At 35.3% G+C, this 284,827-nt stretch overlaps 4 protein-coding genes, 1 non-coding gene and 3 pseudogenes across 12 annotated transcripts; 2 read left to right on the top strand and 6 right to left on the bottom strand.

The window, feature by feature from the left end:
• Positions 1-19,346: 19,346 nt before the first annotated feature.
• Positions 19,347-20,765, bottom strand: LOC102518023 (annotated as a pseudogene).
• Positions 20,766-41,278: 20,513 nt separating this feature from the next.
• On the top strand, positions 41,279-84,524 carry USP8 (ubiquitin specific peptidase 8). 5 transcript variants are annotated; one of them, XM_032481213.1, is made up of 22 exons: positions 41,279-41,419; positions 43,623-43,691; positions 48,616-48,716; positions 50,803-50,865; positions 51,335-51,501; positions 54,412-54,556; positions 57,449-57,534; positions 59,284-59,446; positions 60,675-60,717; positions 63,242-63,386; positions 66,310-66,472; positions 68,560-68,704; positions 69,009-69,229; positions 71,483-72,067; positions 76,425-76,502; positions 76,919-77,181; positions 79,020-79,232; positions 79,668-79,878; positions 80,748-80,984; positions 81,673-81,815; positions 83,318-83,450; positions 83,621-83,806. In XM_032481213.1, the coding sequence occupies exons 5-22, from the start codon at positions 51,398-51,400 to the stop codon at positions 83,804-83,806; spliced, it is 3,264 nt and encodes a 1,087-aa protein (XP_032337104.1). In that variant the 5' UTR covers positions 41,279-41,419; positions 43,623-43,691; positions 48,616-48,716; positions 50,803-50,865; positions 51,335-51,397. The 5 variants fall into 5 exon arrangements, with proteins under 5 accessions (XP_032337104.1, XP_014411867.2, XP_032337105.1 ...); XM_014556381.2 differs by lacking the exon at positions 48,616-48,716; XM_032481214.1 differs by lacking the exon at positions 50,803-50,865.
• A 974-nt stretch (positions 84,525-85,498) lies between these two features.
• On the bottom strand, positions 85,499-103,732 carry USP50 (ubiquitin specific peptidase 50). Its single transcript, XM_006181310.3, has 7 exons — positions 103,370-103,732; positions 101,408-101,602; positions 100,942-101,137; positions 99,012-99,221; positions 97,598-97,740; positions 94,736-94,868; positions 85,499-85,690 (listed from the first exon to the last, which is right to left on the bottom strand). The coding sequence occupies exons 1-7, from the start codon at positions 103,420-103,422 to the stop codon at positions 85,499-85,501; spliced, it is 1,122 nt and encodes a 373-aa protein (XP_006181372.1). The 5' UTR covers positions 103,423-103,732.
• A 9,811-nt stretch (positions 103,733-113,543) lies between these two features.
• LOC116664505 lies at positions 113,544-113,637 on the bottom strand (annotated as a pseudogene).
• A 5,470-nt stretch (positions 113,638-119,107) lies between these two features.
• On the bottom strand, positions 119,108-218,484 carry TRPM7 (transient receptor potential cation channel subfamily M member 7). The gene is made up of 40 exons (XM_032481212.1): positions 217,961-218,484; positions 200,631-200,710; positions 197,341-197,379; positions 195,416-195,614; positions 193,478-193,691; positions 191,163-191,287; positions 190,056-190,227; positions 187,280-187,454; positions 186,065-186,188; positions 184,999-185,071; positions 182,960-183,060; positions 173,811-173,945; positions 170,250-170,303; positions 167,580-167,720; positions 167,152-167,286; positions 166,291-166,571; positions 165,050-165,278; positions 163,794-163,949; positions 163,572-163,715; positions 160,955-161,083; positions 159,281-159,559; positions 154,053-154,227; positions 152,017-152,143; positions 150,268-150,452; positions 149,491-149,623; positions 147,999-148,714; positions 146,104-146,171; positions 144,888-144,947; positions 140,626-140,722; positions 138,432-138,502; positions 136,367-136,401; positions 134,463-134,488; positions 132,565-132,615; positions 132,420-132,485; positions 131,517-131,800; positions 131,321-131,403; positions 130,952-131,157; positions 128,210-128,261; positions 127,998-128,104; positions 119,108-120,608 (listed from the first exon to the last, which is right to left on the bottom strand). The coding sequence occupies exons 1-40, from the start codon at positions 217,961-217,963 to the stop codon at positions 120,478-120,480; spliced, it is 5,661 nt and encodes a 1,886-aa protein (XP_032337103.1). The 5' UTR covers positions 217,964-218,484; the 3' UTR covers positions 119,108-120,477.
• On the top strand, positions 208,815-210,016 carry LOC102518512 (annotated as a pseudogene).
• A 10,824-nt stretch (positions 218,485-229,308) lies between the features above and the next one.
• SPPL2A (signal peptide peptidase like 2A) lies at positions 229,309-272,954 on the bottom strand. 4 transcript variants are annotated; one of them, XM_032481205.1, is made up of 16 exons: positions 272,220-272,950; positions 259,957-260,076; positions 259,444-259,626; positions 258,883-258,972; positions 258,264-258,397; positions 254,542-254,693; positions 251,999-252,095; positions 251,460-251,561; positions 250,383-250,464; positions 249,719-249,793; positions 246,412-246,468; positions 246,162-246,215; positions 245,603-245,705; positions 242,987-243,061; positions 241,469-241,629; positions 229,309-233,108 (listed from the first exon to the last, which is right to left on the bottom strand). In XM_032481205.1, the coding sequence occupies exons 1-16, from the start codon at positions 272,712-272,714 to the stop codon at positions 233,034-233,036; spliced, it is 2,055 nt and encodes a 684-aa protein (XP_032337096.1). In that variant the 5' UTR covers positions 272,715-272,950; the 3' UTR covers positions 229,309-233,033. The 4 variants fall into 4 exon arrangements, with proteins under 4 accessions (XP_032337096.1, XP_032337099.1, XP_032337098.1 ...); XM_032481208.1 differs by lacking the exon at positions 249,719-249,793 and having other exon boundaries at positions 272,220-272,954; XM_032481207.1 differs by lacking the exon at positions 246,162-246,215 and having other exon boundaries at positions 272,220-272,947.
• LOC116664623 lies at positions 236,954-237,060 on the bottom strand. The gene has a single exon (XR_004321141.1). It is a non-coding gene; the product is annotated as a U6 spliceosomal RNA (small nuclear RNA).
• Positions 272,955-284,827: the final 11,873 nt, after the last annotated feature.

The following is a 284,827-nucleotide window of genomic DNA, read 5'->3' as shown; positions in this document are numbered from 1 at the left end:
CCCAATGGAAATATTCAGTAAATCATTGGAGATACAAACCTGGAGACCACACATTTAGGAGTTATCAACACATAAAATATCCAAGAAAAGACAGAGGGATGAGCAGAGGGCCAAGTATTGAAAGGAATGAGGACAGTGGTAAGAGGATCATGAAATAACAACAAAAACAAAACAAAAGTAATAGCCAGAAAGGGAAAAGCAGGATGGCACACTAACATGAAGGGCAAGGAAAGAAGGAATGCTAAGAAGCCTAGATGGAAGTCAATAGTAATACACATATACTGAATGAATAAAATCAGGATGAAGCTAATACCATTGGGAAAAAGGATGTGTCACATACACATGTAATGTCATTACAAAATTGCAGCAAGTTAGGGAAGAAGCAGTAAAAGAGCTGAGGGCAGCAATTTTAACTAAGGTCTTAAATTTTTTGAAATAAAGAAGAGAAATGAGGGCAGCAGCTGGAGAGAACAATAGCAATGGTGAACCAAAGTTTTTTTTTCCCCTCCCAAAATACAGAAGTCTGTACATACTTGAAGGTAGGGAGGAAAAACCACTGAAGACAATGATCAAAGTAATCAGAGAAGAAAAGTATGGCAGCAAGATTCCTAGAAAAGCAAGATTCCTCTTCCATTCAGTTTACAAAATAAGGTGAAAGAATAGAAATTTGTCATGGTGACTTTTGTGCAAGCTTGTATTCTATTTTCTTTTCAGTTAAGTAGAAGTCAATGGCATCTTTTGAGAGAGAGAAGATACATGAGACAACAGCAAAACATAAGATTTATAAAATGATTGTCAAATAGCAAGGGCCCCTTGGAATTATCCAGCATAAATTTATAGTAGCCAAGACATCTTCACAATTACCCACCTTCCTCCTCAAATACATTGTGACCCATGAGAAAAAACAGAGGAAACAGATGGGTAGGAAGATTTGACAATAGAAGTCCAGTGAAATATTAAAGTGACCGATGTGACGTGATGAAGTTCAGGCTATACACAATACATACAGAAATAAGCTAAGGGAGAGAAACTGAGGGCTCCTATGGACAGAATAGATCAAAGGACATAGGTAGAGTAATCACATCGTCAAAGATCAGAGTTTACAAAGCCAGTTAGGATGTAAGAGAAATTTTTTAGATCATTCACTTATCTATCAAACTGTTCACTTTGGTTTCAATGTTTGTGTCTCCCCTACCCCCAATTTGTATGTTGAACTCCTAATGCATAAAGTGAAGGTTATCAGGAAGTGGGGCCTTTGGGAGGTGATTAAGTCTTGAAGGCAGATCATGAATGAGATTAATGTCCTCATAAAAAGGAACCTCAGAGAGCTCCCTTTGCCCCTTTCACCATGTGAGGATAAAACAGAGAAGTCTACAACCCGGAAGATGGTCCTCATCATAGCCCAATGATGCTGGCACCTTGATCTTGCACCTTCTAGACTCTAGACCTCAAGAAATAAATTTCTGTTGTTTACGGACTACCCAGTCTCTGGTATTTTGTTACAGTAGCTTGAACAGACTAAGTAAAACACTTTAAAAATTTTTTTCTGCATTTGGATACATGGTAAGCCTATGGACACAAAGGTAGATGAGTCAGAAGGGGCTTCACATCCAATAACTTTATCATGAAAGGAAGCTGATCTAATTCCAATGTCCAGTTCTATAATTAATATATTGACCTAGGGTAAATATCCACCTCAGTTTCCACATCCAGAGAGTGGGACTGTATATCAAAGAGAGAGGTACCATGGTGGTTTCCACTTACCTCCTTTAACAAATCACTGCTGTAGTAAACCATCATGTAAAAACACCTCATCTGCCAAGTGTAATGAGAGAAAAAAGCTAACTGTGTTAGAGAACTCTCAAGCTTCTTCGGGAAAAGATTCTCCACTATGTAACAGAATCACAGTATCTGTGGGTTTAGCACATTTTTCAAACAAATAGAATAGAAGTGAACTTTTTCTGTTATCTTCTTTTAAATTTTTTCATTACCACAGGTTGTAAAACTATCAAATAATGTAAAGATGTATATGCTTTAATATTAAAATAGGACTAAAAATTGAGTAAATATTCTACAGGTTCCTTAATTGCAATTCTAAAATCCAAAAAAGCTCTGAAACCCAAAATAACTCATTTGGCAGTTAAAACTTTACCTGAAGTGACATGACGCTATTTATAGTCTTATTTTACCCCGTTTACCCCATAAACATTCATACATTCTGATGAAATAGTAACATATTTGAAAAGGTATATTGCATTAGACTGCTGAAAAGTTATGTAACATTACCTTAGCTATATCCAAAAAATGTTTAATTCCAAAACCTATTAGACCCCAGGAGTTTTAGTAGGCTATGATCCTATAATAATTGCTAACATTTACTGAAGTATTAACCATGTGTCAGGCACTGCTGTGATCACTTTGAATATAGTAATCCATTTTATTCTCCCAACACCATGAGATGGATATTATAATTATCTGCATTTTACAAAGGAGGAAACTGAGGCACAGAGATTAAGCAAGTTGCTTAAAGTCACCCAGCTAGGGACTAAGCTGGGATGAATACAACATTTAAAATATTACACATAAGGTGAAGAAAACATAAAATATACAACTGATTATGGTAGGGTGGTAGGAGTCAGTGATCTCTTTCCCTATTCAATTAATATGAGTTTTACAATGGTAAAGAATTAAACTTAAATATAGAACACTTCATGCACTTACTTGTCATTTATGTCTAATTCATAAGCCAATTGCATAAACTGTATAATATCCAAACTTCTCAGCTTATGCTGGTATCTTTTTTACTGAAATACACCTTAAAAGGCATACATATGTATAAATGAATCACCATGCTGTACACCAGAAAGTAACACATTGTAAATCAACTATACTTCAGTTAAAAAAAGAAATATAACACCTTAATATCTTTTTAATTACAACCAATACACAATAATACACTTTCATAGTAGAAGTAAAATTTGGGTAAGTAAAAAAATAATAATAATCTACTATAAAATTACACTCAGAAATAACCACTTAACAATTTGGTACACATCCTTCCAGATGTCAATACATTTGTTTTTTAACCAAAATGGAATCATGTTTTTAAGTTTATTTTTCTCACCTAACATATACCAAGATATAGTTCCACATCTTTACATTCTTCTAACCATCATTTTAACAGTTATGCAGTACCCCACTGTAGGGATGTATCCTAACAATCACAATGAAACATTTACGTTGTTCACAATTTTACAGCGAAATGATCAAGAGTTACCTGCTCTGGAGTCAAGCTGCTTGGGTACAAGTCCTGGCTCTACCAATTTATTAACTCTGCTACTTTGGACAAACACCCTAATTTCTATATGCCTTAGTTTTCTCTTCTGGGATTGGTGTCCTACTTCATACAATTAATATAGGGGGGTCAAATGTGTTACCACACAGCTTTTAGTATCAACAATGCTGCGATTGGTATGTTCACAGCTACTCATTTGCTGAGTACCAGGATAAATTCACTGAAATAGGAACTGCCACATCAGAAGGTATGCCCATTTTTAAGGCTTTGAATCTACCAAGTTATAGCTGGGTTTAAAATCCTCATCAAACAGCTCTCTGACCTAATACTCATTTCTCTTTATCCAAGAAAATGAAAACAATGATCCAGTTATGCTAACCTGCTTGTTTCACTCAATTTGCTTTTGCTCTTCCACTTCTGTACCTGCAAACCTAGACTATTTCATAGTCTGTTTGTAGGAAACTTGAGGAAACCTAGCCCAAATCCTCATTAAGTAGATCATTTCTTCCACCCTAGAATCCCTAATTTTAACACTGTCAGTAAGGGGACAGCCTACCACCTAAAGCAACCCAATATACTTTTACTGCTTTGAGGAAATTTTTCTTGGAAGCATACTGAAATCTGCCTCCTTCTAACTTCTACTACTTGCTCCTAGTTCTTTCTGGTCAGATCAAACCTGACTTCTGTGTGACAAACCTCCAAATATTTAAAGACCATGATTATTTCTTAGATGAACTTCTCTTTTTTGGGCCAAACATCACATTTTTTCAACCCTTCCTCCTTTCCATTTCCCCCATGATCCAGGTTCTCTGGATATGCTCTATAGTTCAGCGGTTTTTAAACTTGAGTGTCTATCACCTAAGGAATGTGAGAAAAAGAGAGGCTCAGCTCCTATTCCACTGAAGCTTGGGCTTCCATGGATTTTTTAAATTAGCTATCCAGGTGATTCTGACATAAAGTTTGCGAACTGATGCAAAGTACCACTTACAATATGACAGTATGCCACCTAAAAAGCTGACTTAATACCAGAGGTGTAATACAAGCAGTACAAAGTAACGTGGGACTAACACCCTGCCCTTTCTGCATGCTGTCCTACCAGCTTCAAAATACTCACTTTTTAAAAAATCGTAATTTTTTAAATGTCAATTCATATTAAACGTACAATTAGTTAAAAGGATCAAGTCTTTTCCACATTCTCTACTTGTGCATTAGCATCTTGGGCCCTGTCAAACTTTATGATCATTCCCATTAAAAGGTAAGAGACTAGGGCTCAAGAGTTTTAGATTTCTATTTCTAAAGGGATCAATGGCCCTGCATATGGATTTACCTTCACTGGAGAAATCACTTGATGCTTAAGCCTCTATACTACACCACGGACATATTCAGCCCAAATAAAGGTGCACTAGCCCACCGACTGAACTGACAACTGACTGCACCAAAGCACCTTCTCTGTGCAGAGCACTGTTGTCAACATAGTGAGGTAACACACAGACCCTAATATTAATACACTGACCATTTAGAGAGCACGATGGAGCACAGATCCTCAGGAAAGTTCCGTATAATACTAATTAAGGTTGTCCCAGAGTAGATACATTAGTGCTATAGAAATATATGATTACTAGTTGGGAAGCTCTGGGGCCAAAGAAATAATACTCATTAGAAAACTAAGTTGCCTTGAACTTTTAAGGCTTTGTTTCTGTTTTTTAGTGTTTGTAGAAAGGAGGAGATGGAGCCCATGCACATTCAGGCTACTTGCAAAGGGGCACTGCACCCTCAAAAATGAATTCATGATTCAAAATTTCTTGTAATGACTTCTGTCTGAATTCCTCTTCACTTGTTTGCTTTACCTCTTACTATTTCTAACTTCTGAGATACTCAAGGGCCAAAGAGGGGAAAAAAGTCTATTCTATGGACAATGAGGCCCATCATAAATATAGCTTAGAGCTGGGAGTTAAGGGAAACAAATTAAGATCCAATCTGACATTTATTTTCATCTGAATAGCAAACATCAAAAATATACCTGGCGTTTTCTAACAATTGCATGAAGAATGACCAGATGCTTCCTGTTGATAGAACAGGCGAGAACTAGACTAACAGAATCAGACTAGAGTTCACAGAAACAACTAGAAATTAATTTAGCTTCATTTCAAAACCAGTAAACCAAAGTAAGTATGGCCTTAAATTTTTACACATTTACTATATAACTGTCCCTCAACCTAGAAAACCCAAACTGATTCAAAGAGATAGAAAACACAAACTCTTAAGTTAGAGTTAACTCTAAAAGTACGTATGCATATAACAAAAGTATCGTTTCACCGAAGGTTTCACCGCAGGACTCGTTTAAGTCTAGCACTCCTGTAGTGCTTTGAAAGTTTCCTATCTCCAAAGTTACGTTTACACACAAGTTTTCACAAGAACATCAAGTACAGAATTCATGTTTTACTTGTGTGCATCATTAAAAATAAATTGTAGAATTAAAAATTAAGTTTAATCACTTGAAATTTTTTCAAATGTTCTTGAGTCTCCAAGATCATACGCGATTATGCAATCTTTACTCATGGTATTGTTTATGCATCTAAACGCCAAGCTGAAAAAAATTTAGAGCCCAAGAAAAAAGTATAGGAATCAGTCTCATCCATATTTTAAAATGTCTTGTACAACAATATCCTAATTTGATTTGAATGGTGAGAGAACAGAAATGACACATTTTTCAGGTTTTAAAAAGCATGAGTATACAGTGTTTTCCAGTGGTTACATGGTGTGATACCACAACAGCTTGAATGCAGAAGTAGATTTAAGAATCCAGCTATCTTCTGCTAAACCAGACATTTAAAAGACTTGCAGAACTGCAAAACGTCACTGTTTCCTAAAATGTCACTGATGTTAACATACAATGGATTTTTAAAATCACTTTTGGAAAAATAAATACTTCAAAAGAGGGAAAAGTTAAGAATAAAGATAAAATCGTCGTTAGTTTCCTTAAATTCAGAGTCTGAGCCTGAAAGTGCACGTGTCAAGGTCGATGGTTACAAGTCACTAAGAAGAAACTTAAACCAAACTAGGTAGGTCTATGTGTGAGATAAACTATCTGCAAAAAGAATTTCTGACCACTAACTTCTGCATAATAAATTATGGTGCATCTTTAATTCTGGGATGGCAAATTACTGTACAAGAATCACTTACTGAATATGTCAAACCATTTATTTTTCCAGATAAAAACTACTTCAGAAAATAACTTGCCTGAATCAAGACAGTAAATCAGTGTCCACAGAGAGCACTTAAAATATTTCCACATTACCAGGCCCCCTTCAGAAGTACTGTGGTCTCTGCCCCTCCTTTGAACAGATGTCTGCTCGCCACAGTCCAATCAGGTTTAAAGCAAGAGTCTGTGTACTGAAAACAGGCTTCAAGTGGGAAAACACACACAAAGCAGGCCTCTATCATTCCTTTGGTTTCAGTTTTCACGATGCACCCCTGAGGCTAGGCACGCTGGCTCAACAGCGTAGGAGAGCTTCAACGAAACACACTAAATACACACTGATTAACTGTGCCCAGGCAGAAATGACCTGGCAAAATTCTCAACTTCGTCCCCGAGGCGGTGCACCCGCAGATTCCGGCAGCCAAATCCCAAGAGCAGAAGTCCCCAGCATCCAGAGCGGCAGGCTTCGTCCCCTCAGGGGCTCGAGTCCTCGAGGCCGAGGCAGTGGCCGCGGCGGCCCCACGCGGGACCGGCCGTGCGCTCCCGTTAACCCTGTACCGTCCGGCCGCTCCCGCCCCGACCCGAGCGCCTCCCAGCCCCGCGGGCCTAGCAGCACAGCGCGCCCGAGGCCGGCCGCCCCCACCGCCCCTTCCCCGCTCGGCGAGCCCGGCGAGGCAGTCAGCCGGCCCAGACAAAGAGAGCCGCGGCTCCCGGGGCGGCGGGCGCCAAGGCCGTGCCGCGCCGCGCCTGCCTGCCTGCCTCCCTCCCCCGCCCACAGCCCGCCTCCCGGCGCCCGCAGAGCCCCCGCAACCCCAGCCGACCCCATCCTGCCCCGGGGCCGCCGCTCAGGGCCGGCCTGGCGGGGAATGGCGGGGAGGCCGCGGCGCGCCGGGGCCGAGGAGGGGGCGGCGGCCGCCACCATGTCTGCCCGCCCCTCCCAGAAGCGGGGAGCCAGCGGACAAAGCGCCGCGGCGGCGCGGGCGGAGCGGGGGCCCAGGCCGACCCCGCCGACCCCCGCGGAATAAGCGGGGCCAGGAGCCCCGGAAACCCGGCGCCTTAATGCAATAAACAGGAAATCGCGGGGATGATCTGGGTTCCGGGGGAAGTGGAATTATTTTTTACCAGCGAAGAGATCAACTTCCACATCCGGTGGTAACAGGGCCCTACACAGACCCGCACTGACCTGGAAAAGCTTCGGGAGCGGCGACGGGGGAGCAGCAGGAGGTGGTTCGGGGACCCAAGGCGCCTCGTACCCGGCCGGGCTGACGCGGCCCCGCTACACACAAAGCGCTTCAGCTGCACAGGGCGCTATTTTCCGAAAATGCCGCGTCTGGTCGGCGCCCAAAATCCCCACCGAAAAGTCCCCCGTGCTGCGCGCGGAGGGACACATGGTGTGCGAGTGAGTCAAAGCTCCCAGCATCCCTCCCGGACCCGGCCCTCGTCAGCCTCTCGCCTGAGCTTTTCCGCCCCTGTCCTCGTCAGCGGACCCCTCTCCCACCCAGGCCCCGATCCCATTCCGGCGGGAGGAAGAGGGCGAAAGGGTCTGATTTTTCTTTTTAAAGAAGGGGAAGGAAATAAGCCATTTCTAGAGCTTCAGCCACACAAAGAAAGCGGCGGAATGATCCGCTGTCGGCGACCGCAAGTCCCGGCTCGCCCGGCGCCTGCGCGGCACGGGGGTGGGAGTTGCGGCCGGCCATGTGCGCGGCGGAGCCCCGGGCTGGCCGCCCAGCCTTCCCGCCTCTTTCTGCGGGGGCTAGGAGTTGGGAGACTCAAGTGCGCGTGCTAACCTTATCTCTCGGACGAGAGCGCTGAGAGACGCGGAGTCCACACTCCTTCAAGATTAAGCTGAGACATCTAGCAGAGTCCTGGGAGACCGAAGGGCAGCCAGGAGGCTAGGGTTAACTTGAAGTGGCCCCAGAGTCAACTAGACTGGGACAGGAGTCGCTGTTGAGGTACAGGGGGAGGAACTAAAGATGTTCTTTTTCCACTTCGCATAAGCCTAGCAGTCAAGTTCATGACGAAAATGTTCATATTCCTTTAAACCAACCCCCACCAATCCTCCCACCCTTTTAACATTCTGATGATGTGTTAGACCCTAATAACTACTCGCTGAATTCCCTTGGATTACTGTCACCTCAAGAGGTAGAAATCTTGTTTTTCCGTGGCTGGAACGTCAAAATTTTTGTTGTGTTGTATTTTAGCAAGAAAGTAGCAAAAGTTTATTTGGAAATCGTGATTTGCAAAGTAAGAGCCTTATGAATTTACTAGTGATGATTGCTATGAAACCCACCACGCTGATATCAGTGTTTTTAACGGGTGAGCCTAGAAATGAATTCCCCAACCTTCTAACCTTACAATTTTCTGGTATCCCATATCTGGGGATTGGGAATATGTGAGCACCAAGATTTTAATCTAGAGTTTACAAACCATATGAAATTCATATTGCCTACTGATTTTGTGTGGCCTCAGGTAACGCAATCTTTCTCCATTTGTGTGATGTTGTGGTAGTAAAGATTTGTCAAGTGTTTGTGTAACTCACTTAAGCGTTGTGCCTAAAGTAGAAGCAAAGTGAATAGCATAGGGACCATATTTTCTTCTCTTTTAATATTTTCAGTGCTTCTTTGGATAGTCACATAGTTTTCTTTAATGGTGAGTTTGAGTAAACGTTCAGCTGATGGTTGCTATAGAATCCTTGATCTTATATTGTAGAACGCAGACAAGTAAGTAGGCATCATCAGTAGTATAATGAGGGTAAACTGCTGAATGCTGTGATATTTCATACAGGAGGAATCCCTTACTTACCTGTGAGGGAGGCATGGAATGGGACTGGAGAAGCAATTAGCTTAAATAAGGGAGTTGGGGAAGGACCTTTGAGACAGAGGAAGCAATAAATACAAAGTTTAGGAGGCAGATTCTAGAGATTGTTGGATGAAGAAGGTGATTCTGTTTCAGGAGTACCACGAGATGTATCTAAAGAGGTCTAGTCATAAAGACATTGAGTGCCATGTCCAGAAATTAGCTTTTGAGAGCTGAGGAAGCCACTGAAAGACCAAGTAGAAACATCATAGAATTGGATTTGTGTTTTAGACAGATCACTATTATGCAGCAGTCAGAGGCTAGGAAAACAGTTTGGAGAAAACAGCAGTCTGTGAGAGGATAATGACTTGGGCTGAGACAGTGGCATAGGAGTGAAGAATGTGACCAAAGATGTTGAGAGCTTGGTGATTTGGTTGACTGGATAAGGGAATGACTGAGAGGGAGATGTCAAAGATGACTCCCAAGTTTGTTGCGTGAGCAGTTGAGAGGATGTCTTCACTGAGATTAGACAGAGGAATACATGTTAGGAAAGGAAGATGGTTCTGTTCTGACTAGAATTTTAAGTGCTTATGAGCCAAGCAAGCAGATGTATCTAGTAGGCGATTCAGTATCTTTCATTGAAGTTGTTTCAAGAACAACTGTAACTCGCATTGTTCAACACACTGGAATAGATGAAGCAGGAACAAGACCAACAAGGTTCCTGCTCATGTTTCTGGTGGAGGGAACAGGCTATAAACAAGTTTTATAAAAAAGTAATATCCCATATCTTCCATGAGGAGATTAAAAGGGTATCTGGATGAAGCAGTTCTCAATGGTGTGGGGAGGAAGACAGGTAAAATTTTGGAGATTGTTCAGATATGGCTTTTCTCAGAAGGTATTCTCTGAGCCAAGACCTGAATAGGAGCAAGTTGAAGGCAATATTCGATACCAAAAGGAATAATAGATAAAATCCTAAAGTGAAAAAGAGTTTGTTGTGTTTAGCAAGAAAGGCAATGTGGCTAAAATCTAGAGAGCCACGTTGGAATGGTAGAAAATGAAATCTGCAGCCTTGGTAAGTTCAAGAGCTCTTGAAGCCATTGAAGGGTTTTAAGGAATGGAGTAACATGGGTAGTAGCAGTAGAGATAAAGTGGATGGATTGCAAATATATTTTGTGATTAGAACTAACATATGTTGCTAATGAATCAAACAGGGAAAGGGAAGAATCAAGAGTGGTTTCTAGGTCTGGGGCATGATTGTCTAGGCCATCACTGCCCAGTATAAATATAACACAATCCACATGTGTAATTTTATAGTAGCCACATTAAAGAAAAAGAAAACAAAAAAATTAATTTTAATAGTTTCTTTTATTTAACCCAGTATAACCATACAGTATCATTTCCTATGTGGTCAATATTAAAAAGTTTTAAATATTTTAAATATTTTGCATTCTTTTTCTCATACTAAGTATACAAGATTTGCTGTGTATTTTACACTTATAGTCTATCTCAGTAATTGATTTCATAAAATTTACAGTTGAAAAAGTACATTCACATATCCAGATTGTTCCAAACATACTTAAAAAGTTTTGCAGTAATTGAGTTATGTATAAAGTTTCTTATTTTAAAGTTAAGATTAAAATTTCAATTCCTAAATTAGCCACATTTCAAATGCTCCATAGCCACTTGTGGCTAGTTGCTACTATATTGGACAGTGAAGTCTAGTGGAATAAAGAATAGTGGAATATCAGACTAAAAAAGTTGTATGGAACCAGCCCGGAAGGCCTTTGGCGCCATAGTTAAAGGATTGGGGTTTTACCCTAGAAACGAGGGGAACAGTGGGTGGTTTCTAAGGTAGAGAGTGACACAGTGTTTTGCTTAAGGCTAAGAAAAGGCCACCAGGTGGCCAACGGATGGCTCAGGACCAAGAGAAACCCTTCAGTTGAGTCCCCACATTCCAGGGTCGACCTTAGCCCTTCAGATTCAGAAGTCTGTTATTTGTCAGTGCATTCCAAAAGCAGTGCCACCAAAGGTATGGGCCACAGGGTAGTGCCAGTCTGCAAACCCTTTGTTAATGGTCCAAGACAAGGTATTTACAGAAATTGAGAGTAAGAATATAGAAACTTTTATAGCAGTTAGTGTTACATTAATTTTATGTCTATGGTTGTAATAAAGATTAGGGGATTGTATTGTATGTGTCTTTATTTTCTTTTTTTATTTCCTTTTTCTAGTAATTTATTTTTATCTTTTATAAAAGTGTCTATGACCTTTCACCACAGATAATTTTTGAAGCACTGCTCTAGAGACACTTAGATGAGGGGAGTCAGAAGGACCAAGTTCCCAGAAGATCTAAACCCAGTGCCTTTTTTTTTTTTTTAACTTCATAGTGAGAACTGTAATGAGTAAGAGGGGGAATGGATATCTGCTCAGTTTCTCCCTCCACGTTGAAATGGAAGGCTACATGGAAATAACCAAATTTATACTGGCTGGCACTTATTAAGTGTTCCTGTTTGCTGGCCACTGTGCAAAGCCTGTTAAATATATTGTCTCCCTTAACCCTCATAAAAACTCTTCAAATAGGTATTACTAACCCCATTTTTCCAAAGAGGAAGCTGAGGCTAAAACAGTTTAAATAACTTGCCTAAAGTCACCAAGCTGGTAAATGTTAGAGACAGGATTCTAACACAGGCTTCATTCCAAAGCTCTTGTTCCTGATACTTTTTTTGCCATTATATCTCAAGTATCTAGCAAATTTCCTGGCACAAGTCTACCTTGTTTTAGAGAGAATACGTGAAGTTGACCATTACCTCCCAAAGAGTTTGTTAGTGGATTTGGGGCTAGAGTAAGAAGAGTTAGTAGTATTCTAATAGCATGAAGCAAATGCATTCATTTCTACAATAGAAATATGTCTGCTTTGCTCTATTCAGAATTTATAGACCCCTACAAATAAAAAGAGAACCCGATAGAAAATTGGTAAGAGATTTGAATAGTCACTTCACAAAAGAAAGTATCTAAAATGGCCAATAAACATGTAAAGGTGCTCAACTTCTGTAACCATTTGGGAAATACAGATTAAAATCTCAGTGAGTTAATAGTGCATACCCACAATAATGGTTAAAATGGAAAACAGAAAATGCCAAACATTGAAACAATTGAAACTATACATTGTTGTTGGGAATGTATACCCACTTCAGAAAATTCAAAGGTCAGAAAACATGTGAAACCAAACTAGATTTAGGGATGTATGTTTAGGTAGTAAAATGTATAAAGAAAAGAAAGGACATGATTAACTTTGGTGTGGGGGAGGAATGCTTGGGAGGAGGGTATATAAGGGGGCTGCTGGGGTGCTGGCAATGTTCTTTTTCTTGACCCAAGTAGGGGTTACATAGATGTTCACTGTGTGATTCATTGAGCTATAGGTTTTGTGGTACAGGACTTTTCTGTGTGTGCATTACATATTGCAGAGTTTTAAAAATTTTGCTGGAGTAAAGAAGTTAGAAAAAATATCCAATGTTGGATATATACTGCCATTACCTTGCTGAGTGAGCCAGTCTTTCTATATATACATTACAAATGTGAAAGATAAGGTAGATCTGAATTCTAGGGGTGGCATTGGTGAAGGGGAGGAGAGACAGATGCAAAAAATACTGCAAAACTTGAAGCAATATGAGAAGGTAAAAGGGCATGGCAGCTGGAGTGAAGAGCTGCAAGTTCAAGTCTTAACAGGTTTTTCTTCTGAGTTCTAAGCACTCTAGCATATGACCTGAGCATATCTCCTAACTTGACTTAATTTCATTTTTCTCACCTGAGGCTGAGGGGAGTTTGATAAAGCATTTTTGTTTTGTTTATAACCCTTTGTAAGCTATTAAAACAGCATATAAAATATTTGACTGGTGTTTGATGTATTGTGATGGGAAAGGGGAGCGGAGTTAGGATGATTGAGATTTTGAGCCTGAGTGATGGAGTTGATAGTGATAGCATGAACTAAATGATTTGGAGAAAGATACTTGCTGTTCAATACATGCCAGAACATCAAAGTGGAATTATTAAACAGATTTATAACTTAAGTTTTGGTACTGTGAAAAAGTCAGAATTGGTGATATAAATCAGAAGCTACCCACACAAGAGTAATAATTAAAGCCATGGGAGTGAATGAGATCATTGGGAGAGAATATAGAAAAACAGTACTGAGGACAGAGGAGAGAAGTAGAGGAAGGAGGAGAGGAAGTTAGTATTTATTGAGCACCTGTTGAACTGTGTGCCAGCTGCTCTACATTAATAAATGTTATATATTCCCCTCAGATTCCAAGGTAGTCAGTTTAGCCTCATTTGATAGACTGACTTTGTAGACTCACAGTAAGGTTAAGAACCAGTATTTAAAACCAGCTTTGCTCCAATTTATACAGTGCGCTACACCATTCCTGTAGAGCCAAGTGTCTCTTACAGAAGTCCATGGGGAGAATCTGAGTCAGGAAAGGATAAAGCCTGAGAAAAGACCAGTGGATTTTTGTGATTTGTGACCAAGGGATTTTTGGAACATAAAGCAGCACCTACACTCTCCTGTTTGTTGTGCTTCTGTGAGCATGGTTAATTCAGACAAATATTTGTGTTCTAGACCTCTAGCAAAAAGAAAAAAAGTCAAGATGGTGACTGTAAAAATTAGTATAATGAAAACAAAGTCAGGTTTTGAAGCTTAGCTAGATACTCTTGGCAGCCAAGCTGCTTTGAATCAAGCCAGGACCTGAAAGAGAAACAGGAATAACTCATGTGATTCAATGTTGTTTGCTGCTTCGTTCATGTACTGCCTGGAACCATCTTTTATATCACCAGTGGTATGGGTCCTTCACATTGGAAAACACTGAAACGTTCTACAATAGTGTTCACCTTTTCAGTCACCTGAAATTCTAAGGGAAAAGATCAAGATGGCTTTGCCAGCCAAGGACATTATAATTTAGAATGAAAGATAATTTCTGCTGTTAATGAACACATTCCTTTTGGAAAGCAGCTATATCTCTTCGAAATTTAGAGTTATCCACTGTTGGTGAGGAAGACTATTACTGGTGAGGTAGGTTTATTAAAATCATTTATTTACTCTTACGATCGCATCCTAACATTAAAGAAAAATAGAAGAAGAATGTCCCACCACAATACAATTACTAATTTCTTACTGCTTGTCTTTTGATTCACAGATGAATAACAGGTACATTTTTGGCAGACAAACCACTGAGGAATTTTAAGTTGTTTGCAGGAGCATGATGTCCTTTGTATTTGTCTGTTCCCTCTTTCTGAGGTCTAGAGAAGACCTCCAGTAAGTGAAACTCTGGCGAAGACACTGATCTCAGAATTCTCTAGGGGCACTGAGAACGTTGATTTCCAGGAAATCATTAGTCATAGCCACTTCACTCAACCTTGTATTTTATACCCCAGAGTGAAGGTTGCATTTGGGAAAACTGATTTTCTCCTCTTTTTAAGGCAGTGGGCATTTAATAATTGTTGATTTCAGATTCCAGACAGGTTTTTAAAAATTATTGGATTAGGTAATTCATCTACTGGTGCAAAAAACATTTTAAACATTGTCACTGTCCTTCCTCTATACAGTTCCCACCCCCAAGGTAACCTCTATTTTTATTTTCTGGTGCATTTTTCCAGAGTTTTTTTTTTTTCATGCTTGCTACATGCAATTATTTCATGCCTTACCATGTTATTTTCCCCTATTTTTCTGTAAAAGTAAGGATATCATATACACTCTTCGGCACTTTGCACTTAAGACATCTTGGGCTTTTCCATATAAATACATAAAAGGCATCCTTTTTTCTTACCTCTGTAGATTGATATCCAATTGAGAGACATGAGTTTCTTTTTTTTTTTTTTTTTTTGTATTCTAATTGGTGCTTGGATGAATATCTTTGTACACACATCATCTTTTCTTGTATATTTAAGCATGTCTCATCTCAGTTCCCAGAGTAGGATTACTCTGCAAAAGGGCATATGTGTATTTTTAATTTTGATAGGTACTGCCATATTGTCCTCCATGTACCAAATGTTTTCCCACAGCATTACTGGTAGATTAGAGTGTTACCAAATTTTTGGACTTTTCCCTGCAAACTTTTGAAAGGCAGATTATTTCAAGTCCTACCTAATATTTTTAGGACCAATAACAAAATCATCTGGTTAAACTGGGGGAAATGAGATTTGGTTTACAGCATTTGTTCAGGACACAAATTCTTTGCTGCAGCTCCTGTAGCTACACACCCACAACTAGTAAAAACATGGCTGCTTATGCAATCTAAGCAGCCAGCAAAAACCTGGGAAAGTGCCAAGAATGACTACAAACAGCTCCACCTACACTTTTTGTGTGTGTGTGTGTGTGGCAAATTTGCAAGCTTAGCAGTATCTAAAAAGATCCTTCAGCCTTTGTTTGAATTACAGAGAATCAACCTGGTAAGAGGGAGGAAATTACTCATTTCATGAAAAATGCCCTTAGTATGACAGGAGCTAAAAATGATTCTTACTTAATTTTGCTTTGTTGCTGAAGTGGCACAGGAAGGGAGGAAGAGACATTAGGCTATGGGTTCCACCTGCACTGGTAGTTATATTAGGGTATAAAGAAAAATTTCCAGAAATGATCATCTAAGCTGCTTAGAGCCAAGGTAATTTAGGGAGAAAAATAGTTCAGTGTGGCATGCTGGCTTACTGGCTTTTCAGACTTTTAAATCATTTTACAAATTTGTAGGTTTGTTATGGATTGAATGTTTCCCCTCCCTTCCCAGATATTCATAACTCCTAACCCTTAATGTGATTGTATTTGCAGATAGTGCCTTCAGGAAGTAATTGAGGTTAAATTAGGTAATTAGAGTGGGGCCCTCATAATGGGATTAGTGGCCTTATGAGAAGAGGGAGAGAGATCTTTTCTAGCAGGAGCTCAGAAGAACAGAAGAAAGGCCATGTGAGGACACAGTAAGCAGGCCATTTGCAAGCCAGGAATAGAGTTTCTCACAAGGAACCAAAATGGCCAGCACCTTAATCTTGGACTTTCCAGGTCCCACTTCATAAAGGTCCATCCAAAGTAATTATCATAACTATTAGTAGTATCCTGTGTTTCTTCAGATTAACTGCAACCAACATATTGTCTGTGTAGTTCCTGCAGAAATTTGGAAACAATGACCTCTTAAGACTATTGGGGAATCCTTCAATTTATTTCATATACCTAAATTTTAATTTGCATCTCCGAGTGGCTTGGAATTTGGCATCCTTATGCCTTTTGAGCTGAAATAAGAGGTATAAATGCAGGTATAAAATCATTCAGTTGATGAGCTGTAAGTAGTGATACACACTCGTGATTGCTTGGACATTTGGTGATACAAGAAAACTACTGTTACTGAGCTATGATGTTTTGTTATAATAGTGTTATAATTAAGTTTTTTAACCAGAATCTTTTACACATATTGAAATATTTAAGAGGAAATGATATGATATCTGGGATTTGTTTCAAAATAATCTGGAGTTGCAACAGGGTGTAAATAAATAGTTGGCAGTATTAAGGAAGTAATAGTGGTCTAGGGGATGATAATTGGAGAAGCTGGGTGATGAATACGTGGGGGTTCTCTGTGGTCTCTCTACTTCTCTATATGTTGACATATTCTATACTAAAAAATTGTTAAAATAACTTATGATTGTGTATAACTAGTGACCACAATTATGCTTTCATTGTCTTACCTTCCATTATTCTGGGTAATTCTAATACCTGTTGAAATTAACATATAAAGAATCTTCAGCTGAAATGTCTTCTCAAGCATGGAAATTGAAATGCTCAGCATTGGCATGAATTTGACTTCACTTACCATCCGTTTATTTAGCAGCTACTAAATGCTTTCCTGTAGATTTTTCTCATTTAATCTCTGCAAAGGTAGATGTTATCCCCATTTTACAAATGAGAAAAATGTGGACTCTAGATAAGTAATACACAGGTAGAAAATAATATAATTAGGACTTTCTTCCCCATTTGGTCTGCCTCCCAAAATTTATGTTTTATTTCTACTGTACCGTGCTGCTTTCAGACAGACCTGACCACTTTTTCTTCTGTGCTGTTTCAGCTGTTCCATGCTGTTTGAGTGAAAACCTAAAACCACAGGTAGACAAACACATGTGAAAATGTGGAAGATTTCTGAGATCCTTGTCCTCACCTTTCCTGTTAAGGCAGGTAGAGTCCCAAGGCAGTAGTTAAAAGTGTATTGTACCTAAAGGACACCATTTAACAGTGAACTGATAAAATTCCAGACCTAACTCACCAAGCTTTGGTTCTCTAAGAATTAATTTGACCATTGTTACATATATCTGTGTCAATTATTATTCAAGATACTGAACTGATATTCTCATCTCACTTTCAGAACATAAATTAAGAGCCCAACCTTGAGGACTTTATGCTTACCTTGAGAGCATTATGCTAAGTGAAATAAGTCAGAGGAAAGACAAATTCTGAATGATCTTACTTATATTTGGAATCTAAACAAACCAAACTCTTAGAAACAGAGTGTATTTGTGGTTGTCAGAAGTGAAATGTGGGGAGGGCACGGGGTAGAATGGAGGAAGGGAAATGGGTGAAGGTGGTCAAAGGGTGCGAACTTCAGTTATAAGATGGATAATAAGTTCTGGTGATCTAATGTACAGCATAGTGACTATAGTTAATACTGTAACGTGTAGCTGAAATTTACTAAGAGTAATCACCACAAAAAAGAAAAAGAAAAAAATGGTAACTGGTGTATATACATCAAATCATCATATTGTACACCTTAAACTTAATGTTAGGCATCAATTATATCTCAGTAAAGCTAATGGGGGCTGCTCAATCCTAACACTCTTAACCTCTCTCCTCCTCCCTCCTATATCCCCACTCCACCCTCAGTGAGAAGCAACACCTACACAGCTCAGGAAATGGAGTAAGTGAAAGGCAGAAACACTGAACAGCCTGTTCAGCCACTCATTGCTTTCTCCTTTCTCTTCCCAAGGATATGCCAAGTTTGCAATATGAGGGACTTTGGGACAACCCTCTACTCCTACTCCCAAGCCAGTTGTAACTATGGAACTTTACGAATACTTAAATACTTAATACTTAGTGTGGCAGAGCTTAACAAAAGTCCCATCCTGAAGTGTGTGGAGGGAAGAGACCAGGTTTTGTAAGCATTTGTGGTTAAAGCAACACTTGAATCCAAGAAAGGCCTTATGTGGGATCTGGATACTTAAACTTGCTTTATTCCTCATCACCCATCCATCCCCCAAATAAAAAGCACCATACTTGGGCAAATCTAGGCTCACCTATGCTTAAAATAACCCCTTGCTGACTAGCCAGCAGAGTAGGTCTGTGGGATTGACTTTCAGCTCCATGGTGCTCTTTCCCTGTCCCTAGGTTTCTGCATCTCCAGGCCAGAGAAAGCTAATACAACAAAGTTAGTCAGAGCACAAACTCCAGTTTTATCCACAGAAATGTCCTTTGACCAGGCAAGAGTACTGAGTCACTGGAGAAGATATACCATGTTTGATTCTAGAAGAAAAGATTTGATGCTTAACCCAAAGAGATGGAAAACTAGGAAATGAGAAATCGAGAGTTTTGAGTTACAGTAAGAGAACATCTACAGGTTATTTAAAGGCATAAATTGAAAAATGTCCCTGCCCAACCTAAGAAGGCTTTCAGAAGTCTGAAAAGCTGAGGGCTGCCTTTTCCCCTGGCTAACCCGCCTCTCTCTGGCAGCAGGCAATCAATAGGGAGGACAATATATTAGTATTTAGTAAAGCATTGAAACCCATAGTCTTGATTTCAATTTAGATATTTTTGTACATGAACTATAAAAACTGATTTGTTCACTCTTCTGTCATCTGCACACACATGTACAGGATCTAGAAGAAGGTACCTAGGAATCCCTCTTCCCCTTAAAACTCTTAAACTCTTAAACTCTTCAAGTGAAACTCGTTTTGCTTTTCTTCTCCCCAACTGTTTAATCTTTATCAAGGTACCACCTTTCTCCAATAGTCTAGGCTCAAAAAAACTTTCATTTTTCTCATTTAGTTTCTATTTCGTAATAATAAACTTAACTTCAACTAGACTTGGAAGGGAATAAGGAAAATATAGAACCCAAAGAAATGTAGCACATAAATAGATGTTGAATATTTTCAGACAGCACAAACATTATAAGATACAGTAAGCAGATGAAGGTAGTGGGGTGCATTCCTGAACTACAGAAGGAATGGTCTGGAAGTTAAGTTAAACACAAGACAAATTTATTGGAGTTGTCTGGAGTCAGCAATGGAGAGCTTCTTGGTGGTTCCACCATTTCTGGACTGAAGCACTCCATGGCTTCCACAGTATTCATGTCCTCTTCCACCTTGCCAAAGACCAGAGGTTTGCCATCCAGCCACTCAGTCTTGGCAGTGCAGATGAAAAGCCAGAAACAGTTTGTGTTGGGTCCAGCATTTGCCATGGACAAGATACCAAAACCCATAAGCTTCAGGATAAAACTCTCATCATCAAATTTCTCCCTGTAGATGGACTTGCACTTTGCCACTAGTGCCATTATAGCACATAAAGTCACCACCCTGGCACATAAATTCTGTGAAAGCAGGAACCTTTATAACCAAGTCTTTTCTCCCCAATGCTCAGTGCATGAAAGTTTTCTGCTGTTTTTGCAACCTTGTCTGCAAACAGCTTGAAAGAGACATGGTCCAAAGGCTTATCATGGACAGCAATGTCAAAGAACATGGTGGGGTTGACTGGCTTGCTGGTGGTGGTGTCTGCAAAGCTAAACTTTCTTCATTCTTTTAGTCCAAATTTCTTGTCCTCCTGGAAAGAAAGCTCTTATATTTTTTTACCTTATCTCCGCAAGCAAGGACTTCACTGTAAATAAGCCTTTATCACTTTTTCTTAAGATGACTGAGTCTTGTTGCCCTCTGAATTTAACCTTTCCTTCCTGCCCCCAGATTATTCTGCCTGATTACCATTGTGACCTTCTTCAGACGTTGCTTTCATCTTGAGACTCCTCTGAGCATTACCCTAAAAAGTATCTAGGTCCTTGATCTGGCCCTGTCTAGCCCTGGGTTTGAGCAGACCTGCAGTCAAGGATGATAGTATGTGAAAACACCTAGCATCATTCCGAGCACATAGCGGGCACTGTTGGCTTCTTTTTCTTCTTCTAATCAAGTTGGTGTCTTTACTGTCGCAACGACTACCAAGGCTTGTTGTACCAGCCTCGTAGATTACAGGCATACTTTGGAGATATTGCAGTTTTGGTTCCAGGCCACCACAATAAAGCAAATCTCGCCATAAAGTGGGTCATGTGAATTTTTTGGTTTCTCAGTGCTACAGTTATGCAAACAATCTGGTACTGGCGCAAAAACAGACACATAGGTTAATGGAACAGAATAGAGAGCCCCAAATAAACCCACACTTACTGACACACATTGTCAATTAATATGTAACAAAAGAGGCAGGAATCTACACTGGGGGAAAGAGAGTCTCTTCAATAAATTGTGTTGGGAAAACTGGACAACTTTCTCACATCATATACAAAAATAAACTCAAAATGGATTAAAGACTTAAATGTAAGACCCAAAACTATAAAACTCCTAGAAGAAAACAGGGAGTAAACTCTCTGACATCAGTCTTGGTCTTTTTTTTTTTTTTGGATATGTCTCGTCAGGCAAGGGAAACAAAAGCAAAAATAAGCAGATGGGACTACACCAAACCAAAAAGCTTTTGTACAGCAAAGGAACTCAAGACAAAAAGGCAGTCTACTGAATGGAAGGAAATATTTACTTATGTATCATCTCATAAAGGATTAATATCTAAAATATACAAAGAACTTAATACAAATATATAAAGAATATATACAAATATGCTGTGTATATTTATATAAAATATACAAAAAAATTATACAGCAAAAAAAAAATCTGGTTAAAAAATGGGCAGAGAATCTGAATAGACCTTTCTAAAGAAGACTTACAGATGGCCAGCAGGCAAATAAAAAGGTGCACAACATTGCTTATTATCAGGGAAGTGCAAATCAAAACCACAATGAGATATCACTTCACAACAGTTAGAATGGCTGTTATCAAAAAGACAAGAAGTAACAATTATTGACGAGGATGTGGAGAAAAGGAAATTTTGTGCACAATTGATGGGAATGTAAATTGGTGTGGCCACTGTAGAAAACAGTGTGGAATTTCTTCAAAAATCTAAAAGTAGAATTACCATATGATCCAGCAATTCCACTTCTGGGTATTTATCCATAGAAAGTGAAAACACAAACTCAAAAAGATGTATGTAACTCCATATTCATTGCAGCATTATTTACAATAGCCAAAGCATGGAAACATCTAAGTGTCCATCAATGAATGGATAAAGAAGATGTGGTGTGTGTATATATAGAATGCAATATTACTCTGCCATGAGAAGTATGACATTCTGACATTTGCAGCAATGTGGATGGACCAAGAGAATATCACACTTAGTGAAATATGTTAGAAAGACAGTGTATCATATCACTTATATGTGGAATGTAAAAAATAGTGCAAATGAATGTATATGCAAAGCAGGAACAGTCACAGATACAGAAAACAAACCAGTGGTTACCAAAGGGGAGAGGGAAAAGAGGAGGAACAAATTAGGGGTATGGGATTAAGAGATACAAACTACTAGATATAAAACAGACAAGCAACAAGGATATGTTGTATAGCACAGGGAATTATAGCCATTATCTTGTAATAACTTTTAATGAAGTATAATCTGTAAAAATACTGAATGACTATGCTGATATACCTGAAAATGATATAACTGTAAAACAACTATACTTAAAATTTTAAAATGTTAAGAGAAAGACATGCTGTATGATCTCTCTTATATGTGAAGTCTTTAAAAAAAAAACAAAACTCATAGATACAGAGAACAGATTGGTGGGGGAGGGGTGAAGGATGGGCAAAATGGGTGAAGGGAGTCAAAAGGCACAAACTGCCAGTTGTAAGTCATGGGGATGTAATGTACAGGATGGCGACTATAGTTAGTAATGCATTGCGTATTTGAAAGTTGCTGAAGAGAGTAAATCTTAAAAGTTCTCATCACATGAGAAAAATATTCTGTATGTATGGTGATGGATGTTAACTAGACTTATTGTAATCATCATTTTGCAGGTTATACAGATATCAAATCACTATATTGTACACCTGAAACTAATATAACGCTGCATGTCAATAATACTGCAATTTTAAAAAGATAAAACTTGGCAAGTTTATTTTTGTTCCTCAGGGATTTCCTCAATATAAAATTTGATACAAACCTGACCCTTAGTTCTGGCAGGCTATGTTCCCCTAGGTGCAAGGATTTCTTGAGTAGTCTCTCCAGAAACTTGAGTATATTGCATGATGAAGTGGGAAATAGCTTGTGCTTGAGTTTCATATAGTACTTGCTTTTAAGTCCTAGTTCTGTCCACCGCCAGTTCCACGATATTGAATAAGTCACTAAAGCACTTTGAGTCTTGTTTTCCTTATTTGTAAATTTAAAACAATAATGCTTATCTCATAATATTATGGTGAGAGACAAGGCATGTGGAAATTCTTGGCGTCTAAACACATCTCCCTTCTTTTCCGCAAAGTGGTTTACAAATTAATGAATCTACAAATGAACAGCTTTCCTAAGCAATAATACTTACCTATTTATAGAAACCTGCACTACCAGTTTCTAAAGACAGGGGCAAACACGGTCTCTTAGTAGCTTGCCTTGGCCTGTCTCTAGCACTTTAGCTTTGGAACATTGTCCTCTTGAGGTGTGTCATAGTGTGTCTTGATCAAAGGCCAACTGCTCTTGGCCTTTGGTATGTAAGGGTCTCTCTTACAAGGTTCCATGAGGTCCATGGATATGACAGAGCAGAACCTCTGGCCTTTAGGTGATAACCGTCTACTAGAGAATATAAGATATTTACACAAATAACAATTACACAAGGTAGAAAGTAATGTATGTCTCAATGACATGTACATAAGAGAAACTGGTATGGCAATTTGGTAAGGAAAAATTATTTCCAACTGGAGAAGATCAAAAATGGGTTCACTCATTCATTCATTCATTCAGTAGACATTTATCATAGATGTGTCTGTGCAAGGTATTAGTCCAGACACTGAGAATGCAAAGATTAAGATTATATTACACTTGCTTTTGGGGAGCTAAGAGCTTAGTAGGGTAGAAAGTCAGAAAAAATCACTGCAGTACTATGTGGTAGGGACTGCTTTATAAGTGATATGTTCAGTGTGCTTTGGAAGTAGAGATCAGGAGTGATTAAATCAGCATACAGATTGTATAAGGGAATGATGTTTGAGCTGGTTCTTGAAGGATAAAGAGGAGTTTACCAGAGAAGATTGGAAAGGGTATCTATTAAGAAGTTGCCCTTTTATCTTGAAAATAGGAAGAATTTAGACATTCAGAAATGGGGAGAATCCAGAATTGCATCAACAAAAGTAGAGAACTGCATCATCAAAGGTAGGGAAATCAGAAGAAAGCAGGAAGTGAAATAATTCTCGCAGTAGTATGAATGAGTAAAAATTAATGAATTTGATCCAGTTTGTGGTGGCTTAATCACACAATGGGGAAAACTATTAAAGATCTTCAAACTAGGACATGATAAGGTTAGAACTTTGAATTCAGAAAATAAGCTTAGAGTTTTGTACAGGATAGGTTGGGTAAGAGCACACTAGGAGCAAGGAGAGCAATTAGGAGACTATTAGAATAGCTAGGTAAGAGGTAACGAGATCACATAGAAAACAGAAGGAGGAATGGAAGGGAAAGGCCAAATGGCAGAAGCGTTGCAGGCATGGCTGTTTGGTTACTGACCACCTGAGTGCTTGAGAGGGTGGTATACCATTAACAGAAATAAGAAACGTAAGAGGTAAGCCTTGGGGGAAATGAAAAAATTCGGTTTGGACACACTAATTTTGAGAATCTACAAAAGAGCAATTTCCGTAGACTGGTAGAAACAATAGACAAGATGAGACAAGTGGTTAAGGAGAAATGGGAAGTGAGAAAGTAGAGGCAGTAAATGTGACTACTTTAGTGAAGTTTGGCAATGAAGGAAAAGAAAATATATGAGGAAAGATCTTGAAAGTTTTTGTTGCATGATGAACTGCAGAGACTGAGCTTACTTGTAGATTGAAAGGGAAAATAAAGAGCAGATCAAAAACAAAAGATAAAAGAGGGGCTAAATTATGGAGCAAGGTCATAGTTTCAGAGGCATTAGTGGAGGGAAAGATGTGAAATATTTCTGTGACAATTTCTAGGCGTAAGAGATAAAGAATTTCAGTTTCTACTTCAGATGACCTCAGGGTTTGTTTGGGTTTTTTTTTTTCTGTATGGAAAATCTTACTGTTTTTTTTCCCCCAGTCCCTTGGCAATTAAACCAATTTTTGACTGGCTTGCAACATGGCGTACTTAGTGAGAGACACTTAGCTGAAGCAGAGTGGCTGTTGTGTAATTGCTTTCCCCAGTATTCCTGCTGCAAAGAGCTGCCTGTTCAGCTACTTCAGTTTTGATATCACAGTACTCTGTGACTGGCTCTTCATAAAAAGCTCTTCAATTTGGATGGATGTTGATTTTCATTACTTTCCCACCCAAACATTTTAAAAGTCAAGAGTAAAACAATAAAACCTCTAGAAGAAAACATAAGAGAAGTCTTCATGACCTTAGAATAGGCAAAAATTTCTTAAATAGGACAAAAAGCTGCTAATCACAAAGAGAAAAGTGTGATAAACTGGGACTATTAAACAATTATAAAGTTTTGTTCATCAAAATACACCAATAAGACAATAAAAAAAGGCATGACACAGAATGAAGAAAGGTGTTCTTAATATGTAAATACTTGGAATACATTAAGAATTTCTATAAATCAATAAGAAAAAGGCAGTCCAGTTACAAGATAGGCAAAAAATTGAACAGTCCTTAATTTCTCATAAAAGAAATTAAGCAAAAGACTAATAGACATTTTAAAAGATACTTAACTTCTTTAGTCCATCAGAGAAATGTACATTAAAACCACAAGCTATTTTAGCAATCAAAGCAACTAAAATGAACAGAAAACATCAAATGTTAGGTAAAAATATGGACCAGCCAGAACTCTCACACACAGCAGATGATAGTATAAAATGGTACAGCCCCTTTTGAAAACTCTTTTCTCATATAAAGTTGAACAAGTGCATACTCTATTACCTAGTAATTCAAATCTTAAGTATCTACCCAGCAGAAGCAGCTGGATTCTATGCAGTGTCCTACGGTAGAACGAATGAATGAATGGTATATTCATGCAGTGTAATACTACTTTACAATGAGAATGAATGAACCACAACTCCTCACAACAATATGGATGAAGTATACAACATCATGACGAGCAACAGAAACCAGAGATGAAGGAGTTCACACTGTATGATTCCATTTATAGAGAGTTCAAAAACAAAGATAATAGATTCTGTTGGAAAAAAGTACAGTGGTTACCCATGATATGTGTGTGATGGGGGAGCAAAGTAGCAGCTAGAAAGAGGAACAAGAGAAATTTCTGAGGTATAAGTAACATTATCCTTCTTGCTCTGACAATACTTACGCAGCTGCACTCAATCTGTGAAATTCATTGAGAAATTCATGATTTGGGCACTTTTCAGTGTGCATGTTATACTTCAGGATTTTTTTTTTTAAATCAGAGGTCTCAAGTTTGTCAACCTTGTTCTTACAATAGGTTTAAATTAAGACAAGATCAAGATTGTCATGTGTCATTTTCTCTTTGGTTTATCTACTTATTAAAATTATTCTTGTTTTTCATTAGTTTCTACCTTCCAAATCTCCAACTGCCCGGTTCTTCACATCTTGAAACCCCTTAATGATTTCCACACAAGGGAATGTTATACCAAGTTCTGTACTTGTGGTCTGTGCTTTTGTGTTGTGGCACACAGGGTATCTCCCTTAAAATCCACAACTCTAATGAAATTGCTCAAAGAAAGAAATGGGTAATGACACCAATTTAGTCACAGCCATATAGTCCTTCCAGCACTACCACAACTATGGACATTGTCAACTTGGCTTGTACCTTCGGTGCCTCCTGTTGCCACATTCTAGTCTTCTGGACTCCTTGAGGACATTTGGACATCAACATCAAGTTCAAGGAAAAATAATGATAGTAGAGGGGTATTAAAGTCAGGAATTCCTTGTTTGAGGCAGCTTCCTTGTTTATTAGTTATTCATCATTCTGGAGAGACAACTGTAAAAATGCCTTCAATATGGACATCTAAGTACTACAGGAAAATAATGAAACGTGAACTAAGTTTTAAACAGTGAAAATAAGCTTGATATCATAGATTCCTGATTTTAAAAATAATACGTTACTGGTTCAGAGGTTATGCAAATTTGGGTTGGTGTTGCATTTCACCCAGTGTGATTTGGAGAGAAATGACATGTTTAATAATGTTCCATTTTCTAATCCAGGAGCATGATGTGTTTTTCCATTTATTTTCTTGTTCTTTTATGTAGTTTTAAAAATTTCTCATTTTGGCCCTGACTATTTCTTAATGGATTAATTAATTTCTAAGTAAACACAAGTGATGACTTTGAGATTTTTGAGGACTCAGTGCTCCCAGGGGAGCCCAAGTGGGCAGAAAGTGAATCCTTTTTCCTCTTTAAATTGTGTATCTCCTAGTATAATTCAGAAAGGAAAGATTTCCTATTCACATAGCCTCAGATAAATCTTTTTATTTTGGTTGGGACAAAGGAAAGAAGAGGAACACATAGTTGTGTTTTACAACTTTTGTTGTTGGGGTGAAATCTTAGTATGTTTAATCAGCTAATTTTTTCATTATTATTGCTCTTCTACAGCACTGTCATGGGCTCAGGAAGTAGGGGTCTTTGTTGTGGTTTCCATGCTGCAGAGGGCCCCACATTATCACAAACACAAAAAAATAAATTATTAAAGAACACAGAAGTGTCTCTGACACTCAGGATGGCATGAAACCCTTAACTCCCATGATTAATTTCATTTAGTTCTCAGGGAAGCACTTCATATCTCTTGCTCTATTTTTGAAATAAAAGGCAACTATATTTAAATGCCACAATGCAGAGGTTCTCAAACTTTGCAACACAAGACTCCTTTACACTCGTAAAAATTTAGGGCCCTGAGGAGACTTGTTTATGTAGGTTATATCTATTGATATTCACCATAATGTAAATTTAAACTGAAAAAGTTATTAAGTCACTTAGAAATAATAAACCCATTGCAGGTTAACATAAATAATATATTTTTATGAAAATAACTATATTTTCCCAAACCAAAAAAAATAGAAGAGTGACATTGTTTTACATTTTTTCAAATCTTAACAGGAGATAGATAGATTTTCATCTACTTCTGCACTCAATTTGTTAGACTATCACACATCATACAGCCTCTGGAAACTTCCATTGTACATTTGTAAGAGAATGAAAGTGAAAGTGCAAATGATGTCTTAGTATTCTTAGGAAAATAGTTTTCACCTGTGGATGCCCAAAAAGGAATTGGGAACCTCCTGGGATCCCTAGACCACAATTTGAGAGTCACTACCACATAGGACTGGCAGTTCACATGGTTCAACGTAATATACGTCTCCTTCCTCAAAATATTCAATGCCAAAAAGTCAAATACTTAAGTCTCTTTAAATGTGGTATACATTGCTTCTTAATAATTGCCACCTTATACTTTTAGTAACTTACAGGTAGTGTGACACATATATTCAACTTTTATCCAAAAAGATTTTTGAAATCAGAAAATACACCAGTAGAAGAGTGCTACAGGATAAATGACACGTGGGAATTTCAGGGGAAAGAATGACTAATATACACATAAAAACATTTTCTCACTTTACTATTACTCAAACCCCAAAAAAGCGACACTCGGTGGGTACTATTTTTCAATAATCAAACTGACAGACTCTTGGGGGTTTTTAACCGTAAAAATATGAATCTGTATCTTTCATCATCACATTTAATGTTATCAAGCTTTTGGGAAAATAAGCAAAAGGCTGCTTATGGGGTTTGGGTTAGTTCAATCTCACTAAAAGGCAGTTTGGTAACAGGTATAGAAAAGCTTGGAATTTGCCATGTCCTTTGCCCTAGGAATGCCACTTCTGAAAATTATTCTAAGGCATTTATCATGGATATACACTAATATTTATGTTACAAATCTGTAAGAGTATATGTTTTTATATTCAGTGCTTTTTATACTTTTGTTAAATAGAAATAATCTGTGTCTAATCGTAGAGTTAAATGAATTAAGAGATGATTGAATAATATTGTGCAGTCTTTAAAAATGATTTTTAGAAGAACTCAGTAATGACAAGGAAAAGTGTTCATGGAATATTAAGTGAAAAGGAGTATGAAAAAACAGTGTGTGTAGTACAATTCAGTAATGTAAATATATGTGTGCCTTTGCAGAGAAAGGAGGTCAGAAGGCAAATCTGCCATGTCCATGGTGCATGTTGAGCTCTCCAGAAGGGAGCTTAGCGAGGGAAGAGTTAGATCAGAGGTCAAGGTCATACTTTACTCAGCTAGCCCTGCACTTTGGGCACAGGGCTGCATTCAGCCAAGGGAGGAGGAACCTTTCTCTGAATTATTCAAAAGCATCAACTGGACTACTGATAGCCCTGCTAGAAGGGCTGGGATTGGCCAGTATATATTTTCTTCTTCTGGATGATCTGTATTTTCATCAGTGAATAAGTATTTTATGAAAGAAAAAATACAATTATTTTTAAAATACATCTTTTCCCAAGCAGACAAGTGATGGTAGTTCAAGCTGGGGGATGGGTACATGGTTATTCATTATACTATTATATTTTTTCATATGTTTGAAATTTCCTATAGTAAAAGTATCTTTTCTGATACCCTTATGGACACAATATTTTATATAATCTGCTCTTTGTTAAAATATGAATCCATAGCTCTTGTCATAACTGGAGCTTCATTCTCAAAATCTCTGAAAGACTTAATCCAATGCCTGAAGACTCTCTAAAAGATTAACTTTAAAGCTATGCAGCAAATACAAGCCTCTGCTAATATAACCTGGAACGTTTCAGCAAGATTAATAGTGACCTTTCAGACTCCAGAAAGCACTATACTTACCTTAAGAACCCACTTAAATTCTAAGCCTGTGGGAGGTTTGATTTGAAGAAGATTGGTAGGTCTTGGTGACGCATTCTGACCTGCAGCAGAAAAGTATTCAAAACTAGACACAGAACTCTCTGTTTGCCCCCATTTTTTCCTTTCTTTGAGTAAATAAAATAATCCTTAAATTGATGAGCTCCTTATTTTGCAGTTATCATAGGCTAAATTGTCACTTTCTGAAATGCTTGCTTGAAATTCAGTCTTTCTAAGCTAATTGTCCCTTATGCTTCAATCGAAACTCAAGTTTTTCCCCTCTTACCAAATGCACTTATTTGCTGATCACTGTTCTGTCACTAACTGAAGTTGTCTACTTTAACTTAAATGACAATTTTCTTTTTCACCTGGACTCTGAATTCAAGAGAATTCAAGTTAAATTTTATCTCTAAGCTCTGGACCCATATATCCAATTTCTCTACCTAACTCTGTTTGACGGTCTTCTAGCCACTTCAAATCCAGATTTTCATTGCTGGGGGAGGGGTCCTGACTAAATTAAATTTATTTTGAAGTATAGTTGTTTTACAATATTATATTAGTTTCAGGTATATAGCACAGTGATTCAATATTTTTACAGATGATACCCCATTAAGTGTTATTACGAGATAGCACATGTTCAAAAGTGAGTCCTCTCCTCTTCTCCCTGTGCCTGATCCTCTCCTAGCGTTCTCCATCTTGATGAATGGTTCCATCATCCACCCAGTGGCTCAAGTTAGAATCTTTAGCATCATTTTTTTCCCTTCCCCTGATCTCCCCACATCTCCTCTTACCTGGTTTAAGCTATTCTCTCCCGTAGCACCAGAAGTAATCTTTATAAAAGCAAATCAGATCATGTCATCCCCTTGTTTAAAATCCTCAAGAGGCTTTTCATGGCTTTTAGTATAAAAACAAAATCCTAATCCTATGCATGGTCTAGAAGGCCTGAGATGATCTGACCCCTGCCTACTCTAGCCACTCTCATCTCCCGTCAGTTCCACCAAACACCCTGCATCTCCTTCCTGCCTCAGGACTTCAAATATGATGTTTCCTCCATCTAGAAAGCTCTTTCTCCACACACCATACTGCACTTCTAATTAATTCCCATTAGTCATCTAAAATTAAGCAGCAGTTAATAGTGGCTAGTATTTGGTGAGAGCAGTTATGTGCTAAGCATTTCTTAGGTACTAATTTATTTCTCAGAGCCACCCTATAAGGTAGATGCTAGCATTTTCATCTCCATTTTACAAACAACATAACTGAGGTTGCAGAGAAGTGAAATAACTTGGCCAAGGTCACATAACTATTAACTGGCAGAGCCCAAATTCAGAAACAGGAGTCTGGTTCCAGAGCCTGTGCTCTTAAGTATTACCTTCTACTGCTCTGCCATTTCATCTGGGAAATCTTTGCTGTAGATGTTGAATTATACTTGCTGAGTAAATGGGAGATAGGAGGAGAAGGGAGGAAAGAGAAAGTAGAGGGAAAGAAAAGTGACAGAGGATGTTTATGCATGTCAAGTTGCACACTCTATATGATTTCTATTTTCTTATTTTGAGGTTTCCTCTTACAATTGGCCAGAGATTTCAATTCTTCAGTTTGATTCCATTTACCCAAGAAAGATATTTCCTGGAAAGCCTAAGGAAAGGGCATACGAAGAAATATTGAGTATGCAAGATACTATTATGTGATGAGAAATAATTGGCAGAGACACATGAAATTTGAACATGTTATTAGTAAGTGTCATGAAACTCCTGTAGACAATCTAGAGCACTTCTGCATCCCACCAGGGGGAACGTGCACCTTGAAGTAAGACATTGACATTATTAACAAACAGTCTGGTTCAAAGGCAGTGTTTTTGAAGATTTTCAGAAAATTATCGAATAATATTTTACAAAACCCATCAGATCATCTGGCTGATAGATTGAGATAGCAAGATTCATGTTGGTGGAAAGTATGGATTCCAAAATGTCCTTGAAGAGGAAAGGCCTTGGGGGTGGAAAGTAGGAAAGTAGGCTGGGTCAGCTGGGAATGACAGTCAGGGTGGCAGCACGAAAGCAGAAAATACCTGGTGGGAGGAAGGCGCTTCAGAAGGGTTATGTAGTCAGAAGGGAGAAGGAATGATTTGTCCCTTCATTGCTCCCCCCAAGTCAAGTTTGAAATCATAATCTTTCAAAGACATCCTATGGTTTTATAATCTTTCTGTAATTATTACTTAGATTACAGTAGAGAATTGTTTCTGAAATGATGAAACTTGCCAAACCTTGCTGGACCTTTGCAAGATAATCAACATTGTTGGAAAACAACATTACTGAGTATTTTTTAAGGTAAATATGTCATCTTCAAAGTAATGACCTACAAGGCAGGAATTGGAAAACTATATAGTAAGGGAACTGTCTTCAGCAGAACCCTTCCACTTTGCTTCCCTTTCTACTCTTAGTGCCCCCCAAACCCTCCAATTCAATTCAAATGCAACACAGTGGCAGCAGTGAGACTATACAGTCCTCAGGGAGCTGCAGAATAGGAGGGGAAGATAGACTGTGATTTATATTCTGCAACTGGCAGACTAAAAGGCAAACAATCACAGTAAGTAGGCTAAGTATGCAATGCTAAAGGAACATAGAGGTAAAAAGCAAGGAGGGGATGAAAATAGAGTTCAGAGGAGAGAGAAAACTTGAGGAGAAAATTTAAAAGACAATGGGAATTGCCAAATGGTTTCAAGGAAGGGAGAATATTCCAGACGAACAAAGAATACAGAAATAAATGCAAGGAGCAAGAGAAAAACAAAGGGTATAGTTATGGGAACCACCATAAAACTATCAGCTGATTTCTCTACAGAAATTATGCTGGTCAGAAGGGAGTGGCAGGATAAATTAAAAATCCTGAATGAGAAAAGGCTGCAACCTAGAACACTACCCAGCAAGACTATCATTTAGAATAGAAGAAGAGATAAAAAATTCCTCAGACAAGCAAAAACTAAAAGAATATAGCAATACTAAACTTATCCTAAAATAAATATTAACAGGTCTTCTCTAAATAGAAAAGAAGCAAAAACCTATAGAAAAGAGAAAATCACAATTAGAAATATGATAAGTACAATGAACAGCAAAAGAATAAACAGGAAGATGTAAAAGAAGACACCAAAATCAAAATGGTGGAGAGGGGAGCAAGAAAATGTAGATTTTTTTTCTTCATTTTTTAGGGAATGTTTCAACCTATATGATTACCAGTCTAAAGCAAATAGATATAGTAATGGGTTAACATACTGGAAAAACAGGGTAATCACAAATCAAAAGCACACAATAAAGTCACAAAAAACAAAAAGAAAAGAAATCAAGCTAATACAAAAGAAAATTATCAAAACACAAAAGGAAAAACAAAGAGAAAAAGAAAGGAACAGAAAAAATACAAAATCAACTGGAAAACAAGGTTTAAAATGGCAATAAACACACATCTATCAATATTTACTGTAAATGATAATGGACTAATTGCTTTAATCAAAAGACATAAAGTAGCAAACTGGATAATAAAACAGCCTACAGTATGCAATAGACCTAGTATAGGGCAAAGGACACACATAGATTGAAAGTGAAGAAATGGGAAAAGATATTTCATGCAAATAGAAATGACAAGAAATCAGGGGTAGCAAACTCATAACAGATAAAATAGACTTTAAAAGAAAAGCCATAAGGAAAGATAAAAAGGACACTATATATGATAAAAGGAACAATACAAGAAGAGGATATTACATTCATGAACATATATGCATCCAATATAGGAGCACCTAAATACATAAAACAGATATCAGCAGACATAAAGAGAGAGATTGATGGGAATACAATAATGTTAGAAGACTTTAATACCCCACTAACATCATTGGACAGGTCTTCCTGACAGAAAATCAATAAGGCAACAGAGATACTAAATGACACAATAGAACAGACTTAGTTGATATTTTTGGGACATTGCATCCAAACACACACACACACACACACACAAAATCCAGAATAAACATTCTTTTTAAGTGCACATGGAACGTTCTCTCAGATAGACTACATACGTGGACACAAAACAACTCTCAGAGGAAGACAAGGCTCTGTGAGTGTAGTAGAATAAGAAATCCTGGAGTTGAAATGGACTTCAAAATGTCTTCAGCTTCAGTCAGGTCATACATTAATGTCTCCACTTTATAAATAAGATGGCGGTGGCCCAGAGAAGTTCACAGTTCCCACCTATTCACATGACATCTTCAGAACTACATTTTAAACCTTTGGATAATAAGATTTCCAACTTGTGCCTCCCAGAAGGGACACTACCACCTATTACAGATTTGTGATAATAACAGGCTATGCCTTATTTTACTATTTTTCTGCTTCCCTATAAGAGAACTTTCTACTGTTTGTAAGCCATACTGACTCTTTTGCTGTATTTAAGATAAGATACTAGTAAAAGAGATATCGCTCTTACATTAGATATGCAGATGTTTATTTTCTTATCATTGTTATGTGTCATTCATAAAGTGATATTATTTTAAGCAGAACTAATAACCCCTTTAAAGCATTTTTGTAGAACTATAGCTATGACCAAAGTTTCTATTTTGCCTGAAAGTTAAATCCTAGTAAAATGTCCTTATGTCTGTTCCTGACAGATACATTCAGAAAAGTGGCAAATGAAACTCAAGGTGCCCTTCAAAATTAAAAATGTAATAATGTGTGTACACCTTCTACATCCTCACAGGCCTTTCTCACCTTTGGAATGCTGTAGGTGGTTTGATTTCCCTTCCAATTCAGCATTTTTTGTGGGGGTTAGAGAAGGTTTGAGCTAGACTCTGACTATCCCATCCTATAGACAAAGTTTTACCCAGAAGTTGGCAGATTATCAACTGTGGACTCTAATATGTTTCTACTAATTGTGTAAGCAACAATTTGGTAGTTTTCAAGTAAGACCATCCATGAATCAATTGTTATCTGGCTCTCATAGACTATGGCTTTTTGGAATTTGTTTCCTATTTTTTCTATATATCGCTTCCTAAATCTGTCTTCTAAGTTATGCTTTCAACTAGTCATTGGCGGTTACTAGGATTGAACCCAAGACCTTGGGTATGCTAAGCACATGCTCTACCTGCAATATGCTGCTTTGGAAATAGCTGTCATCATCTGAGAAAACTTTGTATACATGAAACTTTCAACATCAGGGTAGGTGGCTTGAGAATGGGAGTTCAGGTAGGAGTAAAAACAGACAAAGAAGCACTGAGGGAGAAACACAGAGGTTTTATCATTCTGTGGCCTACTGTTTCTTACTGGGATAGTATAAAATTCTTGCACCTGCTAGCATGTGACTTACAAAGCAACAACAGCTGAGATCCACTAGGACATGGGTCACATTTCTTTGATAATCTGTTTCCCTAACATCACTGAAATGATATAGTGTAGAAGACATGCCTTGCAGTATGCCCAGCTGTGAGAAGAATGCTTCTGCCAGTGTCAGGACATTAGCCCACCCTTGGCTCAGGGTCTCTGGCCTGGTCTGACTCTGAAACCTTGGGGCTCTCTCCTTGGCCTCGATGCTCAGTGCCATGGAACCCACTGGCTCCTGCATCAATCCAGGAATACCTCACTTGTATCGGTGCATTTAGGTAAGAACTTGAATAAACTGTTTCTAAACCAAAAGAAAAGACAAGACAGGAGAGCTTTAACACATGTACCTTCCATCATGCACCCCTGTGTTCTCCTTTGGTAGGGAGGAGATCATACAATCAAATCTCTTTGTGCTGCCTCTCAGCGGGCCAAACCCTTCCCCACAACACTTCTTACCTTCACTTTCCAGGTCCTATCAAAATTTATCTTATCAAAATGTGTTTAATTCTCTCTCTTTAATAGAAGGCTGCCTGATTTGAGAAACTAGCTTAAACCTTCCACAAAGGAAGTTTTCTCAGAGATGCTACATTTTCATATGAAGGAATGAATCTTTAACAGTGTTATTCCAAAAACCATGATAAGTCAGAGGAAGAGATTTAGAGACACAGGGATTAAAAATAACTTTGCGTGGGCTTGCTACTAAATAAAAGAACACATTAATTGTGGAAAACACACTGTGGAAAGAAAGCAAGACTATTTGAAAGGCAGCACAACATCAGTGAGTTAGACAGCCATTGGCAATTCCACAGTTTGTGTACAGGAAGGGTGCTGGACCCCAGTCCGGTTGGAAAGGCAGGCTTAAAGTCACTATTACATTACTTCACCAAAAAATTCATTAAAATGTTAACTGACCCCATTAAGGAATGAGGTGGTGTGGTTGCTGATGGTTTACTGAAGGGTATTAAGCCACTCCTCAGTTTTTCTTCCTGGGTGCCAGTCACTTGCAGTCAGGTAATATATATGCCAGGCATTAGTTAAATCCTTTTGTAACGTAAATATGGTATATTTTTCATATGAAGATTAAATGAAAATCTTGTGTTTATCCATATTGAAACATAAGTTGGAACAGTGGAAATCATCTATGTAATCTGGTAATGGCATTGTGCACATTTGTCCTAAATAGGATAAAAGTATAAATCATTTTATCTTTTCCAGAGTCCAACCATGAAGCAGTGAAAAAAAAATCTGCTTGTGCTTTTCCCTTATCCCAAATCATCATACACCTAGATACAGACTTGTAAATAGGCTCACCCCATTTTTACCTATGAATATACTACACAAAGACAGACAGAGACACTCCCTCTATTACATTCTTAAATATGCGCATATCTCTATAGAGGTACTGCATAATCACGGAGATGTTTACCCAGTTCACAGACTAATATGACCCACTGAGAGGATGCATGTTCATATTCTTTCTACAGATTTATATACACAATTTACTCACACCTCTGTAATAAAAACTATATAGAATAACTGACATGGAAGAAACATCAACCAGAATGGCACCCTGTTTTTACACATCTCTACCACAAATGGACCATTAAAAATGGCTTGGGCATCGTGCCTCTGCATTTGGCAGATTATAGAAAGACATACCGATGGATTTAGAATTATAAAATATGTCAGAGACAAGATTATAAACTCCCCCGCAACATATAAAGAATCTCATCCTCTAGTTAGAATTTCAAAAATCTTCCACAAGATTTCTCACAGACAGTTATTTCAAAAATAAACTCAGATGAAGAGAATGTTTTCTCATGGTGGGGGGAAGTAACATTTCTTCAGGTGGAGTTCATGACCACCAGCATCAGTATCACCACCGATATTTTAAAATGCATATTTGTGGCTTCCTCTCCTTACCTACTAAATGTAAACTAGAGGTTGGTTCTTACACAGACTTGGGTAAAGATACACTAACCTGTCTGCTGGATAACCCAGTGCTCTCATTCTCTTCCTGCAGCCTAGCAACAAGCTAGCTCAGCAGGGAAGCTATAAGGCCTCAGGCAGAAACTAGAATTGTTGAGGAAAACTCCCCAGGTGATTGGTCTCAAAATACTTGGTTTTTAAACCAATAAAATTGTAACCCCTATGGAAAAGCTCAAAGTTCTCCAAATTGGCTGGGTGATCCCTGCTCCCTTCCTCCTCCTCTATAAATATGTGAGGAGACAGGGAGTTGTGAGCCCTCTCCTGGAACATCTCCCAGGCTGCATGCAGTTGTTCCAGGCCCAGGCACAACTCCACAGGTTGATGAACAGCTGGGGGATCCTGAGCCTTTGGCTAGCCCTGAGTCCATAGATTTTAATTTTGGGTTTGCACTGTTGTGTTTATTCAGGCCACATATTGCTTGTTAATACCTAAGTTTGAAAATCACTGGGCATATATTATTTAATATATTTACTTATGATTTGGACGAAGTAAATAGCGCATCAAAAATCGCACCCCTACTCCCAGAGATAACGTTATATTATTTTAGATATTTGAGAGTTGTATAAATGGGAATACATTACATGAAGATTTTTTGGAATTTTGACTTTAAAAGTATATTTTTTAAATTAGATGCTTCCTTAAAATGTCACTATAGCTAAAGCATAATAGGTGTTTTTTTGTAAATATCTAGAAAATGCTCAAGCATGTATGTTGATTCTATGATCTCAATTCAATATACTGATAACTGAACAGTTCCTGTTGTTATTCAATGGGTTTCTCTTTTTGCTAGTTAGTATGTTTTGTTTTGTTTTGAGGGGGGAGGTAATTAGGTTTATTTACTTATTTAATTTATTTAATGGAGTTACTGGGGATTGAACCCAGGACATCATGCATACTAAGTAATCACTCTACCACTGAGCTATACCCTCCTCAGCTAGTTAGTATTAACATGACAAAATTGCAGAGACAATTCTTAAGAAGTTTAAGTAACTCTGATGACTTCAGTCAAGTAGGTGAAAATTTGGTGGTAAGGTCAACAAACTGAAAACTTTCTCTTCTTGGGAGAAAATCATATGCATCACCATTTGTCACATTGTACATATGAGGGAAATCTAACGGGAGCAGGGAGATCAGGAAGACGTTACAGTGGGGAACCACTGAAGAATATAATAACCGGATTCAAACTCCTCAGTTTAGATGGAAAAACAAAGACAAAAAGAAGACCTACATCTGTAAAATCAAGAAGGGATGAAAAAAGAAAGTATAATTGCTGATTAACTCATGAAATCATAGAATGAGAGTGCATCTCCAAAGCTTTATGGAGGTAAGTTCAGGCCAGTTAGGTAGAAGTATAACTTCACATTAGAAAAAAAAAAGAATTCAAATTGTGCTAAGTGGTGGTATAATAAATTTTTTACAACTTAAAATAAACCAATAGCTGATAGAATCTTAGTGAAGTGCAGGAGTACTGAGTGTCTACCCTTTGAAGCTGATACCCAGGAGAGCAGCCAAGACTTGTTGTGTGATGCATCCCCTAGAGATAAAGACTGATGGGCCATGCAGCAGGTCCAGTGTGATGATCATTATGATTTTAGAAAATAAAAACCAGATGAATAGGAAAGAATATTAGTTTAAAAAAACACATGCTTCGGCTAAAAGACAATTGGGATGAACATTTGTACATAATTTTGCAAATATTTTGGAGTTTTTTTGGGGGGGGATTAGTTTTATTTATTACTTATTTGGTTTTTTAACAGAGGTACTTGGCATTGAATCCAGGACCTCATGCATGCTAAGCACGCATTCTGTCACTGAGCTGTACCCTCCCCTTCTATAATGTTGTAAATTTTAACATATGTATGAAAGCTAACTTTTCTTATAAAATATTAGCATGTGATTCACTTCTTACATTAGTCTTGGATAAACATGTTTCATTGACCTACATGGCCTATGTAATCTGTACTCTATTCTCTCCCCACCCCTCTGAGGTCACCTCCTATCATGATTCCACTCACTCACTCCATGCCAGCCATACTGTGCTACTTGCTGTCCCTCCGGCATGCTTCCTTTTTCTGCATCACTGCCTTCACCTGTGCTACTCCAATTACCTGGATGCTCTTTTCCCACATGCATCCATGGCTTGCTCCCTCTCTTCACTCAAGCTCTATGGAAATGTCACTTTGTCAGAGAGGTTTTACCTGACTATCTCATCAAAAACACCACTGTCTTTGCTGGCCCTTACCCTGCTTTGTTTTTCTTTTTAGCACTTAACAACACTTGGCATATTGTACAGTGGACCCTTGAATAACAGGGGGACCAGGGGCACCATACTTCCATAGAGTTGAATATCTGAGTGTAACTTATAGTCGGCCCTCCATACCCCACTTTCCTCCGGATCTGCCGTTCAGTTCTGCAAGTTTAGATTCAATAAACCTCGGTTTCAATCAGCCTCGGATTGTGAGGTACTGTAGTATTTACTATTGAAGATGATTCACATTTAAGTGGACCTGGGCAGTTCAAACTTACGTCGTTCAAGAGTCAACTGTATATATATTTGCTTGTCATATGTCTCCCTCACTAGAATGTAAGTCAGCTCTGTGTCCAGGAGGGACTTTGTAACCCAAGTCTAAAACAATGCTTGATATAGTACACATATGCAGTAGAAACATGTCGAAAGGATGGAGGATGAGTCAGGTTCAGTATGTTTTGAAATACTGCTTATACTGGATGGCTTGGGAATTAAAGCTATGGTCAAATGTAGCTCATGTCTTCTAAAAAGCTAGTGATGATTACTTAGATTCTAGGTACCATAGATACTGCTGCCTGGTTTGTTACAACACATATTTGAACAAGAATTAGGGTTTATGATTGAAGTCAATAGCATAGTTTCATCTAGCTAACCCTGCTCCTTAAGAATGCTCACTCCTCTAATTCTGAAAAGTCTAAAGCCCAACCCCAGATTTCTGTGAATTTCCTAGGAATAGTCTTATTTTTTACTACTTTCACCAACTCAGTACAGTTTTGGAATCATCTTGTCATCTTGCGCCTGGTTTCTCTTCCACACCTGTTGCCCCACACGTGGGAACTTCTTAGTGTTTTTTTTAAAAAAAAAAAACCTCAGTGACTTGTGTTTTAGCAAACTTGACTGATGCTTTAGGGAAGTTGGGGAATTCCACTTACTGGGAGGGTGGGATGGGTATTGGGGCAATTAATCAGACCAACAAAAAAAAACTTTAGGTGAATGTTAAACAATCCTGTTTATTAAAACCTTTTTGCCACACCACTAGAGAAGATTCCTTTCATTGGTTGATTCATTTTTATGGGCTTCTCTCTTTATCAACTCACATTTCTAGGGTCCTCTCTGAGATTGTCTTTAGAGAACTCCAAACTCTTGCTGCATTTGTTTCCTACTCCAAAAACTCAGCCCTAGATTTTTCTTTGCATACTCAAATCATCAAGATGCTCAGCAGACAAAAAAAAAAAAAAAAAAAAAGAAGCAAACAACCAACTTACTTCCTTAAGATTCACCCTCAAAAGACAGAAGCACTTTTCCCCCCTTAGTTATGAAAAATTTGCTAAGGCTACCTAGTTAGTAATCTCAGGTAGTATGGCATATTTCATATTATATCAGTCTTTGGGGAAAAACAGTGTATAGCTTAGGTATAAAAGAGCTACCATATTTTTGCAGTTATTTCATTGTGATGGAAAGGAAATTAGCATTAATGGAAAGACTGCCAGTAGGTGAAACACTGTTGGGCTAAGTGTTTTCACTTATTCATTACGAATTTATTGGACACCTGTTTGGCACACACTTTCACTTAACGCATTTACTAGACCTCGCCTTCCAGCTTCTTCATCCATGGGACACCTCGACTGACCTGGGACTTAGTGACCATGACCAGCTACTCCATCCAAGCAACTTTATGTTTACAGATCCTTGCAGCATCCAATCACCCTTCTCTACGAGAGTACAAAGATTACCTCTTGAGAAAGTTCAAGACCTATGTTTTTGTTTTTTTAAGATTGGGCTTTTAACTGACGTTAGATGTATATATACAATGTGCTTTAGGACCGTGTCCGTTCTTCTCTGACCACAGGCGTGTTTCGGAGAATGTTAAACTCTTAGCCAGAATTTGAGGAATTCAAGTCCCTTTCCTAGTCAGCCCTCAATCTCCAATCTGAGGAGGAAGATGCGTAGCTCAGGGGCGTTAAGAGCTGCCCTGTTTCCTCTGCAGGAAGGCCCAGGATGTAAGTAACACCAGGGTGAGAGAGCCACGCCCGAGAAATGCAAGGCGCAGGGGACCGGAGGACAAGCTCGTCCCAGCTCAGCGTAGCCTGGGACCTGCCCAGGAGGATCCATCCAAAACATCCCCCTCGGCCCTCCCCTACCCTCCCGTCCGGCAGTAACTTGGAGGGACAGGGCTGGGGAGGAGCGAGTAGTTAAGAGCGCGCGGGGCCACGCCCCTGAGTGACGTCAGAGGCGCGACGCGTCGTAACGCAGTGCAAATTGGGAAAAGGGGATGAGCTGGGCTGGCTTCCGTAAGGATAGCGAGTCTTCCTCGGGTTGGTGGGAGATGGGCCTTTGGCGCGGAGGCCGGCGTTAGTGAAGCGCGCCCGGCGCCAAGGTGAGTGTGGGGCTGGGTCCTGGCCTTTGTTCCTCGGTAAGGTGTTTGCAGTGAAGGCGCTTTCCTTTCACCAGCTGTTGGTCACCTGGGAGACAAATCCTGTCCTCGGAGAGGGGTGGGACAGCCCCGGGCATAGAATCGGCGTTTGGAGGACGGGCCCAACCTCGAGTCCGCCTGCTGTCCACCTAGGGTTGCCTATCGAGTTTCGTGTGGCCTCAGGTTTTCCAGTCTTAGAAGGTGGCCTTGACCATTCTTCCACCTTAGTGGGCACCCAGACCGACTTTGACCTCCTTCCTCTTGCTTCCGTTTTCAGTTTTTCTGCTATCGAGCTATGTTCCCAGGCCTTAGTCCAACCCCTCAGAGTGTTTTCCAGTCTCTCCTCAGACCCGGTCAGACTTGCTTTTAGTGAAGTTCAAGTATGAGTTTAAAGAACCTATGAGCTCCTTAGAGTTAAAACTGTGAGTTCCGCAAATAAAAGCCTTTCTTTCCTAAAATGTGCCCTCCTACAGTTGTGGGACAAGTTAATTTCACCTCCACTCCACCTTGGAAATTATCAGAATCTTGAATTTATACATAGAGCTGTAGACCACACTTCTAGGTTCATTTCTGGTCTCTGGTTCATTCTGTGACCTTGAAGCAAGTCACTTAATCACTAACAGAATATTTGTCTGAAAAAAGAGGTGTTGCAGAGCCTAAGGAATTTAATACTTGTAGGAGCTCTGAGGGTTTCAGCTAAACCTCTGAGGGGATGCGGAACGAAAGGATTTTACTCTTTCTGAATTTGCAAGCATCTTAGTTTTTGTATATTTCCTACTGCAGCCATTAAAAATGTCAAGCGACATTTGTTAGGGAAGTGTTCCTCTTGTAGGCTTGCTCTGCGGTTTTGCTATGTAAGCAGATTTTGCATTTCAGCAGATTTACTGTTTAAGATTCGTGTCTTTCATGATGGATTTAGGTAGTTTCTCATGGCTCCACAGTACTGGACCAGTTTATCTGAAAGGTGATGTGGGTTGTGCTATGTCCTTTTCATATTGAAATGTGTATTCTTTTTCTTGTGAAAGTAGTTGCATCTTTTAAATTAGATAGTAAGGACCCTGTAATAAAAAACAACAACCTGTCATTAATAACATGCATTAATTGCACATAGGTATGTAGTGTAGTCTTTGAGAAAACAATGCATGAGAAAAACAAAAATAATTTTAAAGTGTCCTTCTCGCATCTGATTTTTTATATATTTACTTGAACTTTGTTAATTATTATGGTCATTTGTTTATCAGTATGAATATAATGGGAAAGAACCAAAATGGCTTTTGTAAAGTAAGAGTCAGCACATCAGATTTTTTTCCATAGAATGTCTAGCATTATATTTTATTATGCACTTTTCTACATGAAAATATACTTATTTTTATAGAGATGAAAGGAAAAAATGTCCATTAAATATGAGGTGCTAATAAAATTAAATATTATTGAGTCTTTTAAAGAAAAATCTTGATTATTGTCCCCGTTGCTTAGTGCTATGTAGCAATCCCATTCTAAAACAAAGTGGCTTAAAACTACAATTTATTATGTCTTATGTTTCTGTGGGCTGCCTGGACTCAACTGGTTGGTACTCAGTTAGGATTTCATACGTTTGTAGTCAGATTTGCAGCTAGGGTAGGAGTCATCTGAGAGCTCAGCTGGGCTAGACATCCAAGGTGGCTCATTGGCATGGATGGCGGCTGATGTTGGCTGAGAGTTCAGCTGGAGATATTAGCTGGAGTGCCTGCACCATAGCTTCTTCATGTGTGTTGGACTTCTCACAGCATGGAGGTTGAGTTCCGAGAGCAAGTGTTTGAAGTGTCAGGAAGTGGAATTTTTCTCTTAAAATCTTTTAAAGCCTGGACTCAGAAATTGGCATAGCACTACTTCCAGCATTCTCTATTGGTTAGAGCAGTCAGAGCCCTCACCCCACCAGAAGATAGACTCCTTTTGAAGGGAAGAATGTCAGAGAATTTGTGACCATCTTTAGCCTACTATAATTTTGTTCACAAAGGTGTGTTAGACTAATGTTTGGATTTAATGGTAGATGCAGAATAAGTTACATTTCTGATTTCTTTAACTATTTCATGGCACATTACAATTTTTGGAGCATTTTTCTGTATATATTTTTTCATTTGATGTCTTTGAAAACTGTAGAAATAGATTAATTATTCCAATTTTGCAGATAAAAATAAACTGAGGAATGGCAGTGATGGTGTTGGGAGGATTTAAGGAATTTGCCTGAAGTCGTAAGGTAATAAGTGGAAAATGAGACTAACACCTATAATACTTTAATAATATAAAATTTATTAGTTGGAAATGATGAAATGTATTAGTAATAAGTGATAACCATACTAATTCAAGTAGCATAGTACTCATGAATAGTGAATAAAGTCAGTGTTAAAAATAGCTAAACCTTGTCTCTTCTAATGCATTAGTTTAGTTTTTCATAATACTAAATTCTCTGAAATATGTCAATAATTATGTAAACCTGCATGTCTGTATAATGTAGTGAATTGAAATTACTACACATTGTAATACCAATTTCAAAACAAATTGAAAAGTTATGGGTGTGGGAATCCTGGAGATTTTATTTTAATTTCTTAATTACAAAATTTTAAAAATGAAAGTGATTTCTCATAATTTTGGTAGGTTGGGAATTATGTGACTTATGATGGTGATTTCAGCTGGAAACTAATTGTCATCTTCATATTGTTTCATTGCTTCTAGTAACATGCTTATATCCATTCTTTATGTCCATAGGTCTCTGTCTTGATTGCACATTAGAATTCACCTGGGGAACTTTATAAAAATACCTATGTGTGAGTCTCAAGCTCAGAGATTCTGATTGAACCATTTAGTAATGAGTTATGAGCATCAGTTTTTGTTTTTTTTTTTTAAAGTCCTGTAGGTGATTCTAGTGTATAGCTAAGATTGAGAACCATATCTTTTTTTTTTTGGAGGTGGGGGATACTTACTAAGTACCATTGGGTTCCCTGCTCATCCATTTTGCGTCTGTTAAAAAAAAATTAAAAAGATAAAGAGGGAGAGGAGATAAGAAATGGATCAGGGTTACATATGTAGATAGACACCTATTGTGTAAAACAAAGCAGTTACCCTTGTATTTTTCTAGGAATGGTCTTAATAAAACCAACAAATTTTGGCATAATATGTTAGTTACCTATATTTTGATACTTTGCTTTGTGGTACCATTGTATAGTTATCTTTCATCTTAAGAAGTAGAAACTTTATTAGAAGGTATATTCTTTGTATCTCCTGTTGCTCCCAAGACTGCACCTTGAATAGATGTAGGTATTCTAAATGTTTACCAAATTGAAGCCAGTTTATAGTCACTCTTCAGAACTAGGGCTAGTTATTTTACTTTGTTTGTTTCTCTTTTTAGGATTGTGAGAACTTTGTAACTTTGGAATTCTCTTTTTCTTTGCTTTCTATGATATTGCACTTTCCTGGTTTTCCTTCATTCTGTTTCTTTCCTCCTTTAGGAACCACCCAAACCTCCCAAGTTCTGAGCCCTTCAAGTATCTTTGTCAGCTGTAGAGAAACAAGATCTCATTTCCTTGGTGATTCATTTGCCTGATTTTAGTTACTAATATAAGTGATCCTTATAAAACTATTATAAAAGTTTAAAAAGTACATAAAAGTGAAGAAAATAGGATTATTTAAACTATATCCTAGGTAACATATTATCTCGGTGTCATTACTTTGTTGTTTCCCGAAACAATAGGGATTATCAAAATTAACATTAATGCCTTAATAGTTGATTTAATATTTGTCTGGTCTCTTTGTAGACCTGATGTCTAATTACATATTTACATTTCAATCAAGGTGTCTTTCTTTCTATGTTATTCCTTTTGCATACACACATGTTCAAATTTTTCTGTAAATCAGTGGTTCTTATTTGGGGGTAATTTTGTCTCTCAAGGGACATTTTGCAATGTCTGGAAACATTTTTGGTTGTCACAACTGGAGAAGAGTGGATACTACTGGCATCTAGTGAGTAGAGGTCAGGAATGCTGCTAAACATCCTACATTGCACAGGACAACTCCAAGAACAAAGAATTACCCAGTCCAAATACAACTCAGCCATAAAAAAAGAATGAAATAATGCCACTGGTAGCAACATTAATGGACCTAGAGATTAACATAGTAAGTGAAGTAAATCAGAATGAGAAAGACAAATATCAGATGATATCACTTATATGTGGAATCTGAAATATGATACAATGAACTTACAAAACAGAAACAGACAGACATAGAAAACAAATTTATGGTTATCAAAGGGGAAAGGGAGTAGGGGAGGGATAAATTAGGAGTTTGGGATTAGCAGATATAAACTATTATATATAAAATAAACAACAAGGTCCTACTGTATAGCACAAGGAACTGTATTCAGTATCCTGTAATAAACCGTAATGGAAAAGGAAAAAAAAAGAATTACACAGTCCAACATGTGAGTAGTGCCCAAGTTGAGAAATGCTGCAGTAAACAGATCTGTTTTTTAAACTACAGTATTCCTTGTTTTTGTTAACAGTGTTGCCATTCTTTACATTTCTCAAGGTTTCTAACTTTCTAGTGTGTGTGTTGTTTCACTCAAAGCATGTTTCTGCCTTTTTGTGTTCTTTTTTTTGCCATAACCTACTAGTTAATCTTTTCTAAAATGTCATTCCCTTGTTCCAGTTTCCTTCAAATCCATCTTGCATATGCTCACTTTGGCCTGCCCTGAGATACCATTTTTTCCCTTCAAGAACTGGCTTCTTATTGCCTGCTGAATTAAGCATAAACCGTTCTGAATGACTTCAGAAGTCCTCGATAATGTGACTCCATCTCCTTACCTAGTATAATTTATTATTGTTAGCCAACAGTTATTACGGCTTGACTGTAAAGACGACTGAGGTGGATGTTAGAGATCTAGCACGTCAGAGTAGTGACAGATAAAGACATGTCAATGTAATCCCTTGATCATTTCCTAATAATTCCTATAGTAGTCTTTATTTTTTTCATTACCTTCCCAAACTGCTTCCTCATTTTGTCTTTGTTCAGGTTGGCTTCTTCTGGAATGCCTTCCTTTCTTATTCTATTCACAGCTAAATTCTACCCTTCTGGCCAGTTTCTTTATCACAGCATTATGAGCACTGCATGTTTATATGAGGTATAAGATCTTAAAACCTAGTCATAATTGTCATTTGGTCCAAATATGGTACTAAAGAAATGATACAGGTAACAAGTACTGTAGGAGTTAGGCCAAGAAATAGACTCCAAGTGCTAGAACCATCAAGGATGGAAAAGGTGGAACTTAAGTTGATTCTTGAAGGAAGAAGGATCAGCACAGAAGAGAGGAGAGTGAGCGCACTCTGGGCTGGAAGCTCTCCCTTTGCCCCAAGTTGCACTGAATTGTTCCCTGCTTTTTACTTCCTAGTTACTGGAGTCACATATTAACATATAGTGTATCAATTAATTGTTTTATTATTTAATGAGTATTAGTTTGGTCCTGATAACTAGATTAAGGTATTTTGTGATCAGAAGCCCTGTGGTACTCTTCTCTGTTCCCCTAGAGCAGCGCTGCTCAAAGTAGCCAGTCTGTTACAGGCTTGCAGCTTATGCTGGAGTATAAATCAGTGCACTGCTTTCTTCATAAAGAAAGTCTTGCTACTGTGAAAAATTCAGTGTGTTTAATTGGTTTATATTATGTTTATAAGCTTATTTTATCACAGATTAGTAACAAACAATTCCTCAACTAGCACTGGTCTGTGGACCACCCTTGGAGTAGCATTGCTGTGCAGGACTTTTACACCTTTTTAATTGTAACCTATAGTAAGAAATTCATTTTACATTTCTACCCAGTGTTCTTGTGTGTGCATACACAGGTACCCATAACGAAATAAAGTTTCATGAAACAGTACTTACGTACTCCCATGTGACATGCTCTGGATATTTTCTCTTCAGGTTTTTTGTTGTTTTTTTAAATGCTGGTTTTGACTTTCTGTGTGGATTTTTAAAAACACTGCTATCATCACTAGACACGTAAGTGAATGCTCAGAAAATACTTGAAGTTTTAGCAGTGATTCATTCTTGAAAGGGTTGAGTCTTAATACTTTAGGAGTGTTTTAAAACAGATTATTTCATCAGTACTCACTTGTCTGTGGCATTTTATCTAGAATGAGTATAGACTGGATTATTTGAAATTTAAGACAGAAGATGTAATGAATACTGTTGCTGTCTGAAGGCCAGAGATGGGGTGAAATGAGATGATGGATGGCCAACAGAGACAAACTTTGCTTTCTTTTCACTGTTGCCTACGACCTTCGCAGTGGCTGGTACGAAGCCCTAGTTAAGATATCAGGACCAATCTGAATGACCACAAACCTCAGTCTTCACTTTTTTACTTTTTACTCTTCATTCTGTGGTTCAAGTTATCTAATCGCCACTACTCTCTTTGGAAGGATCAGAAGGGTGTCAAAAAGAGAGAGAGGGGTATATATGCCTTCCATTTTCTCTCTGTTGGTAACTGATTTTCAGTACTGCCTAGATTTCACTTTTGGACCATTGCCATTTGACTGGAGCTGGAGTTCTTAATCTTTATTAGGGTTATATATCTTAAGAATTTATTTTTTGTTTTAGAAGAACTTTAACTTTTCTTACATATACTTAGTTATTTTATTTTTTTGTACTTACAGCTCTTTTGGAAGCATAACATGGTTTTAGTAGGTTGTATGTTACATTTGGTTCTAGATCTAAACAGTCCGTTTTAAAATTATTTGAATTCTGTGGTTATTGAACATTCTTATATAAGCATCAGTGGGTTTGTTCTAACAGCAGCAGTTTGCTGCTGCTCTTTTCCTTGTTTTTTTGCTGTTGCAGCCAAATAAGGATATTGTAAATCCATTCAGTCATTCTGGCCTTAATTTATTTTATGCTGGTCTCCTTTGAAATTTCTTTAATGGCAAATGCAAGCAGAATAACTTACCAAAAATTTAATACATTAAAGTTTACATATAGTTAAGTTGGATATGTATCCTTCTTTGTTTTTTCATTTGACTAGGGAAAAATACCCTTTACCTTGTGCTTTGACTGCAGAAATATGTGTGATTTGTAGAGGCTGAAATAGCAATGAAGGCAATGCTGAAAGTATTTTTAACATCAGGCATCTTATTTGACAGCATAACTTACAATTTAATGAGTGAAAATGGAAGCAACTGTGGTCCTTTGATGACATTATCAAAGAAAATTGTTACTTATTTGAGCTGTTCTCAAAAATCAGGTAAAGAAAGAAAATGGTAACTTTTAAAAAGTACAGCTTTCTCCTAGAAACCATCATTTAAAACTTTTACATCATCATCATCTTATCCCTGTACTTTCCCTCGGTGTGTCTGATCAGTTGCCAAGTCCTGTCATTCTACCTTTACAGTGTCTCTTCTATCTGCCGCCTCCATTCCATTTTACTGCCCTACTTCTGACCTTCATCGTCTTTCCTTAGGATCGTTATAATAGGTACCTAATGTCTTCCTTATCTCCAGTGTTTTAAAGCCTAATCTTGTACTATAAATTTGGATCATGTAACTCTATTCTTTGAACCGTGCTATGGCTCTGTTACCTTTAGAAAACAAAATAAATCCTTTAATGTGACATTCAGGGCCTTCTATTATCTGTTCCTAGAGTATTTTTTCAGGCTTTGCTGCCTAGCAAATCCTTGTTCGTTCTCTATACTGGCTAGTTCTTAAAGATGATCTTTTCTTTTTTGACTTTTTCTCGATACTATTCCTCATCTCTGTCAAAAGCTTTCTGACACCAAAACTCACATAAATGCTGTCTTTTTCATGATGCCTCTCAAAACCCCTCTGACCATATTTGATCTTCCTTCTTAATTTTTCTTATTGTACATTATTTGTAACCTTGTATAGTTTGGTGTCATACTTATGAATATACATTGTATTAACATTGCATACAACTTTCTCTTTCACATTGGTTTTTTAAACTTTGTGAGGAAATGGATCTCATCTCATCTTTGAGTTCCTGGAAGCACAGTGTCTTCTATACAGCAGGATATCTGTGAATGTTTGAGTTGAATTGAATTTTGAATTCCTAATTATTTGCTATTTTAAGTTGCTGCCTAGGTAGCAATATATAGTTTTTATATTTTTTGTCTTTGAAAGATCCTAGCTTTAAAGGTAATCATGAGAAACAGACTTGACTGAGAACATATTCTAGACCTTCATTTTATTTAGAAAGTTCAAATCAATAGCTTTCTTTTCCCAGCCAAGAAACCTAATTCCCATGAATCAACGAAACAGACTCTACTTGACTTTTTGAACATATATTCTGTGGTTAGACCACTATAACTTATGACCCAGAAAAAGGATAGAATTGGAAAAACAGATACTACTATCAGACTGGTACCAAGTTACCCTGCCTAACTCTGGCTTTAATCCTTTTCTTAGTACACTCAGTGTTGCCAATAAAAAAAATCATTCGGTTTTTGTGGGAATTAATTTCAAAAGCTAGCCTATTTCACGGGAGCAAATGTTGGCTTTTTGTGGTTGAGTAAGCTTAAGATCTAGCTGAGCTAGCTGGGGGCAAAAAAGTCAGGGATAATTCTTGTTACTGTTAACTTTCTATCTTCTAGCCCTCCTTAATAGTCCAAGCTCCAATGTCCCCCACCCTCTGCCACCTTGGTGTTTCTTGTGGCATCACTAAGGCCTCAAGTTTCCTTAAGCACCTTTCTGAAAAGTTAGTTTCTTGGCCTTACTGTGCTTTCCTTTAAACAAAAATTTATCCCTCAACTCTTGCTTCTTATATTTCAATGGAAATCGTGTTCTTGGAGCACCACCCTGTTCCATCATTCTCTTTGTTATTGCCAATTAAAAAAAAAGTTATCTACAGTCTACTTCCATTTTTTTATTCCTTAATGCTCATGCTTCTACTCACACCACTGTATGGAAGCTGCACTCAACAGAGTTATATATATCAGGTTATAATATCTTCCAATATTACAAATCTGTGTTTTAAATCAATATTTTAAAACATTTGCATTTTGTGTTTTCTTGTTTCACCCCTAACTTCCAAACTAAAAAGTAGTAATCTCTTAAATGTATTAATGAAGTTATTTATTCAAATTGTAATTAGTCCTTCACACCTGAAGAGCTTGTATAAATTTACTTGGGTGCCTCGAAGTTTTCATCTAGTGACATTTATGATCTTACCAGGACTCCCCATTTGGTGTGCTCCCCTGATCTGCCCTGTTTCGATGTATCACTGTACATGTACACATACACACAACTTAATTGGCACATACCTAACCTTTCTTCTTCTTGCCTTTATTTTGTTTACTACCTCCTCCATCTTCCTAGTGAGAATTTACCAGAACAGACGGGGAAACAAAGAATGTCATGGAACATCAAAGACCTTTCAGGGTAAACCAAAGTACTTGGGTGTATTCTGCCAGAAACATTCATACATCCCCAGCTTCATATAAAGTGGCCTCCCCCACCTTCCCCAACTTGTTTCCTTTTATAAACTGATGTCTTTAATGAGAATGAGAAATATTTCTAAATGAAACTTCCTTCCATTTGATCTATACATTAATGCAGATTTAATAGAAGGAAAATCATAAAAACTCTTATTGTTAGTTCCTTTGACAGGAGAGGTTCCTAATACTTAAGGGAAAATGATGCAAACAGTAATTCATTTAGTTGATGAAAATTTGGGAGGAAAGTAAATTGTTTATTGATCTTCTGTTATCCTGAACTCCCAAAATAGATGATTTAAAATTAACTCTGTTAGCAAAGGATACAATTTAGGAGTTTTATTTTTTTAACTGCTCACTTGTTTTATTGTTAATGAGGAAAACTGGTAGAATTATTTGTGTTCATTTTGTTTCAGAAAAAATACTTTTAATGAAGTACACCATCCATTGTGAAAGTGGAAAAGTAAATATTATTCATCATGCCTGCCGTGGCTTCAGTTCCTAAAGAACTCTACCTCAGTTCTTCACTAAAAGACCTCAATAAGAAGACAGAAGTTAAACCAGAGAAAATAAGTACTAAGAAGTATGTATCCTTTGCTAGTCTGAGTCGTATACTACAGGTATCCCCTGCTATTCAAAAGTGTAGAGTGTTCCTCTGAAACCTTTTGTAAGTCAAAATGGCATAAAGTGGGGAAGCAGTGACCTTTTTTAGTAAAAGCAAAATCCTCTTCGGTTTTCTTTCAGTGTGGTAGTAGTGTAGGCCTTTTGTAAAAGCAAAGTGGTGTAAAATGAACTTTCCAAAAGCAGGGGGTAGCAGTTAATTTTTAGTTATTTTCATTTTATTAAATGAGTTAGATGAGTAGTCAGATTTAAAAAACGGCGTCATCAAATGAATGAAGTAAGGCCTCTATAGAGAAGTTCTAAATTTTATCTTGGCAGAATACATATATATTCTGCTAATACTCATGCTGTCTGTTCTCTGGAATAAATATCAGATCGTAAGTTTAAGAAGTAAGGACTAAGATGATTCTACAAAACTCATTGAGTCACAGTTAATGTCTTTTCATAAAACAATATAAAAGTACTTTTTTATTAAGGATTGTTTTTATCCTTGTGTATTTCACATATAAGATGTGGTTCTAGCCTAGTCTTTCTTTGAATAAAAAAGGATAAATATATGTATATTTTATGCACTATCAGCGAAGTATTAATTTGTGCCAATATTTGACATGAACTTTTAACCTAATGATTTATTTTATGTATTTTTATTTTTGAGGGTATATCATCTATTTATGCTGGGGTAGACTGTGTGTTGAGGTAGAGGCTAAAGATAATATCTGTTTGATAACAATTGCAAAATTTGTCCAGAGATAAAATATTGTAGAGCTGGAGATGTCCAGCTGTGTTTTGATACTTACTGGAAGTTATTTTGTTAAAAATGCTATATTATCTCTAAAATTTTTAACTTGTTGATAGTTTCATCTCTGTTAAGGGACAGGAGGCATCAGGGGAGCTTTTCCTCTGAATTTATTTTGACCAATAAAGGAGAAGATTTGGAGATAAATAAGTAAATATATAATTACAGAGTTGAAGTGAGAGTTTCAGGAAGAAAGGTGGGTCTAGCCAGCCATCTACCCCATGGTGGGGCAAGCAGATTTTAGAAGTCAGGGGGCAAACTAAGTGTTCTGTGACTGGAGATAAATGTGAGGCTCTAAAAAGTATGTATGATCCCAAATGAACCTGTTAAGGGGCATCTTAAGAAACCAGTGATTGCACAGGGACATCTTTATGAGTCAGTTTTCCAGAGGAAGTAAACAGAAGATAGGAAGAAAATAAAACATCAAGGATAAAGACAAGAGAATAGTAAGAACTTTAAAGGTCAGGAAAGAAAATCCCAGAATGAACTGTTATTCCTACATATTACTAAGAATAAAATGGGCTTTTTAAAAAGAGATCTTGGCGGGCAATGGTTGAGGGGCAGAGGGCAGGAAGAATAAGAGGGATTTGCCTATTTCTTGAGCTAAGTTGGTAATGTTGATGGAGTGACAGAGAAAGCAGGTCTGTTTTACTCACACTGAATGATATTCAAATAGGAAATAATGGAAAAGATAAAACCACCTTGAAGCTTTCTCAGACAGCTTCATCTAATCTTAAGACAGATAAACCTGTTCTAGCAGTGTCTAGTTTAGCTTTAGGACTACCCTGATCCCACAGAAAGTGGTATGTTGGAAGGACTCTCTAAATGTACTGCCACAATTCATGTTCTTGCTATGTCATAGCATTGTTCTAGAGAATGCTAGAATTCTTTTAGGATGTTTTGCTGGTTCACTGGACTCAGTGACACTGCAACGATCTCAGCTGGATCCACTGCATATGGGCCCTTAAGATGTACATGCATCAGAGTGAAAGAAATTTGGAAAAACTCAAGGACTGTTGCACCCACTGCTACTAAACTCTTTTAGAGAATCTCCTTGATAGCTTTGGTTTGATTTACTTCTGTCCTAAGAGTTGTAGGCCATGCCTGGCAGGGCATACACACTGACTGAAGTGTCCTTGTTTAGGACTGTCTTTGATCGTAAAGACCATTTTGGCCCTGGTTCCTTAGTGTGGTGTTCTGGTTCCTTGGCCTGACCAACTTTGTCATTAATCCACGTCTCAATCTTGGAGCACAGTTTGAAAAATATAAAAAACAAGAAGCAGTGTTTTGTGTAAGTTGTTGATAAGGCATATTGTGTATAAGCATTGGCACTACAACTTGGTTGCTTAAACTTTAGTCCTAAATGATGAATACCTCTTGCAGAAATGCCTGTTACTAATTTGCTTTCTATTAAACCAGAAAAATGTCCTTAGAATGAATGCTGTAGAATCAAGTTATTTTACTGAAGTAGAGTTAGATAAATCTTTTTTAGACTTTAAATCTTTTTCCTTCCAGGACCTGTGAATCAGAGTATAGTTCAGCCATTGTGTAAAAAAACCCAACCAAGTAAAAAGATTGAACTCATGTCCCCTTTCCTGTTCCAAGTTTCTTGGGTTTTAGATGGAGAGAATTCTACATCATGGTTAGAAAGGAGTGAGAAGAATTGAAAAGTTTTGTTTTAGCATTAAAATAATAAATATTTTAGCTCCCTTACTTGAATACAAATAGAGTAATATGCCGCTATATTCTTTAATTATAGAGTATGACTGTTATATGGATGCCCTAGGACCACTCGCTCCAGGATTATCTATTGTAGTAAATCTTTAAACACTGGACTTGGAATGCATTTTGAACAGTTTGGTGACATATACATAACTATTACGAAAATAAGTATTTATTTGTAGCATAAGGGAAATTTTCATGTTCCATTTAAACTTACATCTAACTTTTTATCAGTTCTGAAATAGTGCAACCTAAATTATGAAATGTATTTTATCAAGATTTTCTGTGGACTTTTACATGGCTTTTTCCCTTCCAGATGTCAAATGTTTTAATTGTTTTTTCTCTAATTTTAAGTTACGTACAGAGTGCCCTGAAGATCTTCAAGACAGCGGAAGAAAGCAGATTAGACCGTGATGAGGAAAGGGCCTATGTGCTATATATGAAATATGTGACTGTTTATAATCTTATCAAAAAAAGGCCTGATTTCAAGCAACAGCAGGTACCTTTTATTTCTACGTTTTTTATTTGCCAAGTTATTTTTGCACAGTAGAGTTATTGATCTCTAAAAGTTTTAACTGACATTGAAATTCAGAAATTATGTATCACCAAGTTCAAAATCTTCTGCAGATAGAAAAAGCAAGCTAAATATTTAGTTTAAGTCAAGATTTAGTCACTTGTTTTTATGTGACAGCTTTTTATATTTAATTGACATTGTAGCCATATTAAAGATCTCAGTTTGCAAAATAAATATTGATCACTTCCATTTTTATCTATTATTTATTTTTGCTTTTAATCCTTTGAGCCTTTCTTCCAATTTGCTGAAGTGTGAGGAGGGAGGAAGGGCAGGGGAGATGTAAATGGATAAAGAGAACTGATGACTAGGATAAGTGTTCCTAGAGAAAATGGTTTCATTTCGATTATACCAGAAACAGACAAAAGAAAAAGACAGAGATTAGGTTAAAGAACTGGGAAGAATATTGTGTTGGTGGTTCCACCTACGTAAGTAGGAATGATCTCACTACTAGAGAAGAGTAGCAAAAGACTGCCTGTAGATTTCTACCTGGTAGACAGACCATTCTTAAATTAATATTGAGATTTTCATTTCATTCACTGGTGGTAGAATTGGCTTGCCTCATTTAAATTGACTTATAAAAATAAAAAACAGTTTTCTTATTTTTCAAAAAATCTTTTTTTTTTTTTTGTCCACAGTAGTGGGACTGATACAATTTCTTTTAGTTGTTGTTTAAGGGATAACTTTAATTTTTATTTAATGGTGGCTATCTTTCTTCTCACCAGCAAAATTATGCTAATAATCTTTACAGAGTTCTAGATCTGGCTTTGGAGAGATGGCCCCTTGCATTTGGAGGTTCATCTTCCTGCCTACAGATGGCTGGATTGGTCCTGCCGTTGGGACATTCTTGGACATACTTATCTGCAGATAGAGCCAGAAGCCTATCTTGCACAGTCTTTAATAGTTTTTAGAGTATCTGTTAAAAAAGATGTTGCTGAGGAGAGGATATAGCTCAGTGGTAGAGTGCATACCTAGCATGCACGAGGTCATGGGTTCAAGCCCCAGTACCTGCATTAAATAAACAGATGAGTAAACCTAATTACCCCCGTCAAAAGATTAGTTTAAAAAATAATAATAAAAACATTTTTTAAAGATACTGCTTACACTGCTTAAAAGGAAGTGTACAGTATTAAGTAAAATATTTTTGAAAGATTTGCAGATTTGGATAACTGGTAGTTTTGGTGTTTGATACTTTGTCTATTGTAGTAGGGCCAGTTTTTAATGTACTTATTTAATTTTTGCTTTGTTTTTCTAAGTTAGTGATTACTTTTTTTCTTTGACAAGATTGGAAATGGTTTTGTAGCTACTTTTTTTTTTTTTTTTTTTTTTTTACTTTGAGAAGGTTGGGAGTAAATTTTAATCGATGAGAAATTTTTCCCTTTCCAGAGTATCTTGCTTTTCCAAAGTGAGTATCTAGTTGAAAGTGTCAAGCATTGTTCTGGTTAGGAAGCTCCCTGCAAAGGCTCAGGTAACCCAGGCTGTTACTTCATATGTTGCAGATAGTTCAGTTCCTGGTTTTCAGTAAAGGGACTGTTTCTTTTTGCTCTGTCCAGGGTACCACATCTACTTCTGTCTTATATCTGTTTTTTTTTCTGTTTTATTTTATTTAGCTCATCCTCTCCAGTGCACTTCAAATATGTAAAGTGTTAAATTTAGTAACTAGATATTTTCTGGGTTTTATCCTTTAAATCGGGTAGAGACAATGTAACGTGACCAGCCTTTTTCACAAACTTACATCTTGCCCTTGTTTTACACTAGGAAATATTTAAAATTCTGGTGAAACTTGTTAATTTAGCAAGCTCACTAGTAGAGAACACATTACATTTATTGTTTACTCATTCAAAGATCCATTTATGAACAGTCTTCCCAAGGTTACCTGAAAAGGGAGGAAAACAAATGTATTTAAAATATTAATATAGCAAAGTCTAGATAAAATTAGAATATTTTAAAATCTCTGGCAATCTTGATAATTAATCCTAAATATTATTGATATACCTTTTTGTTTGGGAAATCATGAGAATTACTTGAATTTGTATGTTTAGGAGTAGGAACTTTCTACTTGGCACACCTAAGAAGCAAATGTTTTTAGTTGTATAAGAATGGACACTATTTTTTTTTAATTCTGCCAATTGTCAATACTATTGAAAATTGGAAAAAATTATACTTACTCCAGCTGTGCACAGAGAAATAATTATTGACAAAAAAACCTCATTAATATTAGAGGAATGATGATTTACTTTCTGTCATTTGATTTTTGCTTACTTAGGGCTTCCCCAAGTGTAAGTTGTTTTATGTCTAAAGTGATTTGACTACAGTTGGCAGGTAAGTAGGTATTGTAAAATACAGGTGGAAGGAAAACTATCTCAGTTTAAGACAGTAAAACAAAACAAATCCTATACTGTAGATCGATAAGAGAATTTGCTTTACTGCTTCTGAGACTAAAAGAAAAAACTCAGTAACATATTTACAATAGGGAAATGTATTTTACTCCTGAAATCTTTGCTTTTTGGCATTTATTCGTAAGCAATAAGAATTGTATTTATACTTCTTCAAGTTGCCTTACAAATAAGTAAAATTATTACCTACTGGATTTTTTTTTAAACCAAACTAGTGGTATGGAAAAATATTTTTAAAACAATTGGAGAATAAGTTGTGTGTTTATGTAGGTTAAAATTTAAAAAAAAAATACTTCATTCATGCATAATAATGTCATTATCTAAGCTTTCTTTTACATAAGCACCGTGACTTCATGTTTTTAGCATTAGTGCTCTGTACAGTGGCTAGTACTAACAATACGGGATGGCTTTCCTATAATTTTAGGACTACTTTCATTCAATACTTGGACCTGCAAACATCAAAAAAGCTATTGAAGAAGCCGAAAGACTCTCTGAAAGCCTTAAACTCAGGTACAGACACTATAATGAAATCTTTAAAAGAATGTAAATTTAGAAGGTAAAAATAACATTTAGAATTTGTCCATTTATATCTGACCATGTATATAAATCCCAATTCCTAGAAAAAAGTCTTAAGTTAACTGGAATGCAAAAATTAAAATCTTTTGCTATGTCATGTATATTATATTCATGTGTTACCATTAACATTCTCTACCGAAATTTTCAAAATGTTTAGACTGATACATTTTTTAAGATAAGCATTGATGTATTACATTACAACTCATGTCCAGTTTTTCTAAGTTTCTGATATGATTCTTCAGCATAATATTCTCACCTGCTTCATGTTGTAATGTGCTACTGGACATTGGACTTACGGGAATGAAGTGTTTACTGTTTTGGTCCATCTGGTTGCAGAAGTTACATATGTTTAAAAAAATCTAATTCTGGTATTTGCCATGATTGGCTTACCAGGCTTATAAAATGATTAGAAATTAAAAACAGTATGTTTCAATTTTTAGTCATTAGTCATTCTTTAAATAACAAAATAAAAAGGGAACTATTCTTACTTTAGTACTTTTTCTTAATGGTTTTTCTACTTAGATTAATTAACTACTGTAGTTATACAGGTCTCCCCTGCTGTCTGAAAGTAAAGTGTTCCTGTGAAACTTTCCCTAAGCCAAAATGGCGAAAGGCAAAGAAGCAATTACCTTAGGGCACATCTGGCTAATGGATATACAAAATCAATTGAGATAAAGCACAGATGTTGACAGACTCAGTTCAAAGCTATGGTGGTTTGATGCTGAGATGCTGGGGTGGTTCCCAGGGAAGGAGCTTGGCGGTGCTGCTCTTGCTGCTGCGGGTGTGCGCTGCTTCTGTAACAGCTGGCTGCAAAACGACCACTAAACATTATTTTCATCTTTCACTTTTTTTTTCCCTTGGTGAAAATCCCCTTCAGTTTCTTTCAGTTAGTGAAAATGGGTACTGTGCAGGTCTTTTGTAAAAGCAAAATGGCGTAAAGCAAGCTTTTGAAAAAGCGGGGATACCTGGATACATCATAGTCTTGACTTAGAAAATATCTTTTTCAACAAATTTACTCCCTTGGTCCTTTCCAGAAATTACTAATCTTAGGGCTGGTGTATGTTGAGGTGGATGATGTCATTCAGAATCACTATTCTTTTTCTCCATTAGTCAGTTAATTAACTAAGTAGAATAGAATTTCTCCTAATCTTTGGGTTACCCATTATCAACTGGCTTCCTCTTTGCCCAGTTTTTCCCTAATCATACTATGGCTAGCAGTAAACATGTTCTTTACTCTTCTGTCTTTGGGGCTTTATTTTATTTATTTACTGTCTGTACTTTTTTATATTTTGAGCCACTTTATAAGTAAGTTAGGCTTTATAGTTAATTTCAGGATTTTAGGATTGTAAATCCTTTGAAAAGGAAATTGCAGCATATTTGAATCTTGAAAGAGTTGACATTAGTGGGAGGGAAAGAACAAAAAGAACATTCATGAAACAACTTCAACTTGAGAGCATAGAGTTTCTTTTCAAGATTTTTGAGCAATTTGAAATAAATCTACAGAGGGCAAATTTACAAGTTGTGGTTTATAACAGAACACTGGCAGAGTTGAATTTCAATTGGAGGGAGAAAGATGCAGTCATAAAATACTCCGAGGCAGGGTATTAATTTTATGGAACTGGAAGTCCTTTACTTTCCACAATCATGCTAATAAAAGACATCTTGTCTTCTTTTTTCAACTAGATATGAAGAAGCTGAAGTTCGGAAAAAACTTGAAGAAAAGGACAGACAAGAGAAGGAACAGCTGCAGAAACAGAGAAGGCAGGAAGCAGGAAGAGAGGATGGTGGCACATCAGCTAAAAGTTCTTTGGAAAATGTGTTGGATTCCAAAGACAAAACTCAAAAGGTATTTCAGATTTACTCTACAAGATAAAAAGACGGGTTCTTTATGTCAGATGATTTGCTTAAGAAGGGGTGAGGTAACACTGCATTCTTCTAGGCAACAAGGATAAAATTTAATGTGTTTTTATTAGAAATTGAATTAATTATTCTAGCTTCAGTTGACCCCATGTTTTTCTAGGAGCTTCTACAGAAATATGTTGTGTGTATTCATTAGTTTTTAGCAGTCACTATAGACTTGATCAGAACAATGGAAAGAGCATTTGGGCTGTGATTCAGTATATCTGAGTTCTGATCCCATGTCAAATCTAAAGCCCAATCTACATTCAAATTTACGCACTTATCTCATCATGATTTTTTAGAGTTGATTTGTTTGAATCAGGATCCAAAAAGGTCCACTTAGTGTCTTTTGGTTGCAGTGTCTCTTAAGTCTCGATAGCATCCTCTGCTTGAGTCTCCCTCTCATTTTTCGTCTCCTGCATTTGACTTTTTAATACAGCATCAGTTCTGTAAGATGAATCACATTCTGAATTTATCTGATTGCTTTCTCGTTGTGTCACTTAACCTGTTTTTCTGTCTCGTGTATTTCCTGTAGGCTGGGAGTTCAGCCTAAAAGCTTAATTAGATTCAGGTTCAGTTTTTATTTTTTGGCAAGAATGCTTCACAGGTGATACTGTGCACTTCACATTGTAATATATTAGGAGGCACATAGTATACATTTATTTTCTTTCTTTTAGTGATGCTGAAATTAATCAACAGGTACAAGTGGGTCCTTGGTTTTCCCATCTACAAAATGAGTTAGTGCCTTAGAGAATTATCCCATCCTGTCTTGGTTAGAAAATGCAGTCTTATAAAACTTGGTATTACTTTATTTTCCTTTAATTCTGTAATGGAGGGCACTGAAGAGAATGGCCAGAATTTTTATTTTATTGTAAGAAGTACTCTCTCATTAAATTAAATACTAAATTTCTGTAACAGTCTATGCTTTTAAATTATATTTGGCCTTTAACTGAAGAAAATTCTGAGGAAATGATACATATTTCCAACATGCTGCTAGTTATTTTAGCTGTGACCAGAGTAGCCCAATAATGCCACTATGTTTTTATGAAATGCCAGTACTCTGCACATTTCATTTCTTAAGCTTTCAGTTTTAATGAAGTATTAAAGTTGAGCTTTTTGTTTCCTATAAAAATTTTTGTGTCTGTTAAAGTTGAAACTTTTTTTCTATGAAATAGATAAATGGTGAAAAGAGTGAAAAAAGTGAGACCACAGAGAAAGGTAAGTGTGTGCAGAAAGACGGAGTTCTTTAAAGTTATTACTGAGATCTTTTAATCAGAATAAGCTTCAGATTTTACATAATGAGATTCTTAACACTATGTCTGACCTACATGTAAGCGTTATCATTTTTCCTAGCCTGTGCAATTATACTGAAAATGTTTTATATTCTGTACTTACATATCATGGGGAATATTAATGGTGATGTACAACTGAAAACATGGAAACCACAGTTGGTATTTGTCATTGTTTTCTTTTCAAGGTGTATTTTAGCATAGTGATTGAGAGCACGGACTCTCAGAAGTCAGACTGCCTGGGTTGAATACAGGCTCCTCCTCTGAGTTTCCATCTTCCTCTTGAGCTTGTGACTTCATCTCTCTACTTTAATTTCCCCATCTGTGAGGTGGGGATAATAATCATACCTATTTCACAGGGTTGTTGTGATGGTTGATTAGGTTTGTGTATGTGTAACTCCTCGAACACAGTAAATATTGTATTAGCTGTTAGTACTTATGGTTCTAGGTGGTAGAATTAATTATTTAAAAGCTTTTTACTCCCCTTCAAAAAAATAAAAAAATCTAAATCAGTAATTTGTATGTTATCTATAGATAGTATTGATGCTCCAGTAACAAATATGTGACCTAAACAAGACTTAAGTGTTCCTTTCTCAGAAAAGGTTTAACTTAAATATTAATTGTATGTTAACACTAAAATTAATTTTCTACTTAAAATATTACCATACAACAACTTAAAAAGTAAACTGAGTGTAGTAAGTTACCTTCCTGAAAGCTGTTATCAGTTCATTCTAGGGTTAGTTGTTTTTTTCCCTCCCAAAACAACTTTATTCATGACACATATTTTTTAAAAAACATCCCACCCCCGGAAATGAGCAAAAAAAAAAAAAAAATCCACCTCCCACTTCTCTGTTCCCATTTCCTTCCATTCCCTCCAAATAAAAGGGGGGAAAAGGCAAAGGAAAACAAAACAAAAAATGCCCCAAAACAAGGTAGTTCATTTCCCCGGGGGAAGGGAAGGGGAATTTATACTGGAGCCCTTGGGAGCAGACCAGAGATCTTCTGGCTTCAGAAACCTGCAAAGAATGACACTTGAAACAGAAAAAGAAACACAAAAGGAAACAAAATGGATCACCAGGCAATCTAGACAGGCAGGGAGCCAAAAAAGAGGGGTGGGGTGGGTGGTAGACCTGGCAGGATAGGAGCAGGCATGAGGGGACTGTGAAAGTTAGGGAGAAGATAGAGGGAAGGACACATGCCCATCTCCCCTTGGGCAGCCCCCCGTGGGGTGACGGGGGACAGGGGAACAGGGGAAGCAGCTTGTGCACTTGAGACATGTCCACGGCAAATTGCCAGAGGGAATGAGCACCCCCTGCCCCACTCCCTGGGCCTTCCCCTCCTCCCCAAAGCAGGTCCCTCCTCAGCAGTTAGTTACAGGATTCTCCCCCCTTCCACGGTGTTTTTTTTGTTTGTTTGTTTTTTTAATATTTTAATTCTTTCTCTTCCTCTTCCTTCCTCCTTTTTCCCTCTTTCTCCTAATATACACTTTTTTTTTAGTAAGGAGAATATAAGGTTAGTTATTATCCATGTGTTCCTTTGTATCTCAGCCCGCGTAGATGTTACCCTTCTTGGTGGCTTGTTCTCCAATTTAGTTCTGTTGTCAAAATGGTCTTGATAGTTAGAAAGGGAAGATGGTTATTATTAGCAGCTAGGTATTTTAGGGTAGGAGATGGTGTGACTGCTTTTCTCACAGCTCGCGGCTGAAACAGTTCTTTACATATTTAAGCTTCTCTGTAGTGTTTCTTAATGTTTCACTTCAGGTGGGAGAAACTGGAAGACAAAAATGGCAACATAGGCAATATTTATTTTGGTTAAATACTAAAGGGCTAGATAGTAAATATTTTAGGTCTGGGGTGCCCTGTGGTCCTTGAGGTTGTAGCATCAAAGAAGCCATAAACAATGCATAAACAAATGAGTGTAGTGTGTTCCAGGGAAACCAGTTGGCCATAGTTTGCCAAACCGTGGTGTAGAACACAAATAACAAGCTTTTGGCTTATTACTCTAGGAAACCTACAGGTTTTCCAAATAGCCCCCATAAGACCCCATAATACTTTTAAAAAAGAATTTAGAACCTTTCAAGAATTTTTGTATCGTAGATGTTTCTTCTAGTTGACATTTCTCAAATGGCTTAATTTTTTAAAGTAGAATAAGAATATTTTCATGAGACACATTAATTTATTTTATACAGCAACAGAGCCAACACCAGATGTTGTAATTTCACCAGCAAGTTTTGGTATTTAAGTCTTTAAAAATGAAGCATTGAACTAGTTTTTCGATAAATGACAAAAACATAAAATTCTATTTAATGTTAGTTTAAGAGGCAATAAATAGTATGATGGAATAGCAAATATATGACTCTTCTAGGAAGAGCTATGCTTGTCCTGTGTATAGTGATATATAGCACATGGAACTGGGTGTTTCTTGTCACTTACATTGTCTCTCTGGATTCCAAGGAACAGTCACAGCAAAGGAGCTATATACAATGATGATGGATAAAGACATCAGCTTGATTATAATGGATGCTCGAAGAATGCAGGATTATCAGGATTCCCATATTTCAAATTCTCTCAGTGTTCCTGAAGAAGCCATCAGTCCAGGGTGGGTCATTGTATATTTAGATAAAATAGTAAGCTGTGGACAGTAGTAAATGTTACTCCTTGGCATCCAGGCTAAATGTGATTAAGTAGCCTTTTCTTTTCCCATTGATCTTTTCATTCTTTGCTCTGTAGTGGTACACTTTACCCTTCCTGAAAGGTAGTATAAAGAACATCCCAGTTTGGCTGTTTTTTTCCTATCTGTGGCATTTGGACTCTTATTAGAAGAAAAATGAAACTGCCTTTGTGTGTCCTCTTTCCCCAGCTGTTTGTTGACTAATTTCTCCTGTTATTTTTTATTTATGAACTTGTGAATCATATACACCAAATTGACTGAAATTGTGAATTGCCTAATTGTTTTCTATTTTGAAATTCCCCATACTAATATCTGTTGAGTACACAAGTACTTTTTGACTACTGTGAAACTTAAGATGAATTTAGGTTGAATTCTATACCAATGAATATTACCAAGGAATTGCATACCAAGAAAATTACTACCTTTTAATTTCTATTTCAGTCCTTCTGAATTAGTTAAAAGAAGTCTTGTTTGGTGCCAGAATTCCTTTTTAGTATTGGCTAATCTCCCTTTCTTACTTGAGAACAGGCCTTAGAGCTCTCTGTAGGCAACAGTATGTATAGCTAACTGATGTTGAATACTGTATTACTAGTTTTTCATTGTCTGTTTTAAAATTTTAATACAATAAAGTATGCATACAAAACCACCTTTATCGTATTTATCCCAGTGAATTTTCAAAAACTGAATTCATCCATTTAGCTAGCATTTGGTCCAAGAAATAGAACATTACTATCACTCCAGAAGCCCCTCTTAATGCCACCTGTCAGTGGGTACCTATGTCTCTACCCACCCAAGGCAACAACCAACAGAATAGACTTGTTTTTGTGCTTTATGTAAGTGGATTCATACATCTAAATTCTTTTATGTCTGGCTTCTTGTACTCAACCTTATATTTGTGGGTGTCATGTATATTATTGTGTGTAGTTGTAATTGACTTAGTCTCAGTGCTATATAGTGATCTATTGTGAGAACATAGAATAATTTACTGATCTAATTTACTTTTAGGATTATTCTTTACTGGATATGATGCTGTTTTTCCATGTATATGGGAAGGTACATTTTCCTGTTAAAATAAATTTAAGCAAAAGGTCACTTTCAACCAAATAATTAAACATTACATAATAGACAAGATAGAACAGAGATGCAGCCACTTATGAAGGTGATACATGAAGTTTGGGGAATACTAACCGATACTGTTGTTTCCAAAACTAGTATTCTGTAGAATACTAATCTTGAGTTTTTAGACAGAGTGCATTTAGGCAAATATACCCTTAGAGTCAGAAACAGTCCTTAAGAATATCATGTTTTAAATTTTCTCATTCTTCACTGACCAAGCATCTAGTCTCTGTATCTCAGGTGAGAATTATTATGAAACAGTATTTTATATATTTTTTTCTTTATTTCCTAGAAGATACAGTAACCAGCATTATTATATAGGAACAGGATTTTTTCCCCCTTAAATAGTTTAAACCATTTTGTTTTACTTAGAATATAAGTTTTACCAGTCCTGTCCAGCTTAGCAGTATCATCAGTTAAGAATTGAAATGCCGAGATACTTTGCTGGGAATAATATGGAGTTCCTTACCTGGAGTTGCAAATCTGTATTATTCATTCCATCGTTGAGCAGATACTGAGCACTTACTGTGGGCTGGGTTATTGTGGTTCTAAGTGCAAGGTCTGATCACTGAACAGACAAAAATCTTTGCTTCATAGAGCTTGTATTTTAAAAGGGAGGTGGGATAGATGATACAGACAATAAACCTTAAAATGTATGTCTGCTGTTGATAAGTGCTATGGAGATGGGTGTGTCAAGTGTATGTTGAGGTGAGTATTAAAATTTTAGTCCATGAAGGTTTCATGGAGAAGTTATTCCTGAGCCAATCCTGAGATAAAGGAAATGAGTGATGCAGTTGTCTGAGGGAAGAGGGTTCCAGACAGAGGGAACAGAAGAGGCACTTAGGCCGGAGCATACCTGCATCAACCAGGAATTACAAGAAAGCCAGGGGTGGAGTGGAGTAAGGGAGAGTGAGTTAGTATGTAGTGCTGAGGAAGTTGAGATAATAGGATTTGAGGGAGGAGCTGTGCAGTAGGCTCATTATAAGGCCTTTAGGTGAGAACTTTAGCTTTTGTGTGAGTGCAGGAGGAGGTAAGCAGCCTGCTTTAACGTGTAGTTGGTGGTGTTCACAGGTGATGGTACAGAAGGCAGCACAGCAGAGCAGCTAAGAGCATGGACACGAGCCAGACTGCCTGGCTCAACTTGGCAGCTATGACCTTGGATAGGTCACTTCAGCTGTTTGTGCTTCAGTTTCCCCATCTATAACATGGGGATAATCATGCCTATTTTATAGGAATATAGTGAGGATTCAGTGAGAGTCAATGAGAATAAAGGATTTAGAATAGGACCCAGCACATAGTAAATGCTGTATGTGTTTGTTAAATAAGCATTTTGGTATTTGGTTAACTTAATTATCTGAGTAGGTATAAGAGAACTGAAATATAAATGATGTTACCTAGGTGACCCCCATCCCCAACTGTTTATATTTGGCTGAGAGGTATGACTTCCTCTATTTTTAGTTTTGGCCCTTTTTAAAAAAAATAAAATAAAAGTCAACTGTGTCTGTTTCTTTAGTCTATGATAATTACTAAAATATGTTCCGATATTATGCAGTAGTGAAATTGTTAAAACATTTTAGGTTATTTAATATCTTAACAGAGTCTGACCTTAGAAAGGAAACTGTCTTAAAGTTTGCTATGGTGTGATAAAGACTGTAGAACAAAGCTCAGCATCTTATGTTAGTATATTAGGACCTTTTGTCTATTTTGCCCCAATACAAATGTTAATACATTTCAGAGTCACTGCTAGTTGGATTGAAGCAAACCTCCCAGATGATTCTAAAGACACATGGAAGAAGAGAGGGAATGTGGATTATGTGGTACTTCTTGACTGGTTTAGTTCTGCAAAAGATTTACAACTTGGAACAACTCTACGGAGTCTGAAAGATGCACTTTTCAAGGTTAGCAAGTTTCCTTGTTAGCTTACTGTAATTGCAAGCCTTCTCTGGTTGTTAGAAAGGTGTGTTGACTAGTTGATTATCTTAAGGACAGGAGGCTCCTGCCATGTTTTGGTTGTAGATTTTTGAAAATTCAGATTTAAAAGACTAGTTTTGAATCATCAAATAACAATAAACTGATCTTTATATAGTAGAATATTAGAATTTTCAGAAACATAATTCTGACAAACCAATTGTCTGAAAAAAGAATTATTTTTTGTTATGAAGCATAAAGGCAAAGGAAGAAGTCACTAAGGAAAAAAAGACTGATAGATTTACTATATAAATTAAAAACTTAGATGTACAAAAAAATACCATAATATTTGATGTTGGAAGACAAACAGAAATATTTGCAACAAACATGGCAGTGATTTAGAACACCTAAAATCTGAAGAGCTTTTGCAAATAAATAAGAAAATTACTTAAGATAAAATAGTGAAATAGTGGACACAGATAGACATGAACAGAAGAGGCTATGCAAGTGACAACATAAAAATGTCAATTTGACTAGTAATCAGAGACATGCAGATTGAAATAGTAAGTGCCACTTTCATGATAAAATCAACAAAGATAAAAATAATAGTTTAATTTGTTAAATTATTAAACAGTGATAGCACTGATGCTGGTGAACATGTAAGAATAAACTCATTCTACTAGTAGGAAGGTCAATTGGCCAACTAGTTTTGACCTAAAAAATTGGCAGTTTTATAAAGTTCAAACTAAGATACATGAAATTTTAATGTATGATAAAGCTGACCTAACAGATCAGTAAGGAAGAGATGGATTGAAATGACTGGTCTGGGGACAGCTGGCTAGCCAGTAAGTAAAAGAACAGGAATCCCTACCTCATTTCTTAGACCATGTTGGATTCCAAATGGGTAAAAGATATAAATATGTTGATTGAAACAATGAACTGCTAGGAAAAAACATTGATAGGTGGTTTTATTATCTTGATCCTATACCAAGAGGCTAATATATTTGACTATGTTTAAAGCACCACAAATTAAGTAAAAGTCAGTTAGGAAAAATACTTGTAACAAATATGACAAAGACCTATTTTCCTTAATATCCAAAGTACATTCCCTATTTACTAACAAAATAGCAAACTATAGAAAAATGGGCAAAAGATGAGATTAGTTAAGTCATGGACTATAAAGGGTTAATAAACATATTAAAAGATGTTCAGCTTCACTAATAAGTGCTAATTGAAACAACCCATTTTATGTCCACCAGTTTGGTAAAAATTATAAAGACTTATAATGGACATTCTCATACACTCTCAGTAAGTGTGTAAATCAGTATTGTCCTTTTGAAGGGCAATTTGGTGGCGTCTACCAAACTTTTAAACCAATAGTTCTATTCCTCGGAAGTTGTTTTACAGAAATATACAGACAAATTTTATAAGATCATTTCAAAGATTAGCAGTATATGTTAAAAGCCTTAAAATGTTCATGACCCTTGGCTCAGCAACTCCACTTCTGGGGATTTTCCCTAATGGGAGTTCATTGGATGTGTACACGTATAAGGGTCTTTAGTGTTTATCTCAGCATTGTTTATAATTAAATCAGAAAATAACAATAACCAAACAGGTGATTGGTTTACTTTTGGGGTGTGTATATGTGTGTATATAAAATAGAGTATTATCTGGTCATTACAAAGGATGATATAGCTCTTTATTAATGTTCATACAAGAGAAAAGCAGCATCATAAGTTTCATTATTTTATAAAAATGAAATTTAAAGTGTATCTACATAGAAAACTGTAATAATAAACTCTAAATGTTAAAGTAGTATCTGATGAGATTATAGGTTATTTTTGTTGTATGTTTACTTATTTTCTTACTTTTCTCCTAAAATCATAGATTATTTGTGTGGTTTTAAAAACTTGATCTATCCATTTATTTCATTTAGTGCTGAATTTTGAATTCAGCTCTCATTTTTTTCATCATTTACAAGATGAATCTAAGAGCAGTTTTAAAATCCAGGTTTGTTGTGTGTTTATCTGTCAAGAGACTGCTGCCACATTAAACACATTGTTTCCTTATTTTATAGTGGGAAAGTAAAACTGTCCTGCGCAATGAGCCTTTGGTTTTAGAAGGAGGCTATGAAAACTGGCTTCTTTGTTATCCGCAGTACACAACAAATGCCAAAGTCACTCCACCCCCACGAGGCAAGAATGAAGAGGTGTCTATCTCATGTATGTATGTGAAATTTTTTGTTTAAAATTGCTTCGGTAAAATAAACTTTAAATTATTTATGTTCTCAGGGTAATGTTCTTGGTTGTGTGTGCGTTTGTTCTATTAGATAGTAGTTTGTTTTCAGGCATAAAAAATACAAGATGTCCACAGCCTGGAAATTAATGTTTCATTCTTTACAACTGTGGTGGTTGTCACCTCTTTGTTTACGTTTAACTATCACATATAGCATGCATGAGATGTTAAGTACTATTTATGGGATTGGCTGTTCTTTCAAAAATATTATTATTCTTTTGGGGATTTTAGTGGATTTTACTTACCCCTCACTGGAAGAATCAGTTCCTTCTAAACCTGCTGCCCAGATGCCACCTCCTGTAGAAGTCAACGAAAATATAGAGCTGGTAAACAGTCAAGATGAGAGAATGGGACTGCTGAATGTATCAGCCCCAGCTGAACCAATTGCTGCTTCTAAATCTGATGTTTCACCCGTAACTCATCCAGTGCCTATTATAAAGAATGTTCCACAGGTATGTTCCTGATTTCCTTTTAACTTTATTGGCTCTTTTCTTTTAATATTGTATTAAGTATATAATATAGAAATATGTATGTAGAATATATACAATTTCAATACTTTAGAAAGATAAATATTGAGAAATAGCTGTAGGTTTTGGTATCTGTATTGCTATAAAAAATTTTCGTTGTAATTCAGTCTTACTGCCTCAGCAGTATTAGAAGAGAGAAGTCAAAGGAAGCTGGGTCCATTTAGTACAGGCAGTACTAATGAAAGACAGTATTACCACAGTGAACTTCCACGCTTTTTTAATTATAATTTAATTCATAGTATTTTCCCAAATAGTTTGGCTGAGATGGTATATATTTTGGTTTTGAAACAGTACTCTAGTTCCATTTCCTTAGAGTTTGACACTTAAATAACAGGCATGTCTTAATTATTTTAAAGAGTTCAAATAACTAAGATGTTACAATAAAAAATGCAGCATCTTTCTCTTCATTAGATTCTACTTAAAGAAATGTTAACTAATTCTCTCCTATGCATTTTCCAGTAAGATTTTTTAGCATTTATTTTTAATTTTTTTCTTCAGCTATATTTAAACAGTATTTCACATTTAAAGTGGGTTGTGATTAGAAAATTTAGTCATTGTTTTGTTATAAAATGAGGTGGTTCATTTCTTCCTTTTTTTTAAGGTCTGCTTTTAATATTTCAGATTAAGTCTTAAGACTAAATAGTATTTGAATAAAATTTTCTTAAAATGTAAACTTAAGAAATTCAAAAAAGAGCTTATGATACTGCACTTCCTTTCAACTTAATCATCATGTTATTTGAATTCGAATCCCTTTGTGACTTTCTGCAGTGTATGCAATTTATAAAACATATTTTGAGGATTTCCTGTATGAAAGAAGACAGAAAGATTTACAGATATGATTAAGCCCTGGATTCTGTCTGTTGTTTAGAAGGAGAGACTTATACAATATCAGCCATAGCATAAGGCAGAATATCATAATTGTTCTTAATAGTCACTGGAGCACGGAGCAAGGAGAGAAATTCTGACTGAAGGAGGGTATCATCAGGAAGGTCTTCATGGAAGATGTTGTTACTGGCAGATATTCTTATTTTTGTTTCAGTAAACTGTATTCCCAAGAAATGATGTTAGGGTTGCTTCTAACAATTTTGTAGGGTTGGTATGCTGTTAAATTGAGGTAATTCCTCAACTTGTAATTAATGTCTTATGTCTTATGAAAGTTGTTATGGAATATTTTATTCACTCTCTCTGCAACATTTACTTACTATCAGGCACTGTCTCTACTCTCCTGAAGCTTATATGCTAGGAAGGAAGAAAGATTTTAAACCAGCAATTATAGTTACTTAACTAGAATCCCAGTAAGTACTGTGAGGGAAAAGAATAGATATGAGAGCATTTATCAGGGGACTTGGTTAGTCTTAGGAATCAGGGAAGTCTTTTTTTCTAAGGGAGAGATATTTAAGCCGAAGACCTAATGTGGTGGTGGGCATTACCTAGATGAACAGCTGGTAGAAAGGCCTGAGTCAGGAAGGAGCATGGTTATATTTGAAGAATTAAAGCAGGGGGTGGGGGGCAAGTATGGTTGGTATATGAAACAGTATGAGGTAAGATTGGAGAGAGGCAGAGGTGAGTCCACACGGCCATACAGGCATGGCAAGGATTTTAGATGTAATCGAAGTACAGTGAGTAGCTACTTAAAATTAGGTTTTAGGTTGGTGGTCAGATTTATGTTTTAAAATGATTACTCTGGTAACAGTGTGGAGAGAGAAATTTGAAACATGAAACTCTCCGTTTTCTGGTTTGAGCAACTGTTTGCATAGTGGTTAGGTTGCATGAGATAAGGACCTTGCTTGTGGGAGGAAATCATGAATTCAATTTTGGCCATATTAGGTTTGTGGGTATATGTGAGACACTCACATGGAGATTCTGAGTAGGCAATTGGGTATGTGGAACTGCAGCTTTAGTCTAGGTATGCCCAGGTCCAGGTTTTATGTTTTGGAATGAACTCTTCATATACAGAACACAGCAGGAACATTGCAAGTGTGGGTGGAATCAAGAGGAAGTAGATGCCAAAAGTGCCTTATGAGAAGTCTTGACATTGGATAATTTACGATGTTTTGGCAGATGTTGTCTCCACAAAGTAATGGATCTTTTATCACAACTTGATGTCAAAAACTGACACTACATTCACATTCCTGGATTTTGACAAAAGTATGTTTTTCACTGTTTTTGTTGATATAGATTGATCGTACTAAAAAACCGGCCATCAAACTGCCTGAAGATCATAGAGTGAAATCTGAAAGTACAGATCAGGAGCAACAGCCTCCTCAGAATGGAAAAGTTGTTCCTGATCGATCCACAAAGCCAGTATTTCCCCCTCCAACTGCCATGTTAACAGATGAAGAAAAAGCTCGTATTCATGCAGAAACTGCTCTTCTCATGGAAAAAAACAAAAAAGAGAAAGAACTTAGAGAAAGGCAGCAAGAGGAACAGAAAGAGAAACTGAGGAGGGAAGAACAAGAACAAAAAGACAGAAAGAAACAGGAAGCTGAAGAAAATGAAATCACAGAGAAGCAACAAAAAGCAAAAGAACAAATGGAAAAGAGAGAAAGTGAACAGGCCAAGAAAGAAGATAGAGAAATCTCAGCAGAGAGGGGCAGAGAACTAACAGGAGTAAAAAGACAAAGTAAGAGTGAACAAGAAACTGCTGATGCCAAGAAATCTGTGGAAGATAAGGGGAAAAGGTGTCCAAACCTAGAAGCACAGAAAAAGTCAACGGGAGATGTGCCCTCCACCTCTGTGGCAGGCGACTCGAGTTCAGGCAAGGTAAGCAGAAACAAACAGTATACATTGCCAATGAAGTGTAATAAGATGTATATAAAAAGATGACACCAGTAGCATTCCATAAACAGGGCAGACATTTTAAGTAGTTTCTAGGAGGTGATACCAAGATTTGTACTGATCCACCTACATTGGCTTACCTACTCTTCTTTGGTTGGAAATAAAAGTGCTTTCTGTGTCTATGAAAATGCAACATGTTTTTGATAATTGAGATAAATAGCTACATTCTTCATTTTTTAAAAAATATTTTACTTATTGTATTTTTTTTTTTAACTTTGGGGGGAGGAGGTAATTAGGTTTATTTATTTTTAGAAGAGGTACTGGGGATCGAACCCAGGACCTTGTGCATGCTAAGCATGTGCTCTACCAGTTGAGCTATACCCGTCCCCCAACATTTTCATTTTTATGCTTCATGTTTGATCATCAAAAGATGAGAATGAAATACAATCCTCTGATCCTAGAATGGAGGAATTAGGTTTATTGGCTGGTCTTAGGGATCAGCGAAGTCTTTTTTTCAGATATTTATGTGATAGGATTTGTATCTGCTTAAAATATGTCCAAAATCAGTGACATCTAAATGAACCGACATTTATCTTTGTGTATAATGATTTTTTTTGGTCAGGTCTATGTCATTTTATTTGTAGATTCATCAAATCAATAATATTGGCAGTAACATCATTAATATTGCCTTTTTCTGCCCTTGGCTATTCCCCAACATTGACTCACATAATTTTGGAGATTTTTTTGTTGTTATTCTTTTTTAACCTAATAACACCATGCATACTTTTCATGGTTTTTTGGGTCTCTTATGCAAATTAAGAATTGCCGTTCCCTTTTGAACACTAAATATGTCTTTTAGTTTTTTTTTAGTCTACCTTATTTTTTTTCTTCCAGTTTTATTGAGATATAATTGACATACAGTACTGTGTAAGTTTAAGATGTACAGCATAATGATTTGACTTACATACTTCATGAAATAATTATCACAATAAGTTTAAGGAACATCCATCATCTCATATGATACAGAATTAAAGAAATAGAAACATTCTGTGTGTATGATGAGAACTCTTAGGATTTACTTTCTTAACAACAGTATATAATATACAGTAGTGTTAATTACATTAGTCATGTTGTACATTACATTCCTAGTACTTATAACTGGAAGTTTGTATGTTTTGACTGCCTTCATCCAGTTTCCCCTTCCCCTACCTCCCACCTCTGGTAATCACAAATCTGGTCTCTTTTTCTGAGTTTGTTTTTGAAGTATAACTGATCTACAACACTATGTTAGTTCCTGTTACACAGCATAGTGATTGAATTGTTGCGTTCATTTTTGGTGGCGTCTTCAGGATTTTCTGTGTGTAGTATGTCATCTGCAGATAAGTAAGTTTTTAATAATAGCAAGAACAGCTATAACCCTTTTTACATTTCATGTAAATGGAAGTATATTTTTGGTGGTGTAAATACGAATTCTGATGGAAGATGAAATGCCATCTTTATTGAATTTTAATTTCGGTATTTCTCAGGTAGCAATTCTGGCATACACAAGAAATTAATAATTCACACTAATGCCACATTTATCCAGGGAACACTTATCTGGTAACTTCAGTTATCAAAGATAAAGCTCACATGCAAAAACCTTCTAAACACTCCGGGTTAGGGAAATGAAGCCCATGTTCTAAAATTCTCTTTATATTCATATATAACTTTATATTCATAGGAGAATCAGAACTTAAGAGCTCTTACAATTTAAATATTATTCATTATGTAGCTACTATATACCAGATTGTTTTTCTACATTATCTTACTTATTCCTCCTAATGACAGCTCCATGAAGTATTCAATTTACAAATGAAATTGAAGTTTAGAGATTAAGTAATTTGCAGATGAATCACATATGCACTGAGATTCCAAAGCCACTTTCTATCTTGATACACTTAGAGGCAGGCAGTCTTAAGAACTTTAAGCATTCATATTTCTAGGGTCATTTAGTATTATAGAAGCCAAATAGCCCTACAAGTCTAAACAGCCCTGAGGTGATCATGTGTAGTTTTTTATGTTTCCTATAATGTAATACGTGAAGAAAAGTTAAGGTTGCATTTATTGTATGGTCCTTTTAAAAGTTGGCAAACTGTGTAATTTATTCTGGAATAAATTTTATTTAAATTATCACAGATTTAAAAATTTTTACTTTATTCTTGTTTCTAAAATAATCTGTAAAATTAAAGTGAATTTTTTTTAAAAAACTGTAAGTTCCAAGAGGATATAAGATGGATTTTGCCCTTTTGAATATTGTTCTGTATGAAATTCTATAATCTCTTTCATTCTCTTTAATAATACATTAATGTTTTCAAAGCATGACCACTTTCAAGGTAACCAAAATCATAAGAGTTTAAGTAAAAGGATAGTGCTCACAAAAGGCTATGGTCAGTACACAGTAATGACCGACATCTTATACTTTGCTGTAGTTTATGAATGAGTGCTTCATAATCCACTGTGATTTGCATCTTTTTTCCCCTCATGATTCATCAAAGTTTCTTAGTTCTTTACCTTTAGTGTTAGGAAATCCCACATGGGCCCTGCCACCTTTAATTAAGAAGTATCTAATTTGACAATAAAATTTTTAAAAAACTTCCAAAGCCCTCATTTTTTTCTCTTTTTACATTTTCAGTCTGATGGACTTGCTTGCATTAGCAAGTGATAGGTAGGTTTATACTGGGGTAAAGTTGAAGTTTTGTTTTACTTTGATTTTAGTCATTTCACAGCCTGTTAAGATTAAAGGACAGCCAGAAAGTGGAATTCTAAAGACTGGAACTTTTAGAAACAATACAGAAGACACTGAAAGAAACAAAGTAAGCAGTAGTTCACTGGGTTGGGGAAAAAAAGACCAAACAAACATGGATTATAATCATGTGGTTATCTCTGCTGTATCATCATCTTCTTTCTTCATAACTACTCTCTGCGGGAATCTTCACTATCTTTGATAGCTCTTTTTCTTTATTTTTACTTGATTGATCTATTTATATGCTAAAGGGCATAGATGCTTTCTTCCTATTTAAAGTACGACACTATATTCTATTTATTTTATGGAATTAAAAGATACTTAAGCCTTACTGTGTGTCCAGCAGTTCTACTTCTGGACATATATCCAAAAGAATTGAAAGCAGGTTCTCAAGAAGATATTTATACACCCACTTTTATAGAGTATTGTTCATAATAGGCACGAGATGGAAACAACCCAAGTATCCATCAGCAGAGGAATATATAAAAAATGTGGTATGCACACACAATGGAATATTAGTCAGCCTTTAAAAAGGAAATTGACATGGATGAACCTTGAGGATATGCTAAGTGAAATAGGCCAGTAACAAGAGAAGAAATACTCTGATTTCATTTATATAGAGTACCTAGAGTAGTCAAATTCAGAGAGGCAGGAAATAGAGTGGTAATTGCCAGGAACTTGGGGATGGGAGGAGTGGGGAATTGTTGTTTAAATGGGTACAGATTTTTAGTTTTGCAAGATTAAGAGAGTTCTAGGGATTGGCTGCACTGTGGTGTGAATATACGTAATGCCACAAAGTGGCATTTCATCACAGTTTTTAAAATATTTAGGCCTTTTACAGAAACATCTTTGCCTTTGTTTTTGTTTAAGAGCTTTATTGAGGTATAATTTGCATACCATAAAATTCACCCATTTTTCGTGTACAGTTCAGTTCCGAGTTGCAAAACAGTTTTGACTCAATCCAATTTTAGAACATTTCCATCACACCAAAAAGATCTCTGTGCCAGTTAGTAGTCACTCCCCATTACTACTTCAAGCTTCAGGCAACCATGAATCTAATTTTTGTCTCCATAGATTTGCCTCCTCTAGGCATCAAATACATATATACAGTCTCTTGCATGTGTCTTCGTTCACCTAGCATACTGTTTTGAGGCTCATGCATATTGTACCATGGATCAGTAGTTTCCTTTTGTTGCTGAGTAGTGTTCCCTTGTGTGGTTGTACCACATTTGACGGACATTAGATTGCTTCTGCTTTGGGGCTGTTATGAGTAACGCTGCTATGAACGTTTGCATTCAAGTCTTTGTTTGAAAATATGTTTTCATTTCTTTGGGGTTGACACCTAAAGTGGAATTATCTTTGTGTTTTTGTTTTTCCAGAAGAACTTTAAAAAAACCACCGTCATAGGCTTGTGCACACACATACCTTCCCCTTGCTGTGGTAATATTAGGCTTGAGAAAGCATATAATTCTTTATCTTTGAATTTGTTTTAAAAAAATATTAAGGGCAGCCAACACAGGCTTTTTGGTTCAATCTTTTTTGTTCTGTTTGTTTTTCTAGACTCGAGAGCCTTTAACAAGAGCGCGAAGTGAAGAAATGGGGAGGATCGTACCAGGACTGCCTTCAGGCTGGGCCAAGGTAAAACTCAAAATTAGCACAGAAATAAGTAACTTAGTCCCTGTTTTTAAAAAAAAAACACACACACACACACATTTATTTGTTTATTCTACATCTCTCTAATGCAGAATTTCTTCATTATAGAAAACATAGTTCATTTCTCTAATTACAGCAGGGTTAGGTTTCTCAATATCCAATCTGGGATGCTGGCTACAGTATATATAATAGCATCCCGACATTTGTCATTTAGAAATAGTGTATCATTTTAAAACCTAAAATTCTTTGAAAGTTTATTTATAGAAGTAATTATCACCATCTTATTCAGATTCTTTTAATCCAAAAGTAAATTTAGCAGTGGAATACTTTTGAGTGATTTTTTTGGTTCACTTAATGTTCATTGTTTTTTGACTTATGTTTTCTCCCTCCTCCATCTAAAGTTCCTTGACCCTATCACTGGAACTTTTCGTTATTATCATTCGCCCACCAACACTGTTCATATGTATCCACCGGAAATGGCTCCTTCATCTGCACCTCCTTCCACCCCTCCAACTCATAAAGCCAAGCCACAGCTTCCTGCTGAGCGGGATAGAGAACCGTCCAAACTGAAGCGCTCCTACTCCTCCCCAGACATAACCCAGGCCATTCAAGAGGAAGAGAAGAGGAAGCCAGCGGTAACTCCCACAGTTAATCGGGAAAACAAGTAAGTTTATCCTAACTCCTCAAACTGAAATAATCTGCTACGTTTGAAAACTTTTGCTCTAAACATATCAGTTTATTAGTGTCAGAGAGTCAGAAATTTCAGTGGATGGCTGTATCAGCCATTGTTATTTTCTATAGAGAGAAAAAGAAATAAATGGATTAAATGTCTTTGGTATTTCTCCCAAGTACTAACTTAAATATATCACAGAGTATTATAAGTAGATATAAAAGTGTATACCTTGTTATAGTTTAAGGCAGAGTGTCATAGACTGCCTAAAAGTTTTTCATAAACCTCCTGTGATCCCTGAGTCTCCCTTTGAGGGCCATAATTTATAGGATTGTTGAGTGTATCTTATTGCAGCTCTCAAATTCCAAATTTTCTTAAAACTCAGTAATGTCGGAGCAAACTTACATGGTATTAAAATAATAAGCGTTATAGTGTATATCCGCTTCTAATCCTTATTCTTTTCCCTTTTCCCTCATTGCATTTGTTACTCTGTTCACAAGTAGTGATCAATAGATTCATTTAAGTTTTCCCCAAACAGTATCTCATTTAGATGTATTCCTGACTTTACCCCTTTTTGAATATTCTGATGATCCTGGCTTTGATTGATAGGGTTATGAGAAGATAATTTTCAAACCTGCCTACCACTTCTGATCATTAATTTTGGGGGATGTGGGATAGATGGAAGTAGAAATAAATGGATGTTTCTATTTATAATATACACTCTCTTAATTGCTAAGGAATTCTAACTAGGCTATCTTTTTGGCCCCTTCAGGTTTCCCCAAAAGTAGTTAATACGTTTTCCTCTTGAGACCTTACCCTGCCCAGGAGGGAACTTACCTGGAGGAGCTGTTGTAAATTCTGTAAATCTAGTCACAGACTTTAGGGCTCACTGTTAAAACTGATGAGATTTAATTGTCTTGAGTCATTATTAAAGTTGGTTAATTTGAAAGTTTTAAAAACTATAGCATATGCAGTTTATGTATTTTTTTATGTATGTATTGACCGGAGAAAGAGCACATGAGTGCATACACCGGAGCCATCTATACACAAAAGCTGATTGAAAAATAGTTTAATCTGCTCTCAGGATTCCTTTCAGAGGTTGGAAATATGCTTAGGATTAGTCATAAAAGAAAGAGCCATCAGTTAGGAGTTTTCTCCTAACTGTAGCAGTGCTAGCAGTTCTACATATGAATCAGATACATTAAATAACAGAAGTCTTGGAGGCATCCTCCAGTCCAGTGCAGTCCAGTATGGTGGTGGTGGTTTTGAATTGTGGCTAGTGTAACTGAGGAGCTAAAGTTTTAATTTTATTTTAAATTTAAATAGCCATCTGTAGCTAGTGGTTACTACCGTATTTGTCAGCACAGCTCTAGACTTTAGGTTGTAGTACCCAGATAACCTCTGCCTCCTTGCTATTTACTCTGCAATATGTACATATACATATTTGTTTATTCCTTGTTTGGCATTCTGGTTGAATTCAACATTTGGTGATGCTAAACTTCCTGGGATCATTTAAGGAAGTTTGAAAGAGCCTTCTCTACTAGAAGACTATCTGTTCATGAGAAGCCAGAGAATCTATCTCAGGGTTTCCTTAAGAACCAGGGACCCACATAGGAGGTTAAAGTTATTAATTATATCACAGAATATAACCAGTGTTACCTAGATGCTAAACGTCCTATAAGACCCAGAACCTTATGAGCTAACTTAATACCTATTTGCGAGATTACTGTGTCCCGTGGTACAGGCGCTGGAGCTTGCTGCCCTTTGTAGCATGAACTTTAATTTCAGATGCTGAGCATCTTAAGATATCTTGTACATTTTTTCTTCCTCAGGCCAACAAGCTACCCTAAGGCTGAGATCACAAGGCTTTCTGCTTCTCAGATTCGGAACCTCAATCCTGTTTTTGGAGGATCTGGACCAGCTCTCACTGGACTTCGTAATTTAGGAAATACTTGTTACATGAACTCAATACTACAGTGCCTCTGTAATGCCCCACATTTGGCTGATTATTTCAACCGCAACTGTTATCAGGATGATATTAACAGGTAAAGAAATTTCATACTTTTTGCAATATAAAATTAAAAGGGTGATCTGATCACACGTACTTACCACTCATCTCCAGAGAAGTCAAATTCCGGAAGAGGAATATATCTTTGTTCTTAAGAACGATGGAGAGGAAAGCCTCCTCTAATTGGTAAAGGACACACAGGAAAGGAACGATGCAAGAAGGCGGATCCTCACTGTCATAAACTGGAGCCTGTTGCTAAAGAGGAGACAGTGCAGGGCTGGCAGCCTAAAGAAGCAAGCTGGAGGGTGTAATCAAAGTACAATTCAGTTGTGTATGTGGTAATAAACCTGTAAATAAGTACTTTAGGGTAGAGCATGTGAATAGTTTAAGGTTGATATCAAGAACCCACTGTAACTTGACTTTATATAATTTCCTTTATTGCTTTTTTTTTTGGTAACTCTTAATTGCAAAGGTCAAATTTGTTGGGGCATAAAGGTGAAGTGGCGGAAGAATTCGGCATAATCATGAAAGCCCTGTGGACAGGACAGTATAGGTATATCAGCCCGAAAGACTTTAAAATCACCATTGGGAAGATCAATGACCAGTTTGCGGGATACAGCCAGCAAGATTCACAAGAACTCCTTCTGTTCCTAATGGATGGTCTCCATGAAGATCTTAATAAAGTAAGAAATTTGATATTTCTAAATTGCAAAGACTCTTCAGGGCTGCTCAGCATTGTACTCATTTTTATAGCAATTTTAAATTATACTTGGTGATTGTTCAGTGCTAACTGATTCAAATCTAGTGACTTTGTGCTATAGCACGGAACTATAAAATACATCTGATAGGTTTAATATTTGAAAGGAAGTATATACAATTTATATTTACTTACTAAAATGTTAACAGGTTGTATTATGGTGAGAAATTTGTAAAGGTTGCTGTAAATTTGTAAAAATAGTTGTTGGAGATACTGTGTGTGTGACCCATGCGCCCAAAAGAGCCATGTGAAAAGTTACTGAGGCATCCATCTCTACATAAATAACCAGGTTGTCTGTGTACTGTGGCTTCTTTTTAGGACCAAGCTGTGCTCTTTCAGATACCTTTGGGATCACATTTCTTACCAGCGAACATATATACACATGCACACATACACACACACACGTGTATGTGAGGATGTGTGGATGTATGTTGTGTGTGTGGAGACAGTGTCTCCACCCGTGAGACACGAACAATGAAGTATCATCTGTCTAGTTGTAGCCCTGACTCTGAGATATGTGGGGTGTCTTCTCTTCAAAACCAGACTTCTGAGCTTAAATGAAAATTTATTAAGAAACTGCAGCAAGTTGCACCCTTTTGTAAAGTGGGTTTTGGGGATCTGGGAAGGCTTTTTTGGTTGGAACTTTTTTGTAGCACTTGATGAGATTAGATCTCCTTTATGAGAAGAACCAGAAGTGTTTCTAAATCTGCAGTGTTTGTATTTAATACACTCTTTCAGTTGTATATTTTAACTGTTGACTTCAGGATATTAACAGAGTTTAAATCTTATTTCTAGGCTGATAATCGGAAGAGACATAAAGAAGAAAATAATGATCATCTCGATGATTTTAAAGCTGCAGAACATGCTTGGCAGAAACACAAGCAGCTCAATGAGTCTATTATTGTTGCACTTTTTCAGGGTCAGTTTAAATCCACAGTACAGTGCCTCACCTGTCACAAAAAGTCTAGGACATTTGAGGCCTTCATGTATTTGTCTCTACCACTAGCATCTACGAGTAAATGTACATTACAGGTAAGTTTAGGACTGAGAGAAATAACAGAAAAATTGTTTATATGCACATACAGATGTCCTTTATTCAGCAATTTCTGTTGTTTACCCCTATAAACATTGTATAGGTTAAAACCCACACAGAAATTTTGTTTTAATTAGGCCTGTGTAGATTAAAAAAAATTAAAATAAAAAAATTTTTACTTTTAAAAGATACTTTCTATAAAATATTTCAGAGTTGATCTCAATAATATATTTCTTTAACTGTGCATTTATTGAAGAAGTTTTAAAAGTTGATTTGGAAGATTGTATGTTGACTTTAATTTAGGTCCACGTTTTGTAAGAATTTGCTCTCCATGGGGATATCAAATAAATATCCCATTTTCCACACAGCAGTTTCTTAGCTTGTTGACACCTTCAGTGTTAGCTTCCTCGAGAGTGTGATTTCCTTCAGCAGAAGCTCCCTGAGCCTCCAGGACACGCAGGACTTCTTCCCTCCACCACTGGCAGCACCACCACTCACCGCACTCTCTGTAATTGTGGGCTCCCATCAGCCTTCCTCACTAGGTCGTGCACTTGGGGCGGGAACTGTTTTGTGATAGTTGCTGTTGTGTTCCTTATGGCTGGCATAGTATCTTACTGAAGAGATGCTCAGTGATACTATGTTGAAAATATGTATTAATGAGTATCTACTACTTGTTTTTGCCTCCAGGACTGCCTTAGACTATTTTCCAAAGAAGAAAAACTCACAGACAACAACAGGTTTTACTGCAGTCATTGCAGAGCTCGACGGGATTCGCTAAAGAAAATAGAAATCTGGAAGTTGCCCCCTGTGCTTTTAGTGCATCTGAAACGGTAAAAAGGACGAGTTTTTCTATCTGTTCAGTACACTTTAGATGAAGGAATTCTAATCTTTAATTCTAAACATTTTGTTATAGTGCCTGCTTAGGATGTGTAACAGTGGAAGATTATGTGGTTATGGTGTCTCTCGGCTGTAAGGCAGAAGTGATGAGACTCCAGTTCACCTTAGCGTTTGCAGTAACAGCAAACTGACAGCATCAGCCACTCTTTGATGTAATTCCATCTTTAAAAATCAGTGAACTAAATTACTGCATTTCAAATGTAAAATTTTAAAATCATTACAAAAGAGGCATTGAAAATGTGTAAAAATAATGTATAACTTCAACACATATTAGCAGATATTTATCATTCAAACAAGAAACCAAACATAACAAAAGATTTAATACTGTGCTGAAAATGAAATACGTGACTTGTTTTTAAGTGTAATTTTTAAAGATAAATTGTTAAGGATGTCATTGTAGAGTGCATACATATTTTTGTCCAGGTTTTTCCAGCCGATGAAAAAGATCTGGCCCAACAGCAGTAGAAGAAGAATGGCTAGAGAGTTAGTTATAAACATGTGCCCAGTCTTTTGCTCTGATTTCCTTGTCTCTGTAGTATCCATCTGTGTAGTGATAACTTTGAGTCACTTTAGGAAAACCTTTTTAAAAGGAAGTTTCCTTTTTATTGAGAGCAATAATTTTTGTTTCAAAGAAAACATTTTTAAATTTTTTGTTTCATCTAATATTATTGGAGATTCTTAGGCAATGACTTATGTTAGTTTCAACATTGACATATTCAAATTCCTCTTGTGTAAATTTTCTAACAAAAGCTTGTTACATCAGTTGTCTTTGAGGATTGTGGAGGTATAGATAAATATTCTATAAATGGTTACGCATTTGTTCTGTTAAAATTTTTAATCCTGCATATTACCCTTGGAGAATATCTAAAATACAAATAGTTCAGAATTCCATTTCAAAAAAAAAAATTCTGAAATAGCCATATTACACCAACCAAAATACCAGTACTTTGGTATTTAAAGGTGCAGAGAGAATGCCAGGATAATGGAATGCCATTGTTTCAATCAATAGTCTGTGCTTGCAATTTCAGCTCTAGTTTCCCCCAAAAGTACAAGCTTAAATCTAGAACAGTTCTCTGTCTTCCCTCTGTACTTCTATGGTTTAGCATTGTAACTGGGGGTTTTCATAACTTTTTACCTTTGTAGACAACTCAGCCAACAGCTCTAGCTGGCCTAGGGATTAAGGGACCAAGGGGTGGCCTCACCTCTACCACTCCAGCAAGACGTAATGTCTCTGCACCTCAGTTTCTGCATTGTAAAACAGAAATGAAACCAAATATCTTTTAACAGGTCCCTCTAGCATTAAAATTCTGATTGTGTGTTTGAAATGGATTTTATGGTCCTGTCTGAAAATCTATAAATGGTTAATGAACGAATTAGGGTTCATTCTGATGTCTTTGGTCTATCAGTGTAATTGCTGTAATGTTTTGCTCTGCAGTTTTTCCTACGATGGCAGGTGGAAGCAGAAATTGCAGACATCTGTGGACTTCCCACTAGAAAGTCTTGACTTGTCACAGTATGTTATTGGTCCAAAGAACAATTTGAAGAAATACAACTTGTTTTCTGTTTCAGTAAGTATCTCACTGAACTGAATACTTTTTCTTTCGAAGCAAAATTTAAAAAAGCAAGTTTCAAGTGGTCCCTTACCTCATAGGAAAGTAAGAACAACTTGAAGGTTTGAAATTATTGACATATTTTAAGTAATACAATTTGAATTGATTTTCTATCTTGTTTGGCACAGAATCACTACGGTGGGCTGGATGGAGGCCACTACACTGCCTATTGTAAAAATGCAGCAAGACAGCGGTGGTTTAAATTTGATGATCACGAAGTTTCTGATATCTCCATTTCCTCTGTGAAATCTTCAGCAGCTTATATCCTCTTTTATACGTCACTGGGACCACGAGCAACTGATGTAGCCACATAAGGAGAAGTAGGTTATAAGCTAGTTATCTTTTAAAAGGCTGAGCAACCCAACTCTTGAAATGCTTATAAAGATACTGGATAGCTACAGCTGGCCATTTAAAGGAATTCTAGGACAGTGGGAGCTGTGTTACTATCACCATATACTTCAGGTCAGTGCTAGTATCAAAAACTGACCAGTAACATTATTTAACAAGTATTGCAGTAAGCATTCCTTACAGGTACCATTTATTTCAAAACAACTTTTTTCAGTTTGCTCCAAAGTTAAAATAATTAACTAGCCAAGCATTATCATTCAACTGGTCTAAAAACCATTGTATCCTTTATTTTCCTTTTCACTGTTAATGGCCTTTTCACATTTCCAAATCCCAGCTTGATCTATGAATACTCTAGAATGATGTAAAGCAGATAGGAATGTATATGTATATATTTATTGCACACTTGCACATCAAATCGATGTACATAGTATAATAATGTGGTCCTTTTGTGAAGCCTAGAACTCAGAGGATTGCTTTTTTTTCCTTTTGGTCTATTCTGAGTAACTGCAGTGCTTTCTTAGGGAAATGACAGAGCAAAGCTATTTTTCTGTTGGCTTTGGGCTGTATTTGTGCACTAAATCTTTATCCTAAAAAATAAATGGAAACTTTTCTTTAATTTTTTAAAATGAGAATTTTCATTTACACCTACATTAAAATCTTAATGAGAAAAATAATTTAAAACCCTGTAAGTGTTCTGTCTTTAATTTTATGTTTCAAACATAGGACAACAGAATTGTAGATTTTACACACACACACACAGTCCTTATCCCACTAACTTGACTTAAAATTTAGTTCTCTTACTCTGTTGCTTCACTTGATCCTACTCCTCAGCTTGACCCAGAACTGCATATAGCACTTACGATTCTCGTCGGGAGTTGGGAGTCAAAGGAAGATAAAACAACACCTAGACTCATTCTATCACGAGTAGTAGAATTCTTAGGATTAAGATACGAGTCAGGCAGCGACTGCAAACTGAACTGCATTATGAAACACATCTTTACGAAATGATGTATTAAAAGGGATAGAAGAGCTTAGAATTTATCACTTACCTCAGGAACTCAGTTGTTATAGGTAAAGTCAATATAAACACTCCATATAAAAATAAGATTCTAAAGGTGCTTCTGAGAGATGTTACCTTTAATTGACTCCCAGGAAAATGGTGGCAGGCTGGGTTTTGAATTGTGAAATTGACAACTTTTCGCATTCTACAATTGGTCTAAGAGACTAATTGGCTAAGTTATCCCATCAATTAAATGTTTTCAAATCAAATTCCTAAGCTCTCAGAGCCACCTGAACAAGTTATTTTGGTTTAGCTCCATTAAGTATCTTTGGAAAATAATTTATTGGATATATATATATATAATTATGAGATAGTTTATAATAAAAATACATCATTGAAAACCACTGACTTTTGAAGCCTGAGCATAATGTGAGTGCTCTGAAGGCCCCCCATCCATTAGCACTGCATCTTTTTCATGCTGCCTTTTTCAGTGGGCCAGGACCATCTTTGTCATAGACTTATAAAAGGTTGTATAATATACCAGAAAGACTTAAAAATACCAGCAGTGATGCAAGATGCAAGAGTTTTAATGACAAAGCAAAACTTAAATACCAGTTTCTGATTGCTAGTTTTGCAGTTTTCAGGAAGCACTATTTTCCTAGCTCTTGCATTTTCGTATTGGTATAGAAAAGGGCTGGCAGCTATAGAACAGGAGATATGCTGTAGCGGTTTGAACTGAAGTGTCTGGAATCTCACTGACTCGTGTGTCATCAAAGCTGTACCAGGCCTGGGTCACTGAATTCTTGCAGAAAGCAGTGTAGTGGCCGCCATCCAAATCACCAAAGTGGTTCTAGGGGAGAAAGGAATGTCAGACTTAGTGTTTACATGCCAATACTCTTTAACTATTGGAACCAAAAAGGTAGGGCCAAGAGATATTTTTCATAATTGTCCCTTATACTAAATTAAAAGGAAATGGTAATTTTAAGTTCAATCATACATATAGCCTGACTACTATATTTTTCATACCCCTGAACTGCTTATATATTGCATCCATTGATTAACATAATCTGTGAATGAAATAGGGCAGTATTTGGCAGTGTCTAATATCATTAATACTTACTGAGCACCTACTGTACGTAGACTTAAACATCAAAGGAAATTTTAAAAGAAGAAAATAGTCATCTTTCCTCAAGGAGCTTACAGTTTAATTTTGAAGATAGGCTGAGACAGAGATGAAAAAAGACACTTAACGCTGGAACATGACATTAGAACAGCCGCATGTTGCTACCACACAGTTTGAGGCGGCCATGCAGCAACCGCCCTCTCAGTTGTCAAGGGCCCAACGCAGGACCTGCCCGCTCTCTTCTTCCCATGTCTTTCCTAACCCAGTAAAGGAACGTTTGAAACAAAAGCATGAGAACCTCACTTCTCCGAAGATGGGATGGTATTAGAGCAGGAGTCAACAAACCATTTGCCCCCGGGCCAAATCCAGCCCGCTGCCTGTTTCTGTATGGCCTGTGAATTAAGAGTGCATTTTATATTTTTATATGGTTGAAAGAAATCAAAAGAATAATATTTTGTGACATGTGAAAATTATATGAAATTCAGATTTTTCAATGTCCTTAATTAAATAAAGTTTTATGGGAACACAGCCATGCTCACTCGTTTATGTTTTCCAGTGGCTGCTTTCACACTACAACAGTCAAGTTGAGTAGCTGCAACAGAGACTAGAACTGTATGGCCTGCAAAGCCTGAAATGTCTACTCTCTAGCTTTTTTATGGAATCCATTTGCTGATCCAGTGGTGTCGAGGGAAGAAAATGGATTCTGTGAATTCAGCTCTAATGCTACACAGTGACCTTCAGGAAATTATTTAACCTTTCTGTCCTTTAATTCCCACCCCTCCCTACCCCATTTTTTTTTAAAACAGCGTGGTAAGACCTGTCTTGTCTCATACAGCTATTACTTCTCTTACAGAACTAGCACATAGGAGGTACTTTCTAAATGTCTCCTAGGCCCTCATCTTCCCAGCTCTCCCCGCTACATGTTAGAGAAATAACCCAGAGCTGACAAGGATCCAGGCTCTGTTCCTGGCCTTTGCCGTGTGACTTTAAGCTAATAAGCTTCAGCTTCCTTATTTATAAAATGGTGCTCATAACAGTGTGATATAATTTGAGAAAAAAAAAACATCTGGTGGATCCAGATGATGATGTAATGATCTAACGTGATTAGACAGACCACAGTGGGAGTATGTTCAGTTTTGATGACTTAAGATTTTTTTTTTTTTAATTGACATAGTAGAAGATGGTGATGCATCTTCCCCAGTAATTATGGCAGACAGTTAGCTAGCCTGAAAGTCGTAGTTACAAAACTGTAAGGAACGCTGGATAAACCATGGTAAACATCCTTTGAAATATATGACTAACTTTAAAGATTGTATACTGAGAGTAATCCCCAGAGGCCGAGAACAGAAGGGATGAAGGATTAGCATGATGCGTGCTTGAAGCTGTGACTACCTGGGAATAAACAGTTCCTGGTCCCTGGTAGGGTGCTTTTAAGTTTTAGGTCCCTGCGGGGTAAGGAGTTGGACTGAGATCCACACACATAGCCATGACTCCTAAAGAGATTCACCCTCAATAAAAGAACAAAGGCGGGTAGGGGGGAATCCATCCTCCACTGCTTAGCGTAGCTTAGCTCTGCATACAGAGAATAAGGCATTCCTGGGAATTTATTACCATAGACCTGGCTTCTCTTTGGGATTCAAATTTGTACTACCTGTGTGTCTCAGAACACTGTGGCTTTACTGTGAGTATTTTGGGGGTTGCTTGGCAAAAGGAAAGAGAACTACTTTCTTCACTAATGCACCTTAATTCAGGCTGTACTGGATACCCACCTATGAAAAATTCCAGTGATGTTGAACTCACAGTTCAATATTATAGAATAAACACACAAGGAAACAATTTACCATGAGTAAGAGTCAGAAGATGATAAACAAGATGAAACCCCAAGGACTTTACATAAGAGAATTATGAAATAGAAAAAATATATTTAAAATTATATATATTCTGTATATATATATATACAGAAAATATATTTAAAATTATTATAGACATTTAAAAAAATTAGTGGGGGGTAACTAGGTTTATTTATTTATTTATTTATTTACTTACTTACTGGAGTACTGGGAATTGAACCCAGGACCTTGTGCATGCTAAGCACGTGCTCTACCACTGAGCTGTACCTTCCCCCCTAAAATTATTATAGACATTTAAGAAAAGGAAGCTAACTTTGAAAACCTAAAAAAGAACTTTCAGAAGTAAAAAAATATAATACTTAAAATTAAAAATTTAGTGTAAAGATTAAATGGTACATAGAATTGAAGAGAGAATGAATAAACTATAAAAATGAAGCGGAATTGCCCTGAATGCAGTAGTGATAGGAAACAGAATGTTCAGGGTATCCCTTATAGAAGCTCTAGAAGAGAACAGAGTACAGGAGCAAGACAGCACTGAAAGTGATAATGACTAGAAATGATGAATAAAAGACATAAATCTTTAAATTTAGTAAACACTGTGAACCAAGGATAAATAAAAATAATACTGCAAGACAACAAACACAAAGAGAAAAATCTTAAAAGCAACCAGAAAAAAAGATCACCCACAAAACAATAATCTGCTAGATGAATTCTGTGGCAGCCATATAAACCAAAAATAATATAGTTTCAAAATGGTAAAAAAAAAAAATTTATAATTTGGTTTCTAGTTAGATTATTCAACAATCAAAGTGAACTAAAGGCTTTTTCAAAGACTTGGGAGAACTTCAGGATAACAGATCCTCATTGAAAAGTCTACTGAAATACATCCCACACAAACAAATGAAATTGAGTATAAATGAAGTGATATATACAAGAGGGACTGGTTAGCAAAAAAACTGGTAAAGATCCTGGTAAACCTAAACCAACATAAACTGTATAAGACCGTGATAAATAACGTCTACTTTGTAGGTATATTTTTAAAAAGTTAAAACCAAAATGCTAGTAATGCAGTCATTGGAATTACAGTGTTAATAAGATCCTTCTGTTTGAGAGGAGCATACAGGAATCTTAATTAACTTTAGGCTTCTAATCAAGTATGGAAGCTGAAGTTTTATGTTTAATTGCAGAAGAATCTAAATTAAATGTACAATCTCCAAAGTTGTAGAGGAAACTAACAGTTTAGTAGTAGCAGAGAAAAAATGGGAAATGACGAGAGAATTCAGGTTACCATAAAGCACACAAGATGGCAACAGAAACAAATCCAAATTTATTTATTATTAATTGAAATATATGGAAACATACTTACCTTACTAGACAGAGACTGACACTGGATTTTTTAAATCTAGTTCTATATTCTACACTATTTAACATTCAGAACTCAGAAAGCTTGAATTTAAAGGGATAGAATAAAGATACAGTAGGTAGATACTACCAAAAGAAAGCTGGAGGAGATAGATAAATGTCAATTAAAATGGACTTAAAAAGCATTATAAATGATAGAGTCATGAAATGAAAAAATGTTTAAGACACCAAAAGATAATTCTAAACTACTATGCATCAATAAAATAGATTTTTTAAAAAAATTATGAACCCTAGGGAAATTCTGAGAAGTCTACTATCATAATGATATATATTTATTATATAACATTATATTACACATATTTATTATATACCATATATATATGAAAAAAAAAAGACCAAACTGTATTTATCCCAGCAATGCAAGGGTAGTAAAATTAGAAAATCTATGAATGCAATTGACCATATTAATAGATTAAAAAGGATTAAGAGGAGCCTTAGCATCTCAATTATCATGGAAAGAAAGATTTAATAAAATTCAACACCTTTGCACAAAAACTGTTAGCAAAACCAAAATAGAAAGAAATATCCATAACCTGATAAGTGTAGCTACAAAAAACACAGCAAGCATCATTTTTTTTATTTCCTCTAAAATCAAGAAAAAAAAAGGAAACTCACTCAAGATGGCGATGTAGGAGGATCCTGGTCTCATCTCCTTCCAGGAACACACCAAAAAACCAATGGGCTCATATCCAGGAGACATACAAGGCTATAATCATCTGAGAAATGGCCTTAAGGGGCTTGCACTCTCAGACTCACTCACTCCAGGGCTCAGCGCAGAGGCAGCCAATTAGGGGTGCCCAGACTTTATGTGAATGAGACTCATTTGCTAATCTTAAAAGTGTTAGTCTGAGAGGCAAGCATCTTCATTTTAGCACATATCTAGGGGCTGGTGGGCACCATCTCTATACACTACCCCCCACCTCACTCCAGCCAGTAGACACTATGTTCGCACTCTGCCTCTGCCAGTGCTCAGGAGCACCAGCATCTCCCAGAGTGGGGTTTTACACGGGTCTAGTGCCCTGGTTTTGTGGATGATGCTAAGGGGATACCCCTTGATCGCCTAGCTCTGCTGGCCATGGGCACGTGTTCTTGGGACCCAAGGGGCTGTAATGATTGAAGAGAGTTGTTGGCAGACTACCACCTCCAGGTTACTGCACAGAGAGTAGACTGAAACACACCCACAGTCTTTCTGTGACAGAAGCCTATTATGCTTGTCCTGGAGCTTTAGCCTAAGGGGCAGTTGTTAGGCTTGGCACACACCTAGAAGTCAGCGAAGGTGTTCTCAGGCCAGTGGGCACCACCTTTGCACACACTCTGCCTCGTTACAGCTCACCAATACCTATCTCCCAGAAAGGAGCTTATACACCTGTCTGGAACCCTGATTTTCCTGATGAATGGACAAAGAAGATGTGCATGCATGACTTAGGATAAATGATCCCCCAGCATGATAAAAGGAACAATTCACTACAAAGATAAAAAATTGCACATACAACTTCAAATTATGACAATTACTGGAAAAATCTGGCAAAATCACAATCTTTTAACATGTATCTTTCAGTTATTAATTCTGTTAAAAAAACTTAGTATATAATCTTTGAACAACAAAATTAACATTATATTTAATGGACATAGGGAACCCTGAACCTAATTTAAGCATTCTTTTCAAGCACATATAAAAGTAGGACACAAAGCCAAGTATCAACACATATCAAGAATGGATAACATTTGGACCATATTTTCTGATAAGAATGCAATTAAGTTAGAAATTAGTAATAAAAAAACAAATATATAAAATCATATCTGGAATTTTTAAAATGCACCTCTAAGTAACAAGTTGATGAAAACTCAAACCAAGTAAAAGGGAAATAAAGACCAGAAATTAATGAAATAGAACTCAGAAATAATAGAATCAATAAAACTACCAAGCTGATTCTTTCAGATGACAAAATAGATAGCCTTTGGTTATCAAGACTGATCAAGAAAAATGAGATTAGACACAGATAATATTAAGAATTAAGAGAGAACTGGGAATTCAATAGAGATATTAAAATACCAATAGAATAATGTGAGCAGTTTTATGTCAGAAAGTTTGAAAATGTAAAAAATGGGCAACTTTAAACATAGTTTTTTAAACCATGTGAAGGTAAAACAAAGCTTTTATAAGATAGGTAAATGTCTTCATGGTCTTGGGTAATTTGTATTTTCACACAATGGAATACTATACAGCAATGAGGATGGACAAACTACAAAACATGCAACAATATGAATGAATGTTGCATAATTTTGAATGAAAGCCACCAGACACAAAAGAGTACACAACGTATGATTCCACTGCTATAAAGCACAACAGCTGGCAAAATGCAACCTGTCAGCAGCCATTGGTCTCCCGGACTAGAAGCGGGCACAAGGGTAGCAAGGTGCTGGTAATATTATGTTTGAACTGTGTTCTGGTTACACGGGCAGGTTCCCTTTTTGAAAATTTACTGAGTTTTACATTCATGGTTTGCATTTTTCTATATGTATGTTTTACTTCAATAAAAACTTTATTTTTTAAAAAATGAAGAAATAGAAACTCCTGCCTAAATAGACTCATCCTGGCTAAAACAAATTAAGCCAATATTTAAAAATCCATCCACCAAGAACAGAAATTCTAGGACCAGAAAGTTTTAAAAAATTCTACCAGACTTTCAAGAAACAACTTATTTTTATCCTATATGGACTGTACCAGAGAACAGAAAAGAATGGCCAATTCATTTTATGGAGGCTAGAAATAGGCTGATCCCCAAAACAAAAACAGAAAAGGACAGCATGAGAAAGCAAGTTGCAGGTTAGTCTCTCAATTGTGAAAACAGATGTAAAAAATGTAAATACATTTTTAGAAAAAAAAATTAAGTAGGAAATCAATGCTGTTTGCTATATTAATAAATTAAAGGAGGGATTTAGGTCAATTGTCTTCAAAATGTGATCTGGGAGAACACACACACACACACACACACACACACACACACACACACACACACACACGTATATGTAAACAAAGTTCCACTTGTTACCACATGACAATGCATAATACAAAACTTTATGAGAGCAAAATATTGGAAACAACCTAACTGCCCAGCAACAGGAGAAATTATAAATTTAAAGATACAATGAATTACTGAAGGCAGGTAAAATGAATGCACTAAAGCTAATGTATCAACAGGGACTAATATAAAAATAACACTGAGAAAAAAGTTACAGAAAGATGTGTACAGCTAATGATACCAAATATATAAAATATGTAAAACATACTGTAGCACAAGTATAGATACATACATGTGTGATAAAAATATGAAAGAATGCATAGGAATAATACTTTGCAAATTCAGGATTGTGGTTACAATAGAGAATGGAGGGGAGTGGGGCCGTTAAAGATACACAGGGCTTGATTTTACCTACAATATTTTATTCTTAACACCAGTGTGCATACTTAGTATATTGTTTTCTGTGCCTGAAATTTTTCATAATTTTAAAACAGTCTTTCTAAAAGCCAATCATGTGAAGAGGGTCAAAGGATGTAAGTATTATTGGTGCATTGTTGCTGTTTTCAAATATGTGAAGGACCATCATGTGTAAGAAAGAGTAATGTGTTCTGTTTAGCTAACATATGTACAAAATTTGTTAACTATAAAGCCACATACATATTACTATTGCTACTTCAGAGGACAGAATTAGGACAAATGGAAGAAATTGTGAGGAGGAAGGTAGACGGAGGCCCAACACAGAGAGACATGTTAGCAGTCAGAGGCAGCGTAACTCAGTAGTGAGAGCAGGACTGTTTGGGGCCAGCCCGCCTGGCTTCAGATCCTGGCGCTGCCCTCTGAAGGCAGTGTGATTGGAGCAGATGCTTGAACCTCTGTTCCTGTTTCACGTTCTGTAAAATGGGAATAATTATAGTGCCTACACTTCACAGGGCTACATAAGGATTAAAAGATTATTTGTGAAGTGCCTAGAACACAGCAAGCACTACATGCTTGTAAAACAAACCAGACATCTGTCAGATGAAGAGCCTTCCTTGTAAAGCAGAAAGCTCTTCAAGGGCTCACTCAGAGGCTGGATAAATCTCTCTGAGGATGCTCAGCATGCTTGAGGTGGGGCCTAAGGTTCCTGACTTCTAACAGGCGTCTCCTGGGGATGAACCTGGAGCAGCGGAGCTCTGGGTGGCCTTTCCCCATGACCATACATCATAGTTTCTAAGATGCTTAGTCTTTACTTCTGATCAATCATCAATTTGAAGTAATTTCTAGATAAAACTCATCCTTCAAAACCAAGTTTTAGCTGTCAATTAACTAATAATTTAAACACTAAAAGGATTAAGAATTTATAGGAAGCTTGGGTGAATCTCTTTATACAAATGTGTATCTTTTCATATGGTAGATATAATTACCATCAAACTTTAGAAAAAAATAAATTCTGCTTTTGGATTTTCTTAAAGCAGAAGAACACTTCTAATGAAAAACAGAAGCAGTAAAATAGGGGGCAGGGGAGAGGGCAGTTCCTATATCATTTTGTAATTTAGAGTCTGTTATGAGCGAGAAGAGGATGTCACTTTAGATTTCCAAATAGGTGAGTGAGAGAAGGAAAATCATATTTAAGGGCAGGATAAATCAGAAAGAAGGAGAATGTCAAAGCTTGAAGTGAAAAGGAAACAAATAAAGAAGGATCTTTTTTTTTTTAAAGATTTTTTTAAGTATGGTTCTGAGAGATGTTAAAGAGAAAGACCAGTTGGGTCAACATCTGATATGAATTCAATGATGAGCTGAATAAGCAAATTAGATTTCAGTACACGGGACGACTCTGGGGACTCCTCCTGGGCTCTAGTCGGGTCCCCGCGCATCTGACTCAGACACAACTGGGCCTCCAGATTCCACTGCATCTGAGTGTTCTGAAGCAGACCTTCAACACCGTCATCCAGGCCAGAAACCCAGAGAATGGCCTGGCGCTTGGGGTGGTGGATGTTGTGGGAAGCTCTGGATGATTTGTTCTGAATTAGACTCCTTATATTTTCTTTCCTTCAGGGAATCCTCCATGATGACAGCTGATTTAGAGCCAAAGGGAATCCCCAGAGTTTCCTTAGGACTGAGGTACACAGGCAGTGAGTCTGTGACTACTGTGTACCTAGCGTTTGCTGGCTTTGGCCATGGAGGGGCTTATGATTATTCAGCATGAAGCTGTTGGTGCCAAGTTCTGCTGCCCCCAGAGCACAGCTCCCAAGTGTCCCTAGGTCTGAAATAGCCACGGAGTGAGGGACAGGGAGGAGAGGCAGTGAAGAGGACGTTGTATTCTTTCACTGCTCTACTGTTCAAGGTCAAAGCAGGGAGTTTCCAGGCTCTATATTTTGTTTTATAAAGGGGAGTATAGGAGAAGTCAGGAAAATAGAAGCAGTGGTCGTTCAAGCAGATAATTCTACAGTTTTCTTTAAACTTGAGTTATTTTAAATAGTTTCAGTTATTTTACTCACCACCACTGCACAGAGGTTATATTTAGGATGTTTCCGAAAAATTGGACAAATGTAAGGAGTAAGGTCCAAGTTAGTGAGTGGGTAATGAATATCTGTCCTCAGTTTCCTTTTCATTGTACCCAGAGCGTCAAACCTGGATAGATGAAACAAACGTGTGAAATGTAAAGTAAGCACGCGAACCACTCATGAATGAAGTCCACATGCCTTTGTAAATTCCAAGTATAGTTAAAAGTAATTTCTTGGAAAGATTACTTGGTGCAGACCTATACATAAATTATTTTTTTCTTATCTACATATATTTAGAATCTGAACATCCACAAGCCTTGCCAAAACTGAGGATGGAGTGGACCAAAAGCTTGAGTCAGGGAGTGAGGCAGGGTAAAGTCCACCCAGTGGGAGAAAAAGAAAGGGCTAAAGCCAGGCTGGGCGTCGGGGAGTGGAAGTCACATCACTAACTTCCTGAGGCCTTCACTCCAGCTGATGCTGTTCACGCTGGCCCCCTGACTCAGCTTTTCCTTATCTTGATTTCAGCACACCTTGACTTGGCAGTGTCCCATTTTCCAGCTCTGAGGCTTTAATATATCTTTAATAAGGTACAATTTTGTGAAAATCTTGTCACAGTCTCTATTTGTTATAGATCAGTTGTTCCCAAATCTGAATGTACATGGGAATCACCCCAGAGCTTTTTAAAAAAATGAATTATGTTCATTTTGGGAAAATGGCTGATTTAGGTCTGAGGCAAGAAAGTCACTGGGTGAGCCAGAAAGCAAGAAACCTTGTTTGCAAAAACTGATGGAATATCATATAATCCAGCAATCCCCTGCTGAGGTATCATCTCAAAAGAAATGAGGCCTTATATCCACACAGAAACCTACATGCAGGTTTATAGCAGCTGTATTCATATCTGACCCAAACTGGAAACAACCCAAATGTTCATCAACTGGTGAGCAAACAATTGTGGTACATTCACAAAAGGGAATACTACACAGCAATAAAAAAGGAACCACTGCTACATGCCACAACATGGATTAATCTCATTATGCTAAGTGAGAGAAGCAAACATAAAAGGCCACATATGGTATAGCATAGGACATCCTAGAAAAGGCAAAATTATAAAGATGGAAATCAGATCAGAAGTTTCTAGATGCTGAGGGTAGGAGAAGGGATAAAGGAGCATGAGAAAACATTTTGGGGTGATGGAGATAATCTCTCTGCTGACAGTGATGGTTTTATCACATTTTTCAAAATTCATAGAATTGTATACCTAACAAGGACACATTTTATATATGTAACTATACTTTATTAACCCTAAATTAACGAATGGGGTCACAAGTGCTGGCTTTAAGGGATCCCATGGCCAACTTTGAAAAATTTGAACATCAAGAAGAATGATAGTAGTCACAAATATTAAATCCATTACGTTTAAAAATATCTTGAGTCCAGAGCAATACTTGTTACAAATACTTGAAAACCACACTGTTAAATGGTGAGATCTTACAGTCACTACCTTAACTAAGGGATCAAATTTAGCATCACCAATAGTGGGACAAAATTTTATGATTTGCCTCCTGATGTAATGTGATGACCTAAGGCAGATTCTTTCAAAAAAAAAAAAAAAGAAAAAAAGTTTAGCCTGAACCTAACCATGAGGGAACAATTAGACAAATCAAGGATGGGGGACATAATCTAACAATGGACTCCCTCAAAGGTGCAGTATGAGGGGAAAAAAAATGTTTAAATATTAAAAAAAGGGGGAAGGATTGTTCTAGATTAAAAGGGACTACAGAGACAGCCAAATGCAATGTATAACCCTTGACTGGATGGACTGGATGCTAGATTGGAAAAAAGTGATGGAAGACATTTTTGGGATAGGAATTTAGATATGGACTGTATCCTGGGTTAAATTTCTTGGGCATATAATGGTGTTGTGATTGTGAAGGAAAGAATGTCCTTATTCTCAGGTGATACATGCTGAAGTATTTAAGCATGAAACACCATGGTGTTTGCATTTCACTTTAGATGGTTCAGCTAATCAGATGGAATGGATGGAGGCAGAGAGAGAGAGACAGAAAGAACTAAAGGACATGTGGCAGAGTGGCACCAGCTAATGAAGATTCTAGGGTCTGTGGGTATTCATTATATATCTTCTCAAATTTTCTGTAGATTTGAAACTTTTAAAAATAAAAACTGAGGGGGTGGAATTTAAAAATTAAAACAGTGATGCTTAGATTCCACCTCAGACCTGTGGGATCAGAATCCGCGAGGGTGGAGCCAGGGAATTTATTTTTTAAAAGCACTCAAAGTGAGTGCCAAATGTCGATCAGCAGTTGAATAAACAAAATATGATGTACATACCTGTGATGGAGTGTTATTCAGCCATAAAAAGGAATGAACTGCCGGTACATGTCACAAGGATGAAACTTGGAAACATTATGCTAAGTGAAACAGGCCAGCAAAAGGGACAAACACTGCGATTACACTTACACGCAGTGCCAGAATAGGCAAATTTATAGGCAGAGGAAGTAGACTGGAGGTGACCTGAGGCCAGGGGAAAGAGGAAAGGGGAATTGCTGCTTCACGGTTCCAGAGTTTCTCTTGGGGGTGATGAAAAAGTTTTGGAAATGGTGCTGATCACTGCATAACACTGTAAATGTAATTAATGTCACTGAAGTTGTACACTTAAAATGATTAAAATGGCAAATTTTGTTATATACATTTTTACCACAGATTTTTAGAAAATTAATGTAATATATGCAACACCATTAAATTGTACACTTAAATGGGTGAACTTCATAGTATGTGAATTATATCATGATACAGCTGTTCAAAACTGATCTGCTCACAAAATGCCAAAATCCATACCTTTTTAAGTGAAAGACAATTATTTTTGGTGCTTTAGAAATACTGGCCCTCACAGCTGTTTCTTGCTTGGTTTCACAAAGGGAACAGTGGATTTGGTTGTTCCAGGTCAGTGTGTCTTGTTGGAAAAAACACTGGAGACAGTCCTGTTGAGGAAAAAAGCATCTGGTGACCAAACTGGACCACCTACAGCCTGGGCTTCCGTGTACACTAGGACCCTGAGGAGCTGTGGGCATGCAGTCCTTGGCGCTCTTCTCGAAGTCACCAAGTCCAGGAGACACCAGCGCCACAAGCTGTGGCCGGGGTAGAGTCCACGTGGTGAGGAGGTGTTGCTTTCTCACAGAGGAACCGAACTGGCCCAGTGATCCATTTCACTCCTAATCTCCGAATCAGCATTTTAACATTTCCAGTTTGTTTCACAATAACATTGACTATACGATTTCCACTAACAGAGCCAGGCAGCTGCTTTAAGTGATTCATCTCATCACAAAAGTAATTTGGTGATTGAAAAATGACCATATCCTAGTATTCTGGGGTGGCCCAAAGACAGCAGAACAGAGAGAATCTGATCTCATGCCCACAGGAGACACCCTCAGCCAGCCAGGTCACGGCCCTGCAGACCGCTAGCCTACGGAGGAAGGTGAGCACAGGTTCGGTTGGTACCGGGCTTGCCAGCACCTCCCTTACAGGCTTTGGAATTTGTTTCCAGCAGCCTCTCGCAGATTGATCTGAGAACAAAACCCAGTTCCAAATAAGTCGCAGGATTCTACTCTCCAATTCTGGTCTGTGAAAACTTTTATCAATAGATGTGCTTCCCTAATTTAGGAAGAAAAATATAAATGTGTGTTTTTCTGCATGGAAACTTACCGCTCCCTGCCACCTAACTGTTCCCTGCCTTTTACTGCTACCACCTGCCCCCTGTTTAAAGACTACCTTTTGTATTACGGTGAAGAAAATTCAAGAGGTAAACTAAGGCACTATTCCATTCTATCTTCCCCAAATGTCCCTCAGCTTTTGGCCAAAACATAAGAGCTCAAGACTAAGAGTCAGAATCACTTCTATCTAGTTGCCAATCTGGACTTACAGACCTCTGGGGTGAGGAAGGGCCATAAGATTTTTGTAAGTATAAATTCCCTACATGCACCAAGCCATTTCAGTAGACTGAATAAACCCCACCTACCTTTTCAGTTTTACAGTGAGACTGTTTTATTGAGCACATTTACAAATACAAGTGAATTCATAGTAACTTGTGGCTGTACGTCACTGTTCTACCAAATGTTGTCATCATGGGCTTCCAATTTTTCTAAGGTTATGAAGCAGCCTCCTTTGTACTAGAAAATGTAGGGAACAGCCCTGAGAAAATGCAGGGCGGGGGTAGAGAAAGGCAAAAGGAGTCTCCAGGAGCAAGAACCCCTACCTGTAGAGAGCATTCGTATTTGGATGGAATGGGGAGGGAGAGGACGGTGAAGACCTCATTCTTGTAGGTGCAGTTCTCACACTTTAAACATATGATGCTGTAATTCAGCTGCGCTTCAAACAGCCGGGTGATGATGGAGGACTCACTGGCAATCATCTTCCTGCAGCATCTTGGAAGAGATTTTTTCTCATACGATCTTCTTCGGTGGTACTGAATCAAGGAACAAGTTCACCCCAAATCAACTATTGGTTATCAAAAATTTTTTTAAATAGAATGACTTGATTTTGGTTTCAGAAAATAAACAGAATCAGACCTTCTTAAGAGTATATACTCTATATATATATTTCTGACAATTCAGCTACCTCCTTCCTTAAGTGAAGCTGACGAATGATGACACCCTAACCCTGGTAAAACACATGTCCACGGCCCCATAATGATAATGTGATATAGGGTCCTGGTGGCAGTTTCTCCTGGGAAGAGGGTAAGTAAGCTGTCAAACTAGCTTTCAGTCATACAATCCAATCTGGATGTAAAATAAAGGAACTTGATCTCTCTTCTAGTCCCCTAGGTTATATTCCCTTGCCTCTTTGAGGGGGCGGGGATAATTGGGTTTATTATTTTTTTAGATGAGGGACTGGGGATCGAGCCCAGGACCTCGTGCATGCTAAGCATGCACTCTACTGCTTGAGCTATACTCTCCCCTCACTTCTTTTATTGTTAGAAAACATTTTTTTTTTAAGAGCAAACCATAAACTCCTAAGGCAGCCTGACTTCATGAGCCTTGCAGCTGGATGTGAATCCAGCGACGCTCAGGAACAGCGTGCTGGGGAGCACACCCTGACTGTGCAGGGATCTTACAGCCTCAGCAGAGCATACACGCTGAAGGCACAGCAGCCCCGCAGCAGCTCTGCTCTGGAGCTGTGCGCGCAGCTCCACTTCGGCTGCTGCTTTTGTTAGGCTCCACTGCCCAGGTCTTCCACCCGACAGTGGTTTAAGGCCCCCCTCCCTCCAAGTCTGGCCTTGGGAACTAATATGCTATTTATTTCAGACTGACTGCAGATGAGGACCTAAGTGATTTTACTGACCACCACCCTCCCCTCTAGCTAAAAACAGTGCTGCCATGAATACCTTATTAATAGTGAAAGTGCAAAATGGAGCTGAGGCTTGCAGGTAAGAATGATTATGGTGATTGTTTGTGATCTTTCAGAGTAAGTGTCTTCGGGATGTTAGCTATGAGGCAAGCTACCAGCAGCACAAGGACACTGCAGAGTCCAGGGCATGTATTTGGAGAGTGTGGATCTCAGACAGAGGCTGAAGGCAGTGAGTCTTGTTAATAAGGGCAACCCCCTTAGTCACTGGCGACTGCACGTTTTATTAGATGTGTGTCTTAATCCAGTGAAGAACTCAGGCACATTTAGTATGAAGATGAAAGTCTTCAGTACAACGATCTGTCCTTTCACCTCATACCAAGCTTGGTATTTCCCCGGGTTTGTAGCTACCAAGAACATCTATTTGAAGTTGTAAAAGTTCGATATGTTATACCTCATGAGGAATATATTTTTTATTAAAAAATGTAATTTTCACTTAAAAAAATAGTGCATGCAGATGTTACTGCAAAGGCAACTAGATCAGTGGTTCCCACACCAACTGGAAACCCCAAGTGAGTTTTCCCAGAAGACAACCCAGACATTCTAATTCAGTAAGACTGGAGCAAGGGCTTTAGAATCTGTGTGTGTGATTCTGATGACCAGCTGAACTGGGTAAATACAGACCCATTCAAATACTAATTTGAATGTTCCCTGGAGTGACCCCAGCACCTGTGCTCAGCAAAGAGTAGGCAACATTGACTGAACAAATGAAGGAATGAAAAATGAAAGTTGCTGATGGAGCTGAAGGTCTATCCTATTTCAAGGCCACTAATTCTACTTACCTTTTTAAGAGCTTCATGAAGTTCATTCAGGACATAAATCAAGAATTCCTGAGCATCTTGCTGAGTCTTTTTCATAAATGCTGGGTAGAGACTGCCAAGAGCTGACCGAAATATTTCTGGTGAGACACAGTCTGAGTCTCCAAGCCACATGTCTGTCATCACATAGGCAAAAGCAGTAGCAACCTTACTGCAATCCCTTGGAAGAAGGAAGGGGAATGTTTCTGGCTGATTTAATGAAAAGAGGGCACCTACAAACTCCCACATGTGGCATCAGACCCCGAATGAAGCTTCATTCATTTCTTGCTCACCCTTCCCATTTTACCCACCTGAGAAATGGGATCTGGGGCACTGCAGCCTCCACTAACAAGTTTAGCCCTTAATAGGGACTCCAGAGGGTCCCTTCCCTAACCCCACCTTGGGGAGCAGAGGGTGGGAGTTGAGCCATAGGGAAAGAAAATGGTCTTACTTTTGAAGAGCGGTAATGTACTTTCCAGAGAGAAAGTATTCCACCAGGGGTGAGATGCTGCAGAGACACTGTAAGATGGCGTTCATGTAGCATGTGTTGCCCAGGTTCCGCAGGCCAGTCACGCCCTGGAAACGGGGCTGGTTCGCATCAGCCTTGTTAGCTGGGAAGGGGTCATAGTGATCTGTGCACTCTGCGCTGTGTTGGTACCGTGTGAAAAGAAAGGAAAGCATTTTGAGGGAACAAAACATGTACAAATGAAGTCATGCCCTCTCGACTTCATGACACAAAGGAGAGTTCTTCCTAAGGCTTCCTAAGGCTTACCAAATACATTCCCCATCAAGGACGGGAGTATTCGGACTTGGGGTCCACAATTGCGTTACTTTGTCCAGAACTCTTTGAACAATGCCTGCGGCCAAATAAGCAGAGATAAAAAGTTTCTTCTTAAAACCAAAGCAAGAGGACAGAAAATATTGACCTTTCAGAGTCCTAGAACTGCTTTGCTAAAAACGTGGACTTCCCTTCTAAATACCAAAGTATTTCCTTTTTTTGCTGGGGAAGCAATTAAACCATCATTATTAGTAATAATAATAACAATATATAGTAGTTAACAACAATAGCTATCATGTATTGACCTGGCACTGCATTAAGTACTTAATATAAACTTTCCAATTCTTTCAACAATTCTATGGGGTAGGTACAATTATTTTTAAATCCTGTTTTACAGATGGGATATCATGTGCAAATGGTTTAGTCTTTTGCCCACAGTAATGTACTGAGGGATCTGCAGCGTCACGTAGATGGAAGGGATATTTACCTACCTACCTACATCTCATCTGTCTGTCAAGAGTTATTTGGATTTATAGCAAGATATTTTTGTAGATATAAACAAGATTATTCTAGAACTTATTTGAAGAGGTAATTTGCTGGGCAGTTACCATGTGCCAAGCACTGTGCTAGGTAGTGTATAAGTGCATGCTATTAAGTTCTCCCCTTGGTACTATCAGTCAAAAAAAAAAAAAAAGACAAAAATAGGGAAAGGGATAGAGTTAGTGGTTGAGTACATGCTTAGTATGCATGAGGTCCTGGGTTCAATCCCCAGTACCTCCATTAAAAAAAAAAGGTTATTTGGATTTATATATCATATGTTAGAAGTGTGTATGTGTGTGCATACACATACATATATAGGCATATATATACCTGCCAGCATTATATATACACATATTAAGAGCACCTTTATGTACATATAAAGACACACACAAACGCAGAGGGAAAGCGCATACACTTTGTAAAAAAAAAAAAAACAGACCTTAGTTTAAATTCTGACTCTGTGACTTACTATTTACACGATCTGAGACTCGTATGTCTGTTTCTTATAGCCTGCTTTGTAGGGTTGTTGTGATGATTAGATTAAATGATGCAAGGAATTTGGCATAGATTACAGTTAATAAAAGGTAACCTAAGAAAAGTTTTTTTAAAGGAATGACGGGTCTAGGATAGCTTTAATAGTAGCTACAGAATCAGAGCCTCCATGTGAATCCAGATGTGCACGGAGGGGAGAGCCCTCCTCTCCCCACAGAGCTTCCTTCTGTAATTTGGCCATTGCACCGTCATCCTTTTGGTTTTTCTTTCCACGTACAGTACCTAAAATTGGGCCTCCGGGAGACAGCTACCTCACCTCAGTAACTCTACTTACAATGCTGACAGTTTGAAAAGTGCTCTCTGTTGCATGGGTGGACAATTTCCCTTTTATTTACTGATAAATAAAATGGACTGTCAGTCTTTGGGAATACTTATTGACTAGATATTAAATAACATCTTCCTTTCCTTTTGGGGGACTTCCAATGGGTCAAACCTGGGGGAACCATTTGAAATGCAGCATGCACCTCCTGACTCCTTTGAGCATGGCTTCCCTTGGCCACCCCAACAAAGCTTATCTACAAAGTGCAGTAGACAGAGGCTCACAGGACATAGTAGATACCGAAGTCATCTGCAGGGAAAGGCTGCTGTGAAGTCATTTCAGTGAAACCACGCTGGTCTTTCACTTCTATTCAGGAGCTACATCTAATCCTTGTAACTTCATTTCTCCAAGCCTGTTACTTCGGCTCTTTTTGTTTACAGTAAGAAACTTATATGTCCCTCCCTACTTTCAGTAGCTGCAAACTGACTTCATCTGCACGTAGGATACATTCCACCTTGGATTTCCCATATGTCATAATCCTTTCCATTACTCTTCAAGATTCTAGCATGTTGCCATGAGATATTGTTACTTTAAAACTTTAAAAGATCAGATTTCAGAGAACTAACTGAACATGTAACCTCTCTTCCTCCATCTTTCCAAGCTTCTCTTGTGCATATTACAAAGACACACATGCAGATTTGCCTCCACGTGAGTGGATACTGTGGCAACCCTGCCCTCTTAGGGCACTCATCCACCCTCCCAGTGACCGCACCACTCCTAGGGCTTCAAAGGACTGTCTCTCACCCTGGGTGGGGAGGCAGCTGGATTTTGCTCCTTCCCCAAATGCACAGCATTGCGATAGACTGGATTATTTCTCTTCATTGTGTTCAATCATAGGGCCAAAGAGGTACACACACACACACACACACGTGCTACACAGGGCAAATAAAAATAAAGGATTCATCACAGAATAATTTATACACTGAGAAGTAGCAGAGTACACATGATCTCCTGAGCTCTCACTGTCTTCATAGAGAACTGTTCTTAAGAAAGCACTTCAGTAGAGATGGAACCATCCCCTCCCCCAAAAGAACCTCCCACTCAATGCTCTGTTTAGATGAAAAGGGGTCAAAGAATATCTGCAATCATAAGGCAGTGAAAGCAACATAGAGGAAGTGGCCTTGCTAGAAAGGGGAGCCTCCTCTGGAGCTCCAAAGCTGGTAACAACCTGTTCTTCCTCTGAGCTAACTCAGAATCTGTATAGAAAAGACAAAGACAGAATTGTTAGGGCCAATCAAACCTGACTTTTCTCAATGCTACATCAAGTAAAATGAATGAGGTAACAAAAGGAAAAAACTCCTCAAAAACATCAATGCCAGGAAAGATAAAGAAGGCTGAGAATTTTGGAGATGAAAAAGAAACTTGAGAAACAAGACAATCAAATTCTCAATCCTAGGTGGGATCCTGGATCAGAAGGGGAAAAAAATTAGTATAAAAATTACTATTAAAATTACTATATTATTATTGGGACAACCAATAAAATCTGAATATGGATTATACATGAATAGTTTTGTATTGATGTGGATTCTTCTGAATTTTATAAAATTGTGTTTTATTTATGAAAGAGGTTGTCCTTGTTCTTAGGAAATACACACTGAAGGAAAGGAGGAATGGGGGAGTGATACGGCAAATACGAAGCAAAAACAGCCAAATCTCTGCAACTGGTGAATCTGGGTGAAGGTCTTCTGGAGTTCTTTGGATTCGTCTCACAACTCTTCTATACGTTTGAAATTACCTCGAACTAAAAAGTTCAAAAAATAAAAATGTAGTAGCTATACTTGTAATACAGATTTATCTCCAAGATACATTACTGGTAAGTCAAAAAAGCAAGGTGCTGAAGAGTTTGCCTATAGGGTGTACCCAATTCATGTCCAAATGTAGACTCATGAATTTGTTTTATTTAGTGACATACAAACTATTATTATTATGATTGATTATTGATTGATTGATTGATGTACAAATCGTCTCAAGATTAGCCAGCAGGGGAGCCTTCAAGATGTTTTCTGTACCCATTCAACAGGTCTCCATTGTTCTTTGAGCACTTCCTCACTTTTTGCCATAGCAAGATCTTCCAGACTTACCTTGTGTTGTCCCTGTCCCACTCCTGAGGTCAGCCATTTCTCAAAGAGCCCTGCTTCCTGTTAGAGGAGAACAGTATTTAGAAACCAAGACGTGGGAGCTGGGGGTACTCATGCTATTACAGTGTCACAGCCTCCCATTATCCTCAACACGTTTCCTGCTTTGATCAGCCCCCCTGCACATAAGTTATCTCCTGTTGCTGCCCCCTGCCCCCAACCCTGTATCACTACACACAGATACCGTCCTTACCCCGCTTCTCTGACACCGCATGTCAAGTCACTGCTGCCTGCAGCAGACTGAGGCCTAACTAGATTGGCCTCAGCTACGGCTTTGAGGCTAACTTGCGAATGAACAAAGGAAGAAAAGAAGAAAGGAATCAGGCTCTCCCAGTTATTTTCTGCTTCTGTCTTTGACGGATTTTTTTTTTTTTTTTTTGGTCTCTTTTCTCAGATGGCTTTAAGTTCACAAGCTGCAATGGAAACCTAAGTAATGATGACTCTTTAGCCCAAGAATGAACGTGCAAGTGTGGGGGTCGGGTGAGGGTGTCAGCATTTGTAGGAACGTCTTTGTGGATTTTCAGAGGGGTGGGAAACAGGGCTGCAGACATGTGAGTAGAATCCTGACATACCGGGACAGACTGCACGTGTTCTGACAGAGGCCAGTAATGCCCACAGAGGCCACACTTTGTCATGGGGAGGGGCCAAAAAACCACAGATCTGTCCTGTAAATGTCTGTGGCCTCCCTGTCCCAAGGGCAAGTACCTCTGTACATTCGAAGTGAATGTCCATACTCACTCACACGAGGGACGGTTTAGACACCTGTGCACAGCATCTGTTCTCACCACGCAGCCCAGAAGAGGACAGGGATGGCCACACCCAGGCCCAGGACACAGCGTGTGGACACAGCTGGACCTTGTAAGTGTGTTCATAGCCCCGCTGAGTCCTTACTGGTCTGGGTGGTCTCCCTTCCCAGACTGAGAGCTACTGGCACATCAAAACATGAGCAAGGGACTGAAGAGTGAATGGATTGATTCCTTTTTTTTTTTTTTAAACCTCCCCTCAGATTTTTCCTTTCTTCTCATTGTCCAGAAGTTGTACATTGTTTTTATATTCTTCTATGTCTCTTTTACATACTTCAACAAATACACAAGCAGTACCTGTTATCTTAATCGATTTGGATCCAAAGTCTGAATAGCAAGGGATACTGTACTATCCCAGCTGATTCGGCTTCTAAGCTCTGGATGGCTTGTAATGAGTTCATGTGAAAATTTAGTTTATTTAGTTCCTGAGATGACATAGTGAAAGTCAGGATAGCAAGGCTGACCCATACTTAAAATTGCTTTTCAATCAATGTCAAGAATTAAAATCTGTAACTTTGCCCAAATAGATGAGACCTTTAATATGCTTTACTACCACCTTCCCTGAATACTCTTTGCATATTTAAAAAATTTATTCTAGTTTACTTAAAAAGATTAAACCATGCATTAAGTTTTCCCAGCAAGTATTTAAATTTGCGTACTTCACCAATCTTTGCTCAGCTCTGTATCTTTTATTTCATGTCTTCCTATTAAAATCTTATCTTTCATTTTTTAATTAAAGCATAGTGGACTTGTATTTATTAGTTTCAGGTATATAACACAGTGATTCAGTATTTTTATAAACTCCATATAAAGTTATTATAAAATACTAGGTATATTCCTTGTTTTGTACATTACATCCTTGCATCTATTTTATACCTAGTAGTTTGCATCTCTTAGTTCCCTTCACCTATGTTGCCTCTTCCCCATCCCTCTCCCCTCTTGTAACCACTAGTTTGTTCTCTGTATCTGTGAGTCTGTTTCTGTTTTGTTTAAATTTTTTAGATTCCACATATAAGTGAAAATATGCTGTGTTTGTCTTTCTGTCTGACTTATTTCACTAAGTATAATACCCTCCACATCCATTCATGTTGTCGCAAATGGCAAAATCTCACTTTTTATGGTTGAGTAATATTCCATTATACACATACACCACATTTTCCTTATCCATTCATCCATTAATGGACACTTAGTTTGCTTCCATATCTTGGTTATTGTAAATAATGCTGCTATGAATACTGGGGTACATTTATCTTTTTGAATTAGTGCTTTGTTCATAAAAATATCCAGAAGTGAAACTGCTGGATGGTATGGTAGTTCTATTTTTTTTTTAATATTTATTTTTTATTGAAGTGTAGTTGATTTACAATGTTAGTTTCAGGTGTACAGAAAAGTGATTCAGCCATATACACATTTTTTTTTTTCAGATTCTTTTCTGTTCTAGCTCACTACAAGAAACCGAATACAGTTCCCCATCCTACACAGTAGGTCCTTGTTGTTTATCCATTCTATATACAGTAATGTGTATCTGCCAATCCCAAACTTCCAATTTATCCTTCCTCCTCTTTCCTTTTGGTAACCATAGTTTGTTGTCTATGCCCATGCATCTATTTATGGTTTGTAAATAAAATTCATATCTTTTTTTTAAGATTCCACATATAAGTGAAAACATACTGTTTGTCTTTCTCTGATCTCTTCGCTTAATATGATAATCTGTAGATCCAGCCATGTTGCTTCAAATGGCATTATTTTGTTCTTTTTTATGGATGAGAAATATTCCATTATATATATACATATATTACATCCTCCTTATCCATTCATTTGATGATGAGCATTTAAGTTGTTTCCATGTCTTGGCTATTGTAAACAGTGCTGCTATGAACACTGGGGTTCATGTGAGTTTTGTTCATAAAATACCCAGGAGTGAAATTGCTAGATCATATTGGGGTTTTGATTTGTATTTCCCTGATGATATCTTTCCATGTGCCTGCTGGTCATCTATGTCTTCTATTCAGATCCTCTACCCACTTTTAAGTTGGGTTGTTTGTTTTTGTGATATTAAGAGTTCTTTATGTATTTTGAATATTAACCCCTATCAGCTGTATTGTTACAAATATTTTCTCCCATTCAGTAGGCTGCCCTTTTGTTGACGATATTCTACACTGTGCAAAAGCTTTTAAATTTGACTTGGTCCCATTTGTTTATTTTTTTTGGTCCCCCTTCAAAAATATATTGCTAAGACCAATGTCAAAGAGTGTACTGGATATGTTCTCTTCTAGTTTTATGGTTTCAAGTCCTAAATTTAGGTCTTTATGCATTTTGAGATTATTTTTGCCTATGATGTGAGAAAATGTTCTAATTTCATTCTTTACGTGTAGCTGTCCAGTGTTCCCAGCACCACTTACGGAAGAGACTGTCTTTTCCTGTTGTATATTCCTACCTCCTTTGTCATAGATTAATTGGCCATAAGTGCATGAGTTTATTTCTGAGCTTTCTATCCTGTTTCATTGATATAGGTGTCTGTTTTTGTGCCAGTACCACACTGTCTTAATGACTGTAGATTTGCAGTATAGTCTGAAGCCAGGGCACATGATACTTCCACTTCTGTTCTACTTTCTCAAGATTGTTTAGGTTATTCAGGGTCTTTTGTGGTTCCATACAAATTTTAGAATTATTTTTCCTAGTTCTGTGAAAAATACCATTGGTCTTTCAATAGGAATTGCACTGAATCTGCAGATTGCTTTGGGTAGAATGGACATTTTAACAATATTAATTCGTTCCAATCCCTGAACATGGGATCATTTATTTGTATCATCTTCCATTTCCTTATTCAATGTCTTATGGTTTTCAGAGTACTGGCCCTTCACATCCTTGGTTAAATTTATTCCTAGGTATTTTATTCTTTTCAATGTCATTGTAGATGGGATTATTTTTCTTCTTTTCTGATAATTCATTATTAGTGTAGAGAAATGCAACAGATTTCTTGTATCCTGCAACTTTACTTAATTCATTTATTAGTTCTAACAGGGTTTTTTTTGATGGAGTCATTAGTATCTTCCACATATAATATCATGTCATCTGCAAATAGTGAGAGTTTTATTTCTTCCCTTCCAATTTGAATGCCTTTTATTTCTTTTTCTTGTCCAATTGCTGTGGCCAGAACTTCCAATACTGTGTTGAATAAAAATGGCAAGTGTGGGCATCCTTATCTTTTTCCTGATGTTAGAGGAAAAGCTTATAGCTTTTCACCACTGAGTATGATGTTAGCTGTAGGTTTGTCATAAATTGCTTTTATTATGTTGAGATATGCTCCTTTTATGCCAACTTTTAAAGTTTTTATCATGAATGGATGTTGAATTTTGTCAATTTTTTTCTGCATCTATTGAGATGATCATGCAAGTTTTATCCTTGGTTTTATTAATGTGGTATATCATGTTGATTGATTTGTGGATATTGAGCCATCCTTGCACCCCTGAAATAAATCCCATTGATCATGATGTATGATCGTGTGTGTGTATGTGTGTATGTGTGTGTGTGTGTGTGTGTGTCTGTCTGTCTGTCTGTCATTTTAGTGGGGAAACCCTTTATTCTTTGGCCTCCTTTCTTTATTCTTTGAGATAACCATTTCTCTGTACTTCCCTACTTTAATCACTGTCACATAAAGGAATTCTTACTCCCCTCCCTGCATGTTGTCATGTTGGCAGAGAAATTCTTCCCCAGGACCAAAGCAGCAGTAGGCAGAGATGGCAACTGCACTGACAGCAATCACAGTTTTTCACTCCAATACATGTGGCAGGGAGGCAGCACTGATGGTGACTGTATTTTGCCTGCTGCTTCTCCACTCCTCCACCCCAACCTCTTCTGTTTCTCACTCCTCCATCAAGATCAATATATGGTCTTTTTTATGTATTGCTGAATTCTGTTTGCTATTATTTAGTTGAGGATTTTTGCATCTATATTTATTAGGAATATTGGCCTGTATTTTTTTAAGTCTTTTTTTTTTTTTTTTTTTTTTTTTTAGCAATTCTTTGTTTGTTGTTGTTTGTCGGGGGAGGTAAATAGGTTTATTTACTTATTTATTTTTTTTATGGAGGTACTTGGGATTGAATCCAGGACCCTGTGCATGCTAAGCATGCACTCTACCACTGAGCTATACCCTCCCCCCATAATTTTCTTTTTTTGGAGTGTCTCTGGTCGTGACCTCAGGGTAATGTTAGCCTCACAGAATGAATTTGGAAGTGTTCTCTCCTTTAGAATTTTTGAATAGTTTAAATATTTGGTAAATTCTTTGTGAAGCTGTCCAATCTTGGACTTTTGTTTGTTGGAAGTTTTTTGATTACTAATTCAATTTTAATACTAGTAATTGGTCTGTTTAAGTTTTCTATATCTTCATAATTTAGCCTTATAAGATGTATGTTTCCACAAATTTATCTATTTCTTTCAGGCTGTCCAATTTGTTGGTGTATAACTGTTTGTAGTATTCTCTCATGGTTATTTGTACATCTGTGATGTTGGCTATAACTTCTCTTTCATTTCTAATTTTATTTGGGCCCTCTCTCATTTTTTTTTAATGAGTCTGGCTTAAGGTTTATCAATTTTATCTTTTCAAAAATCCAGCTTAGTTTCATTACTCTTTACTTTCTTCTTTTTCTATTTTAATTATTTCCACTCTGATCTTTATTATTTCCTTCATTCTGCTGACTCTGGGCTTTGTCCATTTTTTAATCCCTTTCAATGGAAAATTAGGTTGCACATTTGAGATTTTTCTTGTTTCTTGATGTGGGCCTGTAATTACTATAAACTTCCCTCTTAGGATTGTTTTGCTGCTTCTCATAAATTTTGGAAATTTGTGTTATTATTTTAATTTGCCTCAAGATATTTTGTTTTCCTCTTTGATTTCTTCTTTGACCTATTGTTTTGTTTTGTTTTTCAGCAGCAAGTTGTTCAGTCAACATATGTTAGTGTTTTTTCCATTTTCCTTCCTGAAACTGATTTTTATTTTTATATCATTGTGGCCAGAAAAGAAATTTGATACAGTTTCAATCTTCTTAAATTCATTGAGAATTGTTTTACAGCCTAACATGTGATCTACCCTGGAGAAAGTTCCCTGTGTACTTGAAAAGAATGTGTATTCTGCTGTTTTGGGGTAGACTATCTTATACATACCTATTCATCTATTTTAACATGTCCTTCAAGGCCAATCTTCTATTACTGATTTTTTTAAAAATAAAAAAAAATTATTTACTTTTTTGTTGGGAGGAGGTAATTAGGTTTATTTATTTATTTTTTAAAAATAGGGATACTGGGAATTAAAACCAGGACTTGTGCTTGCTAAACACACACTCTACCACTGAAGTATAGCCTCCTCCACTTCCTTATTGGATTTTCATCTGGATTATCTATTCATTGATGTAAGTGAGGTGGTAAAGTACCCTATTATTTTTTTTAATTATTGTCAATTTTTTCTCCTTATGTCTGGTAATATTTGCTTTATATATTTAGATGCTCCTATATTAAGTGCATATAGGTGCACATTTATGAATATTATGGCTTCTTCTTGGATTGATTCCTTTATTATTATATAATGCCCTTCTTTGATTTTTATTATGGACTTAGTTTTAAAGTCTATTTAGTCTGATATGAGTGTTGCTATCTTAGCCTTCTTCTCATTTCCATTTGCATGAACATCTTTTTCCGTCCCTTCACTTTCAGTCTCTGTTTTCAGCTCTCGAGTGAGTTTCTTGTAGGAACCATACAGATGGGTCCTTAAAATTTTTTAATCCAATTAGTCACTTTATGTCTTTCAATTGGAGTGTTTAGTTTACAATTAAAGTGATTGTTGACAGGTATGTACATACTGTCATTTTGTTACTTATTTTTTAGTTGTTTTTGTAGTTCTGTTCTTTTCATTTCTTCTTTGTGGTTTGATGATTTTCTTTAATGTTATGTTTGGGTTCCTCTCTATTTTCTGCATATCTATTTTAGGTTTTTGATTTGTTGTTTCAAACACATTTTAAAAGATCTACATTTTTCACTACCCCTCTCCACTTTTTTTTGATGTTACATTTTATATCTTTGCTTATTGTAGTTAGTGTGGATTTTATAATTTTTGTCTTTTGATCTTCATACTAGCTCATTTCAATGGTTGATCCACTGCTTTTACTATATATTTGCATTTACCCCTGAGATTCTTCCTTCCATGTATTTTATTTCTTGTTATAGCCTTTTCTTTTTTGCTTAAAGAAGATCCTTTAACATTTCTTGTACGGCCACTTCAGTGGTGACAGAATCTTTGTTTTTGATTGTCTGGGATACTCTCTCTCCTTCAATTCAGAATGGTAACTTTGCTGGGTAGAACATCTTACACTGCAGGTTTTTTCCTTTTACCATTTTAAATATATCATGCAAAGTTTCTGCTAAAAAATCAGCTTATAGCTTTATGGAGGATCCTTTGAATGTGGCTTTGTTTTTCTCTTTCTGCCTTTAAAATTCACATTTTTGCCATTTTAATTATGATATGTCTTGGCATAAGTCTCTTTGGGTTCATCTTGTTTGGGACTCTCTGTGCTTACTAGACCTGGGTATCTGTTTCTCTCTTCAGGTTAGGGAAGTTTTCAGCCATAAACTCATCAGATACATTTTCTACCCTTTTCTCATTTCTCCTTCTGGGATCCCTATAATATGAATGTTAGTACACTTGATGTTGTCTCAGAAGTCCTTTACTACCATTAAAACTTTTTCTTTTCCTTGTTGCTGTTCTGATTGGGTGATTCCCACTGTTCTAACTTCCAGGTTGTTTGTGTTTTTCTGTATCATCTAATCTGCTGTTAATTCCTTCTAGTGTATACTTTTCATTTCAGCTACTGTATTCTTCAGCACTGACTGTTTCTTATATGTTCTAAGTCTTTGTTGAGTTCCTCTACTCTTCTCCTGAGTTCAGTGAGCATCTTTATGACCATCTCTTTAAATGCTTTATCAGGTAAATTACTTATATTCATTTCATTAGGTGTTTTGTTTTGTTTTAAGGTTTTATCATGCTCTTCTGTTTGGAACATATTCCTCTGTCTTCTCATTTTGTTTGATTTTCTGTTTGCCTCTATAAAATTAGGTGAAAGTTACCTATCCCAATCTTGAAGGCATGTCCCTATATGAAAGTATCCATATGCAATTAGTCTGTGCCCAGTGCTTTGGTGGGAGAGCTGGCTAAGAAGTGAACAGAGAACACATCTTCTCCCAGGGTGCACTGGCAGCTGCCTCCTTGGTGGGAGGTAGGTGTTAAGAGGGGCTAGAGTCAGAGCAGTTGCAAGCTACAGCTTCTACTCAGTTCAGTGGTGGTTGCTGCCCTGGCAGGAGGTGAATCCAGGGCTGAAGGGGCTGGAGCAGGAACTCTGAGGCAGCTGGAATTCTCCTAGGAGAAATGGCAGTTTCTGTCATGGTTGGGGATGTAGCTGGGGCCTGAAAGGGAAAATACAGAACGCTTCACAAATTTGTGTCACCCTTGCACAGGGGTCATGCTAATCTCTGTATCAATTTTAGATATGTACTGTTGAAGCAAGAACTAGATCTTATTTTTCTTTTTGCTTGAGTTTATCCTTAACATTTTCCAAGAAAATTGTAAACTTTCTGAGAAAATGCCATTAAATATCTGGGTTCAAACTCATCGCTTTTTCTTAACAGTATTGTTCTGTTGTTTCCTAGATACTGTAGGACAGGTTAAAATTCTTATATCAGTCTGATTCTTTTATCCTTTATATAGTTCCTTTTTTGCTCCTTATTTGCAGAGTGACCAAAATGTGGCACTATGTAGGTCCTTTCATTTATTTCCTCTCTTCTAGGCCTTTGAATCTGGAATCCCTACTAGTTATTGTACCTCATTCATTAATCTAGAGGATATTTATTGTGAATCTACTGTATGCCAGTCATTGTGCTGGGTGTTTAATAGTGAATAAAATACAAGTCGTTACCTTCATATAACTTACAATCTATTGATCACTTAGACTTATTCTGTGCTTCCAACTCTTCTCACATATTTTCCATTACTTTGACTTTCTTACACCTGCATTTGTACATGATTGAGCATTTGTATGGTTACTTTACCTGACTTCTCCTGATGTTTTAGGCTTACATTTGTGCTTGTGGCAACTGTTTACACTTTTTCCCCTCTAATCCCTCTTAAAGTCTTAAAGGATAACCTGAAAGTGACTTCACATGTTAAGAGATGAATTTGGAAAAGACTTACACGCTTTGATGCACGTTATACACATATATGTATCTATTAAGCATGTGCTCATATTTTAACTATACTAATAGAAGAAGCTACAAGATAATAAATTCCTTTATAAAGAGAAAAAAATCACTGTCAGAATGTTTTTTATTCTCCATCATATTCTACTCTCTTCATTGGAACTTCCAAGAGAAAAAGGCAGCACAAAGAGGTCTATTATTTGAGTACTTTTATTTACTGAGGACTTAATTCAGTGCATTTTCACAACAATATGAGACAAATACTGTCAGAGAGACTTGCTCAACAGGTTGGTCAGTCATGGAATAAGTGGCAAAGCAAGACTAAGAATCTGAGTCTATCGAGCTTCACTCCCCATTGTGGTGTATAACACAGTAGCTACAAAATTGAAAGGCACATGGGATGTTGTAGAATGTATTAGTACTTCCTTTTTATAGCCAGATAATACTCTATTTTCAGATATTCCATATTTTGTTAATCCATTCATCCACTGGACATCTGTGTTGTTTCCACTTTTTGGCTATTATCAATACTGCTGCTAGGAACATTTGCACTCAAGGTTTTGTGTAGATATTTTCATTTGTCTTGAGTATAAGCATACACCCAGGAGTAAAACTGCTTTGTCGTATGAGCGTTTTATCATTGAGTTATAAGTTCCTTATACAAGTCCTTTATCAGATATATTACTTGCAAAATATTTCTCCCACTCTTGAGAGTTGTTCTTCACTGTACACTGATGGTGAACTTTGAAGCACAAAATTTTTAAATTTTGATGAAGCTCAGTTTATCTATTTTTCTCTCATTGCTTTTGCTGTTGGTGCCGTATCTAAGAAACTATTACCTAATCCAAGGTCACAAAGATTTACTCCTACATTTTCTTCTAAGAGTTTCATGATTTAGGCTTTGACATTAGGTTTTCAATCCATTTTGAGATGACTTTTGTATGTGATGTGAGATAGGGGTTCAACTTCATTCTTTTGCATGTGGGTATCTTAACTTGTTCCAATACAATTTAATGAAAAGACTATTCTTCCCCCACTGAGCTGTCTTGGCACCCTTGGTGAAAATCAACCATAAATTTCTTGACTTTTAATTCTATTTCATTGATCTATATGCCATAACACACTGTCTTGATTACTGCAGCTTTGTACTGGAAGGAGTATTTTAATAGCCTTTTTAGAAAGCTGCAGGTATTCTCATTTGAAATCATACCAAAACTGGACAAGGGGTGGTTTCCTAAAGGGCAGCTGCACTGTAGAATCTGAAACTCTATAAACTTCTTGTACTCTGCTAGATCTTTCACTCATGCACCATTTTGTAATCTATGCATACAGCATTTGGAGAATATTGGTTGTTCTGCTAATCATCCAAATGCTGACACATTCCATTATACACTGTCAAAAGTAAGTGTTGTTAAATCAATACTGATTTTATTAGAAAATATTGGGCAGTTGTCATGCTACTGTGTTAAGAGGCAAGTTTTCCAAAATTCTAATATTCTCTTGAAAGCTCAAATTTTAGCAGTAACAAGTACTGTCAGTCTTCTGCCAAATATTCAAGTCTGAATAACACTGGTTTGTTTGCCAGTCATTCTTTCACGTAGACATTTTCTATGACGAAAGTGACTAGTTCAGTTTGCAACTCACACAACTGCATAAGTGCCTTTCCTTGAAACAATTATCACACTTCATTAAGTAGCAAAAGTGCTTTAAGCATATTTCTCATTTTGTTCTGCAGAATATTAAAGACATGTTTCAAGGGTCATAATTAAAAATTAATGTATTACTTATCAAAGACATTTTAAATGAAACAGACTTTTTTTTAACTGTAGTATGAAGGTGATGACTATAATGAACACTAGATTGTTTGGTGCTACTGCCTTGATTCATGCTAAAGTACCAGCAGCTTTGCCCATCAATAATTTTGCTCCATCAATAAAACTTTCAACACAGTGAAAAAGGCAAATAATAACTTAGAATTATGAGAAGTTTTGACCCTGCAGTCCCCTGAAAGTGTCCTGGGGACCCTCAGGGTCTGTGTCCACTGACCTAATTAACATATCTAGGCAATGACCATCAAAAAGACAACCAGACCTATGTTTCCCAGTGGAAGTATACGTCACCACCAATGAAGCATTTCCGTCAAAAAATCAACTTTGAATTTGACCAAACCTCTACACCTAATAACCTGTTTATGGCATATACAGGAAACAGAAAACAACACCCAAGGGAAATAATCAGCAAAACCCTTTATGTGGGAAACTTCTTAGAACAAATATGCTGGATCTTCAAAAAGATAAACTGGGGGGAAAAGGTGGGAGGAGAAACCTTTTCATTAAGAGACTTTAAAAACAAATCAGCAACTGTAATGTATGAATCTTATCTGGTCCTGACTCAAGCAAATTATGAAAAAAAATTTTTTGAGAATGACTACATTATTTGATGATATTAAGTAACTTAATTTTTTAGGTATGAAGATATTACAGTTCTTGTATTATAGAAACATATACTAAAACATTTATAATTAAAAAGTCAAGTTCCATAATGCAGGACTGCATAGAAATTCCAAGGAAAAAACAAGAGAGCTAAATCCATGGAGTGGGATAGTGCATGAAAGAAAGTATCCTATTGAAAGGTGCTGCTTACTGTGAGCCAGAATATATAGTTTTTCTTAAGAATAACCAAACCCTCTCCCCACCCCTCTCGTCCCCACCATGCCCCCTAAGGTGGAATCAATCAAGGATCCCAGGAATAAACTCTGCTTTGAGGAATTTTCAAAGGGTCTACAAGAAGGAAAACATATTTCAAAGAGGATCAAAACCTTACCTTGGGATTTTTCCTAAGAAAAGCTCACAGATCATCTAATACTGGAAATGTTCTGTGGTACTTCTTCAACACGTACTTACTGAGCACCTATATTCTATGCTACAAACTCCAGCAAGGCACTAAGGGAAATACAAAAATAAGACAGTTCTTAGTTGGTAATATAGGCAATCTAGTTTTCAGAGAGACACACAGTGGTTGATCAGTTTTACTCTAACACATAATTACTGAGTATTTAAGTGCTAACTGTGACAGATCCAAGGATCTGGGTTGTTCAAATACAGATGCCTTGTGTAAAACGTAACTAGATAACAATCAGAACAGATACGGTAAACAAGGAGGATCATGAAAACCACCGTCCACAGATGAACCCCTTCTTGCAAACAATTATTTGATCTCTCTTGTAAGTGATACACAGCTATTTATTGGGTACCCTTACCTTGATTGTCTATTCAAACACACATGACAGAATCATTTTGATTCATCTTCCTCAAGAGAACGTTTGATATTGTGGAAAAATATTTAAAAACTCATAATTATTTTTATGGAATGCCCTATTACAAAGCATGTGGTATACAAGGTGGTGGGCGCTGCAGCAATGAAAAATTCTAAGGGTCCATTCCTGTGAGAGATGTACAGCCTAGAGGCATAAAGACAGATAATAACTATGAAAGCAACATAGTTCAACTTAAAGATGGAAAAGGAATGTAATTTTATATTTTTCTTTACATTTAAAATCATTTCCGTATGTTCCAATACAATCAACATGCATTACTTTAAAAATAACAGTGGCTCACATATACTTCTAGACTAAGGAAGGCATACTATTACAGAACATCTGCAGATGTTTTATGAAGTAATCTGATAGAGGTGGAGTTCTGTTCTTAGTAGGATGAGACTGAGAAGTAATGTTAAAAAAATTAAGCAAATGACACTTTCAGACCATGGAGTAATAATGATGAACTTGAGTAATCTATAGAAAGACAATACTTCCTTGGAATGAGAAATGTGGTTTTCAGGTAAACTGTTACTTTCTAGAATTGACTGAAAAAGTTAATGGAGTAGATTTGTTTCAGGAAAGGGACCAGAAACTGGTACAGAAACCATTAGTGGTCATTATGCTTGAAAGGCAACATAGCAACACCATGCCTTGTGGCCTCTCTGGCTCTCTCTTGCCTTCTAGTGGCCCGTACTCTGTCTATGGAGTGTGTATCTACTTTTACTCTAACAGCCCTCCCCCCACAACCTCTTGGCCTTTCTCTGGCCTTCTGAGATGGCCTCCACTCTGTCTATGGAGTGTACACCTCTCTAAATAAATCTACTTTTACAAAGAAAAGAAAAGAAAAAAGAAAAGAAAAGAAAAGGGACGGGAAGGGAAGGGAAGGGAAGGGAAGGGAAGGGAAGGGAAGGGAAGCGAAGCAAGGCAATATAGCATGAGGCTTTAGAGATAAAAGCCTGTCTGCCTGGGTTTAAATCCCAGCGCTGTTACCTACTTAGTGTAAGAATCTGAGTAAAGTAACTACCTAATGCCTTGGTCTTCTAATCAGCATTAGTAGGATAAAAATAACAGCCATTTCATAACAACAACAACAACAACAACAACAATACCTATTTCATAAGACTGTTATAAAGATTAAATGGGTTAATATAGGTAAAGTACTTAGAGTAATACACGGCACATTATTTAGTACTAAATAAATGTTCAACTACTATTATTACCTTGTGAAAATAATCAACAAAAAAATTAAATATCAATAGATAACTCATATTCCCGTTTTCTGATATAACAAGAAACAGTCAAAAAACAAAGACACAGTAGGAAACCAAGATCATTTTAAACATTGCATAGAATACGTGATCAAAATGCATAGGTGTACAAATGGTTCATTAAAAAAAATTCTGAAAAAAATTAACAATGGAAATATCAGATAATTTTCAGAATGATTAAACTCACTAAAACATGTGTAAACAAGAATAAATTTATTTAATTTCTTTTAAAGATTTAATGATATACAAAATGTATATAGTATAATATCTTTAATATACTTTTTTCTCCCCCCCATCAATATTAAACACTATTTGAACAGCTTATCTCTTTTTGTCTTGTCTGTATCTATGAGATACACTACTGAATACAAATAAGATTTCCACTGCTCCCTCTCAAATAAAAATTAAAATTAGTACCTAAGAAAAAACAAAAAGGAAAAAAAAAAAAAGGAAAAAAAATCAAAGCATAAAACTTCAGTCACATAAAAAGCTTTTCTTGTTGTTGAATATTCAACAATATCTGGGGCAGTTAAATTACATTTTATTGGCATAAAGTTGCATTGCAATCTCCCGACATCACATAATGATAATCCAATTCAATTTCTTAAGTACCACAGACAATATTCATGTTCAAATGTCCTTACACAATTTTAAATATATGCAAGAATTCATGTTTACATTCTAATTTGATATACTGGTCAATAAAATCTTTGGAGAAGTATGTAACTTCCAAGTTGTCACTACAGATATAGATAGGAAAAAAAGCACTTTAACTTTCCTCACAAGGTAACTTCTCTTGAACAGTGAGTTAAGTTTCTCCTTTGATATATTTAGGTTATACCAGTCTATCATGGCTTTCTTCTACTTAACAATGACTTGATAAAATAATGTTTAAAAAAAATACTAATAATTCTGCACAACTGGGGCTCTATTTAACAAAAACTGGCTCTATCTTTTAAATAGGCGCCTAACCCTGATTCATAAAGTCCCTCTTAGAAAATGGTTTTCAGCTTGGGCTCCCTATATCCCTGTATATCTAGAATTATTACAAGCCATCTCCTTTCCCATGGCCAACAAGCATCTAGCTGGGAACTAGTGACATCATCAATAAACACACTAAAACACACTGAGGAAGACGTCTGACTGCCATTTAACCAAAAGACTGGGTGATTTCTTCATTTTGCTGGCTGAATGGCAGTAAACCAGCTGCCAATAAAATCTGACGGACACCTAACTTTGGTTAATGGTATTGCACCACACAATGAGAGAGTATTACCCTCAACAGAACAAAGTCAAATGAAATCCTCTGTTAAAAAGAGCCCTTTAAAAGATATAAATACTATTTTTTTCTTTACTTGTAAAATTTAACAGCTGCCAGCTGTATGCTATAGGGAGTTCCTGACTGACTTTAATCAGGTCAAAAGAGTATTGACCTTTTAACTGTGCCAGATCCAGCATATTCAATTAGCACACACTTTTCTGTATTACCAAATAATTTTCTCCTAAAGGAAAAGTGACACAGTAACATTTTTGTGAGGTGCAAGCAAAACCAGTGATTCAGTAATATTATAACATCAGACGAATAGAATTAGTTGATTCTGATTCTTTGGTGGAATTTCCAGGCTGAAGAGTCAAATCTGAAGGCTCATCCTGAGGAAATATAATTTTATCAGGTGTATAGTCATTCCTCTTCAGATCTATATTCACCACCCCCAACAAAAAAGAAAAAAAGAGTCAGTATTTCTTAGAAATAGAAAATTAAGAATATTTTCTAAATCAATTTTCTTCTAAACATGCCAGATCTATTTTCTACCATGTTGTTATAAATTCAAAAGTCACAAAATTTATACACACAAAATGAAACCATTCAACAAATAATTATTATGCTCTGATCATGAGTCACTAACTTACGTAAGTGTAGAAACGTAGCAATGAACAAGGCAGATAAGGCTCCTGTTCTCATATAGCTTATATTCTTGTGGGTGAAAAAATATATATATATAAAAATGACAGAATTATAATTAGTAACAAGTGCTTTGAGGAAAACTGTGTGATGAGGGTCAGAAGGGAGATGGTATAAAGTGATTCTTTAGATAGGGCTGGGCAGAAAAGCCACAGGAGGTAACATATGAGTAAAGACCTAAATACTGAGAAATGACCTATCAAAGTCCTAGGAGTACTCTAGTCAGAGAGAAAGTTAACTACAGACTGTAAAAAGGAAATGGACTTGGTGTGTTCCAAGAATGGCAAGAAGATAGTTTGGCTTGCATGTAGTAAACGAGGGAAAGACTAGGGGGAAATGAGGTTAAGCAGTAGTAAATGGTCGAGGGCTGTCAAACTACAGGCTGCGGGCCAAATCTGGCCTGCTGCCTGCTTTTGTTAAAATAGTTTTATTGGAGTGCAGCTATAGAACTTTGTTTACAGACTGTCTATGGCTGTTTCTGGACTACAATGGGAGACTGGGTAGCTGTGGCACAGGCCATATGGCCCACAAAGCCTAAAATATATACTTCCTTTTGCCTTTTATGGTAAAGTTTGCTGACCTCTGATTCATGGGATGCAAGCTAAGGTAAAGAGTACAGATTATAATGAAAATCCACTGGAAGATATCAGGCATTCTAAAGGGAGGAGCATAACCAAATTTGTTTAAAATAACCATTCTGATTGTCACACGAAGTCTTGTTGGGTGGCAATGGTAAGAATCCAGGAATCAAAATGATGGCAGTGAAGATGAAGAGAAATTGATAAATTCTAGGCAGATTTCAGAATTTGAACAATCAGATTTTGATAGACTAGCTATGCAAGTGAGAGAACAAAGGAACTGGCTACCCTTTTAAGTTTTGAGCCTGAGCAACTGGGTAACCATTAATGAGACAGGGAAGCAGAGTTTTGTGGGTAGGGGTGGAAAATGAAAGTCAAGAGCTCTGGAGTGAACATGTCACTTAAAAGATGCTTTAGGATACCTAAGTAGCAATACAGGAAATTGAATACAGAAACAGGAGCTCAGGAAAGAAGTTAGTCTTTAGTTAGAATTGGTACTATCAGTATGTAGACTGCATTTATAGCCATGTGACAGGATGAACTCACTTAGGGAGCTACAGACATATATGACAGTAGTTGTAGAATTAGAAAACTCAATGTAGTAGTAACAAATTTATAATTTAAACTAACCACTGTCACAGATACACACTTAATACTTTTACCTCCAAGAAAATAGAGCACTCAGAATATGAACTATTGATTTTAATTTTGGTAATAGCCTATATTCAATGATCCAAATACATATTTGCTACTGCACGAATAACTTGATAAATTTTAAACTCAAGACTAGGCCAGTAAGTTCTCAGTGAATACAAATAAATTTGTAGCTGTAATTTACACAAAGAACAATGGACAAAAACACAGTTTTTATAATGAATAAATTTACAATTTATTAAGTCCTGATAATGCTGTTAACTACTAGTGTAACCATGGGCAAATCATATGAATTCTTATTTTATATTTTGTAAAATGATGAATTTGGACTAGATTGCTTTTAAGGTCCCTTCCAAGTTGTGAAATCCTGCTTCACAATAATAATTTAAAAAACAGATATGCTATTAAAAATTGTATTCAAAACAAAATAAAAATTGTATCTGGGCTGCCTGTTAGATTCACCATTGTGTGTTCTAGTTCTGGATAAAAAAGAGTAAGCATATTCTATCCTCTCTCTCACACCGATTACAAGTAAAAACCCTTCACGTGATAAAGCAACAATCTCCGACTTCTGAAAGCAATAGCAGACACACACGGGAAGGAAATCAGAACTTGAAGAATGAGTTTCCTGGTTGAAAAAACCTCTCTTACTTCCAGGCCTAGACTTGAAGACAGCTCAGTCATAAAAATGTGAGCATGGACAGAAAAAGCTCTGAGACCTTCTGGTCAGAGGATAAGGAAGGGGGACCCTGTGGGATGGAGAATGTTGAGGGGAATGCTATCTTCTTAATTTTTCTTTTTGCTCCTCTGCCCTTTATCAAAAGATAAGCCTCAGTCATGAAAAGGCATTCCTGTAGTGGTAGCAGCTGGGCGGGCACCTACAACTCCAAGAGAAAATCCTTCTCCCTGATCAGAAGGAAGGAAAACAGGTACCTCTATGATTCAAAAAAGCATAATTTTCTCTCTTTTCTTTGCTACTCAGCACCAGAAATGGACCTAGCTGCAGAAAGTATGTAACAACACAGGGGTCAAAATCCTGGTTTTCTAGTCAGAGTACCCCCAAAAAAAAAAAAAAAAAAAAAAAGAAATGAAAAGAAAAGACGTGGCCCTTGGGAGTCACAAAGTACGGAAGAAATCATGGAAAGAAGGAAAATGGAGAGAGGAACACCCGAATTTTGTGTATGAACTCCCAGGCTCATCCTTGAATGATACATTTATGGAAGGACAGCAAAGCATAGGCTTTGAGAACTCAACTATGGTTCAGAACTTCGCTCAGGTCCCAGACTTGCCCCTGTTTGACACACAAGTGAGAGAGACCTGATTAATAATGCAAAGGCTTTAAACACTAAACTGACATTGGAATCACAGCCACAGAAGACAGACTGCGACTTGTGAACTGAATTTAACTGAGTTGATTGCCTACTAACACCAAAAATCTCAAGAGGATTCAAAATGCAAAAATTCAAAAATCAAAGTTCTCTAGAGGATTTTTAATAAGATCCAAAATCTCATACATAATATACAAAATACCCAGGGAAAATTCTAAAATTACTAGAGATACAAAAACCAGGAACATCTCAAAGATTATCGAAAAAGACAACCAAGATATGCCAAACTCAAGATTACCCAGATGGTAGAATAATCAAAGACTTTAAGCCAGCTACTATTAACCGTACTCCATGATGTAGGACAGACTTGAAATGAATGGAAAAACAAATTTTCAGCAGAGAAATAATCAGTATAGAAAGATCCAAGAGGAAACTACAGTACTGAAAAATATGCCTGAAATAAAAATTTCAGTGCATGGGCTTCATAGCAGAATGAAGAAATTAAGAATGAAGAGTCACTGAACGTGACAGATCACTATAAACTACCCAATCTGAACAACAGAGAAAAATTAACTTTTTATTTTGTTTTTGGCTTTTTTGGGGGCTGGGAGGTAATTAGGTGGTGGTATTATTATTATTATTATTATTATTATTATTATTATTATTATTATTATTATTATTATTATTATTATTATTATTATTATTATTATACGGAGGTATTGGCGATCGAACCTATGACCTCCTGCATGTTAAGCAAGTGTTCTACCACTGAGCTATACCCTCCACCCCCTGAAAAATTAACTTTTAATCAGAGCCACAAGTTCCTGGGTGACAGTATCAAAAGTTCCAAGATTCTTATTATGAGAACCCAGAAAAAGATGAAAATAAAACTGACACAGAACAATTATTTGACGAATAGCTAAAAATTCCCCTAATCTGAAAAAAACCATAAATTTGCAAATTAAAGAAGCTTACTAAACCTGAAAGAGAAAGCTACAACTGGACATAGTAGAATCCAACTGCTGAAAACCAAAAATAAAGAACAAATCTTGAAAGGAGATAAGATTATAATGACACACCATGTATATGTATAAAGGAAGAACAATTCAAATGACTATAGAATTTTCATCAGAAATAACAGAGGCCAGAAGACAGCAGAACATTTTTTTTCAGTGCTGAAAGATGTGTCAACTTAAAATTCTCAATCCAGTGAAAATATCCTTCAGGAATGAAGGCAAAATACACACATTCTTAGATAAGAAAAGCAAAGCAACCACTAAAAACTAAACATAAAGATAAAACAATACTAAAATGGGGGTGGGGGACAAACAAAAAAACCAAACTAGAGACAGCAATCAGAAAACAATAAAACAGTAGATCTAAATCTAACCATACCAATAATTATGTTAAATGTAAAGGGTCTAAAATAGCAATTAAAAGATGGAAATATGCTGTCTACAAGAAAACTACTTTAAATATAATTAATATATATACAGGTAAAAATGGGATAACATATCTGATGAAACCACCAATCAAAAGCTAAGGTAATATCAGACAAGGGAGACTTCACAATAAGGAAAACTACCATGGCATTATATAACAACAAAAATTGAATCACGAAGAAGTCTTAACAACTGTAAATGTATATGTACCTAGGAACAAAGCTTCAAAAATCCATGAAGGAAAAACTAACAGAACTGAAAGCTGATGAATCCACAATTATTTTTAGAGACTTCCTGTCTAAGTAATAAATAGAATAAGTAGACAGAAATCAGCAAGGATATAAAAAACCTGAACAACACTATCAAAAAACTTTCCTTCACTAATATTTACAGAACACTCCATCCAACAAGAGAATATTCTCTTCAAGTGTATGTGCCACATTCACTAGAGACTATTACCTTTTTAAGGTTAAAAAAGCTTTTTTAAATTGATATCATACAAAGTATGTTCTCTTATCATAATGGGATTAAACAAGAAGCCAGTAACAGAAAGATATCAGGAAAACTTGCAAATATTTGAGAATTTAAAAAGAAACTTGAAATAAATAATCCATAGGTCAAACAGGAAATGTCAAGGGAAGTAAGAAATATTTTTAAAAACAAAAATAAAACATACCACACTTTATGGGATGCAGCTAACAAAATGCTTGGAGAGAAATTTCTAGCACTAAATATTTTGTTAGAAAAAATGTCTCATATCAGTAATTTAAACTTTTACCCTAACAAACTAGAGAAAAAAAAAAATACCCAAATCCACAGCAAGCAGAAACATGGAAATAATGAAGACTAAATCAATGAAACTGACAACAGAAAATAGAGTAAAACAATGAAGGAAAAAACTGGTTCTTTGAAAGTATCAAAAAAGTGCATACACCTTACAAAAAGTACAAATTACCATAATGGAAGAGAGGATTCACTACAGACTCCACTCCCCCAAAGACACTTAAAAAATAAAACAGTATAATTAATGGTATGTCAAAAACTTTGACAATTTAAGTAAAATGAAGACAAATACTATACAATTTCACTTACACATGGAACCTAAAACAAACAAACTCACAGAATAAGAGACAACTTATGGTTACCACAGGCAGAGGGTGGGGGGAGGGAAAGGCCGTCAAAAGGTACACATTGTATGATACACAGAAAAGTTGTTAGGAGGGTAAATTCTAAGAGTTATCATGGGGAAAAATATTTTTTTCCTTGATTTTCTTTTTATTGTATCTATATGAGAAGATGGATGTTAGCTGAACCTAGTGTGGTAATTATTTCACAATATATGTAAGTCAAACCATCATGCTGTATACTTGAAACTTATACAGACATATATATCAATTATTTCTCAATAAAACTGGAAAAAAAAAAAAAGACCGATTCCTTGAAAGACAAATTACTAACAGTCACTCCAAAAAAACCCCCCAAAAAACCCCCTGATAACCTCAACATTTGCTGTATCTATTTAAAAAAATTAAACTCTTGGCTAAAAAGCACCTGAAAAAGAAAACTATATGCTGAAATGGTTTTGACAGACAATTTTATGAAAGTGGAGATAATATCAATTCTATACAATCTATTCCCCAAAACAGAAGTGTAAATACATCCAACTTATTTTTAAGGTCAGTATTATCCTAACACCAAACAAGACAAACAGAGAATAAGGAAATAACCCATAGACCAATAGTCTTCATGAACATAGATACAAAAAAATCAACAAAATATTAGAAAATTGAATCCAACAATACATAAAAAAATATATCATGACAAAGTGGAGTGTGGGAATGCAAGACTGGCTCAACATTTTAAAAAAATCAATGTGATACAATGTAATACTAATTAAAGAAAAAAAAAAGATCACATAAATAGATGCAGAAAAAACATCTGACAAATTCAATGTCCATTCAGGATAAGCATCTTCGAGAAATGAGGTGTGGAAGAACATGTCTATTCTCACTATTCCTATTCAACACTGTACTGGAATTCCTTGCCAGTGCAAAAAGTCAAGAAGAAGAAATAAAAAGGCATACAGTTTGGAAAGGGAGTAATAAAACTGTCTCTATTGCTTACACAAAAAATCCCAAGGAATTTATAAGCAACAAGCTAAAAACAAACAAAAAACCTCCTAGAACTAAGTGAGCTTATTAGCACGGTTGCAAGATACAAGGTCAATCTACAAAAAAAAAAAAAAAAAGGTATTTCTGTACACTCAACAACGACCAATTTAAAAAATTTAAAACCAGTACCATTAACATGCTTACTATTTGCCTGGCACTGTTCTAAGTACTTCACAAATACTAACTCATTTAATTCTCAAGCAAACAAAAAATAACAAACCTCTATGATGTAGGTATTCTCAGGAGCCTGGCAGTCTGGCTCCAAGTTAAAGCTCTTAGCTACTCCATTATTCATCACAATGGGAGGAACTTTTAAAAATACAGCTCAAGGGTGAGTGCCAGGTACTTGTAATTTTGAAAAAGTCCAATAGGGGATCCTGATGCACACCAAAGGATGAAAACCACTGGTTCGTGATATAACTTACAATCCAATAATAATTTGTAATTCTTCAAATATAATGATGGTTACTATCATGAGAGACTGTATCTGCAGTTCCTGTTCCTGTTTCACGGAATACTCTTTTCCCAACTCTTTTTCAATCTAAGTTGAAAGTCTATTCATTCTTCAGTTTTAGGCAAATCTGTTAGTCCCCCAGGTAGCATTCCCTGACGTCTAAGTTTGTGTTAAGCGATCTGCTTACCTGTTCTATTTTTTCTGCCTGGCATTTATGATAGTCCAGTAATTCTGTTACTTTTATCAGTATTCAAGATTTGGCTAAACTTCATTGTTTGTCTCATTCACTATTGTACTGTCAATATCTAGCTGCCAGCGGACACATAATAAATATGTATTAAATGAATGAACTCTGTGTTTTTATAAGTAATGAAAGAAAGCATAGATCCATCTATAATCAATAATATGTTATTTGTGCCTCTCTGGCCTTGTGAAGTTCTGTAGTAATCAACTTTGCTAACAATTAATACATTACACTGATTATGAAAATGTTTACCTGGAAGTTTAAGTTTTCTACAGCAAGAATTACAGTGATGTTTTGCTCTGAAATTTTTTATTGCATCTTCTCCTAGATTTGCTGGGCCAAAAACCATATCACAGGATCTGTGGAATTGGTAGTTAAAAAAAAAAAGATCAGTTAACACAAACAGAAATGCAGAATTTGAAATTATAAAAATATGTCTTAACGAAATTATTAAAACTTATTACCTCTTTTCTTCTGCCTTTATCACAGATGGGTCAGTCAAATTTTCACCCACGCCTTTATATGTATATATAAAAAGGACAATTTATATTACATAATTGGCATAAATACTGACATATGCATAATAAAGTCATGAGCGATTCTACAGCATCATCAACCATCACACAATGATAAATTATTCAAAAGAGTGTAGTTTTTCTCCCTTGATATTTCATTACTTGACTTATGACTTCAACATGGCACCAGAAACACAGTTCCTGCGACATGAACAGCAGATAAATATCCGAGTTGGTTGGAAGGCATGTAAGCTCCTGATGGCACCAGTTTCTGATGCAACAAGGTCAAGGCTGCAAGCAAATATCTCCTTATTTACAATCTGCCCTTGTTTCACCTTAGTTAGCAAAGAACAATCAGGCACATGAAGGCATAATCTATAGCCATCTTAAAAGTGTTTTGGATTTTTTCAAATCACAGACTAACATGAATACATCTTGCAAAAGATTTAAATTACATAAAGAATAAGGTTGTGAACATCTTCCTTCAACTCTAGCCCTCTGGAAAGCTATTTAAAAAGTCTGGTTAAATCTTTTCAGTCTCTCTTATCTATCTATTTACATAAAGAAAGAAAGAACAACTACTGATATTTGGATAATCATAAATATTTAACCCATTAGAATGAAATCTAATAAAATGGTTAGAATTTCACAATAGGAAAAACTAGAATGAAAACATGATACTAATTTCTACTCAGATTGGCAAAGATTAAGACTATGCAGTACTGGAGAGATGGTGAAGAAATGAGCATTCACACACGGTGTTGAGTATAAATTCCTACAACCTTCTGGAAAAGTAACCTGCAGTCGCTATTAAAATTACACTCATCTCTAAAACTAAAAATAGGGTGACCATCTCGCAAAAGATTTAATCATGCTATGCCTACTACAGACTATCATGCAGGAATGACTCAGATTTATCAATAATGACCCACAAGATGTCCATGATATGTTGTTAGCTAGGGAAAAAAAAATGAAACACACATACATTCATATATACTCATACACAGCATGATCCCAGTTGGAGGAAAATCACCATAACACAGAACAAAGTGATTAAAAATAAGGAAAAAAAATTGTATATTTGTCTTCATAAAGGTAGAGAAGCAGTAAAGATGAACATTTTGCATTTTGTTTTTATATATTTCTATATTGCTTAACTTGTTTGTAGTAATTGTCTAAAATATTTCTAAGAAAAAATGGCTCCATGAACATATTATGTAGATAACATCATAATCACCCTGCTTATTAAAAATAATTGCCATCTTTTAACAGTTCAGACAAAATCTGTTTGGTCTCACTTCCTGTGCATGTCCTGTGCACAATTAAATGATACTTATCTAAGAATATAACTTAACTAAGATTTTTACTTAATTGGATCGACCTGTCTAATAATATACATCAGAGTTTTCACTACATATATATATCACTTAGTCATTTATGTAAAATGATAAACTATTGAAAAAAGGATAGCTATTTCTATATATACTTTCTTTCTTGAGCTGAATCAATACCAACTATTTACTTTTCAACAAATCTTTTACATCTATGAGTATCTATAATAATGAAAGAAGTCATCAAGTAAAAAATATTCCAAACAATTGTTCTTACGTAATTTTGAAATCTGGTCTGTGTTGACATTTGAAATCAAAGCTTCTCTTTAGGGGAAAAAAAAAAGGAACCTATAATGCGTAAGTATCATCCAGGCAGAGCTGGCAACTTGCTCCATTTTATTCTCCTTAGACCCTGCTGTGGAGCTGTACAGATACTACTCTAAGCAAACCTGCCCTCTCCTAGCTACAATTTTTTTCTTTCACATGTATGAAACAGTCTGTCTACAAAGATGGCTGTGATCAGCTTTTCCCTCGTAGACACGCATGCTGCTCCACTTACAAGTGCTGGAATCTATTCCCTACCTTTTGAATCTGGGCTGTTCTTACTAATTCCCTGGACCCATAAAATATGGTAGGAGGGATCTGGGCCGGTTCTGGGCCTAATCTAAGAGTTTCTGCTTTCTCTCTGGAGGAAGCCAGCTGTCATGTAACAAGTCTAATTGCCTGAAACTACCATGCTACAAGAAAGTCTAAGCTAGCCAGCCACGAGGTGCAATCACTTGGTGGAGAACTGAGGAATTCAGTTGTTAGTGAACAGAGACCCAAGACACATGGCTCCAGTCAAGCTGTCCAAACTAATCTCCAGCCATTTGAACCTTCCAATGGGACAGCAGAGATGAGCCATCCCCACCATGCCCTGTCCAATTTCCTTAACCAAAGAACTATAAGCAAATAAAATGGTTGTTTTAATCCATTAAATGTTTAGGTAGTTTAGTTCACAGTAATAGATGACATAAACACCAGGAACAACAGATACTTGTTATTGTTTTAAAGAAATGGTCTTTATACTTTTAAGAGACTAAGGCTGCACATCTATGACTAGAACAGGGGATTTCACATGTTTTTGCTTATTAAAGTATCTGTATTACCTAAATAGCAGTTAAGATAGCCAGAGCCCACTCTTCAGAGCCCTCATGGCTTTATGCTACGTCTGTTATTCACTTGCTTTTTTAACAGCTTCCATTAACCTAAGATTTTACCTATATATAAACTAGCAGATTTTCTGTATATTGTTTGTAACACATGAATAGGTGAGAAAGTACTGCATAATTTCACTTTAGCAATATTTCAATAAATTTACCTTGTAAATCAAGTACCAGTAACTCCCCTCTTGTATATTCATAAGTCCAGTGGCTAAAGGCTAGCATGATCTCTTCCAGTGTATTAGTTGGAATAATTTCATCACCATTATTATTGTTGTATTTTCTAAATTCTCCAGTCATACATTCTTCCACAGCAAACCACTGTCCTGCTGAATGGCAATACAGCAGGAAAACTTCAAGGAACCTTATGAAAAATAGTTACAGATATTACTAGTAGTTTTGTTAATAAAGTTCTAATTCATCTTTAAAATGGATAAATAATGAAACATTCAGCATCAATAAAGCAGGTCAAAAGAAAATGCTATCCACATAACACTAAAAGATCCCAGAAATGTTAAAAGATTTACCTTGGAGAATATGGTATGGATTTCGGTTTCATTTGGTTGAAGGCAAATGTGAGCTTTTGTGCTGCTCTCTGTTGTTGAATTTCCTACAGAACAGACAAATGCTTGTTCAACACTGAAATTAAGACTTAATCATACTTTAGAAATAAAAACATGAAGCTCAAATAATGCTTCACTGTGTGCGTTCACTAGCACTTACTCTGAGACAGAGATGCAGAACTGTATCTTCTTTATAAATACTTGACCAAGTGTTAATCACCTCAGGAAGAAAAGATTTGATAATATAAAGATGTCCTGATTTGAGGATATCATGTTCTGACCAAGTACACTGTACTTTGACAGCTCTTCGTAAACCTCCTCCCATCTCCTCTTTACTTAAAAACTCTATTTTGGCACAGAGACCTAGCTGTGACCAAGAAGACATGCTGTTATTCAGTATGTTGGGAGAACTCTCTTCCAAGCGATACACTGTGACAGGCTCACCTGTAACATGAATGGACACACGTTAAGGCCAAATTAAGACTCTAAAAATGACAAGACAGAAATTGGCAGGTATCTTCGGTTAAGATTAAGCAAGGAATAGAAGATGAGATTAAGATGTAGTTTTATAAAAGAAGTTCAAGGGCAAGAAATACTCAGAAACCAAGAATCTAATAATATCTCTAAATTCACACGTACTGGGTAATGATAAGCATTTTTGCAATCATGAACTTTTCAAGAAAAACTTTTAGAAAGCAACTGGACTTCTAAACGTTACTAAGTTAAACTTTTAGACAGGAGATTAGATCTGCTCCACAAACCCTGTGATGTCAATTTATCTAATTGTAATTACTAAATAATGGATCAAGAACCTTTCTGAATGAGAATATACCACTGCCTCTGGATATGTCAGAAATAGAAAAACCAATACTGCTGACACTTCTTTCTTCTATTAAACATACCTCACTTCTGCAGTAATCAGGCTAATTAAAATTCACATGAAATTAACACTTCTTAATGCGATCCTTCTTTTTTTCACCACCTATGTTCTGTATTACAGTTAAAAACTTCGTATTAACTAAGGGTTTATTTTCTCTTTCATTTCTTTACTTTTTGGACTTACCTCTTGGAGGCACAGGTGTAAATGGAATGCTCTGGGATAATCTCATCAAGTTATTTCTTTCCACAGCTGCATAGAAATAAAAGAGAAATAATGAAATCCCGAAAAGCTCAAAATATTACTAAATTTTGTTTTTAGTATTACTAACCTGAGTAATAGTAATTTGTATCCATAACTGGCTTAAATGGAGAAGCAAGACCTGAAACAGCAAATAAACAAATGACACCCTTTTAAGAAGTACTAATGCAGCATAAATTTTTGCTCAGGCATTCTCATATAATCATCCTAAATTTCCTTCATGTAAGCTCTCTTCACAAAAACAGAAAACACAAGTAATGAATTATGTCCATCATGTGCTTATTACCCTATTCCATTATGGGTAACTGCAAAAGGGTAAAAGTACATGAATGTCCCCGTCACCCAACACACACACATACTGAGAAAGGTTGATGGCTGTCTCAGAGGAAGAGAAGGGACAAAAGAGTACTTTGGAAGGTAATGGTGTGGTCAGGGCAACATTTGCAAAGGAGAGGAACTATTAAATTGCATGCTACACTTAAGAAATTGCAAGCTGTTTGATATGAATAGAAGAGTGGTTTTCAATACTAATTTTATATACCTATCTGTTTATTTATCAGAATCATCTGTGGGACTTTTTCAACATATACCTACCTATTTCTCATACCAAAATATTCTAATTCTGTAGGTATGTGTCATCATACAAGTGATGCTCTACAAGTATTTGGATACGCAACTAAGATTGCAAATTAATGAGCAAGAGTTATAGGCATACCAGTAGGAGGTAAAGCTGCAGACGTAGGGCATTTGTTAATTGTTAAGAAATATGTCATGTTAATAAAGGACACTGGATTTCATCCAACGACAGTGCAAAAATGTAAAGCAGAGGAATGACAAGATCAGATCTTCTAAAAGAATCATTTTGGTGGTAGAAAAGAAAAATAGACTGGAAGGGAGCCCAAACTAGCACAACCACTTTGTAAAACCACTTGGTAGTAACTACTAAATGTGAACATATGCATACCATACCCTGCCACCAGCAATTCCACTCCTAGGTATATACTCAACAGGAAATAATAGCATATGTTTACCAAACAACATGAACAAGAATGCTCAGAGCAGCACTATTCATAATAGCCATACACTGGAAGCTACAGAAATACCCATCAAATAGTAGAATGGATAAATTCAGTATAGCCATATAAGAAAATACTGTGTAGTAGTGAGAATGTACAAACCATCACTACCCACAGCAGTATTTGTGACACTCATAAACATATGTTGGGAGAAAGAAGCCGACACAAGAAGAGTACATACTGTATGATTCCACTTATATATTCTACATATATAAATAAAACAAATAAACATAGCTAGCTAGCTAGAGACACATACACATACACAGGCAAAACTACTGTATCATTTAAGGGGCAGAGGTTATAAGAAGAAGAGCACACAGGAGCTAAGAAACTGGCAATACATGTTTTGTGATCTGGGTCCTGATTACATGGGAATGCTCATTTAGTCAGAGTTCCCTGAAGTGGAGGATCAGCTGTACTTTTCTGTATGCGTATTATATGCATCAATAAAAGGTTTTAAAAATGATGAAGGTCTGAACTGAAAGCAGCAGTGAAACGTAGAGTGGAGGGTGGATTCTAGAGCTGTTTAAGAGGTAAACAGAACAGGACTTTATGAGTGTGAGGTCAAGGGGTCAAGAATACCTCCCTCAGTTTTCACATAGCTGACTGAAAGAGTACCATCCACTAAAACGGAATGTAAGTGAAGGAGACTGAGGTAGCAAGGATGAAGGGGAGTGGGGAGACTATAAAAAGATCATCATTCACATGGTGAGGTTTTGTATTTGTGAAACACCTACAATGAAGAGAAACGAGCCGGGAGAAGAACGTTCTACTACCATGTCTTTTTCAAATACGAAGTCTAAAATTTCTTACCTAGGACAATGTGGTATTGGCTAAAATAGATCATATACAATCCTCACTCTTTCACATTAAATCTACCCTGTGGACTCACCATTTAATGTTCCTTCTTCAGATGGCCTAAAGAAACACCAAAAATTATGTTACAATTTTAGTTTTGGCTACCACAAAATTTTTTATTTTATGAAGTTATTATAATTATTAAATATAACATTATTAAAGGCATTCTGAGACTGCAATTCACTTTTGTTTGAATATTTGCTACTTCCCTTAAGCCAATGCCAAATCCATACACGGACATATCTATATCCATATGCATATACTTTATCAACAACTTGTACCTCCAATTTATGCCTACATAAATATTATTAGTAGTTTGGTGCCAAACTGAAGGTTCAGTACTAACAGAGTAAAATATTCCATGATTCCTCTATTTGTGGAGATTCATTCCAGTACTATAACAATGCCTTGAAATGACACTGCAGATTTTAAAAGTACTTGAATAGAACTGATGCAAAGAACTGGGAGAACAGCAAACAGACATAATTTTGCAAAACTTAAATGCTAATGTTCAAAAAAATATTTTCCAATGTTGAGTGTATTTATTTATTACAACGTATATTGGTAGCAAGTGGCAGTTCTATTAATTCCACAGATTCCAGTGCAAGTTAGACAAACAGGTGTAGTGGAAGGAGAACGGAATGGGAATCAAGAAAAATGGATTAGAGGCTTAGCTCTCCCATTATACAGTTACGTGGCCTTGCTCAGGACTAAAAGGACTAGATCCAGAAAGAAGCTCTGGAGTAGAAGACCTTGATAATCTCTTTCTGACATTCTCTCTGATCCTGATGTTTCCTATTGGTTTTCATCTTAATGATGTAAACATTTTCTCATAGAAAGTATTTTGACCCTAGCCTCGTCCCCTTTTCTGCTGCTGCTAAACCCCTTTTTTCTTAGCACACAGAGTACTGGCCAACTCCATCTTTCTGGGTACTTCTGTGGGTCAGCATCTTATAAGTCAATGTTCTCTAGTTAGCTGGATTAACATCAGCTTCAAGTACCTATTCTGTATTTATATCCTACAGTTCTGGTTATACAAGACATTATTCTTTGTAAAGGTCTGATTATAAACAGGTCTTCCAAGTGCCATTCAGGGCAGGATACCCCCCAAATTTGAACAACTGCATGTAGCAGCTGGTTTTTCTTCTCTATATATTCACATATATTCTGATACAGAGAAGGAACTAGGGAAAACACTGTGTAATATATAGTATTTTCCCTCAAATTGGCTTCACTTCTCAAGTAGTCCATGTCAGAGAGTAACCCTGCCATGCTTCCAGTATCAAGTGGGTGTCAAAACAAGATTTTTTAAAATTTCCTTTGGAATCCTAAAATACTAATTTCAAGGCTGGAAAAACAGAGATTATCTTTGGTTCTACTTTATGTTTAACCTACACTGAAAATGTTCACTTTCTGGGGATGACAACTTGTCAGACTGCCTTTTTGTTTCCACTTTCTGGATTACAACATCAGCTTTCTAGTGGATTTCCCTGTATGCAGGCTTTCTAAAGTACACTGTGCATTACTGTTGTAATTATTAAAGTGCATTCCAAAAGGAGATGTGAGACCTGCTGATGAGAACAATGGGCAGAGAAATTGAAATGTCAAACTAGGTCTTTGAACAAGTTTATTCAAAAGCAAGTTGGAAACAACTGAATAATAAAATCATAATTGTATCATTACGAGGAAAATTTTAGTAGAGTTATAACTATAGTCTGACTATAATTATAGTATAACTATGTAAAACCATAAATTTAAATGTATACATTAACTCAAAATAAATGATTCCTCAATGTTTTCTATTTAAAGACAGGAGATGCCAAATAAATAATCATCAACATTTAAAGTGTTAAAGAGATGATGCTAAGAGCAGAAAAAAGAAAACACTCAGTAACTATGATAGTTTTCAGACTTAATGATAAGAAAGGGCTTACTTACATTTCTCTGTTTGCTGGTCTATCTTGTAACCAATCCTTTAGTCAGAAACAAACACAAACAAAAATTAATGGAAAAAGTCTGTAGATGAAGCATAACTTTATCTGTTTTGTATCCTATAGCATGTTTTAAGAATGAAGGGCTGAAAAGTTAATATGATTTGTTTCATACCACTGAACTAATAAAATTAAAAAATGGATATAAAAGCTACTATGAGGCCATCCCATATGGTAGAATAAAGAATTCATGGGTGTTATTTTCTACAACATAACCATAGTCTAGCTAGTTCTTTGTTTCTGTTGACAATTTTGTTTTCTTAAAATACACATTTCTTTCTATGACTCTAAAAAATATTATGCCAGTTGCCAAAAGAAAAACACATCAAAGTATAAAGAGAAAAATCAAAATCATGCAAACAGTAAACAAAGAAATCACTAATAACAGGCATATTTCACTGAAGCTTTTTTATGTGTGTACGGTGGTCTTTATTCTGCAGTTTTATAATTATATTTCTAGATGTGAATTTACTTTTACCTCCCCAGCTTGGGACTTATGTATCCCAAATTTGAATTTTCATATATTTCATCCATTTGGAAAATTCTAAGTCATTTATAATCTCTTCAAACTCTGTCTATTCTTCTCAAGGCCAATTTAGAGGTATTTTCCATATCTTTTTATGCTTAACACATTTTCCATGTAATTATAATTTTATGTTACATTCTGGTCCAATTCAGTAAAGCTCTCTGTGCCTAATCTGTCTATTTTAATCCACATTGAGGTTTTTTTTTTTATTTCTAATTGTTTTTCAAATTTTCCAGCATTTCTGAGTAGTACTTCTTATTTTTTAAAAAAATATGTTAATACTTTCTCTTACGGCTTTCATCATACTTATTTTATAATCTCTGCAGCCAATAATTCTATTATTTTGAGTTATTAGATATCTAGTACTGTTTGTATAAGATGGCTCCCACGAGTTTTGTAATTTGGCAATGTGAGGTCATCTTCAATGGAACTTTATTTGCGGAAAAGTTGTGCAGTTTAGGTTCAGGATGCGTCCTTCCAGAAAGGAAGAATTGTTACCATGAAACTGTATTCACTAATCCCTTTTCCCTATTTAAATAATCTTTTTAATAATACAATCTATCTCCTTATAGCATAGTATTTTTTTTTCAAGCTTCAAAAATGTTTTAATAAGAATGGGCATCTGATCAATTTAGAAGATCCTCGTTTCCTTCCTGCATAAGATGGTGGCAAAATGCCAAGCAATAGCAGCAGCAGATCAAAGGCTTTAACAGGGTGAGATAAAACACTGGTGTACGAACATATAGACTAAAATATCCAAGGGGCTTCTCTCTCTGTTTATCATGGAGATGAATCCAAATCCCATTCACACACTGAACTTACAGTGCCCAGTTCCATGCAAAACCTGGGATTCCTCCCCCACCTGTCCCAGCAGCTTCCTGAGATCTTCTCCACTACCTCTGCTTGTCCCACCTGGGGCTAAAGAAAACTGGATAAATGAACTTGTTGTCTTCTACAGAACCTCTAGGGCCTCATGGTCACATTGCTTGGCAGGGTATGTATGAGTGAGGGAGAAGGTGTAAGTATGTGTGTGACATTCAGTCCAGTGGGACAGGGCCAAGTTAATAAGTTCTTGATGATCTAGGATCATAATTATGAGCACTGATTTCTATACTCCACTATAAGGGAGGAATTTATTTGCTTTCTCCAAGCTATGTGTCTTGGTTGCCAGAGCCAGCTTTTAAAGACTATTTGTAAAATCAAGTATTATCTCAACTGGCTGGGAATGACTTCATATAATTAGTTTCAATTCAGAGATTCCTGCCTTTCTTTCTTTTGCATACATTTTTTCTTTAAAAATTTCTCACTAATCACTACCGGAAGAAACTATTTTCTGTAACTGCTACCATGCACTGAGGTCAGTTTTCTAAGGCAAAATTTTTTTTGAAAGTTAGATATAATCTCAAATAAAATATCACCATCTTTAGCTATTCTCTAGTAAATATGTATTTTAAAATATGCCTTTGTTTAATTGAAATGTACAAACCGGTAGTAAAGCTGCTTTGGAATCTACTTCATGAGTGTCTTCTGTAGATGGCCTTCTACTGCTACTTTTCACTAAAAGAAAATTTAAAGAAATAAAAACGTTAAACAACTGAAAAATTTTATGACCAACTAACCAAACACAAAGTGTTTCCAGGCTTAATATAACTTTCCTAAGATAACTTATCCTCTCCCTAACACTGCTGAACATTAAGAGTTACATGAGGTCATGGGTCTCCTGACAAGATACCAAAATTTTTCAATTTATTTCTGTGAAAAGGCAATATATTTCCTCCAATTTCTTACATATCCTTCCAAAGATATTTTGTGTTTGTATACATACCCCTGCTTTTTTTTTTTTTAACATAAGTGCTAGTATGATTTATATTATGTATCTTAGGGGGTTTTGTTGGTAGTTTTTTAACTTTAAGCTTAGAAATCTTTCCATATAAATGCACAGAGTACTTCTCTATTCTATTTTGTTGTCAGTTATATTAAACTTCATACAATGGATATACAATAATTTATTTAACCAAACTCCTACTGATAAACATTTGGTCTGATTTCAATCTCTTGCTATAACAATGTTGCAATAAATAATCTTACACATAAATCATTTTATAGTAATAGAAAAACAGAATAGTTCATCTTTTCCCCCAATTTAAGATGCCACATTTGCCATATTTTGTTTGTTTATGCTAAACAAACTTCAGAATCAAGCTTATTTCCAAAAAAAAGTGAGGATGTTAAATTTTTCATTAACTTAAAATTAACTTAATGAAAAAATAAGGGAAAAACTTTATAATGAATTGTAAAGTGAAATCTTAGAACGAAAGTTGTATCCCAAGAGTAAGGGGCAAAAAGAACAGATTGAAAGAATCTAGTGTTGATTTAACCAAAATTATGATATAACTACACTGGTGGGAAAGGGTACAGACATTTATGTGTGGATATGTGTTTGGAAAGGAGGGGGGTAGTTCAATTCTTGCCTTCTTTAATGGGAAGTCAATAGCTATTGCCTAAAACGGAAATAAGAGGATGCAAAATTGTAGGCATGCTAACTTTAGAAATAATATCCATGTTATCTGAAAATGATGAGTTTTATTTCTTTCCTCCTAATCCTTCTACCATTTATTTTTCTTCCTTTTTTCCTCTGGCTAGAATGTTACATAGAAATGATAACAGCCAGAATACTTGTCCTGTCCTCCACCTAGAGCTTTCAATATTTCACTGTGCAGTATGGTATATGTGATAAGTTTTTATTTATGTCCTTTATTCAGTTTAAGGAAACTCCATTCTTTTCTTATTTTGCTATAAGTTTAATCATGAATGATGCTGAATTTCATCAAATGCCTTTTCAGCAGCTATTAAGATGATCATATGATTTTTTTCCCCTTTAATCTGTTGCTATTATGCCTTAATCGTATTTCTGAATGTTAAACCAACTTGCACTCCTCGAACAAATCCAACTTGGGAAAGAAAAGGGGAAATGATGGTGAGGCTTTTCTTAAGGAACTTCATAAAGATTGTATGTACATGACTGAAAAGCTAAATAGTCAGTGTATGCGCATATAATAACTATGACTCAAAAAAAGCAACATATGGAAACATCTCCAGGCCATTTAATTTTTAAATGAAAAATTAAAAGTGCAGGACAACATGTAGGTATGCTACCTTTTGTGTAAAAGATGAGAGGTAGAAAAGACTGTATTGTCATGTATGGCTGTGTAAGCATGGAACCTCTAGAGGAAAAACAAAATTAACAGTGGCTACACATGGGATTGGAGTGAGAGTGAGACTAAGACTGATTTTCAAAATGCTTGTGTATACATGTGTGTGTGTATTTTAATTCTGAACCAAATAATGTATTAGCTATTTTTGAAAGTTAAGTTAGAAAAATAAGTTGAGTAAATGACTATACAGATTAAAACACAAAAGATTCATTTGTAAAAGTTAAAATCAGCAGATCTGTAAAAACCAAGTCTTTGGATTTCATCTTTCAGGACTAAACAATTTAGAAAAGAAAAAAAATGTTAGGATTATGTTTTATTCAAGGTTAATTGCAACAACGATGGACTGGAATCTTTATTTTCTGTCTCCCGAAGCATCCACTGCTCAGGCGTGTGACATACATAAAATAGATTTAAAGCTTAAATTAGTATGTTTGCTAACATAATTCATGTAGTCAAAACACTCACCTTGTTCTGAATGGAGAGGAATAGAGGTTTTGTGACACTCAGAAAATCCAGCATGAGAACTCATGTGTTTCAAAGTGTTTTCAGACGGAATATCATTCTGCAAATTGTACACATACACAATTTTAAAATAATTGAACTAAATTTCAAATCACTGTTCTAAGTAGTAAAACAGTAGATAGCTCAATATGCTTTTTTTTCTATCTAGACGTCAAAGGGTATATTACAAATTATAGTTATTTCCTTCATCATCAATTTCAAAAACAGTATCTAAATACCCTACTTGCTCATTGTTCATAAATCCATCTGAATGAATCCTTTTTCATAGTAATACAAGTTCATAAGAAATTTGGTGGAAAAATAGTAAACCTGTGGGGAAAATAAAAAAAATTTACCAATTCATCTAAAAAAGAAAAAACTGGAGGGTGAAGGTAGCTCAGTGGTAGAGTACAGGCCTAGCATGCATGAGGTTCTGGGTTCAATCCCTAGTACTTCCATTGGAAACAAAAACAAAAACAAAAACCCTCAAAGACCTATCAGTAAAGGGATGGAGAATTAAATCATAGGACATACATACAATGGAATGGGGAAAAATGTATTAAAAAATGAAAAATAAAACTACGAACATGTATTACTTTAAAAAAAAAGAAAAAACTACTCCTCTACACTAACAGTGACACAGAGGTAAGAACAATTTGGAGGGTAAAGGAGTGGAGGGGCAATTTCTTTTGGGGAGGGTCTTGATAGCTTCCTTGTTGACCTGTATAAGCTATCTGTGTAACAAAGATCTATCTGATCATTATTTGTCAAATTTCAATTTTTTTTTCAGATTTGTTTTGATTTGTCTATGTTTCGTATTTTTAGTTACTCGTCTCTTTACAACCTTCTCTTGATATTTGTTTAAAAAACCCTCCTGGCTTTATTGACTTAATATTTCTATTTTCTTGAGTGATGATTTGAATTTTTATTTTTAAATCTGGAATTCATCTGAGCTTACGAAGTGATATGAGAACATAAAAAGATGTTTCCAAATTTCTGCCCAGTTGTCCAATTTGTATTTACAGACAAAGCATTCCCTTTCTGATCAATTTCTAATCCAATCCTTACTAAATTCTTATTTGTAGAAGGGCAATTTCAGAGTCACCAAAATGTTTCACTGAATATTTATGTTTCAACTGTATTACCTACATAGATATTTTAGTCTCTAATAGCTAATTATCCTTCATTTTCTTCCTTTTACTTATTCATTTTTCCAGATGAACTAATTTCATGAAACTAATAGAGAAGAACCAGTACCTTCATCTTGTTTCTTTTTTTTAGCTATAAACAGGTCATGCTATTATGTAACTCTAAAATATTTCCAAACTTCTACCCACTGTCAGAAATGTTACTACTGACAGGCATATGTAGAATAGATAAACAAGATTATACCATACAGCACAGGGAAATACAAGATCTTGTGGTAGCTTACAGTGAAAAAAAAAAAGTGACAGTGAATATATGTATGTTCATGTATAACTGAAAAACTGTGCTCTACACTGGAATTTGACACAACATTGTAAAATGACTATAACTCAATAAAAAAAATGTTTAAAAAAATTTTTTTAAATGTTACTACCACAATAAGCTACTACTTTCATTAAATAAATATAACTAATATCTAAAGAAACTTAAGCTTTTCTACCTCTGATGCTTCACACTTTGCACATTACAGGTGATTATTTGGACAACAGAAAATGCTAATAACCTTTCTTCTGTAGTCACAAAGTAACTCCTTTCAGATCTTAGAGGTTTTCTTTTGGAACCAGTTCTAGTTATTTCTTGTTTGCTTTATTTAAGTATTCTATTTAAAGTATCTTCCTTTATATATACCCTTTGATGCAATGACACAACAATTTCATAGAACCATCTCTGACAAATTCTAATATGGAACTGATAGATGGGCTTCAAGGTATTTTTCCTGGCTAAAATCCAGGTATTTATATAGCTTGTAAAAATGTATGCTATTTTCACTCTGTAGCTGAGAAATCATACTCTTTGTTTCCTCCTGACTCCTTAACAACTTCACACAATGATTACTTTAATTAGGCCTTATCTATCTCATGTTCTCTATCCCAGTTCCCATCAGTCTTGCTGGAAAAGTGCCTTAAAAATATCAGTGCAAGGACCTACTGTACAACACAGGGAACTATATTCAGTATCTTGTAATAACCCATAATGGAAAATATTCTGAAAAAGAATCAATCTATCTATCTATCTGTCTATCTGTCTATCTATCTAAACCACTTTGCTGTACACCTGAAACATAAATTAACTATACTTTAAAAGAAAGTATCAGTGAACTCTCTAATTTTTTTTAATTTGTATAATTTATATACAATAAGTCACACAGATCTTAAGTGATAAAATGATAGCTTAGAGTTTTAGCACTATTTCTTTCAAGCTCTAAATATCTGTATGACAATCCTCTCTTTCAGTCCTTCTGCCTCAAAAGAAGTTGTATTTTCTTCCTAAGATCATCACCTTTGAGTGTCTGATTTCACTCCATCCGTGTCTTCATGCCTTTTCAATTATAATTCCAGTCAGCTCTCCCTCCCTTCAAGAAACTCAAAGATGTAACAATACAACTTTTTTAAAAAACCCTTGGTTTCCCTACTGGTTCCTCTCCCTCATTTTAAAACATTCATAAATCTTTCTTATTTACTAAGCCAATTAAGAAAACAACAAAGCCTTTAACAATTCTGCTACTCATTCAAGTTCTTGAACCATCTTGTTACTGTTTAATCTATAGTGAGGTCGACTCCTCTATTCCCTTATAATTGCCACAATTTTTATTTTGCATCCTCCAGTATATTGAAATTGCATTCATGCAGGCAACCTAATTCAGGGGTCTAAGGTCTTATTCTCCTAGACTTTTCTGAAGCATCAGCAACTACTATACATTCTCTCTTTTTGAAATTCTCCTGCACTGATTCTCTGATGACTGTTTCTACATCATGTTAACTGCTACCTCTATGAGTACTACTTTACTGTACCTTTTTTCTCCTCTTAATTTCTAAGATATGGGAAGCATCTGAAGCTCAGGTTTACTTCTCAACTTGACTTTCTCTCTTTTGAAGATATGCCAATATGTATCATTGATCTTGAATTTTCTCTCAAGCTGTAGTCTTGCTTTTTCAACTACCATTTTGATATTTCTACCTTATTGGCTTACTGTTCTCTCACATTTAATTATTACTATTTTTAAAATATATTGTTATTGAAATAGTCAGTTTACAATGTTGTGTCAATTTCTGATGTACAGCACAATACTTCAGTCATGTAGCAACATACATACATTCATTTTCATATTCTTCTTAACAGTAAGTTGTAAGACATTGAATACAGTTCCTTGTGCTATACAGTATAAACTGGCTATTTATTTTATACATAGTAGTTAGTATCTGCAAATCTCGAATCACATTTAATAATTTTAAACAGAATCTAATCCCTCCCACACTGAATCACATTTTTTCCAATTTAACTATTACTATACATGGTGCTACAGAAGTCACTATTATCAGTGTCTAGAAGCTTCTTTCTTTCCATTTCCATGTGTCTTTGTCAAGATCATGTCACCTCTCTCCTGAATTATGATCAAAACTTTCTAAAAAACCTTCCGTGTCAATGGTTAGTCCAATTCATGCTGTATGTTTTGCTGGATTAGTGGTTTGACAAGGATAATGAAAAATCTCCAATGGCTTCTTTCTCTGATCAAAGGAATTTTTCAAAAATATTTCACTTGTTATTTAAGCATCTATCCATCTAGTCCTGTGGCACAGAATACAAATGGTCTAGCAAAATCCAATCTCCCCTACTTTTTTCAAACAGCTAAATTACATTTCCACGCCTCCTTTACAATTAGGTGTGATCATGTGACAAATAAATATACTTCTAAATTACCCCAATCCTGGATTATTTTACAGCCATATTTCCTACAACTTCCTCAGGTGATGAACCTGTTCACTGGTCAAAGTAACATTTGCTTTACCATATTCTATATATCCTCTGGCTTTGCTTCACTACTGTTCATGTTGCTCCTACCTGAAATACACTTTTGTCTGTTAAAATTGCTACTTATCCTTCCACAACTTTTAAAAATGGTTAGAAAATATCACGCAAATTATACTCTTATAAGTTCACTGAACATCTACTTCCTACATCTAAAGGAATATGCATATTTTAAGTTGACTTTCTGACTCCCACATGTACTAAAGAGACTTTACCTGATAAGTAGGCATCTCCGAATACTCCACAATCGTATTTCTTACATCATTCTCCTGGCCCTATTTGAGGCAAGAAATACAAATTTAAAGGCAAATATGAAAAGAAAGAGATTCCTCATATAATCATTAAATCTCATTTTCCATATAATCACTAATTAAATCCCAAGTTAACAAAATCTAGTTAATAGACATTAAATTATTCTCTTTGGTAAAATACTTCATTCTTTTATTTTTTATTTTTAATGGAGGTACTGGGGACTGAACCCAAGACAGGGGCATGGGGAGGGGAGATTAGGTTTATTTATTTATTTATTTATTTATTTAAGTAAAATACTTTAATCAGAATATACAATACAATGTTAGTATTTATAGCACCAAAATGCACTAGAGTCTACTGTTTCAATGTAGGACAATAAGCAATATGTCCTGACAGCAATTACACAATTAACTATGGATCATATATGATAAATAATCATTCATAGATATTATGTAATTAACTACATTTTATGTCATTATCACTTCTTTGGCTTTCATTTTAGGAAAGCTTTATTTCCATTGTATTTATCACTTGATCATTTCCACAACTTGAGTTCTTAGGGGATCGAGAAACTTAGCACTTTCCCAGGCCCTCTTAATTATGTTGGTGTAACTACGATGTTCCCCTCAGGCTCTACATAATTATGGGAAACTTATGAAAGCAACAGTTAAGAAATAAAAACTAATTTTCAGCCAGGAAACACACCTTTCTGCTAGATGTTCTACAGACTTAAAACTCATTTAATCAACATTTATTGAACTTCTTTTACACTTTGTATATTATATTGTAGTTACTGGCATATTCAGGTTTTTACTGCTAGACCACAGGTTCCTTGAGGACCAGGGTTATGTCCTAGTGAACTTTTGGGCCTGTGAAAGAGTTGAACTCAAGAAGTATTTAGTCAGTGAAAAGCATACAAGGAAAAGCACTTTTAAAAAGAGAAATGTTAAATAGGTGATCTTTTTATTTTAGTTAAAAAAATACAAACTATTTGTACATTTTTTCATATTCCTCAATTATTTCTTTTTTTTCAAATTGCATATAGCTTCAAATATTTGGGATCATCATGTTAAAACTGTGATTTTACTAAAAAAAAAAAGAAGTGTTTAATTCTATTTTGTACTAAACCCCCAAACAGCAAAATAAAATTGAATTGTGCTGTGGTAAGGATTTACTTACAGATAACATTTCTTTCATCTTGTTTGATGTTTCTTTAAACCTCTGTAAATCCATGCTATCTCTGTGTCCTTGAAAAGGAAAAAAAAAAAAATATAACAAAAAATTTTTTAAATCAAAATAACTCATTGTCTATTCTATTCAAACAAGTGATTTATGTTGTTTTGTAAGTAGTTTTGATCGTTCTGAAGTTTCCTGTAGCTCTTTTGATAAATACTGAAAATACCTGTCAAAAAGCTGGAGATGAGTAGTTCAGTTTACAGTAACAGGATCCTAAAATAATCCAACATGTGATAATAAAGTGGATTGCTTGACATTTAAAATAAAAAAGGAGGAGCATTCATTTTTATTATCAGTAAAATTATAAAAGCACTATATATACTTATTATACATATAGCATATGCATATTACATATAAATATAGGTATATCATATATACACCTCTATCCCAGTGGCAATATACTAACCAACAAGCTAAAATGCGTTTTTTAAAAATAAATTGGGATAGATTTTATGTAGGGAAAGTTATCTCTGTAAATCCACAGTGAACTCTCATTGCCTAGCAGTAAAGATGAGCATGCTCAGTACCCAGATAACTTACAGCGTTGGCCCTAATGTGGAGATTTTACATGGACTTAACATATTCTCTGAATGATCTCTATACAGTGTTCCATAATTAGGTAAATTTCTAGGCTGGGAAGACTCAAAAAAGTGTTAAGGACAAGGTTAGAAAGCCATGGAAAAATTCAAACTTGAAGAGACAGAGGACCTTCTTCATACCTTGGAATATTCTGGTTATGCCCACAAACAAACAAAATTGTTTTCTAAGAATTCTTTATTAAATACTTAAATAATCTGACAGGAAGACTGTTAGGACACTATAGTTGCCCAAATACTTGGGATTTAGCTAGCTCTATGAAGCATTCCCTCTTCACCTTTTCCTTCCATGTGGCATACTGTCAGCATTTAAATATGCTTAAGTCTCTGTCGTCATTAAAAACAAAACAAATTCAAAAACCTTAAACATAAGAATCACAATCATAGTTTTTTCTTTCTTTTTGCCTTCATTGCCTAAGCTTTTAAGAGTCACTCCCTCAGTCATAGTTATTTCTTTCTTTTTGCCTTCATTGCCAAGCTTTTAAGAGTCGCTCCTCAGTCACCCTCTTTACATTCCCTCCTTCCATCTGTACTTTATTTCACTATAATCTGGCTTTCCCCTCTACCACTTCCAGTTTTCACCAAGGTCATTAATATGTTATCATTGCCAAAATAAATATATTTCAGTCCTTATTTTACTTGAGCTGAGGTGAAAGAATGAATCATTCCCTTCCAAAATGCTCTCCTCACTGGGTATCTAAATGAGTCGACCATAAATACTCATTTTCTAAGTACAGCCTTGGCTTTTCCTGCTATTCTAATATAAATATTAGTAGTACACCCTATCATTCTCAAAAGTGTACTGGTTTAGATGAAAAACTATATGGGCACCCTACTTATAAGACAATGCTTTTTCCCAGTAACTTCTAGCCTCCCTTGTACCTTTATAAATGTAACATTTATGAATCACTCAAGTTCTTTCAACAAAAGTTGATCAAATTAAAGAGACTATCTACAAACACAAAAGACAAAATCCAAGTTAAGTTTTCCATAGATGTTACTACAGTCAACTGCAGCAGAGGTATGTATGTGCCAACTTAATTATTACAGCTCAATCCAACCTTTCCCCCGCACTTCTGATTCCTTTAAAAAAATTTTAGAACTATATTCCATGAAAAAGTAGTCCACTTGTCACACAAGTACATGATTTATTAATCAGCCATTTATTTTTATTTCTAAGGTGATAATTATCATTAAAAAGTAAATAATGTTGATACACAAATATCAGTTTGCCAAACTTACCTACAAATGCTCCAAATTCTATATTATCTCCTTCTGCAGCTTTAGAACAAACAGTTTCTTGATCTTTGGTTACAGTTTCTAAGTGGCTTTTGCAACTTGGCTGGGATGGTGTACTAACAAAAAGTTTTGTTGGTGGAGTTGATAGATGTGGTATGCTATTAGATGAGTTGCCTGACTTTTGATTTTTACTAAACATTTTTAAAGTTTCGATCCCATGGAGTCTCTGTCGCAGTTCTGGAGGAGAGACAGCACTTGGGAATAAGGCACCACAAGAGGAACCAGCCTCTGGATAACTGAATTCTTTTCTCTGGGGTATTACAGGTAAATCCTGACCAAATATGTTACACTGGGAATCTTTTTCATCTTTCATAAAAATATTGCAAAGAAAAGGATTATTACTTTCAAGACCACCTTGAGGAAGAGAGGAGCTAAGTGTATTTACAACACTGTGCTTTTTCCATACAGAAGGTCTTACAGGACCATCATCAATAAGGTTTTGAGCCAAATGTTTGGAAATGCTCAATTCTCGTGTGATTTCATTGTGAACTTTGCTAGCTTCTGAAGCTTTCTGGGCAGTGAGCGTTTTCAATGTATCTACAGTCAGTGCTGAAAGATCTTGCAAATGGCCAATCTGAGAATCTAATGACTGTAATGATCTTTTGATATAGTTGACACGATCTCCAACTTCTTTAATCTGAATGCACATCTGCTCCACTCTGTAAGAGAAAAACAGGCTTTTTACAAATGTTAAAAATTAATGTTTTAGTGGGGAGAGGTATAGCTCAGTGGTAGAGTGTGTGCTTAGCATGCATGAGGTCCTGCTCAATTCCCAGTACCTTCATTAAAAAAAAGTTTTTTTAATTAATGTTTTAGAAATTATTTTTGTAATCTCAATAAATGATAATGGTAAAAAGAATTTGACACACACTTTTAAAAAAGGTAAGATATAAAATAAGGTATGATTATTCATTTATACAAAGCACACCTTTATGTTAAAGAAGGATCCAGTGCTAACTTTATTATAACAAAAATTCAAGATTTCAAAACAGTTTTGTGCCATAAGCTATTTATTCCAATTTTCCCACATCAGACTAATACAAAAAAATGTGTGTGTATACAGCTATATAAACATGGATCTACTATCACCATTACCATAACTACACAAACACCATACACTTTTAAAATGTAGCAGAGCCGATGGAAAGAAACAAATGTTTTAAAATGAAGACAGGTTTAATCTTCTCTACCTACTAGTAAAGAACATTAACTCTTTTCTGCCCTCTGTAGCAAGGGTAAAAAATAACAAGAGATTGGCTTACTGACTTACATGAAATACTTGAAGTAACTAAACTGTCTCCCAATACATAACGTAAAACCATCACTAAGCTGACTTGCTTGACAAACATAAATGAAATAATGACCATGTATAAGGCCCATAACTAATACAACCCATTTGGACATAAAATCAATTATAATTAAACAGCTTCCAAACCTTTCAAAAGTGACACGAATTCTCTCCTCACTCCCAGAATGGAATTTATCATCTTTTTCATTAAAATACATCTCAACACACTGTTCTTCAAAATCATGAAGTTTCTTTTGATCTTCTTCTGTTAAAAAAAGTTCTAAGGAGAAAAAAGAAAAAAAAAAAATCAATGAAGATACTATGTACATCATCAGCACTTTTTTCTCTTTTTATTGGTGTGCGTCTGAAGTCCTGGACAAGTATTTCCACTTTTTTCTTCATTCACAGTGTGATAGCCACAGAATAGTTTCAGGTACTTCTTCCTTTTCTAATTTCCAGTCTCCTATGAAACACCTCCCCCATCTATCCCTCATACCTCTCCCTCACATACCCAGGTAGAGGAATTTAAGAACTGATTTGGTAGAACAGAAAGCCACTGTAAGCCACTGTAAAATTTTAAGAGCAGTTTGATTAGTCTCATGTGGTGCATAGAATGTACTAAAAGTGTTATTGTTTACAGAGCAGCCAAAATGGTTTGTAGACTAGCAAGAGTTATGATTTACATTAGCATTTTCAACAAAAACAAACTGAGATGCCATACCCAAACAGTTTAATACTAAATTCACTTTTATAGATGCTATATTATACTTAAAATTCTTTTCTGTTTCAGCAAATTCAACAAAAGACTTCACAATAACATTAACAAATTAACAAACAATAACAAATCTGAATAAAGCTAATACTTAGCCTTCAGTATAATACCAGTAAGTGATAAAAACACTGGCCTTCATCTGTTTTACTTACTTGGTCCATCTGAAGTCTTATCTTTTTTTCTTCTTTTACATATGCAGCAAAACAGAGAAACTATATGGCTGAAAACGATAAGTGGTGGAGGCAGAACTGGTTTCTCATGATAAGCCATGATAAAATGATAACGTTGGTACTTCCATACAATATTGGAAATTGCCTTCACTTGTAAATACACATTGCTTGAATAACAATAAAAATAAAACAAACTTAGCTAATCACATCTTAAAGTTTTAAATACTAAAGATTTTACTGTAATTCTGTTCTGAACAAGGATTCAAAGGAGTACCCCACCATAAACAAGACAAAAACAAAACAAAACAAAACATGCAACAAGTGTAAGGCAAAGTTTGACATTATTGAGGGTCTTAATTACAAACTCCCAGAAAAATAAGCAGAAAATTTTAAGATTTTAAAATTATATATAAATGACAAAAACATAAGAAAATATTCAATCTAAGTAACAAAATAAGTACAAATAAAAACAAGATCCTTTTACATACTATCAAATTAGCAACCATTAAAAGATAATATCTACTGTTAGCAGAGATTTGGGGACATGGGCTTATTTTGACTTAAATGCAAAAAATCCTGAAAATACATATATTGAATAGGTCTACTTTTAGGAAAACACACTAAGGAAATGTGTAAGGATTGATTAAAAAAATTTAACCACAATGTGGTTTTTGGGAACAAAAAATCATAAGCAATCTAACTGAGCAATATGAAATACTGACTTACGAATACTACTCAGTCATAAAAAAGAATGAAATAACGTCATCTGCAGCAATATAGATGGTCCTAGAGATTATTATACTAAGTGAAGTAAGTCAGACAGAGAAAGACAAATAAATAATATCATTTATACATAGAATCTAAAAAAAAGATACACATGAACTTATCTACAAAAGAGAAAGAGACTCACAGTCATAGAAAACAAACTTACGGTTACCAAATGGGAGAGGTGGTGGGGGGTAGGGATAATTTGGGAGTTTGGGATGAGCAGATACAACTACTATGTACAGAATAGATAAAACAACAAGATCCTACTGTACAGCACAGGGAACTATATTCAATAACTTGTAATAACCTATAATAAAAAAGAATATATATGTAAAACTGAATCACTGTGCTATACACCAGAAACTAAAATAACATTGTAAATCAACTATACCTCAATAATAGTAAATACATAAATAAATAAGTAAGTAAGTAAATAAATTAAAAAAATACTGGCTTAAAAACTATGGTCTGTATCATGGAATATCAGGCAGCTATTAAAAATTAACTAGAGAGGGACATTTATTAATGTGGGATAATATTCATGTTTTGCTTAGTTAAAAACAGTATACAAAATATAAAAAATTATTTTTAAAAGAAAAAATAGTTAATATATATTCATAAAAAAGAAAAGATGTACACCAAAATATTAAGAATGGGATTATTGAAGAATTTTCTATTTGCCTTTCTGTTTTGTATACTGAGTATGTATTCCCTGACCACCTATTAGGAAATCCCAAATAAAGATTAAATTTATAAAAGAACTGCATGTCGAAAGATAAAGCCTCAAATTGAGAACTAATGTGATTTTGAAAAAGCATGCCTTATTTGTAATTTTCAAAAAAAATTTTTAGTAGTTTGAGCCTCAATAAATTCTTTATATTTTTAACTTTGTGTAGTTCCTTCAAAATGAGAACCATACAGTAAATGATCTCATTACAATAAGCAACTGAATAAAATTCTTACTTGAAAAATGCGATAAGAAGATTGACCATAATGATATACTGTACAAAGAGGTAGACTGCTTGAAGAAATGGCGTCAACCATGTCCCAGGACCACAGATACCATGAATAGCTGAATCATTTGCACAAACTTTAGGAAGAAAAAAAAAAATTAAAATACAGTCATTTACCAGTCACTACTTCTAGTCAATATTTATGTAAGTTTGCTTACATAATGAAGTTCTGATTATGCACAAATCTGTTTCACAGATACTAGCAAAAGTTTCTGGGCACGCAGCCATACAAACACCAACTTAAAAGTATTCCAACCCAGAAGAATTTTGTGAGGGCCGTGGGTACTATTCTACCATTCTATTCCAGATAAGAAAGTATACTTCTGTATTATGTCCACCCTTCAAGGTAGGGTTTAGCCAGAAGAACATTAAGGAGAATAAAATTCCCAGATTCAGTCACATATTGTTGTTAAGAAAAATAACTGAACCATAAGAGACTATGGTAAATTCATAGTCAATTCACAAACATAAAGATTACTGAGTTGAGATTATGCCACAAAAGTGTTGAAGGAATAGCTAAAATGCCTCTCAAATGAATTCCTTGCTTTTCATTACCCTCAACTGGAATGTTGCCGAAGACAGAACATAGCTGAATCAAGAAAGGGAAGAGCTTTAATACCTACCACAGAGTTATTAGGAATAAAGTAAAATCAATTCAAGTAGGACAAGGATTAGAATTAAATAATCATGAATTAGTGATAGGTTTTATACAGATATTTATAATACACTTATTAGCACCTGGTGTTTTGTAAGTATATATACATATATACACACATATGTATATATACACACACCATTGAAAGTATCATGGCTGTATCATTCCTTTCAAAAAAGTGGTTTTCTGGGCAAAATGATACATAAGGTTCTTTCACTCTTAAAAATTTTTATGAATATTTCCATTCTATTCAGATTAATCTGATGAAGCAAATACCTGAGAAACTGATTGCAGAAGACTACAAAACTATATCCAATGCTTTATAACTAGCGCCACATCAGAAAAAGAGCAGACAATAAAAACTTGGAAATGATAACCAAACAGGAAGCTATTAAACACAAAATTTTACCAGGCTGGTAAAACCTCACTGTTTTAACCAACATCTGATAACAACTGATAACCACTATTTAACCATCCCCTGACCTAATCACCTATAAACAGGTGGGTAAGGAGTAACACAGGAACGGGGTAAAGAATGATGAGAGAGAAAAAGCAGGAGAGAACATGAGTGAACTAACAAAATAAAGATTCTGTAACTCAGATGTGGAGGTCAGCAGAAGAACATCCCTGAAAGCTGGCAGCATCACCTATGTCAAGTTATCTAGCCTCTTTAAAACCATAGAGAAACATTTATTACTTCATGCAGAGAATGTATTCACAGTTGAATTTTACAATTCAAGAGTTTATACAATCCAACGTGACTGGCCCAAACTAATCAGTGTAATTCCATTACCCTTGCCCTGTTTCAGAAATGGGGAGGGTCAAGCTAATGTGAGCTAACAAGATGAAAAAATAGGTCAATACAGCATGTCTGGAAAGGGGGCTTTTCTCTCTGAAGAGAACCACGGAAAACAGTTCTCTTTCCTCCAGTTGCTAGTGGCAGAGTCTGATAACTGTTAAGGGAAAACCAGAAAGCATGTATGAATCAGACACTGTGATTACAGAGCAGTTTAAAAAAAACAGGTGTCCTTAGCGATGAATTAACCAATCCTAAAGACCACTCTATCTCTGTCCTTTCTGTTATGTGAGCTAATATATGCCCTTATCGTGTAAGCCAGTTTAAGCCAGATTCCATTATTTAGAGCTAAAAATATTCTAAAATACTTTTTTTTCAATTAATTTTTATGTTTCTTCTGGGATCAACTAAAGCATTGCTGGAGGGCTTAGGTCAGTAACAGTTTGACTTGTGAAAATATGTGATATTACTATAAAGTAATTCTGATTTTAAAACAAAATAGTTAAAAGATAAATCTGTACACTTAAATCCTTACCATCAATTTCATATGCGTAAACTTCACCAAAAATCATCCAGTATGGATGAAAAACTATATCTTTAGCAAGAGTCCACGATGGGGCTTCGTGAGGATAAAGTATTGCCTTTCTGGGAACACCAAAACTAAGTAATACAAGAGCCATAATCACTACAATGTAGAACATATTGGCCACCTGTTAAAAAATGAACACTGTTAAAATACATGGGAATTTAAACACAAAAACAAGTTTTCATCTTAAAAAACAGTTTCTAATGTTCTAATAGATAATTTGAAATCTTTAAGTTTCTTTTTACTCCTAGTATTAGCATTCAGGGAATCTCATCACTATGTAAACCTTAACATCAAGGAGGCTATGTAAAAACTGATCTGTGCCATCAGGCAAGTCATAGGCATCTTCTATATAATTAACCATATCACAGGTTCAAACTAGAGTCTGCCTATCCATGAAGATTTTAAAGAGGTATAGACATAATGGAGAAATTCAAGGAATCAATTTCCATCAGTGTTCTTTCCTAAAACTTCTCTGTTCTTATACTGGAGGTGCAGACTATCTTTTCTACCTCTCTTTGATATCGTCCTTTGCCCACCTCACATAAGACATTCTTCTCACTCATCCTTAACCCTACCACAGTGCCTCGTCTCCTGAGCTGTGAAAACCTCCCAGGATGTAAATAAAACAACAAACTGAATTTCTCAATATGGCCGTTGAGAAAATAAGTGATACCCATATCTCGTTAACAAATACTTTTTCAAGTCAGGTAGTTTGCAATTCTTTAATTTCAACAAAATTGAAAAACAGCCTGAGCTCTCACTTAATAAATCAGTTAAAAAACCAATTTTTATTGCTAAATCAGATGTGAATTTTGACACCACTAAAAAGGAATTCAGAGAATTAAGTGAAATGCTATAATAAAACTTTAATTTCTATCCACTTATTTATGTGTACAAGTATTCAGCATTTTCATCTAAAAAAGTAAATGCAGTCTTACTCTAGTAACATATAATAATATTCATCCACAAATAATAATCTTTAGGGGAAATCCCATGCAGATCAAGAGACTACATTTAATCTACAGTGAACCAACAATAATTGCAATAATAAATCACCCTAAAAGAAATTACTATGACATTTTCATATACATTTTGAACAAATATACAGTGAGAGTAGAAATGGAAGGTAGGAATGTGAAAAGTAAGAACAGTAAGTCTAGACTGGATGGAGAAATTATAAAATACATATTTATATATAATCATTTAGTCTTGATCCTTTATCTTTAAAATTGTTAAATCTGCCAATAAGTTTCCATTTTAAATTAAGTAGGAGTTGAGTCCCTGTGACTTGCAATCAAAGAATCCTAATACCTCCCGCCAAGATTCATTTTTTTTGTAAAATAGTCAAGTAATGCCTTATTTGACCACTTAAGAGAATTACTACTAAGAGAATGCATGTTCTTCAATAAACAAAATTTGGGGATTAAAAGATTTTAAAAGGCAAATAATTATCAAAACATTATTCATACCATTTGCTATAATTTGAAATCCAAATATTTATTTGTAATTAAAGAAAAAGCCCAAGTCAAAAATTCAAATCCAAACCCATAACAAAAGTACCCTAAAATTATACAAGGTCTATGGCTAACGATTCATAGAGATCTTTGGATTTCATACCTTTTCATATAAAGTTTATTTGACAACCTTCCTTATATATGATCTAAACCTAATTAATTAAAATACATGAATATTCTATTTCCTTATAGCTAAAATGAGGGTTCCTTGCTTGAATGTATTCATATACGGAGTGAGTGACAGAAGTTCAGCATTTACCATGTAATTTTCATTAGTCTCTATTAAAGATGTCAAATGTGAAGATTTCTTCTATTTTAATCTTTTATATCTTCAGGCTTTTCAAAGCTGTTTTCTCTAATTAGCAATTCCCTGATCAGAAGAAATTCCTACTGTCTAAACTCTTTTCAAATACCATATTCTTTGTATTTAAGAATTTAATACAATTAAGTTCCCTATAACCAGGATGGGAGAATTGGCAGGAGTGTTGGGAGTAAATTAGAGATTCAGATGGAAATTCAGACAGCTCCACTTTCTCTTGGCTTCCTTACTTTTTCTATCTCCATCTTTTATTACAGCTGTTCACTTCTGTACCTCCTGCACCTTCCATTTACATCACCATTAAATTAGCCCAATAACACTAAGTCATTAAATAATATGGTAGGCAATGAGAGATGGAGCGGTTTTTTTGCACACTTAAAAGTTAGGCTAAAACCTGTTCTTCCCCCAAAGGCTTAAGTCCCCTGCTTTTCCCGGAAATACCACTACTTCATGAAAGAATGCAAAATGGATGAATAATGAGTACTTCTTTGATGTGACAAATAATAAACCAGTAATTCTTAACTGGTGGTGGGCGGAGTAGGATACACATTCCTAGAAGGGAAATGTGTAGTGTGAAAAAGAAATATAACGATAAAACTATATTTTAAAAACGTAAAAATTTTGTTTTCATAAGGCAAAGCAATGCTGATAATCTTGTGAGCTCATGGGGTTAGCCATAAGATAAATTTAATCTAGAAGACCAATTTTCCAAGCTCAAGAAAAAGGGTTTCAGAAACTCAAGGAATGAATTTTTGTATTTTTTAAAAAGGGGTAGGTATTTTAAAAGAATTGAGAAATAGCACATTAGAATAAGCTCATGTTAATAAAACTATTACATACATTTATTTGTGTAAAGTTTGACATAAATAAACACTTGTATTCATATATGTCTTGAAGGATGGAAAGGTATACATCAAACTATTAACACTGGATGTCTCTGGAGGGTTGTTTGTATGTATTTGCTAAAATTTTCTACAATGAATAATTTTAGAAAAAAAAGTTACTTTCACAAAAGCAATACAAGCATATTAGTTTGCCGTTTACATTAATGAAAACTGAAAGCAATTTATGGCAGCAGTAGGTCCAATACATTTTAGATTTTTCAGGTCAATGCACATTAAACCTGATATCTATATTTAAAAAAAAACCTGCCAGTTGATTAAGCTTATGGGAAAGAGCAAAATATTGGGCATTATATGTGGAAAAGATTAGATGTTCTGAATATAACTTTTAAAAATAGCCTGGATCAGTAAAGATAAGAGGAAAGAGGTACCCAAACACATAAGCCATTGACACTATTTGTTTTGTTAGCATTATCTTGCAAATAACATTAAAAAGGGGCAATATTAGTGTGGTAGGTTGGATGTGAGCATTAGAAACCCTTGTGAGACTTTTTCAGACTGCCCCACTGGTCAAAAATCATCATAACGAATAATCTGACTAGCTGCTTTCAAAATCTATACACTGAAAAGTCACATCAAAATAAGGAAAGACTGAGAAATGTCAACTTACTCCTTTCATGGTAATGAAAAATTAAAATACGGGGGGCAAACTCTTCAATGGTTTCCCCTATATTTTTCTTCTCTCAAGTCCCAGTTTTCAATGTTCCATATACTCCAAGCTACACCCTGCCTATCCAATTTGCTAACCAACTATACCTTATCACAAAAGAAGCTCCAGTCAGGCTGTGCCTTTGTACGCCTATCCATCTCAAGTTTTCAAAGAACAGCTCACATCCTATAGCTTTGAAAAAAAAACCCTCCAGACTTCTGTCTTTCCATGAATCCCTATATCCCATAGTCATTAATTTAATCAACTAACCACACTGACAGTTTACTAATACCTCATATAATTTCCTAAAATAATTTATGTAGGATAGGCTCCTCAAGCTAGATTATGCAACTATTAAAAATAACTACAGGACTGATAAAGTCAAAAAAAGAAATGCAGTTTCACAAAGTTCAGGGGCAATATCCTAACACCTGTTGCACTGTCTTGCACAGTAGTGAGACTACAATAAACATTAAAAACTACTTGGTAAATGATCACAGTTTTTTAAATTTATAATCTGCTGCTAAGGATATAAAAAGAAGAGGAAAAAATCTTAAGAACCAACCTATTAAAATACAATTAATGTTCAGTATGTTTATGCTGTCTTCTTCCTGCTTGAAATGGCTTTATCCATCCAACAAATATTTACTAAGGAGAATCTACTATACAACAGGCACTGTGGTTAACTACTGGAGATACAAAGGTGACCAAAACCAGAAAAGCTTCCTACTCCAAGGAGTGTAGTCTAGAGGAGAGTATAAATAATTCAGTAAGAATGTAGTTTAAAATACAGCTAGACACAGAGATAAACATTCTGAAGGGAAGAACATGGGCCTCACTAAATTACATAGCAAATAACTTGATCTAGTTGGAAAAGATCAAAAAAGCTTCCCTGAAAAAAAAAATCCTGCTGAAGGCAAGATCTGAAACATAAAACTAAGTTAATTATTCTAGAAAGCTAAGGATATGAGTGTAGATGAAGGTGACCCTTTTAAGGCAGAAAGAAGAACATGAACTATGGGTCTCTGTTAGGGGCTGTGTTAAAAACAAAGGCCTGTGTGACTAGCATACAGATAAGAGATCAAAAATGTTAAGAGATGAGACTTAAAAGAAAGCAAGGAAGATGTTACTACTGGTAAAGAGTACACAGGATCTCTCTGTATTCTTATAACTGCACATGAATCTGTAATTATCTCAAAATCTAAAGGTGGAAGGAAGGCAGGCAGAGAGAGGGAGGAAGAAAGGAAAACAACAGCCAAAGTGAGCAGGGCTTGTGGGTTATTAGGACACTGATCTCTGGGAGTAGTGCAAAACCACTGAAAGATTTTTTTGGAAAGAGAAGTAACATATTCAAATTTGCATTTTGAAATATTACTCTAACTACAGTAAAGACTGAAGATAGGCCAGAGTGGCTGAGTAAACAGTTTACTAGACTACTGCAGGTGACAGATGATGATAGATTGTTTTTGGGTAGCAGCAGTAAAGATGAAAAGAAATTCAGACTGGAGTTGACAAGTTCATATTTTTCTCTCTGATCTCAAATAGTCCTGGCAAGTAGCATTTAAAAATTAAAGTATTTCAAGATAAAACAAAGTATGGTTTCCTAACCTTATCCCATCAAATATTTTCTTCAAAAGTTAATATCCTTAGGAATAGTCTATTTGGAGTATGAGGCAAATAAACAAGAAATATCATCTCTGGTTCAAGTAAAACTATATTAACATATTTTTATGGTTGTAAGAAAAAATATCAGTAAACCCGAAAGTATTATCAGAAGCCTCTCAACTTACCATTTTTCCAATCATCATTACATAAGGTCCTGCCTGTTGATTTACAGCTAGAAAATCTAGCAAACGAACATACCAAAATATTATGTTAAGACAGTAAATTAATCTTCCAGCCACAAAAACATGATTATCGTATGCATTCTCAAAGTTCCATTTTGCTCCAAATCTTAGTCCAAATCCAATGAAGAAAGAAATTATGGCAATTGTATCACTGATATTGAAATAATCACTAAACCACACTTTAATCTTCTGGCTTATTTTTCCAGCTTCAGACATAAAGATCTAAAGGTTAAAAGAAGAAAAGGTTTAATCAATTTCTTCCTATTAAAACACAGACAAGAATTCAACTGTAATATCACAGTAGTTTTATATATCTTTTAATATTTCAAAGTATTTTTGATTATCTTGGCAATTAATCACCAAAACAATTCAATACGATACCAGACAAATACTTCTTATCCTCATTCCCTGTATATATACGGAAAAAAATCCACAAGTAAATGACATGCTTAACCAAGGTCATCCAACTAAGAAGATGAAAATCTTAGATTATAATAAAGTTCTCTAGACTTGGAACTTGAGATACTTTGGAAAAGTTGCTTTATTTTTCATTGAAACATTAGGATATCCAGTTAGGATCTTCTAAAGATGCCTTATTTGCAGAAAGTAAACAACTCAATGGTTTAAGTAGCTACACTTTAGCTCTTCTGCTTAATATAAAAATTTTAAAGAATTTTTTTTTCAGGAATGGTAATACATTCCCATTAAAGTAAATATTGAAAAGTCTCCCTTCCACTCTTCTTCCCTACCCAATTAATTCCCCTTCCCACTAGAGGCAACCACTTTCATTACTATCTAAAGAATCCTTGCAGAACTGTTTTATCAATATATATTTTACAAAATTCTTTACAACTTGCTTTTATCATTTAACAACTTAATTTCTTCAAACATGTTAGTAAAACAACAGATTTAACAGGCCATGGCACTCAATGGAATTTAAAATGCATAATAAACTGTTTAGTAAGATAAATTCCTATATCTAAGTGGGAAGGGAATTCAATGCCTTCTATCTATTTTTGCGATTTCATGTATTCTCTAAATGTAAAGCAGAGGTATGGAATAATTCAGACATATTTACATAAGTGTGTAATAAAACAACATTTATGTAACTTTTAGTTTAAACAGAAAGTATAAAAATTAAAGAAAAAAAGTTTTTTTCCACAAAATCAGGGTATCAGAAAATTTACAATCTAAGTTGAAAACTCTTGATAGACACAGGCATCTAAATCTAAATGACAATTCAGTGGACAATACAGTACACTTCAGAGGAAGTACAATACAAGAGCAAAATAAGAACCTACTTATAATTTACCTACCCAATTGGCTATATGTATATTTAATACTTTTTAAGAGTGGCAAAGAACATAAATATGAATGTTGAGGAACTAAAACAAAAACAGATCTAGTTTTTGAGACAAATCATTATCTCTGTAATTGTGACAAAGTTAACCCACTAAACTCTGTTCTTTGATTATCATTTTTGGACAGCAAAAACAAACATGTTCTACACTTCAATAGTATCACCTATCATACACATACCCACACACATAACCAAAACAACACAAAACACCCTCCATATATACACAAAGTTACTAGTAGGAAAAACTAAAGACTTACCTCACGGACTTTCTCAATAGCATACGTAAAAATATAAGCGATAACAATCCATTCTTGAACTGAAGGCAATCGTTCCATTTGTACAAGAACCACAAATGTATAAAGCATCAGAAATCCTAAGTATGCCAACTAATAAAGAAAGAAAATATAAGATAAGAATAAAATTGATTATAAAATACAATTTTCTCCTATGAAAATTTCCAAGCACACACACACACATGAGACTAAATGAGCCCCTGTGAAGTGTCTCCCAGCTTCAATCATTAGAACCAGTTTGAGAAATAACTCTTCTTCCATGCAGGCACTGCATTTATCAATTAAAATATAAATGGTTCCCAAGGTATAAATGTGTTGTTCTAAACTTCTGTTGATTTTTTAGTACTTTCCACGGGAAGAATTTAATAATACCAGATTTATGTACTTAGTATAGTCCACATAATTCTACTTAACTTATATGATACCTAAAATACCATAATATTTTAAGTTTACTAGAGATCTTCACCACCATCATCAAGAAACACATACTACCTGGCTCTTTCTTCCCCCAACCAAGTAGTATTCCTAAGTAGCACTTCCTAAGAAAGACAACAGGTATTTTCCCAGCTCCTAGTCACTGAGGTTGGATCCCAAGAAATGGAAACAAATATGAAAGCATTCTCCCTAGGTAAGAGAACATCCCACCCTTGAGACTCTTAACAAGAAAGATTATAAGGAGATGATAAGATACTATGTACAAGAACATCCTGAAGAGTCATTTCATTTCAGAGGAAAACCAAGGCTCCTTGACCCTTGAACAATTGTGGCTAACAGTTCTCTCATTGTTTCCTTGCCTCTACCAGTCTTAAAATAAGCCACATCCTTGATTTAAGCTATCATAGGGTAGGGAAGTAAACTGCTATAAGTAAATAAAGAGAAAAAGAAATTTGTATAGCCACCTCAATTGTCCTTTTTATTTTTATTTTTGATGGAGGTACTGGGATTGAAAGCATGCACTCTACTAATAAGCTATACACCCACCCCACCAATCATCCATTTTTAAATAGTCATTCACATGAAGGCAAACATATGAAGCCAAGTTATTCCTATTAGCGAAGACAGAATTTGGGGATTATATTAGGTATTCAAATTTGCAATTTCAACATTTGAACAAGAAGGAACAAGTAAATTTTCATATTGAGAAGGAAGCATAATGAATTAGCCTCAGGTTAAGGGGCATGTGTGTGGGTGAGAAAGCAACAGTTGAAGGAACAAATTCTAAAATGTTCATCTTAGCACAAAGCCATTTGTATATTTTAGCAATTTAAAAAAAACTTGATAATGATGAAAATGGAAAATGACAAACATGACAACAAAGTCAAAAACAACTTAAAAGTTTTCCCGGGAAGAGGAGTAAAACTCATTCATTCAGTCCCTGGTTAACAGTAGGCACTAATCTCATGTGTTTCTTAGATGAGTCCATACATGGACATGTATGCTCTTTAATCTGATACTAACATCTGTTCTTCCATAAAGCAAGGGAACCACCAATTATGTGACAGATAACCAAACATGTACTATGGTTAAAGAAATAAACTATTATACCACTGAAAAATAGAACTATATAAATGATCTAGATTACTTTTCAACATCAATTAACACTGTAAAATGGTTTATTTCCAAAACTTTAAATATTGTCTGCAAAATCCAAAAGCATGAAGAAATTATACTTGGGTATCAGAGTTTCTTTTGGTTAATCTTTACCAATATTTTTAGTAGATGACTAGAATTTGTTACTCACTTACAAAAGGCATATGAATACCATGTATTTGTTTAGTAAATTTCTAGTTCCAATTAGAACTAAGATTTTTTAGTATTTATTACTGTCTATGATGACAATCTTAATGAAACTAAGCCAAGTGTATTACTCTTTTAAACAACAACAAAAAAAAAAGGCTTTTCAGCGATCTAAGTTATATCAAGATTAGTATGGACTCTAGGCCAAAGGCATCCTAAAGCCTATCTTTTAAAAACATTGTGCTCATACAATTTTAAAACATACTGTGTTACTAACTTGAAAAGACACATGCACCCCAATGTTCACAGCAGGATTATTTACAATTGCCAAGATATGGAAGCACCCTAAGTGTCCATCAACAGATGAATGGATAAAGAAGACGTGGGATTATACATATACAATGGGATACTACTCAGCATAAAAGAACAAAATTTTGCCATCTGCAGCAACATGGATGGACTTGGAGGCATTATACTTAGTGAAACAGTCATACAGAGAAAGATAAATACTGTTACCACCTATCTGCAGAATCTAAAAAATACAACAAACTAGTAAATATAGCAAGAAAGAAGCAGATTCACAGAGAGAACAAACTAGGGGTTACCAGTGGGGAGAAGAACGGGGGGAGGGGCAATATAAAGGTAGGAGGTTAAGAGGTACAAATCAGAGGCATAAAATAAGCTATAAGGATTTATTTTATTGTACAACAGGGGAATATAGACAATATTGTATAATAACTATAAATAGAGTGTAACCTTTAAAAATTGTGAATCACTATATTGTATATCTGTAACTCATACAATATTACTGTACATCAACTATACTTCAATTAAAAAAACATACCGTGTTAAACCAGAATTTTACAATTGGTGCATGATAAAAGGCATAAAACTTTCGTGTGATTGGAAGCTTTTTTGATTTTATTTGTATATCCATTTCATTTTTTCCTTCATTACTGTCCAATATTCTTACTTCTTTAAATACTTCCTAAAATAAAAACAACACTTATTGTACATTTATTCCCCCAAAAAATTATATTTACTTTAAATTCTTTTTCCTCCTTACCATGGGAATCTCTTCTGTTATGTTTTGGAAGTTGTTTTCACTATCTTCCATTGTCATTTGATGGGCATCTTGAGATTGTGGAATATGAGACATTTCAGCCTTAGTTTTATACTCTAACATTAATATAGCAGGTGGAACTAAAATGCTTAGTATGACCTAAAAATTTAGAAACATGTAAGTTTACATTTTAAAATTAATGACCTTCAAAAGACTATAATAAAAGCAATAAAAAGGCATAAAATATGATTGTTAGCCATTTCACTCCTGGTAGTATAGGGAAAAAATAAAAACTTAACTTTTTACTTGCATATTACATATAAAGAGGCCCAGGTTGAATTGTTTTAAGGAATAACAAAACATTTGAGTATTATGATATGAGGGTATAGAAAAGAGTTAATTATTATAGACTTAACCTTTTAAAAAATCAGATTACAATTTATTTAGAAAATACAATTTTGTTTAAACAAAATTCAAGCCTTAATGAAGCTATGTACTTAATTTTATCCTAAATCTCTTTGCAAGTGTTCCGTGTCATAACATGATTACTCAGCTTGTGCCTCTATAAACAAAAAGGTTTATTTCTAAAGTAGCACGTATTACCTGAAAAATCCTACAGCACAAAAATTGTAATTCTGAATCAGGGTTTCTATTGGTTAATCTTTCACCATTATTTTTAGTAGATGATTAGTATCTGTTATCCACTTAACAATGGTCAATGGTTAAACTACTTGCCTGATTTTTGCCTTCTATATTTCTGTACCTTATTTAAGACATAAGATAACAAAAAGGAAAGTTTAAAGTAAAATGTCTCACTACAATGAAACCAAAGTACCAGCCAACATTTTACCCAAATTCTGAACCATAAAAACTGAGCAGACCCAATACATTTCAAATAAATTAAAAGTAACAGATTATTAAGTTAGTAGATAGGTCCGGAATTTCAGAATTTGGGAATCATCTTTTCATAAAGCGGCAACTTTTTTCATGGTCACTAGGGGCTATAAATGCCAGTCTCCCATTTGTTACTGTCATGCTCCTGGCTCAGACTGGGGCAACAGTCATTATACAACACACCTGAAGAGGATTCAGAGCGAAGAATAAGAGGGAAAAAGAGGCCTTCGCAGGCCATTTGGGATAAAATGTCAACACCAACACCCGTACCACCCTCATAAATCAAGGCATTTTGCTATACAGCTGGGCTAATTGTGCTGTTCTTTTTATCTAATCACACACTTAAAATTATTTCCAAGGTATACCTTGTACCAGGAATTTTTCCTCATATTCAGCCTTCCCATCCACATATCAGATAACAACATCTGTGTACAGGTGTGGGCTACAAAAGGTCTAAGTCTTGAAGAAACTGCTAACTTAAGGCAGGTGGAATTACTCCAGTTTTTCAGTTCATAGGTGAGCAATTTCATAGCCATGGTTTCATCCTGTCTGAAGGATTGTTCTAATAATTCAACCGCCAGTTGACCAAAATCACTATCAAAAAATAAAAGGCAAAACATATTCAGATTACCAAATTACAGTTTTAAATCATTATTCTTAGAGTTTTCCTAACATGTTCCAGGTTTTATTATTTTCACACACACACTTAGGAAATAGTGAGGCAGTAGAATCATAGTAGCACTATGCTTTCAGATATTTACTACTATGTGGAAATTATGAAATATTAAAACATGCCACATCAGAAACAAGACTGTAAATGTGACTTCAGGGTACTTTCCCCTGTTCCTGGAAATAAATCTACAAACCCACAGGAAGCCAAAACCGACCATGTTCAGATGCTCTGTTCAAAAAGTCTCTATACAATATTTCAAACATAGAAATGGTATCCAGTAGAGAGGAAGAATAATGTGAATAGGGACTAACTTAACATGAAGAACATCTTAATCTTAAAGTCCTGGTAAGCTATTTGAGGATCTCAGTAACAACTCTTACATTCTTTCAAAGACAGCCCACTTTGGGGGAGGGAGGTCCTATTCTCTATTATAAAGCTTCCTATAAATGACCTTTCTAGCTTAATATTCCATTACTCCCCTAAGTAAACCGTAAAACTTTTGTAAGCTGTTTTATGCTTCTATATATGTAATTTCACCATCTGACATACCCTTCCAGTTGAACTAAATTTATTTCTTTAGAACACTGCTCAAACCTCTTTCTTCCCTTCCCTACCACTTCAAATGGAATTTTTCATAGTCTAACTGCTATTATGTGCAGTTAATTATTAAACTGACTTATGGCATTTCTTCTTTCCTCTGAAATACTTAACTCCTTAATTGCAAACAATAATAATAAACTTTCTACATGCAGAGGCAGTAGTTTCTGAATAAAAAAAAAAAAAACCTTAACATCTGGAAAATGGATTTTTCTTAATTTTACCAATACACACACACACACATCCATCCCCAATTAGTCACGGCACTATAACCTCCACTTAAATCCCATCTACTCTGTATTTTTTAAATGTTTCAAGTGATAAAATATAACTTACTTGGAATACTGTTTCAATTCTTCTGAAGTATCATCTACGAGGTCACTCTGCTTTGCTTCATATGCCATTGAACGATAGATCTTACAGGCAACTAATGCTTTAGCCATTGATTCTTCACCATGCTGCCATAAAAAACGGGCCATGACCTGCCTCTTCATAAGGCAAGCCCAAATTAACAGTTCATTAAGTGGATAAGGAAAGCGCTTGGTTTCTGGATCATCAATATCTACAATTTCATCTTTGGTTCTTTTTTTCTTTCCTTCTTCCACAGCTGTATCAATCTTCAAGAGAAAATAAATGTTATAAGGCTTATTATAATAAGGTTATATGACATTCATGTGAGAATTTTAATAAAATATTCTTTATTCTTTAACTTCATATAGCTACACAAATCAAAATAGTATTAATTTTACACATTTGATTTTTACTATACTTCAAAATTCATTTTATAGAAATGGTATTTCAAAAAGTCTTTGTAACAAAGTTTTCCAAGATTAAAGAAAGGACCTAAATATTTTAACTAATATCTGATAAAACCACAATTTTAATGAAAGCAAAGTCTGTGTAACACTTTTGTTTTGCATGTTGTTTATCAAGTAAATGTGGAATAAAAGGAGGCAGTTATGCATTTATGAAAACATTTAAAAAATTTGATTATCATAGCTAAATACTAAAAACTTAATAGAATCATTAATTCACACTGAATATCTTTTGGTACAAAAGAAGAAGAAGAATCAATGATATAATACTACATCTAAAAAAAAAGATAATTCTTACTAAAACAAGTAATTTTTTGTTTCATAATACTAAGTAATTTAGATGGAACAAAATCCAGAAAGCAAAATATTTAAACAAATATACCTTTGGTCGGTAGGGCTGTGCTGTTTTAATGAAATGATTATGTCTCATTTTTTCCTTTTTATCTGCTCTATTGCCAAAAGATTCCTGACTCTTTCGCAACTGAGGAGTGCTGCTGGAGGTATTTCGGCCAGACCTCTGAAAATGAAACCTTATTAGTTTTTACAGATATAAATATTCTGATATGCTATAAAAATTAAAAATCAATTTACATATGTATAAATGTGTGTATGACACACACCATCCCCCGCAAAAAATCCTGATTTAAGATTTCAATTACAAAACATTTCTAAGTACTCTGAGTTGAAAATCTCATGTTTTCACTTTCATGTTGCTACTTTCACTATTCTAATACAAGCAATTTTTAACATTTACAGTGTATAAGCTCATTTTAAAGTACATCTGTAGCCTTCCCCCCGAATATTACATACCCGATTATTTCCACCAAGACTATTATATATTAATCGAAAACGTTTCCGAGTGTAGGTGCATCTATAGGTTCCTCCCATAAGATATTCAATGACAAGTCCTATATCAATTAGAGTGATCTTGTATCCTGGAGGAAGATTTCCCTGGAAATAAAATATTAATTTAAAAAAGGCAAAAATAGTATTTCTCAATATTTCTATACCTTGCATATAAATGCACCTATTCTCCAAAATAACAAATGTCTCCTTGTTACAGGAAACTAGAGTTGCCAGCAGCCATCTTACAAAAGAAAGGAGTGACTTGTTTATTTACTTTTGTAAGAAGAGAGATTCTGAAGTTTTGAAGTCCCAATGGTGTGGCTCAGGAAAGGAGTACGGCTTACAGTAGGAAGATAATTTGATCTCTCCACTGCACACAGTCAAAGGAACCTCCAAGTGCCAAATATTCCATTTCACTGTGGCACATAGTTGTTTCATTTTCCCACAAAAATAAAGCTATAAATGTTAATTATGTTTCCAGATGGGCCCATCAATACTTATACTGGCTATATTATAGGTTACACAAGTTCTTACAGCCTTGGCTAGAATTCAACTACCACTTAAAACACTGTTCAGAGCCAAGACTTCATTTTGCCAGGGCATCAATTTACAAATGAATCTTTGGAACGGAAACCATTTGTCAGTTTGGAATGACTGCCTGCTTCAGGATGAAATATTTGGTTAATTTCAGTGAATAATCTTAAAAGGGTTTAATCATCAGATGATTTATATATATTAACCAATCTGCCCTCCTACCATCACCATTCTCTTCATTTCCTTAATTATAATTTCATGAACTTAGTATTTTTTGAGATGCTTTTACCTTTTATATTTTGGTTTCATCTGTGAAGTTTCTAACTTCTAAATATCTATATTCTTCAGATCTCCAATTTTAAAATTAATCAAAAACCATTTTCATCTCTTAAATGCAAGTTTTGTGTTTTTATCTTAAACAACTTTAAAATATGTTTTATGATTGAGGATGCCATATATTATATTTTTAGTCTTTTTTTAATCTGACAAATATCATTATGTTTTGAATCCACTTGAATGGGAAATATTTTAATTAAGGAAAATAATGTGAATTATCTTAAAAAATCATGGTAAGCAATTTCTCAAACTAACTCTTACAAAACTTTACTTACTAATTTGAATCAGAAAATATTCAATTTCTGCCCTTACTTTAGGATTTACTTATAGAAATAGAAAAAGTGGACTTATTATTATAGCCACCAACATAAAAATAGCCAATGTACAACAAATCTCCTATGTGTTTCCAGAATTAACTACTATAGTTCTTTCTGATAAGCCATATAAGTAAATCAGAACTCAAATGTGTTTAAGAAATCCCTGGACTGAAGGTCTTTCCCATTACTCTAGCTTTCTGAAAAGAAAAAAAAAGTTTTAATTATTTAAACAAAATAAACAAAAATTCGAAATGCCCAGAATAAGCAAATCTACAGAGATAGAAAGCAGATTAACAGTTGCCTAGAGCGGGGCCAGAAAAAGGAGTAGAGAAGGAGCAGGAATGGGGAAGAGAATGCTAATGGGTATGAAGTCACTTCTGGGGGTATCGTAAATACTGTAAAATTAAATTGTGGTGACGGATGCACTACTCTGAATATAGGAAAGCCACTAAACTATACACTTTAAATGGGTGAACGTCAGGGTATGTGAAACACATTTGCAATAAAGCTAAAAAGAAAAGCACATGGAAAATACAGAATTAAAGAAAAAATTTTAAGTATAATAAAGTCTCAGTTCTTTCTATAAAATGCTAGTTTGGTATGAAATAAGTTACAAAACATAAAAAATGACATGTTAATCTAATTTTTAAATTTTTTAATAGAACACTCACATTTAACAGCAAGCAATAATTTTGAATGAAAAATTCCAGAAAGCATTTTAGTTCAGAAACTTTAAAAATAATTCAATTAACTAAATATGAGTATCTTTTCACTAAGGAAAATAAAATTATTGAACACCAATAGTTCAGACTGTTATAAAGTTTTTAATATAAACGTTTAAAATATTAATTCAGAAAGAATCACAATAGAAAAGAAGAGAAATATCAGTGCATCAAATTTAGTCACCACAGAACGGCTTCAGACTACATGACAGTGTTAAATATTAAATCACGCCCATAGTGGATATTAAAGAAGGTGTGGGAGAAACATACACACACAGAGAGACAGAAACAGAGCATTTCAGTATTTTTATTAGCAAAATCTGCCACGAAGATCACCATTCTGCGTTTCTCTCAATGGCCTTATTCACTGTCCTTTACAGTGAATTGTCCAGGGAACAAATTTCTTCTGAACACAGAGAAAGATGATACATTCTATTTATTATTCTTTATAGACCAATGAACATTATGAAATTCACCACACTCTTACCTTAGATAACCAGAAGCTCAAGAAGCTTAGTCTCAATTTCATAAACTTTCCTTTCCCTTGATTTCTCATATACCTGATATCTTTACTCCTATATTGCCACAAGTTTATCCCTTATTTTATTTTGATTAAAAAGTCATTCTATGTTATTTTTAAGATGTACCGAAGTGTTTTTTTAGAAACAGATGAAGTATAAACAAATTTTTTAAAAAAATGTTTTGAAAACAAAAAAAACTCTTACCTGTTTGACATCTCGAACAAGATGAAATAGCATTGGATTAGTTGGACCTTGTTTCTTTAAGGAGAAAAAAATTGGAGCAAACTTATTTTTCTTCTAAAATAACTGAAGCAACTTCACTTTGTTGCTTATAGGACTTTTGTTCTTGCATAAATTACATTGTTTTTGAGTTAAATAAGTTGTTCGTCAAATGGAACAAAAAAAAATAACCATTTCATATTGTCGTATTTACCTTTAACAAGACATATCATTTCCTATGTTCTTATGTTTTTACTGTAAAAACATAAAAGCTTTTTTCTAAAAATCATGCAAACACTGCACGATTCACAATTATATGTTAAGTTTATGTTTCTTTCATTGATAATGGAGGTAATACATTCTCTTTCCTTTTGTTAAAATCTCTGTACCTCTGTTTCTGCCACTAATCAAGTTGTAGCAATAGTTTTAAATATTTTGGATAACAAACAAACATTTGTATATGCCATCTTTCCCTTATTACCTTAATTTCATTTAAGTATAATATCAGAGTAGACTAAATACAAGTCTCATTTTTATAGTAATCTTATTTTGATGGTATCCTGTATTTTGAAAAAATACCCAGGAGTATATCTCCCCAATCAAGACTGAGTCCAATGGGCCAAAAATATATTCTCCTGAACTTTCCTATATTGAATTTACTGCAATTAATTCTATACAGCACAAATCAAGAGAATTACTGGCAATACTTTAACTTTGATAGCCATGTCACCCAAATCTGGATGACAGTTGTGTTTCCTCAAGGGCATCCAATCCACAGTGGGCTTTCAAATCTATTGTTTAAAAGAAATATCAAATGAGATTTTCCTCTCACCATTGTGTTATTGAGAATTTTTTATGAGAGGTTATTGTAGTAATCAATTCACTTTTCCATTTTGATCACATACATTTCATAATACATTTTCAAATCTAAGTAGGGAAGCTTATTATTTCTTTGAAAGCAGTATTTTCTTTCTTACTGGCTTTCAAATTCTATAGAATATCAAAAGATGGCTATAACTGATATTACATATAAACTACATTTTACCTTACTTTGCTCTTTTTTTAAAAATAATATTTAGTCTATAGATTTAAGAGCAGAGTTCTTTCAGCCCAATCATCTCCATATGTTAGTATTTTAAAAATAAATCTCTTACAAGTTAATATGAAGTATTTCGTATGTTTTAGATATTAGGAAGTTTCAATGTATTTTCTCTAATGGTATGCAATCACATAGAAATGCAATTTTTGGAATTCTATTTTATCTTAATCCATTAATGTTTATTCATTAACTATAACTTCTTACTAAAAAAAAGAAGTGTAATTTAACCTAGCAGTTCTCAATGTGTGATCTGAAGACCCCTGATGACCCCCAAGATCTTCTCAGGAGGCCTATGAGATCAAAAATATTTCCCAAATCATGTTAAAATGTTATCTGCATTTTTTTCATTCTCATTCTCTCAGTGTTCAGTAGAGTTCTCCAGAGGTTTCTTGATGTGTGATATCATGATATTAAATCCAAAAGCAAACATAAGACTCCAACTGCCTTCTATGAAGCCAGACATTAAAGAGATTTATAAAATCATAAAATTATTCTACTTTCCTCATTGATTTTTTTTGCTCTCTTAAAAGATATGTTATTTATGTTAATATGAAATGAATATATTATTGTTCCTTAAGTACGAATTAATAAGCATTTTTAAAATTTCTTGGTTTTACATTCCAATATGTACATGTGAACACACATAAACAAAACCTCTTTAGAACAGCTCTTTGATGTCCTCAATAACTGTTATGTAATTGGACCCAGATACCAAAAAGTTTGAGAACCACTGCTTTATCATATCATACATAATCCATTAAACTTTAAAAATATTTATCAATAATTGATGCTGAGAGTAACTATTATCTTAATACCTTTGAGTTACACAATTAAAATTACTTGCCTTGCTAATGGGATTAATTTTTACTTTTACTGTTTTACATTTGCTTTACATTTCAGGGATAAACCTCACTTCAGCACGAAGAATAATTCCTTTAATTTTCACATCTGTTCATTAGAGACAGTAGAACACCAAGAAAGTTCAATGTAACTGTGCTAGATACTACTAAAGGGAAATAATGGGGGAAAATAAAGACAATCGCTATTCAAAAGAAATTTACAAGCCACAGTGGAAGATATAATTGTACTTACCCAACATGCTATTGGGCTTCACTGTAGCAGTGTCATGGCATTTTTTTTTAATATTTTATTTTTAAAAATTTTTCGGAGATGAGGTAATTAGGTACGTATGTATGTATGTATCTATTTATTTATTTATAATAAAGGTACTGGGGACTGAACCCAGGAGCTTATAAGTGCTAGGCACATACTATACCCTCCCCACTGGCACTGAACTAAGTTCTAAACAACAAATAAAATCCAGTAAGTGGGGAACAGCTGGAAAAAAAAAACCCACAGACCAGCACTGAGTAAACAGCAAACACTTATTTTAAAAAAGGTTTATGTTTTGGGGAAATAGTAGGTAGGCTATATAGTTGAAACACCCAGGACGGGGAGGTGGGGAGTAGGAATAAAAAGGCCAAGTAAGATAAATAGCTGGGGCAAAATTTCAGATTTTCAGAAGTTGGAGAGCTTTGAAAATTAAGCTAAGAGTTTGAGCATTTCTGTACACTTGGAGAGCCATGAAATGTTTTTAAACTTGGGGAAGATATGATAAAATATGTGATTGTAAGAATAATTAGGTTAAAGATTTGAAGAAAAACTAGATTAAGAACACTAGATTACTGAAATAGTATAGGCTGGAAATGATTGAATAGTATGAATATATTAAAAATTAAAAAGAGGAGACAAATAGGAAGAAACTGATGAATGAACAGACACAACTCTGCAGAGAAGTCAAGATTAGAAAGCTAGGATTCAGTCATAGTACTCCTCAAAGTATAGTTCTATTAAATCCATATTGGTAATATGGGAAACCAGTAAGAAGGGCAGTATTTATCCTCTCCAATGTTAGTGACATGAAATTTGAAACGAACTGAAAGAGGCTTTTTTAAGGACTTTTAAATAATTAGTTTTTAAGAGCTCTTTAAATGAAAAACAGTATGTAAGCTAAAGTGGGACACCACAAGGTCAAAATCATAAATGTAAAAAACAAAAAGAGAAAAGAAAAAAACAATGTATAATTTCTTCAGTGGGCAAAGGAATCAAAAGAAATTTGGTATAACAAATGACCACCAAGTGAAAGAAGAAATATCATGATTCTGTAAGTAAGAAGTTGATCCTACAGTTTTAAAAAGAGGTGAGGGGAAGGACAGCGTTGTTAACACTGCATCTCCTTCCTAAGTGGCTATGGTAACAGAGGTCTCCAGAAACAGGGACAGGGTTTCAGTCACATAAACAATCTATACTAAGACTGGCTGTGATTTTTCCATGTAATCTAGCAAAACATTGAAAGTTTTACCAACAGGATTGTGTATGTTCAGGTAAAATGACATTTCTCAAAGATGATAAAACTTAGTCAACAAATAATTTTAACATATACTTACAGTGTTGTAAAGTTCTTCAAGTCTAGGAATGGTAAGGAATTTATGCATGCTTACTCCATTTTCAATAAGAAGTTTTACAAATGCAACTCTATCCATTACGAGAGCATCAAGCATAGCTTGTTCCAAGGATCCAACCTAAAAAAGTAACAAAATTCATAAATGTTTCACACATTCTAATTATACAAACAATTCCAAATGCAAGTCCTTAGGATTTATACATATTTGTTCCTGAACAATTTTAGAACAAAATTAAAAAGATGCAAAGCATTAAGAGGCTAGGACTTAAGGTATATAGGGAATAGGTGAGAAGACCTCTCTAGAGTTAACATTCCCTTAAGAACGTTCCATAAACACTATTTCTGAAGAAGAGGAAGTGCTACAAGGTGGGGGAAAAAACAAGAAAGAATCCATCAGAGAAGTAAATTTTGGGGAAAAAAAATACCTTAGAGCAATGATTCTCAATGTTTAGGAAAGGTTTATTATAGGGATCATTTCAATAATTGGGTGCCATTACTAACATACAATGCGCAGAGTCAAAGGGTATCAGAAATCATGCAATATGCCAGACAGTCTCACTCAAAAAGGAAATGCCTTAACTCTCACACAACTTTCTGTTATCCTGATAGACTCTCATGAATGAAAATCCAGTAATTCCACTTTACAGATAAACACAAAGTTTTTCTGCCATGAACTTTCCAAAAATACAACTACTATATCAGTCAGACAAGCCTGTACTTAGTTGTCTTTAGAACTTTTAACAGAACCATTCACTATTAGAGAAAAATCACATCTCTTAATAGCAATACAGTATGCGCCATTTGAGTTTAATATATAACCTAAGTATCAGTCAGCATTTGTAGTGGTCCCTTGTAAGTTTTTAGAGACTCTTTTATAGACTTCACCAGACTCTGTATTAAATTTAGTTGAGACACAAATACAGGAATTTCACTATCATTATAAAAGTCATCTTATTAATATAATAGTAATATTAATTATATAATATTATTAAATACAGTAATATATCAATAAATCATTATTGCTTCTGTATATTTTTTAATATTAAGTAGCAGATGATAAAAAAAAACTTTTCGGTGAAAATCAGTACCAAAATCATTGGGTTTTTTCACATGTTTTTAAATCTTATTCTGAGTCTTTCTTGGGAAATTTACCATACAACTATACAACTTCTCTACAACAGCTTCTATTACCATTTCTTTATCCAATCTATCCTCTATTTCCAACACTTAGCAAAAGATATGATCTCCAAGATCGTTTTAAGTATACAGACTAAATGTAGTGCCTAATACATGATGCAATGACCAGATGGAGGATTGCTTTCTGTGGTATTTTTCACCACTTGATTCTTTTTCATAACAAGGAAATTATTTTGCTATTGCACTTAAAAATAAGGCACAACTGATTATTAAGAATGTAGTAATTACTCATTTTCTCATATATTAACAACATGTAGTTTATCACGGCATGTTATTCCTATTTTAGGTAAGATTATTTCCTACTTCTTATCACTTACAAATCTGGTTTGTTTTTAACTTATCCTAACAACTTTTACTCTACTGCTCACTTGCTTCTCTCTACTCTTTCTTATCCTGTACTTGTAAGGGGTGTTTTTCTGCTCCCCATGGATTTTGAGTTACCAACAACAACATTCCTGTATTAGTCTGGTTACAACTGCAGCATTTACATTAATTCTATGTATAAATGCAAGCATCTGATTACTTACTATGTTTTTTATATATTGCCATTCTTGAGCACCTCCATATTGAAATACCTATTTTTATTAAAAATCACTTTCATTCTGTCTTCAATATAATAAAGGCACTATATATTTTTTTAATTTGTGTAGTATATATTTATGGAATTTCATATTCATATAATTAAAAAGAGTGTAATAAAATTTTTGTTTTAAAAAAGAAGTGTTCTATCCAACTGAGTTTATAATCACTGCCCCTGAACAACAAAGCCTGACAAAATTTCCATACTTGACAAAAAAAATTCAGTTAAAAAAAAAAACCTGCTTTATAAGCAGTACTTCTTTGTACACTCAGTGCAACCTGAAATCCTAACAATCAAAAGGAAAAAAAGTAAAACAATTGTCCTACAAATTCTACATTTAGGGTGAAGGAAGCACAAAATCAAACAGATAATACTATACGGAACAAATCCATGAGATAAAACTAATTCAAAAAGAAGATAAAGGCTTTGTTTAAGCCTTTATTATTTGAGGAGATCAAAAATCCAGTGAAATTATTCAAGAAAATAAAAGGCTGGTTTACTGCTGGAGTTTTATCACTGCTGGAGTTTTACCACTGCTGATTAATACCAGTTTCTTCCTCTACTATTCTGTAAGATGGGAAGCAACTAATTAATTGTTTATTATTATTATTATATAGAAAATACATTTCCATAGTTAAAAAAAAATCAAACACCACAAAATGGTAAAAAATAAAACTTTCTCTCCTCTGCCCCTCATCTCTGCAGACATATCCCATATTAACAGTTTTCACAAAGATTCTATGACCACAGACATGTAAGATAGAAAGGATCTAGTTCATCCTTTGTGAAAGCCAGATAATACTCCAAGGTATGGATGAACATTTAATCTACCCAGCCTCCTATTAATTCAGACATTTAACAAAAATTTGTCAAGCACTTTCTATATGCTAGGCTATGAATACAGCAGTGACGAAAACTGAAAAATATTCTTGCTTTCACAATTTACTTTCTAGGAGTACAGAGGTAAACAAATAAATAGCTAAAATCTATTCTGTATCAGAAAGTGATAAACGCTCTTAGAAAAAAATAGCAGCGAAGAATGTAGAAAATGCTGTCATAGGGGATGCTTTTAAAACAGGGTGAATATGAAAAGCTTAAATGAGAAAGAGACATCTGGTTTGAAGCCAGAAAAAAAAGGAAGCAAGCCCAGGTAGGCATCTAGGGGAACTGTGTTCCAGACAGAGAAAACAGCAAGTACAAAGCCTAAAGGCAGAAGCATTCTTGATACGGTCTAAGAACAACAAGGCCAACATGGCTACATAACAGGAAAGGGAATAGTGGTAACACGTAAGGTAAGAGAGCAGATGATGTAAGGTAACGGTGTGGGTGACATTAAGCTTTGTAGGGCATCATAAGGACTCTGGATTGTGCTTTGGGTAAATACAATATGATACACCATCCACCTGTAAAAGTAGATGGAGAATAAGAGTAAGGACACTAAACAGGATGCTATTAAAACGACAGAGAAGGGTGACAGTAGATTGGACAGGATGATAAAACTGGATTATTTTGAAAGTAGATATGAAAGATTTAGAAAAGAAGACTGAAACACAAGAAACAGAAAGGTTCAAAATGGCACTTCCTTGTCTCAGAAAATGGGAAGCAGTTGTTGCCACTTACTAAAATGGCAAGATTACAGAAGAAACTGGTCTAAACGATTGAGAGAACACTATAATGAGTTCTCCTGTACACAGAGCACTATTTCTTCTTTTGTCTCTCAATTTTTTTAACCTTTTAAGCTATCTCACCCATCTCCAACCTCTGGCAATCACCAATCTGGATTTATCTATGACCTTATTTTTTTAAAAAAAAATTTCACATGTAATTCATACCATTGGAGAGATAAGACAGTATTCCTTTCTCTATTTCACTTAACATAATGCCCCCGAGATCCACCCATGCTGGTGCAAATGGCAAGACCTCATTACTTTTTATGGCTGATTAATATTCTATTTTATATATATATATAATGGAATAGTACTTATATTTATATATAATGGAATAGTACTTATATTTCTTTATCCATTCATCCACTGATGGACACTTAGGTTGTTTCCATATCTTGGCTGTTTAAATAATGCTGCAATGAACATAAGGGTGCGTGTACCTTGTCGAGTTAGTGTATTCATTTTCTTCAGAAGTAGAAGTGCTGGATCATACAGTAGTTCTATTTTTAATTTTTTGAGGAACTTCCATGTTTTTCACAGCAGTTGCAGGAATTTACATTCCCAACAGCATACAAGGATTTCCCTTTCCCCACATCCATGCCAACACTTGATATTTATCTTTTTTTATAATAGCCATTCTAACAGGTATAAAGTAATATCGCATTGTGGTTTCGATATGCATTTCCCTAATAATATGGAGCATCTTTTCGTGTACCTGTTGGCCATCTGTATGATTTCTTTGGAAAAAAGGTCCCTTCAGATTTTCTGCCCATTTTTTAACTGGGGTCTTTTTTTGTTTGTTTATTTTTGTTGTTGAGTTTTCTGAGTTTTTTTTTTTTTTATATATTTTAGATATTAGCTGTTTGTATCAGGTACATGATTTGCAAGTACTTTCTTCCACTGAGAAAGCTGCCTTTTCATTTTGTTAATCACTTCCTTTGCTGTGCAGAAGCTTTTCAGTTTGAGGTAGTATCATTTATTTATTTTTGATTTTGGTGTTAGATTGAAAAAAGCATCACCAAAACCTGTATCAAGGAGCTTACCACCTATGTTTTCTTTAAGAAGTTTAATGGTTTCAGGTCTTATGTTCAAGTCTTTAACCCATTTTGAATTAATTTTTGTGCACGGTATAAGACAGTGGTCAGGTTTCATTTTTTTGCATATGGTTCTCCAGTTTTCCCAACATTGATAATTGAAAAAACTGTCCTTTCCCTATTGTATATTCTTGGCTATTCTGTCATAAATTAATTGACCGTATGTGCAAGAGTTTATTTCTGGGCTCTCTATTCTGTTCCACTGATCAGTGTATGTATTTTTATGCCAATGTCATACTGTTTAAACTACTACAGCCTTGTAATACAGTTTAAAATCAAGTAGCATAATGCCACCAGCTTTGTTCTTCTTCCTCAAGATTGCTCTGGCTATCAGGGTCTCTTGTGGTTCCACACAAATTTTAGAATTGCTTGTTCTATTTCTGCAAAAAATATCATTAGAATTTTAATGGGAATTCATTCTACTGAACCTACAGATTGCTTTGGATAGTACAGACATTTTAGCAGTATTGATTCTTCCAATCCATGAGCATGAAATATTTTCCCATTTCTCTCTGTCTTTTCAATTTCTTTCATCAATATATTACAGTTTTCAGAATACAGGTCATTCACCTCCTTGGTTAAATTTATTCTTAGGTAATCTATTCTTTTTGATGCAATTGTAAATGGCATTGTTTTCTGCACATTGATTTTGTATCCTGCAACTCTGCTGAACTCATTTATTAGTTCTAACAGTTTTTTTGGCAGTCTTTAGAGTTTTCTATACATAGTATCATGTCACTGGCAAATAGTAAGAGTTTTACTTTTTCTTTTCCAACTTAGATGTCTTTTATTACTTCTTCTTGCCTAATTTCTATGGCTAGGGCTTCCAATACTATGCTGAATAAAAGTGGCAAAAGTGGGCATCCTTGTCTTGTTCCTAAACTTGAAGGAAAAACTTTCAACTTGTCACCATTGATCACGATGTTAGCTGTGGGCTTGTCATATATGGCCCTTATTATGTTGAGGTACATTCCCTGTATACCCACTTTGTTGAGAGTCTTTATCGTAAATGGATATAGAATTCTGTGAAATCAACACAATTACTGAGTTGATTACATGATTTTTAGCACTCATTTTCTTAATGTGACTTATCACACTGAATGATCTGCAAAACCCAAAATAAATCCCATTTGATTATGGTATATGATCTTTTAAAGTACTGTTGAATTCAGTTTGCTAATATTTTGTTGAAGATTCTCAAAAGCTGCTGCCCTGAGGGTCTGGCTTCCAGTGAGTCTGAATCCAGGTGCTGAAATACTCTCTATAGGTAATAGTACATCCTTAACTACTAGGAGCTAGTAAAAACGTAACAGGCAGCTTGAACAAGCAGAAAGGTTTGAGACAGCAAAGAGCTGGATTAAGGTTCATCCCCTACACCTACATAAGGCTACTTCTTCAAGACTGGGAGAAGTGTCTGTATCATCTACTGTATTGAAACCAATAAAGTCAAGTAAAATGAAGGAACAGAGAAATATGTTTCAAAAGGAAGAACAAGATAAAACCTCAGGGAAAAACTTTAGTGAAATGAAGATAAGTAATTTACCTGAAATGAAGATAAGCAATTTATCTGATAAGAGTTCAAAGCAATGATCATAAAGGTGCTTACTGAATTATGGAGAAGGAACACAGTGAGAATTTCAAAAGAGATGGAAAATATAAGAAAGTACCAAATAGAAGTCACAGAACTGAAGAATAAAAACTGAACTGAAAAATACACTAGCAGGTTTCAACAGCAAACTAGATGAAGCAGAAGAAAGCATTAGTCAACTTGGAGACAAAGCAGTGGAACTCACTCAATCAGAGTAGAAAAACAAAAAAAAAATTTTTTTAAAGTGAAGTTAGCTTAACGGACATATGGGACAACATCCTAACACTCACATTACAGAGGTCCCAGAAGAAGAGGAAGACAAAAGGGCATAAATTGTATTTGAAGAAATAATGGCTGAATCTTCCCTAACCTGGGGAATAAAACAGACATCCAAATAAGGAAAGCTTTGGGAGCTTCCAAACAAGATAAACCCATTGAGACCCACACCAAGACACATAATTAAAATGTCAAAAAAGTTAAGACAAGGAGAGAATACTTACAGCAGCAAAGGGAAAACAACTTATTACATACAAGGGATCCCCTGTTAGGCAATCAGCAGATTTTTCAGCAGAAACTTTTCAGGCCAGAAGGGATGATATATTCAAAGTGCTGAAAAAAAAAAAACTTCCAACCAAGAATACTCTATCTGGCAAAAATTCTCACTCAGAATTAAAAGAGAGAAAGACTTTTCAAGACTAGCAAAAGCTGAAGGGGTTGATCACCACTAAACCAGCCTTACAAAAAATGTGAAAGGAGCTTCTTTAAACTGAAAAGAAAGGGTAGTAATCAGTAATAAGAAAATCTATGAAAGAATAAATCTCACTGGAAAGGTAAATTTATGGTAAAGGTAGAAGACTAATCACTTATAAAGCCAGAATAAAGGTTAAAAGGCAAAAGTAGTATAGCAGCTATGATTACAACAACTAGTTCAGGGATACTCAAAGTAAAAAGATTCAAAATTTGACATGAAAAACAGAAAACAGTGAGGGGGAGAATAAAAATGTTGAGCTTTAAAATGGGATCAAACAAGTGGTTATCAACATAAAATAGACTGTTACAGATAAAAGTTATTATATATAACCCTCATGGTAACTACAAAGCAAAAACCTATAGTAAATACACAAAAGATGAAGAAAAAGGAATATATATGCATATCAGTACATAAAGTCATCAAACCACAAAAGAAGAAAGAGGGTTAAAAAAAAATGGAATGGAGAGGAATTATAAAAACAGCCAGAAAACAACTAACAAAGTGTCAATAAGTACATATTTGTAATAATTACTTTAAATGTAAATGGACTAAATTCATCAACCCAAAGACACAGTAACTGAAAGGATAAAAACATAAGACCCATCTATACATTGCCTACAAGAGACTCACTTTAGATGTAAAGACACACATACAGACTGAAAGTCAAGGAATGGAAAAGGATATACCACGCAAATGGAAACCAAAAGAAAGCTGGAGTAGCTATACTTCTATTAGACAAAACAGACTTTTAAAAAAGACTGTACTAAGAAACAAAGATGAGTGGTACATAATGATAAAGGGGTCAATTCAACAAGAAGATACAGCATGTGTATATATTTATGCAACCAACATCGAAGCACCTAAATACAGAAAGCAAGTATTAAGAGACTTAAAGGGAGAAAATGATACCAATACGATAGTAGTTGGAGACTTTAATACCCACTCATATCAATGGACAGATTATCCAGACAGAAAATCAGTAAGAAAGCATCAGCCTTCAATGACATGTTAGATCAATGGACTTAACAGATAAATATACAGAACATTCCAACCAAAAGCAACAAAATTCTTATTTTCCTCAAGTGCACATGGAACATTTTCAAAGACAGACCATGTTAGGCCACAAAACAAGTCTTAATAAATTTACAAAGGATGAAATCATATCAGGCATCTTTTCTGACCACAATGAAATTAATTACAGAAGGAAAACTGGAAAATTCATAAATATGTGGAGATCAAACAACATACTACTGAACAACCAATGAGTCAAAGAAAAAAATTAAAAGAGAAATTTAAAAAAATACCTTGAGACAAACAAAAATGGAAATATAACATACTAAAATTTGTGGGACGCAGCAAAAGCAGTTCTAAGAGGGAAGTTCACAGCAATAAATGCCTACCTCATGGAACAAGAAAATTCTCAAATAACCTAACTTTATACCTCAAGAAATCAGAAAAAGAACAAATAATGCTCAACGTTAGAAGGAAGTAACAAAGATTAAAACAGATATAAGTGAAACAGAGACTGAAAAGACAAAAGAGAAGATCAATGAAACTAGAGCTAGTTCTTTGAAAAGATAAAATGCATAAGGCCTTAGAAAGCCCTCTGAAGGAAAAGAGAGAAAACTCAAATCAGAAATGAAAGAGATGTTACAACCGATACCACAGAAATACAAAAAGGATGGTAAGAGGCTAACACGAACAACTAAAAGTTAACAAATTGGACAGCCTAGAAGAAACAGATAAATTCCTAGATATATACAACCTACCAAGACTGAATCATGATGAAACAGAAATTCTAAACAGACTGATTACTATTTAAGAACCAGACAGCTTCACTGATGAATTCAAAGAACTAATGCCGATCCTTCTCAAACTCTTCCAAAATCAAATTTTATGAGTTTGGCATTACTCTGATACCAAAACCAGACAAGGACGCCACGAGAAAAGAAAATTACAGGCCAACACTCCTGACAAACACAGATGCAAAGAGCACTATTTCTAAGGATTCTTTCAGTGCCAGGATTTTCAGAAATCTATACCCTAAAAAACAAACAAACAAAACAAGGTTTTTATCAAGAGGCAGAAAGAACTTATATTCTACACAGATCTGGATGTTGCAGAAATGTTTAGCTACAATAATTTTACACTTTAGGCTGACAGCTGAAATGTCAAGTTTGGTCACAGTTCCAGCAAATACCTTGTTAATACTTAGTTTAATTTAATTACATTGTTTATATAGATTGTTTACATACCAGCCACTGCTGTCCATAAACAAATACATGATTTTTGGCAATGTCAACTCTATCCCATGCCAATGTAAGGATAAGCTGGTCAAATGCAGATGCATTAGTGCCTAATGAAATACAGAAAACAGTTGACAAGTTCAATTAATTTATCTCCACTAAAATGTAAACACCTATGAATTCTCCCCATTCCCCTTTAATTAACTTACACTGATGGTATTGGTCACTGTTTAGAGGCAGCCTGCCTCAGAAAGACAAGGTTACCCCAGGTTTGAGCACTTTTATTTTCCAACTATAGAAGAGACACAGCCTCATTCACTGCTAACAATTCAGATCACAGAACAATGAGTAGAAAAGAAAGATGATCTGTTTCTATCACAGTGATAGTACTGATTGTTAAGATGAAAAATATCCTTACAGGTGCTTTTCTATGCATATATAAGACTATACATATACTTTTAATTGTTTATGCAAAAGTAGATAACACTATACAAACTATTCAATAGCCTACTTTATGTGTGTTAATATCACACCTGAGTTTTCAATAACAGTACATATAGATGTACCTTACATACATATATTATATCTTTTAAAGGTGAACTAAAATGCATTCAACAAATATTCTAACTCGTGGACATTTCAGGTTATTTTGAGTTTTTTGGTGAGTATGTTTTTGTGCACGTTTCATTATTTGAATAGGACAATTCTGTAGAAGCACAATTGTTGTGTAGATGGACATAGATGTTAAAGCTTTTGATACACTGCCAAAACATATTCCAGAAAGGTAATATCATCCATCAGGGTACAGGAATACACAGCAGGAGGAATAAATGCTTCTTCAATTTACGTTTTTTTTGCTGTTGTTAACATCTTTCCATTATTTCCATATTTCCCCCAAGCAACTCTATTATTCTGCTAGTATCTTTTACATAAATTCTGACTCATTCTTCCATAAGGTATGCATCTTTTTATTATTAATTCATAACACCTTTCTGTGATCCTTCTATATTCCTGTTCTTAGTTTTCTCATCTATAAAATGAAGAAAGTAATAGGAAATGGTGTGGGGGGGTGTAGCTCAGTGGTAAAGTGCATACTTAGCATGCACGAGGTCCGTCCTGTACCTTCATAATAAATAAATAAATAGGAAACAAAATTTTTAACTTAAAAAAAAAATAGGAAATCTGCCTCTTAGGGCTACTGTAAGGATAAAATGAGATAAGCAATGTAAACCACTAAAGCACAGTAGCTAGCACACAGAAAGTATATGGCAAACAAATATTAGGTACTCTTTTTATTTCTTACGTTCATGTAATCATATTTGTTGATCTTTCCTTTTATAGTTTCTGGGCTTCCTATTACATATGATCTCTTATTCTAAGATGATGTGAACATGTTATAGTATTTTTTAAATGCTTGCTCTACTGGCATTTACTGTGGTCCAGTATTTGGGAAATTCTTGCGAATGATTAGACAGTGCCTTCTTGCCCTACTCCTGCCGTCTCACTAGTCCATACTTGGACTTTCAGGTACCCAGACAAAACACCATTTTGGTTTCTAATTTCTGAAGATTTTTTCACTATAATATTGTTCGTTTTATCAGTTGGATGGCTTTGGCGAGATAATGAGAGGAAAATAATTCAATGTACTTGTGCATTATCCCTTAGTCCTAGAAAATATCACTAGTTTTTTCCCCAAATTTTCCTTACTAATGAAAATAGCACATTTAAGAATGCTATTCTTAATTTCTATCAATTAAATCCTTACTACTTTTAAACACTTATTTTTCAGCCAATTAAAAATGGGACACATTCTTAACAGGATAATTAAATGGGTCTAATTGCATAAATCGTGCTACGGACTTTTTTAAAACAATTATATAAGATAAAAACAAAAGGAAATTTATTGTCAAAGAGAGCTAACATTGTGTCTTTTACAAAGAAAAAGTATTGAAAAATTAAGTTCCCATTTAGCCAAATTTAAAAAACCTAATTTATATAAACACGCTGTAAAGGAAAGACCTTACAAATAAAAAACATTTAAATCTTACCTTTAAGCAGCGCGGTAAGTATTGCTACATCTATATCTTGATGTTCATCTGATCCAATGTGGAAAACAGTGATCTATTTAGAGATTAATTCATAATATTATGCCTTTACATTTTAAAAAGCAACGCATAAGACACATACATCACAAAGTAACTTCAAACTATGTGGCAGATACAGTTTTTGGGTCAGAAATAATTTCATCACAGCCAAAATCCAGAAAATGAAAAGAATTTGTATCATTTACCAAATAAAATTCAAGTATATTCAAAATGTTGGTTTCATATTACATTCATTTTTGACCTATCTTATGTCCTTTACTAGAATAGGAAATTTATGAGCTGAAGCTACAGATTACTTATCCGAGTAAATCCTGCTGTTCCTTTTACAGAGTAGACATTTACTCAATTCAAGTAATTTATGTGTTCTTGAATGAGAAGTGCTTTGTTGAATGCTCTGACTGGAAATTTCTTTAAATTATTTGAAACATAATATCATTTGAGAGTTTTTTTTTTTTTTAACAACGCTTTTATAAAGTGAAAGATTACTGTTACAGCTCCAATACAAATTTTTCAACTTCATTTCATAGTGTACAAAAATGAAATGCATGAAAGAAAACAGCAAATCAAACCATGTTATCATCTACCTACTTACAGAGTTTTTAAAAATCTTTATGCCTGTATATTTAAGCCCATGCTTAGATGACTGAAATTAAGCAGCACTGATCTTTAATTTGACCACTCAGAAGAAAATAATAAATTGTTTTCCTCCAAATACATTTTAGAGAAGCCATTAACGACCCTTTAGTGTTCTTCCTTGATCCTGGACATAATCTACTGAGGCTTAATTATGAAACTTTTCTTAAAATAGAAGTGCAATGCATGTCTCAATACTGTATAAAAACTATAATCATTCCAGGATACCTCTTAGCCTGAACAAAACTATAAATGACACCTTTACATGGTTAAAAAAGATTTAAAATTTTAAATTCAAATTAAAAAAATGTTTTCCTCCAATTTAGAATGTGCTTTGAATGAAATAAAAAGGCTTGTTCTGCTGAAATCTACTTACAAGCTCCTTTCTTTTCATGCACTCCATCAGTGTTTGAAACAAATGAACTGCTTCACTCTGGCCAAAGTTAAATGTTTTTTTGATGGTTGAAATGATATCAGGCTCTGCTGCATCAGGAAGATTCCTGGAATAAGAGAAAACAAAATTTAATTCACTGATTTCAAATTCCATTATATGTAAAATCTAATGTCAACTACCAGTGTATGCAAGTAAGACACTTAAAGTTATTGTATTAGTATTAAATACTTGTCCCTGAGAAAAATTTTCTCCTTCAGGAGACTCCCACTATAAGTTATAAGGGTGGAAAATGGAATGGAGTGATTTTTTTTTCTTTGAATTATTTTATATTTTTTAATAAGGCATGTGTTAGATTATCAGTACTCACACTTTGTAAGATTTTTTGTATAAAGATAATTTTAAGATAGTATGATGTATAAGGCAGTATTTCACCAAGATGTGTTAAACATCAGCACATGTGCCTTTTTATTTTTTTTTCTCAATAGGGAATATATTTATATGGCTGAAAAATATAATGATATAATATAAAATATAAAAATGTGAAAATTCACAGTGAAAGTGTCCTTCCCACTTTCTTCCATCTGCTCAGTACCATCTCAACCACTTTCAAGAAACACTATTATTTTGTATAACTCTCCAGGATTTCTTTCTATATATACAAATAGTTATCTCCTTTTTTTCTCCTTGGACATAAAGGGTACCTCTATATATATGTTACTCTACATCTTCCTTTTCCCATTATATTTTGGTAATCTTCTCAAATCTGGTATACAGATACAACCTTACTCAACCACAAATTATTTCATTGTGCAAATGCACCATCATTTGTTTATCTAGTCTACTTGATACATGTTTATTAGGTTCCAATCTTTTACTATTACAAACCACACTGTTACGATAAACTTTATATACATTATTTCACATGTATACAAGTACATCTGCAGGAACAATTACCAGAAATAGAACTACTGGATCAAAAGATAGGTGCCTCTGTATGTTTAACAGATCTTGCAAAATTGTGTACTACAAAGATTGTTACATTTTAATTCATTCCAATAACGTATCAGATACGCTAATTCCTCAAGACTTAACAAGGTATTTTCACATTCATAAAACACTGAAATGAATCTAATATTCTAAAAACCACAAGCCTTTTCACATAAAATTACTAAAAATATCACATAATCATATACTTACCCGCCTTCGTCTGTTTGTTTATGAATATATGCTAGTAGATCTGCAGCTCTGCCTGTTCCTTCACACACGACAACTGGAACAGGAGGACTTCCCTGAAGGTATTCTAAAACTGTGAGGATAACATTTGGCCCACCCTCAAATATAAGTGCCACAACAGGGACACACTGACAAATTCCTAAAAAAAGGTAAAATATTATGATATTGGGCAAAATTCAGTAACTTAATCTTATTTTTTACTCAATCAAAACCAAAATATAAATAAAAAGCCAAAAAATAATTTCTTCCAAGACTATATTGACATAATTTTAAGTACTCAACATGATTCTAGTCTGGCATAAATAAAATAAATACTGAATAAATTACTTTTACACTGGCTTAAGTCTGTTCTAAATAACAAAGTTAGAAAATCCAATGTATAACTAAGGGCACACTAGAATGTACATATTCACTGAAAAGTAGTAATTGTTTTGTATATTTCACTAATTGAACCCTTGACAAAAAATTAAAACACTAACTCACTTTTTAGTTTTCTTTTTAATATTGCATGAATTGAACTTATATATGTATTTAATCATTTTTAAAATGTGTATTTCTGATTCCAAATGCATTGAGACATTAATATAGAAATTAATTCTCTTCAGCAAATGATGTTGGGAAAACTGGACAGCTGCATGTAAATCAATGAAGTTAGAATACTCCCTCACACCAAACACAAAAATAAACTCAAAATGGCTTAAAGACTTAAACATAAGACAAAACACTATAAACCTCTTAGAAAAAACCATAGGCAAAACATTATCCAACATAAATCTCTCAGTAATGTTCTCCTGGGGCAATCTATTCAAGCAATAGAAATAAAAGCAAAAATAAACAAATGGGACCTAATTAAACTTACAAGCTTTTGCACAGCAAAGGAAACCATAAGCAAAACAAAAAGACAACCTACGGAATGGGAGAAAATATTTCCAAAAGATGAGACTGACAAAGGCTTAATCTCCAGGATATAAAAACAGCTCATACAACTTGATAAGAAAAAAAAACCCAATCCAAAAATGGGTAGAAGACCTAAACAAGCAATTCTCCAGTGAACACATACAAATGGCCAAAAGGCACATGAAAAATGCTCAATATCACTAATTATCAGAGAAATGCAAATCAAAACTACAATGAGGTTCACCTCACATCAGTCAGAATGGCCATCATTCAAAAGTCCACGAATGATAAATGCTGGAAAGGCTGTAGGGAAAAGGGAACCCTCCTACACTGCTGGTAGGAATGTAGTTTGGTGCAGCCATAATGGAAAACAGTATGGAGATTCCTCGAAAGACTAAAAGCAGACTTACCATATGATCCAACAATCCCACTCCCGGCATATAATCAGAGGAAATCTTAATTCAAAAAGACACATGCACCCCAATGTTCATAGCACTATTTACAATAGCCAAGACATGGAAACAACCTAAATGTCCATCGGCAAATGACTGTATAAAGAAGCTATGGCATATTTATACAACAGAATACTACTCAGCCATAAAAAAAATAATAAAATTATGCCATTTGCAGCAACATGGATGGACCTGGAGGATGTCATTCTAAGTGAAGTAAGCCAGAAAGACAAATACCATATGGTATCACTTATATGTGGAATCTAAAAAAAGACAAATGAACTTGTTTACAAAACAGAAACAGACTCACAGACATAGAAAACAAACTTATGTTTACCAGGGGGGAAGGGTGTGAGAAGGGATAAATTGGGAGTTTGAGATTTGCAGATACTAACTAATATATGTAAAATAGATAAACAACAAGTTTATACTGTATAGCACAGGGAACTATATTCAGTATCTTGTAGTAACCTATGGTGAAAAAGAACATGGAAATGAATATATGTATGTTCCTATATGACTGAAGCATTATGCTATACACCAGAAATTGACACAACATTGTAAACTGACTATATTTTGATAAAAAACATATTTTAAAAAAGTAATTCATGACACAGTCAGGATTATATAAACAGAACTCATCAATAAAATTCAAAATCTCTACAAAAGTAACAGAAAACATTTAGTGAATACCAAGTTTTGTTTTTATGATAACTTGCAATGCACTGAAAGAATCCAAAATGTAGGTAAAGGGAGGATTCTAAGACATCACTAATTTTTAGGAAATGCTATGACTCCATCTTAATTTGAATATACTGTTCCACAATTTGTATTTCTATTTCACTTTGTCATAGAGCTCACCTTCTTGGTATCCTAAAATTACAAAATTTCTCCTTTCTGAAATAAAAATCTAGATGTTGAACCAAAAAGTTTGCTATGGTTGGAAAGGAAGACCAGTGTCAAGAATATCAACTTTTAAGATATATCTACCAAAGAGTGATGCCTACTCGTGTTACAAACTTTAAGCAAGGTGATTCTTTCTTCACAGTATTTTTTTTTCAATCTTGAATTTCAAAGTCATGTATTGGAATATATCACACAGAAAGAGTATTTTGAATTCCTTGAGCTGCAATGAGTTTACAATAGCAGCAAAGCTTCCAACGAAACTTTGTGGCTTTGGCCTTGATATCCAAGGACCCTATTTAGCTCAGACTTCCTTTCCTAGGTCATTTTATTTTGTGTAAAGTCAGTCATTCTTGGTTCTTTTGTATATTATCCTGCTACATAAGGAAGTGAGTGTTTCAAACAATTTCCACCTTTTTTAGAATGTTGCTCACTTTTAACACAATTCAGAATAATTTCAACAATAGCAAATTTATAAATTCCCTTACTAGCATGAATTCTTTGCTGATTAATAGTTTTCTCGAGTTCTCTTCTCAGTCTGACTTCTGCTCCATACTTTCCAACGGTGCCATCATCGACCAATATGAAATGCGAATGTAGATTATTCAGAACATTCAGTTTGCTCAGAGGGTTCAATAAGGTTTGATAAGGAGCAATCACCTAAACGACAGCAAACATGAGAGTTAGTGGGCAGCATTAAATATAATGTAATGTAAAGCAAAAATAAATTTTGAAATAATCTGTAAAGGCAAGGAGGAGGAAAATTCTATTTATGCATGTCAACAAATAGAAAATGTAAAAGAACATATCACCCCCAGGTGACACCCTCCTTTTAGTTGGTTTTAGTTGCTCTGGGGGGAAGAGGGAAGATAGAGCTGTTCTTATAGTTATTTGTTAAAAAAAAAAAAAAAAAAGAAAGGAAAAAATTTATATATCAAAAAGCATAAGCTTTAAAGTGGCTGAAGATTATTCAATAATAGGCTAAGCCATACAATTATATTTTGGCTCTTACTGCAAAATATACAATATTTCATCATCCCATGCAAAAGAAGAGGTAACAAATAAACAATTTGAATAAACTATTAGGTTACTAGTGAATAAAATGCAATATATAAAGGACACTGAATAAAAGCAATCAAATGTTATATTGCTATTTTTTCAGCCATAAGAAGAATCTTTAAAATTGATATCAGAAATTTAATTGTACTTGAAAGTTAGGCATTATAATTTAGTAATTCTTTTTAATAATCTCTTGATAAATATCTATGACCAATTCACATGTCTTTAACCTACTCTAATAAAACACCAGCATTTGATTACCACCCTTAGTGATAATACAATTAATTCTTAATGTCATACAGTCACTAACAGTTTAATTACAAAGACTGGCATGATATGGAAAACACATGAAATAGCTATAGGGCTGTTTCAAAAGGTACTAGCAATATAATGACACAATTATTTACACCTATGACTGCATTTCTGAAAGGATTGTGGCATGATTATGAGCATTTTAAGTTGACTTCACACTATTGTTGCTCTAAGTTTTTTTACATATAAATTCAAATATAAGAAATTTTAATAAGCACTCTTACATCTCTCCCAACAAGATCATTTCTGTTTTCAATTACTCCCCATGGAGCTATTCCGATAGTGCAAATCTTTCGAGATGATCTGGAAGCATGTTCTTTAAGGGCATCACCAACATGTTTTGCCACACCTGTTCATACAAAATTTAACTCACTTTATATGAAAGTCTTTATTGTGTTCAGAACAATCCTGTGCTTAATCTGTAACACTACAATTTGTGATATTTTTCTTTACACATACAAGATAAAAGGCAACAAAGTCCAAACGACAAACTCACAAAAGAAAACACAAGGACAAAAAAGAAAAAAAACCCAAAAAACCCACAAGGTCAAATCACTACAACTGCCTGAAATACATGTAAAACTAACTTTTACCATGTTGTTAGGCCTAGTCCTCTCTTAGATTCCTCATGTAACTGTAGTTTTTTGTTAATGCTCTATACATCATCTAAAAAAAAGAAAAGTATGGCTCAGGACTATAAGCAAAATATACACAAATGAAAAAAACAACTATAAAAGTTTTCCAACTGAGTCAAAAATTGGGAGAAAAGTAGAAAAGATAATTCCAAAGAGCACATAACTCATTATAACTCGTTATAGGCTGTAGGCTGGACTGTATCCTCCCCAAAATTCTTATGTTGAAATCCTAATCCCAGTACCCTGGAATGTAACTATTTCTGGAAACAGGTCCTTTAGGTTATCATGTGAAAATGAGGTCATTAGGGTGAGTCCTAATCCAATCTGACTGGTGCCTGTATAATAAGGAAAAATTTGGACACTTTTAAAAGAGATACCAGGGATGCACATAAACAGAGGAAAGGCCACAAAAGGACACAGTGAGAAGGTGGCCATCCAGAAGTCAAGGAGAGATGCTTCAGGAGGAATCAAACCTGCTACCATCCCGATTTTGGGTCTCTGGAACTGTAATAAAACAAATTTTTTTCTTTTGTTTTAAGCCACCCAATCTGTGGTATTTTGTTACGGCAGCCCTAGCAAACACATCACTCATTTTGATTTTTGTAAGCCGTTAGAGCTCATCCTTCATGTGGATTATGAAAACAGCCTTTTCACTGATCTTCTAACGGCTGCCTTGCCTGTTTACACTCTATTTTCAAATCACCATGCAAGTGATTTTTGCTCTAGTCAACTCTGCTTAAAATCTCCCATTCCTCACTCAGAATAAAAGCCAAAGTGCTTACAATGGCCTACAAGACCTTAAGTAATGATCTGCCTATTGCCCCTGCTATTCACCACACCACCCCATCCCAGCCCTGCCGCCACAACCCACAACTTTCTGACCTCATCACCTAGCACTCTTTACTCACTATACTGGACTTTATTACTATTCCACCATTTGCTGTTTCGTCTACTTTAAAAGCTCTGCCCTACGTTATACTTCTCTTGTTCCCCTCATTTCCTTCCATCTCTTCTCAAAAGTCACCTTATCAACGAATCCCCCTTGACTATCCCTCACTATCCCTCCTCTATATTTTATGTGTCTCCATAGCACTTATCACTTAATATATTATACATTTAGTTTTCTGTTGGCTACATCTTCTCCACTAGAATATAAGCTCCATGAATGTAAATATTTCGTTTTGTGGAATGATATATTTTCAGTAGCCAGAAGAATGTCTGACACACAATGAAGTTTAAAAAACAGTTGTTGATAATGTATTAGATTTTTGCAAAATAATTATGTTTTACTTTGGATATTAAATTTGCCTTCCTTATATCCAACCTGTATATGTGACAGGGAAGACTTAGATTGAAAGATTATAGTATATTAAAAGCTAATTTTGAAAGCTACTTTTTACACTGTCTAGGAAATAGATTGCCATTCTTCTATCAATTTACCAGTAGTCACAAAGTGACAGGCATAAGACTATGCTCTACAGTGGGGTCAGCAACCTTTTTTGTAAAGGGCCAAATAGTAAATACTTGGTTTTGCAGGGCATATAGTCTTTGTCACAACTATTCATCTCTGCAGTTGTAGCATAAAAGTACAATACAAAACAATACAAACACAAATGAGTGCGGCTGTGCTCCAATAAACCTTTATTTACAAAAAAAAGGAGTAGGCTATATTTTGGGAATAGGATATAGTCTGACAACTCCTGCCATAAAGCATATTATTTTTTTTAAAAGAAAAAATGAAAATCAAATACTTTTACAGTTAGCATTTAAACTTAGAAACTGTAGATTACTTAACAGAAGAACTGAATATATTTATATTCAGTGTTGACTATTATTTCAAATATTTTATTGATATTATGAAAAATTTACAAACACACCAAAGAAAATTGGTATAAACACATTACCTGTGTTTACTCCTCCAGTTAAAATCCAGGCTCCAGTTGTGACTGCAGCTTTAATAAGACCCTTTCCAAGTAACTGCTTGATTCGTGGGTGAAGCTCAAATTTCTGCATTCCCCCGTGTATAGAAATAACAAGTTTGGGTAATTCCATTTGCCATTCTTTAAGGAGAAGTTGTAAAATGACTTCAGGTTTGGTGTCATATGATAGTCTCACATACTAAAAAAGATTTTTAAAAAAATTGAACATTCATCAGTATCATAATACAAATTTTATTACTTTAAATGCGTTACTCTCTGTTTTTATATAAACCTAATTACCATTCATTTGATTTATAGATTTATCCATAGTATTTATAGCTTTGTTTAACTATGAGAATCCAGTGAAAAAGTGTTAAGGATAGGTACGATGATAGGAAAAAGGGAAAATGAGAGAAGAATGGTGAAAACATGTAGGCTTCTACAACTCTTGCTACTTTCTAAGAGAGGCAAATAATAAATCTGTTTGAAAATTTTATCAATGACCTAATCCATTTATAATAGAATTGCAACCATGTGACAAAATAACAAAGATATTTTTAATATAAGTGACTGTTTTCTTCACTGGAATTAATTGTGGATTTGATTCACAAATTACTGAAAATAATAAATTTTGCTTAGTATTATAAGGTGCTCAGATGGATTCAGCAGTTTAATTTTTGAAAAATCACTCTACAGGAAATAAGCTATCACATCTGTGGAATAACCTCTTCTGGTTTGAAAGATTTTAAAAAAATTATTTCTGTTAAGTGACACCACAAAACTTACTTGCTATGATTACTTCAATTTATTTTATTTTTCTAAAGCACCTATGATTTAGCTCATAAGAAATCTAAAATATTCAGATGTTGAAAGAAAAATAGTTTTAATCCTCTCCAATAGGGGTTCTTTGCAAAACAACATATTGCCCATTTCTTCACAAATAGAGATCAAACGCAAATGAAAAACATCCCAAAATATCACAGAATATGAAACTGAGAAGGGTCCCTTAAGAATGATTTGTAATGAGATATGTTCTATACTAAGTCTTTCCACATTACTTTTGTTTAACTCATTGTTATACTCGGGTACATTAAGTAGTGTTTGGAAAACAATCTAAAGTTAACACTTTTTTTTTTTTTAAAAGATTATGTTAGGAATAAATGAGGAATTCCATTTCCAACAGTGATGGACTGAGTCGTTTTAGACTATCTCTGCCCCTGGGAACTAGGGAAACTAGAAGATAGATAAATAACATCTGTGTTAAGGCATGAGAGAGCTACCAAAGCAGTGAGAACTTGTGGGATCAGGATTCAAGAGAGTAGAAAAACTTGGAGAGACAGACCCACCACTTGACACTGCTTTCAAATCAAGTTGCTAAGTCTAAGTGAAAAGTAATTATGTTTTGGAGGTTTAAAATACACAAAGAAGTAAAATTCATGCCAACAAACGCACATAAGTTATGAGGGAAATAAATGTAGTCACAAATATTCTAAAAGTTCTTGCACTGTCCAGGAAGCAGGAAAAGTACTAATTTATAATATTAACAAGCTAAACATGCATTTTATAGTGTTTATTATAAGATTAATATAAATAATAGAAAAAGAATGTGTAAGTAAGGTGCTAATAAGGAAGAAAAGAAATAATATTGAAAAGTTGAAAAGTAAAAGGGAAGAAAGTTAAATGATTTCAGAAAAAGCAGATTTTGTCAACAAAAATAACGAGAGAGGTATTTCATAATGATAAAAGGTTCAATTCACCAAGATACAACAACTCTATTTGTATTCACTTATACAAAGAACTTTAAAATATACAAGAAATGACTGAGACTAATTTTCTGACACATTACATAAAATGTCAGATAATAAATGTGCATTATTTAGATAACCAGATAAATGAAGTTAAAAACTCAAATACGTGACATACCTTAGCTCTGTAGGAGTGAGAACCCCCTTGAAAATTTATGACTCCATAAGCATCCGTTGGGCTCTGTTCTGTATGCTTTTCCACGGACCACTCTTCTAATGTCGGATTAAAATGGTCACCCAATTTCACATCTGAGTATTTCATTGCAAGACTTGCAGTAAAACAAGCATGTTGCTTGACCAAGCGACCACAAAAACACCTAAAGGAAAACAAGGAAATTTTGAAAAGAACTTTCAAAAATTAGTCAGTGAAAAACGTACTAAAATGAATGAACCAATGAAGAGCGTGAAAATAATCTGACTTTTTGGTTTGAGAATATCAATAAATTAATACCTTCACCATAGCATTAAAACAGTACAAATACATTAGTATTTGATAATATAGTCTTCTAAATTTAGTTTGGGGATTCTACCTCCTACTGGATGGGCAAAACAGCATGTTGGAAATTGCAGAAATAAGGGTTAGTGAACCAGAAGACAGATGAATAAAAATGATCTAATTTGATAAGTGGAAAAAATTTTTAATCAAATAAAAATAAAACAGGGCTTCAGTGATCTGTGGAAAACACCAAGTAATCTAATTTATGTATAACTAGTCTCAGAGGGAAGACACACAGAGAATAGGGCAGAAAAGCATTTTAAGAAACAATGGCTAAAAACTTCTAAATTTGGTGAAAAATATGAACTTGTAGATATTTATGCAAGAAGAATAACTGCAATGAGAACCACTCTTAGGTACATTATAGACCTGCTGTTGAAAACCAAAATTATAGGGGAAAAAATATTTTAAATAGCTGGAGGAAAAAAGACCCTTAACACACAGAAGAACAACTACACTAATGACAGCTGAATTCTCACTAGAAACAAGGCTAAAAGACAATATGATGGTATTTTTAAAGCACTGGAATGAGAAAACTGTCAACCCTTCAAAATATCCTTCAAAATGAGAGTGAAATAAACATATTTTCAGATAAACCAAGCTGAGAAAATTCATCTCCAGCATATTTGCATTATACCAAATGTTGAAGAAAGCTCTTCAGCCTGAATGGAAAGACACCAGATGGAACTTCCCATGTAGAGAAAGAAATGAATAGGACTGGAGATGGTAAAACAACTTAATATATCTAAATGAACTCATTCTGTGCACTTTTGTTCCTAGCCTAGCAACCAAAGACCTTCTCATCTTCCTCTTACATTCCTTCATCAGATCTTAAGAACAACATTACTATTTACTTGCTGCCTAAGTAAAAAATTTAGGTCCCATCTGCAAATCTTCCCTTTCTCTACACATCCACCAAATCTACTGAGCTTATCTGATTAATCCCTTCAACATGCCTACTTCTCTTCATCACCATAGCCAGTATCTTAATTTAGGCTCTCATTTTCTACCAGAATTACTCCATAACATTCCAAACTATTCTTTTCTCCCAATTCATTCTACTCAAAATGCCAACTGCTTCTATTGAGGAAAAAAAAAAGAAAATCTGAGTCTGTTACTTCCCTATATAATACCCTTTTAACATGAAATCAAAACCGTGTGGCATGATATATGAAGAGCTTAAATGATCTGGCCCTACTTACTTCTCTAGACTCAGATCTCTCCAATAACCATCTTACATCCTACAGTTTCCTGACAAAACCATAACCACTCTCATTGCCAGGCATTCCCACATTCTGTTCTCTCTGCCTAAAATCCCTTTCCTTCAACTTTTACCCAGTTAATTCACATACAACTTTAGAACTCTGCTCAGGTATTTTCACTCAAGTTTCAAGCAGCCTTGTCTGATCCTTCACTTCCCAAGTCTGAGTAAAGTAACTCTTAAATATAATGGCTAGTAAATTTTACCCCAATTTTAACTTAACATTTTTTAATTTATTATTTTATTTTTCAAAATTTGAGTAACAGATTTATGCTATGAAACCCACCTGACGAGTTGCTGACAAATTTGACATCCTGGAAGGCATCTATAAAACAAGGTAAATTTATTACTCAAAGGAAAAAACATCTGTTTTAGTTTAAACTAACCTATATAAAAATCCACATAAAAGTGCAGAACAAAGGAACATTATATACTTAAATTTCTCAGCAGCTACCATAGATCATTTATACCTTAATGTATACATTCAAATGACTCGTTTTTAAAATTCATATAGTTTTCATATTTCAAATACAATTACCTGTGACACAAAATCCAGAAACTGTAAGAAGACTTATAGATTTAACGACATAAATATATAACATTTTTATGTGGCAAAAATATGTCACTAATAAAGTCTAAAGATAAATTGAGAAAAATACTGACAGACAAAAGTTTAGCTTTCTTAATACAGAAAGAGCGTCATCAAATCAATATAGAACAATATATGAACAGGTAAGTCACAGTAAAAAAAAAAAAATGCATACGAAAAGGCATTTGATTATAAAAAAATTCTTTTAATCTTTTAAGACAATATCTTGGTGAGAATACAGACAAAAGTAGTCTCATATCTGCTGGTGGGAAAGTAAACTGATCATCTCTCCATGGAGAGCTATCTGGCAATACTTATCAAAATAAAAAATGCAGACTCCTTCTCAAACTCTAATTCTAGTACTAAAAGTATAGTCTAAAAAATATCTGTAGCATATGTGTAGAATGATTAATTTACAAGGTTATTCACTACAGCATTTGTTTTCTGATAATAAAAGGTAACAGAATAACCAGAATGTCCATCAATAAAGGACTACCAAAACAAATTATGATCCAGACATACAATTTAAAAGGATGCAATAATTAACAACAAAGTGGTTATTGCCAAGTTAACAAACACAATAGGCTAAACAGTAAGTATTTAAAAGGGGAGAGGAAGGAATAAACACATCTCCTTGGAAATGCAAAGACTGTATCTAACTATTTCTGGAAGGGATTCTAAGGAATAGGTAACATCAGTTTCCCTTAGGAAGCGGAGCTTATAGACAAGGCACAGTGGTAGAATGGAGACTTTCACTTACAAATTTGGTACCTTGTAAACTGATGTATTAACCTACTCATATAAAATTAATTTTAAATTCAACTAGTGTAGAAATGACCAGCTAACGGTGTTCATAAAATATGCCTCATATGGATGACTATAGCCAAGGATCTTAAGAACAGTTTTAGTAACAGATTTAGTAACAGATTTAGTAACAGCTTGAGATTTAACACCTAATGAGAACTTGTATTATTTCTACTGCAAAGTAAAATTAACAAAATTATAGTAAATAAACTCAATAATAATAAAATCTATGTTTTAATAAAGCAAAACCATAATTTTCTCTCAATGAAAGAACAAGAGAGTCTTACTTTAGAACTGGAACACTAAACTAAGGAGACCTAAATTCTAACCCCATCTTTATGATTAGCCATGTGACCCGGGAAATGTCATTTATGCTCTCTGGTTAAGAAATGTGATGCTACCTTTAACAAAACAAATCTTTAATAATTAGTAAGAAATTCAAATAAATCATAGAATAATGATTGGAAGAAACATTAGGTTATCTATTTTAATGATCTAAAAAGATATTTACAGAAATTACCAGAAAGTGAGGGATTATTAAAGAAAATAAAAACGTTTTCTCAATAGTAATGAAATAAATGCAAATTAAAAACATATACTATTTTATACTCATCATTTTTTCTTGAAGATGATGAAAAATGTTATATTCAATATTCAGGCATTCTCATCACTACTGGTGATAATGCACATTCTTTAATCCTTTTGGAAAACTTTTTGGCATTACATATACTAAGTGAGAACAAACTTTAAATACAAAAGAAGTTTTATCCACTAAGATCTTCATTATGATCTATTTTAATTTATAATGGTTAAAAATGGAAACAACTCAAATGTCCAATAGTGAAATTGTGGTACATACACTAACAGAATATTAACCACCATTCTTGTAAAATATCTTATTATGAAAAATATAATTAACATTTTATTAAGAAGTAGATATATTTTACATATAGACTGAATGTAGCAATAATTTAAAACAAAAGCTATGCGTTGAGTAAAGATTAAAAATAACTGCACCAAAATTTTATTTTAATGACAACTGTCTTCATGTATTTAAACTCTTGAGTACTGAGCAAACTTCCAGATTCTCAAAAGTTTCCAAAATTGATCATGCACACTACTCTCCTAGTGGAAATCTCTTTAAGTGAGAGATATATTCAAATTAGGCTTTTGGCCGGGGCTTGGGGGCCAGGGTTTAAAGAGAAATGTGGAATTCAAATAGCAGATTAATGTAATGTAACAAAAGGTTTAGAAATTCTATTCAACCCACTATGGACAATAACAATGATAGGTGCTATAATTTAAAATACATCAATTAATAAAAGAATAATTATTTGGCTATAATTTTATAAGGGCCATATATCAAATGGAAGTAAAAGTTGCAGAGAAGGTAACTGCGTAGAGAACAAGGTTTGATAGGAAACAGGAAAGGTAAAGATTAAAAAATCTTGTAAATGCCTTTGTCAATTAATTTTTCCTAAGTGACTGTGAAGAGAGATGCTCCGTAGGCTAACTGTGTTTTTGATTTACTCCTTTAAGGTTTTTCTATTTTTAGGTCTCAGAAAACAGAAAAATTTTAGGAAAAACATTGCTTCAATAAATACTTCAAGAGGTCAACTTTTTCTTGAATTTAAGCTAATATTCTTTACTTAAATTTTTTTCTATTATCAAAGCCATTTTGAAGAACAAAAGATAATCAGAGATGCCTACAATATTTCTGATAATAGATTTTCCAGTAGGTGCTGATCTACAGCTATATTTTGGCAAACAAAAACAGCAACTATTAGATTCACAGTGTTTCTTCAGCATAAACCATAGTGTTGGGTACTTAATAGATGCCCAATAAACAGATACACAAACATATTTTTAAGTTCTCAATATCAGTGAATCAATTAAAAAGAGAGCCTAAACTGTCTTGTCTTTGTAATATACTAGGTATGATGTGATGGGATGGATGAACACTCTGAAGAGATTTTATGTTGTGAAATGTCATTAAGAACTCCATAATACTGATATCTTGCTAATGATGTCTCCTTTTCCTAATCTTAAAAGAATAATTAACAGTAAGCACAAAAATTAACAGTAACTACCAATAATTTTAATTTTGGTTTTTAATAAATAAATAGCAGTATAACTTACATATAAGTTTCTAGAAGAACCCAGCAAGAAAGAAGTATGCTTACCTGTGAGGGTCTCTGGAACTTGGTATAATATATACACATTCCCTCTTGGTCAAAGTGCTTTCTATCCAGGACTTCTGGGACTAAAAGACAAAGTTTTAAAAGATGGTTTATAAATTAATCCACTAATATTACAAGAAAATAATTTAATGACAAATGCACAGAAAGCAATAGTTCTACACTATTTAATTTTTTTCAATACACTAAATATTTGTACTACATGTTTACAGATGACAGCACATCTAAAATACTGGAATAATTCCATTTAAGTCCAGTGGATTGAGATTACTAAATCAACAGCACTGTGCAGAAACTGCTGCTTAAATAACCAGAGAGGGGTAAATCAAGTTTGAGATTCCCACTGTGAGTCAAAAACCTCCAGAGGAGGGCTAGTGTCATCCTGGGAAATGGATCACTTAAAAGCCAATTAAAAATGATTATCAGATTTAACTAAAAAAACTAAATAATGCCTAGCTATATTGTATTTCTAAGATAAATACCTAAAGTATAATGACACAAAATCGCTAATGGCACAAGGACAGAAAGAAATTAAGCAAATTCTATACAAAAGAAAGAGAATACTGGAAAAAATATGCTCAACACCAACAGGTAGAGTGTAGGCTGTTACACAATTACAAATGTTTAATTCATCAGATTGCTTAACAGTCTTAAATATGAATAACCAAAGAGTCTCAAAATGCATAAAGTCAAAAAATTAATAGGGAGAATAAGACAAATCTAGGATCAATCTTCCATTGAAGATTAACACATTTCCCTCAGTTCCTATGAATCTGAAATTATTTCAAATTTTAAAGATTTTTAAAAATTAACTTTTTATACTACTACTTAAGTTTCTGCCTAGATCCCTAGATTCTGTATCCTGCTACTAGTGTGACTGATTAAAAAGGAATGAGGCATTATGTATTGAGATAAGGGAAACTCCATAAATTAGGGCTGTGTAGATTAATGACCTTGAGCTCTATCCTCCAAATTATATATATATATAAATTTGCAGGTTCCTCGCAAATCATTCACGTTTCCTAATCATAAACCTTAGTCTATCCCCGAATCCTCTAATTCTGGTTCCAAAGTTCTCTCTCCATTCAAAATGTCCATTTCCTTGGTCAATGGTTCTTTAAATCGACTCATAGGTAAGAAGCAAATTATATCATGATCCCCTAGTTACAAAAACCACAGGATGCCCTCTGGAACCTAGGGCCCTTCATCAGCAAAATGTCCTACACGCCAAAGCTCATTTAGCACAGTCTCTCCATCACTTTCTTACTCTAACTAAAGTCTGGTATTCCTTTGAAGAATCTTCTTTGTCCACATACCTTTCTGGGGCGGGGGTGGGGGGGTGAGTAGGAATCTCTCTAGCTTTACTGTACTAGGAATACACCCGGCAAACATAACCTTGATTCAATCCAATTCCCCACCTATTCCATAAGGGCTTATGTACTATTAATATGACTACAGAACAAGCAAAACAATGCCCTCTGGTTTCACTTTAAAACCCTGACCACAAACCTCAAATGCCCCTTAAATGATACCCAACAATCACACTGTATTTCCCTGGTCCATTTTCTCATTCTCTTGTATGATTTCACACCATCTTCTCTCCTCAAATCTCCAACCCTCCTTCCCCATTCTAACTCTCAACTGATGACCTACTTCCCATTTCACTAAGAAAACTGAAGCAACAAGAAGAGGATGTCTACATACTTCTATCACATCTGTCCACCAATGAGTATGCATCCCCACTTTGCCCACACGTTCCTTCCTGTGACTGTGTTCCTATTCAACTCCAATCACTCCTCTTGTGTCCTAGATTCCACACCCTCACTAACCCTCCACCAATTCTCACTTAATTTCCCCCTCTTCTTTATTAACTCATTCCCATCAGCATGCTATTATTCTCCCCATTTTAAACACCACGAACCTTTTTTTTTTTCAACTGAAGTGTAGTTGGTTTACACTGTTGTGTTAGTTTCTGGTGTACAGCATAGTGATTCAGTTATACATATGTGTGTGTGTGTGTGTGTGTATATATATATATATATTTTCATGTTCTTTTTCATTACAGGTTACTACAAGGCATTTAAGTTCCCTGTGCTATACAGTAAGACCTTGTTGTTTATTTTATATATAGTAGTCTGTAACTGCTAATCCCAAACTCCTAATTTATCTCTCCCCAGCCTTTCCCTTTTGGTAACCAAATGTCTGTGCCACAAGATATTGAATATAGTTCCCTGTGCTATACAGAATGAACTTGCTGTTTATCTATCTTATATATATATATTAGTTAGTATCTGGAAATCTCGAACTCTCAATTTATCCCTTCCCACCCTCTTCTCCACTGGTAAACGTAAGTTTGTTTTCTATGTCTACGTCTGTTTCTGTTTTGTAAATAAGTTCATCTGCAGCATTTTTTTTAGGTTCCATAAACACCACAAACTTTACTTGATTCTACTTGCTCCTCAAGCTAACACTCCACGTTTCTGCCTCCAACTACAGTAAAGATCATTGGAAAAACTGTTTCCCTTTTATCTTCTCTTCCCACACTTTCTAAAACCCACTCCATTCAGGCTTTCAAGGCAACCTTTCTCCTGAAATAAGCCTCAACAAGATCACTAATGACAATCTCTGAGTCCAAAGGTCAACTTACAGGACTCATCTCCATTGATACAACAGCAACATTTAACAAAATTCATCATTGTCATCTTCTTAAAACAGTTTCATCAATTAGTTTAGTTTTCATTTTCTCTTCACTGGCCACTCCTTTTATCTCCTTGCTGATTCTTCCCTCTTCTCCCCAATCTTTGGACTTCTTTCTTTAATTATATTCACTCAGACTTTGGACTTCCTTTTTCCAATTATACTCACTCTTTAAGTGCTCACACCCAGTTTACCATCAATACACTAGATGACTCTCTAATTTACGTTTCCATGTCAGATCTTTCCCTGAACTCCATGCTCACATATCCACCTGCCTACTCAACAGCTTCATTTAGATATCTAACTGGCATCTCAAACTTAACATGGCCAAAATTGAGAACTGAGATCATCTTTCATCCAGACACTTACTTCTCATGAAGTCTTCTCCATCTTAGTAAATGGCAACTCTATTCTTCCATTTTTTTTTTTTCTAAGGCAAAAGATATGGCCGTGTCAGACTGCTGGTTCATTATTGCTACTCTGGCCCCTTCTCCCACTCTATGATAGTACACTGAAACCAGACAGCATCTGGACCTGAAGACAAGTCATTTATTCATGTGACTTCTGTTTGTAAGTTGAAAAAAAATATCATTTGGTAGTGCTGCTCTGACACATGATAATGTGAGGCTGAATTTCTATCAAAACCAACTTAATCTAAAGCTTTAAACTCATGAACTTTTCATTGAGCTCCTATTATTTAAAAATGCAGAATTTAGGGATGGCACTAAAATTATACTGTCTGATTTGTCATTTAAAGGGTTGCTTCTCTACTCTAGAAAAATTGGAACTGGTTTGTAAAAAAAAAAGTAGATTTGTGATTGTACTTACTATTATATTTTTACTGGCTGTTTGTTTATTAATTAATGAAATTCATAAACAGATAATAAAAAGTGAGGCAAAGATTTGTTTGGAATTTCTCCCTGTGAACTTTTCTGAAAACAAATGGCAATGACCACATCTAACATATCCAGATAACCTACTGAAATAATGGAAATAGACATTGCTCTAGTACCAACTAGTTTTTATTTAACTAAGTCATTTGCAGTTCATGAGCATACACCTAAAGCTTACAATGGGAATGAAAGATAGGCAAAGGGTGAATACAATATGAGCACATTTATTAACTATAATACAGTGGACGTTTCTAAGGAGTTCTATTAAGTAACAACTACTTGACAAAATAAGAAAATGTCTTGGGGGAAGACCTGGAAATATATAGGAGTAAATATATGCTATGGAATGCAGCCTTGTACAATTTAAATTCTCTTTTTTTCCCATCTTCCTTCTCTTGATAGGACAATTAAGAATAAACTGCAAACAAGCACAAGGGAAATTTGTGATGTGATAGGAATGTTTAAAACTGGGTTGTGGTGGTTATAAAACTAAATCTATTAAAAAGCCATCAAATGTGTATACTTACAGAGGGCAAATTCTATAATTTGTGTAATATTCCACAATAAAGCTGTTTAAAAGGTAGGGTAGGGTTACAAGACATGTAAAACAGAATGAGGAGGTCAAATGTATGTTTAATCAGAGTTCCAGAAGGAGAAAAGAGAAAGAATGGCCAAAGACTTAGACAAAGAAGTTACAAAATTGTCCAAAGTCACACAGTTAATAGTTTATCCTGGCTCTAAAGTCTCTACCAGCTTTTTAAGAGAAATTTAAGATAAGCATTTCAAAATCACTTCATGATGATATGCATTAAATAAGCACCTTTCTTACATCTTTCTTGAAACTACTGTGTAGAAATATATTAATCACTCTCAAAAGGGGAATGCCTATGTGATCACTCTGCATATAATTTTCTGAACATGGAGAAAAACAGAAAGAGAAGAAGGACTAACGTATCTTTCCTAAAAGTTATTAATAGTTAACTACTGCTAACCAGTATTAGCTTTTCCTCTTTTCTTTCTCCAATTTTACTCCCACCAGTAGTCTGCCTGAAGCAACTCTAACTATAGCTTTTAAACCCAGGTGGAGATAAGGATGGAAGAATCAGATCAATAGATTTCAAAACTAATTGTTCTACAGCAATGAACTAACACCATAGTTAAGTCTAAATGTTAGCCTGCAAAACTTTGGATAGTTATTAACTGAAATACTCATAAAAATGAATCAAAGGTATACACTTTTCATAGCTTACATCTTCCTAGTAAATGTAAATAAAAATATTTTCCCTGACATTTTAATTTAAGAGATAGTTACACACAGAAGGAAAACAAATCCCAAGCAGCATTTAACATACAGAATGATCAGAGCTCTCTTTAGGAAGGCTAATCTGGCAAGCAGACAAGTAAAAGTAAGCTAGAGCCACCAAACAGTGTTTTAGAGAGGGGCAATGGGAGCCTGGACTAGTAAAGGAATGGATACAACATATGATTTCTAAATCCTTCAGTTTAACATAATGCCTTATAAAAAATAAACACTAAAGATGGATTATTAAACAGTTCTGGTTTCTAGTCCTTTCTTCAAATCTGCCTCTGCAATTATTTTCCAACAACATATGCAACTCATCAGGGCCCAGAGGAACACCTTTGCCCTTAAACTAATGCTTCCTTCAATTTCCCCACTTCTTAGAGAAGCACAGCTATCCTCTAAATGGGGGGGTCAACAAATTCTTTCTATAAAGGGCCAGATGTAAATATTTTACTTTTTGGACTACATACTGTCTCTGCCACATATTTTCTTTTGTTTTTTAACCATTAAAAAAAAGTGTAAGAACCATTTTCAGCTCAAAGCCATACAGAATAGGCCTTGGCCAGATCTGGTAGACCTGGCATGTTTGCCAACCAAGGCTCTAAATCCCACAAAAGTTCCCATAAAAAACTCATGATCCCACTGAGTCAATTCAATCTAACTAGTATTGTGCCAAGCCCTTCAGAGTCTTCCCCCACACTGCTTCCTGGATATTACTAATGTCCCTTCTACCAGTCCTACAGTCCCAACAGATTCTGGCATTAAGAGAGGCTTTTCAATGAGGGGGGAAAGAAGAGGGGCTAAAGAGTTTTAGATGCACATTCAGTTATTTTTCCTGGAGGAATTTCAATAGAAGAACCATTTAAATAACCCATATGGATGTACCCATAAAACCTAAATATCACTGAGCAAAAAAAATCTAGTGTTTGAGTATGCGTATCTAGCTTTTTTCCAGAAATAATGGTCTTTTCCAATCATTACCAACCTAAGACACTTTGGTCACTTGTAGTACTCATTTTTGTCAGTATTTTGTGATAAAATATAAAACTACTCAAAATAGATATGTTGTTATATTTCAGGACCTAGTACAACTCTTGTTGACAAGTTAGTTCCATTTTATGATTCTTGTTAAAAATATAAACAGCCAGTACTAACTCTTAAAACCTCAGACCTTCCACAGTAGTCTCTAATTGGCAAATTCATCCACAACTTTAGCCAAAACCATTTGCCAAAAGTCACTTAAAAGTGTCACTTTGATGCTCACAAATTTTTACCAAATTTTGTGCCTACACAAATACGCATTAACATTAGCATATTTCAAAACTATCTCCTACAGCTTTTCCTACCTTAATTATTTACCAATTTTATTTCAAGGGCTTACTGCCTCTCATTCTATCTGTGTAAACACCAAATGTAAATATATTCTTCCCACATACAGCATTCTTGTTGTTTATGGCCTTCATTTATTACATTAGGGATCAGTAGGAATTGGCTTCCTATATCTGATAGTCACATATCCCAGCTAATAGTTGTAAATCCTTCCCAATGATAGGTTTCTGCAATTTCTGAAATTCTGAGTTTCTGCTCTGCCATCACTTATCCGATCAAATGTTCCCTGGATTATAAATACATATAAAAATTCCTAATTTTGTATTTCATCTTTTGCTAGGCTGCAGTACTGCATTTTACCAAAAGGTGGCACAGTACAAACAAAAATCTGAAAATTCCTAAATTTAAGTGTTTTAGGTAAAGTAAAAACTATAACCACAGAAGGTTAGCAAAATGAGGAAATTTAAAGACAACTTAGTGATCTTCAGTGATTAAAGAGCAGATTCTGGAGTCACAGTAAACTGTTAGAATTCTAGCGCTGTTGTCTGTACTACTGATGCAACCTTAAGCAAGTTTCTGAATTTGTTTCCTTACCTGTAGAATAGAATAACAGTACCCATTTCACAATGTTGCTCTAAAGATTATGATCCACGCCAGGTGTTTTGACAAAATGCCTCACACAGTCATAGTTCAACAATGCTTCAAAATTCCATAAATTATACATTCTTCCTATCTGTCTCCCAGCACATATGTAATAAATAAAACTTCTAACCACATCCTACTCTTCAAACAAATCAGTACCAACACATCCTTCTTGCCTAGATGCTGATAGCAAATAACGGGGAAAAAAATTAGAGATTGTCTCAAAAATTCTACTTCAAAGTAACACGTGAAAATCAATTTATTTTTATAACTAAATATACTCTGATTCTATATATTAATATTAGAAAGGAGTTTCCAGTTACAGAGGTTCTATTGGACTAACCCTCCCACAGGTAACAACTATAAACTCAGAACAAAATAAAAACAAATTAAAAAAACTATTTAATGGCACTGAAGAGGCAACCAAAAGCAGGCAGCAATCAAATCAAGTCTATACTTAGGACAAAGGAACACTGAGTTTCCCATTTTCTGCCTGAAGACAGGCCCCACTCCAAACCCACTAAGCTGCTAAAACACCAATAGAAATCTCAGTCTTACTGGTTTGAAGAAGCAGTGTACCAAATTCAAGTGACAAGAGCAGCTGAAAAATCCTGCAAAGGACAGAGTCATAGAAAAGGAGCCCTAAATGCTGCAGATTAATTCTGCTCAAGTCAAGCTGACCAATGAATTATGTATACATGGGGCAGACTCCAAGCAACTCAGTTAAGAATAAAATAACTGAACAGATATTTTTGCTGCCCACTGGAGACAGAGTTTAGAATTTGAGTAGTCTGTAAGTTAATCAACTACTATCTTAGTCTGCTTTGGCTGACATAACTAATACTGTAAGACTTTTTGTCTTCAACAACCAAAATTCATTTTCTCACAGTTCTAGAGACTAGAAACTAAGATCAAGGTGCCAGTACAGTCTGTGTCTGGCAGGAGCTCTCTTCTTGGATTACAGACAGCTGTCCAATCACTGGTATCCTCACAGGATGGGGAGAGGGAGCAAGCTCCCTGGTGTCTTTTCATATAAGGTCCCTATCTTCATGACCTCATCTAACTCTAATTACCTTGGAAAAGCTCTATTTCCAAATACCATCAACACTGAATTGTGGGAGGGCACATTCATAACAACTACTTAAAATAAAAATCATTAGTCTTCATAGGAATATAACAGAACCCAGAGTCTCTACAAGGTAACATTCACAAAGTCTAGGATACAATTCAAAATTACTAGATACAAGAAGAAACAGGAAAATGTGACCCAAACTCAAAAGAAAGAGCAATCACATTAAAAGAGGGTCTGCCTACTAATAAAATGCAATAGCTTAAAAAAGTTAAATGACACTAGAGATCTAGAAATTTGGAGTTACATGATAATTATATAGGTCAACATGCTGGCCAACAATGGTACAATGACAAAGAAAAATTAGGCTAGCCTGAAGCAAAATGCTGAAAATGGCTGGTACCCTGTGACTTCCTCTATCAGAGTCTAATTCTTTGACCTCCTGGCACTCTCACAGGCCCTTACTCTAGTTCTGCTCTTACTCTTAACTGGCTGCCAACTACTTAACTAATTACTACTTAGATATCATCGATAATTCAAATGGAAACCACTTGAACAGGTTTTAGAGACGTCACTGAAAAGCCTCTTTGGAATGACAGCTGGAAAAGTTTTATATATTAAAAAAATTAAATGGACCTTTCCCTGGCCGTGCACCCTTGGAGGAGGCCTGTCAACCGCAGCCATGGTGTCCAACCAGATTGGCATTATCCTGAAGCCCACTTCCACAAGGGCTGGCAGTGGTGCGTGGCCACGCGGTTCAACCAGGTGGTGTGCAAGATCCACAGACTCAAGGCCTGGCAGGCCAAGGCATGCCCCATCACCCTGCCCTGGCATCCAGCCCGCTGCGGCCCATGGTGAGATACCCCACAGTGAAAGTACCACACCAAGGTGCACACTGGCAGAAGCTTCAGCCCAGAGGAGCTAAGGGTGGCCAACATCCACAAGAAGTGGCCTGGACCACTGGGATCTCAGTGGATCCAAGGTGGTGAAACAAGAGCATGAAAACCCTGCAGGCCTACGTGCAGCAGCTGAAGGAGTATAGCTCCAAGCTCATCCTCTTCCCCAGGAAGCCGTCATCCCCCAAGAAGGGAGACAGCTCTGCTGAAGAGCTCAAACTGGCCACCAGCGGATGGGACCAGTCATACACGTACGGAACGTCTACGAGAAGGAGAAAGCTAGAGTCATCACAGAGGAGAAGAACTTCAAGGCATCTGCTAGACTCTTCATGGCCAGTGCCAACATCCAGTTCTTTGGCATCTGGGCAAAAAGGGCCAAGAAAGCTGCAGAAAAACATGTTGAAAAGAAAAAACAAAGTGCTGTTGGCAACTTGTGATTTAAAAAAAAAAAAATTTAATGGAGTCAGATTCAGATCATGACTATGTAAAGAGAATCCTACTACTGTATCCAATCTTATTTTCTGTTGGTTTTGTTTTCCTGCTGACCTCATGGAGACTGCCAACCTGACTGCTTAACAGCCCAATATTACCCCCAAATTAAGGGATAGAAAACGTCTGATAAAGAGAAGTCTGAGCAGTTGCCATCGTGCCACACCACGATGTTAAGATGTTAAATAAATGAAGTCCAAGATGTTAAATAAATGAAGATTAGGCACACTGAGTCAAAAAGTAGCCAACCTCAATTTAGCTCAAGCTGCAGTAATTTTTTCAAGTATTCCAGATAAAGTCTTACCTAGAAGAATTCATTTTACCATAAAGAATTACTATTAAAATGAAAATGGATCAGACTCATTGTTTTAGGAGAAAAAAAGATAATAAGTATGTTAGCAAAAAAAAAAAAAAGAAACATTAAATTTCTTATGCTAAGTCAAGAAATTTTACTTAGATACCTAAGATTGTTTAAAAAAAAAAAGGGGGGGAAACAAACGTACTGACACAGAAGACAAACAGGGTAATGGAACAAATCTCTTAGAAATAGAAACTTACATTTAAGGAAATTTGGTATGTGATTGAGAGAGCAATACAAATCAAAAGAAAATATGAACCATTATGTTATATGTATAGGAATTCTTACATTAGAATCCAAAAAGGAATACTAGGCAGATTAAAATCAAAATGTAAAAAGCAAAACTTCAAAACTTCTACCAAAAAATAAATTTAAAATGTTTTGATCTCAAGATAAGAAAAAGTACACACTATAAAGAAAATATGGATACATTTCCACACTAAAATTAAAAACTAATTTTACAGCAACAACTTAAAAATAAGTAAATAGCTTACCATTATTAACAAAGTGAAAAAAATTTTTAAAGCTAAACTGGAGCAGATATTCGTAGGGCTTAAGACCAAAAAACAAAAAGAAAAGTATTCAGAATACATAAAAAAACTTCTACAGATTAAAAAAAAAAAAGGAATCCATTAGAAAACTGAGAAAAGCAATTCACCAAAGAGTAGGTAACCACAGCCCAAAACTTGTAACCTGAAATGACACTCATCATTATTGGTGACCAAGGACATGCAAATTAAAACGATGAGGAACTATTTCACATTCATGAGTCTGGATAAATAAAAGAACCTAATGAATTAAGTGTTGACAAAGATGTTGGGGAAAAAAATGGGATCTCTCATATACTTCTAGGGGAGTGGAAAATGGACAACTACTCTGGTCAACACTTTGGCAATACCTAGAGTTGAAGATGCACATATCCTATGACTTAGCAATTCTACTTCTAGATATACATGTACATAAGATGATACATACAAGAATGTCACAAAGTACTTTGTAAAAAACTGGAAATAATCTAAATGCCCAATAACAGTAAATGGACAACATAGAGCATATTCCTGTAATGGAGTAATATATAGCAGCTGAAAGTGACAAACTAAATGTTACGTGAATTAATCTCAAAACCAAATGTTGATTAAAAAGAAAAAAACCCAATAAGCTACAAGGATATATTGTACAGCAGAGGGCACAAAGACTATTTCATAATAACTTTAAATGGAGTATAATCTGTAAAAATACTGAATCACTATGGTATACATGAAACGAATACAATATTGTAAATCAACTATTGTTCAATTAAAAAAAGAAAAAAACCCTAAGATCCACAAAAAGATACATAATTCCATGTACATAAAAATTAGGAATACCAAAAGTCCACTACATATTACATATACTTTATGTAACATTACAAAAGCATCCAAAGGAACAATAAAGGCTAAACTTAGGATGATGATTACATCTGCAGAAGTGAAAAGTGGAATAGCATTTTGACAGGGTACATCAAATTTTATCTGTAATATTTTACTTCTTAAGCTGGGTGATAGGTACATCAATGTCTGCTATATTATGATCTATACACTTTCATACACTTGAACTCTGTAACAAAAAAAGTTACCAGAGAACTCAAATTGTACACATTTATTTTAAAATATTATATATTTGAAATCAAATAGTACAATTTAAATTCTTCACTGTTATTCCTGGCTCCTTGTTACCTAATAAAATATTTTTCCAAAAGCAGTAGAATCTTGAATTAAATGGATCTATCACATACACCTAATTCAAAGAAAATTATTATGTTTTCAGATGATGCCACAAAAATTAATCTCTAAAAGAAAAATCTAGAGAAAATATCAGGACATTCTCTATTACAAAACTCGAGCCTTTGCATTGTCAGTTAACTGGAGCAACCTATCCTCTATCCCTGAGTAGTGTGATGATACTTTGTTGATTCATTCACGATAGGCTTCGATGGTTTTTATTAATGAGTTCTACCCATAACAGAAATCTATTTATAGCTTACTTAATGATTTTTCCAATCTACTAAAGGTCCCCTCAGAATAGTAAATCTTTGCACTTTGTCAAAATACAAAGTATATAACTGAGTTATAAATAACCTATCCTGAAGTTACTACACAGAAATCTGGTAGTAAAGGAAATTCTACCAGGTTTTATAGTATTTGAAGAAAATATGGTATAATAAATGTTTCTAAAGGTAACATTTTTTTAAATGACCTTAACTTTTTTACTTAACATGACACCTGTCATCTGACATCTCACTAATACACATGGCCCTGAATAACAAGATCCTTCTCCAGGTTTCCATAATTTGGCAAGTCAGTACCGACTCTACCACTTATTAGCTATGACCTTTGGTGAATGATTCTGCCTCTCTGTTCTTTATGGAAATACTGGAGAGAGGGAGAAAAAAACGTCTACTCCATAGTTTTCTTGAGAGTGATATATGTAATTGATATATGCAAAGCATTTTAAACAATGGCCACAGCTAAATGCTAATACATGTTAACTAATATTATGAAAATCTGTCTAAAGCCTATTACACATACTTGAATATTGGTTATGGTAAATTATACTCTTAAAGACAAGGAAGACCACTGGTTCACATACTGAAGAGTAATTTACAGCTCTAGCTTTCTTTTCCAGTTAATGTTTCTTCAGTCTCCTCTTTATAGCAATAGTCTGCTTTCCAGATAACTTTCCTTCCATCACTTCGAATGTACTACCAGACTGTCAGAGGAAAGTAGGAAACTAAGCCTATTAAATTTCACTTTGCACGTATTTTTCAATCAGTGAACTCTGGGCTCAAGGTTGCTATATTCCTGATAATGGCTTGGCTCAAAAGCTTTTTTCCTTTCTATAGGGATTTGGGTTTCCAAAGGTTGATGTTTCCAGAAGTCTAGCAGCTGGATAGCTGCGGTGTTAAGTTATCAACATGTTTTCATGATGCAAGGAGAGACAAACAGTGTTTCACAGACTTTAATACTCCTGAGGTCAAGTAGGGGAAAGATTATCATCTGACTTTTACAGAGACAGTAAAAGTGATGCTCATAAAAGAAGGTGACTTGGCAAAGATACTTAGGTGAAGAGTCAAATTCATCAATCTCAAAGAACTGCTTACCTCCATACACCAAAATTTCTTCAACAGAGTTCTAAAACCTTTAATTGGTCAGGAAACTAAACACACATTCCCCAAAAAGATCCAGAATAATTTTCTAAATCCAAGGTGAACCAAACTGAAGGGTCAACAAAATATCTAAAAGTAGTAATTTAACTCAAATTAGAATCAATCATTTTTATAAAGATAAACTAGAAGAGGTCCATTCTCCAAGTTACAAATTTCATATACATTCAAACTAATCTAGTAACTGCAAAGCCCCTTCTAAAAGTGACACATATCTAAGTTCTTTTATATCAATTCACACAAATAACTCAGTTCAAATTTCCACAGATAGCCAAACGTTGCTCATTTTTTAAACTAATCTCAACCACTCTGAACTTTGCCTCCAGGCACCAAACTTAAAACAAGCACTGAAAGAGCAGTCACTTAAAAAAAAGAAAAAAAAAAAAAAAAAAAAAAAAAGACTGTAAAATGTAATCATATGCTGAAAGGCTCTCCTCAAAATAAAAGGAAAATATAAACCCAGAATGAAATAACTGAGCAACGGCTATAATCATCAATGGCTACTATGTGAAGTCTCATGGGGAACTTCACAACTGAAGAACAGGCAGCTGACAACACCAATCCACTGGTCAATCTTAACATCAAAAAAGAAAAACAACCAGACAGCTTGTTCCTCTTAAGGTGATGCAATATAAAACATATAACACTACCTGTGAAGGAGTCTTGCCAAAACATCAAACTAGAATCTGACAGTCTTTAACCACTAGTTCACAGGAAATACAGAGGAGAAAGGAACGTGTTACATGATGCTGTACAGATGCAATCAAAAAAATCAAAATTGTGGGAAATTCTACAAGGCAAATGACCTAGATTTTCTTTTTTTCCATTAAATATGGTAAATCACAAGACAAAAAAAAGGAGAGGTACTAGGGACTGAAAGGTTTATTTATCAAACAAATGCTGTGTAGAATTCTTTGGATCCTGATTCAAACAAACCAACTTAAAAAAAAATGAGACAATCAGGGAAATAAGCTGAATATTTAATGATACTAAAGAATTATTAATTTTAGGTATGCTAAAAGTACTGTGGCTAAGTTAAAAGTCTTCACATTTTTAGAGGTACAAATAATGAAGTATTTATAGATGGACTATGTCTGGGATTTGCTTTTAGATTATTCAGTTGAGGGAGATTGAGGATAATAGAAGAAACAATATTCACATGTTTCAAACTGTTGATATGGGTCCTGGGTATACGGTGATTCACTTTACTGTTCTATCTTTGTATGTTTGAAATCTCCCATGTTACAACGTTAAAGAAAGAAGAATATCAGAACAGTACATCAAAAATTTCTACGATTGGCAGAACTCTCAACTTTTAGAAGTGCTCGCTTCAACAGACTTACAAGTGCTCGCTTCAATAGACTTCAAAGTGCTTGGTTCAACAGACCAAAATCAAAATAAAAAATGCACATTTTAAGTATTACCTTTAAGTACTACATTTGCACATATTACATAATTATTTCAACTATTACATGTTTTCATTTTGCGTCTGGTTCTTATTATTGACATTTGCCCACACGCACACTCACACAACACACAATTCCACCAAAGGCACCAAGTTCTGAATATTCTAACTCCTAAACATTTCAATTAGTTCCTTCTTTTCCTCTATTACTTCTTGATTTCAAGCCCTCAACAATTTAATCAGAGTCCTGCTACAGTCTCCTCCTTACTGGTCTCGCTCTTTTCAGTTTAAACTGACACTAATTCACCCACCATATTGTTTCCTTAAGTAGATCCCCAATACCTCCAGAATAAAATACAAACTTCTTTGCATGACATACATTGCCCTCAAGAAACTGGTCCTTACCTATCTTCACAACACTCTCACTAGTACTTATATCATCCCATACTCCACTCACTCTAAACTAGGTACAGTACTTGTATAGTAGATCCCAGGATAAAGTATGACGCTCTCCTCTTCTGAAGCTCAGTTCCCTTAGACGAAAACCAATTCTACATCCCTTCTAGTTCCAGATTAACTAATTCCTATTGCCTCACAAGATTCACCTCTACAAGCCTTTGTAAACCTACCCAAACCTTCCCTTTTTCTCTTCCTGACTACCCTATACTTTCACAGTAAACTATGCAATAATATCACACGACTCTTGTTTTTTTGCATATGTATACTGCCCTTCAAGACAGAGTATCAGAGCCTGCAACACAGTAGACACTAAATGTTCGTTTTATAAAGTAATGTATGTATCTTCCACTGATAACAGTTTATATAAATCTAAAGTGTAAGCTGTTTCAAAGTGGGAAACTTGTGTAATACATCTTTGGCACTCCAGTGCCTATCACAGTGCGTGGAATATATTAAACAGTAAGTGTTTGCCAAATGAATAAAACAAATATTTCCAGTAACTATGGTATATAATTTTGTAAAAAAAAAAACTTTATTCCACTCCAATTTAACTTGTCTTTCTTGGAATTTTATTTGTTTTGGATTTTTTTTTTTTAGGCAGTTGGTTGACTAGTTTTGAAGCTTTTCAAAATGCAGAACATTTCTGTATGCTTTCTCTTAGTTTCAAAGAAGAAACTGATTACCAAAAAGGTCTTAAACAAGAATTTATAATAAGAATTATATACTGTAGCTACAACATACTTAGATGAACTTTTAGGTCACTTTTGACCCAAAAGTTGAGGAGGCTCAACAAATCATCATTATTAGAGAACCTCAGTCTTACGTTACCCTAAAGGTTCACCATAATTTAATTGGAAATTGTAAGGAAAGCCATACAACTCAATAGGAGTCAAAACTCAAGCTACGTTAAAAACTAAAATTTGATTTTTAATTTCAAATTTTAAAGTGATAATTTCTCCTTGTAGACAATGCTGTATACAAACATATGGTCTGAGGAGCACATTTGCTGTAAAAGACTGGACATAAATGGAAAAGCAATAGACACAGGAGAAATTCAGACTACATCTTGATTTTTGAAGGCTAGGTTTCAAAGTATATAGATACCAAGGCACTAAGAGGCTGGATTTAAGAAGAACACCTGAGGTAAGACTAAGAATTACTTTCACTAGAAAGTAACTAGAAACAAAGTCGTCTGGTTGCTTTAACAAAGCAGTAGGAAGCAAAGGCTTAGGATGATGAATCATCTTCATTTCCATTTTCTAACATATATAAATTTTTTCAAAATATTTAAATGATATGTTCAAATGTATGCTATTTATCACCTAAAAAAAAGGAAAACTAGACACATCACTTCAAAGTCAGGATTAATGGCTTGCTTTTTTAAATAAAAGGCACTTTCATTCAACTTTTCCCCCCAAAAGAGACTCCCTTAAAATTCATTAAATAATAAATGTTAAAATCTAATGTCGGTAGAGAAACTTAAAAATTCTTGTTTTAAAAATTACGAAGAAAGGCAAAATGACTGTTTTACTGACCTTACATTACAAAAAAAAACAGTGGGAAATAGTGGAAGGTGCACTATTTATTCAAAGTATAACAATATTCGTGGTTTCAATTTTGTATGGGACTTGAATTAGTTTCTAAAGAAAAGTAAACCGGCCAGACTCCGGCAGAGGGATAGTTCTTTGCAAGAAGCCTATCTAGTTCAAGTACTGACCAGGAATATCTAGCCCGCTCTTCGAATCTCTGATCTAAATGGCTTTCTTTGCAAGAAATCTTTTAATTTTATTTCTGACCTTAACAAAAAGCTTTACCAAAAGCTGCAATGCGCCGCATCCCTCTCTCTCTCTCTCTCTCTCTGTACCTTCAATTTAAAACACGATCAACCCTTCTTAGGGCAACGGATGAGGTTGGTCGACATAAACCCATGCCTCGGTACCTACAGCAGTACCCTGATAAAATCCTTAATTCTTGCTAAAGAAAATTCCACACCTGATCTAGCGTCAGTATCATCAAATCCCTCCCCTTAGGCTCTAAAGGGAAAAGGTACCTGTGGAGTATACGTTGCGCAGCAAACAAGGCACAGCTCCAGCTCCGTGTCCTCTATCCCTTTTTTGTTCCCTCCCAGCACTTTTCCTCCCCTTCCATGCAGAACTTGAGCAGAGCTTTTGGCTCCCTTATCTGCCAGCAACAAGCGCCAGGAGGAACGCGCTCCCGGGAGATGCAGAGCTTGGAGGCTGAGCGCTGCGTCTGGCGCGCTGCGGCCACTCGGCTCAGCCAGGTCCTCCCTGGCTCGCGCCTCTGCCGCCCTGAGGAGCCGGCGCCCGGGGTCCGCTCAGGGGATTCCCGCGACGAGCCGTCGCGCCAGATTCGCTACCTGCTTCCTGCCCCTCACCGCGAATGAACTGCACTCCCGTCCCGCCAGGGCAAGTCCGGAAGCCTCAAGGCAATTCGGGGATCCTTCGCCCCAAGAAGCGCGGCGCCGCGCACACGCTTGCCTGCCGAGCCCTCCCCCTTCCCTGCCCGCAACCCCCAGGACCATTCCCCCGCCGGGGCCTGCGTGGGTCCAGTACCATTCTCCTCACGGGGCGGACTCCGGAAGGGCAGCAACTCCACCTCCTCCTCCTCCGCGGCCTGCAGCCATCTATCGGGAAGCGTCTCCGGAGGCGGCAGCAGAGGCCGCCGGACAAGGACAGCCCAGGGAAACCTTCTCAGAACTAACTCAGCAGCGGCGCTAGCAGCAGAAGCCGAGTCTTTCATAATTGTGCGACCAACTCCTCCGGGTGACTGGCCACAGGGACGCGCCCGCGCCCGCCTCCGCCGGCGACGGGGCTGGAGACAGACCACGTGAGGGGCGCGTCGTGTGCGTCGCCGCCCGCGGGCCGGGTCACGTGGAGGGCGCGCGCTCCCTCGCTTCCAGGCCGCCTCCCTGCGCGCCGCGCGCACGCGCCGGCCACGAGCGCTCCCGCCCCCACCGCCCCAGGTTTCTTGAGTTGGGGAGGCTGTTCTCGCCAGATCCCCGTGGGATTACTACGCGGGACTCGCACAAACACCTGTCTCGGCTCCTTGAGTGGAACTTAAGGAAGCGATAGTTGAAAGCTGAGGTTCCAGGCCGCTGGGCTCTAGCATGGTGTTGCGGCGTGTTATCTCCGCTAACTGGGCCTGGCCGCTGCGCTCTGGAGCAGCGCTCCCCAGCCCCTTCGCTGTGCCTCAGAGAGGGTGGAGGCCTTAAATATGACTCTCTCCTGGTCCAAAAGGCAAAATCATCTTACCCCAAATCATGTTCTTCCTCTAGCTTCCCCTGTCACTGCCAGCAGAAATTCTTCAGGCTTTATCTATGGGCACTATCTTTTCCCTCCGGAGATAACCGCCCTCAGGCAAGTACACACCACACGCCTTAACCAAACACTGGATTGGTTTCCCCTGTCTTTTCCTTTGGTGTCACACCAGCCCAGGTTTGACTATTAGGGATAGTTGACTAAATGTTGCTTTTCACACTCCTGAAAATTTTCGAGAGTTCCTTCGTCTGACCCTCTGTGATCTGACTCTATCTTGTCTCTTTTTTGAAAACAGCTTTATTGAGGAATGATTGACCTGCATAGCTACGCAAATTTAAATGTACAACTTGACAAGTATTGACATATGTATACATCCATGAAACATTACATTCAAGACAGCGGACATATTTATTACCCCCAAGTTTCCTCCTGCCGGTTATAATTCCTCCATCCTGTCCACATCCTGCCCCGCATCCCTGAGCAACTACTGATCTGCCTTAGTCACTGTAGATCAGTTTGTACATTTGAGAGTTTTGGGTAATGGAGTCATACTTCAGGTACCCTTTTTTTGGAGGAGGGGGTTGGCTTCCTTCACTCAGCATAGACGTAACCTTTTAAACGTTTTAAATACAGTTCACTGAAGTGGGATCCTCTCTTCAGCAAAACTGATCCACCCTTTGTTTTCCCTAACAGGCTTTGGCCATGCTTGTGAACAGTCTTCAGGTACAGGTATCCCCTGGAGATAGTTCCGGACCATTGCAATAAAGTGAATATTGCAATAAAGTGAGTCAGACAAATTTTTTGGTTTCCCAGGGCATATAGAAGTTATGTTTACGTTATACTATAGTCTCTTGAGTGTACAATAGCTTTATGTCTTAAAAAAAGTACATACATTTATTTTAAAATATTTCATTTCTTAAAAAATGTTAACCATCATCTGACAACACATTGTTGCCAGAAAACTTCGTTTCATACAAACAAAACAAAACAAAATGCCATGTCTCCGAGGTGTGATAAAGTGAAGGGCAATTAAACAAGTTATGCCTGTATTGAGCATTTCTTCCCCCTCTGGTAGGTCCAGCAGAACCAAGGTTAAAAAAATGTTTTAATACATGTGTCATGCCTTTCCTACAAGATTATCAGCCCCTTGGGGCAGGGATCTTGGCTAATTTATGCATACATTCAATAAATGTTTATTTTCTAGATCTCGGCTGGGCCTACACATTTCCTGCCTGTAGGGAGTTTATAATCTAGAAAGGGGAGACAAACTAGAAAATCAAAATACAACGAGGTAAAAGTGCTTTGTTCTCCTTGGCCTTTGTGTCTCTGACCCAAACACAAAACCCAACACTTGTTTTGTACCCGTAACAAGTACCTCATCCCTTATTTGGATGATGTAGGAAGGAAACAAGAACAGCTTCATGACACTTGGATCTCCAGAACTCTTTGGTAAATTGGAGCATTTAGTATAGAGTTAGAAATGTTGTCTGTGATTTCAGTAAACAATGAATGCTGCCCACCATGACCCATCAGCTTCTGCCACTATGTGCTCTGAGGGGAATGGAGAAAAACAGGATACTGGGCCACGATAGTTAAGATGCATATCAAAGGAGTAATTTCAGTGAGCGCAGACTCTTGCATCTTCCCATACTTAGAAAAGCACTAAAACCATTAACTTGAGATGTCTGGTTTTTTTGATTAGCCGTAGTCTTTTGATATTTGACTACATGTTTTTTCCCCAGCAAAAACTCCTATATATTCTGAATTTCCCCTTACCTCTTTGGAACAGTTTCTCACAGATGTCTGAGAAGCTATTTCCATGCTATGGTCCTCAGTCATGTCCTCAAATAAAACATAATTCTGAACTTATAGGATATTCCTTCATTTCAGCCAACATCTGAATTGAATTATTGAAAACAAATGCTTTAATTTACAGGTGATCAGACAGCCCTGAAGATCACATATGCTGACTTTCAGTGAGCAAGTGATCCTGGAGGATGAATTTATTCATTCAAAAAAAAAATACCATATTTCCTAAGAATATACCAAAAACAGTCCTATTTAATGTTCAGTGATGAACAAGATGGATAAATTTAGTGTTTCAGAAAATGTTCATTAAATGCTCTCTTTTCCTGTCTCTTCTTTCTCACAGGGACTCTGTTTCCACTTTGGTCAATGGCATCTGTTTTCCATTCTCACTGGATAGCATACTCATTCTCCTTCCTGTCCTTGCCCAGTTATTTGCCACAATTAAACAAACATTTACCGCTGTACTCTGTTTAAAACAGTAAATGAAGTGCTATGAGGAATAAAAAGACGAAAAGGCATGGTACTGTATCAACTCTTGGATTTTTAGCTTTCAGTCTAGTGCATGCATTCTCAACCTCAGAGGGAATATCACCTCCTTCAAGGAAGTGAACATTGATTCTTGGGGGAGTGGTGTAAAAAATACTTCTTTGTATATATAAAGCACAGATATACACACAGTACATAAATAAACATTAAAGTTTTATGAAAGGGGCATGTGATTAGGAAAAATATGTCTAAAAAGACTCCATAGTGGAGTGATAATGGAGGAAAAGGTGAGAAACACTGGTCTAGTGGGACAGAGATAGATACAAACCTACCTCATACTGAAGATAAGTGTTTTAATTGTTGTGTTAGTCAACCTCCAATAGGGCCTTCAATGTTCCTCACTTCCTGGTAGTCTCACCTTTGTGTGGTCTCCTCTCACAATGAATAGGGCTGACCTGTGTAATCAATGGGATGTTGTGGAAATGATAATGTGTAACTTCTAAGGCTTGATCATAAAAGACATTTTGGCTTCTACCTTGCTCTTTTAGATCACTCATTCTTCAAGTCATGAAGACACTCAAGCAGCCCTATGAAGAGGTACATGTGTCAAGGAACTGAGACCTCCCAACAGCTGATACCAACTTGCTGGAAAGAATATGGAGCAACAGGAACTCTCATTCATTGCTGGTGGGAATGCAAAATGGTACTGATACTTTGGAAGATAGTATGACAAAAACTAAACATATTCTTATGATAGGATCCAGCAATCGTGCTCTTCAATATTTACCCAAATGAGGAGAAAACTTCTTTCTACATACAAACCTGCAAACCAATGTTCAAAGCAGCCTTATTCATAACTGCCAAATATTCAGAGCAACCAAGATGTCCTTCAGTAAGTGATAGATAAAGTAACTATAGGACATCCACATAATGGAATATTATATGGTGATAAAAAGAAATGAATTGTCATGCCATGCGTAGACATGGAGGAATATCAGAGACATATTTCTAAGGGAAAGAAACCAATCTGAAAGGCTACAAACTGGTATGATTCCAAGTATCTGACATTCTGGAAAAGGCAAAACTATGGAGACAGTAAAAAGTTTGGACGTGGCTGGAGGGAGGGATGGATAGGTGGAGCACAAGGTATTTTTAGGGAAGTGAAACTATTCTATATGATACTGTAATGTGGATACATGTCATTTTACATTTGTCAAAACCCACAGAATATACAACACAAAGAGTACATCCCAAAATAAATCATAAACTTTAATTAATAATGATGTATCAATATTGGCTTAGCAATTGTGGCTAATGTACCACACTAGAGCAAGATGTTAATAATAGGGGAAACGAGGAAGGGGGCAGTTATGAAGGGGATATATGGGAACTTTCTGCACTTTCCTATTAAACTTTTCTGTAATTCTAAAACTATTCTGAAAATAAAGTCTATTAATTCTTTAAAAACCATATGGGAAAAGTAGAATAGAAACACAAGTTAAGGACAAAAAAAGAATAATTTAAAATTTCCTATTTTTGAAGAGTTTGTTAACCTTCTTAAATGAATAATGATGAATATCAAATCACATTTAAAATCTAAGCAATAAAATTTATATTTAAAAATTTCTAAATTTGCAATATTCTGTTAATTACATTTATTGCAAATATTTAAAATTATGATAAAATATGCACAAGTTACATAGTGGGTTTTTTTACACTGATATGTGTTTTATTGAGATACAATTGACATGTAACATATTAGTTTCAGGTGTACAACATAACGATTTAATATATGTATAAAGTACAGAATATTCACCACAATAAATCTAGTTAGCATCCATCCATCCGTAGCAGTTTCTCAAAAGTATTTTAAGTGGTATGAGAACAAAAATATTTGAAGACCATTATTCCAAGTTCCTTTCATTGTTTTGGAAAAAGGTAGAGATAGCCACAGTGTTTAGACTTTAAGTTTCATAAGCACATTAGAAAAATTAAGATTAAGAACCATGAGAATAGAAATAGATTATATAACTCCCAAACTGTAGAGAAGAGAAATGGATTAAAACAAAAATTCAGTCATTCCAAAAAATGTCAGTAATTAGCCCACAATTTCTTCTTTGTTTTTGTAACTTAAATTTGTTAACAAATATATACAATACTTGGTGTTGCATTTAATTTAAAAACTTTCAGAAGCACATTTTCTTGATTTGAACTCATCAACAGCTGCAGTAGGGATATAGCGATTGTAAAGCAATCAGTTTAAACATTAACAGATTCTCTGTGGTTTTAGGGCATTTAATAATAAAGAGGCTTAATTTTAACCTAGAAAATATATTTTTGGAATGCTGTAAGTTTATTGTAAGTTATATCTAAAGCAACCAGCAAGTAGTACAATTTATGAATGATGACTATCTCTGACACTAGCCAGGTTTTATGGCTTCCCACAATTATTTAAAACATGTTTTACAAACCTCGACATGCACACAAATATGCATAGAGATATGCATTTACATTCAGATAAGTAAAAGCAGACTCCATAGTAAAACAATTGAAATGCATCAGAGTCCTTCCTTCCTTACATCGAATAGTTTGCATTTATTGAATTATTTCTATTTGCCAGGTAGTGTTCCACTCATTCAACATATATTAAGTCCTCTCAGCTCTATGAACGAGATACTATTATTATCATCCCTACTGGACAGAGGAGGAAACTGAGGCAGAGGGTTTCAACCAAGACAGGCTAATTCCAGAGTTTATATCCTTAACCCTTATTCTATAATACCTCTTGTGACAGTGAAACACAACTGAGAAATCTGTCACTAATAATAGAGAACAGATTATATATGATTCAGTCTTTCATAAAATCTTTTCCTCATACTATCTAATCAGCTAATCAAGAATCTTTGTTTACTTCACTTACATCCAAATATTTGACTTATATGATTGTTTCCACATTAATCATGCTCTGACTTCTCCCTGAAAGGATTTGCCACTAGTGTTAAGTCCCTGGACAACTGAGAAAGGGGCACTGTATCTCAAAACTGAAGAGACATGACTCAGAACACTGGCAATAGTAAAACAATTAAAATCGATGAAAACATCAAACAATTGAAAAGAAAGCCAGTATGTTAAATGTCTATTTTATGTAAAATGTCCCTGTCTCTTAAAATTAGACCCTCATAAATGTTTGGCAAATCCTTTGTTTGTATAAGCACAGTGATTAAACCAGTTCCAACAAATTTTGCTGTACTTTGGACTGAGGATTAATGGATTTTCTTTCTTAGGCATTCTTTCAAAAGATTTAACCCGGTTTGCAAGAGAAAAGCTTATAAAATGGCACCAAAAATATCTGGAATGTTTCAAATACTAATCTCTAACCCCAATAGCTTAGCACAGTGCCTAACATACCTAGGTATTCAATAAATAGTTCTTAAATAATTGAGAGAATGAAAATCAGACCTCTTCAATTATACTGTACACAAATATGCTACCCAATTACACAACATACAAGTAATAAATATTTTTATAAATTTTTTTCTTTGGGCTTAGTTTATTTTGAATGGAAAAAAAAATTTCTCCCTAAGGTTTTAAAACTCTGCCCTAAGTGACTAGATTCGGGCAAAAGCTAGAACAAATTACCAGTAACCATAGAGAGAAATTTCCCTTTGAATTTAGCAAAACATTTGTGTTGAGGAAGAATGTAATTTCTGGGACTACAAGAATTTATCCGAAGCATATGTGAGCATATAATGAATGAATTACTTTGGCTGGACAGAGCATTTAGAGGGGTCTAAGACTAAACACAGAAAACTATGTAAAGATGATAATTTTCTAAAAATAATTTTGATGGTATAGCTATCCCTAAATCATTTGATTCAATTTCCTAAAAAAGTGAAAAGAAAAAAAAAACTAATGAAGTTTATGTAAAAAACTAATCTCTAAATTTCAGTATAAGGCAGAGACAATCACATAAAACTGAGGGATGAAAAATTAAATTGTACACATAAGTGATTTTTGAATATTAGGAATCATGAGTTTGTGCTATAGATTTTAATTTTCACAGTCAGTTTTTAAATTAATTAATTGGTTCTAGTTGTGAATTGTTATTCGTTTCCACTGGCACATCAATATTTTTGAGCAAATCCAAGTAGTAAGATGTATAAAAAGATAAGTCTGTTTAAACTTGATTATCTAGTTTGACACTTAAACTTTGATAATTATTCTGAATCGCTAAAAAAAAAAAAAAGGTTTTATTTACATAGGATATTGGTAGCAATTGAAAAAAAAGGATCTCAAAAAAGATCTGACTTTCTGACACTGAATACCATTATTTCTACCACATACTAACATTGCTAATATATATCTCCCAATTTAATAGCAATTTATTAAGATTTTAACAATCTAAGGGTATCTAAAGTAGGTCCTAAAATGCAAGTTAAAATAGCATTAAAATTGAATTATGCTAAGTATATATGTATGTTTATGTGTATGATCATATTAAGTGAAGTAAGTCAGACAAAGACAAATATCATATGACATCACTTATATGTGGAATCTAAAAAAAGATACAAATTTTATTTATAAACCAGAAATAGACTCACAGACATAGGAAACAAACTATGGGTACCAAAGGGGAAGGCAAGGAGGGATAAATTAGAAGTTTTGGATTAACAGATACACACTGCTATACGTAAAATAGATACACACCGAGGACCTACTGTATAGCACAGGGAACTTATTCAATTTTTTGTAATAACATAATGGAAAAGAATCTGAAAAATGAAAATACATGTACGTGTGTATGTATAACTGAACTGCTTTGCTGTACACTTGAAACTAATATTGTAAATCAACTACTTCAATAAAAAATAAAATTAAAAAAAAAGAATACAACTTCCCATGCTCCCACCTATTACGTCTACCTCCCTATTTTGCATCCATACTCATATACTACCTATCTCCAGTTACTGGAGACAAACCCTCACTATTCCTATCTAATGCAAGCCCTTCAACTTGGGCACTAGATCCCATCACCCCTGGTCTACTTAAGGAAGTAAATTTAGTTAACTCTCCAATCTCTTTCCTACATCATCAAAATGTCTCCTTTTCCTGGAGCCCCATCAACATTCAAATATGCTGTTATTTCTTCCGCTGTCAAGACCCTCACCCTTATTCTAAATTGATTTATTGATCCTATTTTTTTCCTTCCTTTTATAATAGAACTCCATAAAGGAATTGTACTTGTTCTTTCCACATTTGTCTCTTCCCATTCCAAACAGTGATATCTAAACTGAGATTTGAAGGGTCTAGAGGGGATGGCTGGGTGTGGGACATGGGACTGTGCACAGAAGATCTTCCTAGGATGAGGAAAATAATGGGAGATTAAATTGGAAGGGAACCGGGATTAGACTAGTCACCAGACCTTAAAAAGCACATTAAGGAATTTAGACTATTCTTAGACAAATTTGGTGCTATTAAAGATTTTTTAACGCACTTAAATTGCATGATCAGATTTCTATTGTGGAAAGATCACTGGCTACAATGTGGAAGGGAGATTGATTAGTGGAATTCGCATCTGGGAGACCAATTAAAAGTCTGTCACAGTACAGATGAATTAAATTGAGTTAGTGGTAGTAGGGATGGTGAGTACAAGGATTCTTTGAGAGACATTTGGAAGAGAGTATGGAGAGGACTTGGCAATCGTATTTGCCTCCTTTATTTCTCTGCACTGAAAGGGGCTGGAGTAGATTTTGTAGACAAAATAATACATGAGGCTTCAAATGAAAAGTGTTCTTAACACATATAATAAATTTTTGGGTGAAGCACTTTTTCACTTGTTAAAAAAAAACTTGCCATCCATAGCTAGCAGACCTTATTAATAGGTAACTATTAATTAAGATCCATTTGGTACCTTTCCCACTTATCTAGAGAAATGACCTTATGATCTAAATTGGAAAGTTGTTTTTAACAGAATGACATGCCAAACCAGATTTTCACTTTCAGCTAAGAGTAAGAACTATTTATTCATAAACTCCTAGAAGAGCTATTAAGAATTAGTGCCTTAAATAAAACAATGTCTAAAAAGGAAAAAAAATAGTGCCTTATTACAGTTTACAAAGCTCTCTCTCCAGAATTCTGCTAAGTATGGCTATTGCTGCCAAGTGCAAAGTGTCTTTTCTAAGAGCTCATATGCAGGTAGTTGAAATTTCCCAAATTTTTAGGAAGGACACTTTGTTATCATTAGTGTTTCTAGAATTGGTCATTATTTTCAATTGTGAATGCTCTTCAGTGATACATTATTTTTACTTTTGCTTTATTTTTTAACACATTTATTATGCTATGATTCCTGTACAGTAAACTACACAAATTTCAGATGTACAATTTGATGACTTTTGATAGATGTGTATACCAATGAAACCACCACCACAATCAAGATAGCTAATATTTCCATCACTCCCCAAGAGGTGCAAATTTCAAATCCCAATTTATCCCTTCGCATCCCTTTTCCCCTGATAACTGTAAGTTTGTTCTGTTTTGTAAATAGGTTCATTTGTGTCCTTTTTTTTTTTTAGATTCCATATTTAAGCGATATCGTATTTGTCTTACTTACTTCACTTAGAATGACAATCTCTAGGTCCATCTATGTTGCTGCAAATGGCATTATTTTATTCTTTTTATGGCTGAGTAGTATTCCATTGTGTGTGCATGTGTGCATGTATATATTCTTTATCCAGTCATCTGTCAATCAACATTTGGGTTGTTTCCATGTCTTGGCTTTTGTAAATAGTGCTGCTGTGAACATTGGGGTACATCTGTCTTTTTGAATTATGTTTTCTTCTGGATATTTGTCCAGGAGTAGGATTGCTGAACCATATGGTGTCTATTTTTAGTTTTTTGAGGAATGTCCATACTGTCTTCAGCAGTGGCTGCACCAGTTAACCTTCCTGCCTCCACACCCTCTCCAGCATTTGTCATTTGTGGACTCTTGAATGATGGCCATTCTGACTGGTGTGAGGTGGTAACTCATTGTAGTTTTGATTTGCATTTCTCTAACGATTAGTGATGTTGAGCATCTTTTCATGTGCTTCTTGGCAATCTGGATGTCTTCTTTGGAGAGATGACTATTTAGGTCTTCCGCCCATTTTTTGACTGGGTTGCTTTTTTTTTTTTATATTAAGCTGTATGAGCTGTTTGTGTATTTTGGAAATTAGTCCCTTGTTGGCTGCATCATTTGCAAATATCTTCTCCCATTCTGTAGGTTGTCTTTTCATTCTGTTGATGGTATCCCTAGCTGTGCAAAAGCTTTTAATTAGATCCCATTTGTTTTTTTGCTTTTATTTCCATTACTCTAGGAGCTGGTTCAAACTTTTGCTTTATTTTTAATTTCTTGTGGGTCATTTGGGTAAGAGCCACAAGACATATAAACTTGAGAACTTCTGATCTAGAGTCTTCATGGGATTACAGAAATAATCTAATAAAATTTAGTCCTAGTCCTATTTTCTAGCAAAACAAAGTGAGTTTCAACTAATAAATACAATTTTTAGAGAACATAATTATATTTAAAGACAAAAAACTTGACGGTTAAATATTTCTCCCTTTACTCCCACTATACACAAGACTGTTTACAAGGTTTACTATCTAGAGAAAATGATATGAATAATTTGCTAGTTAGCCACCTGTTAGTATGAATACCTATTAAGAAAATAATTCAAAAGATTTTTATATTTTATTTTGAATCTTAATAAAAGCATAAGACAGAAGATGTAAAAGGTACAAGAGTATATAGCGAAAAGTAAGTCTCTTTCTCACTCCTGTGCTTTAGCAATCTTACTCCCTCTCTTCCTAGAGACAGCCACTCTTTCCAGTTTCTTGTGCATCTTTCCAGGCATATGGGCCTGTGGGATGAGACAAAGTTCCTCTGCAACAGGGCACAGAGGGACCAGGACTTCCTCAACATGTGGTCAAGATAAACATACTACAGATACATATCTGGGTCATCTACATCTGAGCTAAAAAGACAGTACAGTGGCAGCAAGGATCTTAGTAATGTGTGAGAACAACATCAGCAAAGCTGCAAATGCCAAGTGGTAGGGTAATTTCTTGGTTTAAAAAAAGTCTATACATACATTAACTCAATAAATATTTATTAAGGGCTATTATGAATCAATACAGATTTCCAGTAACTGACACTTACGGAATCTAGGTTTTATGGATAATTTATCAGAGCTAAAATAATTACACAATTTCCTAAGTGATTATTATCATTTGTACCTTATGTGAACACGATCTAGTAGACTTTTAGTTCATTTTCAATTATTTTTCACCATTCAAAATGAAACAAATTCAAATTTTATTTTAAAATAGAATTTATTGAATACCACAGTGCATTCAATACATTAAAAAATTGCTTTTCTTGTATTTGCACATAATAGTTTTAAAGCACTGCCAAATTAACACTTCAAAAATTTTTAATTTTAAATCATGTTCCATAAAAAAATAAAACCTAGTAGTGTTATAAAAGTACTAATTTACACTAGCACATCAAAGTGTTAAAAAAGAAGAATTCCACACTCAAACCTTCAATTATGAAGTAAAAATTCAATCATGTATTTTTAAAAAGGTTCTCATTTGAAAATGCAACAGAAGGTATAAAATAGGCAAAACCCATCTAGTTTACATTGACTTGTCCTACTGGGAAATTCTGCAGGCTAACCAGATAAATTTTAGATATATATATATATAAAAAATCTGTACTCCAAAGGAAAAGAAGTTGTTTACAATATTTTTCATGCCTAATCACAAAACACATGATGACATTAAATATTCTAGTTTTTTTCTTTTAGTTGCCCCTTAATTGCCAATAATGTGGGACTACTGTAAAAATTTAGTTTAAAAAAATTTCCCCCAATGAACATTTTCATAGATTACAAAAGCTGTCCTCAAGTACAGAAATATTAAACAAGGAAATTTACATAGATAATCTTCACTGTAATATGGTGTATATATTACTTTTGTCAATTATTTTGTTTACTTTGAAAATTCAGTAATCCAAACCGTTAAGTACCTACACAATTTCTTTCAAATTTCAAAAGGTTGAGTAATTTGACTCAGATGTCTTGAATTTACAGAATATCTTTCTTCCAGGAAGCAGACAGTGATTTTTACACAGTACTTTGATTTCATTTTTATTACCCTTCCCTACCCTCTAGAATTACCTCTGAGGTAAATAAAGCACTGAAAATGTAATTTTTTAACTATAAAATTGGTTATTTGGCATTATCTTGAATAAATTCAAATTTTCCTTGCTAATGGGAAAATATAAAGCCTTCTAAACTAGTTCAATCAACTATGAAAAGCAGTTCCTATTTTTGAACTCTCACAGGCTGAGATCAGGTTGAAATTTTAGAGGCCAAGCTTAAATAAATTAATTTGAATATTTTTTAGTCAAACATAAAAATAATTTTTGCTTATACCTAAGGTAGAGATTAAGAGCAAAGGAAAACTGGAAAGCTCATCAGTATTTACTATAAATGTAGCATTTTACCTATATTTCTATGAACATGTAAGTAAAATCAATGAATGCCAACAGCAGATGGGTTAAAATTTTCTTCTTTCAAAAGAGAAATAAATTGCTAAATCTACTAATAAGATATTGCTAATCTTAAAAAAAAACTACAAGCTAGAAGAAAACAAAATGTATTAGAATATCAAAGTTTTTTTCCCCACAAACCTCATATTTATCCTTGCTAAACTAAACTGAAGTAAAAATCATCTATGTTTACAGTTTAAGATATTTAATGATTTCTGTTTGACAAGCTACAAAAATATTCATGGGGAATTTCTGAGAAGTAATTTTTTTTTGTAGTAAGTAGTCTAATATATCTTACTGATTTTAAGACATATTTAGGAAAAAACTCAAATTTCTCTTTCCCTTCAAGTTATTGGTGGTGGGAGGGCAAGAGAAGAAGAAATGATGCAGGCTTCTGAAGCCACATTTTCATCTCTCCTACCCTTTGTTCATGTTTTGATCCCTTAAATATTTTTCCACTTTATCACCATTTCTATAAATATTGTCAATTTAGTTGTTAGAAGGATTAAGTACGATATAAAGTTGACACTGAGGATGGAGAAACTTAAGGAATTTCATTTTTTATTTCTATTTAATCAGTAGGATTTAAATAGCAAACTAGAACAAGGTTTTACCTTCTTGATAACTAATGGTTGGATAACATATAATTTCTACAAAAAAACTAAGATTCCTGATTTCTAGATGTAAAATTGTAACATTCTTCATAAAATGTGGTTGAGGTTTTTGAATATCATAAAGCTGGGATGGGTGTACAGGTAATTTTACTTTAAAAAGCTGCATTTTGTGAACCATTTTATTGATATTATAAATGAAAATATAGTTGGAGCTTTAACATGGCACTTAATCTGTTCTCTCTACCAGAATCTGCCAAATAGATTAGATTCTTTGGAAAAAATTCAAACTTGATACTACGGAGGCAAAATTAAGGTGAACTCTTCCTTGTCAGATACTTACTTGTCATTGGCCATAAACCAAAGGGCCCATAAATGTATTAAGTGGAAAGAAGGGCTGACTGTCAAGGGAGCTTCTCTATCTGGAAATTACCCAGCAAGTTCATAATTAATCAAAAGGATCTAATTCCCTCAAATGGTAAATTTATTTAAAATGATCCATTTAAAAGGCATTAGTTTTAGCTTTTAATCAGTTAAACTAGACTTACAATGAAAAAAATCACAGATTTGTTCATATATCTTGTACATTATTTACAGAGAAATACAAAATCCTACTGTCTTTGCAATCACTTGTCATTTGGGAATTTTTTAGAGAAAAGTTTTTAAAATGGAAAGATAATTTGACCTCTGACTCCCAGGATAATGTTCAAGTCCACATCTGAGATTTAGCAAAGACTGAGAAAGATTTTTTTCAAGTTGGAAGGTCCAACATACTCATTTTGCAGATAAGAAAACTGAGGTACAATTGTTTTGGGCTAATACAATTTACTCAAACTCTTGTAATTAAATTGAGACTAACACCCAGTGTCCTGTTTTTGTCTCCAATTCTTTCTTTGAAACACACTTTGCATATTAGTAAACCATCCTCCACCAAAATTTTAAAAGGTTAACAGTGGTTTCCTATGGGGTAAGGAGTGAGAATCTGGAAAAAAAAAAAAAAAAGGTAGGAGAGGGGATTCTTAGGGATGTTAACACCCAAACAATGAGCCATATGCATATAATTTGGTAAGAAAAATAATTTTTATAAAATATCAAGCCTTAACAGCAGAACCAAACTTCAGAGATCAGAAATACCATAGTGAAATTGCATATTAATGTAGAAACTTAAGCTACATCTTCGAGGAAACAGCAGACCACTGAAAACTGTGGGTATCAGTTTTTGTGTACTTTCAATGACTACTTCTATATATTATGCTTCTCTGTATCTGGAAAAATATTCTAATATAATATATATTCAGTCTGAAGTGATTTAGGTTCTTGAGTTTAAAAAAGGATTGGGGAATTTTTTAAACTTATGCTATAAAAATACACATATATTCCCAAATTATATATTTCTAACCTCTGCAGTAATAAAAGATTCAAAATTTCATTGTTGAACTGCCTTCTAACATGGCCTTAAACAGTTATTTTTATAGAGCATAAAATCTGCATAATTCTTAACAGTAAAATCTGCTCAGAATCTCACTCTGACAGATACTTTTATCTATCATTAGAGTTGAAAAAAACAGATTTCAGTAAGAAAAGTACAGGGGTGGGTCAAGACTTTTTTTTAGAAAAATATACTGTATATAATACATCTTGAAAATTACACAGACCATATGCTTTTATTTAATGTGAAGGCACAACTTTAACATAGTTAAAAGCAAATGTATTTTAATTATTTATGATGTAACTGTCAGTACCAGCTCTTAAAAATACATTATTTGCAAGCATATCATTGACATTTCTTTCAGATTGTCAATTCAAAAGTCAATTAAAAAAAAACTCTATTCGTAGAAAATCAATTGACACATTATTGCAGGCCCACATAATATTATTGCTGGACAATCTGTTCGCCAGCAGTCACAGGGTTTTCTTCATTTGTTGCAGAGTCCAGATGGTCCATCATCTAGGCACAGATAAAAAATGTTAGGAAATGCAAGTTTTCAACCTGCCCCCAATATTCACTAATTGGGCAAAAACATTCCCAGTTTTTAAAAAAAGACAGAGTACTCCATGGAACCAGGCATTCCTTTTGGAGCAACATCCATGCTCCTAAGGACATGCTCAGGGTGACAATGAATCTTTCAGGAAGACTAATCTTTTCACTCCAGGCCAATCTAATGAGTGCTTTCTCTGGATCTTCCACTATTTCCATCTTCCAATATGAATACTGCCCCTCATGGCAGTGGGAACTGTATTACAAGATATTCCTGATGCTTACTCCAGGACACTAATCCAAGGAGTGTCCACTCCTACAGGTGGAAAAACTAAAAATGGCTCCACAAATCACTGTGAGAATACTTGCTGGTTCAGGGACTGTGTAACCTGGCTGACACCTAGTCTTTTGGGGGGCGGGGCAGGTAACTAGGTTTGTTTGTTTGTTTGTTTATTAATGGAGGTACTGAACCCAGGACCTTGTGCATGCTAAGCATGTGCTCTGCCCCTAAGCTATAACCCTCCCCTCTTGGCTGGACACCTTGAGTTGGCCTTTGGATCATTTAACAATACCTGAAATTCTGAAAAGAGTGAATAACAAAAAAACTTCTACTAAAAACAAAGAAATGAAAGGTACTTAAAGATCAAGAATATATTTGTTATAGACTATTTTAGAGGAATTACTAGTTAAAACTGTTTTCAAATGATCACTTCAGCTCTTCTCATATTCCCATAAAAATCTTTTCGTATTTGGGAATGAAGGAAGAATCCATTTAAATGTTTTCAGTGTTTTTACCCTGTTCTTCAGTTAAAACTCCTTAAAAGTAGAAAAAGTACTGAATGTTTTTTTGAAGATTGTTAAAGATTTTTAGATTAGTGATTAATTTTCAGTATTGTGATGTACTTTATTCCTTCTCCTTTATCAAAAAGTAGAAGACCAGCAAGATAAATGTTCTTATTTTTGTAAACTGATTCTAAAAGCTTTAGTGTTTTTGGATGAGGAAGCAGAGAGAGGAATATTAACCAAATGGGGTTTGTGGACTTGCCAGACAAAGAAGGATACAACATGAGCTGAGGCTTTCAGTTGACAACTCTCAAGTGATAGAGACTGCTTATAAAACCCAAACCTGCTTTAATTCAAAAAGATACATGCACCTCAATGTTCACAGCAGCACTATTTACAACAGCCAAGACATGGAAACAACCTAAATGTCCATCAACAGATGACTGCATAAAGAAGTTGTGGTATATTTATACAATGGAATACTACTCAGCTGTAAAAAAAGAATAAAATGCCATTTGCAGCAACATGGATGGACCTAGAGATCATCATTCTAAGTGAAGCAAGCCAGAAAGAGAAAGACAAATACTATATGATATCACTCATTTGTGGAATCTAAAAAGAAAAAGAAAAAAAAAGAAAACTATGAACTCATCTACAAAACAGAAACAGACTCACAGACATAATAAACAATCTTATGGTTACCCAGGAAAGGGGGTGGGAAGGGATAAATTTGGGAGTTTGAGATTTACAAATGTTAGGCGCTATATATAAAAATAGATTTAAAAAAATTTTCTCCTGTATAGCACAGGGAACTATGTTCAGTATCTTGTAATAACCTTTAATGAAAAAGAATATGAAAACAAATATATGTATGTATATGCATGACTGGGACATTGTGCTGTACACCAGAAACTGACACGTTGTAACTGACTGTACTTTGATTAAAACAAACCAAAAACATACCTAAAAAAACAACAACCTGCTGATACTCATTTGTACTCAAGTCCCCTAAACAATCAGTTTTTTTTTTTAATTTTTAAAAATTAATTTAATTAAATTTATTTATTTGGTGTTTTTGGGGGGAGGATATCATTAGGTCTATTTATTTACTTATTTTTTGATGGAGGTACTGAGGATTGTACCCAGGACCTAGTACATGTTAAGCATGTGCTCCAACACTTGAGCTACACCCTCTACCCCTTAAAATTTTTAATTTTTTATACAAATTTTAAAGCTTACTTTCCATTTAAAGTTATTACAAAGTATTGGCTATATTCCTTACATTGTACAATATATTGTTGAGCCTATCTTACACCCAATAGTTTGTACTTCCCAGTCTCCAACTCCTGTATTTCTCCCTTTCCCCCTACCCCTGACCCTGCCCACTCCACTGGTAACCACTAACTTAAACAATCAGTTTTGAGGTCCTCTATTTGCCAAAGATACCCCCTAGATTAAGGTAGCTGAATGTTCATAGCACTTCTGGGGGTGGGGGGGATAAAAGCCAAATCAAGACACGTAACACGTAAGATGAAGATGTTGAAGAGCTGATTTTAGTTACAATTTAAATGGGGGAGGGAAAGGAAAGGCATGTTTAAGATATATTTAGGTCCCTTTTCTTCTAGCAATTTAGACTCTCTGGGTGTAAGAGGTTGAAGCTGTGGGGAGAGAGAACTGCAGCCACATCAGAAGAATGGGTGGTGGGGAAACCCTCTTTCTTCCCCAAGACCTGCGATCCTGGCAACTGCAACCTAATGAAATAACAGCCTACATACTCTTAAGTTATAATGTGCTTCTTCTTTCCTAATCTTCTGGTGCCTCATTGGCACTGTAATCTAACCCCTAACTATAGAAATACATTAGTTAAAAAAAAACTTGCAAAATCAACTTACTGAGAGGTAACATCTCTACTTCATAATTACTTTTCTTTGCTGACTTTTCAATAAAACACAGAAACATACATAGGTTTTTTTTAAAATACAACAAACATTAACATAGATAATAAAATTAACTGGAAAAATTGGTATAAACTGTTTTTCATAGTATTTGTAAAAGGCAAGCTCAATTTGGAAAGATGTCCTCTGAAACTGGGTCAACTAACCTGGCATTTACTGATAGTTCTGAACCAATCTCCAAAAACAGTCTAATAAAATGCTCTTTAAGTGTGGTAACTGGAGTTGTTGATACTACAGCAGAGTTGTTCTAAGTATCTCTGTATTCTGACTTGTCAGTTACAGCTTGTGACTTCTAAAAATAATTAGAAGCACTAGTGACATTTAACAGAGACAAACTCACTGTTTACTGAATATTAACAAACTGAAAACTTACTTCCCACCCACAGTAAAACAGCCCATTTGGGGGTTGCTGCGTAAGTCTAACTCCACTGATTAAGGATTAGAAACAAAAAAAATTCCCCCAAAAGGAAGATTTCTATTAATTGTTCTATATGCCAAAGTAATCACGCCACTGCTTAATTTTTCTCTCTAGAGAAAAACCACCTTAACTTTCTCTACACTCATTACAAGCAAGATTTTGAGTAAAATCAAATAAATGAAACTGAATACTGTAGCTCTTGAAGCATTCCAGAAAAAGTTCATAAAAATATGGTGTATGTAGCTTTGAGCCAAAGAATATACAATTAAGATTTCCAAATTTGTATTATTTTAGTGAAATCTTATAGAAAAATTACTTCCTTTGATCAGAGAAATTCATGGAAGAGCTGAAAGACTCCAAAGAAAACACTAACGTATTCTATGAAGTCTCTGAGTTCCAGTAATAAATGAGGTATAATTTGCCCTCTGAAAACAGCATAAAAAGGATGTCCAGGCTACCCATGACTTTCATTTATTTATTTATTAAACTTTTAACTTTTTTAAAATTGAGTTATAGTCAGTTTACAATGTTGTGTCAATTTCTGGTGCACAGCACAATTTTTCAGTCATACATAAACATACATGTATTCATTTTCATATTCTTTTTCACTGTGAGCTACTATAAGATCTTGAATATATTTCCCTGTGCTATACAGTACAAAAAATACGGAATGCTTTATGAACTTGTGTGTCATCCTTGCACAGGGACCATGCTAATCTTCTCTGTATCGTTCCAATTTTAGTATATGTGCTGCCGAAGCAAGTACTACCCATGACTTTTAAAAACCTCCAGTGGAAAGTTCTGCTTTCCACTACCCTTACATTCAACTCCAATATCAGGCATCAGAATGAACCAAATGATAACAGCATAAATAAATGTGCTGTCACCCTAGATTCTAATTTGTATTACTTGTTTTATATTTGATTCTTTCAAAACAATAGCAAAACTTTTGGCACTTTGCAAAAACTGGTTATATGTAGACTGTAGAGATTCTAGTTTAATGTTTTAAAAGTGCCTCACTTTTACAATACCTTATAAAAATTTTGGTAATTTTATGAGGGCTGTTAAAACACAATCAGGAAGCTTAAACACACACACACAAAAGTGACTAAACATCAGTGGATTAAGGACTGAACATTATAATTGCTTTGCATGAAGAATTTCAGTAACAAAGACTGAGAATTTACAGTGTATAAAACACTGTGGGTTCCTAACACCTAGGAGCTAATACCTTAAGTGAGGAAGGTATACATAAATATCTACACTATAAGAAAGTTGTTAATAGGTATTTAAAGTACAAAATATAAAAAAAAAATATGGGAAAGATGAACCTAATTTCAACTGGAGAATTCTTGGATATCTGATTCAGGAAGGCAGATTTTGAGTTGGGAGTTATAGAACGGGTATTCTGGAAACAGATAACGGGGGTAGTGGGAGAAGAGGGAAAGAATTACTACACAGCCAAAGAGATGAGCCAGTAACTGCCTGAGAGCTGTCTTCAGGGTTGATGCTCAGGCCTCTTGTTCACTGGGTCCATATCTAGTCTCCCTCTTTTTTATCAGGTTTGTTGAAGTTCCCTGTTTTAATTTCAAAATCTCTGCCTAGCCTTATCTGATTTTAACATCCACTTGCCTCACTCAGTCTTGGGCTAACCCACCACTATAGAATACGAATTCTCCTGCCTGCCTGAAGATGCAACCTCATCTTATGGACAAGGAGACAGAGCCTTCTCCTTGCCAGAGAAGTAACTTGCCAGAACTGATGCCAAAGCCTGTAATACACTGTCTCCCACAAATGACAACATTCAGGCTAAGTTAACTTGGACTTTAAAGGCTGGACAAAAGGAGTAAGAGATTTTCTTTTTTCATTAACAGAATGCATCACAATCTATAATTTTTTAATGTCCATTCTTAATATTTTAAAATTTAGTGCACTATGGGAAGATTGACCATGTTTTAAAAAATCTTTTTTCTGAGGTTTGCGATGGCTATCAAAACCTTCTACAAATAACTTAAAGGAACCAGATTTAACAAAACCCAAACTTTTAATATCTAAACCAGGAAAATGGAAATCTAGTTAATGAATTGAAAAATAACCACCAAATCAACAAGTAAACCAAAACAAAACACCCAATTCCTACAAGTAATAATAGCAAATACGTTTACAGTGCTAACGATGTGCCAGGTACTATATTAAGCAATTTGCATATCCTGCAACAATCCTCTGAAGCAGGTTGATTATTATCCCATTTTACTCCGGAGGAAACCAAGGCACCAAGAAGCCAAGTAACTTGCCTAAGGTCACGTGGCTAATAATTAACAAAATCAGAATTCAAACTTACACAGTCTGGCAGCAGACTCGGTGCTTTTTATTACTATGTGGTATTTTATATTCTGAATGTGTTTACTTAATAAAATTATGACACGATACTATAAAAGTGGGAAGTGTATAACCAAAACTGTCCTATCTTTTCAGACACTTTTAAATGTATTTTTCTACAGTCCACTGCCTTATTTAGCTTCTATCATGTGGTCTGCTCTTTCAGGGCTATTTACTATGGCTTTGTGTCCAGCTGCAATGATCCTTTCCTTTACAGGCAGCTGCTATGAAGCAGAATCATCATTTTTTTCAGGATCATGATTTTAAAGAATGAAACATAGATGGACTAGGGCAGAGCATTTATTCACAGGGAATATAAATGCATCACTTCATTGAACTCCATCCTTACCTACCATCCCCTTTCTCCTCAATAAACATCATGGAGAGAGAAAGGAGAAAAAGTGTTATAATAAACCACCCACCCTTAAAGCTATGTTAAAGAGGAAGGAAAAAATTATAAGTAAAAGGAAAATGCAGGTGATGAAAATAATAACAAACATACTTCCTTCTGTAAGATAGTACCATGTGCTCTCACTAAACAATCTCAAATTTAAATTCTAATTTAAATAAAGACTTAATGCCAACTCTAAACAAAGTTTCCCTATGTTGGTTGTCTTCCTTGTCCTCATAATCAGTTAACAGGATAAATGCCCCTAAAAGTAGAGACCTCTTGGTCCCAGATCTGTTCTGAGTCTTTCCTTCTAATTCTACATTCTCACTTACGCATTGAGTATGCTAATGACACTTCCAAATTCCCGTCTCTAGCCAGGTCTGTCTCCTGCTATCAGGAGATGTTAATTCAACTGCCTATTATTTCTCTCTTCCTGGAGGTCCCATCGGTATTTTGAAATGTCCAGTGCTGAATTCATGTCCAACATTGACTCGGACTCCCCTTCCTTCTCCTCTCCCTGTGCTGAATCTATCACCAGATCGTATTAATTATGCCTCTAAATTTCTCTTGACTTTGCTCACCTCTCTCAATCTCACTACCGTGCTAACTCTGGCTACTATTGCTTCTAATTGTAATAGCTGCCTCAAGTTTTGCTCCCTCATTCAATCTATTTTCTAGATTTTTCTGAAAACCCTTAAATGGTCTCCAGTGCTCTTAGAATCCAAGCTCTTTAACATGGCTTACAAGACCCTACAGGCTCTTTCCCTTGCTTCCTTCTCCAGTTTTCACTTTCCACAGCTCCCCTACTCTTACTCAATATATATTAAACTTCATTTGGTTCCTGGAATGTGTCATGCTCTTCCTTCTGAGTTTCTGAAGTCATGGTTCTCTCATTATGGAACACATGGTTCAGTCTTAAAGTCCCAACGTAAATTTAACATTCTTTAAGAAGTCTTCTTTCCCCAAATCACCTTTGACTGTCTCGAACCCATAAGCACTGGGTGTCTGACTTCCAGCTTTCATGGCACCCTGCCGTAACCAATACATTTATCACACTTTATTGTTAGTGACTCTATCTGTATCCTCCACTAGACTCTAACTTTCAAGAGGCCGTTAGAGTAGGCCTGTTTCTAACTTGTTCATCTTTTATCAGCAACCCTAAAATAGTAACTGGCTCAGAACTGCTCAATAAACATTGCTAAATAAATACAAAACTTTTTAAAATTGATGACAAAGAGCACTTCTTGGGATGTGACTTTCAAAAACTAGTATTAGAGTGTGTGCTGTCGGACATACTTAAAAAAATCTATAAAATAAAAAACTCTGTGTGGGTATCCTATTCATGGAAAAGTTACAAGATATTTTACTAGTTTAGTCAAGGCCCTTGCGGCCATAAACTAATTCTATGTGTGTAAATACAAGTTGAGACAATGACACTGTGAGGTAGGAAAGGCAGGTATTATTATTTTATCCTAATCTCAAAGAAATTACAAGATTTACCCCAAAGAATTCTAGGTCAGTATTTTTTCCAATTATAGTAGTCTAACTTAATGTGTTAGTCACCTCTGGTTAAATAAAGATGACACTACAACCAACTACAAGATGGATATGAACTTTGAACTGTTTACTAACAGAATTGCAGCCATCCACCCAAAGTATCTCTGTTTTTGTTCATGTGACCGCTGACATGAATGCATGAGGGTGGATGATGGAGGGCAGTTTGCTATAACAGGGCAAAGCAGAGCTAACTGCCTCATGAAGGGATCAATGCCATGGCCCTGACCTCAGCAGGTTAGGGTTTCCCAACCCTTTTTCCATGCAAACAAACTTTACTGGAATACTGACAACATTTAGGAAAAGAAAGGTGTTTAACTTCACATGAAGACACAACTCAAACATGACAGATTCTGGCATCACGGTTTTCTCTGTTCTAGGAATTTTACAGAAAGGTCAGTCTTGACCTATTTAAATCTGAAATGAGTGTCCTCATTTCAGAGAGTTTATTTTTTATCTGTAAAACCTCAGGACTCTTCCTATAAATAGCTAATGTCAGTATCAACATTCAGTACTTAAATATAGAGTTTTATCTTTCATGAAGTCGACTTTTGTGTGGATTTTGAAAACTCATGGTGAAATGCTGTTTTGATTTTCCCTGATGCCCTCCCACTGCTTCTTGGTAGTTTTATCTTGAGTCACCAGAATTTTGGCATCAGATTGCAGTGGGGCTGAGAACTGATGACGCAGCAGATGAACAGTCAGAGGGTAGTAGTGGAAAACACTTAGGATATCCTGACAGATCCAAGGCAACTTTTGGCATGTAAAAGCTCTGATATATATAGGCAGTTCCCAGCCAAAGTTAGGCAGTGTCATAAGGTAACTTAGCAACCAAAATACATGCACATACCTGGTAGCCGCTACCTTTCCAGAACTTTTTCATTTCCTTACGTCTCCAAGCAACAACTGAGGCAGTAATAAGTGTGCAAGGTACTAAATAGAGGAGAGCAGGTTGCCCCTTTTTCATCAGCACCAGAACAACAAATGTAAGTATCATGCCAACAGCATAGGCTGCAAGAAGAATACCAAGTATCAGTCATTTCTACATGATATCAAAGGTGGGTTTTAATTTCCTCACTGAAGTACTGGTTTTCAAATATTTCTGAGGATGTTTTTGCCCTGTGACTTCTTTTTCGTTATTTTCCCAGACGGTAGTTAGGAGAGACATTCCACAGAGCTTTTGAAAAATTTGGAAACTGGTTTGTATTTCAATTATAATTACCCTAATCATCAATCATTGATAAAGGTAATAATTCAAGAAAGTCTCAATCATCTGTCACTATTAAGGATGTGGAGTTGTTCCATATTTTAGATAACTAACATCTGTGCCTGTAGGTACTAAAGGTTGCTTTAAAAAATCTTCTTAATATTGATTATATACCTCCTGGTCTTCTTCAACAAAAAGTGCATACCAAACATCATTTGATCTTTTACTAGTGACTCAGGGTCTCATTATGAACATAAGATCTCAGAGTACTGGAGTTAGAAGGGCCTTTACAGACAATGTAGTCCCCTTCTCATTTTACAGATGCGGCAGTGGAGGGCCAGCAAAGTTAAGGGAGTTGTCCAGAGTTACACAGCAGGACTGACAGTCCTATTATCTGTCTTTTCACTGAGTGTTCTTTTACTCTACCACACTGACTGGTGCCAGACTCTAATATGTTAATGTCTTTAGAGAGTACCAGACTTAATGGCCTCAGACTGCTTTTCTTATTTTATAATTTTTCCCCCTTTTACATCTTTTTACCTATTTAGCTGTTCTTTATTCCTGTTAGGGTAACTAGTTCTAGCAACACCCTTCTCTACTGCTAATGTATAGTTTTAATTTACTAGATTTAATTCTAGCAGAATTGAAAAATTTGCCAGAACAGTATCTGAATTGCTTTGCTGCAAGCCATTCACCAAAGAATTAAAGAATTTTGGTGTGTGAGCTTTGAGATATTTATTTGATATGTTCAAAAGTAGTATTTTTTGGCTTACTGTTGTCGGTAATTTAGAAATAAAGGGCTAAGTGACTAATTCTGCTGTCCCAGATGAGATGTTACTGTGTCATAAATTTATTATATTAATACACAATTATCATACAATATTTTTTAAAATCTAGCATAGTATAATTTATTGACTACTTATGTGTCATGTGCTCTAGTAAGCATTTTATATATAGAACCTAATGTTTTTCTTTTGCGTGTAATTTCCTTTTTAAACCTCAAAAACCTTGTGATATAGGTAATAAAGTATAATTATCTCTTTTTGATGGAAAAAGCATGTCCTATTAATTAATGGTGGAGCATTAGAATCCAGGACTCCTTATTTTCACACCTTTTTCTACAGACAACACAACTGACAAAATAAAAGAACAAAATTTTACCAATTGTGGAGGAAATATAGTATATAGAAGAACCATTCTGAACATCAAATCTTCTACAGTATGCAATCAACAGGCCTAAAAAAAAATATTGCACGTGATTTTCTTAAAATAACAGCAACACAGATTCAGCTGTTAACTACGGCAACAGTACATGTTGTATTGTATTTGACCTTCATTTTTGCATCATGAGAATATTAAAGTACTTCAAAATCTGGTCACAACTTTATATGCTTTTTTTTTCCCCACTTAGTACCATATAATAAACATTTTGCCAAGCCATTAAACAGTCTTTAAAAACATGATTTTTATTAGCTGCTTAAGATTCCATGTCATGGAGAATTTTTAAAAAAATATTTCTGAGGTATCAGTTGTAATGTCTCCTCTTTCACTTATAATTTTATTGATTTGGGCCTTCTCTCTTTTTCTTGGTTAGTTTAGCTAAAGGTTGTCAATTTTGTTTATCTTTTTAAAGATCCAACTTTTAGTTTTGTTAACCTTTTCTATTATTTTCCTGTTCTGTATTTGATTTATCTGCTCTCATCGTTATTGTTTCCTTCCTTATGCTCACTTTGGGCTTAGTTTTTTCTTCTTTTTCTAGTTTCTGTAGGTGCAAAGTAAGGTTGTATGAGATCTTTCTATTTTCTTGAAATGCTTATCACTATAAATTTCCCTTTGTTAACCGCTTTTGCTTATCACTATAAATTTCCCTTTGTTAACCGCTTTTGTTGCTTCCCATAAGTTTTGAAATGTTGTGCTTCTCTTTTCATTTATCTCATATGTTTTCATTTTTCTTTTAATTTTTTCTTTGATCCATTAATTGTTTACAGTGTGTTAATTTCCACTTGTTTGTGAATTTTCCAGTTTTCCTCCTGTTATTGATTGCTCATTTCACGCCACTGTGTTCAGAAAATAGACTCAGTATGATTTCAATCTTTCTAAATTTGCTAAGATTTGTTTTGTGGCCTAACATATGATTTATCCTAGAAAACATTCCATGTGCACTTCAGAAATATGTGTATTCTGCTGTTATTGTATGAAATGTTCCGTATATATCTGTTAAAGTCCATTTGGTCTCTGTTGAGAAAACTTTTTAAATGTGTCATCAAAAAAATGTACTTAAGGAGTGTCAAGGAAGGTAACTTCAAATTGTGATCAAAGGAATCTCCCTTCCTAGTAAAATAAGATAATTTGGAATTTTAATACAAAGAGTTCAAATAACAATGAAACTTAAGTTCTCATTTGTAAGCATGCAAGTATGCAGAAACAACCCATTTTACTATCCATTTAAGAAATTTGTTGAACCTCTCCAAAGAAAAAATCTCAGATTGTATTTATTTAACACTGTTATGAAACAGTAAGAATGACATTTAACTGCTTAAAAATTATAAAATATTTTTACTATCTTTATAGATTTTTTCAATTAATTAGTTTTGGTTCCTACATAATTAATCAAGTAAGTTTCTTCGTAGTTTCTTATTATTTTGACTATATTTGCTGTTTAATCACATTTCCATATGTTAGAAACAGTGGTACAGCCCTATCTGCAAATCAGAATTTAGCTTTTAGAATTAAGTCACATATTGTCAAATATTTCTGTTAGCGACCTTTGGGGGAAGTATTTCTGTTAGCGACCTTTGACATTTATTTTAAGAATGCAGTATTTACATACTATTTTTGCCAGTTCTGTGCTATGTGCTATATCCAAGCTTTTTATGGCACTTGGTGTGGAACTGGTAAAATAAGTTTAAAGATATTCAAGAAACCTTAAGGTTACTCAGTAAAATGCTTCCTCTACTTTATCAGTTATGTGGATGGAGACTCACTGAACTAAGAGAGCTGCTACACTGGACTTTGCCATCCAGCTTACCTGGCAACACTGCTTCTCTCTCTCTACCCAGCTTTACTATGTCAATGAAAGGGCTTTTTCAGAAGAGCCGGTACTCTATCCTACCATAGGCAGGCAGTACATAAGGAGACTGTAAGAAAAGCGAGGAAAGACAAACTCGGCCGACTAAAAAATATTATTAGTTACTTCTAAACTATATTATTCCTGGTCTGGAATTAAATTTATTCTACAGATAGCCCAATGAGGAAAATAATGCAGGACTGCAATAACTGTCAGAGGAGATGTGTTAGGAGAAGGTGATCTACTCCACCACACGCTGGGTTTTTTGTATCATAGGGCCCCAACAAGCTGGTGTTCCACTGTTTCTCCTCTTGATCATGCCTTGCTTAGTATTCCTGACCACTTTTCCTAGAATATAACTATTATTTTAAAATACAAATAATAGAAACTGCAATATATTAGGTATTACTAAATTCAACTTTTAAAAAGGGTTTTGTTACATACTTTCCTAGGGAAGAAGGTCAAACTAATCTGTTACTTCCTCTAAGACCCCTGTTGACCATGGGAGATATACTTTGGTTGCTACCACTTGGGCTTTATCTTCTACCACTCAGAACACTTTTCTTTGTCTTTGTCTCACATCCCAGCTCTTGCACAATAGCCAGAAATACTTAGTACAGAGTAGGGAACTTTTAACAAAGATACTATACATTTGACAATTTTAAACCATCATTATATTTTTACTCAAACTGTTACAAACAATTGCTTACCTGGTACAATGATGTCTCCAAAACCCAATATAGAAACTGGCATGAGGCACACACTCATTACTGAGAAATAGGCCAGCTTTGGTACCCTGATGACCACTGGTAACTGTAATTATAAAAAAAAAAAAAAAAAAAAAAAGGAGGCCACCAATGAACCTGTTAGGCATCTTTACCCATATCCTTAGAAAGGAAAGAACCGATATTAGAGTTATTGTTTTAATGTTATAAAATCAACACTTTAGAAGAGCTTGAAATCAGAGACCATAAATTAGACATATATATATGTATATATATATACTCAATGCGTAGAAAGCCTGAAAGAAATAGATATGTAGTTTTGGAAAAACAAAACCCAGCACACATGTAGGGTTAACAGTACTAACCCAGTATCCCCACATCTAACCTTTGTTTTCCCCATTTTACCAAAAATAGGACTCAGGCCTTGAAATAGTTTTTTGTTTTGTTTTGTTTTTGAAATCTGGAGTCTTTCCCCCAAAGAAGAATCTTGTCTCAGAGGGTATGATTTAAAGTCCAATGAACGTATCTGAAATACAATCCTTACTTTCTCATGGGGAGCTGAGGGTTGAGCAGTGGCCTCCACCAAGTTTCCATCATTCTAGGATGAAACCCAAGTCAATAGGTATTTAATAATTTAGAATAACTAATAAAAGGGCTATTATTTTGTGAGAAATAAAGTTTTACAATACCTTAACATGCACTACATGACCAATGAATTACACAGGAAAGCAAAATTATTAACCGGACACACATATAAACACCGGCAGCCGTTTGTATTTGACTGCCACCCCTACCTTTTCATTATTTCCAAAGGGTCCAGCTGCAAGTTCAACCATGATACTCTCGCCATTCTAAAATTGAGAAGAAAGGTGAAAGAAATTCTTCAGTTAGTTAGAGGGAACAATCTGCCAGTATTTAAGAATTATTTGACCCCATGGCTTATGACCTACAGTAAGCTGATGAAAAATGGACTATAGACTGCTTTTTTCCTAAAACAATCTCTGTAGATAACAAAAGTTGGAGTCACCTCAAACCAATTTCACCTAGCACCTAGCTGCTCCACTTCATCAGAGCTCAACAATTATCAGAAAATGACAGATAGATCACACAAAGGTTATTCAGCTGAAGGTTCGAGCACTGATTTGTACTGACAACTAATACCTAGCATTTCTAATGGGCTACAAATTTTAAGTGCTTTCACTTATGTCTTATACTATGTGTCTGTAATCATTTTTTAGCAATAACAGTGAATAGGGACACAAGAAGTATTGAAAATTTTTTATATTGAGATTTGTAATAAATATTGGTAACTTTATTTGAATAAATAAACATCTGACCTTCTGGCCACTCACAACAATAACAATGAAGACAAACTTGAAAAAAGCCCAGCCCTAAAGAACCTGAGAAGCTTCTCTAGCCTGATTCTTGTCCAATTTCAGCCCTGCCTGCTTTTTATGCCCCAATCAAAACATTAACCTTAGCTGAACTTTTCCTTGTGTATGCCTAAGGTGTTTTTATATGGACTACGTGAGAAGTTCATTAAAAAGTTCTTTCCTGATAGCCTCGTCTGTTGAGGAGGGAGAAACATTTTGACGTAGCAAGCTAAGACAGCATGAGCACCCATCTTACGTGTCATGTGATGATAAATATATGCCCCAGACAGGTGGCAGGAAGCTAAACACAACCTGAATTTTAGAAAGACTTGATTGATTAATTATTAATATTTTCCATGTGGGTGGGGTACATTGGAGAAATTACTTGAGTATTTTTAAGAGGACTTCACTGATACCTGAGCTGAGCAGAAAGAAGGATAAAATCCCTAGCTACAGAAATCTTTTCCTCATGTTAAGCTTCAGGTTACAGAAAGGTTAAATCACAGGAGTTTATGAAAATAAACTAATATTAAATATAGTTCCTTACAGCAACTTCCCATAATAAGATTCAATTTCCAGATAAAGAGTTCATTTTGGTTCAGTTTCTAATTGTTATTTAAAACATTTAACTGAAGATCATCACTGACATCCTTTCATACATTCAAAGATTTCTGAGTAACTACTATTTGCAAGATACTACACAAAATACGGTGATGGATGAAAAAAAATGAAGACAAGCTCTTATTCCCTGTACTTCTACTTCTATAGCCACCTGCCCTGCTCACTCATTAAACGTTTACTAATACCAAGATCAAGAACATGTTTAGAATGTCCAATATTTAATCTTTGAAATTTTCAGTGAAAAACAAAAATTCATAAATCATGTAATATCTGATTTTCATTTTGAGTTACCTACCAAAGTAAGATCTATAGCTTAAAAAAAAAAAACAAAAAACAAATCAGACTGAGAAGAAGGTGTTAAAATAAATCTACAACAGTGAACTCCAAAGAGCACTTCAATCTTTTCCACTGGATCAAATTACTAGAAATCACATTCCTAGTCAGTGGGAACTAAGACAGAAAAAAAGAAGATGAAAAATTTCCTAAGCACAGAAGAAAGAGGACTCAAAGACATCTTTATTATTACCATACATACTTTAAAATTCTGAAACTTTTTATGTGTAGGGAATGGAAACAGTTTGCTGGCAGACATGTTTGGCATTTATAAAGTGATACTAGTATTAAAACAGAATGGAAGAATTATATTTTAAAAGAGCTTAGTTATAGTTTAAAGCTATATCCACTGTGTAATATGTGTGTCATATGCTATGACTACATGTGGCTTTTAGAGATGCTTTCATTATGAGATCTCTGATGGAACAACTTATAGAGACATTTTTCTGAACCAAATAAATTGATACAAGCTAGAACAGCTTTAGATATAACTTTAAAAAATGCTATAGTAAATTAACTTTTTCTGTTAGAGTCCACAATACTACTACCATGCTTTTTTTAGGTTACTAGTACAAATGAAGTCAGTGAGCCAGATGGCTCATCATTAAAGCACAGAAAGGTGCTAGTAAAATGGTTCGGGTGGCTGTAATTTGGGACAACTAACTAACTAACTACATTTGTTACCTAGTTGCAATGTTAGCTCCCCCATGGGGTACATGTTTCTCTTACGCCATTACGGCAAATACCAGAAATGCAGAGATTTCACAGATAGTAGGGGCTAAAGAATAAAGAACTACTGGGGGGAAAAGCAGTGATTATAATATCAAATTAAATATAGAGTGACAAAGGATAAGGAAATGATACAAAGTTAACAAAGCAAGACTCAAAGTGGGGAAAGTTGAAGAATCAAGCAATAATAATATATTCATGAGACAGGAACAGGGACAAAGTAGAAAAACTGGGCAAATAATGAAGGACTACTACACTCGTCCAGCACTTCTCCCTTACTCTAAGAACAGCACCATGATTTTACTGAGGAGCTAGTGGCACCGCGGGGAAGAGATGATCTGGGAGCTTCCAGTTGCTATTATTTTAACCTTATGGAAAAACCCACTCTGAGACAATGAACAGATGGACAGAAGCGGAAAGTGAGAGCACATGTCCCTGGGTCTAGGTTCTCCTGAGGCCAGGCCCCCCCTGGCCTTTGCACATATACTGGATAGATGGGTCCTCTTTCATATAGAAAGGGTAGGTTGGGTGCTGGCAGTTGCAACCAAAAGAATTCTACTGATGGAAAGGGAGAATGGAATGCCAGCAATCACTCAGCTGATTAGGAAACTGAGGGCCAAGTGACTAAGCCCAGGGTTGCAAGGTTAGAGAGCTACACTTTAGGTCTTCAGATTTTCAGTGTGGTGCTCCTTTTTAGTCTCAAACTATGGTTACAGAAATAAAAGTAGCAATAACACATTTCTATTCTTTTTGCTGTCTATAGCAAATATTTATTACTCTATAATAAGAAAAGTTACTTTAAAATGGGTAGCAAGAAGATTTATAGACATTCTCATGTTTACATCAATCAGGAGATATTTTTTATTTAGCAGAATGGCCTAAAGGCTTGAAAATATCCCCTATTAAAAGGCCAATTTCAATGACAATTCTCTTAAGAGAATTAGAACTCACTCAATGGTAAATATTTGTAAAACCAGAACTCTAAGAGCATGTTTAAGAGCTTCATCTTTTAGCATGTTTCTCACGGATTTCAAAAATATCATACCTTTGTGATGAATGGTGTTATGAAAACAAAAAATACATCATAGAGGAGGAGAAGGCCTAGAAGTATCACACATGACTGTTGAAGGAAGAAACAAATTTAAAGGTCAAACTTCCTATATCTAAATTAAGAGACATTATTTTATAAGTACAAATAAATACGTGAACATACATTTAAACACTATTTTTAAGGGATTTAATGTTTATTACTATTTGTAGTTTTATTCTACAAGTCATATTAAAACTTATCTCCTTTAACCCATTCTTTTAAAAAAAAATCACTGAATCAAAGAAATGTTCTTCCCTGATATCTAGTCTCATATGGATTTTATGAATTTGGCATATTATATAAATGACTAAGAATACTTTAGCTAGCAAATCGGGGGTTGCCTGGGTCTGGGGTTTAGGACTGATTGCTAAAGGGTACGATAGAGTTTTTGAAGAGATAAGAAATATTCTATAATTGAGATGGTGGTTACAAAGTTATATATTTATAAAATTTCAATAATCTGTACATTTAAAATGGGTATATTTTATTATATGTAAGTTATACCTTAATAAAGTTGTTTTAAAAAGAAAAAATTAACTAACGTATTACAAATCAACTATACTTCAATTTAAGAAAAAAGAAGCGAAAAAATTATTTTAGCTAGCGTAATATACTTTACCTTGAAGTTGGGTAACTTCAATGTTTTAATTAAATTCAAACAGAAAGCAATCCCCAAGATATCCTGCAAAATCCAAGCCCACCTAAAATCAAAAGAAGTTACTCTATTGCTTTACTCTGTTATTTTTAGATGGAACTTTTCAAAAGAAACAGATCACTAAAGTAACTCTGTTCAATTGCTAAGATTTAAATAACTTAATCAATTATTAAGCAGCAATTATGACAACCAAAAAAACCTCTCATACTCCCCATATTTAGTAATTTACTGTCCTAGTAGAAAAACAAATACCACTCTGCCAAGAAAATGCTGAAAGGCTACCTCAGAAGAACATACGTCAGACGCAAGTGCATCATTTATCCTTAATCTTTGGATTTATATATGTCTCTTTTTAGAAAGGTAGCTCATAACAAAGGATATTATTGTTAATATACATCTAGACAGTTAAAGCATAAAGAAATGAGAACTATAAGAAACTGACATGAATAATTATCAATTGATTATCATACCTGAAGCAGCCTAAAATTATATGAACTTTGCTCCCAAACTTTAGGCCATTAAACCCTTTTGGGTTTTAATAATTTTATTAAGAAACTGTTAAATTTTTTTTCTGGTTCTCCTTCCTACAAATGGACAGATTCCTGTATATTTTCCTATATTTCCTTCTTCTTCTATGAAAGATAGCATACTTTAGATATTCTTCTACACTTTGCTATTTTCACTTAAAAATATATCCTGGAAGTCACTGCATATTAATTCACAGAGAGAGAGAGGCTCTTCTTCATTCTTAACAGCTGCATTGCACTCCTCCGTGTAGCCATACCACAATTAAGTACATTTCTGAAGCCTATTTCAGCTTAGATGTTTAAATCTTAATTCATATTTCCTTCTTTAGACAACCTCAAATCCATGAGCACAAGATCTGTTTATTTAAGAATTTATTTAGCTTGTTTCAAGACTATGGTGTTTTGGGAAAAAGTAAAAAAATCCATCATAATCATAATGAATAATTAGCAAGGCAAGATATAAAATAATCCACCCTTTGTCTAATCTAAAAGCAAATACAATGAGTACTCATACCTATCTTCATTTCGAAATACAGCCCAAACAACAGCTATTGCTATGCACAGTCCAGAGAGAAAAATAAGTCTCACTTCAATGCTTTTGCCACGACACACTATCCTAAAAAACAGATTGAAATAGGTTAATTTACCCTATAGATGAAATACAATGTTCACTTAATATGACAAATGAACAAAGTTACAAGAAAGCTATTGAAATACCAATTTAAAAGTCTTGATTTTAAGTACAACAAGTGATAGACAATAAAATATTTATCAGTTAGATTAATCAGTAGAACCATGATGATAAAAATGCTCTATACCTATGCTGTCCAATACAGTGGTCACTAGCCACATGTGGTTATTTGGCACTTGAAATGTGGCTAATGACACTGAGCAAATGAATTTTTAATTTTATTTACTTTTAAAATTAATTTAAATTTAAATAGCAACGTGTATATTGCTCTGCACAGGTTTAAAATAACACTCCTACTTCTCCTTGTGTTGTTTTAAGTTACAAATACCAACATTGTAGGCTTCCTCACAAGAGATACATACGTGCATTGTCCACATGGTATCTTACGAATTAGGGCAGCAAGACAGTTGTACAGACTCATCGCTGATGCTATGCAGAAAATTGCTATCATAACATAAACTAGAAAAAAACAAGACACTAAATTATATGAGAACAAAAGGAAATATGATAAGAAAATATTTATAAGATCAATATTAATTATTTGGCTTTCTTATGGGATTATATTTTCAATGCAACTACCAGACTCTAATCTGAATTGGTTACTAAGCTGAAAATACTCAGATCTTGAGTTTTAAGAGTGGGTATTTTATGTGTTGCTTTAGTTCCCTTACATACTGATAGGATTGCTTAAGGGGCTAAACCTGGCTCTACATTTTCAATAATTCAGTGATTCAAACTCACATGTTTATGAAAGATGTCTATGAAGTGAGCTATAGACATGTGTGAGTATTTAATTTAAATGTAACAAGCGGAAGAATTAGTAAACCATTATAAATGCTTTGTAAAATGCAGCTTACAGATGAAAACTAACACCTATGTTAACCATGTTATCTATATTTTCCTATGGTGGAATTTGTCTCTAATAACTTGACTTGTGGCAAAACCAAATCCATTTAAACAAATCTCTTTGTCAAGATAGACTAAGGTAGTTAAAATTCACAAATGTTTTTCTATATTACCTATACTTATTTGAGAATTATTTAAAATTAAAAACATTTGATCTCTCTGTTGTTAAAAAGGGGGAGAAATTATTGTACTCTTTATTGTACTCTAAAATAAAAGTACTTGTTTTCTGAACTTTCTCAAAATATCACAATGGAAATACAAATTTTACCTGAATTTTGCAAATTCCACTAGATTTCAGAAAACTGTAACTCTGTTCTTCAGGTGAGAAAAGAGAGTAAACGGAAATAGTAAATCAGGGATAGTCACTTCCTAATTGGTGAGCTTGGACAAATTACTTTTTCACTAGCTTATTATTTGTTATTTTTATTATTGGATATATATATATATGTAATCTGAGTAGTAAGATAGACAGTCAAAGATTGCCAAATTGAGTTTGGGGAGTCATCTACCAACAGCTTCCAACCCAAGTTTTAAAATTCTAGTGGAAATCATGCTCAGGAGGCCCTAACAGAGTTTTAAGGTGTCTCATTCAATGTCAGGCTATATCAAAGAAAATGATTAGGCATGATAATTTGGTTAATATAACTATCCTTAGGTAGTTTCTTGAATATGACTTAGCCTAAAGTGGTAAGGAGAAACTTAGTAATTTAGTACGTTAGATACATTAAGAAATGGCAGCAATTTAACCATAAGCAACCATTTGAAGGTACACTAGATCTTGCAATTTATACACTGTTGTCAGAGTCACAATTAGATCCCATGTCCTGGGATAACCATGAGGTTTGATGATCTTCCTTTTACATTGAAAATTATAAACAGGGTCAACTTTTTAAATAGCAATGAGTTTAAGGAAATTTCTTACCAAAACATGCTTTAAGAGTAAAGAACAAAAATCTCTTTTTTCTATCAAAGGCCATGAAATATATCAACTAGGGGTCAGACACAAATAAATGAAGGCTGAGAATTAAATCAGAAAAACTAGCTGCGCAATGACGACATAATACAAAATCACCCTAGTGTCAACCCTCCCAGCAACAGACCAAAATATGAGTGATACTCAAAGAATAATTTTTTCCTAATTGAAAATATATGCCACAGGTATAGTTTTAAAATTGCTGCCATAGGACAGGAGAAGTTGAACAATAAGCTAAAACGAACCTTAGGGCCTCAGTTTTCTAGTCCAGAAAATTATACTAATATTCTCTAAATAAGCACTGTAGCCTGTGGTAGTTCTTATGAAGGGTTTTTGCTAGTTCTCACCAGGCACACTCTCCTTTTCCCTGGTCTCCCTCCTCTTTTTGCTGAGCGTTGGCCACAGATGGCAAATTTCCATCCTATTAGACCACTAAGAAGACTGTCCAAGGGATGGGCAAGCCATTATCTTTACCTTCTTAAAGGAAAAATGATCAGTTATTCTCTAGACCACAGACAAGTACCTGTGTGTCTTCAGATGTAGTGTGGTCTTAACTGTTTATACAAGCAAAATAAAATTTAAGCAGTACAAAACCTTGAATTGCAAACTGACAAAAAGGACAAACCACACTCTGGGGGTAAGCAGAAACAATAAATTAGTAATGTGAATAATCTTCCATTTCATGTAACTAAATATAGCCACCAAGAAGTCCTTAGACTGCTGCCTAGATACTGGGCTATCATGCTTTATCTGCAAAGAGGGAAACTTAGGGACAACAGCAATTCTTTCAAGTCATCCATGAAGAAGTGTTCTTATCTAAAGACACACTATATTTTTAATCAGAATATTTTTTTACCCCAGAGTAATGGGAACCTAATACTTCTGATAGTTTAAAAAGTTAACATCACTTTTTAATTATTCACTTAAGTTTTCCAGGTAGAATGTCTTAAAGGAAAAAAAAAATCTGGCGAAGTAAATGAAAAGACTGTATGCTAAAAGGAGCAAATACAAAATATGACTTCTTACCCAACCATTTGTAGAAGAAATAAAGTAAGACCATCATAATACAGCAGATGACCACAAATATTATAACTGTTAGAGGACTAAAAGTAAAATATTCTTCCTTCTTTCTCTTCATTTCTCTGTCTTCAGTGTTCATCACTGCCTTCATGCTTTCCCTGCATAAATATACACAGGAAGTTAAGCAAAACTCTGCCAAGTACAGTTTTTTAAAAATCTATCTCTAACACTGACTTAAATTAGTTTATTACAAAGTAATATACTTTAAAAAAAAACTGCATACCAAAAATAATTTTTTAATCTGGAAACTCCCTATAGTTCTAGTCTCCAGAGTTGATCTGTTATTAACCACTAACTTTTGAAACAGCATTTTTTTTCCTGGAAGCGGAACTGTTAAAACAGATGACATTTACTATATAAATAAATTAATGTTTATGGATGTTTATATTATCTAATTTGGAAACTATACTGACATAATAAGTTTCAAATGATAACCAATTCTTTTTCACACTTAATGTTACCAACTTACAGATAGTAAAGTACTTTTGAAATTAGCTTCTTCTAAATGTAAACATTAAATTCTTCTACCAAACAGCCAAGAATTTACGACATATCTGTTTGGTGCCCATCAATGTATTATGAAGGATTCAAAAGAACTTCAACACATAGCTTTGTCCTCCCTTGATTTAAGATAGCAAAACATTGTTTCTATTTCTCCTAACAACCCATGCTGGGTTACCCAGCTAATAAAAGGCAAACACAGAAGTTGAAGAGGAAAGAGTCACAAGTGTCCTCTGTGGAGCAGTCTTTGTTCTTTCACCTTGTTTTCTCTCCCAGTTACACAGAATCCACTTGATACTTTTCTGGTTCCAGTCTCCTCAACTCTGGTCTACCAAACTCTGTTCCCTTTTTTTATATCCTGACCCTTTTTTTACCAGGTCTGGGCTCAATACAAACTTTAGGTTAAAAAAAGACTTATTTCTATCAAACTGTACATTCGCCAAACTTCTTATTTACCAACCTGCTACTTTCTTATTAGAAAACTGCTGATTGGGATGATCACTATTCTAGGCATCTGCGACTCTAGGGAGGCTGCCTGGGAAAAGAGCAGGGAGAGAGTTTGAGGAGAGACACACAGTACCTCCCTGACATGTGGAGCTGGATGACAGGGCATTAACAGAAGTTTCATGAAAGTGGTATCTGAGTGGGAAAATGTGCCAACATTTGGTATCTATCATTGCAAACAGATACATTTAAAGACATTTTCATCATAGCACACATAAAAGTCATGATAATAAAAAAGTTACATATTCATATTAAGTGTACTAAAAAGCATCAGATAATTTCTTGAGGGGAAACATGTATCAGACTTACTTCATGTTAAAATAATACAATTCATCTTTTAAAAAAACTGTACTCTTAAATCAGCTCAATAGCCATATGCAACAGGAAGCTAAGCTTTCTTTCATGCCATCTTGAATTTCTGAAGCTTGAGGACCAGCGATCTCGTTATAATAAGATTTTAACTCTCCACTGGAAAGTCTTTATATGGAACCAAAGCATTTTTCCCTTTTGCACATAGTACATTGTTCATTTGGCAGATAATTCTGGGTTATGAGGTCCTGTTCTGGCAAATTTTCCCTCCCCTAAGTCTTACTCTCTTTTCCCTTCTCTTTCAGTCTCTCTTTACTTGCTAAATAAGTCCTTGTGTTATTTTTGTTTAATTAGATATAACTGACATATAACACTGTATTAGTTTCAGGTGTACAACACAATGATTTGCTATTTGTACATACCACAAAATGATCACTGCAATAAGTCTAGTTCACATCTACTGCCACACAGCTAAACAAGTTTTTTTCTTGTGACGAGAACTTTTAAGATCTATTCTTTTAGCAACTTTCAAATATACACTACAGAATTATTAACTATTATCACCATATTTCATTACATCACCAGGACTTATTTATAATTGGAATTTTGTGCCTTTTGAGCACCTTCACCCATTTTGCTCACATTCCACCTTCCTACCTCTGGTAACCACCAATCTATTCTCTGTATGTATGAGTCTGGTTTTTTTTTTAGATTTCACACATAAATGAGATCATTTGGTATTTGTCTGACTTATTTCACTTAGCATAATGCCATCAAAATCCAGCCATGTTGTTGCAAGTGGTTTTTATGTTCTCAATAATTCTACTTTTTATGAAACTTTTTCCATTTTATCACTGATTATCATCGCTCTCTTTCTCTATACTGTCACCCGCCTCATCCCCAAATACATACAAACACTTAGTTATTTCTGTCTTTAGATAATCAGTCACCTCAATTTCAAAATCCACAATCCCTCATGTAAAGGACATCTACTCTCCCAATTGGTTACTGATGGCAACATACTGTTTTTGCCCATCACCATGTTTTATGAACAAAATAACTTATATGTTCTCATCTTCAACTTTCCTGAAGAAGAGCCTGCCCTGACGTGCATGTGACGCTTGCCATGCTAACTCAAAGTGTCAAACATGGGCCAGAAAAATCACTCAGGAGCTTGTTCAAAATGCAGAATCTGGGCACCCATCCCAAGACTGCTAAAACTGAATTTTCATTTTAATGAGATTTCGGTTTGTATGCACCTGACAGTTTGGGAAGCATTACTCTACAGAAGAAACAATTTACATAGTAATGGAAGTATAGTGAGAATCTATATTAAATGGGAAAATGTTTTCAATGAGTCAGTAGTTTTGGGGAAATTTATTTATAAAGTTTCACCATAAAATCTAGAAAATGATTTTGGAGATCTAAGATACTATGTTTCATAAAGATTAATAATGAAGGAAAAACAATGCTTACTCATGTGAAAACATGTGCCTAATGCATGTTGAAATGTGTTTTCCAAATTTGTAAAACATTTAAAGCTCAATACTCCAGGTTTAACGCTTGTCAAACCGTAAGATTTCTCTCTTAATATAAGTCAATCAAATTTTAGTATTTTAAGAAATTAGAAATAAGCTTATTATCTTCATTTAGCTTCAAATAAGCCCCTTTTAATGGAACCTACAGATCAATTTATAAAGTGAATACATTTTTTTTACACACAAAATAATATGCTCTGAGTATGATTTTTCACTCAGAGTTATAAATGTGAACTGATCCTTTTAAACTATATTGCCCATTGTAATCTAAAGCCAAAGGTACATAACTGTAAAAAGATTGGGTTTAGGTTGCTATTAAATAGAGAAACCCAAATTTTATGTACATTTGGAATTTCTATATTTAAATTAAAATATGGACATGCTTAATTAATATCCTTAGAATTCCTAAAGCATTAAACAGAATGGTGAGGTCACACTGTAATGACTCAATTCAGGAGGAGCTGAAAGACTCCCCAGCTTCTCTTGTTTATTTTCTTCCAATTCAAATAAATAGGCACATTAGGATGTTAGTTACCTTCACATTTTCTGAGAGAGATAATTAAACAGTTTAATTTAAAAGAGTCTTTGATGGAATTTCACCGTTTCCGCGCCAGCAGAACTGGAGGAGCCTATGACTCGCTTCTTCTCAATGAGGAGTTAAATGACCGATATGAGGACAAACTTGCAATCTAATCTAATCAGCACTATATTCCGGAAACAATTAGAATTTTAAATGTAGTTACATGATAAAATGATTACCAAACAATAATTTTTTACCCATTTTTCTTAAAAACACTACAGTTTAATTAAACTTACAATTCAATTAGTCCACTCCAATATCCTCCTAATGCCACAGTGAACACAGAAATCACAAAAATTACCACCATAGTATAGTCAAAGTTAGGCCACGAAGGAGAATACATTTTCACAGTAACATTATCTCCGAGAGTCTGAAAAGCAAAATAATAGTAAATACAGTGTTTTCTTTTTACTACAGCATATGGCAGCAATATTCCAATGTCATTCTGGAATGGACACTATACACAAGACAGTCAACAATACTGGAACTATTGACAAGATACTGTGGTCTCTTGTCAAAATCATGAGGCTGTGCTTTGGTTTATTAGATCTTGAAAGTGCAGCATTGAACACAATCACATTTTGTTCAGGGATTTAAAGTTAAGATAAATGATATGACACAAAGATTTTTAAAAGGAATCCAAACAGAACTATCCTTTCTAAAGTCAGTGCTCTGAAACACTTTGTGCTAAATGGGAGAGGAGGTTGGGGGGATGAATACTTTCCAAATAAAGATATGATAGGCTTTTATAACTTCTTGTTAGCAAATGAAGCAGATATAATCTAAATAAAATATCAAGGATTAAAAGAGTTGTACTATTTATAAACTTTGTCAAATATATAATTACTAATTTACCTGCATCATATCTTTAAAGTCTTTGTGGTTTATAAAAGCAATCAGTATTTTCACATCCTGAAATTCAGATTTGTTCCCTGAGGGAGGAAACTAAAAGAAAAAAATATTATGAAAACTTAGGAATGACTAGTGTGTTTACAAAATAAAACATAAATAATTCCATTAAATATAAATGTTACATTTAAGTTATAAAACAAAGTTTCATGGGTTCTTTCTTACTATTATAGTACAAATTCTCAAATTGGAATGATTTTAGCATAAACTTAAACTGATATTTTACGTACATACACAAACAGAGGTATGTCATATATATGTATGTGCAACACACACACACACACACACACATTGTTCCTAACATAGTCTTGTCTACTTTAGGAATGAAAAAGAAACAACAAAAATTTCCAATTAAATGCTCAACATAACCAGAATGTTTATTTGAAAAGAATCCTACTATCAGATTATTCAAAATTCAGCCCCTAAACCACACACAGAGAATAGTTTAATTCCTCTAAAATTTGATACCCTGAACTCAAAAGAAGTAATCATAATTTTATAACTTACTAGGACACTGTTATTGGCAACCAACAAAGCTTCAGCACCTCCTGTTTGTGCAATTCTGGCTTTTTCAAGAAAATGGCAGGTTCCCCACTGTACCACAACTGCTTTATTCTTTATTCCATCAGGAGGAATATCAGAAAGGTTGCACAGTGTTGTGGTAGTCAGATTCATCAAACTAATGGAAGACTGGAAAGAAGAAATGCCTTTAACATGATAAATATCATATGTCACCCTAAATACATTCAGTAATGAAGTATTAACACTGGTTTAACACAACGTTCTTTCAAATTAGAAATATTTTATGACAATCAGGTTTTGAGGAAGTATTTTTTAAAAATCCACTAACTTGTTTTTCCCACGGAGAGAAAACTACTTAAGCAAGAGGAATAAAATTATTATGTATTAACCACAATATATTACAACTAGTTTACACAGAAAAATACTCATTCTCATTATTCAATATTTTTATGTTTACAAATCATTCCATTTTTAGAATAGAAGCTGTGGTTTACTTACTGCATTTTCTAGGGTACTTGGAAGAGCTGTCCAGTGAGGGTTATACAGCATGCAGTAGTCCTTAGATGGTGAAGGCCTGCCATTTCCAGACGCGTGCAGAATTGCTTCCTGAGCAGCTGCCTAGGGCGTGAACAATAATTTTCACAGTGACAATAACTTGGCTTGCCAAGAACTAAGGATTTTAATAAAGCTATTTATATAAAGGTTTGACCACATTTCCTTAAGGAGGAAGGTCTTCCAATGAATTAATTTCTTCTTGTTTGAGGAAATACTGAAACTATACGCATTTGCCCGGAACTGTAAGGAAGATAAATCACTCTCTTACAGACCCTTGTTATAAGGGCCATATCCCAGGGAGGAATCTTGCATGATGTGACAACTGCAGTACTCCCTTTACAGCCTGAAACTTCCCAATCTCTTATCAGTTATTACTCTATTGCTTATATTCTATAAAAGAAAATGCCCCTGAAATCCCTCAACCTGTCTTCCTTCCATATTCTATGAGTAACTAGGGTAAGTAAGTAAATAAATAAAAGGTACACCAGTATTTCTAAGTGCTCTCTTTGGAAAAAAAACCACAGAAACCGGAAATCTCAAGTTTTTAAGACCCTGCAACTGCTTATTCAAATAGACCAATCCAGAATTTAAAGTCAGGAAAAAGAAGAACTAGAAAACTGTCCTTTCCTTGTGCCTCATTCCCCACTACCTGGAAAGAAAAGGGGGTGGGAGGTGGGAGTGGAGCCTAGGAAATGAAACATTCTAAGATAATTAGAAAACCACTCCACATCACAGTTCCCCTCAGACTTGGATCAATCCAGCTCCTTCCTCTCTCCTCCTCTGAGAAAATCTTGCACTACAACATAAGGGGGAAAAAGGATTGCTTGGCAGATAAAGGTAGTGTACTAAGCCTCTACCACAACGCATGCATTAGGCTGAGGCACATGAAATTGCTGTTATTTGACCATTTTTGAACTATAAAATTTCAGACAAGTCAATCTAAATGTCTAAAGAGTACAGAAATGTTCTAATTCATGCTCTCTTACTTAAAATCTCCCTTGAATATTTCACTAGAAGGCTTTCTGGCATACTTGGGGCTTCATGAGCTTATGCACCTAGGCAAGTGTAGGGGATTCTCGAAACATGCCATCAGATTACAGAAAATAGTTACATAAGGAAATTATCTGTAGAAAAAAAGAAATGTAGTCTTCATTTAGCTATATGCTTGGTGGCTGTGAATGGATTCTGACAGCAGATGTGAACGAATATGTTAAATTTTTACTGTACACCAAACTATTTTTATGTTATAAACAAACTATACAAATTCAACAAAGTACATTTAGGCTACCACCATACATTTATCTGATTCATTATCACCATTTTACAAATGAGGGCTCTGAGACTCAGAGAAGTCACTAATATAACCTACCTAGGTCATATAGTATAACACCCACAGTTCTAACTACAGAAGGGAATCCTGCGGATAATTGCGAGGGTTGATTAGATTTAGGCCAAACATTTTTGAAAGAATACTTTGTAAGTGAGTTGGGTACTTCTTACTGCATCCAATGAAATGGCACATTATCAGGATGTCCTGCCTTAGTGATGCTGAGTTTGATTATTTGGTTAACACAGTAACTGCAGGATTCCTCCAGTGTAAAGTTAAATAAATATATTTTCCCCTTGTGATTGGTGAGTAATCTGTAGCATCATGTGAACAGTTCAACAACCTCTCACCTAGTATTTCATGACTGATGATGCTGATGACCCATACCTGAATTTAATTTTACAGATTATGTTGGGGGTTGTGAACTGGTGAATGTTTCTTCATACTGTCAATCCTCTACATTTATCAGCTAGTATTCTTTAAAAAAGAGATTTACTCTCTCCCTCTTCCACCTTTTGTTTAGTATTACTAGAGATCCACTGATTTTTAAAAATTCAACATAGTTGCAATTACCATTATTTTTATGAGGTTCAAACTGTCCCAAATTTGGCCAGGAGAACCTCTTCCAGCTTACTCTTTGTATCCTTTTGACAAGACCTCATTAGTCTTTGAGGATTTCCTTGTCTCTAGGCTGACTTTACCCTTTACCTGCCACAGATTGGAATCCATCAATCTACTAAGCTCCTTTTGGAGAGGAATGTATTTAGATCAGGATTTGGGTTTTAACCATGCACACTGCTGCTGAAGTGATACAACCTTTATAATAGACAACTGGCAATATCAATCAAGCTTTTTAATACAAATAATCCTCTGATTCATATCCTACAGATGTATTACACAAATGCACAAAGATAAATGTACAGGGATATTCACTGTAATATTATCCAATATTATTATAGCAACAAAAAAAATCAACATCTTCCACAGATACGGATCCATTACATTATGGTACACATAGTACCCAGCAATTACAAAGAAAGAACTAGATCTACCTGTAGAAACAGATGTTCATAGTGAGAAAAGCAAGTTCCAGAAAGATATTTATAGTGTATCCTATTTTTATTAAAAAAAAAAAAACCAACCCTCAAAGCTTCCTATCTGTAGCTGTATATTTACATGAACTTGAAGAAGGATGTGGAGAGAGACATAGCAGCAAAACAGCAGAAAGTAGAGTTCCCACATATCCCCTTATCACACACATGCATAACCTCCCCCAGTCTCCACTGTTAACCTTTGTTACAATCAATGAAGCTACACTGACAATTCACTACCACCCAAAGTCTACAGTTTACATTTAGAATTCACTCCTGGTATTGCACATTTTATAAGTTCTGACAAATGTATAATGACATGTATCCACCATTACAGTATCACATGGAATACGAAATAGTTTTATTGCCCTAAAAATCCTCTGTGTTCTACCTATTTGGTTTCTTTTTGAGGTGATGTAAATGTTTTAAAATTGACTGTAGTAATGGCTGCACATATCTGTAAATATACTAAAAGCCACTGAATTGTACACTTTAAATGGGTGAATTTTATGTTATGTGAATTATACCTCAACAAAGCTGTCCTCCCCAAAGAAACACTAAACAAGAAGTTATAGTCTTACTGGGAAGATTAAAAACAAACATGAAATAGATACTCACAAACAGAATATGATTAAAGTCAGAGTCTCTAGTAAAAACTTTAGTAGTTTCTAGGGTGCTAGAAATGCAAATTCTTGGGCTCTATTCCAGACCTACTGAATCAGAAACTCTGGGTAGTTTATTTATTTTTATTAAAATATAATTGATTTACAATATTGTGTTAGTTTCAGGTGTACAGCAAAGTGATTGGGTTCTACATATGTATATACCTACATTCTTTTTTAAAAATTCTTTCCCATTATAGTTTATTTTGAGATACTGAATATAGTTCCCTGTGCTAAATAATAAATCCTATCAGTTTTATATATGGCAGTGTGCATCTGTTAATCCCATCCTTCCAACTTACCCCTCCCTTCCTCTTCAGTAATCATAAGCTTGTTTACTATGTCTATGAGTGTATTTCTGCTTTGTAAATAAGTTCATTTGTACTGGTTTTTAGATTCCACATATAAGTGATATATGATATTTGTCTTTGATTTACTTCACTTAGGATGACAATCTCTAGGTCCATCCATGTTGCTACAAATGGTACTATTTCATTCTTTTTTATGGCTGAGTAGTATTCCTCTGTGTGTGTGTGTGTGTGTGTGTCTATATATATAGACACATACCACATCTTCTTTATCCAGTCATCTGTTGATGGATGCTTAGGTTCCTTCCATGTCCTGGCAATTGTAAATAGTGCTGCTATGAACACTGGGGTGCATGTATCTTTTTGAATTAGTTTTCACTTTTTCCAAATATATACTGAGGAGTGGAATTGCTGGATCATATGGTAGTTTTATTTTTAGTTTTTTAAGAAAACTCCACACTGTTTTCCGTAGTGGCTGCACCAATTTAAACTCCCAACAGCGTAGGAAGGTTCCTTTTTCTCCACATCCTCTCTAGCATTTATTATTTGTAGACATTTTGATGATGGCCCTTCTAACTGGTGTGAGGAGACACCTCATTGTATCTGTTTATATTTTCAACCAATAATTAAAATATTTTCTCTTAGTAAGAAGCTTAGTATCAAGAACATGAAGGGATTTGGGGATAACATAATCTAGTCCTTTCATTCTACAGCTCAGTCAGGTCCAAAATGATCACAATGAAGTGGTCTCAGGGGCCAGAATTAGAATTGAGCTCTCTAAAACCCAGACCAGCAATCTTTCAAATCTGCTATCATTTCAAGTTCCTTCATGCAGCTGGACACCCCAAGCACCTCTTAGTACCCAACCATCCCCCTCCAGTTTTAATACTAGTCACATATAGCTCTACATTAGCTGCTAACTCCTTCTCTATGATACTGGGCATGCGTCTCCTACCACCACTCAAATTCCTCTAATAACCATTAGTTCCTCCCACATTCTTAATACCACAAACTCTAAGTCCTTTCCTTATACTCTTCTAAATACCCCCACTTCTAGGACTCTAGAGCTTCATGGACTTCCTTTCCTTATGATGACTGCTCCTTATTGCTCATCCCAAATTCTTCCTCTTAACGACAGTCCCAATAACCACTGGTAGTGAAATCAAGCGTTCTCCACAACCATCAAATCATCAGCCTCACACCAGTGCCTTCATATTCTGCATCTTACTTGATCCTCACATACAAGGGAAGCAAGTTTACTAGCCCAAGGTGTGAAGCAGCACTTCTTTTTTTTCTGATTCAAATTTACCTCACATAAAACTTCATGGGATGCCTGTTGTTAATGAACATTTCCTAATTTACCTTATTCAGATCACCTGACTTCAATCATATTCCATATAATCCCATTAATATTGATGTTTAAGTTTATCTTAATGTTATAGTTGCCTATTCCTTTGATCATTTTTCTCCTATATACTTTGCAGTATGACAAGTGTTAAATGATGAGTGAAAAGTCTGAAAAAGAACTATAATGATGTACACTATACTCACATCCTTGCAGGTGTACCATCTCCCCATTTTCCCAGACCAATCAGCCCTTAAACAAAGGGACATGTAAAAAGCTTTATTTCATCAGCCTGCTCACACCGTAACAGTCCTGCACCGACCTTCATGTCCCTATCTCTTGGGGCTACATCCCTGCTTTATACTCCAGTCCTCTGGTAGTTCCAATCATGGGTATTTGAATTCCTGGCCTCTGTTCAAATAGCCTCCTGATGCTGACTCACCAGCCTAACATTAACCTAGGAAACAGGCCTTTCTACTCCTGTCCAAGCTAATAGTACAGTTAGCATATTCTTCCTTGGTTCACATATTTGGTTTGTCTGTATTCTACCCTTCTTTCTCCTTCAAAAGGTATCTGCTAATATTGGATCTACTTTCCAAATATAAGTTCTTCACATATTCCTTCTGAAAATAACAATTCTCTAGATAAAATTTTACCTAACATACTATCCTCTACTCTGTATCCATGCCATCCTTTGAGTCTACCAGGATTCTGTATCTTGGTCCATTTTTACCTGATCAAGATTGAGCTCTGCATAATGCAATGTTAATCTTTACCCATGTATATATTTCCTTAAAAAACCTTAACAGATTAGTCAAGCATGGTTCTTTTTCCCTAGAGATTATGCTCAGTAATTTTGGCAGTAATTTCTTTTTTTTTTTCTTTTCCATTATGGTTTATTACAGGATATTGAATATAGTTCCCTATGCTACACAGTAGGACCTTGTTGTTTATTTTATATATAGTAGTTTGTACCTGCTAATCCCAAACTCCTAATTTATCCCTCCGCTGCGCTCCCCCTGTTCTCCTTTGGTAATCATAAGTTTGTTTTTTATGTCTGTGAGTCTGTTTCTGTTTTGTAAATAAGTTCACTTGTGTCATATTTTATTTTACATATTATTGGTATCATATGGTATTTGTCTTTCTCCATCTGACTTAACTTCACTTAGTATGACAATCTCTAGGTCAATCCATGTTGCTGCAAATGGCATTAGTTCGTTCATTTTTATGGCTGAGTAGCATTCCATTGTGTATATATACCACATCTTTATCCATTCACCTGTTGATAGACATTTAGGTTGCATACATGTCTTGGCTATTATAAATTGTGTGGGCAGCAATTTCTTACCCTTTATTATAGATAAATGCTTCTTAAACTTTAATGTTCTTGTTAAAATCAGATTCTGATCTAGCTGTTCTTAGGAGGGGCCTATGACTATGCATTTCTAACAAGCTTCCAGGTGATGCTCTGAAGCTGGTATAAAGATTACACAGTTACAGACTTTATCATGATTAGCAGTGAAACTCACCAGGCTTCTAGACATTACTGAGGTCCTCCTAGGAATTTTCTTAAGAGGTGAAAGTCACATTGTACCTGCAGTATGCTGATATAGCATCATTCATGTTTTGGCCAGCAGTTCCCTCATTTCAACCATAATTTCATTGAAAACTCTTCAGCATATGCATCACTGGGTCCCAGCTTCCCCACTAGCCTCCACAGTCTGTCAGTTAAACGTGGGCCATGTTATTTGTATTGTTATTCATTAGACATACTTAAACCTTCTGTGTCAAGGGGCAGTATGTGAATTTGACTAACTCTCTCTCCAATTAACCCCCTGCCTCTCACTGCAATCTCTCTTCATAAAATCTACAAATTAAACTATTCCTCTATTTTTAGATACCAAATATAAGGCCTGGGGATTTGGGACAAGTTTTGCTAATAAATAGAATTTATTTAAAATGATAACTAGCAAAAAAAAAAAAAAAATCAGTTTACTACTAAACCAGAAGAAAAAAGTTACAGTGTAATCACTGAATGGTAAACGCTGAGGAGCAGCAGCCACCTACCATTACCTTTACATCACAGCAATGTAGAAGGTGTCCTTTTCTTCACAAACATCTTTCTCTTTATACAGATACGAGTTTTAAGTCAACAGCAATTCAGTAAGAGTTGAAAGGGGCCTCTACAGGAAAGGCAGAACTGGGGTTGTGTGTTTGAATGACATGTTCCAAAGTCAGGCCAAAATAACTTTCTGATCATTCTCTATATTTTCTATGCCTTTTCCCTCCTTAATAAGTTATATAATTAAGACAATCTATGTTCTTTCCACTCCTACTTTCAGTATGCAAGGTTTATGGAAATGATGCACTGAAAAGTGACTAGACCCAGACCCACAGAGATTAAGTGTAATCTTTAATTTCTTAATTAGTGGCTCAGTGGGAGTTAGGGCATAGAACAAGGATGTACAGGGATCAGAACAGTGTGTGGGCCATGGGGAAAGTAGAGCTAGGATCATTCCTTGCACTTGGAGAATCTGGGGACATGTAATGTACAGGCTAAGAGGTACTGGAGACAAGGTAACCATTCATTCATTCAATACTCTGCAGTCTATGAAGTTCTATGGAGGACAGCAGAGAATGAGTCAGTAAGAGTTTTTCCTTCATGGGGCTTACATGCTATTTGTTACCTAGATCCAGCCTTCTTCCTGGTTTTTCTTAAGAAATATTACCACTTAACTACTACAGAATTTATTATTTACACTCGAATTCACAAACTCAAATGCCTGAAAGGCCAGACAGGTAAATTAGAGTTGATTCAAGACCACAGGACATGGTGATGTTTGGCGAATTGTGGCCTAAAGGTAATCAAATTGAAAAAAAAAAAAAAAGTATCTTAGGATAACAGCCCATACCTGGAGTCTTTATGGTCTAGATTGCTGTTAAAAGACCCAATTTCAGGTAAATTTTTAACAAAAACAAATTATTAAATATATAATAAACATGTCTTCAATCCTTAGAACTTTTTTAATGAAAGCAAATGTATAAATGTATAAATTTATCTGATCAGTCTTGTGTTCTATCTCTAAACCACAAAAAAAAAAAAAAAGAAAAAGAAAAATCATTATTGCACAGCTTAGTGGAAAGGTATAAAGAAATGTCTAAAAACATTGGGTTCAAGTCCCCTTTTGATGAGTTTCTATATGATCTAGGACAAGTCATAATCTTCCTGAAACTTCTCTCAGGATTATTTTGAGGTTCTAAGGAAATGTACATGTAGGCGTTACATTTTGGGAAGGAGATAAGACAGCCATCAGTGACTTAAAAATTGTACAATGAGATGCAGAATTCACAAAGACAGCTGAGAGGAGAGAAGGGAAATGAAAAATTGTGAAGAATATAAAAGTTAAAGGAGGAATGTGATAAAACTAGCTTGTCAAAGTGTGGGCTTAGACATACACCACAGCCTAGGTGGCTTAAACAACAATTTAATCCACAGTATTCCTCCCCTGGCCCCCAAAGTCATATCCTTCTCACATGCGAAATACATTCATTCCATACCAACAGCCCCCAAAGTCTTATCTCATTGCACCATCAACTCTAAAGTCCAAAATCTCATCTAAACATCACCTAAATCTGACATGGTGAGACTCAAAGATTTCATCACAAGGCAAAATTCCTCTGCAGCTGTGAGCTTGTAAAACCAGACAAGTCATGTGCTTCCAAAATTCCAGGCATAGGGTAGACATTCCCATTCCATAAGGGAGAAATCAGAAGGAAGAAACGGGTGAGAGGACCCAAGGAAGTCCAAAGCCTAGCAAGACAGATTCCATTAGCTCTTAAGACTTGAGAAGTATCCTTTTTGGCTCTACGTTCCGTCTTCCAGGCCCACTGGGGTAGAAATGTCACCCCCAGGGCTATGTGGGGTCCCACCCCAAAGGATCCTGGCAGAGACCATAAGGCTTGTGGAAACTGATGTGGTAGCCTTGATGATCTCTGAAATACTTTGGGGAGGTATTTCTCCCTCTTCGTGAAGAATAATGCACATTCACAGCCAAATAGCTCTATCACCCGGTCCTGGCAGATCCAAGAAGTCCAACAGCCTTTCTTCATTTTGTCCCATTTCCATCCCCAACCGTTCAAAGTGGTAGTGTTTCTGTTCATATAATCCCATAAGCTCCTTATCAAGTGACTGTTCAGCCACAGTGTAAAGTGTTCTTTCCAGAACAAACTTTTTTTTTTCAATATGGATAGAAAAGAATTTTCCAAATCTTCAAATTTTGGTTCCTTTCTGCTTAATGATGCCTTCAATTCTTCTCTCTCCTTTGCATTTTACTATAAGCAGTCAGGAAGGACCAAGCTGTTCCTTCAACATTTTGCTTAGAAATCTCCTCAGCTAAATATCTGATTTCACTGCTTACAGTTTTTCCTTCCACACAACACTGGACCATAGTTCAGCCAGGTTCTTTGTCATTTTATAACGAGGACTGCCTTTCCTCTAGTTTCCAATAACACGTTCCTCATTTCCATTTGACACCTCAACAGAATCACCTTTAATGTTCATATTTCTAGCATGTATCTCAAACCTCTTCTAGCCTCTACCCAATTACAAAACTGTTTCCACATGTGTATTGCATGTGTTGCAGCAGAAGCCCACTCCTGGTACCAAAATCTGTCTTAGTTAGCTTGTGCTGCATAACAAAATACCAGAGGAAGGGGGTTGGGCAGGGAGAGAGAGCAAGCCCTCTGGTATCTTTTCTTATAAGGGCATCAATCCCATCACAAGGGATCTACCTTCTGACCTCATCTAAATCTAATTATCTCCCAAAGGCCCCATCTCCAAACACCATCAACATTGAGGGGTTAGTTCTTCAACATATGAATTTTGGAAGGACATAATACAGTCCACAGCATGGTAGCTTAGCCTGTCTCTGATAGGTTGGGTAGCAGACACCTAGTTTCTCCAAAAGGTTTAGAGAGAAGGGCAGAAGAGAAGGAACTAAAGAATATTTTTTGAGCTGGTGTAGTGTACAAAGGAATGTAGATTTTAGCAAAAGATTATTCTCCTGGGGACCCTGCTTATCACTTCACTGTCCAAGATGTGGCTATACAGCACTTAAGATTCTTTGAAGTAATGAAAAGTTGAACAGAACTTTTGTAAAATCAGATCCAGGCTAAGCTTCACTCATTCCCTTTGAAGCAACTCTGTGACCGAGTCCAAATAACACTGTGAAATAAAGGTCTAACTGTTGGGTCTGGGGTAGGGGTTGGACTGGGAAAGGACAAGTGTGATATGTAATTATGGCAAAGCCAAGAGAGAATTAACTACCTGCCAGGCACTTTTTATTTCTAGATTTAAATGCCTAATGGGGTTAGAAGTCATTAAGACATCCAGAAGTGCTGTAGCTTGAGTTCAAGGGCTCCAGGGAGAAGCTGCACTAAAACAACAATAAACTGTGTTGGAGGAAAGGAACTAGATATCCAGTAAGCAGAAGGAAGGAGAGAGCGAGAGCTCCTGCTGAGGAAAAGGATGTCAGATTTATTAGAGTTCCTCAGAAAAGGAAAGGAATGAGAAAGAGACCATTTCAAGAAAATAAAGGAAGAGTGAAGAAAAAAACAAATCTACTGGGAAACCAACAAGAAACAATCAGTCAATAATACTAGTTGGCACAGAAAAACATCTTTACAATTTAAAAAGATCCTGTCAGTTTTTTCACAGTTACCAGCACAACTCCTGGCATATAAGAGATATACACTAAGTATTTGTAGAGCGAAAGAATGTTACTAAGTCCCCACAATAACCATGCATCTGAGGAGTACAGAATTCAAGATTAACGTGGTGAAATGCAACAAAATGCATGCATGCAATATAAAAAGAATAACATTTAGAATGTGGGAGAGACAGGCTAGCTACAGTTTAGAATAGGGACAAACTTCAGATTTGTGGAGCCCTTGAAATTACACAAAAATTCTGCTTACATTTTTTAGTGAGGGGATTCAGAGGTTTTAATATGAATTTCAACATGAGTTTATGAGTAATTGATGTATTATTAGGTTAATTATTAATTTGTGTTGAAAAAGGATAAGTAGGAACTTATACACACATGCATATTCTTACAATTACCTTAAAATGTTCAAACGAAAATGAGTGCAAAAACACTCAAACAAATTTCATATCTACCTTATAGTTTTATGTGCATTTAAATACTATCCGAATTGTTATCTTTTGGACATGTCTGATTACAAGGTAAACAGCACCTCAAAGATTCAGACCAACACTGCTACTGTTATTCTCTTTACATCCTACTCCCCCAACTCCAAGAAATTTTTAGATACAGTCCCCTATTCATGTCCCTAATGCTGTCTAGCAAGTTATGAATACACCAAAGGCACTAACCACTTCAAGCTTCAATTCTGGTTTCTCAGTAAATGTTAAAGACACTTTCATATTGAATACATTCACTAGTAGTAATCCTTTAAACGGGAGAGTAAGCAAAATATTCGCTTTCAGAGAAGTTACACATTCTAATGGAAATGGAACTAGACAGGCATACAGCATACCAATTCTGTATAAATAAAGCTCATGAAAGTTTCCAATCTGAAACTCCCTAAGTGAAATTCACAAGAAACAAAAACTGAAACACTGAACACTGGCGTCCTGACCCCCACCCACTGAAGCTCCAACTGTTCGGTGTTGAATTTTAAGACATCATTACTTTTTTCTAATCATAAAAAGAAACTTGTGAACACATATTTGTTACTGTTACTTAACCGACTCTCCTCCCATTTAAACTAGGCAGAGAACTGAAAACCACTAAAAGTATTACATTTTTGGTGCGTTCTTTAAAAAAGTATTTTAAACTGTTACTACTACTACTACTACCACTAAGAAAAAGAAAAAAGAAAAGAAAAGAAAGAAAAGAAAAGAAAAGAAAAGAAAAGAAAAGAAAAGAAAAGAAAAGAGAAATCAAACAAGCCCTAAGGCGAAGCATGAACTACAGAGGAGGAAGGGGGAAAATATCTGTATGAGAGCAATTAAACTAAAGCGCAGTCCCTGAACCGCTAAGTATCCTGGGATCATGTATACTTTTTTCGTCTTCTTTCAGGGTTAGGGTGGGGATAGTGCCGGTTAAGAAGCGGTGAGAAAAGCTGAACATTAAAACTCAGAGGTCAATTAACAACGCCCGGAACAGTGAAAAACTATAGAGAAGCGCCAAGGTCAAAGTAGTGTTGAGGTCTCCGCAGGTAGCTTTCTTGGGGGTAAGGTACTCGGGGACTTCAAAGGACGGGAATGCGGGCTGGAAGGAAAGGGAGTAAAGGGAAGGGGAGAGGGATGAAGGCGAAACACCAGAGCAGGCCGCACAGGCGCGGGCCGTGGGGGGTCCGGCGGGAGCCCAGGGTTGACGAGGAGGGGGGTGGGGGAAGGGGCCCCGGCCCCGCCCCGGGGAGGCCCGAGCGCCCGCCCGCCCCCCTTACCAGCGGGAGCAGGAAGCCCCAGAGCAGGGCGGCGGCGGCGGTGGGCAGCGCCCGCTGCGGCCCCATCGGACTGGTGGGAGCCCGGCTGCGCGGCGCGGCGAGGCTCGGCGGGGGAGGCTCCGGGTCCCGTGGCAGCGCTGCCTCGGTGGCCGGGCCGGACAGGGGCGGGTGCGGGGCTGGGATGGGGCCGCCGCGGCTGCTGGAGCCGCCGCTGCAGCGCGAACTTCCTCTTCCGGCCCCGCCCGGAGGACACGGAAATCCCCACGGGGCACGTGGAGTCCGGGTCCGCGCGCGCCGCCAGCCGGGCTCTCGCAGCGTCCCGGAGCTGGCGGGCCACCCGCGGCGGGGCTGGGCGTGTCTGTCTCCAGCTGCCTGACCTGAACGGTCCCTGAATCCGAAGAGGGGCTTTTTCATGGCCTTCTTCCTCCTATTAGCCGCGGAGCGCCTGTTCTGTTCCCAAGTCAAAAATCTTCGTGCCCTGAGTCTTATTCTCATCTGCTCATCAGCAGTCCTAGCCACTCTCACACTTGTATCTCACATCCGCCCACCTTCTCCAAAACAGCTGTCCAGGCCATCGATGTTTCTCTTCCAAACTGGTCTCGGTCTCCACTACCCACAGCCCATTACTCACGTACCTGTACTACAGATCTTTTTGAAAATGTAAATCAGACCATGTCACTCCCAACCACACTTAGAACAACATCAAAACTCTACTCTGGCCGGCAAAGTTTACATAATGTGGTCCCTGCCTTCTTCTCTGACCCCATCTTCACTACTTTCCCACGCTTGCTTTAAGCCACGTGAGCCGCGTTTGGTTCTTCCGGCCTTTGTACCGGTAGACCTCCCTGCTGGAGTGCTCTTCTCTCTGAATACCTGGCATGCTGGCATTTACTTACCAGCTTAAATGTCACTTCCTCAAAGGGAACTTCTTGGTATACCCAATCTAAAGTAGTCACTTTCACATCACATGATTTATTTTAATTCTCTGCATAGCACTTTCCACTCTCCTATTCTTTTGCTTTTTAAAAATTTCTTCATTTGTTTATTTATGATGTTGATTGTCACTTGATAGCAAAGGGTATCTTTACTTTGTTCACTGCTGTATCCATTACAACATTTGGCATAAAGTTGTTCCTCAAATATTTGTTGGATGAATATTCAGTACCAAACACTGAATAGAATGCCATCCCACAGCTCAGGGTTTAGTGAGGGACACAGATGTGTGAGCAAACACAGTTCAAGGTAAGCAGTGACACTTTTGTTTGCACAAGATGCTATGGTAGTATTAAAGGGACATTTAAAGGGGTGCCAGGAAAATTTCAACCTAAGCTGAGTCTAGAAGGCTGAGCTAATTTTAGCCAGGCAATGGGTAGGGGAAGGGGGAGACTTCCAGGAAGAGTGAACCATTAGTGTCAAAGCCAAAGGTGACATTGAAGGAACTGCAAAACTTGGCTGATGTTTTAAGTGGTGATAAATGAAGTGAGAGAAAAAGGCAGAGGCCAGATCACAAATAGACTGGGGTGTCCTGCTTGGAACTTTAGGCTCCATTTAGTTGGTGGTGGAAAGAGTAGTGACAGACAATTTCTGTTTTAGAAAGCTCTTTGTGGTGGCAGGTAGTGTGGCAGATGGGTTGAAACAGGGCAAGAGTGGAAGCCAGGAGACCTGTTAGACAACTGTAGTAAATGAACCCAGGCAGGGATAGTGAGGGCCTGAGCTTAGACAGTGGCAGAAGAAACAGGCAGGAGGTAGTGGTGGATATGAAGATTCGTAGCAGAATTTGGTATAACTGAGAGGGCATGGGGGAGAGAGAGGAATGATTCCCAGGATCCTGCTCTGGGCCCTTTATTGAATGATCACCACTGGAGATGGAGGAGGTGGATGATTGGTGTGGGAGGGGAAATAATTTTGGACTTGAATTTGAAACGCTTGTGGGACATCCAATTTCAAATGTCTGTAGGTTAATGTCTAAGTGGGTTGGTCTGAAGCTTAGTGGCACAAGAGGCCAGAACTCAGGTCTCCTGCCAGGCAGTCCTAGACTCTTCACTGCATAGGGCTTTTCTAGCTGCCTAGGGCAAGCCAGATTTCTCTTTTGTAAAATGACTGTGATTAGATGACTTCATCTCTAAATATTCCCTTCTGCCCACAGTGGCCCTTTGCCTAGTGAATCTCTAAGGTGGCTCCTGCAGCTGTCTGAAGATCTCTGGTTTTTCTTTCTACATTTATGCCCAGTTTTCCTTCCCCTCATTTGGAGAAAATTTTGTCCCTGCAGCCAGAGAACCTGTGTTATAGGCTAGTTCCTTGTGCAATCTTTAGTTTGTGCCTGCTTTAGTTTTCTCAGCTGAAAAATATGAACAGTAATACCTGTTCTGCCTGTCTCACATGATTATTTTTTAAATTACATGATTTATAACTTGGGTAAAATTACTCTGAAAATTTAAAAAAAAAAAAAAAAAAAAAAAAAAAGGAGGGAAAGGAGAAGAAGAAAGAAAGAAGGCTGGGTTACTGCTGTATTCCAGTGCCGGCACTGTTTGTCGTAATTCTTCCATCAGAATTTGTTTCTCTTTGGTCAAAGTCCCTGTGCAGGATGAAGTGAAGGAAAATGGGAAGGTTAATGGAAGATTAAAAGATTATTGTTTAATGACTTAACTCTTGGCACAACTGTTAAAGGATATTTGGAGTATACCTCTGTTACATATGAATTCCCCTGGAAGTATTAGATAGGATAAAGGGTAATTGGATAATTTTTAGTCAATTTTTCTCTCTAAATAAACTATGTATAAAACTCAATTATGGAAAATAAGTATCATTAGATTTAATATTATTTTGATTTCTAAATATATTTAGTTAATGGAATTTTTTCCCAATGATAAAGGAATGTTATTGGTTGTCAGAACCCTTCTACATTCTAGGATATGGGCAGGAACTATTGGCTCCATTTTACAAAATAGGAATGTGCTAGGTGACAGCAGAGGAAGAGGTTCCTACCCCAGTACACTAGATCATTCACACAACCTGTTGCTTACTGGTACTTTGCAGTGTTTTTTTACTCAGGGGAAATGGATGAAGTGTTGGTAATGAGCCCCAAAGACTTTCTTGGGCAATCTGGATCATAACTTTAGAGCAGTGATTCTCAGTCTGGACCATTAGTATCACATAGGAGAGCTTTAAAGGATACCGATGCCTGGGTCCCACTAATTCCTCTTCCCTTGTGCCAATCCTAATTTAACTGGTCTGAATGTAGTCTGCGTTATCATAATTTTCAAAGCTCCTCAGGTGATTCTAACATGCAACTAAGGTTGAGAAACTTTGGTTTAATCAGTGATTTTTAAAGTGTGGCCTCTGGACCAGCAACATCAACAACACATGAGAACTATGAGAAATGCAAATTGCTCCAGACTTACTCAATCAGAAACTCTGGGAGCAGGACCCAGCAATCTGCATTTTAATAAGCCCCCTAAGCAATTCTGATGCCTACTTAAGTTTGAGAACTAGTGGTTCCTTAACTCTGGCTGCACATTTGATTCAGCTGCGAAGTTAAAATGAAAAGGAAACCCTACGCTCCAGCACTAATCAAACGGAAAGGAAAAGATAGACAAATGCATAATTATAGCTAAAGATTTCAGCACTTCTCTGTCAATAATTGAAAGAACAAGTAGGCAGAAAATCAGTAAGGATACAGAAGACTTATTCAACATTATCCACCAATTTGACCTAACTGACATTTATAGAACACTCCACCTAACAACTGGGTGATACACATGATTTTCAAATGTCCATGGGGTCTTGATCAAAATAAACCATTTGGCCATGAAACATATCTCAATAAATTTAAAGTTTCCAAATCATACCAAGCATGTTCTTTGCCCACAACAGAATTAAATTAGAAATTAATGACAGAAAGATACCTTGAAGATCTTCAAATAATTCGAAATTAAACACACTTTTCTAAATTACCCATGGACCAAAGAAGAAATTACAGAGAATTAAGAAAATATTCTGAGTTAAAAGAAAATGCAAACATGACATATCAAAAGTTGTGGGGTGCTTCAAAGAAATGCACAGCACTTTTAATAGAAAGGTATGAACATTTAAAATCAATGACCTAAGCTTCTGTCTTAAGAAACTAGAAAAGAAGAGCAAATTAAATCCAAAGGTGAGCAGAAGAAAGGAAACGAGAACAGTTGAGCAGAAATCAACAAAACAGGAAACAAAAACAACAGAAGAAACAGTGAAACTAAAAAACTGTTTTTTAAAAAGATTTATAGAGTTGGGAAAACTCTCATCAAACTGATTACAGGAAAAAGAAAGAAGATATAAATTACCAGTATCAGGAACAATAGAGGAGATATTACTAAAGATCCTTAAGACATTAAAAGGATAACAAATAAATATTATGAACAACTTTATGCCAGTAAAGTTGATGACTTAAGTGTAATGGAGAACTTCCTTGAAAGACAAACTATCCAAAAGAAATAGATATTAGTGATAGATTATCTATTTACAAATAGAATTTGTCATCAAAAGCCTCGCCACAAAGAAAACTCCAGGCCCACGTGGCTTCAAGGGTGAATTCTGCCAACCTTTAAGGAAGAAATAATACAAGTTCTATAAAACACTTTCAAAAACTTGAAGAGGGGGTAATACTTCCCAACTCATATTTTGAATCCAGCATACCCTGATACCAAAACCAGACAGATGTTGAAAGAAAACTGTAGAGCAATATCCCTAATGAACATAGATGCAAAAATCTGTAACACAATTTTACTAAATTGAATCCAGAAAAATATAAAAGTGATATATCAATTCTAATTAAGAGTCATCCAAAAAATGCAAGATTGATCCAATGTTTGTAAATTAATCATGTAACTCACCATATCAACACTACAAGGTCAATAAAAATTAAAAAAAAAAAACCCTGTATTTATTAACATCAAAAAACCCAAACAGCCCAATTAAAAATAGGCAGAAGAACTGGATAGACATTTTTCCAAAGAGGAAATGCAGATGGTCAACAGGCACACAAAAAGATGCTCAAAATCACTAATCATCAGGTAAATGTAAATCAGAACCACAATGAAATACCACCTCACATCTATCAGAATGGCTATCAACAAAAAGAATACAAACAACTAATGTTGGTGAGGATGTGGAGAAAAGGGAACCCCGTACACTGTTGGTAGGTATGTAAATTGGCACAGCCGCTGTGGAAAACAGTATGGAGGTTTCTCAGAAAGCTAAAAAATAGAACTATGATATGACCCAGGAATTCCACTCCTGAGTATATACCCGAAAAAAAAGCAAAAACACTAATTCAAAAAGATACACACACCTCAATGTTCATAGCAGCATTATTTACAATTGCCAAGATATGGAAGCAACCTAAGTGTCCATCAGCAGATAAATGGATAAAGAAGCTGTGGTATAATATGACAATGGAATACTAGTTAGCCATTAAAAAGAAGAATGAAAGTTTGCCATTTGCAGCAACATGGATGAACTTGGAGGGCATTATGCTAAATGAAATAAACCAGACAGAGAAAGACAAATACTGTATAATATCAGTTATATGTGGAAACTAAAAAATACAACAAACTAGTGAATATTAAAAAAAAAAAAAAAAGACCCACAGATATAGAGAACAAACTAATGGTTACCAGTGGAGAAAGGGAAGGAGGGAGGGGCAATATACTGGTAGGGAACTAAGAGGTACAAACTATTAGGTATAAAATAAGTGACAAGGATATATTGTACAACATGGGGAATATAGCCAGTATTTTATAATAACTATAAATGGAGTGTAACCTTTAAAAATTGAGAATCACTACATTGTATACCTGTGACTTATATAGTATTGTACATCAACCATACCTAAATAAAATTTTTTTATAAAATCAACTATATTTCTTAATGTTAGCAACATTTGGGTATCAAAATAGAAAATACCATTTACTATAACGTCAAAAAATATCAAATACTTAGAGATAAAATTGGCAAAAGATATGCAAGACTGAAATCAAGAACTACAAACATTGCTGTGAAGTATTAAAGAGGGACCTAAATAAATAAAGAAATATACTATCCTCATGAATTGGGAAAGTCAATACTGTTAAGATGTCAGTTCTTTCTAAATTGATCTTTAGAAATAATGCAATTTCAATCAAAATCACAACCAGTTTTTTTTTTATTATTGTTGAAACTAGGCTACCAATTACAAATTTATAGGGAAATATAAAAGAGCTAGAGTAGCCTAAATAATTTTGAGGGGAAAAAAAAGAATCAAACTTGAGGACTTAAATACCTGAACTCAGACTTTCTGAAATCTACAGCAACTCAGTGTGGTAATGGCATATATATATATATCAATGAAACAGAATAGAGAATCCATAATTAGACCTACACACATATAGCCAATCGATTTTTGACAAACGTGCCAAGGCAATTCAATGGGGAAAGAATAATCTTTTCAACAAATAACTGGTGTTGAAACAGTTGGGTATCCATGCCCCCCAAAATGAAACTCCCCTCAAAATGAAACCCAGTTCTTACTTCATGACATATTCTAAATTTAACTTGAAATAGAGCATAGGCCGAAATGCAAGGGCTAAAACCAAAAAATTTCCAAGAGAAAACATAGGAAAAATATTTTTCTCTTTGTTTTCTTCTAACATTTTGTTAGGCAAAGATTTCTTAGGTAAAACAAAAAACCCAGAAACTATAAAAGAGTAAAAATTGATAAATTGGACTACATCAAAATGAAAAATTTCTGATCATTGAAATATAATGTAAGAGAAGTAAAGGCTAGTCACAGACTGGGGGAAAATATTAGCAAAACTTGTATCAACAAAGGTCTTGTATCTAGGATATATAAGAAACTCTTAATAACTTTATAATAAGACAAAAACCCAATTAAAAATGAAGAAAATATTTAAACAGACAATTTACCAGAGAGAAAAGTATATATATATATATACACACACACTTACATATGCATATATATGTAAATATGCACATGAAAAGATATTCAACATCCTTAGTCATTAGAGAAATGCAAATTAAAAACATCAGATACCTACTAGAATGGCTGAAATAAAAAGACTGACCATACCAGGTGTTGACAATGATATGGAGGAAACAGAACTCTCATACACTGCTGGTGGGAATGTAAAATAATACAATGACTTTGGAAAACTGATAGTTTCTTATAAAGTTAAACATATACATATTGTACGATTCAGTCATTTCATTCCTACCTAGGAATTTACCCAAGAAATGTCCATGTAAAAATTGTCCATGGTTGTCTAAGCTACTCTATTTGTAATAGTCCAAAACAGTAAACAATCCATATATGCACCAGTAGGTGAATTAATAAACAAAATGTGATATATACACATGAAGAATACTACTTAGCAATAAAGAGGAATGAATCCTTTGTGCACAAAAAATGTAAATGAATCTCAAAACCATTAATCTCAGTAAAAAGCTAGACCAAAAAAGAGTATGTAGTGTATGATTCAATTTATGTAAAATTCTGGAAAATATGATCTTACCAGTAGTCACCAAAAGCAGATTTGTTGTTCCCGAGGGAGGATGTGGATGGAGGGATGGGATATAAGAGTGTACAAAGAAATTTTGGAAAAAAAATAAATTTTGGGAGATGATAGAAATATTTGTTATTGATTGTGGTGATAGATTCACAAATGTATACGTACATCAAAACTTATTGCACTTAAAATGTGTACAGTTTACTGTGGCCAGTTATACCTCAAAAAAGCTGCTTAAAAAAACCAATAAATGATACCAAAAAGATCCTATGTCCAAATCTCATCATCAAGAAATTCTGATTTATTTAGTCTGGGGAAGAGCCAAACATTGGTATATTTTAAAACCTTCCTAGGTGATTCTGCTGTGCAGCCAGAGCTGGGAACTACTAGTATAGAGAAATCAACTCCTTATTACTAGCAAACTCAAAGAATTTCTAGGAGTTTCCAGTCAAGAAGACTTTGGGCCATACCTCATTCCTTCTTTCTTTTCTAAAAGTGGAAAAAAGTGTCCCACCAGTTTTCATTTAGTGTTTTCATTGTTGGGGTTGGCTATGTCTGTTGATATCTATCTCTAAACACAACTTATAGGAAACCATCTTTTTTGTTTTTAACAGCTCTATTAGGGTATAATTGACATATAAGCACTGTATATGTTTAAGGTGTACAACTTGGTGCTTTGATATGTATACATTGTGATAAACCTACAATCAAGCTAATTAATATATCCATCACCTCCACAGTTAGCATTTTCTTTTGTGTGTATGTAGTGAGAAAATTTCATTTGAGATCTACCCTCTTGGCAAATTTCAAGTATACAATACAGTACTGTTAACTGTAGTCATCATACTGTAGGGTAAATCTCAAGAAATAATTCATCTTGTGTAAATGAAATTTTGTATCCTTTGACCAACCTCACCCCATCTCCCCTTTCCCCCAGTCCCTGCCAATCAATATTCTATTTTCTGCTTCTGTTTTTTAATTGACGTATAGTTGATTTACAATGTTGTATTAGTTTCTGGTGTACAGCATAGTGACTCAGTTATACATTTATATATATTATTTTTCATATTCTTTCTCATTATTGGTCATTTAAAGATATTGAATATACTTCTCTGTGCTATACAGTAGAACCTTGTTGTTTATTTATTTTATATATACTAGTTTGTATTTGCAAATCCCAAACTCCTCCCCTACCCTTTTTCCCTTTGATAACCAGAGAGACTACTTGGCTTCACATGTAAGTGAAATCAGGCAGTATTTGCCTTTCTGAATCTAACTTATTTCACCTACTATAATGTTCTCCAAGTTCATCCATGTTTTTGCAAATGGCAGGATTTCTTTCCCTTTTAAGGCTAAATAGTATTTCATTGTCTGTGTGTGTATCACACTTTTTGATCCATTTATTCACTGAAGGACATCTGAGTTGCTTCTGTCTTGGCTATTGTGAATAGTGCTGCAGCAAATATGAGAATGTAGGTATCTCTTTGAGATCCTAATTTCAGTTCTTTGAGATATATATCCAGAAGTGGGACTGCTGATTCATATGGTGGTTCCATTTTTAACTTTTTGAGGAACAGTATGGTTTTTCATAGTGGTTGCACCATTTTACTTTCCCACTAACAGTGTACCATTGTTCCAATTTCTCCACACTTATCTTTTGGGGTTTTTTTTTTGATAATGGCCAACCTAACAGATGTAAAGTGATACATCATTGTGATTTTGATTTGTATCTCCCTGGTGATTAATGATGTTGAGAATCTTTTCATATACCTCTTGGCCACTTGTATGTCTTCTTTGTAGAAATTCTTTGCCTGTTTCTAACTTAGCTTCTTTTACTACAGAGTTATAAAAGATCTTTATACATTTTTGGAAATTAACCCTTTATCAGATATATACTTTGTAAATATTTTCTCCCATTCCATAGGCTGCCTTTCACCTTGTTGTTTCCTTTACTGTGCAGAAATTTTTTATTTTGATGTAGTCTCGCTTATTTGTTTTTGTTGCCTGTGCTTTTGGTGTCGTATCTATGAAATCATTACCAAACCCAATGTTGTGAAGCACTTGTTTCCCCTATGTTTTCTTCTAAGAGTTTTATAATTTCAGGTCTTATGTTTAAGTTGTTAATCCACTTTGAGTTTATTTTTGTGTTTATCACTCTTTTAATATGAATAATCAATGTTACCACTTCAGCCTCAGCAATTATCTTGTCCACAAATTAAAAGCTGCTTAAAATTGCCTGGTATTATTTTTCTGTAGTGACTACATTGTTTTGGTTAAATACTTTCCTCCTCTAATACCTATTTATGAAGCATTTGTCCTTGAGCAGAACATGTGATTTGAATGCTTCCTGGGCCACTGGAGGTGATTAGGAGCAGAGGGAAACTATCAGCTATGGTGTCATCACTAGATCTTCTCTTTACCTTTTCAATATATATTTATTACTGTTCTTGACAGAGCTGTCTCCCAGTTGGAATTTTGTCAGTAAGTGAAACATAGTACATACTTCCTACCTGAAAGGTGAATTTAAATATTAACTTGAATCTCAAGACATGAAGAAGAGAAGTATTCAATAGATGGAAATATTCCAAGAAAGAATTCATGAAGCTCACAGTTGTAGGGGAGTATGTGACCTAAGGTGACAGACCAAAATTCAGGCTCTGGTCATCTTCGCTTCAGAAATCTTTGTAAGCTCTTAGCAAGGGAACTTCTTGAATGTGAAGCCATACAAGGTTTAATAATAATGTCATATAAACTATTTCTATTATCATTTTAAAACTCACATTTACTTCTGTGTTAGGTGCTTTGTATGCATTATCTAATTAAATTCATCTGAAGTAATTTTATGAGGTAAATTATTGCTCCCATTTTGCAGATGAGGAAATTTAGACATCAAATTACGCATATGAAATCTCCCAGCACGATATGGAGCAGGAATTAAAACCCAGCCAGATAGGATTCTGAAAAGATGGCAGAGTAGGAAGCACCAGGAATTTGCCGAGTGGATTCCCATATATATCGTTGTAGATACTCAACAAATGTTTCCTAAATTAAGAAAATCTGCCAATAATTAAGAAGCCTGTATTGTGGTTTTGAATATTTTGGGGTTCAACTAAATTACTTCTGAAGTAGTGTCTAGAGCTAAACAAATCTAGTCTTTTGAGGAATAGCCAGATCAAATTTTTCAAACAAAATCAGTTGTTTGGATTTTGATTTGCCTAGAGAATCTGAGCATCTCCTCACTGACTGGTAACAAGGAGGAAGAAACTTAAGTTGCAGATTCAATATTACAATGATTCATTTTGGCCATAAGATTTATTAAACCCCAGAAATATTTTTTTAAGTTATGCAACTTTCTGAACAGTTAAACATTTTTTAATTCCTTTTTTTCTTTAAATGGAGGTACTGGGAACCTCAGGCATGCTAAGCATGCACTCTACCCTTGAGCTATTACCCACCCCCTGAAGAGTTTAAATTTACCAAGTGACTCCCTGATAATAGCTTGGTCTTTTTTTCCTTCAAGGACATATTGTCACACTAAAAATGAAAAGATAACTGATACATACATAAGATAATCTTAAAGGTATATATATAGTTATATATATTCATTTGTATGAATGGTTTTACAATAAGATTTCTAAAAGAGATAACCTATTGTTTTGTAAAGTAGAGTTATATTTTTCTTGGTGTTGAGGCATAACAAGAGATGCTACTGTCTGTACAAATCACTGTAGCTGTAAGGAGCAGTGGTTGATCTTAGATGTTTCTGGGAAAGGCAAAGCCTAGCCATTTCCAAGCTTTCCAGGCGTAGCAGATTGACTTACATGTTACTAAAATCTCCCTCTGGTTCTGGATGAATTTATTGACATGGTGTTCTTGCTTGGGCACTACAGTATTATCTATTGGCATGTGAAGACTACTCTGGGCTTCTAAAAACCAAAGCTGCTTATTTATAGGCACCTCCAGATTTATAACCTATCACCCACAGCAAGTAAATGTAATCAGATGCTTTTTCATGCACAACAATACTTTCAAGCCTCTAAAGTGCCATTCATTATACAACAGGGTACTTTCCACATGACCTTTCTGGCTCTATTTTGCTATGATTCAATGTACTATTAACTTCTCAGAGGAAAACAGACTTAGGAATTTTTTTTTTTACTTGTAGTGCAATTCAACAACAAAACTATACTGAGCCTCTATTATGTGCAAGATGAATAAGGGATATTAAGATGAATAAAGGATATTTTTGGTCATGAATCAGTGCCCACCCCACTGCCAGCCGGAGGATACACAATTCACAAAAAGAAATTAACATCTTAAGTCAGTGTTTTATCAATTCTCTGGCTTGGCAAGAATGCTATTACATTCATAACAATGTGTAGGCTGACTCCCATGAGTTATTTGCTGAAAATGTGAAGGGTATAATTATATTTTCTCATTAACAAGCTTTGACAGTATTGAGCTTTCCCCACACCTTTCCTTGTTTTTCATTAACCTACACGTGGCATTCTGTGTCAGGTGTACATGCCAGAGATCTCAATGATACAGCCATGTGATATTGACAGCCCTGTTTAGGCATTAGTGTGCAACCCAGTCAGCAATTGCAGCCGGTCATTTCCAGCCACTTGGATCAGCTGAGATGAGAAAATCAACTTAACTGAAAGTGTATTAAGGGTGGTGACCCATTGTCATGAGATACGGACTTAAGGCCATGAGTTTAAAATTCAATAACTAAAGAGTGGAGCACAGGAAATAAGGGAGAGTGAGAGAAGTATTTTACAATTTATGAAGATAAAATAGCACAATGAATCTTTAAATTAATTTTTTCATCAAGTATAATATACATACAGGAAAGTGCACATATTATAAGCATACACTTCAGTCCCATACATCTGTGTATATCCAGCACCTAATCAAGAAACAGCATTACTAACTCCTCAGAAATCTCTCTTGTGTTTCCTTCTAGCATTCACTAACTACTTTCTGACTTGTCTTTTTTCCCCCAGTGTTATTGAGATATAATTGACATATACATTGTTTACTGTGAAGGTGTACAGTGCGATGGCT

This window comes from Camelus ferus, chromosome 6, assembly GCF_009834535.1.
Source record: "Camelus ferus isolate YT-003-E chromosome 6, BCGSAC_Cfer_1.0, whole genome shotgun sequence".
NCBI classification, from domain to species: Eukaryota; Metazoa; Chordata; class Mammalia; order Artiodactyla; family Camelidae; genus Camelus; species Camelus ferus.
Note: the sequence above shows the minus strand (reverse complement) of the source record. Positions and strands in the feature narration are given on the sequence as shown.

Coding starts and splice junctions, on each gene's coding strand:
- USP8 (XM_014556383.2), top strand. CDS start 51,398: ATGCCTGCCGTGGCTTCAGTTCCTAAAGAACTCTACCTCAGTTCTTCA. Junction 59,447..60,674: donor CCAAAGACAAAACTCAAAAG/GTATTTCAGATT, acceptor TCTATGAAATAG/ATAAATGGTGAAAAGAGTGA. Junction 79,879..80,747: donor TCCATGAAGATCTTAATAAA/GTAAGAAATTTG, acceptor TCTTATTTCTAG/GCTGATAATCGGAAGAGACA.
- USP50 (XM_006181310.3), bottom strand. CDS start 103,422: ATGACTTCACAGCAGCCTTTCCCTGCAGATGACTTCGGTATCTACTAT. Junction 101,603..103,369: donor TTCGGTATCTACTATGTCCT/GTGAGCCTCTGT, acceptor GTACCAACACAG/CGCAGAGTGCACAGATCACT. Junction 94,869..97,597: donor ATTGTCTTTCACTTAAAAAG/GTATGGATTTTG, acceptor TCATCTATCCAG/GTTTGACGCTCTGGGTACAA.
- SPPL2A (XM_032481205.1), bottom strand. CDS start 272,714: ATGAGAATAAGACTCAGGGCACGAAGATTTTTGACTTGGGAACAGAAC. Junction 254,694..258,263: donor TGGAGTGGACTAATTGAATT/GTAAGTTTAATT, acceptor ATATTTATGCAG/GGAAAGCATGAAGGCAGTGA. Junction 249,794..250,382: donor TGAAGTTACCCAACTTCAAG/GTAAAGTATATT, acceptor TTCCTTCAACAG/TCATGTGTGATACTTCTAGG.
- TRPM7 (XM_032481212.1), bottom strand. Junction 154,228..159,280: donor TAATGATGATTGGAAAAATG/GTAAGTTGAGAG, acceptor ATTTTTTAACAG/GTGGCCAATATGTTCTACAT. Junction 132,616..134,462: donor TGAAGAAGGAACATTAAATG/GTGAGTCCACAG, acceptor TTGCTGTTTCAG/GTCTTGCTTCTCCATTTAAG.